Here is a 259,330-nt window from a genome sequence, read left to right on the forward strand (position 1 = left end):
GATTCTGTCATTTCATTTCTATTGGCATCCAGTACATGATTGCTAAGCCTCCTTCAAGCTCTAAAATTCCATAGTTCCATTTCTAAAGTGTTCCTACTTTATGGTACCCTTTTCATCAGAATATTGATTCCATTGGCCTCAGATGAAGGAATCATGAGAGGAAGAGGACACAATTAATAAGTGAAACTCAATTGAGTTACTGGCATGTTTCCACTGATTATAACACCTGATGATCTGCTCCTGGATTTAAATGGAATCAGCCAGTGTCTAAATATGCTGAAACCAACACTTAGATAAAATTTCTTTAGTTTGCTTACCAAGGCAAGCAGAGACTCAGGTAAGGGGTCAGGTGAGTTCCAATTCATTTCCTTCTTCTCAAAATGGTCTTTGGTAGGTCAAGAGTTATTTTCAATGTCTTTCAAACTTTTTTTTAAAAACCTTGTATGCCAAGCCTTAGGTTTTCCATGACTCTCCACAGAGCCCTCTGATTACTGGCATGTTAGAACACCTGAGTCCTATTCACTAGTCTTGCCTTCCTGCCTTGTAATATGTCATTATCATCTCTGGGCTTTGAACAGCATTTCCTTTGAAATACTGAAAATCAGTAACTTGAAGTCAGTAGCTCTGACAAATGAAAGCTGAACCCAGGGTCTTGGCCTCCCATTGTGAGGGCTGGCTCCTTAGCTTTTTCCATTGCACAAAGATGTCAGCTCCAGTGCTCTATCCAAATGACAACTCTGATAATTACTTTCCATTTCTAACTCTTCCTTTCTTAAATGATAGTGGAAAGCTGCTGCACACAGGTACCCAAAAGGCATTGCTTCACTCCCAAGATGCTTCTACCTCAACTGTTGGAGAGGTGACACCTGTATCTGTTAGTGGCCCTGACATTCAAGACAGACACTGAAAATATGAAAATAATTTGTGCCCATAAATACACACTTATGGAATGAATACCTTCAAAATCAGTTTTGTGAATGCATCCGGCATATGGGCAAATGCATTCTTCCAATGGTACATGTATAAATCAAGTAGTTGACCATACCCTTTCTACGGTGTGATTGCAATGTTCTCCCAATGGCTCACCTCTAAGATCTCCTTGCTCCAAAACATCTTTACCACCTGCTACAATAGCTATTGCTGAACTCCTTTAACAAAGAACAAGGCTTGAATCCTGTAATTAGAGGTAAGGCTTAGAATGCAAATTCTCCCATGGAGAGGTCTTATATTACAATATGCTGACATCAGATGATTTTTCTGGAAGTGATTGAGTAGAAGGCAACAGGCTGCTCTGGATACGAGAGGAGGTGGTGGGAAGAGATACTGAGGAGGAGTAAATATTGAAGAAGAAAGTGAGGGCCAGGGACACCGCAGTTCACCATTTTATTGAGGGCTACTTGTAGTCAAAAGGACATAAGTTCAAATGCTTCCTCTCATACTTTATGAGCCTGTGTCCAAAGGCACTTCATCACTCAAAGCCTCAGTTTCCTCATCTGTAAAATAGAGATAATGATACCTGTAGTACCTACTTGACAAGGTTATTGTGAGTCTCAAATGAGATAATATATGTGAAGTACTTTGCAAAAGTAAGAGAGTTAAATGAAGGTTAATTGTTAGCATAATATTATTATAAGAAACAGTATGTCCTAGAGGATAGACAGCCATGCTTAGAGCCAGGAAGGCCTGGGTTCAAGTCCTACCTCTGATACATTTTGGCTGTGTGATCCTAGCCAAGTCACTTATTAATGTCTGAGGGCTCTAGGCAACTCTCTATGACTGTAAGCTGCAGAGAAGGTGCCAAGCTTAATTATAAAGGGGATTTTCTTCATCCAGGAGTTCTTATTTCCATGAAATGGAAATATCATCATCATCATCACCATCATCACCATCATCATCATCATCATGCCTATAACACATTCAGGTGGGCTTATATTTTAATTTCATCCTCCATCTCAAAATCTGCACTACCTGTGCATATTCAGGAGATTTTTTTGTTCATATAGCAAGAATATTTGTGGCACCAAATTGCAGGAAGTTATTATCTTCATCATTTATATCAAAGGAAGACTCTTTAGAAAGCATGACCTATAATGAGCACCAAGTACATTTATTACTAAAACAGCTGCCAAGCATACTTTCCCTGCCAAGTGCAAGTCCAAAGAATGGCTTTCTAGATTTGGAAGACAATGGCTCCATGAAACCAAGATAGTTATTCCCTATAGATATGGGTTTATAATTCTCTTTGCCCTTTTCTATCCTCCCTCCACCGGGGAATTAAAGATTGTCCATATAAAGCAGAAATGTCGAACACAGACTAAAAAGGAGTCTACCTCTGATGAATCAAATGACCAGAGGTTGTAGAGAGGAATCTTATTCACATAAGGTCCTGTGACTTCCCTCCCAACGCAGAGTAAAGCCAGCAGCACTAGAAGAGCAATTTAAACAATGACAACAATTTGGTAGAGAAAAACAGTTTTGAAAGACTTTAGAATTCTGATCAATATCATTAGAAACCACAAGTCCAAAGGAATGAATGAAGATGCAACATGCCACTCACCTTCTGACACAGAGGTGATGAACTTAAAATGCAGAAAGAGAAATACATTTTGGGGTATAACTAATGTGGAAATTTGTCTTGACAGACAATGTGGATGTGTATTGAGGGATCTTTTTTGTTTCAAAATTTGCTTAATGAGGGAAGGAGAGTAATTTAAAAATACTTGTTACTTGAAAAATAAAAGAACATTTTTTTTTCAGAAAAGGAAAAGTAAAAACAGAAGAGAAAAGTTCTTTGTAAACTATAAAGTGCTATATAAATGTGAGTTATTATTGTTTTTGAAGGCATCCTGCTGTGGAGGCTGGCCAAGAGAGCAGAGGGCATGGTACCTAAGGAACACTGGTATGCCATTAAGGGGTGGAAAATAACTGATAGGGGGAATTTATAGAAATCCCAGAACTTAACAGTAGAGCAAAGTGGAAGGGATTCTTTATGTTTGGGTGGAAACAATTAGGCAATTACATAACTGTCTGTATCATTAGCCCCTAACAAAATCTTACGTCTAGTATTAATTAAAGTCCACTTCAACTTGCTACCTCCTCCAGGAAGTCTTCCCTGATCTAGCCCTATCCATCATACTCTTTCCCCCTTTGAACTTTGTAGCTCTCCTGTATTCATCCTGGATTATTTTCATTATAATTATTTGTCTATGTTTCAGATCCCTCTACTAAACTGTAACCCCCATGATGATCAACTAATCCTTGCCTCTTCTCATAGCCTAGCATAGTATTTTGCACACAGTAAATGCTTACTAAATGTTTGTTATATTTTATTAAATTGCTCTGGTTCTGTTTCTAGCAGCCTCTTGAGATCTTTTTAATATCCCCATCTTTCAATCCTTTAATCTTTCTTCTATGGGTCTGAACCTCCTTTGATATTTCTTTGTGTTTTATATAATATTACTGATTTTCTTTTTGGAGTCACTCAGTCTTTGTCCTTTGCTGTGCCATCTTCTAGCCGCATCCTTTTCATAGTCTGCTCCTGTTTTGTGTGGTTTTTTTAAATCTTATCCATAAAGTGTTCCCATATTGCCATTCATTTTTTTAGGCAATCAGGGTTAAGCAACTTGCCCAGGGTCACACAGCTAGTAAGTATCTGAGGCCAGATTTGAAGTCAGGTCTTCCTGACTCCAGGGCCAGAACTCTATCCACTGTGCCACCTAGCTGTCCCCATATCACCATTCTTTCAATGTAGGCACATAGAATTTGAAATTTCCTCCATCCTCAACTCCCATGATGTTTTTCTGCTTCTTCAACTTACAAGAGAGAAACATTAACCTGTAGAAAATAATTCTGCATTATTCAAGCATAGCTACTCTTTCTCCAATGGCATACATGAGAGGGACCTTCTAAGGTTGTTTTGTCATTGAATAAAGTCACTAAAAGTTCCCCTGTAGGGGGTAGAAAGCCTGCTGGTGGGAGCAGGACATAACTAATGTGCACAAAAGTTGGCACAATAAACTATGATATCAATTTCACCCTGTTTTCTAATAATAACTACCAAATCCCCCACCTGTTCACTTTCTTTTCTTTGTCCTTCATTTTCATTTTCCTGGTTGGTCCTCTTCCCTTCTAAGCATAAGGCAGGAAATCTCACCTGACCTATCCTCTACTTCAACATCTTTTGGACCTCAGTTTCCTCATCTGTAAAATGGTCATCACAATATTACAAAAACTATGATTTCATCAGTCAGCAGCTTCCCAATGAAACAACTTCTATAAATGCAAATACATAGTCATTCTGCAACTTATAGTATTAGAGAATTACCTAGGGGCCCGAGAGTTACATACCAAGACCAAGGACATATCATTAGTACATGTATCAGAGGAAAGATTTGAATCCAGGATTTCTGACTCAGAGCCCAGATCTCTTTCCACTATATCCATAATAAGCTATTATTATTAATCATTCCTAACATCGTATTTTATTCATTTTGTCTCCTATTCTTGTGGCTTTACACTTCATTTTGTCACCCCTGGATCCAGCTTCTATACCGGGCCTTCTGTATTTCCATCATTCACTCTTCCTTTATGGCTAAAGTGATGCTGTGACTAGGCTCAGCTTGCAGATCATTTGTTCTTTCCTCTGATGACGATTTCTTTCCCACCTTAGAATGCTCCTCATTGCAACATCCCCATGCATTTCAAGAGCTTTGCAGATAAGCAGAGAGTATCTTTGGATAGCTTTGAGGGAGTGAGGGGGAATCGTGGCTTTCCCAACAAAAGCTCTTTCCACCCAAACATAAAGAATCCCTTCCACTTTGCTCCACTGTTAAGTTCTGGGATTTCTATAAACTCCCCCTATCAGTTATTTTCCATCCCTTAATGGCATACCACTGTTCCTTAGGTACCATGCCCTCTTCTCTCTTGGCCAGCCTCCACAGCAGGATGCCTTCAAAAACAATAATAACTCACATTTATATAACACTTTATAGTTTACAAAGAACTTTTCTCTTTTGTTTTTAACTTTTCCTTTTTTGAAAAAAAAATGTTCTTTTATTTTTCAAGTAACAAGTATTTTTTTAATTACTCTCCTTCCCTCATTAAGCAAATTTTGAAACAAAAAAGATCCCTCAATACACATCCACATTGTCTGTCAAGACAAATTTCCACATTAGTTATACCCCAAAATGTATTTCTCTTTCTGCATTTTAAGTTCGTCACCTCTCTGTCAGAAGGTGAGTGGCATGTTTCATCTTCATTCATTCCTTTGGACTTGTGGTTTCTGTTGATATTGATCAGAATTCTAAAGCCATTCAAAAATGTTTTTCTCTACCAAATTGTTGTCATTGTTTAAATTGCTCTTCTAGTGATGCTGGCTTTGCTCTGCATCGGCTACAAGAATATTCTCAGTTTCCTCTGAAACTGAATTTCACCATTTCTTATGGAACAATAATATTCTATAACCATATGCTACAATTTATTTACAAAAACCGTATGTGGTATAGTGCGAAAATGGAGACCCACTTTATGGATGAGAAAGGTGAAGCTTAGTGAGATTAAAGGACTGCCTAATATTTAGCCTGCAAGAGTGAATGTAAATAGTAACTGTTACTCTTTTGGACAAGAACCCTAAAGGTCTTCCCCTCCCAGTCTGATTTTTTTTTTTCACTAAAGAGGCCATTCCTTGACTCACTTCTTAAAGAGGCCTATTCACTGAGTGGGTGTTGCCTCACTCAAAGTGAGAACTCAAAAGACCTCATTTTAAAAAGGCCAAGGTCTCCCACTGCATCCTGGGCCATCTCCAGTCGTCTTGATGAATATCAGGCCGCTGGGCTCAGATGGCTCTGGAGGAGAAAGTGAGGCTGGTGACCTTACACAGCCCTCCCTCACTCAGATCAAAGTCAACCGCAAGTCATGTCATCATTACCCTTGATATCATGGTTCTCTTCAAGGACAAAGGACAAACCACACACATACACACAAACACACACACGTGCTAAAATTCACCATTTATCAGAAATTGACTGCTCATCAGGACATGAATTTCTTTTGGTCACAGAAATAAAGTAAGGATTATCATATGTATAGACTGAGAGAACACTTACTGATGATGATGGTGGTGATAAACTAATATAATCATTATTATATTATAAAACAATCAATAATAATATATAGCCCTTTAAAAGGTGGTGCAGTGGATAGAGTGCTGGTCCTGGAGTCATGAAGACTCATTTTCATGAGTTCAAATCTAGCTTCAGACACTTCCTAGCTGTGTGACCCTGGGCAAATCACTTAACCTTATTTGCCTCAGTTGCCTCATCTGTAAAATGAGCTGGAGAAATGATAAACCATTCCAGTATCTTTGCTAAGAAACCCCCCAAAGGGGTCACAAAGAGTTGGAAATGGCTGAAAAACAACGAAGCAACAACAAAAGCCCTTTAAAAGCGTGCAACATGCTTTCTATACATAACAACACATGGCTTGGTGTTGGATGCCCACATACCCCTTCCTACCCCTCACCCCCCACCCTGAGATTTGTAGTTCTTTCCAGTTTGGGAAGAGAGGAAACTAACTGGAAATCAGTCTTTGGATAGAGTGGGACAAGGTTTTTTCACTTTGGGAATTTTAGGGTTCTCAATGAGAGCTAGGAGAGAATGGAGAAGTGGTGGCCGTCCTCTAACAGTACCAAGATCAGAGCCACATCCAGTGACTGACATACCTTCAGTTCCTTTCCTTAAGGCCATGAGAGATGACCTCTAAATAGATAAGCCAGGAGGTGCATGTGATGGTGTGCATTTTATTGGGGTGCTTGCTCCAGTACCAAGAGTACCTCAGAGAAACAAGCCAGCTGAGAGGAACAGGTGATCCCTAGCTTGCTCCAGCCTTACTTCTATTTGTGAGGTTTTTTTCCCTTAAGATTCTCTGTTAAAGAATACATTTATTGGATTTAATATTATTTCTCATAAAGACCTATGGAGGAAGCTTTTCTTACACTGCCAGGTGTTTCTTTGTTTGCTGCATAAGGGCACTATGGGAGCCACATGGGAGAGAGGGAACTTTCCTAAAAGGGGTCCCAGTACAGCCTTAGAGTTGTAGCCTCTAACTGGAGGTACAAACACAAGCCATTCTATAACCACCCTTCTAAGTGCAGAATGACTCTTAATGAGGATATAAATCTGCCTTATAGGCATGTGCCAAATTACACATATGTTACCTAATTTAAGCCTCCTAACAACCCTGCAAAGAAGGAACAATAGATGTTATTTTTCAATTTGACAATAATAACTAGCATTTATAAAGAGCTTAAGGTTTACAAAATTATACACACACACACACACACACACACACACATATATATATATAAAATATAAAATCTCATTTGATCCTCACAACAACACTGGGAAATAAGTGCTATTATTGACAGCATTTCACAAATGGGGAAACTGAGGCAGAGACTTACCAAGTGTCACACAACTAGTAAGTGGCTCGAGTAGGATTCGAACTCAGACCTTTCTGACTCCAGGATCAGCATTCCATCGACTACCCTGTGAGGTAGGCTAGAGAAACAGGGGTCCTTTTTTACAGTTAAGGAAACAGAGGTTCATGAACTCATACTATTCCCTTCCCTGCAGTGACTCTTCCAATCCTTTTCACACCCCTCCCTCACATTAAACCTCCCATGATACTTCCTCCTTTATCTTCTTAGCTGAGAACATTGCCTCATATTTTACTGGAAAAAATGAGGCCATTCACTGAGAGCTCCCTCATGTGCATGTATACACGAGGAAAACTCCCAGGGGAAGTAGTAAAGCCTTAAGTGGTAAACTACATAACTCTATTTGAAGAAATACTTTTTAGAGATTATAGGAAAACTGGAAATAGTGAAAAATCAAAGAAAGAATAAGATAAGTCTTTGCACAGAGGCAAGGTGATGGTGAAGAACAAAAAGTCAGGTAAAAATTGTCACTCCCTGTAGTCATCCTGTGTGCAAGAAAAAAAGAGAGTAGTCAGTGGTATATATTTAAGAAAGAAACATATACAACTAAGATGATATAGAAAGAGATCAATCAATAAGTTTTTGTTAATGATGCTAGGTTCGGGAATTCTTTAAAGAACTACTTCAGGAACAAGGAAAGATACAGAAAGTGGGAAAAGGATGTTGTCTAATGAGAGGATTGGAAAGCTAATGACTTAAAGGCAGAGATTGCAGTTTACAAAATGGGAAACATGATCAGCTCATTTCAGAAGGAAAGTGCCCCTGAGTCTGATGGCCTCTGTGCCAAGTTCTTTAAGACTTTCACACATTGCCGAGGCAATCCTTTGACATCTATTTTCACAGGCACATGGAAGAAAAGGAAAGTGGTCAGTACAACAAAAGCAATATTAATGACAGTCCATAAGAAGGGTAATAGAAAATGGAGACATCTTGTACTGGGGAAAGAGCACTGAGCTGGGAGTCAGAGAGCCTGAGTCAAAGTACTGGCTCCAATGCTTGCGGGCTAGTGGTTTGTCCTTTGATCTCAAAGAGGATCATGGCATCAGGGAGATGATGACATGACTTGCAATTGACTTTGATTTGAGTGAGGGAGGGCTGTGCAAGATCAGCCTTACTTTCTCCTCCAGGGTCATCTGGTTCCAAAGGCCAGATATCCATTAGGATGACTGGAGGTAGACCAGGATACAATGGGAGACCTTGGCCCCTTTAAGCTCAGGTTCTCAGTTTGAGTGAGGCAACACCCATTCAGTGAATAGGCCTTTTTAAGAAGTGAGTCAAGGGACGGCCCCTGTAATCAAAAAATAAATAAATAAATAACTCAAACTGGGCCAGTCTTTGGACAACCAACACACATCTTCACCAGATTGATGCTCAGAATTTCCAGCCTAGAAAGACCTGCCATATAGCATAGAATCCAAGTTACCTCCCTAGTACACTGAGGTAATGGTAAAGGACTTTAGTGGAGGACATGGAAATTCATGTAAAAGTAGGCAAACCCTTCTGTCAGAAACATAAATTTTAAGGGTAAAAAAGCAACTATGTTACTACATGTTCCTATACAGTCCTTTCTACAATATTTGTTTACTATTAAGAAGGCATCATTTCAGGGTGGCCAAAGTCAAAACTGGTTGATGCTTCAGCCTGATAAAATGTAGGCTTCCTGTATTTAAAACTTGCTCAATATATTATAACATATAATAATAGAGAGCTTTAAGCTTTACAAAGCCCTTTATTACATTCATTATCTCATTTGGTCCTCACAACAACCCTGTGAGGTGGCTGCTATTGCTACCCTTAATTTTCAGATAAGGAAAATGAGGCACAGAGAGGTTAAGTGACTTAACCAGGGTCTCAAAGCTAGTAAGCAGCTGAATATCTGAACTCAGATTTTCCTAAGTTCAACACACTATATACTGTACCAACTAAACTGTCTCCAATATATTCATCAGTATAAAATGTTTATTCTGCTTCTAACATTTGGAAGACTTATTTTTATTGAGTGTAAATGGCATCTAATTTTTTGTCCCACTGCTGTCATTCAAATGATTTGTTGTTGTTTTTAATAACAGATAAGTTAATTATCCAGTAAATAGCTCAGTATTTCAAAGATCTATTATTTCACTGGTGTGAAAGCAGCACAGGTCACAACCCGTCTACAACTTAGTAGATGATCTTTAGAGAAGAGTTGTGGCTGAAAAAATTCATCACACCCTGTAGCCAAGCTGGTGATGAGACTCTCTGAACTTAGCTAGACTGGTACTCAGATGACAGGTCTATGACCATTGCCAGCCCATACTTGAAGCCCTTCCAAGTCTGCTAGGAACTATCAGAGTTTGCCCTCCACTGGCACAACCTTTAAGAATCCATGGTCATCTCACCACCACAAGGAGGCACTGGAGTTGGCTGCCTAAAAATATTTCAGGACTAAAATAAGTCCCAAGGAAGATTTTTACCTCAGCCTTGTTTATCTATTTTTCTTCTAATAGTTCCACAAGAACAAATTTAAAATAAAGCCTCTTTTTTATTATACAAACTCTTTCAAAATTAAAGAACCATCTTTGACTTTTAATTTATTGTTGTCCTCTGTTCTCATTACCATTATACAGATGGACAGTTGCCTTTCAGCTCATGCTGAAAATCTCTAGATAATTTTCTTCCTTCCTTCTTAAATTCCATTTCTAAGTAAGTGAGTGGGAGAAAACAATTTTCAGCCACTTAGTAATGAATAAATTAATTAACCCGGTTTTCTTTCTCATTTATCAAGAGATAATCAACATAAGATCATGTATTATCCAACCTGGGGCCCAACTGTAACTAGAATCTTGTGACATCAACCAAAATTGAAGAAAAATTTTCCCCCTTTGGTTATATTTTCAAAGCAGGACATGATTTGGAGGGGCATTTACACTGGGTGCAACGCTAAAGGGGAGGGGTTAAAGAGAAAGACATAAGCAGCTGCAAGCTTAGGCATCTGTTGACGAGGCGGCTGCCTGAGGGTGTGACATGAGAAGCATGCCCCTTTTGCCAAAATCATCTCTTCCATTGACTCTGCCATAATGCCTGCAACTTCCACCACTGCTCATTCCTTTAGATCAAGTTAATGAAAATAATAGTAGCAGAAAAATAACCATTCTGGAGCCTTTAATAACTAAGTTAGGAAGAAACCTATCAGAAAAAGTCAACAATCAATTTTCAGAAACCTATGTTCTCTTCCATTTTTTCCCTTCTCTTCTCTCTGCTCAAGGGCACTAGTACTGTAATCTAAATAAGAAAAAACTCCATAAGCAATCTTGGCCAGTCATTTGGGATAAATAAGTCATATTTTAAAAGCCTGACCTATGCGTGATTAGGAGTCAGATAATGTGCCAAAAGTTTAAGATCCCAGACATGAGCCATAAAAAAGGTATTTAATTTTTTTCCTCCTTGCTAAGTTTTTTTCTCTGTGCCACATATATCAAAACTCAGAACTGTAACTTGAGACACACTTCATCTTTCAAGGTAAATGGAAATGTTTCACAGAATCCCTCAAATTAACACTCTGTCTGCCCATCATTTCAAATTGTCAAACAGAAAATAATTGCAGCTTGAAGAATTTCAAGTCATTTTGATGTAAGTGCCATTAAGATTTGGAAATGCCATTTCCTTCCTTTGGCTTACCTGTAATGATCCCTGCTTATATAAGACCTAATATAATGGAATGGAGCATCTTTAGCTTCAGTTAGATATACCTTGACTTATATAACAAAAACACTGATGCTTCAGTTTAGGCAACAAGAGTTCATCAAATGTCTTTTTTTAATACCAAATTATTTTTAATGGCCACCTTTTGCCAAAGCATCAGGAAAAAATTTTAAGTTTATCACTGTTCTGAAACTCTGAATTTGTCTACCAACATTCATTAATGCCTAACATACAGAAGGAAAACAATATCAGAACTTCAAGTTTATTCTGCCCACCCCCTCCCGCCCCCCACCTTAGCTGTTTTAATTCATTATCCAAGCACTTTGGTCAATGAGATAAAGCTTCAGGAAAATTAAACCCAAGGTGAATTCTGAAACAGCTGTGTCACATTGAAATTGATGCTTCATTGATTGCTATCAGCCAAACTGCAGGGTATTTGTTCCACTGAGTGTCTCAAGGATAGAATCTGTCTCATGTCTCATGTTACCTGTTGGCAGCAATGTAAGAGCATTGCACCTGAGAATGGTTTACTTTATTGGAAATCTGAGTAAACACCTAAAGATAAAAACCACTAAAAAATCTTATCATTTGGCGCGATTGCTGCCTAATAACCAAAATTGGAGACCTTGGAGGCTACCAGTTCTACCTAACAAATGTCTCAAGGAGAAGAGGGACCTCATGACTTTCAGGCACTGGGAACATCTGTATGAAATGGGAAGTGTCAGAACTGTAGAATGTGGAAGACAGGAAGGACTGGTGATGGTGGATGTGGAGCCTGGGCAGGGAGTCCTGTGCTGAGAAGGAAGATCAGGAGTCAGAGGAAGAAAAGTAGAAGAAAGAGGAGAAAAAAGAAAAGAAAGAGGAGGAAATGAAGGAGGAGAAAGAAGAGGAATAAACTGGAAGTTGTTAAACTCACACATACATAAGCAGCCAAAAGTGAAATGAAACATAGGGCTAAGAGGCATACATTGAGGGACCTTTGTCTTTTGGGTATGTTTAATACACACATATGTCTAAACCAGTACTCTGGGATCATTTAGTGTTTAAGCCTGGAGTAAGTAGAACTAGGTTCTACTGTTCAACTGCTGCTGTATGACCATGGCAAGTGACTTTCTTTATCATCTTGTTTATATCAAATAAGCAATGGTGGAGGAACTAATCCATTAATCAGTTAGTAAGTATTTAAGTACCTCCCATAAGCCATATATTATGGTAACTACTAGGCCAGTAAAAATTCTTCCTCAACACCCCATTCAGTACTGAACCACTACAAAACCTTCATAAATACGTAAATATATATATATAATATATATACACACACACAGATATAAAACACATTTAACATATTTATAATAAATATATGTATATCTATAGATATAAAATTTTATATAATTTTATTATATATTTTATATAAATATTTATTACATATTAAATGCATATGTATAACATTTAAATGCATACATAGCATTTAATATATTTATAATAAATATTTACATGTGAACATGCATATATATGCATTTTATATATTCATACGCAACCAGTCAAGAAGCACTTAGTATGTTCTGACTGCTATGGAAAGCACTAGGAATATAAAAAAAAAGCAAAACATGGTCCCTATTCCCAAGAAGCTCAGATTCTAATGGGGAAGACAATATGCAAAGATCACATATGCACAAAATATATACAATGTAAATAGATGATCATCTCAAAGGGAAAGCTCTAGCAGTAGGAGAGATCAGGAAAGATCTCCTGAAAGGAGATAGGATTTGAGTTGAGTCTCGAAGGAAGCCAAGGGGACAAGGAGGCCCAACTGAGGAGGGAGAGCATTGGAGGGATGGGAGACAGTCAGTTGAAAAGGCAAGGAGAAAGGAGATAGTGCATATTGTCTGTGAAATGCAAATAGGATGGTGTGGCTTGATTGTAGAGTATGCGGAAGGAAGAAAAGGGTAAGAATACCAGAAGGGGAGGAATCATTCAGATTGCGAAGGAAGGGCTTTAAATGCTAGAGTATTTTAGCTTGGATCATAGAGGTAATATAGAAGCCACTGGAGTTTTTTTCAGTAGGGGGATGATGTGGTCAGACCTTTGCTTTAGGAAAATCAATCAGGCAGCTGAATGAAGGATGGGTGGATTGGGGGTGAGGAGAGCCTGGAAGCAGGGAAACCAACAAGAAGTATCTTATAGTAATCCATATAAGAAGTGATGAGAGCCAGCACCAGCATTGGCAGCTGTGTGAGTGGAGAGAAGGGAACATTCACAGAAGCTACTTAGAAGGTAGAAACAAGATTGGCAACAGATTGTATATTCAGAGGGAATGAGTATAAGAAATCAAAGATGATAGCAAGGATGTGAGCCTGGGTAACTGGGAGGATGATGGTGCCCTCTCTAGTAATAGGGAAGTTAAGATGAGAAGAGGGTTGGGGGAAGGTACATACATGAAAACATACCCAATCAAATCGTGTTTTGTTTGCTTGGTTGGTTTTTGGTTTGTTTGGTGGTTTGTTTGTGTTTTTTTTGTAATTTTATTTATTTTAAACTTAAATACAAAATGAGAAAAGAAAAAAAAAAGAAACATTGTCATGTACACAGCAGACCATAAGAGAGGATTCAATATAAAACAATAAATTTCCATTTCAGGAAAACCTAAATAATAAATACAGTTTTGTTTTCAAAGCTACCCAGCTTTTCTTTGCTTCCTTGTTGGTTTTCTTTTGTTCTCTGTTGTGCACTTTTTACTTTATTATTTCCTCTCTCCCCATCCCCACCACCCTAAAGAAGACTACAATTAAGTGTGGATTTATATACATATACATAGATATTTATAATATATACATATATACACACATTCGCTCATATACATATATATGACTGAACTATTTCTAAAACAATATTGAATAATATTGCTGACACATAATGTAGTTTCTCTATTTTTTCACTTTTGATTAAATTTATTTTAACTTTAACTTTGTCTAAGATTATAATTAATATCCCTGCTTTTTTTACATGCTTAATTCTACTCCTGCCCTTTATTTTATCTTTGTGTGTATCTCTCATTTTTATAAGGTTTCCTGAAAACAATATATTGTTGAATTCAAATTTTTAACCTGCTATCCATTTCCATTTCATGGGTAAATTCATCCCATTTACATTCTAAGCTACAATTACTTGTTCTATATTTTCCTCCTCCCTAATTTTTCTCACTATCCTTCTCACTCTATTTACCCTATCCCTCCTCACTCATCGGTTCTACTTCTACCTGCTTCTACTCTCCCTCCACTCTATCCCCTTGCCTCTTATTTCTTTCTGAATTTGCAAGACTTTTTATACGCTTCTAGATATATCTATATCTATATCTATATCTATATCTATATCTATATCTATATCTTGTTTCCTCTTTAACACATCCCCAGTAACAGTAAGGTTCCAGCACTACCCACCCTCCGTCCCCCCCCCCCATTAACTTCTTCTGTATCAATTTATCCTTTTATGCCTCATTTGTTTGAGATAATTACTCCTTTTTATCTCTCCCTACACAGTTTTATTTTTTTAGAATCACCCCATCATACTCAGCTCAGCCCATACTTTTCTTTCAAACTAACCAAATAATGATGACAATTATAAGAGTATTGCTATTTTCACATATATGAAGTAAACAATTTGACCTTATTGAATGTCTTATAATCGGTCTTTAATGTTTACCTTATATTTCTCCTGGATGTTATACGTCAAATTTTCCCTTAAGTTCTGGGGTTTTTGTTACAAAAACCTGAAAGTCTTTGAGTTCATTAAGTATCCATATTTTTTTTCATTCAGGATTATGCTTAACTTTGCTGGGTAAACTACTCTTGGTCATAACCCAGATCTTTTGCTCTTCAGAATATAGTGTTCCAAGACTTATGATCCTCAAATTGGTTTTTAAAGTATTCCGTTAGTTATCAGCTTCATCCTTTCTCCATTTTCCATGGTTTATCTATAGATTTTCCAGGTCAAATGAGTGACTTCCTAACTACAAAGCTGATAAGATCTTTGCCAAGTGTCTTCTTTGTTTCTTTAAATTTTTTTAAAGACACTTGAGATAGATAAAGCACTGGACTTGGAGTCATGAAAATATGACCTTGAATCCTGCCTCAAACATTTACTAGCTGTGCTGGCCATCAATTAATCAGCCTCAGTTTCTTCATCTGTCAAATATGGGAGGATGACTTGAGTTCTACAATGCTTTTCAGTTCTAAATATAAGACCTCATGATCCTGTTATCCCCAGTGTTTTTATTTCTTTGAATGATTGATCACTTGCTACGACAACTTTTTATTTTTAAGTAAACGTGTGTTTTTCAAATTTTCACTTGCATATAGACCCAAATGAAATTCAGCTGAAGAGTTTATGCAATTCTAATGGTGGGAACCTGCCCACTGGCAGTAATATTGTGCATGTATTATCTGGAATGCAATCTTCAGTTTGTTTATAGTATTTGACATGATATGGATTTAGGAGGACAGAAAGTTCAAACCTGCTGACTCTTTCTTCAGAAGTTCACTAATTTCTATATGCTGTTGGATATTAATCTTATTTGTTGCTGTTGTTATTGTTCAGTTATGTCTGACTCTGTGGCCTCAGTTGAGGTTTTTCTGGCAAAGATACCATAGTGGTTTGCCATTTTCTTCTCTAGCTCATTTTACAGATGAGGAAACTGAGGGAGGCTTAAGTAACTTGCCAGGGTCACTCAGCTTGTTAAGTGTCTGAGCCTGGATTTAAACTGAGATCTTCCTGACTCCAGACCTGGCACTCTATCCACTGTGCCACCTAGCTGACCCTATTAATCTTTTATCTCCATTGAATATATCTATTAAATGAAGGCTCAAATATGTACCAAATAGCTTGTACTACTATTATGAAACTTCTTTTTTGGTTTATTCTTCTGTCTTATGGAGCTAAATTATTACAAATATAAGTGAGGAAAATGACTTCCATCCTTAGTTAAATGGTGATTTAGGAAAATCAGTCAGGCAACTGAGTGAAGGATGGATGGATTGGAGTGGAGAGAGACTGAAAGCAGGGAGACCAACAAGACTGTAATGGAAGCTTTTGTACCTATATGAAAGAGGTGATGCTACCCAACTGGATATGGCCTGAGAGGAGTAAAGCTACTGTATGATTAGCCGAAATAGCCAATGAGAAAGATAGCACAGAGGAAAGGCTATAAGGAATCACTAATCCAAGGCTTCATGGAATCTGTTTGAATTTAATAATAATAGCTGGGGGGGGGGGGGGGGCGGGGAACAGATTGATGACCAGAGATCAGAGAGAAGGTGATTCTGTGTGAGCAAGGAATCATTTAATCTATGGGGAAATAGGAGTGACCCACAGAAATGACCAAAAAGGTTCTAAGATGGCAGCTTGTAACTGATAAATCAAAGAAATATTCTTCATTTGTTCAGAGAGGAAAGATGTCTAGACTTTCATTAATCTCTTCAGATACAACCAGCACAAAGATTACAAACCAACTGATGGTAAAACGAACATGAGTCAAATACAAAGGAAACTAATTTTTAACTAATAGCTTTTAGTTTTATTGTTGGCTATTAAAATCAAACATCCCGATTCTGACATAATCATTGGCTGTGTTTTCATACGTAAGTGGCTCATAGGCAAGTAATCCAATATCCAAATTAACCAACACGATTTTTTCCCTTGTTGTTGAACTAGAAGGGTAGGACACCATGATCATTTGCACAATATAATAAGTATATCTCCAGTTGTCCAGGAATGAATAAATTCTTGGAGGAACTGAATCATATTCAATCTTGATATTCTTATTCTATACAAAATATTAAGGCATAAGGAAGTTGTAGTTAAATGAAAGAATGACTTACAGGTTCCTCTTAGAGAGGCAAAGAAAAGAGTTTACAGAGTTGCAAAAGCAATAATAAAAATTATTTCATAGTCATCTTGTACTGTAATGCTCAGGATAAGTATAAAAGACACCATGTTTGCTTTCTTATATAGAAACTAATCATAGCTTATGCACCAACATCAGTTACAGACGGTAATGAATTAGAGAAATCCTACAAATTACATTAAAATCTCCCCCAATTAAATCAAAATATACTTTGATACTCAGTGACTACAATAGATTAATATAGCCAAAAACTGGAAAATATAGTTCAGGAATAAGAATGAAAGAGGCCAAAGATTTTTATGTTTAACTCCCCTCCACAAAAAAGTTGCTTATACATTGTGAATATTTTCTTTTATAAAGGAATTGGGAAGCAATGAACATGCTGACCCTAAATAAATCACAAAAGTGAAATTGACCATATTTTAACAGATAGAAAATGATTCATTATTGACATGCAAGCCATTCCAGATCATCAATGATAAAAATTAATAGAAATATAGAAGAAAGAATAAAAAAGAAGAAAAGGATACTCATATATTCAGATGGAGCAGTGATCTAATTGGTTCCAAACCTTCCTCACATGATACAGACCAAAAGCCATTCCTACCTACAATATGCAACTTTGGTCAGTGTTCTTCCAAAAGGTCAAACTTGCCACAGGGGATCCACCCAGAATGATGTAGGCCTTCTTTACTGGCTCTAAACATTGTGAGGATATGATTAGAGCACTTTGGATATCGACAGTTTCTCCAATTAATTGACCCCCAAGCATCCCAAGAAATCAAAAGTCCATCTTTTCAACACTAGCATCTTATCAGTGCTGCTTTACGACAGCAAGGAAATGGAATACCATAGCCTTCAAAGAAACAATAAAATTAAAATAACTCTAACCTGGTCCACTAAACAAGTTATTGATGCTGGAAGATGGAAATTTATAAAGAAGACATTGACAGTGATGATACTAGTTTTCTGTGGAGCTTAATAACAGTAGTTTATATATAATATATGCATATATTTTATATAATATATACAACATATAATAATTTATTTATATATAGTGCTACTATCTGCCAGGAACAGCAAAGTACTTTATAAATATCTTGTTTGATCCACACAACCTTGAGAGATGGATGCTGTTATTTTCCCCATTTTACAGATGAGGAAATTGAGACAAACAGAAGATGAGTGAATTGTCCATGGTCGCTCAGCTAGTAAGTGTCTGAGGCAGGACTTCTTTATCCATTGTACCACCTAAATCAATTACTATAAGTAGGAAGACAAATAAACTTAAAGCCACTGCAATTAAAAAAAACTCAAAACCTGTCTGCCAAAGGAAGAGAAATGGCAGCCAAGAACAATACTAGTTTAAAATATAAAGTCATTTATAAAATCTTATTGAGAATAATAATGCGATACTACTAGCAGTGTCATTTCACAAAAAAGAGAGAAGCAGTGCAAGGAAAAATCATCTTAAAGAAAGCTTGATAGAGACTCATCTAAGCAAAGTCAATGCCAGATGGAACTAGAAGAAAAAAGACAAATAAAAGATGGAAAAGATCCGCAAAGATCAACTTTTGCAACTCTTCTTATCATCAAGTGGAGCCACTACTTTTAGACTAGCATCATAATCCCAGATTATTTATACAGGTAGAAATGGAATTTAAAAGGACAAAGACGGGAAACATAAATATACTAGACCAAGTATATACAGAAGATATTCATGCTAGAGGAAACACAATTTTGAGAATGTTGTATCAATTCTCCAGGGATTGGGAGAAGAGGATAATAAAGGTATAAGAAAGGGGGAAAGCTTGTATTTTACTATTACCAATAAAAAGGAGAAAGATAAAATATTACCAATAAAAAAGGAGAAAGATAAAATAATAACTACTTGTATAGTACATTACCATTTATTTAATTTTTTAAGAATAATCTATGTAGATACTATGGACATCCTTGGGGATATTAGAAGGGAACAGATATTCCTTCACAGATATAAAACAGGGAGGTATACGATCTCCAAAAATGTTGACTTTTGTTATGGAGGAAAACCAGTGAGAAGTCTATATAGAAGAATACCTTACAGATGGTGAGAGTCTCTAGATGCTCCTCTTTGAGGATAACATCACACTGATTGAATCAAATCTAGGAAAATTTCAGAACTTCCCAAATGAGATCTATAATCCCTCTGAAGATACATCTGTACCTATATCTATAGCTACATAGATAGATAAATGGACAGATAGATAGATAGATAGATAGATAGAGAGAGAGAGAGAGAGAGAGGGAGGGAGGGAGGGAAAGATAATAGGAAGGATGGATAGATCTTGGGCATTTAGGATAGACAATGAACTGAGCCCAGAATTAAACAAAAACTGTAAAATTCTTTTGAGAACCTTAAGCATCTTCCTGAAACAAAAGCCCACCTTTTGAATAACAATATTGTTTTGGCATTTTATGACTATAAATCATGAAAAACTACCATCTCCAAGGAACTGAATGTAAGAATCACCAAAAAGGTAATGGGGTAATATGTTAACCATGAGCTAACCAGCAATCAAGAAACCGGAGATGAGAAGCAATATAAAGGATATCATCAAATGTGTGACCAAAAAAAGATTACCTGGTCATGTAGTGAGAGGGAGGGAAAATCGGTGAACCGGCTATATACACCATTGCTATCATTTTGATATGAAGGTAATTCACGGAAAGCCCCCAGTTCATAGACCCCCTGTAGCAAATTTACGAAATGACATTGCAATAACTGCACCGGATGAACAAGTATGGATCAACTGTCATTTGCATCACAGATCTGCTACAGAAAAATAGATTGGCACCTTATCTGTAATTTGGTTTCAGAGAGTTCCCTGGGGCACTGAGAGGTTCAGTAACTTACCCCAAAGTCATGCAGCCAGTATGTTAAATGTGGGGCTTGAACCTAGTTCTTCTTAGCGTCTATGCTAACTACTGTGTCAAAGGCTTTCAATAATATTAAGTATACTATAAGATACTAAATAAAATACATGCCAAATGATATTTAAAATAATAATTTTTCATTTTCTAAGAACTAAGCTTTGTAGGAAATGCTGATTTACAAATGAAAGACTCATTTTTTATCTTACCAGGAACCACTAACTAGAAAGAAAAATTCTAAATCCTATCCCTACAGTTACCTTGTAATGTGGCCTTAGCTGAATTTTTCTACGGCTTAATGTTTGCCTCCAGAATATGCTCCTACCTACATTGTATGAAGAATGGTTGGTATTAATTGCTTCCAAAACAGTGACATTAGCAGATTAGGTCTTTAGTAATAGTTTCACTGTTTATGCATAGTTTGGCTCATTCAAGTAATAAAAGATATAAACTGGGTGAGAACGAGACCTTTATTAATTTGGAAGGAGCAAAGTACAATGACTATTGGATAAAACAGAAGGTGACGCACAGGAAATTTATTGGGAATATTTGAAAGAATAAGACACACCTCTATGTCTATGCATATAATGCAGAAAATTATTCCTAGAAGAAGTTTCCAGCAACAAATTAATCTAGATGTGCTCTTGAGATGAGAGGATTGAGTTATGTCTCTACTACCCTCACTCTTAACCTATGTGGACATCTATGAATTTCTTCTAGCTTCCCATCATTGCTGGTAGCAATATCCCCAGAAATAGCTAATGAGGGAGAGAGGGAGAAGGGAAGATGGGAGAGAAGAGAAGGTATCTGAGTAAGGGTATAGTGGCAAATTCCAGGAAAGGGACCAGCATGGCAGAGGCATGTTCCAGAGTGGGAAGGCAGCTGAGTCATGGTGACAAAGTTTGGGAGAGTTTTAAACACAGCAGGGATGGGAACCACACTAGATGGGGCCTCATGAGTAACAGTAATAAACTTCACAACCCCTAAAGGTTACTCTTAGAAGCCTGAGGGGAGAAGTCAACTGCCCTTTGGGGACCTAACCTGCCAGTGTGAGTGGAAGTGAGTTGGGAGAGGTAGTCCAGAGGTATTGTTACACCAGCTATATAACAATGGACAAGCCACTCAACTGCTCTGAGAATTAATCCCCTTACTTTTAAAATGTTCTACCTCAGTATTATTTTGAGGAAGATATTTTATAAACCTTAGGGGGCTGAGGCTATGAGAGGATGAGGGCTTCAAATGTTGAATAAATTTGGTTACAATTGTGTTTACTGTATTAACATTCAACTATTCGGAGTTTTTTTAAAAAAAGTCAAGGCAATTGTTGTAATATATATGTAGGTTGAGTTCAATAACCTATGAATAGGGTTGGCACAAAAAAAAAATAAAAGAAAAGAAAATCCAATGTGTCTTGACCCTTCTCAGCCTCCAAAACTGTTGACCACTCCCTTCTCAGTTCTCTAACACAGATTGCCCCTTTTCCATCTCTGATGCACCTAAACTCAACATGTATGAAATGGAAGTCATTGTCTTCTCCTCTAAACCCTACCTCTCGACTCCAATTTCCCTATTTGTGTGGAGGATTCCACCATTTTTCCAGTAACTCAGGTTCATAACCTCATAGTCATCTCTGATTTTTATCTTGACAATTCTACCTCCAAAACATCTTTTAAATCCATTCACCTTCTATCCACACAAATACTAAGTGAAGTCAGTCCCTTATCGCATTTCACCTAGGCCAGGGCAGTCCAAATCCCTGGTGTGATTTATGTGGCCTGCCTACAAGCGTAGAAATTTACCTAAGTGCTTTAGTAAAGGAAGCCAAGCTACCACAGAGCTCTCACTAAAATGGCAAATGAAAATATATTTTCTATTGTTTCAATAAAAGTCAAAGGTTGGATAGCCCTGACCTAGGCTATTGTTACAGCTTCTTAATTTTTCTCCCTGGCTCCGATCTCCGCCTTATAATAAATTATAACAATAGCTAGCGTTTATGTAGCACTTTACCATTGCAAAGCACTTTACAAATGTATCAACCCCTGGCAAAGCAGTATCTGGCTGCAAAATCTTCTGGGATCTATAGCTCCTCGCAGTGTAGGATGAATGGGACATCAGCCTTCAGACAGAGTGGGTGGCTGCTGCCGCTCCTGTTGAACTCTTAAGGAAAGAAGGGAGAAGCTGTGTTTATCCTACAGCAGCCACATGAGGCCAGGGCAGCAGTGAATGCTGGCTAGCCCCATTTGCAGTTCTTTCTCATGAATCTGCAAGAGATGACCTCCAGCTTAAAGGACAAACTGTGAGGTACATATGACTGCATATGTTTTATCTTGAGCTCTTGCCCCAGAAGACCTCAAAGACGAACAAGCCTGTGGAGAGCAGAACAATGGGGTGGGCCCGTCCCTACTCCAGCCTTACTTCCATTTGTATTTTTCTTAAATCTGTTCTGTTAAAGGACACATTTGCTGGATTTAATATTTCTCATAAACACTCGTGGTCAACCGTGCCCTTACGTTGCTAGATGTCCCTTGTGGCATGAAGGGCCTATGGCAGCCACACAAGATAGAGGAGCTTTTTCTAGCCCATGTCTGGTATCTCAGTCCTAAACCCTTTGAATTGTGCTCTCAAACTGGGGGCATAAGTCAAAGCCATTTTATAACTATTCTTATAAGTGCAAAAATCACTACGAAAACAGGCATAAATCCATCTCATACCTCATATCTCATGAGTCAAGTTACACAAATATTATCTCATTCTATAACTCCATCCATCTTTCACATAGGTCTTCCCATGTCCCTTTTCTGCTCAAAAAAAGCTTTAGTGGTCCCCTATTGCATCTAGAAAAAATGCAAATTTTTTAGCACGTATTTAAAGTTGTATTTAAAAACTAAAATAAAATGAAGCTGAGTCTAATCAATCTTTGTGTTGTTTCACATTATTCTTCTTCATATATGCTATATCCTAGCCAGTCTAGCCTCCTAAACTGTTCCCTGTATTTAATATTCCTCCTTTTGCCCCCATGAATTCATGTAAGCCATACTCCAAGCCTGGGATAATCTTTCCTCAACTCCTTCTTTCACACCTCTTCTTTCCTTATCTTCCATCAGGGTTCAACTATTGTTAGCTTCTCCATGAAGCCTTTCCTGGCCCCTGGAATTGTTGGAATTCTCTCCCTCTTTAAATTAGCCCCCTCCTCTTTTTATGAACTTTGGTTACTTTATTTTATTTTCATTGATGTATTCTCTTTTTACATCATATGCATTTGCTTTTTATTTGTGTTTTTCTGTTTCCATTTGTTGTTTCCCATGGTAGAATACAAGCTCCCTGAGGGCAGTATGTTTTATTTTTGTCTTTGTATCCCTACTGCCCAGCATAAGACTTGATACATAGTAGGTGTTGAAACTTGTTGAGTTGAATCCCAGAAGCATGGTAATGAAAAGCTGAAACAATGCGACTGAGGTGAAATCTGATTCCACAATAAAATTGCTTATCACTTCGGAAGGAGTAAATACAAATTTATAGACAGGCTTTCAACTCCAGTGTAGCTTTAGATCCTCTCACAAATCATGCTCCTATTACTGTGCACAAACATGGATTACTGATGGTTTTAAGGGACTAAGCAGGCTGACCCATAAAAGATAGGGCTCCCTGAATTTATTTTTCATGAGTCACCAAAGATGGGGGAGGAGAGGAACATGGTTCAGGGAGAGTTGTTGGTCTACAGAGAAATAAGTACCTGGGAAACACGGTGGAGAGTTATGGATACCAGCATAATGATTTATGATATGCAGAGGTCTTAGATTCCAGTTTGGGGGCATCATTAACATTGGCACCGCTCAATTAGCTTTTAAAATACATTAATCTGGTTGAAAGCATAGCTTTGAATTTAATTTACCCAGTCAACTGAATTTGAGAACTAAACGAATGCCAAGTGGCTTGGCCTGGACATTGATATAAGTTGCTTAGATAAAACTGCCAGTGACTCATAGAACACCTCCCATGTGCTGAGCCCTATGCTCATTGCTATTCCCAAGAAAGTATGGCTTTAATTCCTGGTAGCTACTTCCCAGGGATACTAATGGTGCTTTGCAGGGCTGTTCTCTGCCTTGATTTAACTTGCTGCCTGCTTCATAGACCCCATCTTAGCATAGTTTCACAGCACACAGATACCGAAAGAGTATTGCCAAAGGGGCTTTATTTCACTATCACCTAACAGATCATGCCAGGTGATAGCAGGGGAGAACAAGCTCCTGATAAAGCTGGCCTGAATCTTACAAAGACAGGGGATTTTATGTGTTCCTGAGTTACCACATACATCAGCTAAGGCTTGAATTACGGGATCTATCCAGCCTTGGTGATATTAGTACAAGAAGATGGTAATATAAGATATTCTGAGCTCACTATCTGGGGGGTTTTCTTTTATTAATATAAAGGGTAGGCCACTGTCTACATTGGTATTATATCTGGTGCTGTTTTAATTAATTTCTTCCTTCTTTGACATTGGGGGTCCTTTGAGAGCTGAGGTTTACTTGGCCCCTGGCCTGTACTGTGACATTAGCCCACGGTATGATTCAGAAGAATATTGTGTGCTGTCTCCATGGACAAGGTGATTAGAGAGAGAAAATAAATCTGTCGTGTAGCTCTACAGGGTGGCTCAACTTCTTATGGCCTGAGCACAACCACTAGATAACAAAGACTCATGACCACAGTTAAATACTATATGTTACTTTTTCTGAAATGTTTGGAATATACAGTCATCTATTTATGATTCACATTAAAATTATACAACAAGGGGGCTAGTAGACCTTGAAAAAGCTGGGCTTTTCCTGAAGCTTGCTTTTCTACTTTTAAAACCTTGGCTTCCATCCCTTTATTTGCACCACTTAATCTCTATTTTCTTACATCATCAACCATTTCTTTGCTAAGCAAGCAGAACCTGGAGAATACTATACACAATGACTGACTACAACAATGTAATAAACAAACACACACACACAATAAAAATAAAAGGAAGCCACACTCAAGGTAACTATAATAGTCGTTCTTGGTCCTAGAGAAAAGATGTTGAAGCATATTGAGAGAAAAAGGGGGAAGGGAAAGGGAAGGGGGAGGGGGCTTATAAGTGTAGAAGGCTGCATACCCTGTTAGATGCCATCAGTATGTCAGCTAGTATTGCTTACCTGTTTCTCTTTGTTAGAAAGGAGCACATATTGGGGGTGGGAAGAGGACATATAGAAATAAGAAATAAAGGGCATCAATTAAAGAATTTTTTTAAGTTTGCTGCACTTAATAATCTAAAAGTAGACTTCTGCGTTGCCACTTTATATGACTTCTATGAGCCCAGCAATATCCAGTCACTGAGATGAGAAAAAGATTTTATTGGTATGATCACAATTCTCGGTGCACTTATAAAGTACCTTCTTGTCTTATTCTTCATTTTTTAACAGATATGTTCTCTGGGGAGAAAAAAAAAAGGCAGTACAGTCTGGCCAGGGCTAATGGCATAAGAAGAGAGTGTCCTCGGAGGTAACATATTCCTTGGATAGATTCTTTTCTATAATCCTGATAATGTTGGAAATAAATAAAGTCTAGCTGGGGAGGTTAAGACATCACAGAATGATCATCAACTTGGTAGGCTCCCTGGTAAGTCCTTGGACAGCAAATGGCTCAGAAAGGGGAAAGAGTTTAGGATCTGATGAAGATTATTCTACCTCCCTGGTGGAACATAGCAATGGGTATTCTGAGCTATCATCTAATGACACTCATTGCTATCATACACACAATCAAGGGCAGTTTCATTTATTTCAACCATTGACTTCCTATAAGACAAAAGTTACCTCAGTGATGGTATCTGATAAATAGGGATATTATTTGCTTCTTGAGAACATAAGGATAAAATATAATAATAATAACCATACCTTACATATGTATAAGGCTTTGCATTTGACAAAGCCCTGGGACATCCACTATCATATTTGTTTTTTACTATAATCTTATGAGAGAGGGGACAAAAAAAGTATTATTAGCCTCATTTTTCAGAGGAGGAGAATAAGGATCAGAAAGGTCCAGAGACTTAACAAGGGCCACAAACCTCTCATTTTCATTACTTTTGTATGTTCTTTGTATATATTTTGTATATACTTAGCTGGGATACATGTTGATTCCTTCAAGGAGAATATAAGGTTCTTGAGGGCAGGAACTGTTTCGTTTTGTTTTGGCAGCACCTCACCTAACAAAGTACCTAGCACTCAGTATTGTTGAATTAATAATAAACATAGCATCTGGGGCTTAAAAACAGATCCTCTGATTCCATATTCAATGCTCTTTTCAATAATTGTGCGATCTTTCTTAAAATATTTTCACAGGAGGGTGGAGCCAAGATGGTGCTGTAAAAGGAAGGAATTACCAGAGCTCTCTCACAAATTCTGTTAGATACATCTAAATAAGTGAATCTGAGCACACTGGAAAGAATTAGAAGCCACTAGTAGACTGAGAGGGGTAGGAGCGCCAGACATGCAGAAGGGCACCGGACCAAAACGATCGAGAACACCAAAGGAATCCAGACAGCACACTGGTCTGGGAGGTTGCTGGGTGAGCAAAACGCCGGAGCAGGAACAGGCCCAGGGCAGAAGTACTGGCTGTGGCCGTGATCAAGCCCCAGGCCTCTCAACCCAGGACGGGAGTCTGTCAGAGCTACAGGAGATATCAGTGCAGAGCCTGTGGCTGTGGGAGCAACTAGCCTGGAAGCCTCCAACCCACAGTCTAAAGGTTTGAAACTCACCTTCTTGAACTTCCAGGAGCCATGATGTCCAGGTAAAATGGCTCTCATCCCTCCCTTGAATAAACCAAGAGAATACTACCTCAGGAGAGACAGAGGAGCCAGAAAGGGAGCTTCAGTAGCAAGAGAAGATGGGGAGAGGGCCCTTCCTGTGGTAGCAGAAGAAGACTAGTGCAGGAAGAGAGGTGTAACTGAGCCCCAGGGGGTGGAGCTAACAAACATCAATGCCAGGACCCCAGACTTGACTTCGCACAGCCAGGGGAAGTGGCAGATACCAGCACAGACAACAGCTAAGACCATCCTTGCTATACAGCAGTCCTGGGAAGAGGAGATTCCCAGTAGCCAGACCACCCCTCTCCCACACCACACAAAACAGAGGCCATACAACATAAAGCCAGTGAGCAGGCCCACGGAGTCCAACACAAGAAATTTTGGACAGAGCCCCCTGAGCCTCAGAAGCAGAGATCCACTGTAGAAGCCAGAAGGAAAAAAAACACCATGAAAAAACATGAAGAAACTTTGGCTAAAAAGCCAAAGACCATTGATTCATATTATGGAGACAGGGAAGATCAAAATACCAGTTCAGAAGAGGACAGCATGGACACTATACCCACATCTGAAACCTCAAAAGGGAAAGAAAACTGGTCTCCAGACCAAAAAGGATTCCTGGAAAAATGTAAGGAGGACTTTAAAAATGAAATTAGGGAGGTAAAAGAAAAAATGGAAAAACAATTCACAGGTGAAAACAAATCTTTAAAAAGTAAAATCAGCAAAATGGTTAAGGAGAATCAGAGTATAAACGGAGAAAATTTCTCACTGAAGAGTAAAATCAACCAAATGGAAAAGGAGATAGAGAAGCTAAAGGAAGAAAACAGTACATTAAAAATTAGAATTGGGCAAGTAGAAGCTAATAACTCTATGAGACATCAAGAATCAATCAAACAAAATTTAAAGAATGAAAAAATAGAAGAAAACATGAACTATCTGATTGGAAAAACAACTGACCTGGAAAATAGATCCAGGAGAGACATGACTGAAAACCATGATGAAAAAAAGAACCTGGACAGCATCTTCCATGAAATCCTTAAGGAACATTGCCCAGAGATCTTAGAACAAGATGGTAAAATCATCATTGAAAGAATCCACCGATCACCCTCTGAAAGAGATCCCAAATTGAAAACTCCAAGAAATATTATAGCCAAATTCCAGAACTACCAGGTCAAGGAGAAAATGCTGCAAGCAGCTAGAAAGAAACAATTCAAATATCATGGAACTACAGTCAGGATCACGTAGGATCTTTCAGCTTCTATATTGAACGACAGGAGAAATTGAATATGATATTCCAAAGGGCAAAGGAGCTTGGACTGAAACCAAGGATCAATGACCACCAAAATTGAGCATAATTTTCCAGGCAAGGAGATGGCCATTCAAAGAAATAAGGGAATTCCGGACCTTCCTGATGAAAAGGTCAAAGCTCAATGGAAAATTTTATCTCCAAATACAAAACTTAACAGAGACATAAAAAGGTTAACAGGGGGGAAATGCTAGTTAATAATAAGACTAATTAGTTACAACCTTATAGAGAAGTATTTTATATATGTTCTATATATATAATATATATGTCAATCTTGAGAATAGTATAGTTATTATGACAATTGAAAGGGATATTCATAGACTGTGGGTATCAGTTTAAAATAACTGATATAATGCTAAAATACTATAATTAAGACATATAAAGAGATGGTTCTGGGAGAAGAGGTGAGGAGGTAGTAGAAAAGGGTAAATTATATGATATGAAGAGGCACAAAAACATATTGTAGCACAGGGAAAGAAGGGAGGGAGAAGAGCAGTATTTGAGCTGTACTATCATCAGATTTGGTTCAAGAAGGGAATAACATACCCTGAGAAGTATAGAAATCAAACTTGTCCTACAAGCAGTAGGAGGGGAAAGGGAAAAGAAAAGGGAGGGGGGTGGTCAGAAGGGAGGGAAGAAGTAGCAAGGTGAAAAAGGTAAAATAAGGGAAGGGAATCAAGGGGGAGGGTAAATCGAGGAAGGCAACAGTCAAAAGCAAAACTTTATTGAGGAATGGAAGGGGAAAGGGAGAAATAAAAGCATAAACAGGGGAAAATAGGATGGAGAAAAAGACACAGATAGTAATCATAACTGTGAATGTGAATGGGATGAACTCTCCCATAAAACAGAGGTGGATAGCAGAATGGATTGAAAACCATAATCCTACAATATGCTGTTTACAAGAAACACATTTGAAACAGGGGGACACACACAGGGTAAAGGTAAAAGGCTGGAGTGGAATATATTGTGCTTCAGGTAAAGTAAAAAAAGCAGGCGTAGCAATCCTAATCTCAGGCAGAGCAAAAGCAAAGATAGATCTGATTAAAAGAGATAAGGAAGGACACTATATCCTGCTTAAAGACACCATAAACAATGAAGGAATATGATCATTTAATATATATGCAACAAGTAGTATGGCATGCAAATTCTTAGAGGAGAGGTTAAGGGAATTATAGGAAGAAATAGACAGCAAAATTATAATAATGGGGGACCTCAACCTCCCCCTCTCTGAACTTGATAAATCTAACCTCAAAATAAACAAGAAGTTAAGGAGGTAAATAAAATTGTAGAATGATAGACCTCTGGAGAAAACTGAATGGGAACAAAAAGGAATATACTTTTTTCTCAGAGATACATGGAACATACTCAAAAATTGACCATGTACTAGGGCATAAAAACCTCACAAACCAGTGCAGAAAGGCAGAAGTTGTCAAAGTGTCCTTTTCAGATAACGATGCAATAAAAATTATTTGTAATAAAGAACTATGGAAAAAACAAACCAAAAATTAATTGGAAACTAAATAATCTAATTCTAAAGAATGAGTCAGCCAAACAAGAAATCATAGAAACAATTAATAACTTTATTCAAGAGAATGACAATAATGAGACAACATACCAAAACTTATGGGATGCAGCAAAAGCAGTTCTTAGGGGAAATTTTATATCTCTAAATGTTTACATGAATAAAATGGAGACAAAGGAGATCGATGATTTGGGCATCCAACTGAAAAAGAACAAATTGAAAATCCCCAATTAAATACCAAATTAGAAATACTGAAAATCAAAGGAGAGATTAATAAAATCGAAATCAAGAAAACTGTTAAATTAATAAATAGAACCAAGAGCTGGTTTTATGAAAAAACCAATAAAATTGATAAACCTTTGGTCAATTTCATTAAAAAAAAAGAAAGATACCAATTACCAGCATCAAAAATAAAAAGGGTGAATTCACTCCAGTGAAGAAGAAATTAAAACAATAATTGGGAATTATTTTGCCCAACTGTATGCCCATAAATTTGATAACTTTAGGCATATGGATTAATATTTACAAAAATATAAATTGCCCAGGTTAACAGAACAGGAAGTAAAATACCTAAAGAACACCATCTCAGAAAAAGAAATTGAGCAAGCCATCAATGAACTCCCTAGGAAAAAATCTTCAGGACCAGATGGTTTTACATGTGAATTGTATCAAACATTTAAAGAACAATTAATTCCTATACTTTATAGACAATTTGGGAAAATGGGTGAAGAAGAAGTCCTACCAAATTCTTTTCATGACACAAATATAATACTGATACCCAAACCAGGAAGAGTCAAAACAGAGAAAGAAAATTGTAGACAAATTTCCCTAATGAATATTGATGCAAAAATTATAAATAAAATATTTGCAAAAAGATTGCAGCAACTTATCATGAGAATAATACACTACCACCAGTTAGGATTTATTCCAGGAATGCAAGACTGGTTCAATATTAGGAAAAATATCAGCATAATTGATAATATCAACAACAAAACTAGCAGAAACCATATGATCATCTCAATAGACGCAAAAAAAGCCTTTGACAAAATACAACACCCATTCCTATTAAAAACACTATAAAGCACAGCAATAAACAGAGCTTTCCTTAAAATTATAAGTAGCATATACCTAAAACCATCAACAAGCATTATTTGTAATGGGGATAAGATAGATGCATTCCCAATAAGATCAGGGGTGAAACAAGGATGTCCATTATCACCCCTATTATTCAATTTGGTACTAGAAACATTAGCTGTAGCAATAAGAGAAGAAAAAGAAATTGAAGGAATTAGAATAGGAAAAGAAGAAACTAAATTATCACTTTTTGCAGATGATATGATGATTTATCTAGAGAATCCTAGAGAATCAAGTAAAAAACTACTTGAAATAATAAACAACTTTAGCAAAGCTTCAGGATATAAAATAAACCCACAAAAATCCTCAACATTCCTATACATTACTAACAAAACCCAACAGCAAGAGATAGAGAAATTCCATTCAAAGTTACTGTAGATACTATAAAATATTTGGAACTCTACCTGCCAAGACAAACCCAGGGCCTATGTGAACATAATTACAAAACACTTTTCACACAAATAAAGTCAGATCTAAATAAATGGAAAAATATCAGCTGTCCATGGTTAGGCCAAGCTAATATAATTAAAATGACAATTTTACCTAAATTAATTTATTTATTCACCACCCATACCAATCAAACTACCAAAAAATTATTTTACAGAGCTGGATAAAATAATAACAAAATTTATCTGGAAGAACAAGAGGTCTAGAATATCTAAGGAATTAATGAAAAGAAATGCTAGGGAAGGTGGCCTAGCCATACCAAATATTAAACTGCACTATAAAGCAGCAGTCTTCAAAATTACTTGGTATTGGCTAAGAAACAGAGTGGTGGATCAGTGGAATAGGCTAGGTACACAAGACACAGTAGTCAACGACTATAGCAATCAACTCTTTGATAAACCCAAAGAATCCAGCTTCTGGGCTAAGAATTCACTATTTCACAAAAACTGCTTGGAAAATTGGAAAACGGTAGGGAAGAAACTGGGCATAGACCAATATCTTACACTGTATATCAAAATAAAGTCAAAATGGGTTCGTGACTTAGGAATAAAGGCTGATACTATAAGCAATTTGGGAGAGCAAGGAATAGTTTACCTATCAGATTTATGGGAAAGGAAAGAATTTATGACACAACAAGAGATAGAGAGAATAACAAAATGCAAAATGGATAATTTTGATTATGTTAAATTGAAAAGTTTTTGTATAAAAAAACCAATGCAACAAAGATTAGGAGGAAAGGAGAAAACTGGGAGAAAATCTTTATAACCAGTGTCTCTGATAAAGGCCTCATCTCTAAAATATTCAGGGAATTGAGCCAAATTTATAGGAATACAAGTCATTCCCTAATTGAGAAATGGTCAAAGGACATGAACAGGCAGTTTTCAGAGGAAGAAATTAAATATATGTATAGGCATATGAAAAAAATGCTCCAAATCACTATTGATTAGAGAAATGCAAGTCAAAACAACTCTTCAGTACCACATCTCTCCTATCAGATTGGCTAAAATGGCAAAACAGGAAAACGATAAATTCTGGAGAGGATGTGGGAAAACTGGAACACTGTTACATTGCTGGTGGAGTTGAGAACTGATCCAGCCATTCTGGAGAGCAATTTGGAACTATGCCCAAAGGGCTATAAAAATGTTCATACCCTTTGACCCAGCAATACCACGTCTAGGGCTGTATCCCAAAGAGATCACATAAGTGGGAAAAGGACCTATATGTGCAAAAATATTTATAGCGGCTCTTTTTGTAGTAGCAAAGAATTGGAAATCAAGGGAATGCCCATAAATTGGGGAATGGCTGAAGAAGTTGTGGTATATGAATGTAATGGAATGCTATTGTGCTATAAGAAATGGGGAAGATACAGACTTCATAATAACCTGGAAAAACCTACATGATATAATGCTGAGTGAATGGAGCAGAACTAGGAGAACATTATACACAACCACAGATATATTGATTCTGTGATGACTAACCTTGATAGACTTGGCTCTTCTCAGCAATACAAGGTTCAATGACAACTCCAAAGGACTCATGATGGAGAGAGCTATCTACATCCAGAGAAAGAACTATGGAGTCTGAATGCAGATTGAGGCAAACTATTTGCTGTCCTTTTTTCTTTTTCTTTTGTTTTTGTTTTTTGTTGTTGTTGTTTTTGTTTCTTCTTTCTCATGATTTCTTCCATTGGTCATATTTTGTCTTTACAACTTGACTATTGTGTAAATAAGTTTAATGCAAAGTTATATGTAGAAGATATATCAGATTCCATGCCATCTGGGGGAGGAGGGGGGAGGGGGAGGAAGAAAATCTGGAACTCAAAATCATGCGGAACTGAGTGTTGTAAACTAAAAATAAAAATCTTAATTTAAAAAAATTTTTCACATAACTTTAAAAACCACAGAATCCACTTTCCCATCTCCCATTTTGCAGATCAGGTTTAGAAAGGTCCTGTGACTTACAGGACACTTCACAGCTAATACATGGTGGAACCAGTCCTCAAATCCACCTGGAGACACTGAAACGTAAGTGATTTATCCATGGTCACATAGATATATGACACTGATACTAGTCCACTTATGGACTATGGACTGTGGACTATGCTACCAGGTTGAGCAGTTTCTATTTTATCTTATAGAGTTTTGACTAGTGCAGTGTTTTTGACCATGTTACATTAAGATTATTTTAGTAGCCAGGTGAATAAAAGATGAATTGAAAAGGAGGAGAGACAGAAAGTAAAAAGGCCAGCTAGAAATCTAGGATGATAAGAAAGAAGAAGGAAGGAAGGAAGGAAGGAAGGAAGAAACAAACACTTATTAAATGCTTAATATGTGCCAGGCACTGTGGTACAAATACTATACAGGCAAAAAGAAAGATGGTTCCTGCCCCCAAGAAGCTTACATTCTAATGGGGAAAGTCAACACATAAAAAGGATCTGAAAAGGTGTGTATGTGTATGTGTATGTATGTGTGTGTCTGTGTGTGTATGTGTGTGTGTGTGTGTGTGTGTGTATGTATGTGTGTCCCACCCCAACTGCTATGTGCTGGCTTGAGGAATTGGTTTGGAAGCTTGGAAGCCAGGAACAGGAGTAAGAAGGGAATGAAGGCTGGCCTAGCCACCTCCAAAAAATGGAGTCTCCAGGAGAAACTCATCAATAAGAAAAGGGGGCTGACTTTTAAGTCTTCTAATACTAAGGTCCATGCTCTTTCCAATTCAGTACATTCACTTTTCACTCCTCAGAAGAAATTATAAGCATAGGTTGTGCCAGAAAACCTATTTTATTTAATAATATGTTAAACTCAACCTATGGAACTTTAACAAATATTCTTTACCATGTGTGCTGATCTGTGATATAAATACACATGCCTCTTGTAATCCTCCCTTTTATCTGGCTTCTGAGAAACAGCAACGTATCAATCTTGTGTGTCTTGTTTTATTACCAGTTTAAGTCTCAATATCCAGGTCATCCTTATCAAACTAGTCCTAGGGTGGCATGCACAGTATTTAATGGCCTCCTTCTAGAAATCACTCACTTATCTTTTGTCTTCTTACAGCTATGATTCCCTGATTAGAGAAGGCGTCACCTGGCATAGTAGGACTAGTGCTCCCTGAAGTAATGTCTGAGAAACTTAGCCCCAGCTCTCACCATGGGCAAATTACTTGCCCTTTTGGTCTCAGTTACCTTATCTGTAACATGAAGGGTTAGACTACATAATGACTAAGCTCCCTTCCAACCTATGGTCCTATGCAGAAGGAACTTGGCCTAGAGGATAGTATCCTGGACCTGGAGTTAGGAATTGCTGTTGTTGTTCAGTTGTTTCAGTCATGTCCAACTGTTTGTGACTCCATTTGGGGTTTTCTTGGCATTTCCTTCTCCAGCTCATTTTACATATGAGGAAACCGAGGTAAACAGAGTTAAGCAACTTTCCCAGAGTTATACAGCTAGTTGGTGTCTTAGTCTGGATTTGAACTCAGGTCAAGAGTTAGGAATACATGAGTTCAAATCCCACTTCAAACACTACTAGTTATGCAGACCTTAGCAACTCATTCAATGAATGAATGAAAGAAAAAAAACTATTTATTTGTGGCAGGTTCTGTGCTAAGAGCTGGGCCTATAAATACAAGCAAGTAAAATAGTCTCTGTCTTCAAGGAGCTTACATCCTCAACACGTAGAGGAGAGTTGGAAGAAAAGGAGTTGTGTCACTACGACATGTTAAATGGTATGGTTGGCCTAAGACCAGCCAAGAGAAAGGGAAAGCTCACTAATCAGAGCCCAGGGCCACAGAGGTGGGACCTTCAGCTGGAGCACAGGCAGCATGGCCTGGAGATGGCTAGGAACAGAATTTCTCCTAGCTTTAGTTTTCTCTTCTGTGTACCATCTGTTAAATACAGATAATAATAGCACCTACTATGAGGGTTGTTTTGAGGTTCAAATGAGATAATATATGGAAAGCACCTTGCAAATTATAAAGGGCAACATAAATATGCATCGTCATATGAGGGCATTGAACTAGTCCCCAGAGTCCATATGCTCAAAGACAATGGTGGCAAGATCCAAGATAACTAGGATCATGAAGAAGCCTGCACAGAGAAAACCGAAAGTAAGTAAAGATTTACCTTAGGAGAAATAATAGAGAGCTGGACATTCTCACAGAAAATCACTGGCCAATGTTATACTTTTGAGCAAAAAAGTAGAAAATTAAAGTGACTGTTAAAAACAGGTGGGCCCCAAGTCAGTCGTCTAAATGCCAACTGCTATCAATTCTACTTTTACAACATCCCATTCACCCATTCTTTTTGGGGTGCTTTCATCACTTCTTGCCAAGACTACCCATTCTCCCATTAGTGAGTTCTTCCTGAAACCTTCATTTTCTGGAAAGAACCAGGCCAGTCTTTGTTCCCCTCCCAGCCCTATTTCTGGCTCCCAGATTTCTAAAACATGCTGTTTGATCCTAGAACTTTCCTCAGTTCCTGGATCCTCTTCGCCCTGAAATATTGATTATTCTTGTGGCCTTCTCAACCTGGAAAATTACTCTATAAGGTCTGCCCCCTTTTCTTATTAGTGAGTTTCTCCTGGAGACTCCATTTTTTGGAGGTGGCTAGGCCAGCCTTCATTCCCTTCTTACTCCTGTTCCTGGCTTCCAAGCTTCCAAACCAATTCCTCAAGCCAGCACGTAGCAGTTGGGATGGGACACACACACACACACACACACACACACACACACACACACACACTTTTTCAGATACCTTTTATGTGTTGATTTTCCCCATTAGAATGACCATCTTTCTTTTTGCCTGTATAGTATTGTACCACAGTACCTGACACATATTAAGCATTTAATAAGTGTTTGTTTCTTTCTTCCTTCCTTCTTTCTTATCATCATCGATTTCTAGCTGGCCTCTTTACTTTCTGTCTCTCCTCCTTTTTAATTCATCTTTTATTCACTCAGCTACTAAATAATCTCAATGTAACATGGTCAAAAACACTGCTCTAGTCAAAACTCTATGAGATAAAATATAAACTACTCAACCTGGTAGCCTAGCCTAGGTGATGGTGGACTAGCATCGGTGTCATACATCTATGTGACCATGGATGAATTACTTAAGTTCTCAGTGTTTCCAGGAGATTCTTTAAAACTGTAAGTTACTTGTGAGATGCTGACCTGAATTTGTGGAATGAGTTATCTCATTGGGATTTCCCTCACATGGATAAAATAAAAAGCACACAAACACACACACACACACACACACACACACACACACACACACACACAGAGAGAAAGAGAGAGAGAGAGAGAGAGAGAGAGAGAGAATGAGAGAGAGAGAGAGAGAGAGACTGTGAAAAAAACCTGGCATTTAAGGCCCCAAAAATCTCTACTTCTTTAATCTTATTTCACTCTACTCCCTTCACATGCTTTTTGTTCCAGACAAGCTAAATTACCAGCAACCTGAGTTCTCCCAAAATTCTTTACTTTCTCCAAGGTCCAGTTCAGTTGCTACTGCCTCCATGAAGTTCTCCAGCCAAAACTGATCTCTCCTTGTTCAAGGTACATACAGCACTTGTCTGAATGTCTTCTTTAGCCTCGTCACATCCTTCCTTAAGCTGTGCTTATCTGAGCACATATCTGATCCTTCCTTCCCGTTCTGCATCAGACCATTAGGTTTTAAGCTTTCTGAGGACAGGGACCATGTTGTTTTCCTCTCTGTATCCTCAGAACCCAGGACAGTGCCTCACAGAGAAAAATTGCTTAGTAGAAGTTTGTTGACTTGAATTGTCAGAGGTCTGGAGTAGGAGTCAGCAAACTACACTTTATTTTAAAATGTGAAAGTCATCCTTAGCTCAGGGTCCATACAAAAAAAGACAGTGGGTTAGATTTGGCCCATGGACCAAACCACAGAGGTTGTAAAGCACTACTATAGAGTCCAAGAGTAAGGAACCTGGGGCCTCCAGGCCACATGTGGCCTTCTAGGTCCTTGGGTGTGGCCTTTTGACTGAGTCCAAGTTTTGCAGAACAAATCCTTTTATTAAGGGGATTTGTTCCATGAATTTTGGATTCAGTCAAAGGGTTGCACTTGAGGACCTAGAGGGCCACATGTGACCTTGAGGCCACAGGTTCCCCACCCCTACTCTAGACAAACCACTCAGCTTATTGCTTCATAGTCAGAAAGCAACTGTGTGATGAATGTGAATAGTCTGCAATTTATTTCCATTTTATTCCCTATTCCAGATTATGTATAGAAAGAATGGGTGGCAACAGAATATTAAAGAGTGATGAAGTGGAAATAGAGCCTATCTTAAATTAATTAGAGTCATGGACCTGGATTTTAATCCTGCTTCTGTTAAATCCTGCCTGTAAGACCATGAAAAAAGTCACTTAGCATCTTGATATCAGTCTCTTCAACTGTAAATTTAAGCAGTGACCCTGGGTAAGTAAGTTAGTTCTGTTTGCCTCAGTTTTCTCATCTGTAAAATGAGCTGAAGGAGAAAATAGCAAATGACTCCAGTATCTTGGCCAAGAAAACCCCAAATGGGGTTATGAAGAGTCAGAAACAACTGAAATAACAATGACAAAAATTGAGATAGTACAAAGGAAGGCTGGACTTGAATTCAGAAAAATGTGAGTTCTATTCCTGCTTCAGACACTAAACCCTCCTCAGCTTCAGTTTTGTCATCAGGAAAATACGGTTAATAATGGCACCTACTCACCGGGTTGTTATGAGAATTAAATGAGATAACAGATATAAAACATTTTGCAATCCTTATAGTACTATATAAATGCCTGTTATTAATATTATTATTATCATTATTCCAGGACTAGATCTATGATCCTATCATCATATTCTGAAAAGCACTGAATGATGACAGGAGATCTCACTGGCCCCTCCTATACTTTACTATCTTCTGATCCTTGTTTCTCATCTAAAAAATAGTTATTATAGATATAGATAGATAGATGGATGGATAGATAGATAGATGATGGAAAGAAAGGGAGAAAAGGAAAGGAAAGAGAAGAAGGAAGGAAGGAAGGAAGGAAGGAAGGAAGGAAGGAAGGAAGGAAGGAAGAGAGAGGTCATAGGTAGCCAGTGGATTTTATTGAGTAGGTGGATGACATGGTCAGACCTGTGCTTTATGAAAATCACTTTGGCAGCAGAGTAGAAGATGGATTGAAATAGGGGGAAGATTTAAGGCAGGAACACCTGTTGGAAGGTTATTTCAATGGTCTATGCATGGTGTGATAAGGGCCTGCATCAGCTTAGTGGTTACATGATTATAGAGATATATAAGAGAGGTATTGTGAAGGTAAAAATGAAAAGAAAACAACACATTTGATACATGAGTTAAGCAGAAGTGAAATGTTGAGGAAAATACTGAGGCTGTGAACCTAGGTGACTGGGAAGATGCTGGTAATCTGGGCAGTAATACAAAAGTTGGGATGAGGAGAAGGTTTTGGGGGAAAGATAATGAGTTATGTTTTTAATCCATGGGGTCTGAGGTGCCTATGGCACTTTCAATTAGAGATGTTCTGGACCTCAGTGAAGATATTAAGGCTGGATATCAAATAATCTGCCCAGAGTTGATTGCTGAACTCAGGGGAGCTGGTGAGATTACCAAGTGAGATAGTATAGACAGAAAATAGAAGAGGGTCCTAGACCCTCTTTTGTGGAATAAAAAATTTGTGGAACACCCATGGTTAATGGACTTGACCTGGATGAAGATCCATCAAAGAAGGAGAAGGGGGAGTATGAAAGGTAGATGGAAAACCAGGAGAGAGTACATGGAGGAGAGAATACAGGAGGAGAAGGCAAAGTCAAAAAGGGTAAGGATCAAGAAAAGGCCACATAGATTTGACTATTAAGAAACAACGGTAACTTTGGAGAGAATAGTTTCAGTTGGATGATGAGGCTAGAAGCCAGATTGCATAGGATTAAAAGTAGATGAATGGAAGGAAGTGGGGGCACCTAGTTTAAATGACTTTCTCAAGGAGTTTTGTTGAAAAGAAGAGGAAAGATATAAAATTGTAGATAGTAGAAATGATCAGATCTCCTTAGAGTTTTTTAAATTAAGGGAGACTTGGATTTGCTTGCAGTTAGCAAGGATGACGTCACTAGATAGGAAGTGATTGAAAATAAGAGAAAGTGGAGCTGATAACATGGAAGCAATCTCATGGACAAGACAAGAGAGCACATGCGGAGGTATTTACCTTAACAAGAAGGACTATAGGGGTAAAAAGAGATAGCAGGTATAGATTATGACAGATGCAAGGAGAGAAGGATTTCTCAGTGAACAGCCTCAGTTTTTTCAATGAGGTATGAGTAAAGGTGAAATGGTGGATCAGCCACAGTCTATAGGAGTTACAATGAAACACAAACTAAAACCAACTTGGGGTGGGAGAATGTTATGAGAAAGTTGAGAAAAGATGAAAAGATTTGGAATAGCTGCTGAGGTGAGTGGGATAGTAAATTGATCAGAAAGTGTATAAGGATTGCCTTGCTGTAATAAGATCCTAGTTGAGATTATATAGCAAAAATTCATAGTGGACCCAATAAGCACTTTTCTGTGATATCATCCAGCTCCTAAGAGATGGATGATGGGTATAATCCAAGGATGGGATTTGGAAAGGCATGTTTAGTGATAGGACAAGTGGGCAAGGGATTTCATGAAGATGATAGTGTAAAGTTGAATTGATTCACCAAAAGGTTGAGGTAGGAAAGGAAAGAGTGAATCCAGTGCAAGGGTAAAGTTCTCAAGAACTGAGGGTTGCAAAGATTGGAAGTCATAGTGAGGACTAAGAACAAGGTTGGGGGTTGTAAAGGATGGGAAAGATTGAATGATATAAGATTATAATCAGATAACAGAATGAACATGGAAGTGGAACGCTAATGGTTAATGGCAAGATCAAGGGTACAATTATCTCTGTATGTAGCTGAAGTGGAGTGGATGAATAAGTCATGTGAAATGAGTATATTAAAGAACTGGATGGTGAAGGTATTTGAGGGAGCATCAACATCTAAGTTGAAGTTCTCTAACAAGAAGCAGGTTAAATGATTTTCCAGGGCCCTACAGCTGGTGTGTGTCAGAAAAAGGATTTGAACTCAGATCTTCCTAACTCAAAAGGCAGCCACTAATCCATTCTACTATATTGCCTCTTGACATAAAACATATATAATCAGGAAAAGAAGACTGGTCAGTTACATAAAAAGAGTGAGGGATGATAGCATGGACAAACCAAGTATTATATTGATACCCTCTATAGATAAATATAGAGATATATATACATGTATGTATGTATATGTACAATACATATATGTATATCTAATATAATAATCTCTGACATGAACATCGTGTGATATTTACTTGTTATATGATTTTAGCAACTCTAAGAGGTTGGCAGTGCAGCATTTTATCCCCATTTGACAGATAAGGAAATTGGGGCTTATTGGCATTGAGTGCCAGGACAAAATCTAACAACCAATAAATGACAAAGCCAGAACTCAAACTAAGATTCTTTGATGTCAAATCCAGAGCTTTTTCTGCTGCACTAAAATGGTTCCTTATGGAGGATTAATGGCTTAATAATATAATCTATTTCTTTTTAAATGTTTTTCTTATACATGAACTTATAGTATTGCTGCTTAAACTATGGGTGTAATGACTAATTCAATGCCATTTGATTCAGATATTCCTAGAATTGATTTTAAAATGTAAAACATTTTTATAATACTGTTCAGTAAAGAATATCAAATGGTTGAGCAATTGCAAAGATGAATGACATGAAGTGGTATAAAATCTGCTTCTTAGCTATAGGTCATGCAGATGCCAAATCAATCATCACTATGTCACTATTCTAATAAAGCCATTCATGTTTGGTATATAACACTCCTACTTTCTATTAGCCTGCAGACTTTTAGAGTGGACAACTAGATTTCTCCCATACAGTTCCTAAGAAAAACACACCAAGACAGGTCCATATATCCTATTATTTCAGACTTCCCTACATATTGCCAGCCTCAGATTTGGCATCTGAAGCCAGAGATCATAACTTATTAAGTAAATCAATTATTCACATTAGTTATCCATCAAAGATCACAAATTACTGTTTGGTACTCAATAGAAGACTGAAACAATGGATCCATCCCAACACTCATCTGCTTCACAATTAATACATGCATGTGAATATTGAAATATTTAATTATATTAAAGGAATTACAGGGTCAAATGTGGTATGGCAGATATGGGATCAGCCTTGGATTCAGGAAGACCTGTGTTCAAACGTGAACATACAAACACACACACACACACACACAAGCTAGGTGGCCACTAGCAAGTGGTTTAAATCCAGTGCCTCAGGAAATTCTCTAAAACTTTATGTTGCATGTAGATTGCTGATCTTCATCAGTAGAGGCAATTTCCATACTGAAAGTTTTCCTACACTGATAAAATATTGAATCCTGACAGAAAAGGGGGTGGTGAAATATATATATATATATATATATATATATATCAACCATAATCTGTAGTAAAGCATAAACTAAAACCATAAACTTGCATCCCTACCTTCCCACCACAACAAAAAAATAGATACAAAGCCTTTTTCCAACACACGCAACAGTAAACAGCTTTAAAACTCTACCATCTTTGTTTGATCCACTTCCTTGGAGTTTCTGCCTTTAGCTTTTCACATAGCCAGTTACATGAATATTACTAATGCTAAAGGGTTTTATTTTCTCACAGCTCTGAAGGGTGGGTAAAGCAAACACTATTATCTCCAGGTAAGAAAACTGAGAGATTAAGTGGTTTTCCCATTCACAAATAAGTGGCAGAGCCAGAATTTAAAGCAGCCAGGTCTTCAAACTCCAAGTCCAACGCTTTTTCCAGTATGCCATTCTGTCTTTCTATGACATATCATATGGCTGTGCTTCAGGGCACATCAAGTTTCTGAATCCCATTGGAAAGCTAAATATTCTCCTCTTGGTGCATAAAAATGTGAATACATGAATATCCCTTCTAAGTAACACAAAGTCAGATGAGGAAAAAAAAAGACTATTTGATTAAATAGGACAGGAATTACCTAGCTGTGAAATCATGACACAATCACAATTCCAGGTATAAATATCTAGAGTGGCTTAAGAGTTAAGATTGAGGAAAAGTCAAGTTATTCAGTCTGGAGAACAAAAGGAAAAGAAATGAATTGAATTTGTGTTTGTAAGTACTCAGTTAGGAATGGAGCTTTATTATATATCATTATATAGTGCAATGAAAAAAGTACAATAGTAGATTTCATTCAATAAATGAATGAATGAACATTTATTAAGCATAAGAGTCAATGGCAACAATGACAAAAATGTATCCCTGACCTAAAAGAACTTACCTTCTTTCAAGGTACATACAAAATGAATTCAAGGTAATTTTGTAGGAGATCATGTTCTCATCTGCCAAGTGCTACAAGACAGAGCAAGAATTTGGCCATCAATACAAGTGCATCTCAATTAACTAAAACCAGTTAAATTACTTCATCTTATAGTAATATTCTGGTACATCCACAGATAACATAAGTCCACCATATAACTTTCCATTGGCCTTCGGGTTTTTTGTATTTTTTTCCTTCCTATGAGATCGTAGTGTTCTTTGATCCAGGCTGATCTGATCTCCTCCTTATTGTGGCTCATTGCCCATATGTAACATCTAACCAACTTAACTGACTCTCCCTGTATGTACCATTAGGAGTTTTTGTTGTTGTTGAGTAATTTTTTTCAGTTGTGTCAGACTCTTTGTGATGGTTAAACATATAGAAGATATTTGTGCTGTTCAGTTGTTTTTTAGTCACATCTAACTCTTCACGACCCGATTTGGGGTTTTCCTGGCAAAGATGTTGGAATGGTTTGCCATTTCCTTCTCCAACTCATTTTACAAATGATGAAACTGAGGCAGACAAGATTAAGTGACTTTCCCAGGGTCACACATCTAATAAGTGTCTGAGGCTGAATTTGAATTCACAAAGATGAGTCTTCCTGACCCCAGGCTGGCATTCTATCCATTATGCCACCTAAATTCCCTGTCATTAGGGATAATCTTTGTATCTCATGCACTTTGTTTTTTTTCCAGGATGCATTTAAATCAATCTCTTTCAAAACATTATGAGTTCATTAGTGTCCCAAGGCTCAGTACAATTGGTATATTCCATCTTTGAATACAAATCTTTGACGAACTTCACAATAAATAAGGAATCTTTCTTTGTACTTTAGTCCAGATTACCTTCTATGACTTTGTTTTATATTTTGCTTGATTTCAATATTTAGCATATTGCTGAACAAGGTTGCTACCTCTGTAGTCACCATATGAGAATTTATAAGTTCATTCAACAACCAGGAGAAATTCTACAAATCGACAAGGAGCCATAATGTTGAGGAGATCAGGTTATATCATGGAACAAGAGAATCTCAGAGAAATAAAAAATAACTGAAAAGACAATGGAAAAACAAATGCTGGGTATTTGTAGGCTGTTATGTGTTACCTATGGTGACTTGCCTCTGAGAAGTGATATAAAAGTCACTATTAAGAACATATATGATTGGAAAGGAGGTAAGTCTGTCATGTAGTGAAAATGAAAGACAACATGTGGGCATAACATGTGGAACATTGGCAGCCTTACTTTTATTTTTTAAATAAATTTTTGTGATCTTTTTAATGCCAGTATCTTGCCCCTTCTCTTCTCCCAGAGAGTCATCTCATATAACAAAATTTTTTAAAGAATAGAAAAGGAAGAGGAAAAATATCAGCAAAGTTAACCAATATGTCAGAAGTCTGAAAATATGCGTAATGTACCAGACCTGTTAACTTTCCACCTCTACAAAGAAATAGGGTGAGTACCCCTACATAGTAATAGAACAACAGGAAAGGCCTTCAATGTAGTGGGTAAATCCTCTATGAAGGACTGATGAAAAGAAATGGACAAGGGATGATGAGGACAGGATAAGAAGGCATCAAAAGTCTATGATCTATATGATTGGAAGGAGCTCCTAAATAAATGAATTATGAAATATAATGGTATTGATTTAATAATTAAATGAGCAAGTCTTTATTCGGTATGAAGTAGATTACAAGCACTCAATAAATATACTTTAAATGGGTAGTGAATGATCCTAATAAATTTGGAAGGAAATTCTAACACATTGGTCTAGAGACACAGAGAAGAATGACAACTCTAGCTAAACTATCAAGGTAATTGCTTCACCTTTTTATTTCCTATTGACTGTGAAACCTGGCCTGTTAGATCTTAGTTTCATGGAGGCCTTGAGCAAAAAGAAACCAAAGGTTTAAAATTTCCAGAGAAGCCATTCTGGATACTATTACTGCTTCTGGCTGACCTCTCATTGGTACAATAGGTCAGAGATAAACATCGACATCACCAAATTAAACATCAGGAAAATACAACAGATGAGAGTTTTTGCACTTAATCAACATAGTAAGGTGAGGTCTGAAAATGTAAAATGGACATGCTAATAGCAACTACCTCACAGTGTTGTTGTAAGGATCAAATTATATAATATAGTTATGCATATCTAGGCATATCTATGTTGCTAAATATATATTTTGATAACATTAAAAGATCTATATAAATTTCCCAAGGAAGCCAGTACATTTTTGTTATTATTTTACTTTTTTATCAAGTGAACAAAAATGTAATTTAGTGGAAAAAATAAAACTGGTAATTTGTTGTTATGTAAATGAGAGAATTTAATTTTCCCTTTTTTATTATTTTGATCATAGAGACTAACTTGCTTGCTTCCTTTCCCTTGAAAACCAATAGCACAAGATTAGAAGGCATGGATGAGTTATGATTTGGACCGGTTACAAAAGTACCTACCCCATGAGATCATGTAGCCAGAAAAATATCAGCTAGTTGGTGTATAGAAGCTGATCATTCATTTTTATTTTTCTTTGTAGTACACAAAAGTCATTTAAGGAATCAGAGGAAAGTGGATTTTCAATGGTTAAATCACAAGGTCTAGGGATTCAATCAAATCTATGTGTTTCTACTTGTCTAGGATCACAATTAGTTGATGGAGGCATACAAAAACATGTATGTGTTTATATGTATATGTTTTGTATAGTGCTTAGAGAAGGAATTGCCAAAATACATATTTCCAAGCTTGAGATTGAAGCAATCTGACACCTACCTGCCCTTTTCATCTGATTTCATGTTATTTCTTATTATACACTCTCTGTTTCAGTCAATCTGGACTACTAGCCATTCCCCATACATGATATTTTCTCTTCTGCTGCTTTGTTCTTGCAAGAGCTTTGTCCCCCATATCTGGAATGCACCCATTCCTTGTCTCTGTCCCTAAGAGTCCTTAACTTCTTTCACAACACAGCTCAGATGCCACCTCCTGAAACAGAAATACCCTCTACACCTCACATATAGTATCCATGTATACTATATGTTACACAGCATTACTCTATATACTATGTTAAAAGCTATGTACACTTCCCTATATATACTATGTATAGTATACATATAAAAGCATAAAGTTGGTTGGTTGGTTGTTGTCTTTCATTCTCAAAGAGGACCAAAATGACATCCCTATGTTAGAGTCAAGTTACACTGTGTCCAACTGTGGCTGATCAGACTAAATACAAGCTCAAAATACTCTATTACAGATCGGGCACAAATAGTCCATGTGAACATTTGGGGTGGATTCTCTAAATTTGTGCATCTCGTGTTTCTTTTGAGCTACTTCAATTCTGCTTTACTCACAAAACATAGCACCTTCTCTGATGAGGGCACACCATGCTGAACGGTCCTGTGACAGTGTCTCCTATGTCACATAACCAATTCCAAAGCTCTTAAGAAAGACCTCGAGAGTGTCCTTGTATCGTTTCTTCTGACCACCATGTGAGTACTTGCCTTGTGTGAGTCCTCTATAAAATAGTCTTTTTGGGAAGTGTATGTTTGGCATTCAAATAGTGTGGCCAGCCCATCATAGTCGCACTCTCTGCAGTAGAGTTTGAATGCTTGGCAGTTTAGTTCGAGAAAAGACTTCGGTGTCTGGAACCTTATCCTTCCAGGTGATCTTCAGAATCTTCCTAAGACCATTCAAATGGAAGCGATTCAGTTTCCTGGCGTGGTGCTGGTATATATACTCTCCAGGTTTACAGGCATACAACAATGAGGTCAGCACAATGGCTTTGCAGACCTTTAGTTTGGTAATCAGTCTAATACCTCTTCTCTCCCACACTCCTTCAAAGCCTCCCAAACACTGAGCTAATCCTGACAATGTGTGCATCAAACTCACTATAAATGTGTACATCCCTGGAAAGTATACTGCCAAGGTAAGTGAACTTACTTGCAGTATTCAAAACTTCTCCATTTGCTGTAACAAATGGTTCTGCATATTGATGGTGTGGTGCTGGCTTGTGAAGCACCTGTGTTTTCTTGGTGTTAACTGTTACACCAAAATTAGCACAAGCAGCAGAGAATTATCCATATTTTGTTGCATCTCCGCTTCAGAGGCTACACTGAGTACACAATCATCTGCAAACAAAAAATCATGCATTAACATTCCCTCCACTTTAGTCTTGGCTTGTAGCCTTTCCAAGTTGAAGATTTCCCATCGGTGCAGTAGCTGACCATGCCTGTTCATCCTCATTGAAGGCATTCAACAACATGGTTGAAAATCATTTCCCTCTATTGGTGACCAGGAAAGTGTAAGTGCATTGTCCATTATTCAGAACCCAGTCAAGCCTGCCATCATGAAATTGACTTACAATACTGATGAACTTCTCAGGGCAACCAAATTTTGATGTAATTTTCCATAAGCCCTCATGACTGACAGTATCAAAGGCCTTGGTCAGATCTATAAACATTGAGTACACACCTCTGTTTATCTACTGGCATTTCCCCTGAAGTTGTCAGGCAGCAAACACCATATCGACCATTTTTCAGCTCTTTCTGAAGCTATTCTGGCTCTCAGGTAGATGACCATCTTCCAGGTGGAGGATCGGCCTATTAAGGAGGACTCTGGTAAGAATCTTGCCAGGAATGACTAAGAGAGACCCCCTCCACCGTGATTGTCACAGGACAAACTATTTCCTTTACCTTTATAGAGGTGAACAGTGGAGGCATCCTTGAACTCCTAGGGGATAACCTCATCTTGCCATATAACCTAAAAATTTTTGGTCTGCTTTTATATGGGCAATGAACTCCCCCACATTGTAAATCTCAGCTGTAATAGAATCAGCACCAGGCATTTTGCCACACAAAAGGAGCCTAATGGCTTTCAAAACCTCTTCTTCATCTGGAACTTCAGCTAGGGAGGAATGCACTTCAACCTGAAGTAAATGGTCAATGGCTTCAGCATTGATTGATGATAATGTGAGAACACTATGGAAGTATTCAGCCCATCTCTCTAGGATCATGTCCTTATCACTAATCAATGTGGTTCCATCAGCATTGAGTAGTTGAGATGCACCATAGGTCTTTGGCCCATAAATAGCCTTCAGGGCTTCATAAAAGTGCTTGGATTGTTGCTATCAGCATAAATAAAACTGAATTTCATCTGCCTTCTTACTGAGCCAAGAATCCTGCATCTCCTGAAGGTTTGCATGTACTTTACTTTCGATAGAATTAAATGCTGCCTTCTTAGAGATGAATGAACTATCCTGCTGGTAAACCCTGTGGAGTTCTCATTTTTCATTTAGCAGCGTCTGAATTTCCCCATCATTTTCATCAAACCAATCTTGATGTTTGTCGGTATTCTGAGCAAATGCAGTGCTGTACACCAAATCTCTGAAAGCTGCCCACTCCTTTTCTGTTCCACTATTGCCAACTATGTGTTGGCTCAACTTTCCCTCAAAGTTAACAACAAACTGCTCCTGCCCAGAGAAGCATTCTACTTTGTTGATATTAATTCTTCTGGTAGTCATTTCGCCTTGGGGTTGCTGTTTTGTTGAATGTGAACATTTAGCTTGGAGAGGACAAGTCTATGATCGTCCAGCACTCTGCACCACACATTGCCTTTCTCACTCATACATCCTGTCTGTCTCTACTCCTTACAATCACATCATCTGTTAAACACCAATGTTTGCTGCAAGGGTACATCCATGAAGTTTTAGTGTGTTTAGGTAAATGGAAGACAGTGTTGGTAATGAGGTCATGAAATGCACAAGTCTTCAGTAATAAGTTTCCATTGCTGTTGCTGTTTCCAAATCCATTCCTCCCAAGATCTCCCTGCCATGTCTGGTAGTCTGAGCCTACTCTATCATTAAAGTCACCCAGAAGTATAAACTTGTCCTCTTTTGGCATATTGATGATAAGAGTTTCCAGGTCTTCATAAAAATTTTCTTTGACTTCATCAAGGCTCATCATGGTGGAAGTATAGGCACTGATAATGGTGGTATAACATTTTCCTGCAAGTTGCAATCACATTGTCATGAGTCTATCATTCACTTCTTTTGGTAGGCATACAAGTTTGTTGACTTGGTTAGTTTCATTTGCAAAACCTACACCAGCTTCATGGCATTCCCCATCCCTGCAGCCACTCCAGAAGAACACATGTCAGCTCTGTCTTCAGTAAGCTGGCCTTAATTTGCCAGACTTGTTTCACGCAGGGCTTCTATTTGGATGTGATACCTGCTGAGTTCTCTTGCAACAAGAGTTATTTGTCTTTCAGATCTACTGGATTTTGTGTGTATACGTTCCATATATTTATGGTGAGTGGAATCATCTTTGCAGATGTTTTTGTGTATTTTTTTTTGTTTCAAATCACAGAATGGGATCCCCACTTGCTATGGTAATCAGGCTAGGGTTGGGTAAGCAGACAATTTTAAGGGCACCTTTTCTATCCCCTTCCTCACACCAGGAGGTGAGCAATGTGATCCTTAAAAAGCTGCTCAGATACCCATGGGGGCTGTTGAATCCCATTTCTACTTTCAGTGAGAAGACAACCCTATGACCTGTGTGCAGGGTTGTGACTACAGCCCCCAGTGCATCTGCACCTGCTGCTTCATCACTTGCCTGTTGCCACAAGACTTTGAGATTGTTAAAATGGGAAAATGGTATGTGTGATGTCTTTTGATATGTGCCTAAATTGGATTTAGGTGGGACAGAATTGCACAAAGTTGTCGGCCTCACTCTCTCTTCAGAGTCTTCGTAGTCTAGTGGAAAGTCAGAGTCAAGACACCGGTGATGGCTCAAGATGCAGTGGATGACTTTGGTGTCTTTGGTGTCTAACCAATCTCTAAGTCCTCCACAGTGCCTACTTCAGTTGCCTTCATGGCCATTGGAACAAATCATTCTCATCCACCCATTCCACCAGGGCAAGTCTTCACATGCTTGGGGTAGACACCCTCCCTTATTCACCAAAGGGTTTGAGACTCCTATGTTACCTTCCGCTTGGTTTTGCCTGTCTGACGAAACAGTTTGCTGGAGTATGGCTATCGTGCATGCTACAGCTCCTGGAGCCACAGGTGAGAGTTATGTGGATCAGGTAGACACCAAAGGTGGAAAGCAGCCTTGAAAAGGGCTCAGCAGCCCTCACATCAGAGGTACGAGTCTTCCCTGAACACATCCTGATGTGTGTAAATACTATATAATATATTTTATACTATATAACATACATGTGCTATATATAGCATACATATATGCGTATTAAAGCTATATATGATATGCTTTTGCTATATATGCTACTTGTAATATCTATAGCAAATGCATATTATATGTAGCTTTTAATATAGTATATATAGTGAAGCTATATATAATATATAAGCTTTAAATAATAGCACACACACACACATACACACACACACACACACACACACACACATATATATAGCTTTAAAATTATCAAAGGGCTTTACACATATTATCTTACTTGATCCTTAAAGCCAACCTGTGAAGTAAGTGCATTATTTTCCCCATTTTACCAATGAGGATATATATGCGTATGTGTGTGTGTGTGTGTGTGTGTGTGTACACACATCACACATATGTATGTATATATGTATGTGTGTATATGTCTATATGTATAGCTTTACTATATATAGCATGCCTGTATATTATATATAGTATGTGTAGTAAAACTATATTATGCAAATACATATATAGTATATATGATAAAGTTATGTTCTATGTAGCTTTATATAACATCAATTATGTAGTTTATATGTATAGCTTTTAAATTCGTGAAGTGTTTTACACCTATTATCTATGTGTATGTTATATATAATATATATATTGTATTATATATATAATGTATTATCTACTATCAACACATATATAGTAAATATGTACTATATAGTATATATACTATTATTTAAATCATATTTGTTATTATTATTATTGTTACCAATTAGAGCTATCCAAAAGTGAAATGTGTTGCCTCAGGAAATAGAGGGTTTCTCTTTATTAAAGTCTTCAGCAAAAAGCTGGATGAACATTTCTCAAGTGTGTTTTAAAGGAATTTACTTTTTAGGTAACAGCTGGATGACATGGCCCCTGAAGTTGTTTCCAACTCTGCTATTCTGTGATCTACAAGGTCCCTTCTTACTGTCTATAAACATTAGCTCCTTCACTTCAATCCCCCTCCATTACCTTCTCTTCAGGTTAATGATAGTACTGGGTGCTGAATGACCTTTAACATAAGAAATATAGTAAGGATTCTGCTGATATTTTAAGCATAGGCCTGAATACATTGGCATGGAGTTGCCGAATATTTGTAGTCCTCTTCTTTACTGTAATTCCATGAAATCTAACCATAACCAACTAATGAGTATTTGTGAGCAAATATGTGCTTCGCACTGTGAAAAAATGTTTTTGAATTATGTCCCAAACACATATTTATATCCTCAAACCTGGCAGCCCAAAAAGTTATTACAGCCTTGTAGATAACTAATGTGTTGAAAAGTGTGTAGGTATATAATTACCTCTTAAACCAATCTCACAGTAAATCTGGGTAAGTTAATAACATGGCTTTCCACAAGAAGTATAAGCAATATATTACTATTTATTTTAAGCATGTCCTGATAGGGTTCTGGAAGAGCAGAAGTATTGAGGGCAAACTCTCCTCTGGCTTTGGCCCAGTGGGGTCATGTGAAGTTTGTCTAGAAGGGGATGGAGACCATACAGTTATAAACACTAACTTACTTTGTATAGTAAATCATCGAGTGCCTAAAGCAGTCATGTAATCAATCCTTTTCATTTTGTAAATGGTGATGATAATTGGTTCCTTATTCTGCCAAGTTCATCTGCATATTCATCATCAAGTTTTGGTTTTATTTTCATAACCAGTACTTAAAACATATAGGTTGTGCTCACTCAAAGCTAAAACATGCCAATTCCACCACTGCAGTCCAAAACTATTAATTGGTTTTGTGAAAATTAAATCCAAAAGGTTATTTGGCACCATACAGACAAAACAAGATGAAGGATTAAATTTATCACTTTTAAGCTATTTCAGCATTGGGTTAACAATATCTTAGTTTATTGGATCTCAGTTATGGGTCAAATAGCACCCACTTAAAATCAATAAAACTCTCAATGGTGAGGAATTAAGTCAATGGTAGCCAAATAAGCTTCCACATCCAGCCAGCACACTGATACGTCTATTTAGCGTTTTACTTTCTTAACATAGATTTGTATTGATCTCTTTTGCTGTTAGAGGCCTAGATTTTTCTCTTTATGTCTCTCCCTCTTCCCTCCCAAAGATTCATCCTTTATCACAAAGAATGTTTTCAAAAGAAATTGACACATTGTAACGTTAATGGGATATGAAGATCTTCCCTGCCCATTAATAGGCTTCATGTGGAGCCCACTAAGGGAAGCTTGCTTAGGGGAGGCTTGTTTGTAGGAAGGCTTTCACACTGAGTCACAAGGGTTGTGATGCCTTCTGGCTCTGAGTGTATATACACTCTGAGTTGGTATTTTGCTTTGGAGTTTCACTTATGAGAAGGATCTTTTGATTTGCTGGTCAAGACTCTGAGTAGCCATTTGTTCAGAGCTCCCCACTACTCAGTTGTAAAGGCTTTCTCAATGCAGTGATGTATATAAAGTGTATAGCAATATTGCTTTGATCAGGCATTAGAGCCCTGTCTGTTGGTCTTTGTGCTAATTTCTCTGCTTGTGTTTTCTCTGTATTTTCTCTGCTTATATTTTCTCTGACGTTCAGGGTGCTGACTTTTTGCCTGAACTAGTGAATGTAATTAAAGAAGATTGGTAACCCCCTTTTGAGCAGTCTTTCCTAGAAAAGCAGATCAAAGAACCTGTCTTAACAGGCCATCTTAGGTGCTTGCTGTTATATATGGCATAGTCAGTAGGATCCACAAACTAAAAGGAAAGTATGGGGACTAGGATAATTGTCCATTGTTTCCCAGTTGTGGTGGCTATGGTTCTATGCAGCCCCAGGAGCAGCAAAGGCCTGAGGGAAAACAGGAGAGTAGCAGTGATGGGAGTGGTTTCCCAGGTGTCCAGAGCAGGGCCCCTGGGAAATAACCTCTCCTTCCCCCTCCCTACCTCACTAGCACTCCTGAGGAGAGGGGTCAGAGAAGCAGCTGTGGGAGTAAAACAAGCCAGTGGGAGATGGGGATGGCTAGAGCCAGGGCTTGGGTGGAGTAGCCCCACCCCAGACTGTGACATGTATTATATTCAGAGCCCAGGCAGGAGCTGTGAGAGCTTAGAATGGAGACCTGGATCAGGAACAGATTGCTGCCTGTGGTAAGGTGAGCCATGGAACAGGAGTGGTGAGCTGCCTGCTCACAGACCCAGGCAAGAGCCAGGGGAGGTCGACCCCTGCAAAAGGAAGAATGCTAGAGTTCAGAATTCTGCCCTGGGCAAGATAAAAACTTTGCAGCAAGGCAGGAGTACTGGGTGTGCTTTCCTGCTGTGTCCCCCCAGGATGGTTTGGGACCCAGGGGGAGGTGGGGTTGTCTATGGTGGGTGGGGAGAAATGCCATAACCCCGAGGACCCACCCTGTTGGTTTTGTGGTCTAGCCACCCCTCAGGACTTGAAAGTTGGGGCTGAAGCAGTATTAAGACTGGGATTTGGCTCATTAGAAGATGCACCTGAGAGTACCTGGAGGAAGCCTGCAATGGCAGTGTGGGGAGAAGGACACACCCCAAAGAGAATTTTTACTTGGACATTTTTGTTTGGGATTGAGGGAGGAGAAACTGGAGCTGAATTTAATGTTAACGGGATATGAAGATCTTCCCTGCCCATTAATAGGCCTCATGTGGAGCCCATTAAGGGAAGCTTGCTTAGGGGAGGCTTGCTTGTAGGAAGGTTTTCACATCTTTTGTACTAAGCTCATTAGGCACTAAGTCACAAGGGTTATGATGCCTTCTGGCTCTGAGAAGTGTGTATATACTCTCAGTTGGTATTTTGCTTTGGAGGTTTGCTTATGAGAAGGATGTTTTGATTTCCTGGTCAAGACTCTGGGTAGCCATTTGTTCAGAGCTCCCCAACTACTCAGATGTAAAGGCTTTCTCAATCCAGTGAAGTATGTAAAGTATTGCTTTGATCAGGCAATTAGAGTCCTGTCTGTTGGTCTTTGTGCTAATTTCTCTGCTTTTACTTTCTCTGTTTGTGTTTTCTCTGCTTGTATTTTCTCTGACATTCAGGGTACTGACTTTTCCCCTGAGCTAGTGAATGTAATTAAAGAACATTGGTAAGCCCTTTTTGAGCAGTCTTTCCTAGAAAAGCAGATCAAAGAACCTGTGCTAGCAGGCCATCCTGGGTTGCTAGCTTGCTTACTGTTATACACATCAAAAAAAATCTTATGTATATGCAAAGTTCCATATTTGTAGATCCCAACTTATGTAAAGAAGAAGGGAGAGGAGTCTTCTCATATCTCATCTCTTAGAATAACTTGCTTTTTATCCTTTCACAACAATTCATCTTCTTTTTAAAAATAAAATGGTGCTGATAACTTTAGCTTTTATACTGCCCAACCTCCCCCCCCATACTCCTTTCCTTTCCCCTCCCAGAAATCCATCCCATGTTACAAAGAATTTTTTTAAAGAAAGAAAAGAGAATAATAAACAAAACCAGTCAATATATTGAAAAAACCTGACTATGCAATGTTCCACACCTCTGCAAAGAATTAGAGTAGGAGAACCTTCTAAAATCTCTCATTTAAAGCTTCTTCTTTGTAATTTTGCATCATTCACTTTAAGTCATTTCATGGAAATGGTTCTTTCCATTTAGCTTGTTGTAGTTATTTTGTATATTACTACCTTGGCTCTGTTTACTTCATTCTGCATCAGTTAATCAGTCCATGCTTCTCTGTATTCTTCATATTTGTCATTTCTTATAGTCCAATAATATTCCATTACTTTCATTGACTGCAATTTATTTAACTATTCTCTAATCAATGAATATCTACTTTGTTTCCAGTTTGTGGCTACCAAAAGAAGTGCTGCTGTAAATATTTGGGTGGATATGAGGACTTTCTTCTTGTCAATGACCTCCTTGTAGTATATGCTTAGTAGTAGAATGTCTAAGTAAATGGCTATGGTCATTTTAATTGCTTATTTTCATAACTACAAATTATTTTCCAAAACGATGATACTGATTCACAGCTACACCAGCAATACACTTAGCATGCCTGTCTTCCTATGACCTCTCCAACATTGACTATTTCCATCTCTTATCATTTTTGACAATCTGCGCTGTGTGAGGTGTAACCTCAGGGTTGTTTGGATTTAAGTTTCTCTTGTCAGTGATTTTGAGCATCTTTTCATATGGTTGTTAATAGTTTGCAATTCTTTTGAGAACTGTTTCTTCACGTCTTACCACTTACCAATTTGGGGTGACTTTTGGCAATATAATAATAAAAATAAATAGCATTTAAATAGTGCTTACTCTGTACCAGACATTCTGCTAAGAACTTTATAAATATTATGTCTTTTGATCCATATAACCCTGGGAGGTAAGTACTATTATGATTCCTATTTTGTAGTTGAAGAAACTGAAGCAGCTAGGTTAGATGACTTGGCCAGGGTCAAACATCTAGTAAGAGTCTAGAGCCATATTTGAATTCATGTATTTGTGACTCTAGGCCCAATCCTCTGTCCGCTGCACTATCTGGCTGCATTTTGTTTGTGCAAAAGCTTTTATATTTCATGTAATCAAAATTATCTATTTTATCTTTTTCAATTGCCTCTATCCCTTGTTTGGTTAAGAATACATTCCCTACCTATAGCTTTGAAAGATATGTGATCTGTTTCTTGTCATGTATCTATTTTGAATTTGCCTTGGAATATGACAAGTCTAATTTCTAACAGACTACTTTTCCAATTTCCCAGTACATCAAATAAGGAGTTCTTTCCAAGTAATTTGTGCTTTCAGGTTTATCAGACACTGTATTGAGTTCTGTTATTTCTGATTATACCATGTTGAGTTTGTTCCTTTGATTTACTCCTCTATTGTTTAACCAATTCCAAATGGTTTTGATGAATGCTGCTTTATTTGTTTAAGATCTGAAAGAGCTAGTGCCCCTTCATTCATACTTTTTTATTGTGTTAATAATTATTAATATTTTTGGTACCCCTTTTTTGACAATGCAAGGTCCATGATTTTTTTCCAAGTATTTCTTATATTGCCTTTCTCCATATGTCATAAAAAATTATTTCTTAGTCCCACAAATTGTTATCTCCAGCATAAAGCTAGCCTAGTTCAGCTGAATTTCCTATATTTTTTTCTTTAGAGCAATATCTACTTCCTCAAGGAAGAAAGAAACATGTAATTGATTGTAATGTGAGTATCCAAATGAAGTATCTCTACTTAAGTAATAGAGAAAAGAATGTAAAAATGCTGTCAGTTCTTTTCCATTTTTAACCCTCTTTTATTCCTCTTTATGCTCTTGGGATAATCTGCTTAATTATATCTCTCAACAAGCTTTCTTTGAACTAGTTTTTCTTACCATTGCTTCTCACTTTCATTATTGATCATAATATTCATCCTCCTCCATAAGATTTTACAAACAAGTTTATAGTTTAAATAAGTGTTGACCTTGGCTGTCATATCTGTCTGATTGATAAAGAGCTCAGTGGTTTGATGGCTGAGGTGATTTCTATGCTTTTTTGTCTTCTTGAGATAGCAGTTGATTTATTAGGAAATGATAATGTTCTGTGATGATGTCTGTTCTTTTAACAATCAATAAATATTTATTAAGTGCCTACTATGTGCTTAACCTCCTACCAAGCATTGTGCTAAGCAGAAGGGGTTCAAAAAGAGGCAAAAGACAATCCCTGCCTTCAAGGAGCTCACACTCTAATGAAGGAGATGATGTGCAAACAAATATATATATATATATATATATATATATATATATATATATATATATATATATATACGTATATATATATGTATGTATGCAGCAAGCTATATACAGGATAAGTATTGAAATAATTGAAAGAGAGAAGTCAATTAAGAATTGACTTAATTAAGAGAGAAGTATTAAGGAAGGCTTCCTGTAGAAGGTGGTATTTTAGTTAGGACTTAAAAGAAAACCAGAGGAATCAGTTGTTGGAGTGGAGGAGGAAGAATATCTCAGACATAGGGAACAGGTAGAACAAATACCCAGAGCTAAGATATGGTATGTCTTGCCCATGGAATAGTCACTGGATTGAAGAGTATATGTTGGGGAATAAGGTCTGAGAAAACTGGAAAAGTAAGGTGGAACTAGGTTATGAAGGACTTTGAATGGCAAATAGAACATCATTTATTTGCTCCTACAGTCAACAGAAAGTTACTAGAGTTTATGAGGATTGGGGAGGAGTATGTGTGTGTGTGACATATCAGACCAGCATTTTAGGAAAATAACTTTAATGGCTGAATGGAGAATAGATTAGAATGGAGAGAGATTTGAAGCAGGCAGACCCACCAGCAGATTATTGCAATAATCAAGGGGTGAGGTGATGAGGGCTTGCCACAGAGTGGTGCCAGTGTCAGAGGAGAACAGGGGGAATATTGTAAGATGTTGCGTAGGTAAAATTGACAGGCCTTGGCCATAGCTTGGATATGGGGGTGAGAGATAGCAAGGAATCCCAGGATGATTCCTAGGTTGCTACCCCAAGGAACTGGGAGAATAGTATTGTCCTATATAGTAATAGGGAAAATAGGGGGATGTTAGGGGGAAAGATAGCAAGTTCTATCTGGGATATATTGAGTTTAAGATTTCTATTAGACATACAATTTAAGATATCTGAAAGACAGAGAAACCAGACTGAAAACCAGCAGAGAGATTGTGGCAAAAAAGTGGATTTGAGAATCATCAGCACAAAGATGATAATTAAATCTATAGGAGCTGCTGAAATCACCAAATGAAGTATTACAGAGGAAGAAGAGAAAAGGGCTCAGGACAGAATCCCGAGGAATACCTGCTGTTAGAGAGTACGATCTGTAAGGTGACCCAGTAAAGGAAACAGAGAAAGAGCATTCAGAAAGGTAGGAAAACCAAGAGATAATGATATCCTGAAAACCTAAAAAGAAGAAGAATATCAAGGAAGAGAGAGGGACCAAGTGTCAAGAGCTGCCCAAAGGCCATGGAGAATGAGGGTTGAGAAAAGACCATTAGATTTAGCAACTAAGAGATCATTAGTAACTTTGGAGAGAACAATATTGATGGAATAAGGTTAGAAGTCAGATTGTAGGAGGTTAAGAAGAGATTGAGAGGAAAGAAAGTGCAGGTCCCAATTGTCCCCAGACTTTTTGAGGAGTTTACCTACAAAGGGCATAAGAAACATAGGACAATAGTTAGCAGGTGTGAGAGGATCAGGACAGGGGAGGCATAGGCATGTTTGTAGGTAGTAAGAAATGAGTGAGGAGAGGAGAGAGAGACAGAGACACAGAGACAGAGTCACAGAGGCAGAGAGAGCGACAGAGACAGAGAGAGACAGAGAGAGACAGAAACAAAGACAGACAGAGAGACAGAGAGAGAGAAACAGAGAGAGACAGAGACAGAAAGAGACAGACAGAGAGAGAGAGAGAGAGAGAGAGAGAGAGAGAGAGAGAGAGACTGAAAAGAAAGTGGAAGAGTGAGGATGCATAACAACAATATTGCTAGCAGCTACTGTGGCTGTGTAAGACCAATAACACCAGCACACAGAAGGGCTACTAACAAAGATTCTTTGATTACTTTTCTAAGGAAAGCAACTTGAAAGGGTTAACAATCTCATTAACATACATATATCATTTGCTTAGTTCAGGAGGAAAAGGTCAGCCCTCTGAACTTCAGGGCAAATACAAACAGAAATTACAAACAGTTCAACAGACAGACCTTGTCTGATCAAATCACATACATAGTTACCAAAAGAGAAACACAAACAACTGAGTTTTCAAAGCTGGTGGGGGCTGCTTCAACAGCTTGCCCAGAGTCTCATCACCCACATTCTTTCAATGAGTGTGCCCCCAAAAGTCAAACACTAACCTTCTAGTACATATATATTGTTCCGGACCCTGAGGGCTGGGCCCTACCATTTAGGGTGTGTGAAAGTTAGTTCTTCAATCACTAGCACCACATCATATACATTGTTTCCAATCAATGACTCCCAGTTGCCTTAGTGCTGAGAAACACTCCAAAACCAAAAGGGATCCACTTTACCTGCCCCATTCAAACAAAGGCAAGACTCATTAAAGGCACTTGATAGCCTTAGCACTCAAAAGAGAACAGTGAAAAAGTCCTACCCTGATTACCATTACAGGATGATGGGGTAATCTGTTGGAAGAGATGAGATGGATTGGGATCTACTTGAACAAGTAGAGGGATTAGACTTGGTAAGGAGTAAGGTGACTTCATCATGTGAAACAGGGGTAGCAGAAGGCGCCTGAGTGATAGAAGATGAGGCAGAGGGGGGAGAAAAGGAAATTCATGGCAAAGCCTCAATTGGGGCAAGGTTCTCATCTGAGAGAAGTGGAGGAAAGGAAGGTATGGGAAGTTAGAGGAGGGGTAAAAGGGTTTAGAAGAGCTTCTGTGGAAAGCAGTATAGTAAATCGATAAGAGAAGTATACTATGAATACCTAGCAGTGGTAAGAGTCCAGCTGAGGTTACATAACATAAATTTGTAGTGGATCCAGTCAGAGCAGTTGTATGATTTCCTCCATCTTTTCTCAGGATCATACATGTAGGCACAAAGGCTGTGAATGATGGGAGTTATCCAAAGCTGAGGCTTGGCTGGGTGTGATAAGCAATATGATAAAAGGACTAGGGATTCAAGAGAGGAAGACAATGTAGAGTGGAAATTGCTCACCAAGGAGTCAAGATGGGGAGAACAGGAGAGAGTGGCTAGTGCAGGGGAGATGACCTGAGAGAGAATTAAGGGGTCAAGGGACTAGAGGTCACAGTGTAGATGAAGAATAGGGTTTTATAAGGGAAGGCAGAGGGAGAGGTGAAAATCCAATAGATTACAGTCAGATAAGAAGATTTCAGAATTCTTGAACATGGAGGAGGTGTATTGTGGGTGATGGCAAGATCAAAGATATGACCATCCGTTATATGTGGCTGAGATGGGATAAAAGAGTAGCTCAGAAGAGGTGAATAGGTTGAGGAACCAAGTAGTTAGAGTAATTTGATGGAGAATTTACATATATATACATATATACACATACATATATGTGTGTGTATATGTATGTATAATGTTGAAGTCCCCTAGTATGAGGGCAGGAGTTGGGGAAGAGAGAAAAAAATTTAAACCTAAACTCATTGAGGAAGGAAGAGGTGTGACCTGGAGTCTTTAGACAACAGCTACCAGGATTTTGATTGGGCGATAAATATGAATAGCATGAACAATTATTTGTTTAAATGGTCATTTTGAAGCTTTCTGAAATACATGATGTCTTTTCCTTTTCATTCTTTCTTCTAATTTGGCATTATTCTTGATCTTTACCAGAAGAATTCCACTATCTGCTATTGGTGTATGTGGACAACTAGCTTGAAAATTATTCCCACGTCATTCATTAGCCATTTCCTGTCCAATAGAATATAATTATGAATGGTAGCCCAGTATTTTGCCAGTACTCTGACAGTAATATAGCTTCACTGTCCATTTTCCTCCTAGGATATAGTTCCGGTAGGGCTAAAGTAAATGGTGGGTACTGCCAGACCAGAAACAAAGAAAACCCAATGGTGCTACAGTTCTCAGAATGAATTGTGATTACAGGAACTTATTTGTAGGCACAGGTGATAGGAGATTCAGGAGCACCCAGCACCAGAATTAATTTGGAGAGAGGAGATTAAGGAAAGAATCAAGGTAAAAGGCCTTACACAATTAGGAGACTTACTGACTTCATCCCTCTGGTGTCAATTCACTAATATTGAAAGTTCTCCTACCCTTCCTAACCTGCACGATGGTAAGACTGAGAAGTAGGAGTCAGAGGTTTCCAAGGTCCCTCGTTGCCCCTTAGTGGAAGATGAATAATCCATAGCCAAGAGTTCTAGGTATCACCTTAGACCTTAGTCTAGAGTCAAGTACAATATACCCTAAGCAGCTATTGCTAGCTTTCTAGAAAGCACAACAAGAAAGTAGGAGAGAGATTAGATTTCATCTTTTGTCCCTGGGGGTTTGAGAGGAGATGAGTTGGCTTTCATGGATCACAAATGTGGGGATCATTCTGTTAGTTCTGCTGACATATTTCCTTGATCTTGTAATGCATTGCTATTTTAAGTAAATTGTCTTTGCTCTTTACTAGTGAATGAAGTTTAAATGATTTTTTAGCAAGGGATGATTTTTTTAAAAAGATAAGAACTTGCCAGAGGGTGGGGGCTAAAATGAGCTAAAGAGAGTATCTGGAGCCTGGAATAAACAAGGACTAGAAACATTGATTGCATTTGTTTGCCCTCTTTACTACAATATCAATTTCATGTTTTTGTTAAATTATTTGGCTTGCCATTTCTAGTACTTCTTGACTCTCTTCTTAAAGAAAATATGCATGATGCATAGGAGTAAGGCTTCTGTATTTTCTATAAGTCTTTGGCTTCTCTCATTTCTTACTGCTTTACCAAGATTCCTAACAAATTTTTCCACCATCCTTCCCTGAACCTATCTTTGCATTTGTGATCAAATGTTAACATATAAGTTGATTTAATCTGGACAGCCTTATTGAGTCTTTCATGAAATTTCTCTACCTCCTCATTCTTCACTACGAATGTCAGCTCATAGGCTGCAACTATCTTAATTGTTATCTTTATAAAAAATGGCTAACATCACCAGAGTACCAAGATGATTAAATGTCCCACAAAATGATGTCTCTTATTGCCTTTGGAATGATTATAAAATGAGTCCTAAGAACTGTTTTCTTTGCCTCTCCAAGGAAAATCTATGATCCATCCTCCTGTTTAGATAAAACTTCCTTTTGTCTTCTGTTTTTATTTTTAGTGAGAACAAAACTGGACAAGCACCTCACATTCAGAGTAGAGTAGTTAAGTGATGGTGTTTATAGGGAGACTAAAAACAATGTGATTCTTAGTACACTCTAATCTTTTTCCTACCACTATGTTACCATCATTAGAGAAGAAGAAAGGAAAACAAAAGAATGGGAACCATTTTGTAACTCTTTGTTTCATGGATTGCCATGGGCAAAATTTAATCACTGAGTGACCAACCTACTGGTGATTAGCTTCTCCATATATAAGACACACATGGCATCTACCATGTATGATTTGAGAAGCCAAGATAATAAGTTAGCATTTATACAATTTTAAGGTTTATAAAAGTACTTTATATAAGGTATCTCATTTTGTCCTTCCAACAATCCGAGGAAACAAGTACTACTTTACAGAAACTGAAACAGATAGAGATTAAGTGACTTGCCCAGAGTCACGCAGCTAGTAAGCATCTGAGACAAGATTTGAACTCAGATCTTCCTAACTCCAGGTTCGGCTCTCTATCCACTGCCCCATCTAGCTGACACCAAGATAACCTATAATCTATAAGAAGTTGCAAAAGCCAGTTGTCAGTGAGATTCTTAAAATCTGATTCTATTTAATTTTATGCTCCCACTGTGGTCTGGCCCACTCTCTTTCTCCTAATGACAAAATAAAACAGATATGGAATCAAGATGGATTTCAATGAGACAGTGGGAAGAACATGGAATATTCTGAGAGACACAGAGAGAGAGATACAGACAGACAGACAGAGACAGAGAGACAGAGAGACACAGAGACAGAGACAGGGAGAGAGACAGAGAGAGAAAGAGAGACAGAGAGAGAGAGAGAGAGAGAGAGAGAGAGAGAGAGAGAGAGAGTAGTCTCCCCTGCAGTGATCTTAAAGAATAAAAACAATTAAATTTTAGGATGGTTTCAGTGCCATTCTGCCCTATTGAGGATAGAGTGTGGAGGAAAAAGAGAGGAGTGAAGAGTAGACTAAATAAGCCAATTATTCTATCTTTGAGTTACTACAGGGACACATACCCTAATTCTGAAGTTCCAGTGAAATACCATCTCTAGGAAACTACTGAGTCTCCTAAAGCCTAAGGGAGTACTATATTCTCTTCAGAAACCACATACCACAATTATTGTAGCATGAACCCTGTTGGTGAAAATGCTTTTATTTCCTTGAATAAAGTTATTCCTACAACGTCCCAACTTCCCATCAGCAAGCTGCTTAGCTTTTTCCTATTAGAAACAGATTAAGTATTTGATATCACACATACAAAATTAAAGACAGTAGAACCTCACCAATTTGGAGTAATGATGATGGAATCAACTACAAATTACTGCATTTTATAGCTTAGAGGGTATATCAACAAACATGACTAAAATCAAATATTGTGCTTCACTCAAGATATTTCATTTATCTTGATGAGCGGCTTTTAGGTCAAACTATTTAAGGGAACTTCATCATGTTGTGGTAAATGTCCCATGGTAACAAAATATCAGGAAGGGAGAGTACTAGGAGAGATCACCACATCATCAAGCCATGAAGTCTTTCCCGAGAAATGAGCTGAGACTGTTAGATTTCATGATTCTTTCATGTCTACCAAGGAAAGAATAAGAGGAGATTGGTTAAAATAATAATCAATAAGGAACAGTCTTTTTAAGATGAGAGATAGTTCCTACACATTATAAGAAAAATGAGAAAAGGTCATAGAAGGACATTCCCTAGTTGTTCTTTAAGAATGAGATGGATACTCACCTCCTAAGATGATTTTGATGGTATGTTACCTGAGGATGGTAGGATGACTTAATTGCCATCTCTAAGTAACAGAATGATAGAGCCAATTTGAGAAGAATGTTACAGCTTCCCTAATCCAAACTCTTCATTTTAAGGAAAATGAATGTCAAAGAAAGTTACATGGGTAATTAATATATAGTGCTTCCAATGAATCTTTAACTCTCAAAAAATAAAGAGTAGAAATAGAAAGCTGTCAGTATTACTCTGCAGGAAGCATCTTTATGCTGTCTTTAAAGAGATTTCTATGTATTTGCTTCAGTTTTAGAAAAAGAAGGTACATCCCTTCCATTCCTGGAATTCCAGAATGACTTAGCACCATAACACAAAGTAAGCCACCCCTGGCTTAAATGATCAGACCATTCTCTTTCATTCATTTGTTTATTTATTCAAGAAATACTGACTGGGTGCCTACTCTGTTTAAGACACTATTCTATTTGCTTTGGGGGATATAAAGGAGAATAAGATCTGGTCCCATCCTTTGAGGAGCCACTAATCAAAAACGAGCCCAAAATAGTCCCAAGTTTTTAGCTCTACATTTTTCTCTTTCAGAAATCTTTTTTTCACTGCTGCCTCTCATTAAAAATAATTAAACACAGAAACACAGTATTTGTGATTTTAGGAACATGGATGGGAGGACTTAATTTAAAAAGCCATAGCACCACAATAAGAAAGTCAGGGCAGCAAGCAGAAACTGCTGTCAATAGCCTTGAGAACTACAATAGCCCCTCTTCTACATCAGGCTGCCAGCAGGCAGTAGATAAAAGCAGGGAGAAGCAAAATTTCTGGGCTAGCATTTATAATGCACGTCCATTATACAGTTGTTTCAAAGCTGATATGATTTGAAGAAAGCAGAAATAGGCAGATGCGACAGAACAATGCAGTTTCAGAAGTATGTTTTTCCTGAATGTCTTTCCCTATGTTTCTGTGGGCTCCCCTGTGCTGTTTATGACCCTGAGGAAGTCTTGTGTGTTGGGCTTTCCTTTGATCTACCCTCGGTCTTGAGCAGCAAAAATGAGGAAGGGTTTGGCTTTAATGAATCAGTTGCAGAAGATAAGTGACAGTACCATCCTTGACAATGCCTTCTTAGCCCACCCACATTCTCTCAGTATGACTACATCAAAGACCACAGGCCCTTGAGTCAGAAGTGGAGAGACTCTGATAAATCAATATCCTCATGCTAAATTTTGAGGTTTCAACCCTGTTTCAAACTTGTTACATTTCCCATTCTTTATACTATTCCAATAACTTAAATGCTGCTTTTAGAATCATAGAATTTTCAAACTGGATGGAATTTTATAGGGCATCTAGTCCGGGCTCCTTTCTCACTTAGCAGATGAGGACAGTGGTACATCTGCCAAGGGGCACTGTGATGCTATATTAGAGTTTCATTCCTATAAAATTCCTGTAATTGTGTACTTTCTTTCCAATAACACCATGAGGTCTGCACTGATCATTATTCATCAGAGATCTGATTATACTTTAGATGTGCATGGTTGCTACATACCCTGCACAAATTTTAGTGTTTTCTTGAAAGAAAAGAATTCTGAACTCTGAGTTCCAGATATGCAGATAAATTGAGAAGGAACAAGTTTTCAAAGTTGTACAGAATTCCTTGTTGAAGAAAAAATGCTGATAATTAGTAAATCACAGATTGCAAACGAGGAGAGAGTGGGGGTGGAAGGAGGGATGGTGACTGCTTTCTGAATTAGCCTTAGTTTCCATCTGAAAGAAAGAAATTTCTTTATAGACATTCAGACTTTGTGAAGGGGTTCCCTAAATGAATTAACAATTAGATTTATCTCATCCAAACTGGTATCCATGCTGTTAGATGAAGTAAAAATAATTTGTAGAATCTCTGAGTTGGAAGGAATGTCAGATGCCGTCTAGTCCAATTCATACCTGACCAGAGGAGTTACCCAGCCTCCTCTAGAAGAACCAGCAAAACTACTCTTTCAGGTAGGTAGGCTGTTATTCCGGGCTGGGCCTGACTCAGGCCAGTCCCTTAGTGTTTATGTTCAATAGTGGAATGAGATGAGACACTCATAGATCATTTAACAGTTAACAAAAAGAGATTCACTCGGGCATTGCAGGAGAACGGCACTCAACATGAATCTGCACTGAGTACAACACAAGCTGATTCAGCTGAATGAAACTCCCTTGCTGCTGAGTTACCCATCATGGTCTGCCAGCCAAGTAACAGAGTGCCCAGAGCTCCTGATGGCTGTTTTGTACTCAGATGACCAGAAAGTAATAGCAATAGCCTGAGCCTTTAGTCCCCTGAACCAATCACATTTCAAGACTGGTTTTTAAGGATAAAAACTAGCCTAGCTTGGATGTGGCTATAGGGGGTGGCAGTGTTGGGATATTGCTTTCCCCCTGCCCACCTAAAGCTATCTACCAAGAAATTCTTAAATTATGTAATTCACTCAAAAGGCAGCAACCATGGTACCTAGGCAAAAAACCTGAAAAAAATATATGATGAAACTTGAGGGTTTTTCTTTGTGACAGTAGTATGATAAGCAAGGTGGAATGCAAAGAATGCTGGCCCTAGAGTTAGAAGATTTGGATACTTAAATCTTGTCATTATTGCTTACTTCCACATGCCACCTTGAAAAAGAAATTAACTTCTATACAACTCATTTGCCTAATCTGTAAAATGAGGGGGAGCAAATGACCTCTAAGGTCCTTTCTAACTTTAAATCTAGGATCTTGTGAACTACCATTGTTTCAACAAGAAACTAGTATTAACTGATTAGAGTTGAGATTACATCAATAGATGGAAAAACCAGTTCACTCCAGGTCCCAGAAAACCCTATTTCTATTCCTCTCTCCAGCTAGATCTCAAGTGTCTGCTTCATAAGATCAAGTCATGATTTGATTGGCTAACCAGTCTCTGAAAGCAGACTGTAGTTAATCTTTTTCTGAGTGACACATACTTCATACAAGTGAGCGAAGGTCAGCCGCGTCAAAAAGAAAACTAGGCTTGAATAGCCTAACTTTCTCTCAAACAAAAATTTTGAGGGGGTCATTTCTCAACGAATGTAGAAAAGCAAAGAGTGCTTAATGTAAAACACACTTTAATTGTTTTAACAGGTTCCTCATTTTTTGGATAATGTGGCAAATAAAAAGGGAAGTTTTCTGTTCGCTCTACACTTCACACCTCCTGAAATTAATGGAATTGACACTTGGAAAAACAATTGCTGAGTTAGTGCTGGAGCCCTCTCTGTGGATGAAAGAGAAGGGGAAAGGAGGGAGGTCAGAGATAATCACTGAGTGTAGAAATCTCTGATGGGTGTTTCCAAAGCTAAGCATCAAGTTTGCCGTGGTGGATTCTAACCAAACAGGTCTGGTTTCATTATCATTTTGCTAAGCCCATGTTTGACGCTGGTCCAAGTTCATTGGTGTTGAAAGATGAAACTAGTTCACCCTTTCAGATCATGTACTTTAGTCACTACATCTTTCCCCTATATTACACTCCATTTCAACACCAGTCATATAATTTTGCTGCTTCTTAAGTCATGTGCATCTGACCTCTCTCTATAATAAAAGCATTTAAAATGAGATAACCCAACTTTTTTCCAGAGTTCATTTCAGGGCTGATACTACCTATTAAAACTCCTTCTTGCTCCACAACACTGCTATAATGAATATTTTCTAAAGGAATAATTATGGGCTCTTGGATACCTACAACTTATGGGCTATACCTAGTGGAATTATATTAAAGTATGTAAACAAGGAAATTTAAGAGTTCATCAACTAAGATCTCACTGTTCTTAAAGGAATGGGAGTTTCTTAGTTGTAAATTACACAAATATTTTACTGTACATTTTATTTCAGGCTGTGGCCACTTTGCAAGCAAACTTTATATTCCCTAAATACAATCTAGTCTGCAGAAAAAAACTATTTGTACTAAATATTAATAACATTTCTTGTTATCTTTCAGCACACTGAGCACAGTACAAAATATGCCCAAAGCACAGCAGTAGTCTTCTTGGGTAGATTCTTGGGTGTTACTTCAACAGTAATTCATACTTAGCAGTTAAAAGTTCCAAAAGATCTTTCCTCACAGCAACCCTGTAAGGTTCAGAGTGCAAGGGCTATGATCTGCATTTTACAGAGGAGGAAATTGGGGTTCTGGATGGCTTGTCTGTGGTCTCACAGCCAATAACTATCTGAGGAAGGATTTGAAACTGAGTCTCTTGACTCTGAATATAAGCACTCTGTTTTTTCAAGTAAAACAAACATCACATACTTTTAATTTCCATGATTTCTTTTCCTGTTTTTCTTCCTTTATTCTTTGAGTTATAAAGCAGGAAAGCAGAATATCAAGAAGGTTCTTGGTTGTAATCATGATTACTGGTGGGTATGAAGGTATTACTCTATTTTGTCAAAGAATGGTTTTTAAAAGGAAGATTTTGAAATGTTTTAAAGTGAATTAATAAGAAATCATATGGGAAATGTGAGGCTGAGGCATAAAGAACATAGAAGTCACATAGCTAATACAAAGAAACTGAGGATTATAGTAGCATGTGAATTACTTGGAATAAACAATCGTTTTGACATGATTCATTTTGTGACACCATTGATCATGTGCAGATGTTTCTACAGCCACTAGACTAGCTGAGAATGTCTAACCCTGAACAAATGAAACCAGATTGAGCTGGTTTCCCCACTTCTGTTACTTGAGTTCTGGATTTTGTACCATAACACACATATTTCATCACTATGCGTTGTCGTGTTTTTAATTCCATGGTTTTTAAAAATTGTAGCTGTTAAAGTGCACACTTCAATGCCTGTTAGAGATACTTCAGCAGCTATTGGTAGCCAAAAAATCAAGCATTATCATCCACACCCACAATGAAACCCTATCTATCATGTCAAAGTGCAAAATAAAGTGTGGTAAACAATGAAAACTAAAGCCAAAAACTGACAAACCCTTGCTGGCAGCTGGAGAGGTTGTTATTGATTTCTGTGTAGTTTGACATAGGTTTCTTAGAAGCTGGAGGAGCAATAAAAAGAAATCAGCTAACTCTTAGAAAACCAATAAAAAGAAACCAGATAACTATTGCTATGAAGGAACAATTGTCATGGGCAAGACAATATAAAGTCTGGCATACTGATGATTAGAAGAAGGCCATTTTAGCCAACGAAACTCACTTTTTCATTTAAGACTATACCAACATCATTGTCAGAAGAAGTTTGGGTAGGCATCTACCCAAATAGGTTTGGGAATTTTTTTAACTTCCAGTGAGCCTAGGAGTCTTGAACTCATTGAGGAATTGATGAACACTGATAAACCTATTAATATATTGAGAAGCAAAATTGTTCCAGAATTATAGAAATTCCCAAATAGAGATGAAATATTGAAAAATGGCTTTGGATTATTTCATGTGTCAACAAAGGTTAAAAAAATTTATCCAAGACATGGAGATAAACATGCTTCAATGTCCTAGGAACTTATTTTACTTAAACCCCATTGATTGCCTATGGGCCATAATTAAGACTAAATTTGGGAAAAGGAATTGTTTATCAAGGGAACACTTACAATTCAATATGATAATAAAATTTCATGATGAAGAATTAAAGAATGTATCAAAATCTTGTTAACTCAGTGACAAATCGTGTAAAACAAGTGATTGCTTCAAAAGGAAAATATATTACATATTAAGTTATGCACAGAAGTGGCAAGACTTATTGGATGTCCATAGATTTAATTATTTTACTTTGTCCCAAGTAATTAACACACCATTGTAGACAGAGGTGTTTAGTTCAGGTGCTTAGTTTTAGTCCAATGTCTTTTGCATAGCAGGCGTTTGATAATTTGTTTAATGACTGAAAATTTTAAAAGGAAGCTAAGAGCAGCTTTATGAGATTGGCCCTAGGATGCCACTTGGATAAACTCTAAACAGGAAGGCAATCTTACACTGAAGACCAAGAATATGTCTGTATAAAGAATCCTAAAAGTCTACATAAACTCAATAAACTAAATAGACTTAGAGAATTGATAAAGCAGGGACAACGAGGTGGCAAAGTGGTTAGAGCTCTGGCCTTGTAGTCAGGAGGGACAGGAGTTCAAATCCAGCCTCAGACACTTACTGGCTATGTTACCCTGGACAAGTCACTTAAATCCAATTGCCTCAGAGAGAGAGAGAGAGAAAGAGAGAGAGAGAGAGAGAGAGAGAGAGAGAGAGAATTGATAAAGCATTGAACTAACTTGGGTTAAACTATTTGAAGCATTGAACTAAGGAATTAATGGATTGTAGTGCATTGCATTAAATTATTCCTACATACTAACAAAGCATAATAGTGCAACTGAGTTATAATGAAGTCAGGTGTTTTTTATTCTATGTTACTCATGACTGAAATCATTATGGGTCAGGGTGCCTAGTGGAAAAGAGAGAAAGCTCTAGAAAGGAAAGAGAACTGAATTAGATATCAGAAGGCCCTAATTCTAATTTAGGCTCTACCACTAGCTAGCTGTGCGACCTTGGGCAAGTCACTTACCCTGTCTGGACCTCATATTCATCACCAACAACATAAGTAAATTGTACTAGATAGTCTCCAACAGTAAAGTTCTTAGTCTTAGAATTGAGCATGATTTCCAAAAGGATTAATAAATTCCACCAATGAAGTACAATACATATTAAGACACACATATTCATATAACCAAAATTATATTACTCATTCTATTGGGGGATTTTCCCATCTGAATTTCCTCTACCACCACCATAGAAATGCATTGATGATTTTTAAATGGAAGTTGGTAGGAAAGCAGGAATTACTTTGCCCCTATTTGCTTTACAAACAATATTGCAAGGTTCCTTCCATGATTTGTTATTCTTTCCTATTATTAGAATGCATTTATTCCATAAAATGGCAGACACCTGTCTTATTATATATTTGGTACATATACATACACACATAGTAGATATCTATGGCTATGGCTCTTTATCTGGTATTTTCTCTCAGATCAATTACTAAACAATGTTTATCATCATTAACATGATTATCAGTGCTCTAGTTGATTTTCACTTCCGTGGTACCACTCAATATAGAACCGGGTTCAATATTTCTAAGCACATTCTAATTGCTTTCACTCAGCTATTAAAGCATTTGTCTATCTTTCCTGGGCATGAGTATAAATGTTTTGGTTTGGTTTGGTTTTAGCAATAATGATATCTTTTGATCTTCACAAACAAACCAAAAACAATTTTCCTAAAGGAAATAGCATAATGCAAAATCTCTCAGCCTCATGTCAACATTAAGGGCATCAAGTTTCCACTAACTTCAATGAACAAAAAATGGAAGTCTCAGGCTTTCAAGTTTTCCCTCATGGCCTCAAAACACTGTTTAATGATTTGTTTCAAAAGGAAATAGTCCAAAAGATTGTTATGAAAACTTATTTAACATCAGACACAGCATTTCTTTACTCTGCCTTCTTCCTTTCTCTTCCATTCTCAGTGTGAAGATTGCTTTTCTTTGTTATAGGGAAAGGGACTGGACCTGTGATTTCCTTGGTATAGGGAACTCCCAGGTAAGGAAATACTTCTACCAATGTACCTTAACTTACAATCTTAGAGAATTGCCAAGGTCACTAAATTGCCCAGAATTATACAGTCAGTATGTGTCTAGGACTTGAGCCTAGCTCTTCCCCTCTTCCAGTAGGGCTCCCTATTCACCACGCCAGGTTGCCTCTCTTTGTAGTAGAATCCTAAAACCTTCCTTTCTCTACTCTTCTGGTCAGGAGCCTTCATGATTCTGTTTTATGACTTAACTAAAAAAGGCATCCTGGGGTCACTTAAAACAACATTCTTAATCTAAGTAAAAATCAGAAAGGATTTAACAAATGAAAGGAGAGGGGAAAGAGAGAGAGGGAGAGAGAGAGAAACAGACAGAGACAGAGACACAGAGACAGAAATCTTGATTACTAGATCTCACCTTCACACTCCACTCCACTAAGTCCTGACATTGTAATAAAACAGAATCATTCAGAATAGCACATCCTGCTAATGACTCATAGTGTTTAACAGTGATGATCCATACTTCTTACTGGCAAAAACTCATAATGAAATTCTCTAACATAATTGATAGGGGATTGCCACTGACATCCTAATCTGACACTTCATGATGGCATAGAGGTAACCCTGGGTTCTTCTCAAAAACACTGTCAGAGAAGCCACAAGTTCTAGAAGATCCTACCAAGCTAGAAAGGCTTTGAGTACAGGTCAAACAATGAACTAGATGTCTTTTGTCTGAGGACCCACCTAGCAGAGTTCAGGGAGCCTCAAAAACTTGGCCTCGAGGTGATTTTTTTTCAACTGCAACAACTAAACATCACCTACTAAAGTTAAAGAAGAATTTTAATCCACTTCAGTGGAATGAATGAATAGCCACACTAATGAAATCACAAAACTTTGAAGAAGCTACATGGTATAGTAAATAGAGAACTCTCTCTGAATGAGAAATATTGGGTACCAACTTTGGTACGTACTGTCTATGTAATCCTGAGTGAGTTTCTTAATCTCTCAGTGTCCCCAGGTAATTCTCTAAGACTAGAAGCTGCCAGTCTATATTGGTATCAATAGTTCTGTAAAGAAATGAAATCACAGATCACACATCTAGTTTTCCTCCCCACCCCAAAAAATATTGAAGAAATAGGTATAATAAAGAGCCCTTAGTAAGATAGGCTAGTACTAGATTTAACCATAGTCGAAGACCTAACATTTTAATTGTACACTTTCATTCTATAACATAAATAAATGCTTATCAGAGACATCCATTTAGAGTATATTAAATGATGAAAAGAGAAAAACAAAAATAAAAATGCCAGTAATCATCAGCACTTACTCCCATTGCTTCCCAAAAGTTGGTGGTAAGTACCAACCTTAGCTTTTTTAAAAACAAGTTTAAAAAAACAGAAATAAAAGATATTTCCTCCAATTGTTCTGGGCAGAAGTGGGATGTTCATAGGTGTGGAACATAGCATATATTGTCAGATTTTTGTTGTAATGATCAGTTTTGCTGATTTTTTTCTTTTTGTTGGCTTTTTATGTTTGTTATATGGAGTGCCTCTCTGGGAGGGAGAAAAGGGAAAGATGCAGGAGAAAAATGTAGGTGATGTAAAAAAGATATAAGTAAAAATTTATTTTAAAAAATTCCAGACTGGCAAATATGTATATTTATGACACTTCTACCTGTTAGTTATCCCTTCTCCAGCCCTGCCCCCAGTTTCATCTCTGTTACTAGGCTTGTTCCAAATATACTCTGAACTTTGACCCCCCCATACCCCACCCTTTACTACCACCAAAAAAAAAAAGCAAGCAAATCCTAACCAAAAGGAATAGAAAGGCAAGTCACATCTTTTGCTAAACGCCTTTTAGTCATACTGTCTGACTTCCCTCCAGCTCCGGGTAGGGGGGAGATGTTAGTTGGCATGGCAGCCATCTCCGTTGCCTGATATTTCACCTTTACAGAGTCTGTGATCTTCATGAAAAATGACTGATGAGCTCAGATTGTTTTTCTGTTCCAATAAAAAGCAACAAAAGAAACGCTCGCTGGTTGTTCTGTCTCCCTGTTTCTTTTATTTACTCGAACAAACTCTCCTCCTTGCAAGCTGGGCTCTGCAGGGCAAGATAGAGGAAGTCAGTGTTCTACATTCAGCCACTGTGCTGCCCAAAGGCACAATACTAAATAGAGGATCAAAGAAGCAATGGAATCGTTCAGGGAAGGATGGGGACATTGCCTTTAGCTGTACTTAGAGCCTCAGCTGTAGATTGGAAGCTGCAAAGTGCCTGCCCCTGAACCTTTGCATTCCCTGATATGTGAAATGCCTTTCCACCTCCTTCAAAACCATAATTGAGATTCAGCTCCCTCTGAAACTTCCACTGACCCATCCAGTTCGAATCTGGCTGTTTGTGTAAGCTAACAGCCTCTGCACTCTTGTTTGTACAGACGGCTATCTTAGTTTGCATTTGCTTTGTTCTTGATCTCATATATGTTTGTCCCTTCTTTCTCAACTGATTTTTAGCTCCTGGAGGGAAGGAAGCTTAATATCAGTTGGATGTGAGGTGGCCTGCTTAGATGCAAGATTCTTAACTCTGACTCACTCTCTCTCTCTCTCTCTCTCTCTCTCTCTCTCTCTCTCTCTCTCTCTCTCTCTCTCCTGCTCTCCTGAACTTGGAGTCAGGGGACCTACATTCTAGTTTGAGATCCACTCCTTACTGGCTGTATGAGCCTGGGAAAGACATTTCACCCCCTAGACTTCAGTTTCTTATCCATAAAGTGAGATAACTAGACTACATGGCTTTTAAAGCCCCTTCCAAGCTCCAAATTTCTCCTATAATCTATCTCAGTACTGAATACAAGAGGTTGTTCATAGTATAGATGAAAAGATCTCATTGACTTACTGGTTAACCCAATTATTTTCCTTTTCCATCAAAATTCAAGATAGCACTATGACATTGTAAATTGTAATATTGTACTTGGAGTGAGGAAGATCTGGGTTCAAATCCCACCTGTGAATTTTACTAGCTGTGTGACCCTAGTCCAGTCATTCGACCCATGTGACCCTGGTCCGGTGGGTTTGGAGACAATTTTCTAGGACTTAATTATTTAATCATAGATTGATCAAAGGGTCATAGATTTAGAGCTTAAAGGGACCTTGGAAATCATCCAGTCCAACCCTTTCATTTTATATCGGAAGAAACCAAGGCACAGAGATTAGCTGACAACTGTGTGAGTGCCTTTCAAACCTCTGCCATCTAAGGATTAGGGCTACCCACCACAGAACAATATCATTCTCATGCATTTTTAGAAGGAACAAAAGTTCCAGAGAGAAAAATAGATATAATTCACAGATATTAGTGCCTGACACCCGAGCTTTCTTCTAGAACAAATATTAATTCAGATTAAAATTTAAATTGATAAATCTACTAGTTATTAGTATTTTGTTCTTAAAAACACTTTATAAGCAGCTGTTTTCCCCTGATGTAGAGAGAGGACAACAAAGTCCAGGAAGCTCCTCAAGGTTATCTAGCAGTCAGAGATGGGACTAAGGACTCCCATTCACAACCAGGCCAGCCCTTCCCCTACAAGAGGATGATAAGACAATGAAGGGGGAAAAGCCCATGCTTTTACTTGCTAATTTAAATAGTAAAGCCTTTGGCCGCTGCCATCTGTCTTCTCAAACTCCCCAGGGCATCATCTCTGAAGAAGATCCATGGAACTTTCATGAACTACTAATGGCACACGATAGTAATGGATGACATTGGTCCATGTTGAGACCTGGAGTCTCAAGAGATTAGCTCCAAAATACCATTGGATGAGGTCAATTCATTTTTTAAATTCCCACATGTACATGGCACAGCTGAGTGCTGTATGAACAAATCAAAACAAACACAAGTCCTCATTTCTAGGAGTTTTCAGGGGCTGCAGTTAAATAAGATACCAAAAGTAATCTGAGTAAATGGGGGACCTAAACACCAGAGATGTGGGCCCAAAGAAAAGGGCAGAGGAGGAGAAGTGCTGGCACCTCAAACCTAGCATTGTAATTATACCTATAATCTGAGGAGCTAAACCAGAGCCTTCACAGGATTTAATTTGATTAAGGTTTAATTCTTTTTTCCAATTTTTTTAACATTTTTATTTAAAGTTTTGAATTCTATCCTTCCCTCCCCTTCTGCCTCTGATATGGTAAGCAATCAGATATAGGTTATACATGTGCAATTCTGTAAAACATTTCCGTGTTAGTTATTTTGTACAAGATGACTTGAATAAAAGAAAAAAATGAAAGAAAGTGAAAAAATAGCATGCTTCGGTCTGTATTCAATCAGTATCAGTTCTTTCTCTGGAGGTGGATACTATGTTTCATCATTAGTCCTTTGGGATTGGCTTGGATCATTGTATTGCTGAGAATAGCTAGGTCATTCACAATTCTTCATTGAACAATCTTGCTGTTACAGAGTACAACATTCTCCTGGTTCTGTTCACTTCACTATGCATCAGTTCATGTAAGTCTTTTCAAGTTTTTTCTGAAATCAACCTGCTTGTCTTATAGCACAATAACATTGCATTACAATCATATACCACAGCTTGTTTAGCCATTCCCCAATTGATGGGCATCCCTTTGATATCTAATTCTTAGTCACCACAAAAAGAGTTGCTATAAATATTTTTGCACAAATAGGTCCTTTTCCTTTTAAAAACTGTCTTTGGGATATAGACCTGATTGCTTTACTGAGGTCTCACCCTTCCTGCCCCAAATTCCTAAATTCCTTTGGTTGATTTAAAAGACCACTGCCTCTGGAAGCAGAAGACCTGGGTTCAAATCCTGCCTCTGATGCTTACTCCCTGTATGAACTTGGGCAATACATTTAATCTCCCTGGGCCTCCATATCTTCATCTATAAAATGAGAATGAATTGACCCAGATGGTCCTTTCATCTTTGCCATTTTTTGGACACTTCTCTTCCACCATCCATATCACTCCCACTTCACACACACATTTTCCACTTTCTTACTTTAGGAAATTTAATCAAATAAACACTGGAAAGAGCATGTCAATTGACTGACCCATTGTTCCACTCCCAGTGACTTCCTAGACCAAAAATCCTTCCCTGGCCACCACTTCCCTATCTGTGTCTCCTCTCTTTAGGGCAGGGATTCCTTTGGCAATTTGATGAAGCCTCCGGATCTCTTCTCAGAATAACATTTTAAATGCATAAAATAAGGTTCATAAGATTACAAAGAAACCCAACAATATTAACATGTAGTTATCAAAATATTTTCTTTAAAAAAAAGCAAGTTCATGGATCCCAAGTTAAGAAACATTACTACTAGAAGGCAGGGACTTTCTTTGTTTTTTATTTGTTTCCCTGGTAATTAGCACAGCATCTGGCACTGTATAAACACTTAATAAATGCTTTTTTCATTCCATCATTGATTCATTCATGCAGAATACAACATAAGGAATGTAGGAAAAATATTCCTACTTTCAACTGAGGTAGCTGACATAGGGAAGAGACACATGACCCTTTGTTCAGGTAAATTCAATCTTTGGTGCTTACGAACCATGGACAAGTCACAACCTCTTTATACTTAGTTTTCTCATCTGTAAAAATGAAGATAATAGTACCTTTAGTTCTTAGGTAATGTATTTAAGGTGATTTAGGGCAGGGGGGTGGAGGAAGGGGAAGTGAAACACAAATGTTAACTATTATTATGATTCTATTACCTTTGTTTAATTTTCAAAGGATATTGCCGTAAGGGAAATATGAGTGAGCATTACAGCTACAGAGAGGATAGATGTTAAAAAAAAAGAATAGGGCCAATAAAAGCAAAAGCAGAAGAATGCTTCCAAAACCATCCATTTAGTGTTGCCAAAAGAAAAAGCCTGTCCAAGGCATAAGCTATAATCTAGGCTGCATAGGTAAGACCCAGTTCAAACATAGTATCCTTTAATTAGTCATTCAATAAACATTTACTAAGCACCTACGATGTGCCAGGTACTGTGCTAAACTCTCAGAATACCAAAAAATAACCAAAACCAGTCCTTGCCTTCAAGCAGCTCACAATCTAACAGAGGAGACAATAAACAAAGAAATAAGCATGAACAAGTTAAAAACAGGATAAATAGAAAACCAGTAAAAGTAGAAAAGGGAGCAGGTAGGTGGTACAGTGGAAAGAGCACTGGCCCTGGAGTTAGGAAGACTTGAGTTCAAAACCAACCTCAGACACTTGACACTGACCTAGCTGTGTGACCCTGGGCAAGTCATTTAACCATGATTGTGAAGAAGAAGAAGAAGAAGGAGAAGAAGAAGAAGGAGAAGGAGAAGGAGAAGGAGAAGAAAGACTAGAAAATGGGATTTTAGTTGGGACTTAAAGGAAGCCAGAGAAGGCAGTATTTGGAGATGAGGAGAGAGAGCATTCCAGGCATGGGAGACAGCCAAAAAATGTCCAGAACTGAAAGATGTTAAGTGCCTTATTCCTGGAACAGTGAGAAGGCCAGTATCACTGATTCAAAGAGTGTGTGGCAGGGAGTGAGATATTAGAAGACTGGAAAGGTAGGAGGGGGCTAGATTACAAAAAGCCTTGGATGCCAAACAGAGCATTTTGCATATGATCGTGGAGGTGATGGGGTGGGGCACAAAATTTTATTGAATGGGGGGCAGAGGGGCAGGGTGTGACTTGGTCAGTTCTGATCTTTAGGAAGCTTAGTTTGACAGTTGAATGGAGGATGAATTAGAGTGGGGAGAGACTTGAATCAGGCAAATCCCTCAGCAGGCTATTGCAATAATCTAGGCATCAGGTGATGAGGACCTGCACCAAAATGGTGGCAGTTTCAGAGGAGACAAGAGGAGTGTACTAGGGAGAAGTTGCAAAATTGAAAACAGTAGGCCTTGGCAACAGATCAGATATGGTGGGTCAAAAACAGTGAGCAGATTCCATGAAGTCTTTCTTGATTTCTTCACCTAGACAAGGTCCCTCTTCGAATCTTCCCTATTTTACTTCTTCTATATACTTAATATATACTGTCTTCTGTTAAAGTTATTTGTTTGTACATCTTACTTTATTTTAGACTCCTTGAAGAGAGGAATTATATTTTCTAAAACTAACACTAAGGCCCTACGTGGTTCGCTGAACATACCTGAAAACATCACGATTTCCATGTATTTATGATTCATTGTGTTTGCCCCTTCCACCTGTGCAGATCATTACCCATCTATGCCTTTTATTCTCTGTGATTCTTTTCCCTGTCCACAAATAAATCCTCCACTGGGGGAAACTTCCAAAGTGCTGAGAATCTTCCTTTAGATTTCTTGACATCATGTGAATATCAATGGAGTGGGCTATATACTTCCGATCCTTCACTCTCATTACATAACCAATCTGGCTTCTTTTCCCTCCATACACAGAACCACACACAGACTTTGAAAGCTAGTAGGGGTCCATGTGGCCATATAGTAAAACCCACATATGAAAGGAATTCCCACTATAACATACCTGACAGGTGATTGTCCCCCCTCTACTTGAAGATTTCCAGAGAGAGAATCCACTACCTATCTTGGCAATCAATTCCACACTGGGGCAGCTCTAATTGTGAGGGAGTTTTTCCTGGCATCAAGCTTAGATTTGCCACTTTGCAACTTCAACCTATTGGTTCCAGTTGCCAAAATGATATTCCTAAAGCACAAGTCTGTCCATGTCAATCACTATTCAAAAAGTGGTTCCCTATTTCCTCTAAGAGCAAATATAAACTCCTCTTTGAAATTTGAAGCACATCACAATCTGACGCCATCCAGCTGACCTTTCAAGACTTTTTAAATTTTGCAATCTAATCAAATTGACCTTCTTGCTGTCCCTCACATATGATATTCTATCTCCTGTCTCCGTAACTTTGTATTGGCTGTGCCCCATGCCAGTAATGCCCTCCATCCCAGTCTACACTACTTAAGAAACGTAGCTTCTTTAAAGCACAGATCATGTACTACCTCCTCCATGAGGCTGTTCCTGGTTCCTTCAGCCTAGAACTTCTCTCTTCCTTCCTCCCAAATTGCCTTGTATTTATTTTGTATTTATCCATTTCCCCTGCCACTGCCACTCCCCCCAAAAATAATTTCCTTGAGAGCAAACACCATTTGGTTTTTTTCTTTGTATTCCTAGAACCTAAAATAGTGTTCTGCACATAGTAGGTGCTCAATAAATGCCTTAGAGTAGCTAGGTGGCACAGTGGATAAAGAGCAGGGCCTGGTGTCAGGAAGTTCAAATCTGGCCTCAGATACTCACTAGCTATGTGACCCTGGGCAAGTCACTTAGCCCTGTTTGCCTCCATTTCTTCATCTGTAAAATGGCAAACCACTTCAGGATCTTTGCCAAGAAAACCCTAAATGAGGTCACAAAGAGTTAGACATCACCGAAACGACTGAACAACACTAAATGCCTTTAGGTGGTTTGCACAGCTCCTCAAACATCCTAGTCATTTATCATTGAGATAATAACAAAAAACTTTTCCTCAGCAAATAAAATTTCCAAAGTACCTTTACATATATGAGGGCTGCATGGTCCATTGGAAAGAATACTGGCTCTGGAGTTAAAAAACCTTGATTAAATCTCACCTCCGATATTTATTGGCAGTTACATAGCACAGTAGATAGAGCATTGGACCTGGAATAAGAAAGACCTGAGTCAAATCCAGCCTCACATATTTACTCGCTGTGTGACCCTAGGTAAGTTACTTAATCTCGGTCTGCCTCAGTTTTTTCGACTGTAAAATGAAAATAATAACAGCACCTACCTTACAGGGTTGTCCTGAGGGTCAAATGAGATAAAATTGGCAAAGCTCTCAGCACAGTGCCCAGCACCTAGTAGGCATTATATAAATACATATTCCCTTTTTTTTAAATGAAGGAGTTTGACTGTACAACCTCGAAAGACTTATCTCGTTCTAAATCTATGAACCTATTGTCTTGTTTGAACTTTCCCCCTTTTGAGATAGGGCACATATCATTATCCCCATTACACAGATTACAAAATGTTAATATTCTATTAGTGTTTCCAGACAGGGGATGCAATCATCTCTAAAGACCTAAATAAACATAAGGACCACACCAAGGGCAATGATGGGTGTGAGCTGGCTGAAACAGAGCCCAGAAGGACCATGGAAGAAGAACAGGAGTGAAAAAAATGCCATCCAGTAATTGTATGATAGGAAGAAAAGATCATGCTTGGTCATGGAGCAAAAATAGAGGATGACAGAAGAAGAGGAGGAGCTTTTCCTGGTACCCTGGCAATGTCAGGAGAAAGCAAGGAAGGCTTCCAGCACATTAGAAGGCAAATTTGTTGGAGAGCATAGACAAGATGGCAGGGGATGAGTAGGCACAAATGAGTTATGATCTGCATCATTTGAAGAAATGCCCAATTCAAGATCACAGATTCTTTTGAAAACTGAGTACTGAACATTTCAGAGAAGAAAAAGAGGCTCAGAGACATCAAGGGACTTCCCCAAAGTCACGCAACTGGTAAGTTTATTATCTAGGTCTTGAATATAGATCTTCTGATTTCAAGTCCAAAGCTCATTCCACTCGATCCCTCTCTGTAAATCCATTCCTTTTTGTCCATTTCCTCTCTTAAAACATGGCGTACAGAAGTTAACACAATGCTCCAAATGGATCTGGCCAGTGCCCAAGGTGCAGTATGGATAAATCTGTGCACACCCCCTCCCTACAAATGGAAAAAAACAACTCAAATAACAAGCCCTTAATGATTGTGGATCAGCACTATAATCTTCATAACTGAATGAATAGTACAGTGTTGCAAGCAACTAAATGGTCTCCCTGTGGCAGAATCAGTGCACCTGCCTAAACACCTCACTATTGCGGAAGGACCAACACACTGGAGATAGGCTGGGCCATTACATTCTCTAGAAGCAATAACATTTAAAAACTTCTCTCGAAGCTTTCTTTTCTGAATGGAAGCTAAGTGTTCATTGAACCTAGGAAGTTTCCCTCCAGCTTTCCACTTAGCATAGCAAGTGGAAACATGGTAACTTAAATAGACATGGAAATTTGGTAACTGAGTAACAAGAAAATAAGAAATGAGGTTTAGTTACTCCAGTGGTTTTTTTGCATATAAATGTCTCCTGTTTTATGACGTTGGAGCATGAACCTATTCACCTTAATGTTGTAAGTCATAAAAATGCTAGGATTCTTGTGCTGATTGTAGAAATGCCAATTTCATGGAAAAATCTTTCTCATTCACTCATTCTCCTGCTATCTCTATCTGCCTAGATTTTTTTTATATCTGAATATTTGCCTAAAGGTGGTAAATGTGAATGGTTAGTACACGCTATAGGACTGCCATAAAATTTTTAATAATATTTGTATATAGCTATTTTAGAACAATTCTGTAAAAAAAAAGTCATAAAAATATTTGCATTCCCATTTTATGGGTAAGGAAACAAGTATAGAAAGTCAAAGTGACTTGGCCAGAGCCACATGCTTAGTGGAAAATCCAGGATATCGATTCAGGCCATTAAAGTTTAAGACTATTGCTCTTTTAACTACCCATTCAGACCCTCTTTCCAACAAAGCACTTTTCAATAGGGTAAGAAAGAGAGAATATTTTCCTAAAGCCACAACATATACAAATGGATATATCTTCATAATATGTTCAATATATTCATATTTTTACTGGCTTCATAAAATGTGCTCTAAGAAAGACCCAGGACCAACTTATTAATAGAGGGATTTATTTGAAATGTCACTCTGAAGAAATTAACCAGAGGGCAGAAACACTGGTATCACTTTTAAGAAAACCATTTTTTATCAAATATTATACTGCATTTCAACAATTCTAAAGTATGTAAGGGTAAAACTTTATTCAGTAAATGTAGGACTGTGTAGTAGATAAAAATACTAGAACTGGATTCAGGTTTTGCTTCCAATAGTTACTGGCAAATCTTTCAACCTCCCTGAGACAACATGTTTCCTCATCTAAAAATGGAAATAAAATACCTGTAGTGCCTACTCCACAGGGCTATTCTAGATAAAGTTCTATGCAAATGACACCTATCACTATTTCATTATTATTGTTGCTATTCTCATTTGTTATTATTACTGGGATTGGCTATAATAGTTCATTTCATCAAAAAAATTGGAAATCATAGAAATGCACATTTTCTCTTCAGCAGTTGGTATAACCTAGAGGTCTTCATTTTCTTCATCAATGTGTCACCCACATTTGTCCCAGAACTGCAGTAGGCTAGAAATTATTAGCTTTGTAGTATAGTGTAAGAGTACTGACTACATTCAGAGGACCTGTGCTCAAATACAACCTATGAGGCTGACTACCCGACTAACCTTAGGTAAATCATTTAAAGTCACTCAAGTTTCTTTCAGTTTTAGATCGACGCTTTTATTCCATGATCATTGGCCTCTCTTATCCTTTTTTGGCATTCATCTTGCATGGAACATGTGCCATCCTAGATGTATAAAGATGAAATTACTGGGTTAGTAGAGTTGTTTTTTCCCAGTAAGGTTAATGACTTTATAATCTTCTACTTAGACTTTCTGATGCCCAAAAGCACCTATTTGTGAAATGACTGACTGCTCTATGGGATGTCTGTCACTGGTAATCATGAAGTTATTTTCTGGCAGAAGCTAATGAGCTTGCACAGACACAGAACCCACAACCTTGACTTCCTTAGCACTATATTCTAACCTTCTGAACTGGATAATTCTCTTTTGGTCTCCTAAAGGCCTAGCCCTTTTGCCATTAAACAAAAGTATTCATTATCAATTTTGAATGATGTCAGAGAATTACCACAAAATGATTTGGTCTATATACTCACTGACAAAATGAACCCTCCTTTGCATCTATGAGAAACAACCAAACACCAATAACCTTTATTGGTGATACAAGGAGATGTCCCTTTCAGATGTGGACAATTGTGCTAATTGAAAGGGGGCAGAAGCAAGAACAGTTGTGGAAGAACACTGAAAAGTTAGCCCCACAGAAAAAAGACAAAAAATAAAGATGGCCAAAATGTCCTGTTTCCCGGCATCTAACTTAATTATAACTAACCCGAGGAAAACTGTTTGGTGACTATGGGAGAGAAATGCATGTTGCCTAGCTATGGCTTAGCTGGCAGAAATATTGGTTTTGGTTTCAGAGTTGAAGCATCTCACTGAAAAAATCCTGATTTGGAGCAGTGGGGTAGCTTAGGCAAGGTCTCAGAGTTGAGAGGTCAGGATAGCTCAAAAAAAGCTGATCTCAGAGCAGAGCTGATCTCAGAAGAGGCCTCCAGTCTGGTCTATGAAGACCCCTCAGAGCCTTCATACCACAGGCTTCTTGGAGGAATGAATTGGAGAAGGAAAGGCTTTACCTTTCCCTGTACTGCCACCTACTCTGGACTGAATAGTGGACTGAGAGATGGAAACCCCTCAGAGCCAGTCCAAGGGTATAAATTGTAATATGGAATGGCTATCTGGGAGGGGAAAGGGAAAAGACACGGGGGCAAATTTAAGCTATGCAAAAAAACAAAAGATATCAATAAAAGCTTATTTTCTAAGAATTAATGGACTTCTTGGCTGATTTGTCAAAGAGAAAGGACATTAGTGTGTCCTCAGAATCTACAGTATGCAGGTAGCCACCCCACCAAGGTTACCAATAGGACACTGAGGGATAGTTATAGCAGTGGCTGGGCTTCTGGGAACTCAAAAACTGCTAAAATATAAGTGTAGGTTAGATGAGATAGCCAACCCAGAGAGATACTGAAAGAGGGTCAGGTACATACAAGTGCTACTACTGTACACAATATGGTCTATATACATCACATTTTAGGAAGACAAGTACTAATCAGCAGAGGCACTGTGGTACAGAGCGGGGAAAAAGTAGAGGTTTTGGAGTCAGAGGACTTAGGTTCAAATCCGTCTTCTGTATCCTTGGGAAAGTCACTTAACCTCTCTGTGCCTCAATTTCCTTATCAGTAAAATGATAGGTTTAGACTATATTGTCTCTGGGATCCCTTCTTGCTCTAAATCTATGATCCTTGAACTATGCTAGTTAACATTCGTACAGAGCTAAAGTTTACAAAGTGCTTCATATGCCTCCTGTGAGCTCAGCTAGCACTGGTATTATCACCATTTTGCAGATGAGGAAACTGAGAATCAGCATGATTAAGTGATTTATTCATTGTTACACAGCTAACCAACGTCAGTGTCCTCCTGATAACAAATCCAGCTTTCTAAGCACTAGGCCACCCAGATGGCTGAAGGGGATCAATACCTCCAAACTACTTGACTCAACATCAATATTATTTTAAGTGTAATCTCTACAATATTTTCCAAACCTGGGAAGTGACATGATATATTTTAACTATCCCTTGCTTATTGCTGCCACAAAAACCTATCTTTTTTACAGTGATAGTCTCTTGTTAATGCTATATGGCTCCAAAGCATGGAATACCATGATCTCAGCAGGATCTGAATTTGCAGCAACCCAAAGATCAAAGGGAAGATGCATGGTGGATGGAAGTAGGGATGGGCCACATTACCAAAACTGACCAGCATCATTAGTAAAATATATGGTCAAGTACATACATGACTGGAAACGGAAGCATTTTATGATGTAATGAGAGCCAGGGATAATAGAGGGGCAATCCAAGTGTTGTTCCACAAGGAAGAATAAGCCAGTGGACAGCTAGGTAGTAAGAGGTTAGAGTACTGTACTTGGAGTCAGAAAGACCTAAATTCAAATCCTGTCTCGGGTACTTACCTTTAACAAGTGTTCTCACCTGTACAATGAGGCTACAATAGCCCCTATTTCACAGGTCTGTTGTAAGGATCAAATGAGAAAATATATGTAAAGCATTTTACAAACCTGAAATGGTTACATAAACACTACCTGTTCCAGCTATTATTTGGCTATCTGTCCTACCTTCCCTGCCCCTCTCTACCCAGTCATTTGGCCTAGAGCAGCACTAGACACCCTCACTTATTAATTTAACTTTAGGGTGTCTCCTGGGTATATATGCCCAATCTGATGTTTTGAAGGTAAGTAAATCAGTCATCACGTTGTCCTTTATAATGAGCCAGGCCTCAGACTAAGGTTTTTTCCTATCTAACCTCTATCCCTTGCCTCTGACTGTTACTAACTGGCCACCAGACTAGGCTAAGGACCTCTACAACACAGGCCTAATGAAAGGCAGTGAGGCATGGTACAGTCTAAAAGCCAAGACTAGGGTTCAAGTCCCGCCTTTAACATATATTGGCTGTGTCACCCTGGGCAGATCACTTAACTTTTCAGGGCTCTAGACAACTCTCTAAGAACCATGAAGAAGGTGACAATTTGTATGAGTCAAAGGAATTTCCTCACCTGGGTGCTCCCTTTACAAATAAAATCACAGGTCCAGGCCCATCCCAATCCACCTTTTTGACAGGGAAGGGTATGAAAATTTGATGACCTATGGTTAGCAAACTTACTCCTGCACATATGTGCCTTGTGATTAAAAGTAATAGGTTTCCTAGGCAAAAGTTACCTTCTTAGGCTGCTACCTACCTGCTCCTTCATGCTTTTCCATATCAGCCTTACCCGTCCCATCTGCTTGACAACAGTCACTCTTCTATGTATTTGCTTGATGTCATCACCTTTAGGGACTTACCCCTTTAATCATCTCTTCTCCCTCATTAATTTTCAATCACTCCTTATCCACTGATTCCTCCTTTACTGCTACAAACATACTTATATCCCTCTATTACTTTACTATTTTTTGTAAGGCAATCAGGGTTAAATGACTTGTCCAAGGTCACACAGCTAGCAAGTGTCATGTCTGAGGCTGCATTTGAGCTCAGGTCCTCCTGACTCCAGGGCCAGTGTTCTATCCACTGCACCACCTACCTGTCCTGCTTCTATTACTTAAAAAAAACTTGACTCTACCATCTTCTCAAACTATCATCCTTCTCCTTTTCAAAGCCAAACTTCTAGGGGGAGAAAACTATTTACACTACTTGCTTGCATTTTATATCACTCACATTTCAAATCTCTTGAAATCAGGCTTCTAATTATGTACACACACACACACACACACACACACACTTGACTGAAAGTGTTCTAAGATCATCAATGATCTCAATATTGCCAAATTCAATTATCTTTTCATCTCCTCATTCTAACTTCATTGCAGCATTTTATACTGGAAGCAACCTCCTCCTTCTGTGTACTCTCTCCTCCTCCTCTAAAAGAGTCCCTTCTCTATCTACACTCTCATCAATCATCAGGTCTCATGGATTCAATTATCATTTCTATACAAATTACTTACCTAGCTGCATATCTAGTTTATATCTTTCTCCTGAATTCTAATCTACATCTCCAACTGCCTGCTGGATGGAGTCTCAACTTGGAGGCCCCCAAAGCATTTGAAACTCTTCTATGGTTCCTTTGTGGATAATTTGTGGAAATACATGGACAAAAATAGCACAGGATCAGAAGTTGTACAAAGGTTTCAAGCTGCACTATGGAAGGCAGTGCCCATGGCAATTACATAACAAATCTTTTAAAATATCAGTCTAAACCTGACCTCAATCACAATGGCTATGCAAGTGTCAAGAAAGCCAGTAAGAATTCCTTCCAAATCAGAAATTATTAATCTTCATAAAATTTAGGATATAGCCTGTATGATGAAGCAAGTAGCAAGATTTTAAAGTTTTTACATTCATAAAAATTAGTTTTCCCATTTTCAGTCATTCATTCATCAAATAATTATTGTGCATTATAATTTCGAAGAATTGTATTTGGTACTATAAGGGATTAATAAATGAATAATACATGCTACCTGTTCTAAAGGAGCTCCAGTCTAATACTGAGGATAAATAAGTACACAAAAAATTATTATATAAGTTAGAATATAACAAGTGCCATGAAAGAGGCACATGAAAGTTCTATTAGGCATGGAAAGATAATGATTGAATTATCATTGATTTATCGAAGGAGGGAGAAGGGAGAGAGGGAGGGAGGAGATAGTTTCAACAAGGGAGAGGTCACAATAGACTGGAAGAAGCAGGGAAAGCTTCTTCAAGGTGGCATTTAAGATTTCACAAGTGATGATGAGGAGAGATAAGGTTTATTGTTAGTACAAGCAACAGGAATAAAAGTGGGAAGATCCATGGAGTATGTTCAAAGAATAGAATAGCTTAGTTTGGTAAGACTTTAGGATATAATATATATATATATATATATATATATATATATATATATATATATATATATATATATATATATATATATATATGTATATATATATATACATATGTATGTATGTATGTATGAATGAATGAATGAATGAATGAATGAATGAATGAATGAAAATCATTGAGATATGGGAGAAGTTAAAGACGAAGGATCTTGAATTCCAAGCGAAAGAATTCAACTTCTTTTAGGAGATACTAGAGAACCCCTGAAGGCTTTAAACAGTGGAGTGACATAATCATATTGGTGATTTAGGAATATTATTCTGGCAGTTCTATGTGTAACCTTGAATTGAGGGAAAGAGTCTGCAGTTAGAAAGTCATTGCAATATTGCCAAGTTAAAGGGGAGCTAATAAATTTAAAAAAACTTTCAGTGTTATCAACTGGGTTTAGTCACAGAAACTGATGCATCCTACTTCTTTTACTCCAGAAAAATGATATGGCTTAGTGACTTAATGTCAAATCAATATTGACAAGATTTGACACGTAATTTGTAACTGTGCCATACCTTGCTTCATTGTAATTAGAGATGGTCTCAAAAGGTAATAGAAAGAAATAACTAATTGGCCTCCTACTTTCAAAGGGACCACTAGCAACAAATAGAAGTGGATATTTCATTTATAATTGTTTTAAATAACAATTTGCTTTCTAAGCATTTGCCTTTGTAGGAATTTTTCTTTCACCTATTGGTAACTTAAAGTTTCCTGAAATATCTCTTGAGCTATTATCTTTTTAATGGAGTTTTCCAACTATAACTTGACTTTTATCTTCAATAACCAAATATCTGTCAATGAAATAATCATTTACCTACCATGTTCAATGCACTATTTTTAGCACTGAGGGAGATAGAAAAATATACCATAGTTCCCGCCTTCCAGGAATTTGCAATCTACTAAGGGAATTAAGATTCATATATCAATAAATATGATACAAAATGTAATTTTGTAAAATAACAGAAGAACACACAAGGCACTGTGATAGTTCTGACGAAGAAAAAATTGGAGTCTTGGAGATGTCAGGGAAAGTTTCATGTAGAAGGTGACTTTTGTTTCTATACTTATAATACTTAAACTTGTTCTTGAAAGATGGGCAGAATTTCAGTAGATGAAGACTAGGAAAGAAGGATATTATAAGCATAAGAAACAGTGTAATAAAAGGGTAGAAAGCTTGAGGTAGACCTGGAATAGTTTGTCTGGAGCTAGAAAAGTAAAGTATGATGTAATGTTGCAGAAGCCATCATGACGCTTCTTAGCCATTTCCAAACCATGTCATCTGCATACTGGCCATCCATCCTCCTTCTCCCCTTCCTACTGCAATCTGAACTTAGCCCCTAGACCTTTGGTTCTAATAAATGAGTTTTTATTTTATTTTACCCAGAACTAAGGCACCATGCCACTTCCAAACCATACCCAACTCCCTTACTAGTTTCCCTTCATGTGCTTTCTTGTTAGTTCTTTGAGGGCAGAGACTTTTGGTTTTGTTTCATATCATCTGAACTTATAACAATGCCTGGCAAGTAATCAGTGCTTTTAAAAATGCTTTTTCATTCATTAATTTGGAAGGAAACTGATACTAGATTGTGGAAGATATTATAGAGTATATCAAGCTGAGGAATTAGCCCCTAATGAGGAAAGCATAACCTATACAAATCCTACAAGAAATCATAGGAAGCTCTGCCAACAGTACTACTAATAATAACAGCTGACATTAATATGGCCTTTATGTTTTGTAAGGTTCTATACATTATCTCATTTGATCCTCATAACAACCCTATGAAGTAAGGCTTACAGACATTACTATTCCCATTTTACAGATAAAGAAGTGAGTCTGAAAAAGGTTAAATTATTTGCCCAGAGTCATATGGATAGCAAGTATCTGGAGCAATTCTTGAACTCAAGTCTTCTTGACCTAGAGTTCAATGATCTATTCCACAAGGAGAAGATCAGTAGTTCAGACAAAAAGAAAAGGTCACTAACCTCCTCTGTCACATTAACTGAATTCCAAATTGCTACTTCACTTTGTAACGTAAAGACAAAGACAGACAGCATGATGTGGTAGAAAATAGCTCTGGATTTGGAATCAGTGGACTTAGGTTTGCAATCTTGATTCATAGTAGCTATGTTACTCTGAACAAGTCATTGATCGCCTTTGAGTTTATTTGTCAAATGAGGATGTGATAATACTTGTATTGCCTACCTTAGTGTTTTATGAGAGGGTTATGTAAAACTTAAAAAGTGCTAGTGAAGAGTGAGCCATTCCTAACAGTGCATTGTCATGATTTAACTACTTCTTTTGACCACTTCACTTCTTCCACTTGAGATGTGAATGGGTTTTAATAATAATTCTCATTATTATAATTATTTTAATATTAATGGATAGTCATGATTTATATTTAAGATTCTTGACCAGTGGAATAGTGGATGGAGTACAAGTTGCAGAAATAGAAAGACCTGGGTTCAAGTCTAGCTTCTTTGACATGCTAGCTGTGTGGTTGTGGGTTAGTCATTTAAGCTCTTGGTGACATAAACAAATCACTAAGACAAAAATAAGTTCAAGATGGAGTTTCCAATCAGCCAATAAACATTTATTAAGCACCTACAATGCACCAGACACTGTGATAAATGCTGGAGACATCTCTAAACTAGTGAAATCACTTTTCTAGACCAAATAATCAACACCACCACCGCAACAAAACTCCTAACCAACTTCCTTTTTGTTAATTAAAAACATGAGTACTTTTATCCAGTAATTTTATTTTGTATGCATTAATTAATTTTAGCAGTGATTTTTCGGCAGAGGAAGCTCAAGACGAAGAAAACCCAAGTTCTCTGAGCCTAGCCTTCAGACGGGGTCTCCCACCACCTGATGATTCCTGCCATACCAAGCATGCAGCTTAGCTTCAATGTGAAGAAAAAGAAGCAAACTGTAGGGGAGGGAGAGACAGGAGGGAACAAGAGGCGGGGACACGAGGGGAGAAGGATGGGTGGAAGGCAAGAGGAGGCGTGGCTGAGCTTGAGGCTGTCCTCATAAATTCAGAGAGCCGTGAGCTGAGAGTGCTGGAGAGAATCTGGATCACGGACAGAACGACTTGAGCAGCACCGTGGACAGCGCCGGGCAGTTCCAGGATCCAGTTCTCTTATAGCCACTTGCTCTTTCACTCACACACCCACACAAATACAGACACACACAGAAACACACACACACACACACACACACACACACACATACACACACGCAGAATCCGTCTCTCATACACACTCGTTTACCACACACATACACATACACACTGGCACACACAGAGATCACAGATACAATGGCAGAGTCCCACCTGCAAGCATCCCTGATCACAGCCTCACAGTTTTTCGAGATCTGGCTCCATTTCGACGTTGATGGTGACTATGTTTTTCTGTTACTTTTTTATTGTCTCAAGTTGCTCCCCCGCCCGCTGATGTGCAGTTGTCTTTTCTCTAACTTCATCACCACCACTACTGGCTGTACAAACAGCCCAAAAGTTTGTGCTGTTTTTGTCTGAGGGGTGTATGGATATTGTTGTTTTGGGTTTTGTTTTTAATGTAATTGCAAAACTTTTGCCTTTACAAGATGTTTGCTGGTGGGGTGAGAGAGAGACCTGCTCTGAAGAGATCCTTCATCTTGGGGAGTAGGTTGCTATGCTCTCTGCGAACTCTGTAGTTGCACTCAGCGACTCAATCCATTTTGCCCCCGTTGTATGGATTAAAGTTTAAATACCTTCTGTCTTAAGCCTGAGAAATACTCTACCTGTCCTTAGCTACCTTTAAGAGCTGTAACTGTGCCCTGATGTCTCCATTGCTTGGAAATGTAGGGACTGAACATGTTCTTTCTGACCAGCACACGCCCGCGCACCCCACCCCACCTCCCGCCCGCACTCACGCACACAAAATTAACCCGAGAGTTGAAGGAAAAACTCAGGAGTACCAGCGAAATGTCTTTGTTGTTTGCAGGAAGTGGTTACCTGGAAGGTAAGGAGCTACAGAACTTAATCCAGGAGCTGCAGCAGGCGCGGAAGAAGGCTGGATTGGTAGGTTCAGTTCTTTAAGATCTGGGAGTTGTTTTTGTTGTGTAGGGCTTTTTTTTCCCCTTCGTCTAGTTAAAAGTCCGTGCTATTTCTTTTAAAAATAAATAAATAAATACTTTCGCCACTGTGAAAAAAAATGCACCTGCACGATCTTGTGAAAGACGAGTGGCAGTAACTTATTTTTCAACTAATTTTACATCTAAAGGTTTCTTCATTATTTGAAAACAGGATGTTTTCCAGATACCTTTTAAAAAAATAAGCCACTTCGTAGAAAGTAAAAAGCTATTAGCTGAAATGTAGGTGCTTTAAAACCATGTAGTTTGGGTTTGTGATATAAAAGCTTCAAGGGGAAGAGCTGCTAGTCTCTGATCCTTTTGCACATCAGTACCTGTAACAGGGAGTTAGCTGGTTGAGCTTATCTTTAACTCTGCTTTCTTAGTGGAAAGTGAAGGGGGCAGAAATCTGTTTCTGCCCCTTGGTGGTCAGGAAATAGATCTGCAGGTTTTCTATGTGGCAATAGGTACTGGTTTTTTTGTGTTCAAGGGAGAAAATGGTCGGAGGCGGGGGAGGGACATGATACTTGACCATCTCCAGGAGGAAAAACTGAGCAATGAGCACCCCAAGAGTGAATAAAAATTTAGTTTGAAAAGGTCTTCATATCTCTTTGTAAGAGAATAATACAAAAGCTAAAAGTGTGAGAAATGAGATGGTTATAAGAATCAGAAAGTGGCATTATGATTGTTGGTATCAATAATAGCATTTAGAAAATCACCAGTGAATGTTCATGCTTAAAATAAGTTATTAAACAAATGAGGAATTATTTTGTTACCTAGACAACACTTGAAAGAGGGAGGGGGACACAGCCAGAATCCAACTAGAAGGTGTCCTCCCATGTAAAGAAACGTTCTTAAATATAGAGGAGGTAGTTATGTAAAGAAAAAAAATAGGTTATACATTTCACTAATATATTGGGATTTATATAAGGTTGCATTTCAGTAGGAAAACCTATTTGAGATAATTAATTTACATTTATATATTAATGACCCTTTCCAATTTCAACATGGCTTTTTATCTCCAATCCCTACTTCCTAATGGCAAATTTATGATATAAATCTACATATGACATATATTACTTCACATCAGTCCCTTGGAGGTCTTCAATATAAAATGATGATTGTGGGAGTCATTGGTCAACTGTGTTTGAAACCAAATAATCTTATATGGACTATGTTGTCCAGATATAACATTACTCAAAACTTGAAGATAAAATGGGTTTTTTTCTCTTTTACATCTTTGTCATCCTGCCAAAAAAAGGAGGAAAAAAACCTGATAAATTATCATGTAAATAAATCCATCAAAGTGCTTCCATTGCAACTTAGTATATCTTTGTCATTTATCTCTACAGTAATGAAAATTGTTCTGTTCCTCATTTAAAAAAATAGTTAATCAGTTGTTAAAATTCAGTTTTTTCTGTAATATCTAAGAATGAGAATATTTGAGTTAATTATGCAAAAGATTGATGTCTTTAAATATGCATATAAATAAATCTGCAGTTTTTACAAAGAAACCAGATTTTCTAGAAACAAACATAATGCTTTAAAGCTCATTTTGCCTCCTAGAAATTCAAATATTCACCAAGTACTATAAAAAAAATACTTGCAGATTATTCTTGCTTTCCTCCCACTATAACATTTATATCTTTTTATAGGTTGTTCCTGTATACTCTGTTATATTTTGCAAATGGTTAGTGCTTATTTTTCCCCCTTTATCATGACTATGTTTCTGGAATATTCTACTGAAGCAACCAATCCCACAATAATAAACTTGAGTACTGTCATGGAATCATCTGAAGTTGCCTGATATCCTGATCCCTGGGCTTATTTTCTGAATTATGGATATAATGTATTGGAGATTTCAGATCTAAATAATTTTTTCTGGATCTGGAAGCTCACATTTATCAGAGGCCTCATTGAATTCTACTTCTTAAAATTTCACATGCTTTTCCAAGATGGAAAGACTGGAAGACTCATCCTAAAAACTAGAGTCCTATATCTATCCTGTTTTAGGACACAAAAGGTCACTGAGTCTGAAAATAGGCTTTTGATAATACTCATGAACTCTTGGGTGTTTTATTTGTATTAAATATGGCCTAAAGTCAAATATAATGGCTAAGTAAATGTCTTAAGTTTAGTATTTCATGCCAAAATTGGAACTTAGGTAACAAGTTTTAATAGAATTTATGGTTCAGTTACAATGATAAAGTTTCAGTATACTATTGCCCTGTACTGTACACTCTGTAAAACATTTATTTGGCTGTAATCCTTGTCTATTGAATTCACATTCTTAATTACAAATCTGTTGCTAAAAATCATTGGTTCCTAATTCTGTTTTCCCAAATGCTAATTTAACATCTACTGCTCTAGGGAAATTAAATTTGCAAATTAGATTATATCAAAAATTAAGAGTTCTATATTGCCAGTATTCCCACTCTGCGAGCTTTCTCATTTAATTTTTTGACTTTTTTTCCTTCATGTAAATTTAAATAATTGCAAATTGTTTCTTATTGGTAGTTTATAAAGCTACAAAAATTATTTGGCTTCAAATTACTTTGTTACCTCACTTCTACTGAAAGAAATATATACTGAATCAAATTGACTTTGTGATACTACCAACTCAATAATAATAATTAGCCTCAATATAGAACTTTTAAAATTATATTAACTTATTGGTTTCCCCATCAATCTGGGTAAAAGGTAAGTCATACCACATAAATCTCATTTTTCAGAAAACTGAGGCCTAATTGATTTTCCCAAGGCCACAGAGTAAGATATTAGTACATGGTGGCCTATTTAAAATGGGCTTCAGCTAGGGAAATAAGGTTTACTTGGCCCTAGTTAACCACATAAGTGGGCCATGTTATAGAACAATATTTACAAAGTCGGCTTCTTAGCTTCTAGCCTACATTCAGACCATAAGGAGACTGCGTGTAATCTTAGCACAGGAGAGCTAACACAACTTACGGTACAGATGGAAAGAACAAACCAAAGCATGACCAAACAAATTAGCTTTATTATTCCTCAAGCAACTGATAGGGTTAAAGATTTAAATTTAGAGCTGCAAGAGACTTTAGAGATAAGCTACTCAAACTCCCCCCATTTTATAGATAAGGAAACTGAGGTTTCCTGAACCAAGGTTCAGGTCATTTACCCAAGATCACATATGAAGTGGCAGAATCAAGATTTAAACCCAGGTCCTCTGACTCCAAATCCAATCGTGCTCTATGCTCACATTTATTAACATACATAAAATGAATAATTTTGTAGTGGGATAAGTTGAAAACAAACAAACATTGGAAAGCACTTCTTAAAGTTGATGTTGCTAGATAAAGCTCTGAGAACTAAATATTATCAGCAAGTTGAAAAAAGTTGCCCCAGATCTCAGCTATGGTCTGTCTCAGATGAGCTTAGCAGTTTAAGTATTTTTGGTTCGGGCACACAGTCCTCTTATGTAAAAACAAGTAATCTACTTCCTCCTTGCTACAAAAATTCCTAACTTTCTTTCAAAGAGGGATTTTCTTTAACTTTCTAACTTCTAATTTCTCCCAAGTTTAAAAAAATTATTAACGATATCAACATGCTAAATAAGCTAATACATTTATATCTGATAAATAAACTGACGAGATTACATAGTGAAGTTAAAGGTAGAGCAAGTAATATAAATATCATAGAGATTAAATCTAGAAGAGATCTTAAACATCATTTTGTCCAAACCCTTAATTTGAGGGCTGAAAAGATTGAGGCCCCAAAGAGATTAAGTGATTTACCCAGGGTTACACAGGCAACAAATAGTAGAGTCAGGATTCAAAACTTGTGGTTCAAATCTAATCCTGGATAGGCATTGTCTCTAAGCACATTACCAATATATATTTTCTATTTAAATGTGCTAAATAGCTAAGAATAGGTAGTGTAGTGGTAGAAAGAATGTTGGACTCGAAACCAGTAGAGACATGAGTTCAGTTCTCACCTCTGGCAATTACTGCTTGTGTCACCATGGACAAGTCACTCAAGTCAGATTCCATGCCTGTCAAAGGGTATAATTGTATTTGAAGTTGGGTTGTTGTGAAGATCGAATGAAGCCAGTATATGAAAAACACTTCATAAAACTTAAAGGGCTATATAAAACATCAGCTAGTGTTGGGATCGATATTTCTAAATTTTCAAAACTATGAATGGTAGAGAAATCTGAGAGATTGTGGTAGAGAATGGTAGAGAAACATATTTGAAACTGGTAATCATAACTGTAACCTTTTCTGTTTGTTTATTTGGACTCGTGATTTTATCAGGATGGGGAATCCTTACACTAGCCAGCTTATCTGTAGCTTACTATTTGAGAAAGTTGCCTCCAGCCTTGAGGTTAAATGAATTTACCAAATTACACTCGAATTACTTTTGATTATAACCAGTATGTGTCAGGACTTGAGCCCAAGTATTCCTGACACCAAGGCCAATCGTCTATCAATCAAACCACACTGCCTTCCCATCATTATCTTTGAAATCTGTAACAATTCTACACCAGCCCAGTGTTTTCCACTTCCAAGAGTATATTTAATAAAACATATACTAAATACTGTCAATTTTAGGTATTTTGTGGCACATCATGAACACCAAAGCATAAAGTAGTTGTGAATTTCTAATGAATAACTGATCCTTTTGGCCATTTTTAGGATTTGTCACCTGAAATGAAAACTTTTGTGGATCAATATGGGCAGAATGATGATGGAAAAATTGGAATGGTAGAGGTAAGCCAACTTGTTTATCTGTGCATTTCTCTGACAGATAGTTATAACAAATGTGTTTCATTAGGTAGTCAAGACTGTCAAATACAGTGGGTGGTAATCCTCCCCAATACACTACACTGAGTGGATTAACTTTTCCTTTAAAATAAAATATCTACTGAAAGAAAACAAACTTGGAATCATAGAATTGGAAGGAGACTATACAATTTCCTTAGTTCAACCCTTTCACTTTAGTAATGAAGAAAGAGTGATTCAGGTTTAGTATGTTGTCCAATTTCAAATAGTTTGTAGATCTTACACTATGACCCAAGTCTCTTGACCCTCTAGTGCAGTCATCTTCCCATTAAACCACGCTTCCTTATCTTAATACCTCCTCCACAATGAGGACTCATGTATAGGTTTCAATTCTTTCTTGCTGACATTAAATACGACAGACCTTTGCCTGCTGTAAAAGAAACCCTTCTTATACATTGTCATTGTAACAATGTCATTATGGAGGGCTGTGCTCTGGCTTCTAGAATTCAGGCAGTTGACCTGACTCCAGGAAAGAAAGAGGTACCTTTTGTCAACTATCTGAATTTTTTATGATTTCAAATGATAACCGTTTCTATAGAATCTCTAAAAAATTAAAATTGTGAGTGGCAAATCTTACCTTCTGACAAGGACTTTTCTTATTATTGAGTGTGATTTTCTTTTGACAGTAAATGAGAACAAGACTTTGAAACTCCCTTTGACTTCCTGGATTTAGGCAGCAGACCTTTATTTTCTCTCTTCTTTGCTAGATCGTTATCCTATTTTTCTTGTCTCTTTCATGGCTCTTAAAGAAATCCAGGGCATGATTTCTCATCCGAGGGACAGACTTTAAAAGGTTCCTGTGAGACACAAGTATAGATACATTTTTCTTATTTTTTTAAGTTCACGTGTTTATTAGACTATGAAATACCCTGGCTCTGAAAAATACTTAATAAGGGCACACCTTTTACTCAGTAGGTTGAAATAGCTTTAGAGAGATCAATCATGTAAGAAATACACTTTAAAAAAAAGGAAATCACCATAAATAGAATGTAGGTACAGAATACTATTATTATCATCACTGTAATTAAATTTTTCCCTAGGGCATATGCTTCTCTTTATGCCCACGTGTAACTCATTACTAGATGAATAGATAAATTAATAGTAATGGGACTTACATTGACATCAAGGCCAACTAATCTGGAAATGAAATGATCTCAGATAAGAAAATTACTTTAAAATGAACATAAATGAGATGGATAAAATTGAATCATTCAAAATTAGCTAGAAATCCTGAAATTAGGAAAACTATAGATGTGGCTATTTCAGAGTCTGACATACTTTATAATTCTAAAAGAGGAAGAAATCCTGTCATGTTATACTTAATATATTCCATCCTGAAGAATTCCAGGGTTCTGAGCTATTATTTCTATCATTCAACTTAGTCAGTGGACTAGTTTGAACAGAATATGTAAAAATAATTTTCTTGGTTCCCCTAGATTTTATATATGTGTGTGTGTGTATACACATATACACATATGTATGTATGTATATATGTATATTGTATATATGTATGTATATATACATATACACATATGTTTCCTATATGATCACATATATGTGTAGTTTGTGTGTACGTGTGTGTAAAATCATAAGCTAGATAGGCCTGCATGGAGACAAAGTTTCAAATGTTTAATCTGATACATTGGTCGTGATCCCTAACATTTAGTTTATTCACAGAATGGTTTAGGGTTTATATTGAGTGAATGGCAAAAGTCACCTGGCAGGTGTGTCAGGCATGGCATGGAAGAAGGTGCAGCAACTAGAGGATGGAGCCATTCAAGCAAAGAGAAGGTTTAACTGTCTACAGAAAAGGAACAGAAAGCATAGAAGTGGAGGAAGTTAATGTCTTCGACAACTGGGTAATGAGGTGGATTGAGTGCTGAACTTGGAGTCAAGTCTTGCCTCAGATACTAACTAGCTGTATAACACTAAACGAGTCACCTAGCTTTTCTCAGTCTCAGTTTTCTCATCCTCAAAATGGGGGTAATAATAGAACCTACCTCTCAGAGTTGAGAGGATCAAAGGAGATAACACATATGTACAAATGTTAAATATTATTATTATTAGGGCTGCTAGGTGGTGCCAGTGTATAGAGCACAGGCACTGATAGCAGAAGGACCAGAGTTCAAATCCGGCTTCAGACACTTACTAGCTGTGTGACTATCAGTTTCCTCATCTATAAATGAGCTGGAGAAGGAAATGGCAAACCACTCCAATATCTTTGCCAAGAAAATCCCATACGAGGTCACAGAGAGTCTGACAACAGAAACAACTGAACAACAAAAATTATTATAAAATATAGATGGGTTTTGACCAATTCAGGGCATTGAAACCAGTGCCATTTTAAATAGAAGATTTCAGGCATCCTGACCCTCAATATGACATTTACTTTTTACTCCATTCTGCAGGATGTTGTTTGTTTTAAAACCTCCCTTCTCAATGAAACTTTAATATACCACAGTTCTAATATATCATTAATTTATCTTATTAAAGCTCTTTTAAATATAATAAGATGCTTTATGGAAGAGTGACTTGACCTGAGCTTTGAGGCCAGTATTTGAATATATAGAAGAGGGCAAGGAAAGAGGAAAGTGTATCCATGCCAAGCATGCTAAAATATATAGAAAGGGAGAAGAGGAAGAGAATAAGCATTTATATAATGCCTACTGTGTAACAGTCTCTGTGCCAAATGCTTTACAAATATTTTTCTCATTTGATCCTGCAACCCTGCATAGTAGGTGCTACTTCCCCTATTTTACAGTTGAAGAAAATGAGGCAGAGATTGACTTGCCCAGTGTCACACAGCTAGTGTCTGAGGACAATTTGAACTCAGGTCTTCCTGACTCTGGGCCCAGCTCTCTATAAGATGTTAGAAGAATAGTGATGAGGCCTGCATGACTCGAATAGAGGGCATGTTTTAGGAAATTGTAAGAAATGATAAGGTTGAAAAGAAAACATGAGGTAAGATTTTAGAGGGTCTTAAATGTCAAGGCGGAGAGCTTAGCTTTCAGCTTGCAGAAATTAAGCTGTTCAAGGTTTGTGATCAAAGGAATGACACTAAATCGTAGAATCATAGAATTTTAGACCTGAAAGAGAACTTAAAGAATATCCTACCCCAATCCCTTCATTTTACAGATGAGAAAATTAAAATAACAGGAGGCTAAATGACTTACCCAAGGTCACAAAGCTGGATACTGGGAGCAACTGAGCTAAAACCCAGGTTTCCTGACTCTTGGTAGTATTTTTCCCACTACAACCTTGTGCAGGTATAATTTTTTTAATTAGTCTGGTAGAAGTATACAAGATAATTTGGAAGACAAGAGACCACAGTCAAAGAGAACCATTAGAGGATTTGCAGTAGTCTAGAGAAGAGGGGTGAAGACCTGGTCAAGGATAGAATTAGAGTAGAGAGGAAGAGAAGAAATAGAGATGTTAAGGAAGAATTGTGAATTTGGGCACAGATCAGATATAGAGATGAAGGAAAAGAATAAATAGCGTGACAAAGTAAGGATGACTTCAAGTACCATAGAAATGTTTTAGTGAAGTTTGAGAGCTTAGAGATGAGTCTTTGCCTTATTCAACCAATATGATGTGAGGGTCAAGCTTAGAAGGAGCATAAATGTATATAATATGTACTGCCTATAGGCTACATGTAAGCATATATTAAAGAGAAAGGGGGAAAGGATGAGAGAGAAAGTGAGAGAAAAAAGAGAGAAAACTCACATATTCAAAAATCAAATAGAATCTGGTAGACACCTTCCTCCCTAGCTCCCACCCTGGGAAGCAAAGGGAAACAGAGATGCTTAATCTTATAATGAACCCCATGTTTTCCCCCAAATCATGATAAGCTATCTAACTATGTTCAGTATAGCATTGCTTTGATGTTTCAATAGAGATGTGGAAGCTAAATCTGATGATATTTAATGGTCATTTCGAACCAATATTTAAGTGCTCATCCAGAAGACAAAGTAAGCTGAAAGATCACCATCTTGTTTGCATTAGAAGTAGGAAGGGCTGAATCATTCACGCTAGAATTGAATCTTGTCGTTCAAAACTAGTAAATTTCTATCAAAGGAGAGGAGGCAGTATGGCCCAATGTACAAAGTACTGGCTCTGGAATTGTAGGGTTTTGGTTCTAATCCTACCTCTGAGGCTTATCATCTATGCAACCTTCAGACTTCATTAATCGTTAGTTGTTTCCAACTCTTTGTAACACCATTTGTATTTTCTTGGCAAAGATACTGGAGTGGTTTTCCATTTCCTTCTCCAGTTCATTTTACAGAGGAGAAAAGCAAGGCAAACAGGGTTAAGTGACTTGCCCAGAGTCACACAGCTACTAAGTATCTGAGGCCAGATTTGAACTCAGGAAGAAGAATCTTCCTGACTCCAGGCTGGGCATTCGGCGCACTATACAGCCACCTAGCTGCTCTACCATACAACCTCTGGCAAGCCGTTTTACCTCCAAGGAGCTTAGTTTCCTCACTGGTAAAGCAAGATTATTAGACTACATGGGTTCTAAGGCCCTTTCCTCCACCAGATCTATAACTGACATGTTTACATAAATTAACAAGCATTTATTAAGCATCCAGTATTTGTCAGGCTCTGTGCTGGGCGTTGAAAATATAAAGACAAAACAGACCCTCCCTTCAATAAGATTACATTCCATTGGTGGAGACAACACACACAAATAATAACTACATGAAAAGTAAATACTAAACAATTTCAGGAGGGAGGCACCAGCAGCTGAGGGGATCAGGGAAGGCTTCATGTAGGAGTTAGCATTTGAGCTGAGCTTTGTCGGACTCTAGGAAATCTAAGGGGCGGAGGAAAGAAAGGAGTACATTCCAGGCACAGAGGGCAGAAAACATACTGCCTAGAAACGTAATCAGAGAGAATACAACATACGTAAATGGTTTAACCCAAACTTAAATACTTCTTTAAAAGTTAGATACATGGATAAATTTGATAGACTCCCTCAAAGTCAGCTAGGAAACACTGAGGTTCAGAAAATGAATGCAAAACGTGCACACCAAACCTCCATGATAATTTAACAAATACCAAGATAGTCAAAAATGTTCTAAATATATTCTGCCTAATAGCACTCCTCCAGAAAAGGCCGATTAAAATAATTTAAAATGAAGACTGAATGATTTAGCAGCAAAGTAATAGAAATTTCATCTACAGCACTCACACTGAAGCACAGAAATCTTTCCTAAGAGAATGTCAACTCTGCAAGCTTCTAACTTGTGCCCTTAGGCAATATGTGGGAACCTAGCATCACTTCCTGACCACAGGTTCATGTTTTCTTTTCCATCCAGGTGCATCATGTTGTTGTTGTTCAGTTATTTCAGTCATGTCCGACTCTTCATGAGCCTAATTTGGGGTGGGGGGAGGGGGGTGTTTCTTGGCAGTGGTTTGCCATTTCCTTCTCCAGCTCATTTTACGGATGAGGAAACTATGGTAAACAAGGTTAAGTGACTTGCCCAGGGTCACACAGCTAGTAAGTAAATCTGAGGTCAGATTTGACCTCAGGAAGAGGAGTCTTCTTGGCTCTCGGCCCAGCATGCTATCTATCGTGCCACCTATACACACAGATATATAGATATATGTGTATTTATACATATGTGTGTGTACATAACTTGGATACAGGAAACCTATGCTCAACACATCCTGTCCTAGGCTTGTAGAGAAATCTAGTACCCAACTCTAGCCCTACAATTTCCATGTTGAGAAATGACCCACCTTCTTCCTTTTCCAATTTTTTTCTTTTTAATTAATTTATGAAATGACACAGTAGAATTTTTTAAAATATGGTTGCACATGAAACTGCAATTCTTTGATGTGCAGCTTGCTATTTCTTTTAGACAATACAGCTGTCATGTAACTTTCTTTTTTTATCCTTTTTCTTTCTTCCCTCCCTGCCCCATCTATTGATTTATTTAAACAAGCATGTATCAAGTACCTACTACATGCCAGACACTATGATAGGTTCTGAGTATGAAGGACAAAATACTAAATAGATATGAATTATCTACAAAGTAATTTCTGGCAGAATTGAATGAACAACTGGATGCATAGGCTTACTGGAAAAGATGACATTTGAACTGAGATTTGAAAGAAGTCAAGGATGCCATGAGGTGGAGAGGAAATAATATATTTCAGGAATGGGGGGAGCCCATTTTAAAGGCCCAGAGAGGGGAGAGGGAATCTTGTATAGAAATAACAACAACGAGTCGGTCAATTTGGCTGGAACATAGAGTATATTAAGGAAAGCAATGTACAATTCACCTAGGAGTGTCAACTGAAGCCAATTTTTTAAGAAATTTTTTAAATGCCAAATAACTGAGTTTGTATTTTATTCCAGAGGCAAACAAAAGCTACTAGAATTTTGGAGCAGATGGCAATATGATCAAACCTAAACGTTAGGATATGATTTTTGGTAGCTCTGTGCAATACAGGTTAGAAAATTGAGAGAATAGAGGTAGGGAGACCAACTGAGTAGCTAGGTAGCACAGTGGATAGAGTGCTAAGCCTTGTCAGGAAGACCTGAGTTCAGATCCAGCCTCAGACATTTACTAGCTATGTGACCTTGAGCAAGTCACTTAACTTCTGTCTGCCTTAGTTTCCTCAACCGTAAATTGGGAATAATAATGGCACCTACTTCCTGGTGTTGTTGTGAAGATCAAATAAGATAATATTTGTAAAGCATTTAGCATAGCACCTGCCACATAGTAGGTGCTTAATAATCTTTTTTTCCCTACTCTTCCCCACTATTATAGTAGTTCAACTGAGAGCTGGCCTGAGCTGGGATGATAGTCATGTGAGTAGATATAAGGAAGAGTAGTTTTGTGAGTGAAGATAAGGGGAAAAGGTATATTTTGGAGGTGGCATCAGCAAAACTTGGCAATTGTTTGGATTTAAGAGGGCAGAGAAAAGGAAGTGTTCAAGGATTACTGGGAGGATGATGTTGCCCTTGGCAGAAATAGGAAAATTAAGAAAATAGAGGGCATTGGGGAAAACATAATGGAAGGCGGGCAGAAGGAAGGAAGGAAGGAAGGAAACATTTATTAAGTGCTCACTATGCGAAGGACACTGTCTGAAGCAATGAGAATACCAATAAAGGTAAAAAGAAAGGCAATTCCTCCGCTCAAGCTGCTGACATTCTGATGGGGGAAGACAGCATATAAATGGGAGTTGAAAGGCAGGAGGAAGGGGGAAATGATGGATCCTAGAATGAGGCATGGTTTTGAAGTCTGGTAGTTTATAATAGGGCCTGGAGGCCCAAGAGAGGCTTACTAATGGGAAAAGGAGGCAGGTATTGCAGAAGGATATTTTAGGTTGAAAAGGCCACAGAGATGGTTTCAGGCAGAAGAGAATCCAGGTGCTGGAGAATTTCTAGGATGAGATTGTAGCAGAAGCATGGTTTTAAAATCCAGAAGTAAGGAATAAGGCCAGAAAAAGAATGAAGTCTGGCTTGGACCCCTCAACTATATGGAGGCCTCAGGAAAAACACCAATGGGGAAATGGGTTGTGTTTTGTTCTGAGCAATTTGAGTTGAGATGCCTATGCAACATCCAAGTAGAAACCTGCAATTGGAGGTGTAGAAATGGAGTTCAGAAGAAAGACTGTATAGAAGTGATAGTTGAATCCATAGGAGCTGTTGAGATTATTCAGAGGGAATACATAGAGAGAAGAGGGACCAAGTCCTAAGGTACACCCAACCACAGGGATGGAGACAAAGACGATGACCAAATGAAAGAGACTGAAGATTGGTCCAAAGGGTAGGAGAAGAATAAGAAGAGGATAATGTAATAAGAGAAAGGTAGAAGAAGATAGGACATCCAACAACATCAAATACCACAGAATCTAAAAGGATTGGCCCATCAGATTTGGCAACTACTATGTCATTGGTAATACTGGAAAGAGGGAAAGAGCAGTGCTAGTTGAGTAATGAAGTCAGAAGTCAAAATGCAAGAGTCTGAGAAGTCATGAAGGACAAGAAGCTCCCAAAGAAGTAGAATGGGAAGTCTATGAAAGAGCTCTCAATTTGGAATCAGAGGGACTGGGCACAGAGTCTGGCTTTGCCACTGTGTGACCTGTGTGACCTTGAGCAAACCACTTAACCTCTCCAGGCTTCAGTCTCTTCATCTGCTGAATGACAGGGCTGGATGAAATGACCTCTGAAATCCCTTTCAACTCCAGATCCAAGGTCCCATAACTCAAGAGCAGTTATGAAATTCTATACTCTCTTCTTGGAGGCTCCAAGGCCTCTCCAAGGCCTCTAACCATGATTTAAGCAGAAGAGAGAAGAACCATCTGGCTCCACCCTTCAGTTAAGAGTACCAACAGAACAGAACCTTTACAGGAATACACAAAGAAAGAAGTTGATTGTGTGCTCAGGGACCTTTTGTTAGGGAACTCAAAAAAAGTTTTAACCACTCCCCCACCCCCAGGGAAGGTGAAGTCATTCCTGTACTTCAAAGATGAGGGAGCTAAGGGCCTTAAGGAAGAAGAGTCTGGCTGGCCTCAGTTTCTAAAACAGGGATAATCATATTAACATAATCATAAAAATCTGTTAAATACAAGTGTGCTTTTCATACGTATAGATAGATAAGAGATAAGAAGAGGCTTATTATTAAAAATCACAATGATCATTCATGAGATAGCATATCTAAAGCACTTTATGAACCTTCAAATATTATATAAATGCTGGCTATTCTCGTTCTTGTACAATGAACTTGAAAGGAACTCAATGATTTTCTTGGGTCATCATAGTTATATCCTATAGACTTTCTTGTTAAATGTTCTTAGAATGTCAAATCTGGAAGAGACCTCAAATGTCATCTAGTTCAACCATTATGATATTCAGTAAATGTGAGTTCTCTTTCAATTTTTAAATGATTCAATTTTAGTGATTATATGGCAATACTGATTGCTACATGCTGCCTTATGCATTTAACATACACATTTTGATGTGACCAAATAAAAGAGACTTGGCAGTTTGGTTTAATGAATGGAAGGAGTATGGTATAATAGCTACTTTGATAAACTTGGAGTCAAGAAGACCTGAATTCAAATCCTCTGACCCTGCATGTGATCAAGCAAATCACTTAACCTTTCTGAGCCTCTGTAATCTCATCTACAAAATGGGCATAAATTAAATCTGCCCTACCTGCCTTATAGGGTTGTCCTAAGACCCAAATGAGACAACGTATGAACAATGCTTTACAAACTTTAAAGTGCTACATAAACCTCATAATTATTATCATTATTACTATCATGCAACCCTTATTGTTATTATTGAATAAATGGCATGTACAAAGAAACACATTTGTCCAATATCAAATTTACCATGTTCACTGAGAACAGACAGAATATCACAATTCTTTTTGATCCAGTTGAGTCAATTGAGGTACTTCTATGCCACTCATGAGTTTATTAACATGATTACATCGACACATTTCCTTTTGTCCATCCTTTCACCCTCTAAGAGCCATCCCTTATACCAAAGAATAAAAAGGAAGGGGTGAAAAAGTTCAGCAAAATTAACCAACCCATTAAAAGTCTGCCAGTATCTGGAGTGTTCCATACCTAGAGTCCCCCATCTCTGTAAAGAAGAGGAAGAGGTGTTTTCTCACATCTTTGGGGGGCCAAATGTGACCATTATAATTTCATAGCATTCCATTTCCATTTTGGGGTTGGTCTTTCCATTCACATTGTTGGAGACATTATGTATGTTGTTTTCCTGGTTTTGTTTACTTCACTTAGTATCAATTAACATATTTTCCCATGCTTCTCTGTATCCATTTACATTGTTTCTTAGATCTCAGTAATATTTAATTATATTCATGTACTACCACTTATTTAGTCATTCCTCAATTGATGAGCATCTGCTTTGTTTCCAGCTCTTGACTAACACAGTTTTGCTATGGTATGTATATATGAGACTTTTCTTTTTATGCTGACCTCCTTGGGGTATGTGCCTAGTATTGGGCTCTCTGCGTTAAAGAGTTTAGACATAATTTCAGATTGCTTTCCAGAATGGTTAGACCAATTTACAGCCTCACCATTTTGTGTATCTATCCTCCTATAATTCTTCCAATATCAAATATTCTTATCCTTTGTCATCTTTGCCAATTTGCTGGGTATGATATGAAACCTCAGAGTTATTTGGATTTTCATTTTTCCTATTGTTAGTCATTTGGAGCAGTCTTCCCTATGGTCGTTAATAATAAGTGATTCTTTTTTACGTATTTGTTCATATTTTTTCAACATTTGCCTATAGATAAATGGCTTTTGTTCTCATTTCTATTATTTGCCTGAATATCTTGTGTATCATATCCTTATGAGAAATAACTAGTGCATTTTCTCTCCTCAGTCAACCTTCTTATCCTAGTTCCACTAATATTGTAGCCATAACACTTTCATCTCCTTCTTGTCTAGAACAGTGATCTCCAAAGTGGCCCTCTGGGGGGCCATGGCTTGACCCCAAGTAGTATATTACTAACCCATCAAAGGGTAAAAAGATAGATCACATCCCACCCTCTCCCCCTTTATTAAACATGGGTTTGTCTCCAACATAATGATATGACCCCTTTCGATACTCATCTACTTTGCCTTCCCCTATAGCTGCCTTTTATGGCTATATTGGACATAGGCCCCTTAGGGCAGTCATATCCTAACCTGGTACCTGCAGTAGCTGCTCATGCAAATTTCAACCACCCATACCCCACAGCATCCACATTCCATGTCTACCAGATCACCGTAGTATCAGGCTATTTGCTTAAAGAAATGGCCAGTGAAAAGTCCTCCCAAAACACACACATACAAACACACACATGCACATACATATGTATACATGCATATGCCCCATAAACATTTTGGTTTTTTGGTGGGAAAGAGTGAGTAGCATAGGATGAGTAGTCATGGATATATTGCATTCTAATATCAGATTATATTATTTTTTCCCTAAATTTGACTCCTCTTCTAAACTTCCCTCTTTCTAACAGAGGGCACTGCCATCTTTCCAGTCTTCCAAGTTCTCAACTTTCTCCTTTAGTCTTGATTCCTCATTTAACTGACAGCTATTTTCTTCAAAATTACTAATAATTTATTAATTTCCAAAACTGATTGTCTTTTCTCCGACTTCATCCTTTTTGACCTCTCTGTAACATTTGATGCTGTTGACCACCTAAATGATCTCTCCTCTCTGAGTTGTCATGACACACTTGGTTATCCTACCTGTCCAATCATCCCTTCTCAGTCTTCTTTGCTGGATCATCATCCACATCATGCCATGTAACTGTGGGTTTCCCAAAGTTTTCCTTGGCCTTTTTCATTATACTTTCTCACTCGATGACAATTAGTTCTCATAGGTTTAATTATTACCCCTGTACAAATAATTCCTAGATCTACATATGCATCCTTAATCCCTGTCTTGAGCTCTAGTCTAACCTCACAAACTACCTATTAGACGCTTCAACTAAATTGTTCCATAGGTAAATAAATTCAGCATGTCCAAAATAAGACTCGTCACCTTTGTCCCCAAACCTATTCCTTTTCTGAAATCCCCTATTCCTTTAAGATATCAACATTCCTTTAGTCAACTGTGTTCTTAACTTTAGCATTATTCCAGACACTTCACTTTCTCTCACCCCACATGTCCAGTCATTTGACAAATCTTGTCACTTCAACTCTATAATATTTCTCCTATATGTCCCTTCCTTCTTACTCACACAGCCACAACCCTGGTTAGGACTTCATCACCTGTCACTCTGTACTATTGCAATACCCTACTAATTGGTCTCTCTTCCTCAAGTTTCTCTCCCCTCCATTATACCCTGCCAAAGAGATTTTCCTAAAGCACAGGTCTGACCACATCACCTCTCCCTTACCTAATAAACTCCAATGACTCCTATTGACTCTATAATTAAATTCCTACTTATCTCATGCTTTTTCTTTTCTATTTTTGCATATTATAATACACAAAGTGATTAGTACAGGAGTATATACACATATATGCATAGATACATGTATGTATGTATATATACATGTATGTGGTATGGGTGTATGCATATACATATGTACATACATATGTATCTGTGTATGCATATGAGCTACATGCACACAAAAAAATAAGGGCACATGATCAAAAAAGTTTGGAGACTACTGCTCCAGAGACTCAGGAAAATGAATTCCCTGACTCTCTCACCCCACATCCCTATATAAGAGAAGAGAAAGCATTTGGGGGCCTACAAAAAGAGTAGTGGAGACATATAAAAAAGCATACTAAGTGGGACACAAAGCTGCCTTCGAATGTTTGAAGAGCTATCATCTGGAAGAGGGAGTCGACATTCTCTGCAGCTCCAGAAGGCACAATTTCTGCAGAGTCAATGACAAAGTATAGGAAAGCAGATCTGGGATTCATATAAAGAATGTTTTTCTAACAGCTCTGTCTAAAACTGAAATGGAAAGCCTTGTGAAAAAGTGATTTGTCTGTCCTGTCAAATCAGTTCAATTAAACATTTACCAAGCACCTACTATGTGCCAGGCATCAAGAATATAAAGACAAAAATGAAAACAGCCTGTTAAGAAATTTGTACTCTACTGAAAGAAATGGCGAGTGCACAATAAATACAAAATATATACAAGGTAAATACCATATAATTTTAGGAAGGAGTCTTAACAATTAAGGGAATCAGGATGGGTTTCAGATAGAAGGTAGCACCTGAGCTGAGCTTTCAATAGAAGGAGGAATTATAAGAGATAGAGGTGAGGAGGGAGAACATTCCAGAGACAGAAGATGGCTTGTGAAAGTCATTTGAGACAGAATGTCACATATGGAGAATAGTGAGTAGGCCAGTATAGCAGGAAAAGAGTGTGCCCAAACAGGCACTGAATTGACCAGGCTTATTCCTCAGGTCATGTATTGGATTATTGGAAATCTGGCTCCTTTAAAGATGAAAATCAGTGACAGCCTCTTTTCATTGGCAGGTCAAATTATGCTATGAAATGGAGTAAACTAATAGGTCAAGGATCTATGATCTCAGCACTCCATCCACCACTTGAAGCCAGATGATAATTATATTTTAATACATAAGTCCTAGGGAATCAGACCTGCCCGATGTCACTCAGCTAATAAATGTCACAGGTCTTCCTGACTCCAAGTCTAGCATTCTATGCTGCCCCTCTGAAACTGAAATGAGTTGTTTTATGTAAAATTAGAGTACTTTTATTTAGTGAACAAAAAGCTAATTTGGTCTTGGTATTATCTATCTTGGTACTATCGACTTGGTACCATCTATCTCACACTGCCAGTTTAAAATCAATAACCCAATACATCCAAGTTTATTTGCAGTGCAGGTTGGAGAAAATTAATATGAAAGATACTTGAGTCAAGTTCTGTGCCCATGAGGCTGCAATGGTCAGCAAATGTGTTTCTGCATTAACTTACCACAAGTTGTGTAATTAAAGAAATCACAAAAGCGAGACCTGTATCAATGAAATGCAGAGGCCACAGATATAAAAGTATTTTATTTTTTAATTTTATTTTTAATTTATGGAATAAAACAAGTATTTCCATAATACAGTACAATAAAAAAAGATTATTGTACACTACCATGCGCACCTTCCAATTACTTTCTAATATACGATGAAAGTATCTTGCGTATTTCTTTTTTTTCTTCCCTCCACCCCATTCTAGAGATGGCTTCCATTAGTCACAAATAGGTATATGTGTGTGTGTGTATATATATATATGTGTGTGTGTTTGTGTGTATGTGTATATGTATGTATATATGTATAATCTGTAATAAAAGCAAATACATATAAAAGTACTTTTAAAATTATACAATTATATAATGCTATGCAAACATGAAATCTTTTATTTAAAGAGTTTCTAATCAGTGTAGTTCTGGATCTACCTCACACAGGGGTCAAAAGCTGTTTGTAAGAAGTGAATGGCAAACTCTATATTACCATTCCCAGAATTCAGTAACTTGAATATTATATCTACCAAGCACATTTTTGGAATTATTCCCCAAAATATTGGGGAAAAGCTCAAACTAAATCTTTCCAACTTGGTATTTAAGTAATTCAGCAAGGACATAATAAATTTGTGACTATGCAAGTATTAAAATAATTTTCTGTATAATTCTTAATTAGAAAACAACTCCTATAGTTGTTTTGTGTGAACATTGTCAGTATGTAACATGTCCCTGTCCTGAAAGAGCTCTCAAACACTTTGTTCAATGGCCCACATCCTCCTCATCAAAGATGTTATTATTCACCCATTCTCCCAATCGACCCAACACCATCATACACACACATACATGTGTGCACACATAAAATGCATTGTGCTTTTTCTGAATCACTGGCTTTAAGATATAGTGACATCTTTATTTTTGTTCTCTCCAGAAATTAAGTACTAAAGTCATAATGCAGGCAAAAAGGAAAACCAACCTAGGACGTCAGTGATGACCATGTGGGAAGTAGGTTAAGATGATAAGAGTTACTTAGCCCTTCCGTCTGATTCTATGCTCACACACTCAACCAAGGACAGAATTCTTCCAATCTGAGAAACTCCTTAGCTATTTGGGAAGTAAGATAAATTAAAGCCAGTCAATCAGTCAACAAGCATTCATTAAGCGCTTACTATCTAGCATTAATATAACACTTAACGTTTACAAAGAGTTTTGTTTTTTCATTTAACCCTCGCACCATCCCTATGAAGTAGGTGCTATTTTCATCCCCATTTTACAGATGAGGAACCTCTGAGGCACAGAGATTTTTTAATAATTTGCCCATGGTAACACAGCTAGTTAGTTAATGAGGGATAATTTCAGAATGATGCAGTAAGTTTCTGCTGTACCTTTTGAACTGGGATCTTCCTGACTCCAAGTCCAGCATTCTCTCCACTTCGCCACATAGCTCCCTCCTATGTTCCAGGCACTGTGCTAAGCACTGGGGATACAAAGGAGAGCAAGAACAGTCCCCACATATAAATAACTAGGTACATATAGTATAAATGCAGTATAGAGTGAAGGTAATCTCAGAGGAGAAGCTACTAGTAGATGGGGGAACTAGGAAATATCTTCCACAGAAGGTGGGATTTGAATGAAGGAAATCAGAGGTGTAAGGGAAGAGGGAGAGTATTCCAGGCATGGAGGAGAGCCAGAACATGTGCAAGAAATAGTAAGCAGACCGATGTAGCTAGATCAAAGAGTGTGTGGCAGGGAGTAAAGTGGAAGGACACTGGAAAGTTAGGAAAGGCCCAAGTTGTGAAGAGGTTTAAATGCCCGACAGAGACCTATTGGGTCCTGGAGGTAACAGGGAGCCCCTGACGTTTATTAAGTAGGAGAGTCACTGGTTAAACCTACATTTTAGTAAAATTGTTTTGTTAGCTTAATGGATATAGTTTTGACTTTCTAAATTAATTAAATTTATAATAAAATTTAACACTGATCTTCAATATTGAACTTGCTTAGTAAATAGTTACATTTAATTTAATTTATAGTAACATATAAAGTGCCACAATTTATTAGTGACTTTCTCTAAGGTCCCATCAGAATCCTTTGTTTGTCCGCTCATTCTTATTCATTTCCTTATATATGGTTGGAATTAGTGAAGACTTCATTCCACTGTGGGTCTTTTTTTGCTTCACATCATTTCATAAAGGTCATTTCAAACTTCATTGAATTCTCCCCACTTGTCAGTCTTAACTGCTTTATTATATTCCATTATGTTCATGCATCATGATGGATTTAACCATTTCCTTATTGGACATTAAAGCCATTCTAATCTTTTTGCAATTATGTTTAATGCTGCTATGAAAACATTTGAACATGCTAGCTATTCATGGTTGTTCTTTATAATATTTCCATTGTATATTCCCAACAATGGAACTGTAAGCCAAAACGATGACTATTTTTTGTAACTTTCACTTCATACTGCCATATTAATCTCTTAAAAGATTCTACAAGTCTGCAATTCCACCAGAAGTGAATGAGTACCCATTTGTCAACAATACTGCCAATATTGGATTTCTTTCTCATAGTTATATCTTAATTGATATTATAAGCATGCCAAAAACAAAGATTAGTCTCGGATACTTAGGTACTTAGATAGGTACTTGCACTCCCTTATCTGGCCTTGCTGTTTCTCCCACCTTTCCTTTGGAAGGGAAGTCCTCTTTCCTTCAAGACCAATGTTGGATGCATCATTTGGCCATTGCTTTAGTCCAGGCCCTCATTTTCTCTCTCCTAGACTATTGCAACAGTCTCCTAAATAGGATCCCAGCCTCTTCTCTCCTCCAATTCATTGTCTATATGGCTGTCTTCATGATTTTCCTAAAGTAGAGGTCTTATTCATATTCCTCCCTGGCTCAAAAACCTACCCTCTTGCCTCTCTGGCAAAATGTGAACACCTCAGCCCTCATTTAAAGCCCTTCATAGTCTGGCTTCAGCCTACCTTCCTGATGTATTTCTTATTATTCCCCTTAATTAACTCTATATTCTAGCCAAATATGCACACTTACTAGCTGTTCTCCACATTCAGCATTCCATCAATTACCCCTAGAGCCTTTCCTCCATAACTGAAATGCCCTTTTTTATCACTTCCACCACATAGAATTCTTAGCTTCATTCAAGAATCAGTTCAGGTGCCATGTCCTCTAGGAAGCCTTTCCTGCTCCTCCTGGTTCTTAGTGATCTTTCTTTCTCCAGATTACCTTGTATTTATTTATATGTATACATGTTGTATCTCCCCAAATATAAAGTAAACTCCTAAGAGTCAGGATCATTTTTCATTTTTTCCTTCCTTTCACTAAATAACATACAGTAGCTATGGTGCCTAATGGCACCATGAACATAATAGGTACTTAGTATATACTTGCTGAATCAATTTAATTTGCCATTGGCTCCCAAGGAATCTAAGAGTTTAGTAAAGGGATAAGACAAAAATACAGATAATTAATAATATCCAACGTTTGTCATTTAGTCAGTCAACAGAGATTAAAATGTACTTCTTATGTAATGTGCATTTGAGAATTACAAAACAAGGAAATATTGCTTCCTTCCTGGTTATCAATGCAAGCTTCCTGAAAGAGGTGGCATTTGAGTCAGGCTTGAAAGCATAGGAATCCAAGAGGTAAAAACAAAGAGAACATTTTGGACCAAGGGAACGACTGAAGCAAAGTCACAGGGGAACGAGCGCATAAATCACAGGTAGTAGATAATTGTTCATTTTAAATGAACTACAGAGTGTGGGGAGAAGAGACTGAAGTCTGAAAACTTAGGGTAATATTAGTTTGTAAATGGCCTTAAATGTCAAGCAAAGGGCTTGAAATTTTACTGCAAAGATGATAGGGAGTCATGAAAGACTTTAGGGCAGGAAGGATATCGACTTTTACATCTCTTTCTAGTGACTTAACCTGTCTGTGTATTTTTTATTACGTCCACATACTCCTCCTCCTCCCTTCCCCCCATGACCCATTTGGTCTTTCAGGGATTTGGAATCTCTTTATCATTTCTACTTTCTTTTTCCTAACTTAATGAACTCTTTCTGTAATAGTGAGAAACTGGGCCAAGAATATATTCAGTGGTATCATGTTAAGTAAGAAGGTGGTTTCACCCATGTGGATACTCCTTTCCACAGTAAATATCACAATATATCCATGTTTTCCCAAACTGCAAACCTTGTCTATATGTTCTCACCCAAATCCTCCATAGAAATTTCCATCCACCATTCTAGGTGCTTTTCTCTGGATCCCCTGAAATGGTATTGATACCAATGAAATGGAATGTCTATTAGTTATCCCTCATTTTCACTACATGATCAGCCAGCCACTTTTTATATCATACAGCTCTCTAATGAAATATTTTATGCTGCTTCAGCCACATCACCATTCATTAGTAATACATTATAGCCTACTCATACCCACCATGCATCTCTCCATTGCCCTTTGGGTGACACTCAACCTTAGTTTTTGAAACACTGAGGTGATAAAATTGTGTCACCTCTAATATGGCCAAGGAGGTACTGGAGACAGGGAAAAGTCTTGTTAATGAGACATTTGGGTGTAAAACTGTTAAAAGACCGGCAGTCATACAATATTACTGGAAGAATTCTGATGGCAGAAAGATTAGCCTTTGTTTCAAGAAGCTCAGGATTATTAAAAGTACTAAACAAATCCCCAAAGACAGTCCAACTTACTTTCCTTCTGTTCATTTCTGGACCCAACTAATTTTCTGTCTACAATGTCTGGCCAAGATATATGATGGGCCAGAACTATGTGTTATCCATCCATCTGAAGATCAATACAAATAATAGGCATTTTTCATCCACTTGGCCACATATATATATATATATATATATGTGTGTGTGTGTGTGTGTGTGTGTGTGTGTGTGTATACGCATAAATATATATCACAAACTCCTTTGAGAAATTGTTCATCTCATTTAAGAGGTTTTACGCAATCTCATATCTCACGAAGACTCCAAAATAAAGAGGGATCTCTAATACATGCTGAATCTTTGCTGATGCTCTACAAACAGAGCTTTGTAGAACAATTTTTTTGCATTTATTAGGAATCCCTCTTACATTTGGACTGTGTGACAGATATATGCTAGTGCTTCCCCTCTGAATTTACCATCTGTCTACTCTGTATATATCTTTATGTACCTAGTTGTTTGCATTTTCCCCCATCATAATATTAATTTCTTGAGGTCAGGGACAATGTTTTTGCTTTTCTTTGTACCCCTGGTGGTTAGCACGGTTCCTAGCATATAGTAAGTGCCTGGCTGACTCACTGAAATACTTTTCACAGCTGTGGCAAGCATACATCTCTTTGTTTGGGGCCTCGTTTAATATTAATAATCAGAGTATAGTTTTTAAAATGTTGTTTCTTGTATGAGTTTTATATATTCATGAGACATCTTTTTGGAGAGTGTTTAAGGCAGTATTTTTCTATGCCGAATCAAATTTGTTTTGATAGTCAACAAACCACAAGCACATGAGATCCTGTGTTTCCTACACCTTTCAGTCAGCTATATGACTATAAGTTGTTGTGAACTGTAGAATCCCATCTGAAAAAGCCTGTCTATTTCCTTTTCATACCTTCATCAAGTATTCCTTCAATGTGTGTGTATTGATTATCCTAAATAAAACGAGCATATGGATTAGTACTAGTTGATAATTTCTTGGTCTCTTTTTTTCATAAACTCTATCACTTTTCCTAAGAATTTAGCATCCTCTCTTCTTCCAAATAACTTGAAGATTAATATTTCAGCATCCTCAAAATTATGTCTCTACCATTCCCAGCTTGACCCACATCTACTTCTTATTGGATAATTTTGGCTATTTTTCCCATTTTTGTTAACTTTAGTGCCAATTCTCTTTCTTCATGCAACATGTTAGAGATTGTGATGTTAGAGTCCACCATCATTAATGGAAAAAAGAGTTTAGTAAAGAAATCTTTATATATCTTCCCATTTGGGGTATGCTTATTGTCCTCCTTCTAGTTTCATCTCCTTCAGGATAATCTAGTTTAATTGGATCTCTCAACATCTTTTCTGTAAACTTTCTTTTCCCTCCACTGATTCTCACTGTTTCGTGAGGTGAGAACCTACCATTCACAGACTTCCACTATTGTCATCTATATGACTTTACAAAAGAGTATATATTATGAACCAGTGTTGCCATGTCTTGACAAAGAAACCAAGTGTCTTCCAGGTGAGGCAGTGTCTAAGCCTTTTGTTCTATTCATCATGGAGATTAATTTACATTGATTAAACTTCTTGAGGAAATGATGATAGCCTGTTTCAATTCTGTTCTTTTATCCATTTCCTATTTTTGTTTTTAACACATTGTTTAAATTGGCTAAGCTGAAGTTACTTCAATCATAAGCAATACCTTCCTCCTTAATTTTTATCCATTTTTCCGATTTCCATTTTTACTTAGTTCTAGCAAGTCAATGGTTCAATGGTATACAGGTGGCTGATTTGCAAATGACTGTGACCTAGGCAAATGGTCATTTCTGGCCTATTAAAGTACAATGAATTTCTTTTTTCCTGGTTCCATTTGGTGCTTGCCATGTCCAATGATTCTCAACTTTCTTCTTGAAGAAAGTATTCATTAACTTTAGGTAGAGGCTTTGGTCTCTCATCTTCACACGTGAAGGAAAATTATTTTGTTGTATCTCACTCTGCCGCTTGACTTGTCAGAAACAAGAGTACATGGCCCAGATTGTGTTGGGGAGGAAAAAGAAAGAAGGAGGATGGTGTTAGCAGTATAAAAATTCTGGCACAAAGGGTATAAAATATCTCTGATGGCACCTATTGGTTTGTGTACCAGATAATTAATAATAAAATACACTGAGGTTTAAGGCTTATCTCTCCTAGCTCTCTATCTCTTTTTTATCTCTGTCTCTTTCTATCTCTCCTTTCCCACTCCACACCCATCATAATCTAAAAGAATAAGGAGAAAGTATATAGTGTGTATGGCTAGGCAGAAAAATACTTTTTGCATAGGTTACTTTTAAACCATTGAAAAGAAAAGGTTTAGAATTAAATTACTAGGGACATGGGCAAACATTCCAAACAATACCAATAATATTCCTAGAGCAACACACCAAAAAAGAAGTCGCTATTAACAATTTTTTTCATCTCTTGTATTTCTGGCTAGTAAGACTAATTCTGGAAAGAAAAATATCTGGCATATTGGAGAGAATATTTAACCTAAAAAAGAGGAGCCTTGGTTGCAATACTGACTCTGAACCATTTTAGCTGTGTGTATTCCAGGCAAGTTCCCTTATCCACAAAACAGGAATGGTATTTGCATCACCCACCTTACAAGTTGCTGTGAGAGCATGCTTTGCACATCTTAAAATGCCATATAGGTGTAAATTAATATTCTAGCAACTCAAGCAAGAGTGTTACTCTCAAGTTTCTCAAAACAACCATAACTTCCTTTCTGATCTTTTACAGTTGGCTCATGTATTACCAACAGAAGAGAACTTCCTGCTTCTCTTTAGATGTCAGCAGCTGAAGTCATGTGAGGAATTCATGCAGGTACTGGGAGGCGGGAAAAGCCCCTTTAGGGGAAATTGCCAAGATGGAGAATCAATAAACATTTCAGTACCTACCATATGCCAGCGTGCAAAGTACAGGCAATTTCTGCTTCCTATATTTACTAACTGTATGACATTGGGGAAGTCACAACCTCTCTGAATCTCTGTAAAATGAAGGGGTTGCATTTCTAAGGTCTCTTCCAGGTCTAAATCTAAATGACCCAATGGTTGGTTGTTCTAAGGAACAAAGGAAATGGCACATGAAAGAATGCACTTTGTAAATCTTAAAGTGTGATATAAATGTCAAGTATTATGATTATAATTATTTTACTCAAATGGTTGTGCATCATTGTTTTCAGACATGGAGAAAGTATGACACTGATCATAGTGGCTTCATAGAAACTGAGGAACTGAAGGTAAGTGATGAAAATGTGAACTAGTTTTCCTTTCTAGCATAATTCTGAAAGGCTAAGGACTTAATATGGGGTGGGGATGGGGTGGGGCAATCTTTGTATGAACTCTACTAGCCAATGGTGCATTTTTTCCCCTGAGTGCTCCTAACTTGAGATCTGGGAACTTGTTTATAATTGGTTCCCTTTGTAATCCTATGCACTTTACCTTATGTATTTAAAAACATTACTCTGACAAAGGGTCCATAGGCTTCACCAGAGTGACAAAGAGGCCAATGACACAAAAATGATGAAGAACCCTTATTTTAAGCTATCCTTTCACATCTACAATAAGTGCTAGAGAACAAAAATGAAAGTATTTTCCTGAGGTCCCCCTTTCCCCTTATTGCAATAATAAAAACTGTTGTTTTAGGGTGTTGTTTCTCAAACCAACTTAAAAACCATTAGAATTGAATGCTTTGCACAGGTCCTATACACAGACTAGCAATACATCTGAATCATATATGTGGACCCACTATGCCACACTTATTAATATTGTATCTGTAACTTGAAAACTTACATACTTCCATTAATATATACTTAATATTTTTTTTCTCCCTTCCCAAAAAAGAAATCTCTAAAATGTGGGCCAAACTTTAGGAAAATTGAAACTTTGAATAAATTTATTAACACAGATCTTATAGTTACACGAAATGCAATCACTTACTAATGATTTAAAAGTATGAAAGAAGTATTCTTTTGAATAGTTATATGGATATCAAGAGTCCTTAGTCTAGATGATTATGTTTTCTTTATCTTCTGAATAAGAAAAATTAAGAAAATCTTTGAGAATCGTTAATGATGGCTCATTTCTATTGTGGGGGGAGAGGAGTATGATCATCCAATGTTGTTTTCTTCTAATTTCACTGTGGTTTAGGAACCTTAGAGCCATAAGAACTCTAATTAAAACAATGACCAACCACGATTCCAGAGGACTGATGACGAACTATTTTGCCTACCTCCCGACACTGAGGTCATGGATTCAAGATACAGAAGAAGGCATATATTTCTGAACAGGACCAGTGGGGGAATTTATTTTAGTTAACTATCTCTATTTGTTACAAGGGTTTTCTATTTCTTTTCTTTTCAACAGGATTTGTGGGAGGAGGAGGAAAGGAGAAAAAATAAATTCTTATTAATTAAATATTAAAATTAAATTTAAAAAAAGAATCAGAATAAGAAAGGGACTTCACATCTGAAAAGTTGTGAAAATATAGTGACCTTTTCTTATTGTGCAGAAATGCAATAAGGAAGCTTTTTTATTTTAAATCATCCAAGAGAAATAGGTTTAATGCTTTCTGCCCTATATAGATAGGTAGGTTTTTCAAGCTGAAAGAACTTTAGAAATGAGATCCACCTCCTACCTCTCTGCCTTTGTACCTCTCTGAATCTCTATAAAATGAAGGGGTTGCACCTCTAAGGTTTCTTCTAGCTCCAAACCTAAATGATCCAATGGTTGGTTGTACTTTGTCTTATGCCTGGAACACAGTCTTTCCTTACGTCTTCCTCTTGGAATAACTAGACTCCTTCAAGGCTTAGCTTATGCCACCTACTTCAAGAAACTTTTTCTGATCTCCTAATAATTAGAGGTTTTCTTTCCACCACCTCTCCCTTAAGACATATATTTTTAGAATACACTTTACATTATTTTAACTGTGTACATATTCTCCATCTCTCTACTTCTACCAATGGAATTCAAGCTCTAGGACTGTTTTTGTTTTGGCTGCTATATCCTTAGCATCCCACAAAGAGCCCAGTACACTGTAGGCACTTAACAAGTGCTTATAGGATTATAGATTTTGAACTGGAAAGGACCTTAGAGATCATCTAGACCAGCTCATTTCATAGATAAGGAAACTGGGGCTAAGAGAGAATCACATAGCAAGTAAATATCAGAAGAGAGATTCAAACACAGCTCTTCCTGACTCCCAGGACCAGTGCTCTATCTACTCCATTATGTTGCCCTTTATTCCTTGAAAAAATGAATCTATTCATTTGACAGACAAGAAATTCAAGGCCCAGGGAAGCTCTGTGTAAAAAAAAATTGGCAGGTCACAAGGCCATAGGCCTAATGAATTAGTCTTTCCCATTTTCTACCTTTCTTTCCATTGGGTACCAAAATTATATATTCAAGTTCACTCTTAATTCATACCCATTCCTGACTTTGTAGTATTCTAAAGATCTGTTAAGGGCAGCTAGGTGGTATAGTCAGGAAGACCTGAGTTCAAATTTGGCCATGACCCTGGGCAAGTCACTTAACCCTGTTTGCTTCAGTTTCCTCATCTGTAAAATGAGCTGAAGAAGGAAATGGCAAACGACTCCAGTATCTCTGCCAAGAAAACATTAGATAGGGTCCTAAAGAGTCAGACACGACTGAAAAGCAACAAAAACAACAAAGATTGGTTGCATCTGTTGCCTTAAGTCTTATCCTTAGAAAAAGATGGAATGGAAGTTTTCTTCACTGGAGAATATGGATGTTGCTAAGGGGGAAATTTGGGCTTAATATCAGAGAAAAACTTCTTAACTTTTAGAGATACCCAAAAATTGAATGGGCTGCCATAGAAGATGATGGATTCCTCTGAATTGATAGTCTATATGCAAAGGCTGAATCACTGCTTATAGAGCATGCTGAGTTTCTTTTTTGGTGGTATGGGTTGGACTACATGAATATTGAGACTTCTTCAATCTCTAAGAATCTGTGACAGACAGAGAGAGAGAGAGAGAGAGAGAGAGAGAGAGAGAGAGAGAGAGAGAGAGAGAGAGAGAGAGAGAGAGAGAGAGAGAGAGAGAATATCTCTGGAAAGCTCATTTTAAGTTCTGCAATTACCAGGGCTTTATCTATCTCTATCTTTTGCAAAGAGTCCCAAGTTTTCTCCCAGGCTATTCTTGGAACAACTATATTAGCTCTGATGAGACTTCTTAACCCAATTAATCTTGCACCAAAGCTCCACTGAGCAAAATACAAATTTATTTCCAGCAGACACCTTTGAGCTTTTCATGCCTCAGTTGGTTTGTGAAGTGGAATTTTAAGATAAGAATAAACTTCTGAAACTAGGTGAAGTGCCTTTCTGCCCTGACAGGATAAAATTAAGATAACCAACAAAATCAAGGAGTTTTTGAGGGCAGTAAAGAATTCCATATAAATGCATAGGACAACTGGAACACTTATCTACATGCACAATAAATGCTCATTTCACCTACATTTGTCATTGATTCATTAGTTTTCAAGAAATAAAGTTAAGATCCTAGAAATAAACATCATTAAAGGGAATGGAAGCTTACTGTATCTTTAAATATTTGTCTTGTCATGACTATGGCAAGCTTCTATAAAGCCTTCATATGCCGCTTTCAAAAAAAATAGATACTCCCTCACTCCAACTGCCAATTTAATAATCATGTTCTTTCATCTTTCCCACACTAATATCTATTTGATTATGATTCATATATCCTCCAAGCAAAAACTGCTTCACGTGTAATGAATTCTGTTGAACATTCTGCTCTATTCTACTGCCGGGGAGGGGCTTGTGTCAATCTAACCTGACTTTATGTCTTGTGAAATTTGCTACTATCCTGGTAGACGTGGTGATGTTCAAACAGAGGCAGCCCTTAGGTGAGGGCAATTATAAATTGTCCTTGCAACTCCAGGCCTTCATAGGATTAGCTAAACATAGGGAAATCTGAGGGCGTTTGTTTATATCTGCTGTTCCTTGTAAGTATTAATAATTGTTCCCTCAGGCAAAAAAAAGGTATTCAACTATGACACTGTGCCATCCCTGTGTCTCATTCAAAAGAGAAATACAAATATTTATAGAGCTCTCACTATGTAGCACTATAGTTATCATTAGACTATTCCCCAAGATATTCCCCAATCAGACTTTCAAAATAAAATTAAAAGACCAATTTCATTGAAGTAATTATTCAGAGAAAATAGGAAAACAAAAGAATACTAATTGTTCTAGATTTCACAGAATTATAGATATATGACTGGCAGGGACCTAAGAGGATATCTTCTCCATTTTAAAGATAAGGAAACTGAGACCATAGTGATTTTTCTCAAGGTCACACAGGTAGTGCCAAAGTGCAATTTGAAGTAAAGTCTTCCAATTCAAGAACCAATGCTCTTTCTATCATTCCACAATAATTCTCCTCCTGAAGCATAAGGCAAGTCTTGAACTCCATTCAGCTAGGAGAGTTTATACTGAAACTCCGAAAGAACACCACAGTGAGTTGGTCTCAAGCTATGCAATGCCTCCCTGTTCCTTTGCTTCTTCACCTGTCCTTCCACCCCCATCCTAGGGCAACTATGTTCACCTTTCAGAAATATTGACATGTATGGTGTTCATTACTGGCTTGCTTTACCTGGGTCTCTTTTTTTCTTAACAGAACTTTCTAAAGGACTTGCTAGAGAAAGCAAACAAGACTTTTGATGACACAAAATTAGCTGAATATACAGACTTGATGGTAAGATGGACTTCCAAAATAGTACATCCCAAAGGATATGAAACATCTCATCCTCTTCACAAACAGTCACACCCAAAGTAGTCAGCAATGCACACATAAGAGCCCTTCTCTAAGTAGTGGCCTAAATGCTCAGTGAGTCTCTTCTTGTTCATTTGATTCCAAGCAAACCAGAGGAGTAGCAGTGTTGCTGCTAAAACAGGAGTACTTATTGTGGGATACATGGACTCCCAAATATTTCAGGGTATCCATGAACTTGGATGGAAAAAAAATTCATCTTTTCGATATAATTGGCTTCGTTTCTAATACAACATATTTTATTTTATAGCTATAGGGGTCCATAACCCCCCCAAAAGGTATAAGAACTCCTGCTCTTAAAGAACTGTTTTCTTTTAGAAGACTAAAAAAGGTCAATTGTTATTTTTAAAACACACTATAACCATTTCAGCAAAATTATATAATTATTTAAGAGTTTGCTAATCAGATTTTGAATTAGGAATACTAGAATTTTAGAGTCAGAAGAGGCATTTTAGGTACCACTTTTTTAATTATATAAGACTGGATATGCTCTCCATCTTTTCTTCTCCCTCACTCTATACCATTAGTCTTATATGGCTATGCAATGATTCTGATAGGTTACCTAGAAATGGCTGCTTTTCAGTTCTGGGTAAAGAGATCCAAAGATAAACTGACCTAGGTAAGTGATCCATGGAAGATCTATTAACTCTTCTACTAAACAGGACATTGTTTGGACCTCTGAAAAATGTAATTTGCTAGCCGGCATTTGGTGCAGAAGATAATTTGCTATAATAGACAGTTCACTAGCCTTGACTTCCCTATATAATTTAAATTTGCTTACTTGTGTAGCTTACTAGATAGATGGACAAACAGACTGACAAAGACAGACCAACAGATAGATAGATAGATAGATAGATAGATAGATAGATAGATAGATAGATAGATAGATATTACAGTACATATCTTCCCTCTTCTTCCCTACCCTATCTTCAGTAGAATGTAACTTCTTTAAAGGCAGGGGTTGTTTTTTTTTCCTTTTTTTCTTTTTTTGTATCTCTGGGAATTTGCACATAGTACGTACCTAATAAATATTTGTTGATTTAAATTCTCATCCTCTTCACAATAGCTATTTTCCCAAATGCAAAGTTCTGACTTATCAGAGAGCTCTTGTATAGATCTATAAATTTAAAGCAGGCAACTGAGATACTTTGTATTGTTAGCGCTCTAATAATAATAATAATAATATAACACCTACTATGTGCCAGGCACTGTGCTCTACAAATATGATGTCATTTGATCCTCACGACTCTGGGAGATAGGTGCTATTATTATCCCCTTTTACAATGGAAGAAACTGAGTCAAATAGAGGTTAAGTGACTTGCCCATGGTCACATAGCTCAGAAATATCTCAGGCTGACCTGAAAATATGGCTCTTAACTATATGGATCTCAATATATATATCCCCAGATACATAAAAGGAATATAAATTAGCTGCCCTTTATAAGAGGCTTTATGATTTACAAAGTACTTTCTATACATTATTCATCACAATACTTCTGTGAGATAGACCTCATTTTACATATGAAAATGCTGAGGTCAAGAAAGTTTAAGGGATTTATCCAAGTTTACACAGCACTTAGCAGCAAAGGCAAGAAAAAAACCCAGGTCTTCAGACGATAGATTTCTTCTCTATCCCATCACTCTCTATTACAACGGCTAGCCTTTTAGGCAGGTGTTATTCCTGCTGCCCTTTATAGAACCCTAACATTTGTCTTTTAAAAGGGGTTCATTCCACTTATATTTGCTGTGAGCAAAGTCCTATTTTGGCTTCTCTAACCCCAAGAAAAATATAACTAGGTCTCAATTAGTTCTGATAATGACTCCCCTACAGTGGCCACTTTATTCTAATTCACCCAGCATAGTTTCATTGGGTTGGAACCTTTACCATATTTGACATAATTATAACTTTGAATAGGGCATATTTTAAAACATGGGACTACTTTGAGGGAGTCATTATTTGCACTCATTTGGGACCTACTCTAATACCATTCACCATGAAATTATATGCAGGAAAGTAGGTTCCTGCATAAAAAATGTGTTTCTTAATATAAGATAGTCTCACTGAACCCAGAGGAAAAAAATAAATCTTTTTCTACCTTCATTAAGCATGACCCACTCAAATTCAAATAGGGAAAATTATCTTTTTTGGTGTCATGATGGGTAAATTTACTCTGTGGGCAACTCAGCTAATATCAAATACCTAAAATTATTAATTTCCCATTTTGTTCCAGTTTTAAGCGAAGTCTATTTAAAGTAAGGTCTCCTTGCCAGGTAGAATCTGAGGTTGGCCTTTAAAAAAGAAAAAAAATCATTCAAATGGGATTTTTTTCCCTGCTGTAATAGCTTGGGATATCTTATTTAGTGTCATAAACCAGTTCAGATTCAGTAAGCAAAATTAATCAAGAACTAATTAAAACAAATGCATATTTTGGGAAATATTTCCCTAAGGACAAATGTAGGAGACTGTGACCGTTATTAGCAATCTTTCAGGGAGCTATAAAAAAATAGACGTTTAAAAAAACAGTCTGACGTTCATTCAGGGGGCTGGCCTACATTTTATGATCTTTTCATGTTGTACTTCCCTTCACATCTACATGTCCTAACCAAATCAGATTAGAGTGCTTGTCTATTCCTATTTCTGTGGCTGTGTTACGACTTTTCCATGACCAGAATGGTCTCCCTACGCATCTCCACCTGCGGAAATCCTCTCTTCCTTCAAGGACAAGTTCAGGAATAATCTCTTCCAAGAAACCTCCCCAGATTCCTGCAGCAATAACTTTTCTCTTCCTTACATCTCCCAAGGCAACATGTTTGAACTTCTTCTATATACTTAGCACGTTATAACACGTTTAATCTTTTCCCCCTACTAGGTTGTATGCTCCTTACAGGAAGGGACCATGAGTGTATGGTTTCATTTTTCTATCACAGGCACCAAGCATAGCATACTGCAGGTAGTATATACATTTGATAAATGTGAATTGGATTGAAGTTTTAAAAAAAGGTTCTCATCATAGCTTTGTGCTAGAAAGATAAAAATGGGGGGGGGAACTTTCCCAAGATGGTAAGAGCAGCCAGATTGCACCAATTGTATATGATCCATACTAGAGGTAAGATAATTGTGAGGGTTATAAAAGATTAATATATAAGATATTTAAAGAAATGGAAGATACAAAAAGTGTGCCCCCAAAAATCTCAAACCTTACTAATTTCAGAAAAATGCAACTAAAGATACATCTGTTACTGATCAATCTGCCTACTCTCTCATGTATACAAAATCTTTATGAGAATCATCTATACATGAATCAAGTGAGGGTATTAGTAGGGAATAAGCAATCTTTCTCAAAGTCCCATATACATATTCATAGCACTTGTTCGTGGTAGCAAAGAACTGAAAATAAAAGTAGGTGCCGATTATTTGGGGGAATGATTAGACAAATTGTGGCTCATGAATGTAAAAGAATAAAACCAAAATGAAAAGTCTCTCTGTTTACCTCTACATACATGTACCCCAATACACCTTAAGAGAAAGGTTCAGCCCACAAAACTCCTGAGTGTGACCTGAACCAGATTAAAATGTAATTGGGAAGTCTTTAACAAAATTAATAAAAATATAAAGATAATGTTTTTTAACAAAACATTCTTAAAAGTCAGGCATTAATTCTAGGAGTTCTTAACCTGAGGTCCATGGATCTTTTTAAATATATTTTGATAACTATCTCAATTCAAATGATTTCCTCTGTAATCCCATGTATTTTATTTTATGCATTTAAAAACATTATTCTAAGAAAGGGTCAATAGGTTCACCAGATCTCCAAAGGGATCCATGACACACACACAAAAAGGGTTAAGATCCCTTGCTACAGAGGTATGAAACCAATCAAGGATTGCTGCTAGTGGCCCAGTTACACTTGAAAATACCCCAGTTTAATTATGGTTCGCCCTTTCTTCTCTACCTAAAATGTAGTAAGAGAACTGATTATCTCAGTCCAATCCTAATTACTTCCCTCTCCTTAAAAACAGATAGAGCAATACCTTTTGCACAATGTTCCAAACTATATTTATACATATTCATAATTCATATTGCTCTTCTTAACTGCTATCCTCACTCCTCTTCATGAAAGGATGAATCAATATTTACTGACATACCATTTTATGGGAAAGCCCTGGGGGACAAATATCTAACTCTCCCTTCCTTTCCTTCCCCTCCCCCCCAAAAAACTTCTACACACCAGCATAGCAAGAATAGCATATCTTAGGTTTAGATTTATAAAGAACTTTAGAAAGCATCTATCACAAAAGGTTTTTAACCTGGGGTGGGAGGAGGGAAGGGAATTAACCTGTGTAAAAAAAATCATTATTTTCATTAACCTCTAAATGAAATTTAACATTTCCTTCAATTATGCATGTAGGCAACAAAACATTATTCTGAGAAAGTATCTATAAGCTTTACCGGACTGCCAAAGGTTAAATCTCTGACCTAAACAAATCTCATTTTACAGGAAAATGAGGCTCAGAAAAAAGGTAACTTGTTCAAGGTCAAATAGGTAAAAAAAAGTAGTTAAGCTGAGACTGGAATCCAGGCCTCTGGCTTCTAACCACAGAGCCAGGGCATTCTCTTTATATGATACTATACTATTCATTTGATTAGTCTCTTTCAGTTAGCTTCAGACTAGAACTCTGCAGCTGATAGTGTCTGCAACTCAGCTTTTACTCTACTTGGAATTTTCTTTTTCTCAATGCGACAAACATGCTCTTTAATAGTTATAATCATGACACTGTCTTTCAGCTGAAAATGTTTGACTCAAACAATGATGGAAAGCTGGAATTAACTGAAATGGCCAGGTAAGTTTGAGAACCCCGCAAATGTAGTTTCATATCAACTTTCACTTAAAAAAAACTAATGCTACAATTTTTAACCCAAAGGTTGCTACCAGTACAAGAGAATTTCCTGCTTAAATTTCAGGTATAAAACTTTTAAATAGCATTTGTCTTGTTAAAGATATCGACGTGCATAGCAGTAGCACAATAATCTGGCATCTTAATGTAATCTTCAATCTAACATTTTCCATGTTTTCTAGGGAGTCAAAATGTGTGGGAAAGAGTTTAATAAAGCTTTTGAGTTATATGACCAGGTAACTTGTCTTCACTGTCTATTTTGTTCATTGTTGAGAGACATTTTGAGAATGTACGTTAGGAAATAGTGATTCACAGATTAAAAGGTATAAAGATAAAGAAATAAACATGTAGCCTACTCTGTTATTCAAGCATTTCATATTCTGGTCCCTTGAGTTTTTTTGTTTGTTTTCTCATTTCCTTCCTCCTCCTTTATCAATATACTCTCTGGGTTGTAGTGCTATCGCTTCCATTATACTGTTGAGACAAAGAACAAACCACATAATACCCATGTCAGTCTTGTATCTGCTCTACCTACCATACTGACCTCATAGGGCTATAGATTTCAATTGTCTTGGTAAACCTTAGCTCATATAATTGCGGGTAATTTAAGGTTGATTGTATTTTTGCTTTTTTCCCCCTTTCAGGACGGCAATGGATACATAGATGAAAATGAATTAGATGCTTTACTGAAAGACCTCTGTGAAAAGAATAAGCAGGTAATTTATCCACTGATTATCCTAGCTCTTTAAAGACTTTTTCAAGTCCACTCAGTTAAAAATAAAGCACCAAGATGCATTGTTAAACATTATTATTAGCGATATAGTTACAAATTTGGAGATGAGTCCTAGAAGTAGATTGCCATTCTAAGTGTAGAGCTGTTGTTTTGAACTAACATAGGGGTTCATTTATCACTTAGTACAGTGGTCTTCTAAGAGCCCCTCCTCAGTGCCTATTGTCCCTGCAATAGGGTCTACAAAGTCAAAATAATTTTCATTTGATGATAATTATAGATAGAAATAACTCAGAAAGCAAAAGCTCAGTAATGGAGGCCTCAATAATTTTTTTTAAAATGTAAAGAATTGAGAAAAAAAGTTTGAGAATCACTGGCTTAGAGAAATAATTCTTGTTAGTTCTACTTTCATAAGGATAGAGTATAATTTCACTTTAAATGGATTGATGTTAAAAAAAAAGGTTGTCTTCACTTTTCATTAACTTTCATTGGCTTTGGGATTGATAAAGAAGTGTGTGTTCCCTGAACAGGATCTGGATGTTAACAGCATTTCAACATACAAAAAAAGCATCATGGCTTTGTCGGATGGTGGCAAGCTGTACCGAACAGATCTGGCTCTCATCCTCTGTGCTGGTGATAATTAGAGACACACAATTATATCCACTCACTAGTGATACATTGTATCTATACAATAACTGCACTATTAAGGGAGTAGGCTGTACTTTCTTTTATATCTGTAAAATTTACCTGCATATAGATGATTATCCAGGATGTGTGGCACATTCTTTTCAGTTTGTTTCTATACTGTTTGTAATGTACAGTTTTTGTAACTCTATGATCAATCGATAAGAAGAATGTCTCTGTCTGGGTCAGTCTGTAAATTCAATAAAACCACCTAAAATTGCTCTTGCTTTCTGAAATATAGCTGGACAAGATTTCAAAAAGAAAAAAAGCTGCTTAGGGCTATTCTGTGAAAATTATCCTCTGCCATTTCAATCCATGTTTCTCCCCAATTAGAAGCATTGCATACAATGGACCAGCAAGCCTTATTTTAGGAAGGAGCACAGGTCTGACACCCAAAGCATTTATATGCCATATCCATAGTCATAGGGAAGAGAATGCTCTTAGAACTAAATCATTCACTGAAACATAAATATCTAGGAAAACTAATTACTTATACCTCTATGCAGCCATAGCGAGAAAGAAATTAATCAACACATCTATTCTGTGGAATAGAATCCATGACAACACTGCATTTATTCAAAACAATTAGCAATTATGAAAATTTTTAAAAATCAATCAATAAATATTTATAAAGTACCTGCTGTGTGCCAGACACTGCGCTAGGTGCTGGGAATATAAAAAGAGGCAAAAGACAGTCACTGCCCTTAAGGAGCTTACAGTCTAGTGGGGAAGCTTGTATCAGGCACTGTTAGGTACTAGTGATAAAAATACAAAATGAAAAAATGATCCTTGCCTCAAGGAGTTTACAGTCTACTGGAATGTACACTCTATTTACATTGTTCTGAAATACCCAACCACATAAAGCTTTCCTCATCAAACTCTTGGTCCCAATTAATTTGGTGATGAGGTTAGAAAAGTTGGCACTTGGGTAGAAACATGGATCTGTCTCATTCTGTAAATGTATTTCTCACAAGCTTGCCATCAGAGATGAACTTAATCCATTTTCTAAACTATTTTCACATGTTGCAGATTATAACAATTCTAGTAAACTGCTGTTTTTACATCATAGTCTGTGTAACTTGTAATTAAATTTAATATACTAAGCACCCTAGTGTCTAGTTTTCCATACTTGTATTTTCTTCATCTAAAGGTGGTATCATCTTCAACAAATGTCTCTGTTGCCTCTGAAAATATTTCCTAGCTCTAACAGTTATTTTACTAAGTAATTGAATTTTAAAGATTCGTGTTTAAAAAATGGTTAAATGTTAACTTGTCAATATTCTGGTTTATGCCATGGGCTCTATATTCCATCTTGTGAAATCAGTATTCGAAATAGTCTGAGTTTTATTTGTATATTGTGCTTAAAAGGAGTTAAAAATACTGTTATCTGAGGGGAAGATTTATTTCCTTTCGATTACCTTATTAACAAGATGAACTTTACTAGCATATTCTTTTACCCATAACTGGTTTACAATATCACCTAACACTAATTGGACCAACCTCTGGTGGTTACTGTTGGACCTTAATAGCATCTGCCTTTTGATTCTCTAATCAAAAGACAGATCTGATAAAAGGATAAAAAGAGCTATCTATAGAGAAAACATAAAGGTGTATATGCAGAGAAGACAGTCAATGGTGGCTCTGGATTCCATATATTTCAACTGATTATTTCTTCCCTTTATCTAAAAGAGGCAAAATGGGTGTGCTGTTACTTCATGAAAGAAAGGTAAAGAGATCTACCAAGAGATATCATTCACCAAATTGTTTAAATGAATTGTAGATAAGCTTTGTTCTTAGTGTGTATATGAACACACAGAATTTAGGCTGATTTTAATTATTAAGAGCAAATAAAGGGGGGAAATGGCTTCACCTTGTAGTTTTTGTTCCTTCTATAAAGCGTCTGACTTTCTATGACCAATCCAGACTAAGATGTTTCATTTCTCTAGCTCAAAATGTTCAAATGAACTACAGTCTCTACTATATGTTCATAGAGCGAACGGATACTACAAAGATTTGCAGAAATTTCAACAATCCAAAATGGAAATGTCATTTCAAAATGATATATTAAAGTAGTATCTTCTCCAAATGGACTATTTTTATTCCAACCCTCAACCAAAAAAACTCTTGTTAAAAACCTCAGACATTATAACTGTTAAGAAAATTAGAGGACTCATGCCTAGTCAGTTCTCTGGGGATACCAAGTGGGCAGTATGGTATGGTTAAAAGAGCAATGGACCCAACTTCAAATTCCACCTCTGCCACTTAGTACTTCTGTAATTAGAGGCAAGTCAACAAGCATTTATTAAGCACCTGTGCAAAGGGCTGGAGATAGGCAAAAATAGTCCCTGCTCACAAGGAGCTCACATTCTAATGGGGAAGACAATATGCAAACAACTATTTACAAAGTAGATATATAGTAATTAGTAATATATAAAGGATAAATTGAATATAATCTCGGAGGGAAGGCAGAGTGGTGTTAAGGGGAATCAGGAAAGGATTCTTGCAGAAGGTGGGATTTTATAGCAAGTTTAAGTCAGTTTCATCATCTGTAAGATAGAAATAAGACTAGATGGCCTCTGAGGTCCCTGGGAATTCCACTGCAATGATCCTATGGTATTTATCCATTATACCAGTGTTCTTAACTTTTTTCATGTCATGGACCCTTTTGGGACTCCAGTGAAACCAGTAGAGTCCTAAAAATTTTTTTAAATTCCTAATCCAAGTAAATGCTAAATTCCAGTTTAAAAAATAGTGAAAATAAGGACATAGGGTTTTTTTCCCCATCCTAGTTCACAAATCCTCTGAAATCTATGTACAGATCCTGAGCAGAGGAGAGGGAAGGAGAGGTTGATGGACCCCAGATTAAGAACACCTGTATCATAGACTCCTCTATTGGAACTTCAGCCAATATTGTAAATTTCAAATGATTTGGTATTCCAAATGGTCCAACATGGCCAGGTGTGATGTCAACACCAACTAGTTAACATAAGACAGTCATTTCTCTATTCATGAGCTTATTAACTTTATGGATTAGCCATGGCTTCCTCCCTTCCACTGCAGACTTGGATCCAGACTACCAATAGCATCAAATCTGAGGCTTTAGAGTTTAGGACAGACACAAAGGGGATTCATATCTGAGTGTGTGCCCTCATGTCTCCATGTCTGTCTCACTGTATATCTCTGACTTGTATCCCAAAAAATCAAATTTAAATGATTTTTTAAAAATTTCTGCTACTGTTTTATATCATTCAAACCTCTGTCCCCACTACTATCAGGGAAAAATAAAAATGTAACTATATATTTGACATAAAAGATTGCCATACATACGTGTGTATGTATGTATACGTACACACACACGCGCGCGCGCACACACACACACACATGATTCCTTTATAATAGCCTGAAATGAAATGAAATTTGTTGGTCACAAGTAATGTCCTAGTAATCTTGTTCTTCTATCCATCTCTTCTTTTAAAAAAAGCTAAAACAATTACTGACATATTAAAAAAACATGGTGAGATGTGGATGTTCCTCACATTTATCTCCTGTTCACATTAGGAAGATTTGATAGTAACAAATCACATCCAGGAATGAGCTAATGGACCTTTTGGTTTTGCCAGGACTTATTGTTTGCCACTACCTAAAAAGGAACACCTAATAGATGTCCTTTCATCCAACAAAAACAAAAGGGATGAGGCAATTAGGTGTCTAGAAATGGAATTTTTCCTAGTTTAACCCAAAAAAGGCTAAACTCTGATAATATGATGTGATATAATTTTAAAATGCAAGATAAATTCATTGGAGATTTGCATTTAAAGAATAAAAATAAAAGCAACTAACAAACATTTTAAGATAATGTATTTTTTAAACATTTCTCTGGATGGATCAGATGGGGACTTTGGCATCTACAAGGACTCATCATTTACATGGTCTTATGAGGACCATGAATAATAAGAATGCAAGTTTCTCATCCCTTCTGAAATAGCCACATGGTATCTTTTTCTACCTATTCTAAGCTTACTTGTGGAATTTCTAAAGTTGGTTGATTGATAGGACTTAGTCATTTTTTCAGTCATTTCTGACTTTTCATGATTCCATTTGGATTTGATTGGTTTGTTTTTTTTGCAAAGACACTGAAGTGGTTTGCCATTTCCTTCTCAATCTCATTTTACAGATAAGGAAACTGAGGCAAACAGAATTAAGTGACTTGCTCAGGGTCACACAGCTAATAAGTGTCTCAGACCAGATCTGAACTCAGGTCTTCCTGACTCCAGGTCCGGGGCTTTATCCACTGAACCACCTAGCTAGCATTATAAATCAAGGTGAAACTGGTTTCTGGAATTACTTGAATAAATTGCACAGTCAAGTCATATGGATACACTCGGCCTGTTTATAAAGAACCCAAGGGTACATGATGACAGTGACACCCAAAAAGCACACTGGATCTATCACATGAGATTAATTCCCGAGCAGCCTTTTGCAAAAAGAAATGTAGACAGGGAAAAGGCACTCTTCACATGTAAATGGAATTCTGAGATTAGGAAATAGACCTAGTACAGCAAGGAGGAGAAAGCTGTGTTAGAATACAATATCATCACATATAAAAATAACATGAGAAGCAGCATTCCATTATGAAAAGAGAACTGTCCATCAGACTCAAGATTACACAGGTTCAAGCCCTCCCAGTCCTAACAGCTCCTGGCCATGTAACCTTGAACAAAGCTAGTGAACTTCTCAGGGCCCCAGGCAACTCTCTAAGAGAGGAGCTATTTACCTGTTTTATGTCACGAACCCCTTTAGCAGACTCTGGTGAAGCCTATGGACTCTTTCTCAGAATCATTATTTTAAACTAATTTAAATAAATTAAAATAAAATACATCAGATTGCAAAGGAAATCAATTATGTTTGAAGACAGATGTATTGTTTTTCCCCATCCAAGTCCATGGCCCTCCAAAACCTCTCCATGGACTTCTTAGGGGTCTATGAACTCCAGGTCAAGAACCCCTTCTCTAAACTAAGTTTATAGATCATGTGCATTAGTAGAGTATAAGCTTCCTTACCTGGGAGGTCCATATAACGATGAAATTTAAGATATAGATAAAAACAAAGCTCCGTTCTAGGAAGCATTTGGATCTCATTCTAACTGTCTCCTATTTCTGTTGTCAATGAAGAAACTGAATCATTTTGATTAAAAGTCTATGGGACAATAGTCACAGGTGCTAACGGAAAAGTAATATATGTATAGCAATAATTAATACCCATTTTATTATATTCATGGTCTACTCTTCCTTACCCCAAGATTCTAGTGACCCCTCAAATTCAAGGCAAAAACTCCAGAAGATGAAAAGCTTGCTCACTAGTGCTATAATGCTCATGGTTCAGAAAACCATATTACAGTAGACCAATGAAAAAATAAAAATATTATAGACCAAGATACTTGTGAATGAGCTACACTAACACTTATACCCACATACATACACAGTTATCAATTTCAAATAGCATAAACTACAAATAGAACATATACAGTTCGTGTGTACAAATATATATGTATACATATATACTTATACACACATACACATACATGTGCGTATCAAAATATCTATGAACCAATATGAATGTTGCTGTTCAGTCGTTTCAGTCGTGTCCAACTCTCTGTGACCCTATTTGGGATTTTCTTGGCAAAGATACTGGAATGGTTTGCCATTTCCTTCTCCAGCTCATTTGACAGATGAAGAAACTGAGGCAAACAGGGTTCAGAGACTTGCCCAGGGTCACACAGCTAGTAAGTGTCTGAGGCCAGATTTGAGCTAAGGAAGATGAGAATTTCTGACTTCAGGCTTGGCTCTCTATTCAACGTGCCACCTAGCTGCCCTATATGAATATAATATGAATACAAATGGCATATATATGCATCAAGTTCTGTGATAATCAACAACATTACAGAGTCCACTGTAAAAAATGTATTTTCATGCCTTAGTTTGTGACCCACAATAATAATACTCTTAACATTGACATCGTAAGGAAATATAATACTATAAATATTTCAGTACTGTCAATATTTGGCCAACCTCCGCAAACCCCAACCAACCCACTGTAATCTTCCCTAATGCCTAGTTTAAATGTATTGACCCCAAAGACCTTGCTAAATTCTCATTGATTTATACCACAAAATTAGGAAATTTTCCAACAACCCACATGCTAATGAAGAAGAGATTTGGGCTCTAATACCGGCCTACCACTACTTAGTCAGCTATCCTTGTACAAGTCATTGAACTTCTCTGGGTCTGTTGCCTCATCTCTGTGGTGAAGGGGTTACACAATGAGCTACAGAAATTCCAATGGTATGGTAATATTCGTGTTATTGTTAACAGTAATTCCCACTTTCACAGAACTATATTTTACTCTTTTAAGTTAATTAGAACCATACTCTTAGAAGAGGCATGTAGGACCTTCTTTAAAAAAATCAGACCTATGATTTTATTGGTATTGGGAACTCCCGGTGAGGAACCCTCTACTAACGCAGATCAATATAATTTATTATCTTAGAGAGTTGCTATGGATCCTGAGTGACTTTCCCAGGATCGTAAAACCAGTATGTGTGAGAACAGGAACTTGAACCCAGGTCTTCCCAGATCTTCTGACTCTAAGACAGACTTTCCCAATGTAAATAAAAGCTATGAATAATAAATAATGAGGGCAAAGTTTTGTGTCATCATAACCAGAATTGCCTGTCATAAAGTACAGAGTGAAAAAAATGCTTCTAATTGCAATACAGGCAGAATACACTATGGGGTGTCCTTGGTGCTGATTCTGAGCTGCCATTTTTCCAAGCTTTGTTTCCTAACCGAATCTTTATCTAATATATGGTGATGAAGTGATCTCTGAGAGACTAAGTAAAACAGGAAGAAAAGAGGGTTTGGTGTCCAATTATGGAGGTTACGAAACAAAGTCTAGCAGCAAGTGACATAGTTTGTGGGTAGAGACATCTATCTGTAGGTAGAGAAAAATGGTTTGTATGTAGATGAGGAAGAGGAAATTGAGGCAAAGTATTTATAAACATTCAGAACTGACATATCTATTCATGAATGTATTTCTACCCCCATGTTAAAGATGGAACTTTGGTTTGCACTCTAGTGCATATAAATTTAAGGATGGAATATTTGAACCAAGGGCAAATCTGCATATGGTGGCCACATGGAAATGGCCAATGGAAACGTGCCATACATCAAGTAAAGGGATTTCATCAGCTTAGGAACGTCCTCCACTAACAAAGATTGCAACTCACCTATATCTTATTAAGACAGTAAATATGGGTAATCCTGGCCCCAAACCCTGCTTCAATCTCATGTCTGATTTCCATAAAAGAAGGATTGTGCCCTCTACCTAAATTACCTAGAAAACTGAAGCTGTGATGCTTGCCTTTCTATATTCACATATTAGAACATTTTCATTCTAAGGATAACAAGGATACATTATTCAAAGAGAACAGACTGGAATTAAAGTTGACATTTAAACACCGATCTCTCATGACAAGAGTTTTTTTATTGGATGTGTTACATAAAATGATTTTTAAAATGTAACTGAAGTTACTGTTTATTTTGCTCCAATGTTTTCCACAAGCAAAGGATTAAGATAAGGGTAGCTTTAGGAACCTTTTGTTTTCCTGATCAGTTGTTCTAATACATCCCACTGCTCCTTGGTTACCTAGCATAAAAAGAAAAATACAAATATATGTGATCCAGTAAAGATTTACTAAGATTTAGTAACATTGTGTACGGATATCAGATCTGGGAAACATTACCTTAGTTAAGGCGTTCATTTCTCCTGACAAAAATACATATTCTCCTCCATCAAATCTAATGGTCTAGAAAAAGAGGATGGAATAAAGTGAAAAGAGTCTTTTCCTTGAGGCTTCTAAAATACTTGTCATTTCCTATTTTCTATCTTATTTAGAAAACCCAAATGAGTCTACTCACTCGAAGCTTAAGTTTTAAAAAGAGTTGTTGGTTTTGAGTGACAGTGGTGGAGGTGGTGGGAGTAGTAACAGCAATAAGAATATTAATAATAATAATTGATACTTTAAAATTTTCAAAGAACTTTACAAACATTATTTCAGTAATAATAGTAATGATGACGACAATAATGATGATATGGGTGATATTCTATTAACATTCCACTCTACAACCTACTCTGATATGGAGGTGACCCCAGGCACTTGAAGGTCATGTCACCAAATGCAGGCTCTAGCTGGACCTATCAAGTTAGAAAGGCTTCGGGTTCAGAAGCAGAGTGCATGTATGTATGTTGTTTAAGGATCAACTATAACTATGTTCAAATATCACCAAAAGTTTGGCCACTGGGTGATCTTTTTCCCCACAGCAACTCATAAAGATGGTCTACAAAGGTGTAGAAGGAATGTAATCTGTAATGATAGAGGGAAACACTTGGGGAAAGTCCAGATCACAGACATGACCATCACCATCATCATCATCATCATCATCATCATCACCATCACCACCATCACCATCATCACCATCATCATCGTTATCATAATCACAGCTAACATTTGCATAACAATTCATATAGGCATCATAATCACCTACATTTATATAGCACTTAATGACATTAAGGTGTGTTCATAAATATCTAATTATAAATTAATTATAAAGACTAAAAAGATAATATATCAGAATGTTTAAGTACTTTAAAATAAAGTGATTTATATATGTGTCCATATGTGTGTATAAATGAATATATACCTGTGTATATACATTCATACACATATGTACATGTGTGTAAATATCTTACATTTAACATGCCCAGGATAAAATCTTCAGCTATTTTTTTAAATAATAAAAACTCAAGAAAAATCAAGCTTACAGCTCCATTAATCCAAGAGGCAAAATCACTGCACAGGAAAGAGGCAAGATTTGCAATTTCTTCTACAGTCCCTATTCGGCCACAGGGAAGTCTCTCGATCATGTCTTTTTCAAATGCTCCAGTTGGGTCAAGGCGGCTAAAAGCACCCTTAGGAATTAAAAAAGATAAAGTTAGGTTACATGGTGGTGGGAAGAATGGAGGGAGAACAAACAAATGAGTCAACTTGCCATTACCCTTTAACAAGTCAATTGGCCAAATAAAAATAAATGAACACATAGATGGATGGATGGATGGATGGATAGATAGATAGATAGATAGATAGATAGATAGACAGACAGACAGACAGACAGACAGATAGATAGATAGATAGATAGATAGATAGATAGATAGATAGATAGATAGATGGATGGATGGAGACATACATACATACAAAAACAAATTAATTAATTAATAAACAAATAAATAAATAGACAAATAAATGAAGCTACATGAACAGATTGTCCATTCTTTGAGATTGAAGCTCTGGAGAAAGAAGTCAATCAAAAGGCAATTCTTTGATCAGTCTTTGACTAGAAAATCATTAGACATTATCTCCTTTCTATCTGTTTCTCCACTTATAAAAAGTACCTGTCTAAGCAAACTTATGGATTTTTTATAAGACTCAAACGACAGCAGCTATGTAAATGTTATCTGAAAACTATAAACTGACCCATAGACATTTATAGTGGCATTACATAGTAAGCAAAAAAAAAAAGAAAAAGAAAAAGTGATTCAATTCTTGGAGACACATGGAATATTTGCAAGATTTCTTTTCTTTTACTTTCAAGCATAAGAGTAGAAATGAGCCAACCATAAAAAAAAATAAATCTCACCTAGATCCTGGGAAATTGGGGAATGGGTAACACACATTTAGAGAATAATTTCTGAGGTCAGTTATGTGGGGGAACAGGCCAAGATGTTTCGATCGATAAAGGGCATAGGTCTTTAGTACACTGGAGCCCTGATGTCTGGGTGATGGTCATTATAGTAGCAATGATGCAATGAAAAATAGAAAATATCGAGAAATACCTGATACATCCTACAAATTCTTCTTAAATAATCATTTTTCAGGATGTGATAATAATAGTAATAATAATTCAGTTATTTAGTGCTTTAAGGTTTATAAATTACCCTGTGAAAAAGGTGGTGCATGGATTATTACCAATTCAAATATTAAGAGATTTGAAGCCCAGAAAGGATGAGATGTAGGTTCAGGCATGTGGGCTGGTAAATGTTTAAAAAGCACCTCTCTGAAAAAAAAAGTATGAACGATGAGTTTTTAAGTTTAATCTATATTACTGACACTTTTTCCATCACCTTCTTATGCCTAGATTACCAACAAAAAATAACTCAAGCCCTGATTTGTAGCATTTGCTGATTTCTAAGGTGTACCTGGGATAGGGAACCTGCGGCCTCGAGGCCACATGTGGCCTTCTAGGTCCTTGGGTGCAGCCTTTTGACTGAGTCCAAGTTTTACAGAACAAATCCTTTTATTAAGGGGGTTTGTTCTGTGAAGTCTGGATTCGGTTAAAGGGCAACACTTGAGGACCTAAAGGGCCCCATGTGGTCTTGAGGCTACAGGTTCCCCACCCCTGGTATAGAAGCTCAAATTGAAAATTTAACAATTGTTTCTCAAGAGGTAGTTTAGCTGGCTCCAGCATTCCCATGCTTAGGATCACAGTATTAAGAGTTTAAAAGGACCTCAGAAATCACATGGTTCAATCATCCCATTTTATAGATGAGGAAACTAAGGCCCACTGAGGTTAAGAGATTTCCTTCAAGTCCCAGTTAATATCTCACTTTCTGCGAAAAGGTGGTGGGCTAAGAGATATTGATGAAGGTCAAATTTGTCTCCTGCCATTAGGACTTTTCTCAATAGCTTAGATGAAGGCATAGACAGTATGTCTGTCAAACTTGCAGAAGATATAAAGCTGGAAGAGATAGCCAGTAGGTGAGTAACAGAATTAGCATTCCAAAACATCTCACCAGGTTTGAATTATAGAACAGTTCTAATAAAATGAGACTAAGTAGGGATAAATTTAAATGATCCTTTATTGATTCCCCCTTAATGCTAATGCTTTTCCTCTGCTGATCACCTCCAGTTTAGCATATATGTACATAGCTGTTTGCACACTGTCTTCCCCCTCACCCTGATTAGATTGTGAGGTCTCTGAGAACAGTCACTGGTTTTGCTTTCTCCCAGGTTTACTTAGCACACTAACTGGCACTTAGTAGGAATTTAATAAATGCTTGTTGACATGACTAGACTTGATATGTTTAAAAAAAGCATCAATAAAACTTTTTTTTTAAATACTTGTTCAGAAGATAGGAGCAAACATGGTAACTGAGGCGTTATCTCCCATCTAAACCCATTTCATATCTTATATGTACAGAGATGTTAGCACATTGTCTCCTCTATCAGAATTTGCCTTTTTCCATATCTCTAGCACTTAGCATGGTGCTTCACTTATGGTACAAAAGAAATGTCTATTGGTTAACTGACAGGTTGAACACAAATACACAGCATAGTCTGAAAGGAAGAGAGGAAAACCAAAATCCAAAATGAGCTGAAGGGAGCAATGAATACTAACAACAAAACAGGTTTTTCTAGCTGTATCAAGTACAAGATCAGAACTAAATAAAGAAGGAGTAAGGGCAGTTTTTGAGTCATCCATGCTCACCACTCTTGACTCCATACTCTCTCACTCTCCAATATCCAATCAATTGCTAAGTCCCATCATTTCTAGCTTTGTAACCTCTGTCGTGTATGCCACCCCTCCTCTCCTCTGACACAGCCACCACTTTGGTGCAAGCCCTCTTTCCCTCCTGCCTGGACTACTGCAACAGCCTGCTGGGTGGTCTCCCTGCCTCAAGTCTCTCCCTATTTCAATCTATCCTTTAGTCAGTCATCTGTCATTCATTAAGCACCTTCTATGTGCCAGGCACTCTGCTATGAGTTGGCAATGCAATGAAAGGTAAAAAAAACAGTCTCTTCTCTCAAGGAGCTCACAGTCTAACGAGGGAGACGACAGCTAGGTACAAACAAGATATTTGCAAGATAAAATGGGGCAGTCTCAGAGGCAAGATTGCAGGAGACCGAGAAAGGCTTCTTGCAGAAGGTGGGACCTTAAACGGGACTTGAAGCAAGGCAGGGAAGCTGGGGACAGAGACAAGAAGGAAGAGAGCTACAAGCATAGAACAAGACCCCTAAAAATGCTTGGATTCAGGAGATGGGTATGTCTTATGCAAGGAGGTCAATGTCACTGGATCACAAGGTGTGTGTGTGGGAGGGTGCTATATCACAATCATCGATGGATATGCTAGAGGATTAGCTGATGTCAATCAGTCAATAGTAAACATTTATTAAGTGCCTACTATGTGCCTGGCACTATGCCAAGTACTGTGGACACAAGATCAAAAGAAAGTCCTTGCTGTCAAGGAACTCACAGTCTAATAGACTGAAGGAACTGAAGGTGAGAACCAACGGTGGGAACTGAGGATGTTTGGCCTGAAGAAATGAAGACTTGGATGGGAATGATGATATCTGTCTTAAAGTGCCTGAAATGCTGTTGTGTGTTAAAGGAGCTTCAAAGAACAGTCAGGAGCAATGGGAAGAAGCTTTAAACTTGACAATTAGGGCTATAAAAGAGGGGACTAGGCTAACGGAAGGAACAAGGTTCTCCCTCACTAGAGACCTTCGAGCAAAGGACAGAAAAAATTCCTGTCAGGTGTATCATAAAAGGGATTCAAATTTGGCTGTGGTTGATGCCATTTGCAGCTTTTGGTACATCTTCCACCAGTGAGATTCTATGAAGCACCTAATGGTCTCAGGGTCAAAGAATCAAATCCAAAAGGGATCATGAAAACAATAGAGGCATAACTGATAGATTGCTTGTCTTCTCAAAGGGTGGGGGAGACACAAGAGGGAAAGTGAGAATCTGGAAGTCAATTTTTTAAAAAAAATTAATGTTAAAAATAAATGTGCAATTAAAAAAAAGAAACCATCTAGTGCAAAACCCTCTCATTTTACAAATAAAGAGACTCAGACCTAACAAGATTAACTGACTCGCTAGGTCACACAGGTAGTAGGCACCATTGGTGGAACTGGAACCCAGGCTCTCTTGACTCTATATCCAGTGCTCTTCTACTAAATCACACTCCCTCCTAAATATTGATAATTATGATATCAGTTTTACTTTGAAATTACTACCAAAATGCATGAATGCATATGCATGTAACATAAGCTTTGCTGACCTATCACTTTTCTTTCCATTTGTTCTCACTTTTAAATTCTAGTTAACTGAATGCAGCCATTTCAATGTTAATATATTTCAATATTCCAAGGCAATTAACTGCCCAAAGATTATTTCTACAACATCTTAACTAAATAAGCAGATATTCAATATTGTGACATTCCTTAAGTTCTTATGCATCACGATACTACATTAGCTAAGACTTACTTTAGTTTTGATTGGTCCTGGTTGAATCGTATTGAATCGCAGGCCATATCTACCCCATTCAGATGCAAGAGACCTAGAAATTATCACAAATAAGAAATGAATAAGAAATCAATAAATATGCTTTCCCCTATTAAAAAAATATCGACTTCTCAATGGATGGGGCAGGGGCAGGAAGGAGAGAATCTGGAATTGAAAGTTTTAAAATAAATGTTAAAAGAAAAGATATAGAGAAAGAGTCTTCCTATCTTGCCCAGGCTAGAAATATAGCGGCTAATCGCAGGTCCAAACCTACTCTGATCAGTACAGTACATGCTCTCTTAGCAACCTGCCAATTCACCCCTCCTTAGGCAGCTTGGTGACCTCCCTCTCCTGAGGGCTCACCAAGTAAGTGCCAAACTTGGCTCACAGCAACTCGGAGCTCCTGAGATCAACAGACCTAAAAGTCTTCCCAGCATCGCATCAGGGAACACAGGCACACGCCACCACACATAGTAAATCTCTCTTCCAAGGACGCACATCACAGGATACTGCCAAGACAATAGGAGTTGGTACTTTGCTGACTAATTTTCATTCAACTTAATTAAGCAAGGTCCTCACTATACGCACAACACTGTGGACACTAAGGCACTTCCGGCTTTCATTTTTCCATCACATCTGACCCTTCGTGACCCCATTTGGGATTTCTTGGCAAAGATATTGGAGTGGTTTACCATTTCCTTTTCCAGCTCATTTTATAGATGAGGAAACTGAAGTTAAATGACTTGCCCAGAGTCACACAACTAATAAGTGTCTGAGGCCATATTTGAACTCAGGAAGATGAATGCCCCCAACTTCAGGCCCTGCACTCTGTCCACTAAGCCACCTAGCTACCTCAGTTGCTAGTGTACCCTCTCTATTGTGAGTTCCTAAATGCCTGCTTTCTTAATCTTTGTTTGGACAGCAGGGAAACAGGAGGTGTGAAAGAGGTGGGAGGCAGATAAGAAGGAGGCTAGATTCAAGGAGGGAGTGATCTCACCTACATGAAGAACTCGACTTCCTTTATGATCACACACGTCCTTGACTATATATTTTATGCCAATTCTTGAGTAAAAGTCAGCATTAATACAACACTGTGGTCAACTTACTCCCAATATGTACCTCTCCACAATAAATACAACAGTTTTGTTGTGATGTACTGATTTTGAGAGGCTCATCTTCTGAGAATGAGAGGTATTCAACCTTTCTATTCATTCCTCTATCATGAAATAGCTAATGTTCTCTATTAGTACACTAGGAATAATGGACCCCTTCTCACCTAAAACTTATATATACAAGTGAAATTTATTAAAGAACACAGATTAAATCAGCCATGTCTTAGATGAAGAACTGAGAATTAAAGATATAGATACTGTAAATTTATTCTATAGAATAACATGCCTTTGGCCAGTCCTACAGATAAATTATCTCTGTCATAAAAGTGCCAAAATTCACAAATCAGTTGGTGAGACAGCAGCACAAAATAATTTCCAGACTTCCCTAAATATTTCCTGAAATATTTCCCTTGACTATGTGGGCACAAGATGGATGGGCTGTTTCTAAGGTTGGTTAAGAGGAAATGGTACAGACTATACATATGCCCCATGAATATTTTGGGGGAAACTGGGAATTTCCAGGAAGTCTGATCTGCTGTATGTCAGAAATGCCTCATCAGGTTTCTCACTTCTCAGAGATTCTAGGCCAATGATTGGTGGGGAAACAAATGGTTATCTGTTGCCCACATTTCTAAACATATTGCTTTGGTGAGAAAGTTGATTGCTTGAGCATCCCTATTCAAACTCTAATCAGTATTAGTCAGTTCATTATAGTTTCATAAGAGATAATGACTGTTAGAAATTGTTTTACTATATTCATCTAGTAAAACATATTTAGTCAGACATCTAATTATTCTTAATCCATATTTTTTTCTAAGTTGCATAGGAATATAGATTCTAATAGGAAGGGCCTATAATAGGCCTCAAGCTTTAATATTATGGTTAATACCTGTTAACCAGCTATGGAGCTTACTTGACCAGCCACATGACTTCAGGAACACTGACATGGACATCTCCATCCTGTTTTACTCAAATTCCATGACTCAACCAAGCATGAGTTTCAGTGTGGCATGGAAATTCCCCAATTCCCCTCAAAATGTTCTGGAGGCATATGTATAGTCTGTACCATTTCCTCTTGCCCAACCTTAGAAACAGCCCCTCCATCTTGTGTCCACCTAGTCAAGGGAAATATTCCCTGCCTTGTTCAGCCCATGACCCTGCTGATACACTGTTTTGCTTATTTTAGTCTATGTATCATGTGTCAATAAACCTGGATTTGTTCTGTGAAGTTTGTATTCAAAGGACCACACTTGAGGACCTAGAGGGCCCCTTCTGAAGCACCCCTTCCCATAAAAAAAGTTCAAGAAACTGAACAATCTGATGCCATTTTTCAACTTATAGATAGAGTACATCAAGCATCAGGGGGAGGGCTTGTATACATGAAGGAACATCATCCCTTTAGACCCTCAGGCCTCTCTAACTGGATTGGATGAGGATCCCGTTGCAGTTATGGAACAATTTAAGGCTGACTTTTGTGGCTATAATCCAACTTAGAGTGATGTAACAGATTCCATGAAGACTCTATTATCTCCAGGAGAAAGAGCGGGTGTTATTGAGGTCACGAACAGACAAATTGTGGGTCTGGAAGGTCAGGGAACCTGGCCCATAGAAGGCCCCCAATGGGATCCTAATCAGCCAGCACAGTGTGCACAGCTACAACAGGCTAGGCATGCTTTATTTAGGGGTACAGAACTTTTTGCAAAAAGACCACACAATTTCAGTAAATTCCAAAAGACTGTCCAAGAAGGGGATGAGACCCCACTGGGATTTTATGATAGGTTATGTAAGAGCAGAAAAGTGTTATGCTAGATTAGATCCCCTAAACCAATGGGATGCCAGGGTTATTAATGCAGCCTTTGTTAATCATTGACTAAAATTAAGGAATACTTTCTCAAGTATTGCCCAGGATGGCATGAAAAACCCATAGGGAAATTTAAGGCAATTGCACAATACATTTATGAAGGGAAAGAGCCTTTTAAAGACAATGCTGATATGGGGGAGAAGCCCAGATACAGAGGTCAGTCTAAGTCTCTCCTGGCAAATGTTGAGACTCCTAGTCGCCTGGTACCCTTTTTCCAGACCCTTAATAGAGTTAACGGACTGCTTTTATTACAGGAATAGAGGACACTTTGCCAGAGAATGTATGATGAAATGTGGGATCAGAGGGGTCTCCGGGTTAACAGGGCCCAAGTGCAAGACCCGAATTGCCCTCAGAGGCAAGATTATGTCTCTCCCAGGGAGAACGTGTTCAGAGAGCCTTTAAAACAAGTTGAGGTGACTAATGAGCACAGAGGCATCCAGGAACAGAGTGACAGAGAGTATGAACAACAGGAAAGCTTCCGTGCATGAAGGTGCAGGGGAGAGGCAGAGAATAGTGTTTCTTCTAATGTCCTTGCCACTGTTCTCTGCCTCTGTCCCTCCCCTAACTGGACAAAGCGTGGTTCTGACAAGTGCAAGTGTATCATATGTCTGCCTTCTTGATACTGGAGCCACTCATTCAGTTTTGATTAAGAAACCAAGTTTTAGCTGTACTGTTATTTAATCTATACAGATTGTGGGAAGAGAGGAAATGCCTGGTGAGGTCCCCCTCTCATTCCCACAAGGCTCCCTGTCTGCTTGCATTCTTTTTTATGGGTATCCAGTGCACCTGCTAATCTATTTGGGAGAGATCTTTTGTGCAAATTTAACACCGCTATTTCATGCCTCATTTTGTGGCAATACATTGATTCTACAAGTGCCAGATAGTTCAGTCTCTTCGTTCTCAGTATTTGCTGACGTACTTACTGATTTTAGTAGTGATGAGCTCCTCTCTTTTTCCTGTGGAGTTAGTCTGATGTGATTACAACAGTCCTAATATTCCTTCTGATATCCTGAGTTCTTTATGGGCCAACTATTCCACCGATGAGGGCCTTTTGAAGTCAGCAATCCCAGTTACTAATACTACCAAAGGGGGCCACCACTGTCAGTGCCTCAGTATTCCCTGACTAAAGAAATCGTTGAAGGAATTGCTCCTATCCTTAGTCCCTTAACAGATCAAGGGATTGTAGTTCCATGCAGATCTCCCTGCAACACTCCAATACTGCCTGTTAAGAAATCTAAAGCAGGGAGCAACTAGGTGGTGCGGTGGTTAGAACACTGGCCCTGGAGTCAGGAGGATGTGAGTTCAAATCCGGCCTCAGACAGTTGACACTCGCTAACTTGTGTGACCCTGGGCAAGTCACTTAACCCAGACTGCCTTGCAAGAAAGAAAGAAAGGAAGGAAGGAAAGAAGGAAGGAAGGAAGAAACAAAGACACCTAAACCAGGCCCTCTGTTTACAGGTTTGTTCAAAATTTGCATGTCATTAATGCCTGTGTTATATCAAGACATCCTGTGGTGTCTAACCCTGCTCCAATTGTTTCTTCTATTCCCCATGATGCCACCTGTTTTACAGTAATAAATCTGTGTGCTACGTTTTTTTCTGTTCCGATAAGCCCTGAATCCAGATACCTGTTCAAATTTACTTGGAATAATCAGCAATGGACGTGGACTCATTTGTCTCAAGGCTATGTTGAGTTTCCTACTTTGTTATCTCAAATTTTACAGCAGGATTTAGTTTTATTTATTTTCTTCGTAGACTCAGTTTTAGTCCAATCTATTGATGACCTTCGCCTACTGCTGATATCTATCAGAGGGATAGTCATCATCTCCTCCTCTAGCTCTACCACTGTGGACACAAAGTCTGCAGGTCAACGTACTGCTGATGACTCCAAAAGCCATAAAGAGAGGAGAAAAGGACTTGTGGATCCATCGCTCACATGTAAAACCTGCGCCATTTTCAGGTCAATGTTCTTAGGGGATTCTCTGAGAGCTTTCTTTTTTTATTTTTTTTATTTTTTTTTTTGAGAGCTTTCTCAATAAGACTTTTAGATGTAAAGAAATAAACTTTGTCCCAGTGGGTATGGATGATTTTCATTATTTTAGCAGTTTTTAGCCTTGTACTTTTATATTTTATAATGGCACTACATGGATTAAGACCCTATCATATTTTGGTTGTATTTCAATGATGTTACCTAATGCCTGCCATGGAAAAATTTTCTCTTTAAATATATCTGCCCTTGTGAAGGGAAGGTAAAGGCAGTTTTCTTATTTCCTTTCCAATGGGTAGAAACTTGCCTGCTATTTAGTAGTTCCAACATTCTTACTGTTTTTCACCATGAAATGAAGATCAAGAAAGGCTACTCGGAGACACAGGCCTCTCAACATACATTTCAATGTTAACTGTAGCCTCAATGCCTCTGTTTTGTACAGCTATCTACCCCATTAACTATGAGGCTGAAAAGGATGGAAGTCTTATTTGTGATCCTAACAATGTGCTGGAAGCAAAACGATGGATCTCTTTTTTGCTACACCTGAAAGTCTTCCTCTCCTAATAAGGGAACCACATTTAGTGTTACCGCAACCTATCTGTGGAGATGCAAATTTTTTCAAGGTACCTCAGATAGCGAGGAAGGTCTAGGGTTCACTTCAATTAAGTCTTTTGGCTCAGAGCTCTGCCTCAATTTCCCTCTTTGGTTGTTTGGGGTGATTTTTTTCCCCACATTGAGATCTTTGATCATTATAAGTATTTGAAGATTAAAAGAAGGAAATGGATAGAGTCTGGTTCATTCAGTGCTCTAGGGCTGGAACCTGTGAAACATTCTTATTTATATATTCTCAGAGGCAAGGGCAGCAAGCAGCAAAAAAGACTAAAATGACATGAAAGAAGTTTATGCCCTGAAAACATGACTTAATTCCTAACTCACACAAGACTGTCTTGAAATTTTAAAGTATGCTATTGATACAATACACAATAAGTAGGCTAAAACTCACTTGGGGCTCCCGTTTAGTACATTACTTACTGGGGTGTCTCATACTTATGAGATGATTGAGATACAAGTAAAAGGAGCTAAGAAAAGCGATCGTACAGCTGGTGCTACTAAGTGGAATCAATCAACTTAACCTGCATTATTGTGATTATTGTGTAATTATTACTTACATGTTCATTATATCCACACCTGCTTTGGCAGAAGCACTTGGCACTACAAACCCTGATCCAGTCTGGGCATAGATAGTTGTGATAGCCAGGAATGCCGCCCCTGAAAATGTGTAAGACAATAAAGCTGATTAATAATAAAGCCATGTCTAAGGAGACCAGTAAATAGGGTAGAATGAGAGGCCCAGCGCTCTTTCACAACTTTCAGCAAAGATTGAGGAAGAGCGAGACCATGGAAAATCCAAGGAGAAATCATGGTAGGTAGCTTTTTACAATCCATGGCAGCACAGCCAGAGGTAGAAACCTTCAAGTATGGGAATGGGACTAAAGCCTGTAGCTGTATAACTGGGGCAAAAACAATGACCAAAAAAGCCTAGAAATCATATCTCAAGAAATCATAAACAAAAACTTCCTTGATATAAAAGAACCTGTCAGTCAATAAGCATTTATTCAGGCACTGTGCTAAGTGCTGGGGAATACAAGAAAAGGCAAAAAAGACAGTTCTTAACCTCAAACAGCTTACAATGTAATGGGGAAGTCAACATGAAAACAACTCTGTAAAAACAAGTGATAAACAGAGGAAATAATCCACAGAAGGAAAGCACTAGAATTAAGAGAGACTGGAAGAGGCTTCCTATAGAAGCCAGGGAAAGAAGAAGGCAAAGATGAGGAGGGAAAGCAAAGTGAATATAGAAAGAATACACCAGTTATCTCTTGAAAGAAACTCTAAAATAAACACAAAGACATATAAAAGACACACTCCAGAGTTTCCAAGACAAAGAAAAAATTAATGTAAGCCCCAAGAAAGAAAGAGTTCAAGTACCAAGGAGTTATGATCATATAAGACTTGGCAGCTAGAGCTTCTAAGACGATATTCTAAAAAGCAAAAGTTAAAGGTGTGAAATCAAGAATATTTTAGCTGGCAAAATTAAGTATAATCCTCAACGAACAAAATGGACCTTTAATGAAACAAGAAGACTCCCAATCATTCCTGATGAAAAGACCAGCGTTGACTAGAAATTAAGAAATGCAAACATAAGAGTCAAATATAAAAAGGTAAATACATTTGAGCAATTGGAAGAGATTATTACAAGGAAGAAGTGCTTACGTTCTAATAAAGGAAGAAAAAAAGTGTCCTTCCAGAAACCAAATGTCATCAAGGATCAAAAAAAGGAGTTAAATAAAAAGAAGACCTGGGAGTAGCTGTACTATATTTTAATGATCTTAAGAAAAGAAATAAAAGGAAGGGTAAAAAGAATAAACCAGTGAAGAAAGGGAAAGAAAGGGGGTAGAGCTTGCTTGCTACCTCCCACAGCCAAGGTATATAAGAAGATTATATAAACACAGAGGAAGGGGCAGAGGGAGTAGGAATCACTTGAACTTCACTTTCATGTGAACCAGACAAAAATTCTACCTACAAGATCGACACAGTGTAAATGGTAGGTAATCGCAAAGAGAAGGCCCTAGGGGTGGCAGAAAAGACAACACCAAGAAAGCTTACCTATTGAAGGTGGGATTTCAGTTGAGTGTTGAGGGAAGGCAGGGGACTACTATGCTATGAACAGAATCACGTCCATGTTTGCCTACATAATTCTCTTAAGAATTCTTTCTCATTGATCACTTCACTACAGCCTATATCTAAAGACAGTTCTCTTCAGGTTTCACAGCATGCTTGGATGTTGTTCTGCTCTTCATGTAAAGGCCTGACCTCACTGGTAATTGCCCTTGAGTATTTAATAGAGACCAGGAAGCATTTCTCTCAAAAACACCCTTTTCCAGAGAAGATTAAGAATCCTTTCAGTGAGGCCATATCAGGATTAGCTTCCCCAAATGAAAATTGACAGTTTTTTATTTGTTTCATGCCACTGGAATATAAACTTTCTGGCCAACAGATTTTCTCCAAGGCAAAGCACCCCGAGTGCCTCCAATCGTGGGTCAGTTGATTGATCACCATCTGGCTCAATAAGAATGAGGATGGATCCAAAAGGAAGAAATGGTCAGTAGAAAGAGTACCCAAGCCAGGTGTCCCTGATACAGCTGAGTCCTTTTGGCAAGAAAAGCACAAATAGGCTGCTCTAGCAGAAACTTTCGATTCTGCCTTCAACCTCAGGCTAGCAAGAGGACTGAGTGAATCACCCTGCTTCTTTCCTCAAGGTGGTTCTGGACAGAAGGTTCTGGAACAAGCATTTATGGAGCAACTACTGCGTCTCAGACACTGGGCCAAGCGCTTTACAAATATTATCTTATTTGATCCATACAATGACCCCGTGAAGTAGGAGCTATTATTATCTTCATTTTGATGAGGAAATTGAGACAATGATTAATGACTTGCCCAAGGTCACAAATCCAGTTAAGTATCTGAGGCCAGGTTTGAACTCAGGGATTCAACAAAAGGGATTCAACTAGGTCTCTTCAAGCTCTATATCCGTGATCCCAGGATCATGTTGGAATCCCTACATAAGTCAGTCTTAATGAGCAATCAAGTTAAATCAAACATATGAGCTTAACTAATATAGACAAATCAGAATTTATTCAGTCTGAGCAAAGAGTACTTTTGTACTCTTTGTACTTTTGTGTATACATATATATATATATATATTTATGCATAAAACTACTGTTATAATATAAAACAAGTGCTCTGTGGATGCTATGGGTTGCAAATTTAATCCTTTTATTCATTCCCCCAAGACTGGGTTAGTAAAATAACATTCTGCCTTTGTTTATACAGGTGTCCCAAAAGTCTTAGTAAAGGTTTTTTTTTTTTAAATGAGCTCTGTAATAAATGTACTAACTGTATTCCATTACCTTTATTCAACAGATTGTGAAGTCTGAGTAAAAGACAGGATGAAAAAAAACACTGTAATGTACAATTAAATTTTTTTTTAAATCTGGCTGAAAGACCAGTCTAAATGTATTTTATTTACTTCTGTTCTTCTAATACCTCTGGCCTTGGGTGTTATTATTAAATACCTAATGTCCCTAAGAGGATTTTTTTAGACTTCTTTTTGCTACTGGTTGGATTCACTCCCCACTCATTTTGTTTGCTTTCTTTACCACTGGGGTACTGGTGAGCTTTCATAGAAACATAGATTTAGAGTTGAAGAGACCTGAGAGGTCATTAAATCTAACCTCCTCATTTGCGGATGAGGAAACAAAGGCACCCAAAGGCTAAGTGACTTCCTCAAGATCACACTCAAAAAAACTTGTCCTTCAAGCTGAAATCCAATGTATTTTCCACTGCTCTGGGATATGTTCGTTTCAGTGACAATTCTCACTACATACTATTTTAAAGTCATTTTTCTTTTTTCTACATTTAAGGAATAACGTCTCTAAGTCTTTTCTGCTTTACTGATTTTTTTGTTTCTTCCCTTTCCCCCGGCTCTTGCTTCTTTAAGCTCTTCTCTCCTATTCTCCAGTATAAAGCCTCCCAAGATGTTCTTGTCATTGTAGACAGTAAATCAATCCTCCAGATTATCTAGGCAATTAAATGCCTACGTGGATGCATAATGATAATATTAATAATAAAACTTTATTTTAAAAGCAATTTTTTTGGCTTTTCCAAGCACTTTCACATCCATCATAGATTTTTATTTGTGGCAACCTTATGGGGTAGGTAAGGGAATTATCAGCATCATTCCTGCTTTGTAGATGAAGGAGCAAAAGTAGGAAAAATATAAGAGATTTGTCCAATATACGTCCAATGAAAGGTATGCTTATCCAATCTGCAGATGGCAAAAAGCTTGGAGAGATGACAAAATTAGGATCCAAAAGGGTTTCAACAGGCTGAAACAACGGGTCAAAGCTATGTCACTGTGACAGTGGGACAATTTCAGAGCTAGAAGTGGCAATCTAGTCCAACTCATACTCAAGAGAATCCACAGTACAAGATTCATTTGGCTTTGCAAAGCAAAACCAAGATCAATGGGAGGATACTTTAGAGGGGCAAGAGGTCCTAGAAAGATCTGTCCAAAAGCGAAACGTGGCCAGGCATAGTGTTATATACCTGGAATCCCTGGTACTGGAGAGGCTGAGTTTGGCTGATTGCTTAATTCCGGTTTAGTGCTCCAGAACAGAGATCAGCTTTCCTGATTTAAAGCTGGATCGCTCGGCATCTCCTCATTCTGACTCTGGCTGTGCTCTTGAACTATTTTTTGGTTATTTTCCTTACCTTTTCTGGCATCTTGACTCAGGTGTCTGTCCCTGGCCTCCGCACTAGCTTCGGGTGTCTGATTCCAGCCACTCTACTCCCCAAACAAAGTTCTGCCTTTTGTTCTCAAAGAATAAGATAAGGCCATGGCAACAATGACCCCAGAAGTCTTACCTAATTTTAATTTAGGCTTATGTACTGTAAGAGCCAATAGGCAATAACAGGATCACAGATTTGAAGCTCCCAGGGACCCTTAGAGCTAATCTAGTCCAAGCCCCTGATTTCAGAGGTACGTAACTGAGGCCCAGGGAAATGTAATGACTAGCCTCCTGTGAACAGAAAAGCCAAGTCTCAAAACTAGATCCTCTGATTCCAGATCCAGGTTTTTCTCCCTAACACCCACTTCTTGTCGTTGCTGTTGTTGTTGTTCAGTTGTGTCTGACTCTTCATGACCCCATCTGGGTTTTCTTGGCAAAGATACTGGAGTGGTTTGCCATTTCCTTCTCCAGCTCATTTTACAGACCAAAAGAATGGAGGCAAACCAGGTTAAGTGTCCTGTTTAGGGTCACGCAGCTAGTAAGTTCCTAAGGCTGGATCTGAACCCAGAAAGAGGAATCTTCTTGACTCTAGACCCGGTGCTCTATCCACTGTGCCGCCTAGCTGCTACCTGCTGTCGTACAACTGAAAACTGTAAAAATGAAACGAGGAATAAATGATGAAAAAATTATTTTAGAAAACATGCAAAATAAACTCAATGAGACATACAATCTCATTACGCATTATTATACTGGTTAAGAAAAAAATCCTCACATCAAACATCTTTGATGCCTAAGATGTTTAGGGAATTAACACAGACATAGTGTCCCACTAGTAGGAATAGAACTTAGAGATGTGATCAGCAGAAACAAAAGACTGCTATTGATAAACGATATTCATAGCAGCATCATTCTCAATAGCAAAAACCTGTGAACAACCCACATATCCAATAACTGGGAAATAGTTAAACCACAGCATAGGTATGTAGTTTCCAAAGAAATGATAAATATGAAGACTATAAAGAAACATGGGGAATAACAGACATGAGGCCGCTGGACATATGCAGATACGGACGCAGCCTTGGAGCCAGAACACAGTCCTCCCATGGGCCCACCCCCACGCAGCCTCTGCTGAAGCCTCCAGGTGCCCGGTAGAATCCAGCCTGTGTAATGCTGGCCTCGTGATGGCTGAGCGCAGAACAGCAGCTAGCTAGATGTTCCTAATGCTGGCACTAATGTCTGCCTTAAATACAGGTTCTGTACCACAACATCAGGCAGACTGCTTTAAGTTTAAAAAATTGCCATCAGAAAAGTACCCATCCTGCAGTAAAACTTATAAACCAATACATGGGTCTAATGGAGAAAAACATTACAATGAATGCTATTTTTGCAAGTCCATTAAGGAGAAGAGAAGAGTCCAAGTGGTACACTTTGGCCAAAAGACCAAGAAGCTTACCCAGACAACAACATTATGAATTAACAGGAGAGAAGGCTAATCGCTAATGTACTCTCAGAATCCTTTTCCCCACCAGCCCCCACATTATGGCATGGCACACAACCTGATCCATTAGTTTCTGCTTTGGGATCTACTCAACAATAACCTTGTTCCTGCTGCCGTCTCTTTCATGGCATCCTGCGCCTATCCACATCCCAGCGTTCTGTAGCAACAAGAAGCAGAACTCAACTGTGCCCACTCACTTCCAGAGGAGGGAAAGGTATAACAAGGCAGATTACTAAAATGTAACAATACAGCCGGAGAAACGAATAGAGAGGCAAGGTGCCAGTGTGTGGAGGGGGCTACATCAATCCAGAATTAAAAGGAACTGGCATCCAGTTAGGCCAGAACAGTCTCTGTAAAGTTACTTGACTGAGGCTGGTATTAAGTGAATTCCACAATGTAGGAGGGGTCTGAAACCCCTTGGAGGTTTAAACCCTGTTGCATCTGCCATAAAATGGGAGTTGGAAAATGAGCAATAAACACATATAAAGGAAAAACAAACCTGAAATTGCCAAAGATCTTAAAAGGAAGAAAATTAAGTTAAGAGCTCAAAATACAAGCAAATAAATCAAAAAGAAAAATACTTAAAATGGAATGAAGACAGTTACAGAGATATCTATATCTAAACAAGTGCAAACAACTCTAAATATTTCAAGACAAAGGAAACTGAACCAACACTCATTTAGGACCCTATATATTCCCAAGAGAACATGGAAATATAGCAGGATTGTAATATATTGAAATGTAGCAATGTGATTCAAGAGAAAAATAAGAATCTTGAGAGAATATGAAAGGAAACAAATGGCTTGTATGGCAGTAATTAGAAGAATAGAACCTGAATCTGCTTTGGCAGATAGGGGTGGAGTTTTCAAACAAACAAATGATAAAGAGGTTCATGGAAGGAAAAATGGATGATTTTGATTACATAAAATTTAAGTTTCTGCACAAGTAAAACCAATTCAGCTAAAATTAGAAAAGAAACAGGGAATGGGAGAGGGGAAATCTTTGCAATTCCTGATTAAGGATCTAATTTCTAAGATATATAGGGAACTTAATCAAATTTATAAGAACAAGACCTATTCCCCAATTGACAAATGTTCCAAGGATATGAATAGATAGAACTATGAACTGGTCCTACCATACTGGGAAACAATTTGAAACTGTGTCCAAAGTCATTTTAAACTGTGCATACCCTTTAATCCAATGATACCACCACTGGGTATATACCCAAAGAGATCAAAGAAAGAGGAAAAGGATCCATTTATAGCAGCTCTTTTTGTGACAGTAAAGAATTAAAGAGCAGGTATCCATTAACTGGGGAATATCTGAACAAATTATGGTCAATGAATATAATAGGATGCTATTGTGCTGTAAGAACTGATGAAAGAGTTGTCAGAGAAACCTGAGAAGACTCATATGAACTGACAAAAGTGAAGTGAGCAGAACTAGGAGCACAATTTATAAAATAGCAATATTGTAAACACAATCAGCTTTGACAGATGTAGGAACTCTGATCTATACAAAAACCAACCACAGTTCCAGAAGACTCATGATGAAACATATTATCCACTGCCAGATAGAAAGGTGATGAGGCACCATCCCCCATACTCCAGGGCTAGAGGTGTTTACAAAAATAAAGCTATTACTACGAAAAAATGCACAGGCAAAGGAGAAAGAATTCAACCATAGAAAGTTATTATGTGAATAGAGAAGACCAGGGTTCATCTTCAGAGGAGGATATTGAAGCAAAGAAACCCTCTTCTATTCCAAAGAGTAATACCAAATGATCACCTGCCCAAAAAGAATTCATAGAAGAACTTAAAAAAGACTTTAAAAATCAAATGAGAGAGATGGAGGAAAAACTAAAAAATATATATATATAAGACTAACCAAAGAAAAACAAGAAGATTATGAAAAGAAAGTCAGACAATCAGAAAAGGAGATCCAAAATCTTAAGGAAGAAAATGACACCTTGAAAATTAGAATCAGGCAAGGGGAAGCCAGCAAAGTTACAAGAGATCAAGAAATAACTAAACAGGGGCAGCTAGGTGGTGCAGTGAGTAGAGCACTGGCCCTGGAGTCAGGAGGACCTGAGTTCAAATCCGACCTCAGACACTTGACACATGCACTAGCTGTGTGACCTTGAACAAGTCACTAACCCCAATTGCCCTGCCAAAAAGCAAAATAATAACAATAATAATAATTAAGCAAAATATGAAGAATGAAAAATAGAAGAGAAATTAAAACATAAGAAAAACAACTGATCTGGAGAACAGGTCAATAAGAGAAAACATAAGAATAATGGTACTACCTGAAAGTTATGATCAAAAAAAGAAACTTGATACAATAATACAAGAAATAATTAAAGAAATTTGTCATGAGACATTAGAACAAGGTGGGGGAAGTAGAAATAGAAAAAAATTCATCAAGCACCACAAACAGAACTCATAGGAATATTAAAGTCAAATTCTGAAACCCCCCAGCTTAAGGATAAAGTATTAAAAGCAACAAGAAAAAATCAATTTAAATATGATGATGCCACGATTAGAATCACACAAGACTTAGCAGTGGAGACACTAAAGGACCGCAAGTCTTGGAACACTATATATCAAAGAGCAAAAGAACTGGGGCTCCAGCTGAAAATATCATACCCAGCAAAGTTAAGCATAGTCCTGAATGAAAAAAATGGACATTTGATCAACTGTCAGGCTTTCAATCTTTGTTTTAAAAAAACCCTGAACTTAGTAGAAGATCTGACATACAAGAGCCAAGAGAAACATAAGACTAATTACAAGGCATTCAATAAGGACAGACTGTTTGCTCTTTATTTATCTAAAATGTATATATGTCTAAGATTGCCTTTAGTAATTGGGTAGTTCGTAAGGAAGACTGGGGTAGACCTGAGTATGATATGCCTTTATAAAGTAAAACCATTTAGAAACAGCTAAAAAGAGTAATTATTTTATACAAACAAGGTACAAGGGGAAGAATAAATACAGAGAAACTGAGGAGGGCTGGTAGTTCTGGTAATCTACTTTCATCAGGAAGGGGCTCAAAAGGGAACAACACATACATATCTAGGGGAGTATAAACATCTTCTAAATTCAGAAAAAATAAAATGGTAAGGGGATAGGGAGGAGGGAGAGGACAAAGGAGGGCTCTCTAGAGGGAAAAGTGAGGAAATAGGTTAAGGGGGGAACAGAAGGGTGTTTAGATCAATGAGAATGTGAGGATAGGGGAGGGATCCTTGGTGGGGGCAGTTAGGCTAAGTAATAGGAGGGCACGTTAGCGGGTAAAAGTTAAGTAGAGGAGGCAGGAGGGATAGGAAACAAGAGATAAGCACAAGCATAAAAACAAAGGTCAGGAGTAGAATTTGTTAGGGAAAGCATATGTCTATATGTGTATATATATGTGTGTGTGTGTGTGTGTGTGTGTGTGTGTGTGTGTGTAGGTATATATCGATTTAGAAATATATCTGCACTTAATTGTAGCCTTGGTGGGGGTGGAGGGGAGTGGGTATGAAGGGCAAAAAAAGAACAAAGTAAAAAATGTACAGCAGAGAACAAAAAAAACTTACAAGGAAGCAAAGGTTGGACACCTCTCAACACGTGTAGTATTTATCATATAGGCTTTCTTGAAATGAAAATTTATCGTTACATATTTTGAATCCTCTCTTATGTTCTGCTACGTACATGACATGCTTTCTTTTTCATTTCTTACTTTGTGTTTAAATTCCAGTATTTAAGTTTATGATATTTTTCTTCTTTTCTCTGTTCTGTATTTGTGTTCTGGTGTTTGAGTCTAAAATAAAATTTTTTTAAGTGAAAAAAAAAGAAAAAGAAAAGTGATGGACTCAAGAGTGCAATTTAATGTTTATGTGTATGTTTGTTTTTCTTTTCTGAATATGACCAAGGTAGGAATTTGCTTTGCCTGATCTTATGTGTTTGATTTACATTTGTTTTTTTTTCTTTTTTTCTCAAAGGGGGTAGTTGTAGAGAGAGATGAGAGAGAGAATTCAAGCCTAAAAATAAAATTGAACTTTTAAAATAAAAACAAATGATTTTTAAAATATTGTATGATAAAGTTGTACTCTCTGATACCTTAGCCTTGTTAGAACATGCCTCAATCAATCAGTCATAGGCTTTAAAATGTGAAAAAGTCCTTGATTAGCTAGCACAATGTTGCATAGGAAGAGCAACTGAACTTATTAAAGAAACTTCAGAACATTCTGTGGGCCATGTATAAAACCAGAGAATCCTTCAGAACCCAAGAAACTAGAAAATAAGTGGAGAGCAATAACCTTTCCACCTAAATCTCTTGAGAAAAAAGACTGTCTCAATTTTCTGTGTATCCTCAGTACTTTGCACATAGAAAGATCTTAATACATGCTTTATCATTGCCTTCCATTAATCCAGAGTGAAGTAAACAGAACCAGGCAATTAATATACACTATAACAATGTAAATAGAAAGAATAAAAATAATGAAACAGAACTTGGAGAAGAGTTGAGAAAAAGTACTTTCCTCCCCTGTCTGCAGAGATAAGGATTATGGAATTATGCATATAATGCCAAACATAGCAGACAAGTGAGTTTGGTTTTTTGGTTTGTTTTTTTTTTCTGAGCCATTTTTTCTTTCTTTTAAAATTTATGCTACAAGAAATGACTTGATGTTGTGAGTTGGAGAGGAAAGAATATATTCAGAAATGACACACTGTAAAAACAAACAGCACCATTAAAAACAGATAGGCCTTAGCCTTGTAAGAACATGCCTCAATCAATCTATCATTCATTGGCTTTACACTAAGAATGAAATTTTTATTTTTTTTTGGTGGTTTTTTTTGTTGGTTTTTTTTTTGGCAGGGCAATTGGGGTGAAGTGATTTGCTCAAGGTCACACAGCTAGTACATGTGTCAAGTGTCTGAGGCCGGATTTGACTCCAGGGCCAGTGCTCTACTTACTGTGCCACCTAGCTGCTCCAGAATGAAATTTTTAAATAAAGTTTATATGGAGAGTTTTATTTCTTTTAATAATTAGTAAATATGCAATTATAAAAATAATTGCTTTTTGGTATTGTTTTGTTTAATTTTAGTTCTTGTTTCTTTTATTTGCTTTATTTTCATCTTTCATTACTTTTCAGCTACTTGACAGTTTATATTGACTGTTAGAAGTTAAAACTATTTAAAAAAAAAGAAATATGGGAAGACATCAAGGTGATACAGAATTAGAATGATATATGTTTCATTTTTTATCCTGATTGGTATAATTAAATGTTTATGATAAAATTTTCAAAGAAAGATTCATTTCTAACTTGATACTAACAACTTATTTGCAAACAAATGTGCTTTTTCAGAATAAAAGAATTGGCTTCAATAATACAAAACTCTATTAGGTTGCAAGGCACTATCCTTCAGAATTATACTGAAAACATATTGATTTTTTTAATGACAAAGTTTTTATATTTGAAACCAATTGCTGTACAAAAGGGGAAAAAAGAAGGAAAATACAGGTTGAACTAACACTTCGGGGGAGAGAAAGAGGCACTAAACCTGACAAAGTCAAGAGATCTGGATTCTAGATTTAGCTCTGCCACTTGCCTCGTGACACACTGGGCAAGTTCAAATCTCAGGGCCTCAATTCTACCATCTGTAAAATGAGGAGCTGAATTAGAAAATCTCTACAATCCATTCCTGAGTTTAGGGTCATGAAAATACTCTCATTAGCTTGTGCTCCAACAGCTAAGAACATTATATCATATTTCCCCATGTATAAGAAGCACCCTTTTTCGAAAAATTTGGGGTCTAAAAACCAGATGCATCTTATATAGTGGTTGTAGTTTTTTTTACTTGCATTTCCTGCTTTTTCGCGCTTGTTTTTACACTCATTGTTGTAGACTTTTTTACTTGCATTTCCCACTTTTTTGCGCTTGTTGTCTTTGTGCTCACTGTTTCGTATTTGTTACCGGTATATTAGGTTACCATTTTGCCACGTTCTGCCCAGAAATGGCTCAGAAAAGATTTTCATATGGTGCTGAATTCAAGTTAAAAGCGATCCAGTCTGCAAAAGTGAATGGAAACCGTGCTGCTGAACATAAGTTTGGTCCTCCTCAAACTGAGAAGACAATCGGAGACTGGCTACGGGAAGAAGAAACCCTACTGAAAACGCCAGGGCAGAAGGCCATGAGAAGCAAGTCAGCAAAATAGCCTGATTTAGAGAGGGAACTGAAGATATGAATCGAAGAGCAAAGGGCAGTTGGAATTCCTGTGTCCACAGAGATGGTTCAGCATGAGGCAAGAAGAATTGCTGATGAAAAAGAAGTTACTGATTTCAAAGGAGGACACAATTGGTGCTTCAGGTTCATGAAACGGAATGGATAAGCATGTGTACACACACCAGACTTGCCAAAAAGATGCCTGAAAGCTATGAGCAGATGAATAAAATTTGAGTTCAATAACTTTATGTAATACATTTTTTTCCAAATTTCAGGCACCAAAATTAAGGTGCATCTTATACATGGGGAAATATGGTAACTATTAAAGTAGGTTTTCATTTGGAAGGATCTGCTTTCAGTCTGGGCAACTTACACTTGATTTCCTTTTGTGTACAGTAAATTGTACAGGAGGAGTGGAGCTAATTCCCCTCCAAACGACTTTAAGTAATGTCTCAAAATGAATTCTGGAGTGGCAGAAAACAGAAAAGGGCAAGGTGAAACAAATTTCCAGCCTAAGACAGCTTAGAAGATTGGCAGGAAAGGTCTGTCACACCAGAGTGAGAGTGGAGCACAGTCCGGCACAGGAAATGCCCCCAGCAATGCCCCATCAGTAGGCCAAGCCTGAGCAAGGTAGAAGCGGGCCTTGCAGGCAACTGAATCAGCAGAAGAGATTTCTGGAGCTCCCAGCCCATAGATGGTAAGGAGGTCAGAAAATGGAAGGAAATTACAGGGGTCCCTTTACTGGCACTGGGTGCAGGACTCTGTTGCATTATGAGCTTAACTAATGCAGATCCAGGTTGCAGTCCTGGGTCACAGTCTCAGGGCAAGGAGGAGTACTAGCACACCAGAACTTATAGCCATAGGGGAGTGGAGAGCCTAGTCACAGTTCTAGGGTGGAAAAAAGTACTTGTAGTCACTCACAGACTAAAACACAAGCCAGAAGAGTAGTAAACACACTTCTCAGATCATACCACCTTGGAAGATCTGAAAACATACAGACTTCCAGAACTAGCTCTAAAAACGGCTGTACAAAAAACCTGACACTTTGACATTGCCCTCTTTACATTGAGAGTGGAGCCCAACTTTAATATAAAGTTAAAAGTCAAGACATAAGCTGGAAAATGAACAAACAACAAAAAAAAGAAGCTGACCATAGAAAGATACTATAGTGACAGGAAAGATCTAAACATAAACTCAGAAGACAAGACAAAAATGCTACATCCAAAGCCTCAAAGAAAAAATGTGTAAAGAATTCCTGGAAGAGCTCAAAAAATGTTTTTAAAATCAAATAAAAGAGGTAAAGAAAAAAATTGGAAGGATAAAGAAGAGTGATAGAAAAAAATGACGAACAAAAGTCAACAGCTTGGCAAGAGAGGCATGCATTCACACACACATACACACACAAAACCACCGAAAAAACAGAGTAGACAAACAGTAAAAGAGGCACAAAAATCCAATGAAGATAAGAACTCCTTAAAAAGGAGAATTGTCCAAATGGAAAAAGATATACAAAAATTAACTGAAGAACTTCTTAAAAAGCAGAATTGTCCACATGGAAAAAGATGTACAAAAAATTCACTGAAGAAAAGAATTCATTAAAAAGTAGAACTGGCCAAATGGAAAAGGAGATAAAAAGAAGTTCACTGAAAACCATAATTCCTTAAAAATTAGAATTGGGCAAGTGAAAGCTAATGATTCCATAAGACATCAAGAAACAATAAAACAAAATCAAAAGAATGAAAAAATAGAACATGTAAAATATCTCATTGGAAAAACAGGTGACCTAGAAAATAGACCCAGGAGAGATAATTTAAGAATTATTGAACTACCTGGAAGCCAAGATCAAAAAAAGAGCTTAGACATCATTACTTCAAGAAATTACCAAGGAAAATTGCCCTGGTATTCTAGAACCAGAAAGTAAGATAGAAATTGAAAGACTCCATCAATCACCTCCTGAAAGAGATCCTAAAATGAAAACTCAAATTCCAGAGCTCCCAGATCAAAGAGAAAATAATGGAAGCAGCTAGAGGGAAACAATTCAAATATCATGGAGCAACAGTCAGGATGACACAAGATTTATCAGCTTCTACATTGAAGGATTGGAAAGTTTGGAATATGATGTTCCAGAGGGCAAGGGAGCTAGGATTACAAGCAAGAATCACCTACCCATAAAAACTGAGTATAATGCATGAAAGGAAAATGGAAATTTAATGAAAGAGAGGAGTTTCAAGCATTCCTGATGAAAAGACCAGAGAGCAATAGAAAAATTTGACATTCAAATACAAGACTCAAGAGAAACATAAAAAAGTAAATAGGAAAGAGAAATCATGAGGGATTCAATAAGGTTAAACTGTTGACTTTCCTACATGGGAAGATGACACTCACAACTATAAGGAGTATACATAGACAAGAGGGCATAGGTGTGAGTTGAATATGATGAGATGATAACTAAAAAATAAAATTAAGGGATGAGAAAGAGGAAAGCACTGAGAGAAGGTGAAGGGGAGAGGAAGAATAGGGTAAATTATTTCACATAAAAGAGGTGTGGGGCAGCTAGGTGGAGCAGTGAGTACAACACCAGCCTTGGAGTCAGGAGGACCTGAGTTCAAATATGGCCTCAGACATTTGACACACTTACTGCTAGCTATGTGACCTTGGGCAAGTCACTTAACCCCAATTTCCCTGCCTTTCCCCCTCCAAAAAAAATTAAAAAATAAAAGAGGTGTGAAAGAGATTTTACAGTAGAGGGAAAAATGGGGATTATGGGGTAGACCCTAAACCTTACTGTCATCAGAATCGGGTAAAAGAGGAAATAAGATACACATCATTTGGATACAGAAATTTATCTCAACCTACAGGAAAGTAGGAGAGAAAGGGAATAAGACAAAGGGGCAGGGAGGCTAACAGAAGGGAGGGTGGATTGGGGAAGGCAGTAGCCAAAAGCAAAACACTTTTGAGGATGAACTGGGTGAAAAGAGAGAGAGCAGTATAAATGGGAGGAAAACAGGATAGAGGGAATACACAATTAGTAATCATAACTAAAAAAAGTTTATAGCAAATTTCTCTAATAAAGGACTCATTTTTCAAATATAGAGAGAACTGAGGTGAATTTATAAAAATAAGAGCTATTACCCAATTGATAAATGGTCAAAGGATATGAAGAGGCAGCTTTCAAAGAAATCGGTTATCTATGTACTCATGAAAAAATACTGTAAAACACTATTGATTAGAGAAATGCAAATTAAAACAACTATTAGCTACCACCTTACACCTATCAGATTGGCTAATATGACAGAAAAGGAAAATGACAAATGGTGGAGGGGATGCGGGAAAATTGAGACACTAATACACTACTGGTGGAGTTGTGAACTGATTCAACCATTTTGGAGAGCAATTTGGGCTCCAGCAAAATACTAGGTTTGTATCCCAAAAAGATAAAAAATAAAATGGAAAAGGACCTATAAGTACAAAAATATTTATAGCAGCTCTTTTTGTGGTGGCAAAGAATTAGAAATTGAGGGGATGCCCATCAACTGGGGAATGGCTATACAAATTGTGACATACAATTATGATAGCATACTATTGTGCTATAAGAAATCAAGAGCAGGATGCTCTCAGAAAAACCTGAAAAGACTTACATGAATTGACATATAGTGAAATGAACAGAACCAGGAGAACACTGTACTCTGAAACAACAATATTATATGATGATCAACTGTGAATGACTTAGCTACTGTCAGCAATATAATGATCCAAGATGATCTTGAATGACTCAAGATGAAAAATGCTATCCATTTCCAGAGACAGAACTGGTAGAGTCTGAATGCAGATCTAAGGACAAAGGGATGACAAGTGGACAGCCAAAGGGTTATAATGGTACCCTCATGACATTGGAAGAAAATGAAGAAGGCCTCCCGCATGTTTGGTGGATCCCTTGTAGCAAACAAGACAAGAATCATATACGTTGGCCATGAATGACTAGGTTGGGACCCACATTCCTGAATTACAGAACTAATGAGATGGCAAATTCATTTGAATAAACTGAGTATATACATCTTAAGACTTATATTAATTACCCTAAAAGGGTGGTTTAGCTTGGCAATGACTCAAAATACCTTTCTGTGCTTTAATTAGCTCTTTTCCAATTTCCAGGGTGACAAAGGCAGTGCCATTCAGAACTATATCAGTTATGGTTTTCCAGGCATTAGGAGAGAGACGTTCAGAAGGAGAGATAAAATTCCCAGCTGCATTGTTCACAATAACCTAGCAAATCAAAAATGAAAAAAAAAGTTACAGACATTTGGCAGGGAGGGGTTTTAGGTAAAAGATTTTCTTTCAAGTGCTTTAATTTTTCATGTAATTTTTCTAGATGATTCAATCAACTTGAAGTTCACTGATAAGAAACAATGTTGCTATGTTCTTTACTATAGACTTTTCAAAGTTTTTGAAACTGTGAAAACCTTTTTTATTTCCCCCAAAGCTCTGAATCATAATCCCTGGTTGAGTATTGGAGAGGAGCATGGAAGTAAAGGAACAAACGTGGATTGAGCATGTTCAAAATTTACTTCAAGGACCCTCAAGAGATGCTTCATGAATCTTTGGGTTTCCATGAAAGGCCACTGAAAAACTATTGCCTGAGACTGCATTTTATATACTATTTAGTTTCATTTATCTTGATGAAAATCTCAGCTGGTAAAGTGCTTTTTTCCTAACCTAGTGAAACATTCTGCCCAGTTATCCAGAGGGTCTATGGGTTTCAGTTTTCATCACTTTATTTCTTACATACCAAAGTGTATTTATGAGAAAGATGGTGTGAGGTGGGGAAAGGTGGAAGGTCCCCTTCTTTACATGAGCCAAGCAAAGTGCCTCTCTTGGCCTCACAAAAGATCATGAATCATCTAAGCTAGATAATATGCCCCTGGGTAACTAGATAACTGTTATTCTTGTTTGATAATCCTGTTAAAGAAATGAAACTGTTTTTGTTAAAAATACACATGGCATTCATTACTCATCATTTCAGTCTCCTCTAGATATTTTATATAATATTATTCATACTATGTATTATTCTGAGTACAATAATTATTAATATTAGTATTAACAGTAGTAATAATATATTTACTTGTCTATTCATCAAGCCAGTTTAATCATTTTGACTATACTACCTAATTACTAACCTGTTTCTTAGTACCTAATTAGCTGTTAAATTTTAATTAAACTAATTAAATTAAACTGGGCTAGGAATGATACCTATCATTCCTAGTACAGGGGATGCTGCGGCTAATAGGTCACTGGAGCTCAGGAGTCCTGAGCTTCAGGAGGTTAAGTCAATTGAATTTCCACATAAATCTGACACCATTAAGGTGAGTCCCTGACAAACAAATGTTCTAACCCCATAAGCACTTGGCATTGTCTGACTGATGCAGCTGATTGAGTGTTGCCTACAAAGAATACAAGCAACACTAGCTAGCTCCCTGGGGAAGATAAATAACTACTTTGAAAGAAGGTCCAGGAAGTATTGGAAGTATTCCTTGCTTCACCACTACATGAAGAATGTTCCTTTCCCCTGGACCACTATGGCCTCCAAGCAGTTCACCCTAGTTCAATAACTGAGTAGGTGAAAGCTCTCATGCCAATCAGGAGTGTGCCATTGCATTTCCAGCCTGAGCAAGACAGGGAGACATAGTCTCAAAAACAAATAGAACATGGAATCAGATACAGTTCCTTTTTAGGGGGCTCACAATTCAATAAACATTTATAAAACATTAACTAAACAATTCTAAATGCCAGAGATACAAAGAAAAATGCAATCTTGACCTCAAGAAGCTTATATCCTATCAAGATGCCCATGATACACACATAATAAAAAGTCATTTGAGGAATGACAAAACATTAATAACCAGGTGAATCAAGAAAGGCTTCACAGAGCAAGTGTCACCTGAACCGAGTCTTGAAGGAAGATAAAGACTCAGAGATGAAAGCTAACTGTAGACATGTGCTTCAGGGAAAAGAAGAGTCTGGTTTAGGTAATAATAGTACATGCAGGGGGTCGGAGCCAAGATGGCAGCTAGAAAGCAGGGACTTGTGTTAGCTCCCCGACAGGTCCCTCCAAAACCTTATAAAAAATGGCTCTGAACAAATTCTAGAGCTGCAGAACCCACGAAATAACAGAGGGAAGCAGGGATCCAGCCCAGGACAGCCAGGATGGTCGTGGGGAAGGGTCTATTGCAACAGAGCTGGGAGCAGAGCCAAGCAGAGCCCAGTGTGGGCTGGGCTAGGACCAACCAGACCGGGAGCTGGGCAAAACAGGCCCTAGCACCCTGAATCAGTGAGCTGTGGCAGTTACCAGACTTCTCAACCCACAAACACCAAAGACAACAGAGAAGGTTAGTAGGAAAAGCTGCGAGGGACAGAGTGAAAGGAGTTCGCAGTTCGGCCAAGGGTATCAGAGGTGGTGCAGCTCTGAGGACAGAACTATAGCTGCAGTTCCTTCCAGCCCCAGGCCCACCTGGTGGGAGGAATTAAGTGGTGGATCCCAGCAGGAGTGAAGAGCCTATTTAAGATCTGAGTCTCAATCCGGGTTGGCGGGTCTTCGGGAAGGAGGAGCACTGGTGTGGCAGAGCTTCTGTGTAGAAATGGCTCTGAAAACCACACCGCAGCACCTCAAGCTTGGGACAAAGTACTCTCTACTCTACAAGCAGTCATACCCCCATGAAAAATTCAAGGGTCAAGTGGTTGGCTGGGAACATGGCCAGGCAGCAAAAACGGACTCAAATTCAGACTCAGACTTTGGAATCTTTCTTTGGTGACAAAGAAGACCAAAACATACAGTCAGAAGAAGTCAACAAAGTCAAAGAGCCTACATCAAAAGCCTCCAAGAAAAACATGAACTGGTCTCAGGCCATGGAAGAGCTCAAAAATGAGTTGGAAAAGCAAGTTAGAGAAGTAGAGGAAAAATTGGGAAGAGAAATGAGAAGAATGGGAGAAAATCATGAAAAACAAGTTGATGACTTGCTAAAGGAGACCCAAAAAAATACTGAAGAAAATAACACCTTTAAAAATAGACTAACTCAATGGCAAAAGAGCTCCAAAAAGCCAATGAGGAGAAGAATGCCTTGAAAGGCAGAATCAGCCAAATGGAAAAGGAGGTCCAAAAGACCACTGAAGAAAACACTACCTTAAAAACTAGATTGGAGCAAGTGGAAGCTAGTGACTTGATGAGAAATCAAGATATTATAAAACAGAACCAAAGGAATGAAAAAATGGAAGATAATATCTCATTGGAAAAACCACTGACCTGGAAAATAGAGATAATTTTAAAATTACTGGACTACCTGAAAGTCATGATCAAAAACAGAGCCTAGATATCATCTTTCAAGAAATTATCAAGGAGAACTGCTCTGATATTCTAAAGCCAGAGGGTAAAATAGAAATTGAAAGAATCCACAGATCACCTCCTGAAAAAGATCCCCCCCAAAAAACTCCTAGGAATATTGTTTCAAAATCCCAGAGCTCCCAGATCAAGGAGAAAATACTGCAAGCAGGCAGAAAGAAACAATTTGAGTATTGTGGAAACACAATCAGGATAACACAAGATCTACCAGCTTCTACATTAAGGGATCAAAAGTCTTGAAATATGATATTCCAGAGGTCGATGGAGCTAGGATTAAAACCAAGAATCACCTACCCAGCAAAACTGAGTATCATGCTCCAAGGCAAAATATGGATTTTCAATAAAATAGAGGACTTTCAAGCTTTCTCAGTGAAAAGACCAGAGCTGAATAGAAAATTTAACTTTCAAACACAAGAATCAAGAGAAGCATGAAAAGGTAAACAAGAAAGAGAAATCATAATGGACTTACTAAAGTTGAACTGTTTTGTTTACATTCCTACATAGAAAGATGATGTGTATTATTCATGAGACCTCAGTATTAGGGTAGCTGAAGGGAATACACATATACATATATGTGTATGTATATATATATATATATATATATATATATATATATATATATATATATATATATACACACACACACACACATACACACACACACACACATACAGACAGAGGGCACAGGGTGAGTTGAATAGGAAGGGATGATATCTAAAAAAGATAAAATCAAATTAAGGGATGAGAGAGGAAGATATTGAGTGAGGGAGAAAGGGAGAGATAAAATGGGGTAAATTATCTCACATAAAAGTGGCAAGAAAAAGCAGTTCTGTTGGAAGGGAAGAGGGGGCAAGTGAGGGGGAATGAGTGAATCTTGCTCTCATCGGATTTGACCTGAGGAGGGAATAACATACACACTAAATTGGGTATCTTGCCCCACAGGAAAGAAGGAGGAAGGAGATTAAAAAAAGGCAGAGGGGGCGGCGATAGAAGGGAGGGTGGATAGGGGGAGGAGGTAAGCAATAGCAAACACTTTTGAAAAGGGACAGGGTCAAGGGAGAAAATTAGATAAAGGGGGATAGGATAGGAAGGAGCAAAATATAGTTAGTCTTTCACAACACGAGTATTGTGGAAGGATTTTGCATGATGATACACATGTGGCCTATGTTGAATTGTTTGCCTTCTTAAGGAGCATGGGTGGGGAGGGAAGAGGGGAGAGAATTTGGAACTCAAAGTTTTAAAAGCAGATGTTCAAAAAAAAAGTTTTTGTCTGCAAGTAGGAAATAAGATATACAGGCAATGGGGCATAAAAATCTATCTTACCCTACAAGAAAACAAGGGAAAATGGGATGGGGGGAGTGGGGTGACAGAAGGGATGGCTGACAGGGGAATGGGGGAAATCAGAATATATGCCATCTTGGAGTGGGCGGGAGGGTAGAAATGGGGAGAAAATTTCTAATTCAAACTCTTGTGAAAAGTAATGCTGAAAACTAAAAATATTAAATAAATAATGATTTTTTAAAAAGACAATAGTACATACAACTTGACTAGACTTTCAAGTAGATTATATGATGGGGAGTAATATGAAATAAAGATAGAAAGGCAGGTGGGAGCTAGATTTTACTGTAGGTCTTCAGGGTGAGGAGTTTATATTGAGAAAACTAAATTGATTTTATATCATTTTTATTGATCCAATTTACAAATTAATTAAACTGTTATAGTTCTTTGCCTTTGAACTTAGTTCAGAAATTTATCTGGCCTGTAATGAGTTAAGTTTAGAAATCCAGTTTCCTGCTAATCACTGTTCTATTCCCGCTTATCACTGTTCTATTCCTGCTTCAAGGAAATCCATCATCTTGGGGGACTGGAATGGACACTAGGGAGTCTGGTGTAGTATCTTTACACTGACAAACTATCCTTCAAGGATTTCTAGTTTGCTATCCAAAAGTCTGGCCCACCATCTCTAACCTTGTAGGTGGATTCAAACGAAGAATATTTCTTAGTTACAGGACAGAAAGAGGAATCATTGCTAACCCCTAATTCCCAACTTCCAATCAATCATGTTGTCCCCCACACCTCAGCTATGTAAGCAATCCTGTCCTCCCCCCCACGATGATGCCAACCCTATAACCAATTATTATTTCCTCACCTACCCTGTTCTGTTCTTTGTTCTATGCTTATAAACGGCAGCTGTGCCTCTGATTTGAAGTTTTTTGGTTTAACTAAGGTATTCATTGACTCATTTTATTATCAGGTTCACACCATGTTAACAAAATGTTACATTGCTTGGAAAAACTTGCCTCGGTCTACTTTTGTTGAATTTCACTCATGACAGTATTTTACCTTACAGGTAAGAAGAAGCCACTAAAGCTTTTCGAGCTGTGGAGTGATATGATGAAACTTCTAATTTGGGAAGATTATTTGGGCAAATACGTAGAGAACACATTGGAGAAGAGACAGTCTAAGCACAGAGACAAAAAGCAGATCACCAAGATCATCCAGGGAAAACATGGTAAAGACCCCAACCTGAATAGTGGCTAGATGAGTGGAGAAGAGAAGATGGATCTAAAAGATGCTATAAGCGTAGACTTGATAAGATGGAGCAAATGATTGGTTATGGGGGACGACAAAAAGCAGAGAGGTAAGAATGAGTCAGGATTATGAATAGGAATGACTGCAGTATGCTCAGCAGAAACAAGTGAAGGTCAACCAAGTTTAAGGGAAAGGATTGGTTTTGTTTGGGGCATAATGAATTGAGTGAGATGTTGATGAGGCACTAATGATGCTGGATAAAAGAAATGGAGCTCAAGGGATAGATTAGGCATGCATATGTAGACTAAGGAGCTAACAAAGTCAGCAACAGAAAAAAATGCAGAGAGAGAACAAGGGCTGAACAGAGCCTGGGACATGATAGAGGTCATTATTTGAAAGCCTATCATGGGTTTTTTGGCTCCAGAGAGCAGAATCAGGTACAATGGGTGGAAGTTACAAAAGGTCAAATTTGATGTCAATAAAAACTTCTTAACAATTGATACAATGCAGAAAGAAAATGGGCTGCCTGGAGAGACATTTGGTTTCCCCCTCCTCAGAAGCCATGGAATAGAAGCTGGAGTCTGTCTGATAATTTATTTGCTTTCTTCCAAAACAGAATGCTGTATTTCCTTTCCAGTATGTCTTCTCGGATTTAAGGTTTTGTTTTAATGCTTTTCCAGTTGCTCAGTGACTACTTCCCCTCCTTCAAATAATTAATTCTCTTATTACAGTATTTTGACTTGTTTTATTGGCTATGGTGATTCTCCAGGTCTCCTATTTTTCCTAGTAATTTTTTTTAATCATATACAAAAAGGTTCCATTAGTTTTGGAGTCACCAAAAATTTCATCCTTGATTTGCACTTGTATGGTAGGATGCTACTATTGAATGTAATGACTGATATGATATGATACTGAAATTCAGCAACTTATTTGGATAAATAAAATATAATTATAACCTTGTAATGTATGCATTTTTTTTAATTTTATAAAACTTAGGCAGTTTTGCTAGATTTCTGAATTCTAAACCAGGGCCTCCATTAGAAAAATCTGACAAACTGTGCCTTGGTTGCTATTTAACGGTGACTTGATGTTTGAAATTAGACAAAAAAGAAGGTAGCATGTTCTGATTTTTATTTTTTTTTTCAACTGGAAAACTGAAGAAGTAGATTGTTGTAACTAGGGCCCAGGGGGCAGTGGGATAGGTCAGACCGAGAATAGCCAGGATCTGAAGGCCAGGCAGTCCTCACTGGGATGGCATCAGCAATGAGGGGAATTCAGAGCAAAAAGGTGTAAGTAGACAATAATAAGCACAAAGGAGGTCTAGTATCTAGTGGTGGAGACTCAGCCATGGGTTTTGTCATGGGGCAAGACTTAAAAGGACTGGAGGTGGGAGGAGAAATAAGAAACCTAGTCCTAAAGAAACTAGATTACCCTGCTGAGAACTAAAGAGGAATTCAGGCATGAGGGGATCAGATGGTGACCCAGTTATTGTACTGAATATAAGGCTCGACTGCAAGCTTGACAAAGTTGAACTAGTAAACTTGAGCCTAGGACTAATTGCATTCCCCTTACCTTGGAACACAGCTGGTCTCAGAATCTGGCTGATGGATATGCCTATCAGGGATGCTGTTAAGGAAATTATTTTGGCGGATATGCAGAGAATGAATTGGAGAGGGGACAGACTAGAAGCAAAGAGGACAAACATCAAGGAGGAAACTGCTAAGATAGTTCGGGAAAAACCTGATGAAGATGTGAACTTGAATGACGGCTAGATGAAGCGGAAAAGAAAAGATGGATGTAAGGGATGCTATTAAAGGCAAACTTGATAAGACACAGAAAATGACTAGACATGAGGGACGACAGAAAGTGAGGAGCTAAGGATGAAAACAAAAAAAATGCGAGTGTAAACAAAAAAGGTCAAGTATAAACTTGGATGACTGAAATAATTGTAGTATGCTTAACTGAAACCTAGAAGCCTCAAGGGCGGGTAAGTTTAGGTGGAAGGACTGGTTTTATTTTGGGCATGATGAATTTGAGATGTTGATGGGGCATCAACATTTGGGTTGGTCTGGGTGGCCTGTGAAGAAATAATAATAATAATAATATATAGAATTTACACAGCACTCTAAGGTTTATGAAGCGCTTTACAAATATTATTTCATTTTATCCTTATAATAAACCTGAGTAAAAGGCATTATTATTATTATTCCCAATTTACAGAAAAGGAAACTGAAGCATATACAGTTTAAATGACTTAACCAAGATCACATAAGTAGTATCTGAGGCTAGATTTGAACTCAGCTCTTCTTGAATCCAGGTCCAGCACTCTATTCCAGTGAGCCATCTAGCTGCCTGTCCCTTGCACCTATGAAATTATGTGATACCTGTGGGGTTTAAGTGATCATAGCTTTGAAGGTTTGGTGCCCAGGCATCCACCACATGGGGTACAATTTTGCCCCCATTTCTGGATATGGCCCACTAGAGATTTTTAGCAAAAACCTTTTTTAAAGCAAATTAATGAACACATGAGGCAGGGGCCTAACCTTCTGCCTGCCCATAATGTTCTACAATCCACTGCCTCCAGGTGATGTGTTAGTAGGCATTTCTCAATTAGAAATTGTCATCAGAAGTGCTTCAGGGGCTCCAAACTATCTGGGAAGGCCCTGAGTATGGATATGAGATGTGTGACTGTTGTCCAAGCACACATGGAGCTAAGCTCGGAGAGGTTCATCACCAGGTTTGCTGCATAGTGATAGATTTGTTTATGGCTGCTGCAACTCTGAAAGATAGTCTATTCGGATGTCTAGGGGTTATGCTCTTCATAGAGGAAAGAAGTACACACCCCTGTAAAAATGCAGCTCCTAAACCAAGTCAAGAGTTAAATAGAACTGATCCTATAACGAAACTTGTGCCACCCAGATATATAGATTTCTATGTATCATGGTTCATTATTGTTGGAAATTTTCCAAATTTAAAGGACTATTAAGGCAGGGAAATACACAAATCATTAGTAATGTAAGTACCTTGAGGTAGAGTCAGAGGGCCTGGGTCCAAATGTGACTATGAAAGTTGTAAGCTTAGACAAGTCACCTAAGCACCTTGGACCTCAGTTTCCTCATATGCAAAGTGAAGGAACTAGACTGGATGACCTTTGATAACCCTTCTGGCTATAGATCTATCATCCTATGACTATCATTTTTCATCTTCGTATCTCCAACATCTAATACAATCAAAAAATTTAACTCAGATTACATTTCCTAAGAATCATTGCTTCTTAAACTGGATCTCTGCTTTGCTGTCAAGGACAACAATTCACCATATGTATATACTACTTGAGGGGAAAGGTCTTATTAAAGGTTAATACAAAAATAGAGAAACTCTTTTCTCCCTGAAAAGAGAATGTGCAAGAACTGCATGAAGAAGTTTGTTTCATTTACAAATATAAAAATTCACCAGAGACCTAAATACTTGCTAAGTTTTTTTTTTTATTTGGAGGTGCAATAGTTGCAAAAATAAAATGTGGCATAAATAATTCTGCACAACAGACTTTTCCAGTTAGCAAAAGAGACAACTTTTTGGCTTGTCTAATGAACTATCTATGGTGAGTCAGAGTAGTTTATATCTCTTAACACAATGAAAGATGTATAAAAACAACTGTTAACATGTTTGATCTAACTCCTTTGTAATTCTTTCAAAGTGTACCTTTTCCTGATACACCATCTGGCATAATTCTCCTATATTTGATAACTAACTCAAATGACTGCTTCAAGACGCAGTCAAAAAAAACTTTGCAGGGGCTATCCAGTCAGTTGAAGTCAGGAAAACGGATGTGGAATAGTTTGTTTTTCATGATAATGATGAGGCAGACCAAAGTAGTTAATACCAGAAGGGCACCAATCACTATTCCCATAGCTTCTGGGAGATTTATGCACCACTGATTAGCTAATAAACATTAAGTATTACTAAAAGCTCCAATGCTTGGATGTGGTTTTTATTGCAGAATTTGATACATCAAAGGATAAATATCTATCAATGTTAATTGTGTTGTGCTTGTAGCCTTTGTGAAAGGCAGGGCCATGTGCAGCCAGGAATGGATACATACTTGGCAAAGCATTATCATAACCATGGTCACATTTAAATGATTCATTAAGCACAATCATCCAGTCTTCATCAGAAACCAAAAGAACTGGCTGAATTTGTCCATTATGCTGGTAATAAAATCTTTACGGAATATCATCTTTAAGACATAGGTTTTCATGTGAGGACTGCAACGTTCTAGCTTTTTAAAAACGCAGGTTTGATTTTCTTTAGGCAGTTTTGCAACAACTGGAGTTGTGTCTACTATAGTGCAGTTTGAGCATTCAATGCAGGCTTCCAATTTTATCAGTTTATCCTTAGAACACTGGGTCACCCCATGATCACTTGAAATGATCACATTAAGGCTTTCCCACAATCTCAGAGCCTTGAGTTTATGGACAAGGTGGCCAATATGGTTACCTACTTCTTTCAATATAGCACTCATTTGCTCCTTACTTCAGGTCCATATTTGTGTCCACTTTGTGAGAAACAAAAGAAGGAATTCTGTTTCCAAAGGATTAAAACTACTCCCAACTTGGAGTGATAGCGGGATGTAAGAGTCAGGGGTAATTGCTTCTAATCAGAGCTGTGACCCAGCAGAACCAGGCTTCTGATTAAGTAAAAGGTCAGAAGCTTGTACACGTGTTTAAGGAGCTGTTTGAGGGGGAACTTATCAAGGAAGAGAACATGAAGTGGGCAGTTCAGGAGGTTGCATCTAGCCAGTGGAGAGCAAGTGGGGGGAAATTCGAATTGGGAAAAGACCATAAATAGCTTTGCATCTGTCTGAGCAAGTGTAATGCATTAGGGAGTTACCCATTCAGAATGAAAGTGAAATAAGTGTAATGAGAATTTTGATGGCTTCACGAGTATTTTCTTTGTAGAGCAAGCATGTTTCTCACAACTTGCCACCAGTTCTTCCCAAGAGTGTTGCAAAGGTAGCTAAAGGATCTGAGCTGATCAGTCATTTAGTAATACTGCCTAATTGCTCATCAAATGCTACTGAACGATTATAATTCATAAAATAGGAAGGAGTTGCACTGTGGATAGCCACATCAGTACCAGGCCACACAGCAGCAGCACTCACTCCCAAGCTCACTGGTTACCCAAATGGGAGTTGCTTCATTCCACCAAAAAGGATCTCTGTCTTTACATTCTGAAAAAACTTCTCTGTGCGTCTGCACCATACATTGAGTTAGTCACCATGTCATGGTTTTCTTCATACAGGCCTGTCACTATGCTGTAGTGATTTGGAAAAGTTTTTGTGATAAAAACATTATTAACATTCTCCACCAAGACACCTTCTCTGATAAAATTACAAAGATGAGGAAATTCATGTTTCCTTGAAAGCCCTGAAGACATCAAAGGATACCAAGAGTAACCTGGGCATCAAATTATACTCAGAATTGCCTCTGCAGCTAGTTCTAATTCCAGAAAACAGAAGTGTTAATACTAACTGCATTGTGGACATCATTGCAAAACATAACAGCGAACCTTCCCACCGCCTCTGACTGCACACGGTTTTATGAGAACATGGCTGAATGAATAGAGCAACTATGTGGCACAAGTAGAGAAAACAACAGGCATGGAGTCACAAAGGCTGGGGTTCAAATCCAGCCTCAGAAACTTGCTGGCTGTGTGACTCTGGGCAAGTCACTTAACCTCTGTTTGCCTCAGTTTCCCCATCTATAAAAAAGGGGATAATAACAGCACTTAAAATCCCAGTGTTATTGTAAAGATCAAATGAGAAGCTATTTGTAAAGCACTTAGCATGGTGCCTGGCACATAATAAGCACCATATAAATGTTAATTATTATTGTTATTATTTGAATCCTGCTTTAGATGCTAAGCGTATGACGATAGATAGTTCACTAAATCTTTCTGAGCTTCACTTTCCTCATTTGTAAAATGGGGAAAATCACAGCTTCTACTTTCAAGGCCACTGGAAGGATGACACGGGATGATTTATGGAAAGAGCTTTGCAAATGTTAAAGTGCTACATAATATGTCACCTATTACTACAGACAGAAAGCCACAGTGGATAAAGAGTCAGCCTCAGAGTCAGGAAGACTTAGGTTCAAAGCCTATCTTTGACACAGACTGGCTGTGCTAGACGATTCTCTTAACTTCTCATCGTCCCAGGCAAACTTCTAAAATTATAAATCGCAAAGCAGGTGCCAACCTGCCTTAGGAAAGGGAGTTGCCTCTTTGGGAATCCTTTATGCCAGTGGAATTACAATTAGGTCTAAAAAAGAAATGATTATAGCAATCAATCAATAAATGTTGATCTCAAACAGATGATTAAATACAGGGATGGTTTCAGGCTTTCATGATAATGATTAAGATAGCCTTCCACTTTATCACTCCTCATTTCAAAGCTAGCCTCTGGAAACAAAGTTTTCCAGAGCTTCAGAAAGTAAGTTTTATATTACAAGGTCACTTTGTGGAGCCCTCACCATCTAATGCACTAAAAGTCTCGTGGCATTCCTACTTTTGTACTTACATCAGGAAGTCCTGCTACTTTGATTAATTCTGAGACAGCATTTTTAACCTTCTCAGGATCCCTCACATCACACTGGATTGCATGCACCTGAAAAATCACAAAAGGAAAGAAAAAAATTGAAAGCTCCTCAGTTTTATAAGATGATAACATGACACTATCCTAAACTAGTAAGGGAAAAGGAGAGTGGTATAGTGAACAGAAGGCCAATCTCCCTAGAAAAGGCTGTGTTCAAGTCCTGCCTTTGATACATTGGTTATGTGTCTTTGGACAAGGCACTTAACTTCCAGGTTACCTTATAAGGTTTGCCCAAACAACCTTCTAAGGCTATAACTTCAAGAACCATTGCTCATGTGCAATACATAATATTCCCTACACTGAATAAATCATAGGACTGGACGAAAAACCAAACAATAAAGCTTAAAATATTACTTAAAATAAATAAGATTTCTATCATCTGATTTTACATAAAAACAAAATATGAGTATACTTCTCTGAAAAATACCTTATTTCCTGTCTGAGAAGAAACTTCTTCTGCAGTAGCTTTCAAAACATCAATATTCCTAGAAACAAAGCAATATTCTGCATGAGTTCTAAAAAGTATTGCATATTACAAAGTTTTCTTTTCTTTTGGATAACATTCTTCATGTTTTTTCTTTAAAATGCAGACTATTAGGATGGGAGACAAGAATAAAGAAAACACTATGACTGTATTGAAATAGCTTAATCTGACGGATTCACTAAAAATGTCATCTTTAAAGTTTAAAGATCTTTTGTGATTTTTTTTTTAGTCTGTAAGTGCTAATGTGAATATTTCCATTTTTAACCAGTTGTTGTTAAGGCATCTTATAGCTAGATACATATTAAGTTACTTAAGATCATTTGTTTGTACCTCTCTTATTCTCAAGATGAACTTTAATGAGAAACAATAATAAGCCACAACAGTAGGCTTTGAAGCAAAGTTTATAGGCCTAATGCAGAGGAAACGAACCAATTCACAGCCTTAGGGCTATCATTAGAGCTACTGAGTCTTAATGCCCCTCAAGGGTGACATAAGATTTTATATATGTATTTTTTCGGACTCAAAGATGATTTAGCCTATCTGAAAAGCTGAGCTACAACATCTTTCTGTGCACTGAAACCCCCCTCAAATCTTAAAACGCTAAATAATTGCATTATAATTGTTATTTTATTCATGAGATGTCAGTAGCAAATAAATACATATGTTCTTGTATGCATCTGCTCTTCATTATTATTACTGCCACCCCAACATCTATCAAGACAAATATTACTACAATAGTTGTCAATCTCACTGAAAATGGTAGTATAATCTACATTACCCTGGATAGAAGATTAATTATCTCCTTGAGGAGAATTAATTACTGCCACTGAAAGTAGGACAGTCGATTAAAACTTTGTTATCTCATTTGAACTATTTTTTTCCAACCCTGCTGTTAAATAGAGTGTGTGCTGGGTTGCTGTTGAGGGAAGCTCTTTGCCAACTCCAAAAATCTATACAAATGTGAGTTATTAAATATTCCAAATTCTATGCACGTTATCCTCTCCTTCATGTCAAATAACCCACAATTTTCCTTTAAAAGTGATTTTGTGCAAATAATCTAACTATATTCTAAACTTTAGTGGAATCAGACAAGATTTAAAACATTATGTAATCTCTCATCCATTAACATTGTGTTGATATTACAATAATCAGAGAAAGCAAATTTTCATTACTAAATTAAAGAAGGTTTTTATGTAAGTCATTTACCGACTTGCTATCACGCAGGTTGCGCCCAGACTGGAGAAAACAGTGGTCATTCCTTTCCCAATACCAGTACCTCCACCTGTGATGAAAGCCACTTTTCCCTGAAAACTACCAGGTGGTAACATCACTTTTTTAACAGGTGGAAAGAATTTAGCTCGTTCTGCATCAATGCTTTTGTATAATCCTTTAGTTCCACAACTGAAAAGCTTAAAGAGAAAAAAAACAACAAAGATGAATGAAAGAATGATTGAACGACAGATCACATCTATATACAGAGAACTACACAAATGCACAAAATTATCAAATTACTTACCTTTAAAATTAAAGGTAACTCTGCTAGCAAAAGTTTTAAGAACACAAATCTCATCCTAAATATCTTTTGTATTTGCAGTGATTTGGTAAAATGCTACTTTACTTCTAACGTTGTATGATTCAATAAAAATATACAGGGTGTTCCTAAAGTCTGGACACATAGGCAAAAATGCATATTTTCAAGAAATGAAATGAATGAAATTTTTATTTGATTGGAATATTAACAAATAACATCTTCAATGATTTCCATCATTTGTGATGCAAAGGCGGATGCGCTTTGCAAGATTCACATGAACTCGATGCAGTAACTTCACATTGCTGTCAATTGCCTATGTGTCCAGACTTTAGGAACACCCTGTAGAATGGAAATATTAGTTTTTCTTATAACAATTTGGCATTAAAACTGGTTTGAATAACTTGAGAGTCAGACGATCTAGATTTGAGTCATAGGATGATAAATGATAATAGCTAGGATTTAAATAGCACTTTAAAGTCTCTAAAATGCTTCACATGGATTATCTCATTTGGTCCTCCCAACTATCCTTAATATCCCCATTTTACAGATGAGGAAACTGTAGCACAGAGTGTGTTAAGTGACTTGCCTAGGATAATACACCTAGTAAGTGTCCGGGGCAGGATTTGAACTCATCTTCCTTACTCTGAGATTCTATCCATTATACTTCTCTGGGCCTCAGTTTGTTCCTCTAGGTAAAATATACAGAGTAGTCTAGACTAGATAACCTCTAAATTACTTTCCAGCTCTAAATCCTATGATCCTATGATAATCTTATGATTCTATAATCTCTAAGTTTCCAGCTCTAAAATTATATAGCTTAACAGCTCAGTCTTCATTTATTGATCAATCATTTCAATTGTGTCTGACTCTTTGTGACCCCTTTTGAGGTTTTCTTGACAAAGATACTAGAATGGCTTGCCATTTCTTTTTCCAGCACATTTTACAAATGAGGAAACTGAGGCAAACAGGGTTAGGTGACTTGCCCAGGGTCACAAATCGAGGAAGTGTCTGAGGGCAGATTTGAATTCAGGAAGATAAGTGTTCCTGACTCCAGGCCCAGCACTCAACCCACTGTGACACCTAGCTGCCTCTTTTCTTCATTACAGTGAAATAATCAAAAGTAGGTAATTAGTAATATCAATATAGATTATAAATTTTCAAACAGATGTTTAATATAACTAAATTTGTATATCCCTACTTGATCCTCTGGCTAATAAATTCATAATATATAACTATGTTCAAAATAAGAAAAATCCAGAAAGCTTTAACTAAAAAAAGTAATTGTGTTGCATGTGATAACACAAGATCCTTATGATTTCCAGTAGGCTGTAATTAGCTAGGGTTGTATTTCAGAGCACACTAATTTCTTTTTTGGGTCATGATTCAATAAATTTGCATTTCTCTCAAATCTCATGAGACATCCAGTAAAGTAGTTCTCTAGCTTCTCTTCTGCATAGACTATGAATGCCCCATCCACCAGGAAGGTTGTGATCCCCTACTTTAGTCCTGTGAAAGGACCCAGATCACTAAGGATACTGGGAGCATCTTCAACAGCCATAGGGATAGGAGCAGAACCTGAAGAGAGTAATGAAAACCTAAAGAGTATCAAGGAAAAGAGGGTGATAGGAAGCACCAAAGGCTGCAGAGAGGTACCAAAGAATGAGGACTGATTTTTTTAAAAAAGGCCATTAGATTTGATAATTAACAAATCATTAGTGTTATAAGGACTGGTGGTCTTGAGACCACCATGAGAGTCTCCCCTTAAGGGAATCTAGGCATGGAAAAATGAGAATGCAATTTTTAAGGTTAATACCGCTGTGTCCAAAAATAGTATCTTGCCAACCACCAGTTTGCCTTTTCTCTCTGTACCTGTGTACCTCAAGCCCACCCCATGTGCCCTGAACTTTGACATGCAAATCAGCCAGCTCCAGACAGACACCAAAATCAGGGCTTAAGTATCCCACTCTTGGAAGGATACCTTGAAGCATACTTCTCTTCTCAGAAGCATGACATTCCCATGGGAACAAGCCTTCTCAGCTGAATGGCTCCATGCCTCTGTGCCGCCCCGCCCCGTCCCGCCCCCTCCCCCCCACCACCACCAATGCAGTGCTACCTTTACATGACTTTGATTCTGTTAGTCTGTATGTCTGAGTTGTGTTTTAGGTCTCTTTCTTCCTCTCCCTCCCCCTCTGCTCTACCATTTGCCAATAAAACTCTTCATTGAACAGCTCTCAATTGTTATTACATATTACTCATGGCATCTGAACTCATTAAGGGGTTTGTTTTCCCCGGTGCCTCTGGTTTGCCCTCTGGTATGCCTTAGACATAAACTGGGACCCTGAACAAGAACTTTAGCTACTGTCAGGCCCCAATGCTAAAACTCAAGAGTCAATAGGGAACTCAATGTCCTCCCAGCAGAGACTCACTTATGCCAGAAGCCTGACACAAAATTCTGGAGAGAGCAGTTTTGATTGAATGACGAGGTCAGAAGGCAAACTGTAGAGAATTAAGAGAGTAAGAGGAAATGAAGTGGAGGAACCCAGTGTAAATAGCCTTCTCAATGAGTCTAGCCATGAAAAGAATGAGAAATACCATTATCAGGGATTAAGTGTGTGGTTTCTGAGGAAAGGAAGGCGCTAGTAACCAAAGACAGATTCAAGGTAAGTGAGAGAGTAGGGATGATACGGGGATCAATCTGGTTGGTTAGCTGTTGTCCTTCATTCTCCAAAAGGACAAAAATGGTATCACTACATCAGAGTCAATTTACAGTGTGTCCAACTGTGGCTGATCAGACCAATATGAGCTCAAAATGTTCTACCACAGGTCGGGCACAAATAGTCCATGTGAACATTTGGGGCAGATTCTCTAAATTTGAACATCTCATGTTTCTTTTGAGCCATTTCAATTCTGCTCTGTTCACAGAGCATAGCACCTTCTCTGACGAGGGCACTCCATGTTAAGCGGTTCTGTGCCAGTGTCTCCCATGTCACACAATCAATTCCAAAGTTCTCAAGAGAGACCTGGAGAGTATAAAGAAAGAAGACAAGTTTATAATTCTAGGTGACTTTAATGCTAGTGTAGGCTCAAACTACCAGACATGGCAGGAAGTCCTTGGGAGAAAAGGAGTTGGAAACAGCAACAGCAATGATCACTTACTACTGAAGACTTGTACATCTCATGGCCTTCTCATCACCAACATTGTCTTCCATTTACCTAAATGCAACAAAACTCCATGGATGCACCCTCACAGCAAACACTGGCATTTAATAAACTATGTGATTGTAAGGAGAAGAGACTGACAGGATGTGAGAGTAACTAAGGCAATGTATGGTGCAGAATGTTGGACTGATCTTAGACTTACCCTCTCTCCAAGCTAAATATCTGCATTTAACAAAAGCAGCAGACCCAATGCAAAATGACTACCAGAAGAATCAAAGTCAACAGTTTAGAGAGCTTCTTTGAACAGGAACAGTTTGTTGGAGGGAAGGTTGAGCCAACACAGTTGGCCACAGTGGAGCAGAAAAGGAGTGGGCAACCTTCAGAGATTTGGTATACAACACTGCATTTGCTCATCTGGGTCAGAGCACTCACAAACATCAAGACTGATTTGACAAAAATGATGGGGAAACTCAGAAGCTATGAAATGAAAAACGAGAACTCCATAGGATCAATCTGGCAGAGAAAAAAAGAATAAAATGGTATCACTAGTAGATGAAGAATGGTTTGCCTTGAATGTACAGTACAGGGTAGAGGGAGGAGGGAGACTTGGAATCATAGCTAGGGATATAGTTCTCACCAAAAATGGTTTCCTGGTTTTCCATGTGCATACTAAAAAAAAGGGGGGAGGGTGCTAAAATTAGAGACTGAGTACTTAAGAGTGCTCAGTTATCATCATAGTATTTAGAGTCATTTACATACTTAGTTCCTTTACAAAGTCACAATTTTCTATTAGTGCTATTCACTAGCCATTTAAGACAGGAAGAAAGAGGACAAGAGCAGGCTTTTTTTAATTATGATTCTATGGCAAGAGGATCGATTTGACAAATTCTCAATAAACATGATGAGATTACAAGGCATGAACGAGCCTTTGTTTATAAGGAGGTGTTTCCAGTTCTCCCTCCCTACTCGAGTGCCTATTTTTCATCTACTCTGCATATACTTTGTTCAACTTGGTCCTGATTGGTGTAAATAATGAATCTAGTCAAGTGGAACTCACTTAGAAGTTATAATTATATAACATGTAGTAACTTTCAGACCAATGGAAATATGCAATAAGAATCTGAATAATAATACCACTTCATGGTATTCAATATTTTTACTAATAGGGACCTATCTGTATGTACATAGATATTTAATGGTATTGATTCCATCAAAATGTGAACTCCTTGAGGGCAAGAGCTATGTTCTAGTCTTTCTTTGTTTCCTTAGTCCTCAACACAAGGCTTAGTACATAGCAAATTTTTAATTTGTTTGTAGACTGACTTTGGACTTGCCCAAAGGTAAATAAGAGGACATGAGGAGATCCTGAGATTCCACCAGTGATCCCACTGCTAAGTGGAACTGATAGCAAAGTCCATGGAGGTGGTAGCAGTAGCAGGAGTTGAAATATAACCCAGAAGCAGACTGGAGATGAACATGCCCAAGCAGTGATTTGGTAAGCAATGCAACATCCGGAAAGATAGGGCAATAGATGACTGGCTGCAGTTGAGTTTGGCAGGGAGCCAGTACAGCAGCTAACATCCTTCCCCTCGTTGGGACCTGAGTAGAAGGGGGGAAGAGTACCAGCAGCAGCAATATGGCATGGTCTAGCAGCTGATTCAGGTAGCAGAACACTAGACCCTAAAAGGAACTTCGTGATGACTCAGTAAAGGGAGAAAAGGACTTCTTGGGCCAGAGTTGGAAGATAGCCCTTGGTCACATGTGTTCTCTATAAACATACCTCACTACTTTATTATGCTTTTTATTATTATACTTATATTTCATTTATATATCTATATCTTGTGTATAATATGTAATATATAAATATGTACTATTTATATATACACTTATATTTATTGTACTTATATATACATTATACTATACGCATATATAATATAATGTGGCATAGCAGAATGAGCACTGGTATGAGAGTTGGAATGGAGAAGGAAATGGCAAACCACTCTAGTATCTTTGCCAAGAAAACCCTAAATGGAGTCAAGAAGAGTTGGATACGACTGGAATGCTTAAACAACAAGAGTTGGAAAATATGAATTCAAACTTTGAGTCTGACATTACTAACTGGGAGATCCTTGTGAAAATCTCTGTTAATCTGTAAGGTGCCAAGAAAGGGGAGGGTGTCAGGGCTGCCCTTGCTGAGGACAACTACAGCTGGGCTAAGCTAATCATCTGTTAGGCATCTCCCCAGATGCTGTATTGCCCTGGATGCGCCCATCTCCAGGTTGCTGCTGGGTCACCTTCTAACTGCCATGGCTACTACAACCACCTCTGGTGGACTTTGCTACCACTTCCGATCTCCAGTAAGACCTGCGATGGGACCTCAGGTTTTCCTGAACTCATAGTTTCCTGGTTAGGCTTCTCCTAACCTTTAAAATGGGACCAATAATATTTGGACAATCTACTGAGTAGATTTTATTCTAACAGGGCTGTTGTGAGGAAAGTACTATATAGACATGAGTTATTATGTGATTACTTTGGTGAAGAAGGTAGAATCCAATCGCAATACTTTCATACGTTAGCTGTTAGGCCTTAAAACAAAAGCAAACAAACCATTTTTTCTCAAGTTGGAACCCATCACCATATTTTCCCATACAGAGGTACTTTTATGTCCCATTTCCCCCACCTCAAGCAAAATATGAGCTCCTTGACACCTTAAAAACTAAGCTGAGAACTCAATAAAATTTGGGACATGAATTTGCCAACGTGTAATGCAAAAGTATAAGTGGACTATTACTTCTTTTAGTTTTCTGCTGACAAAGAAATTTGTTTGTCTCTCCCATTTTTGCCTAGGTATAATAAGCTGGGCAACCTACGATAAACTGCCTCTACAGAAATGGCAATTTTGCTTAAAGACTGCAACCTGCCTCCCCAGAACTGTGAGTGACATTAAGATGATGAATCAGTGAGTTTGTGTGTAGGCTGATGACTGTCATTACTTAGCAAAAATGGAAAATCCTATTCTACTATACCAACAACCCCAACCATGGATTTCTATTTGTGTGGTATGTTTTTTAATGGCTTTGGGAGGCAGGGAGTAGGGAGTAGGAGGGGAATAAGATAAAATTGTTAGCAATAATAACATCTATATAGCACTGAAAAGTTTAAAAAGTGCTTTCACATACATTTTATTTATTTAATTTGACACCTGTTCTATCCATTTATTAAGCTCCTACTATGTGCTAGGCACTGTGCTAAGTGTGGGGGATACAAAAAGAAGCAAAGACAGTACTGGCCCTAAAGGAGCTTACAAATCTAATGTGAGAGACCACAAGCAAACAAATATGTACAAACAAGCTAAATACAGGATAAACAGGAAATAATTAAGAGAGGGAAGGCTCTAGAATTAAGAGGGCTTGGAAAAGCTTCCTGGAGAAAATGGGATTTCAGCTGGGACTTAAAGAAAGCCAGGGAAAGCAAAAGGCAGAAATAAGGAAGGGAACATGAGCAACTAGGGAAAATGCCCAGAGCTATGAGGTAGAGCTTCTTGTTCCTCGAACGGCAAGGTGGACAGTGTCCCTGAACTGTGGTGGGGAGTAAGGTATAAAACATAAAATGCAAGGAGGACTACAAACATGAGAAAAATAAAAGGTTCTGCAAAGGTTATTGCTACAATTTATTTTCATCCTCAAAGAGGGCGGAGCCATCACACTTGGACTCTTAACATCACAGTCCCAGATGTACTTCTGGAAGAGGTAGGAATGGTACAGAACAAAGAGGAAAAGCAGCCAGATTGGAACAAGGGTACATAGAGAAGATCTATGCTGGACATTTCAAAATTATGAGGCATTAAGGGATTAATATATACAGCACCAAAAGTGAGGAAAGATAATGAAGGCATGGAAAAAAATTTGGACCTTATAAATACTGAAGAAAGTGATCAAGAGAGCATCAACAAATACTCATTCGTATAAAATTATTGTAAGAGTCATCTGTACTAAAATTGAAAGCATTCTCTGTGAGGATATTAGTAAGAATAAGCAGGCTTTCACAAGAGACACTCTAAAATTGACAAGTTCATGGACCTCAGGTTAAAAACCCTTGCCTAACACTATGCCTGGCACATAGTAAGAATTTAATGTTTATTGAATTGAACCTGCATTGCGTACTTCCAACACTCCTCCTGCCACTCCCCACCCCATTCTAATCAATAACCTCAGGCACCTAAGGAAGCTAGAAATGGGAAACATAAATCTGCCCTCCATCCCCCAACACCTCAATCCTTTCCCACTAGGTAAAAGGGCAACAGCTGCATACCTTCGAGCTCTGAACCTGAGTCAGTAGAGCCAATCACTATCCCAAAGTTATGGATCCTGCTTGCCAGTTACTCTTATCTACATTGTTTTAACTTTTGAGACGCTGTTCACCTTGATGAAGTACTATAGAAAGAGGGTAATTTTGTTTTTGTTTTTTATTTTTTTCTCTTAACAATTATTTTATTATTTAATATTTTAGTTTTCAACATTGATTTCCACAAGATTTTGAGTTATAAATTTTCTCCCCATTTCTACCCTCCCCCCACTCCAAGATGGCATATATTGTGATTGCCTGTTCCCCAGTGAGCCCTTCCTTCTGTCACCCCACTCCTCCCCATCTCCTTTCCCCTTACTTTCTTGTAGGGCAGGATAGATTTCTATGCCCCATTCCCTATATATCTTATGTCTCAGTTGCATGCAAAAACAACTTTTTTTTTTGAGCATCTGCTTTTAAAACTTTTGAGTTCCAAATTCTCTCCCCTGAAAGAGGGTAATTTTTAACCAGACAAGGATTTTTCAGTTTACGTGCTAATTTCAGAAACTAAGCCTCTCAGAGCAAGTACTTCCTACCACTGTAGTGACTTAGTGTAGTCAGAGAGCACTGTTCTTGGAGCTTGGACAACCCTGGCCCTTGGTTCGAATCATGCCTCTAGCTTTGTGAACTTAGGAAAGTCATTAACCTCTTTTGATCAGATTCAGTTTCACATTCTATAAACTTGGGATAACAGCAACTACCTCTGTGTTGTTGTGAAGCTAAAATGAGAAAATGTGTATAAAGCATTTTGTAAATTATTATTATTAGGGAGGCAGAATAATACAGTGAAAAGAACACTGGCTGTGGAACCAGATGACCTAGGTTTATTATCTCACCTCCAATGCTTACTACTGATATGATGAATTCATTTAACAATTCATTTAACCTCCCTGGGCCTCAGCCTCTCATAAGTAAAATGAAGAAGGTTGACAAGATAGCTTCTTAGGTCCCTTCCAGCTCTATAACTACAAGCCCATAAAAATGAGTATGCCCATGAAGCCGACTGTGAAACTGAGGCTAAAACAGACTAAGGTGACTTGCCTATGGTCAAAGAGCTGGTAGGTGTGTCAGTTTCACTACTTTTCTTCTACTATACTGCGTTTATAGTTTTGTCCTTTACCTGTGAACTAATAATAAACAAATCATCTTAATTCTCTGTATTCCCAGAGCTTTGTCTTCATAGGGAGGAATCAATAATAAACCCGTTCTATCCACAGGAATAAATCTTGTTCAAAACAATTAAAACCCTCTAACTTAAAAAAATAAAAATTCCAAACTCTTCAAACAGCAGTGGGGAGGTGAGAGGGATGGGTGGAAAAAGAGACTGAGACAGAACATTTATTAAGCACTTACTGTGTGCCAGGCATTATGCCAAGTGCTATGCATACAAACACGAGCAAGCAAGACAGTCCATGACCTCGTGGAGCTTACATTCTAATAAGAGAAGTTTACGGTACAACCCTGCTGGGCCAGAAGCCTGGAGACTAAGATACCAGCTACTCCTTTAATGCCCCAGGTCACAACTTTACTTTTCCAAGGGAACAAATAGCAGGTCTTTGGAAGAAGAGAGCTATTATTCATTCACTCACTCACACTCACTCACTGTAAGACCACGGGGAAGTGACAGGTTTATCGGAGAATTATACAACTTACCTCACAGGGGTTTTTGTTTTTTGTTTTGTTTTTAAGAAAGTACTTGGTAAACTTAAATCTCCAATATAAATGAATTATTTGTTATGCTGCTATGTGCTTCGCCCACAGTAAGCACTTAATAAATGCTTATTCTTTAGCTCACACTTAGGACAACGGCCAAATTCCCCAAAGGCACAGAGAGAGTTTGTTCTCGTCTTCACCATCCGGGGTTTTTCCGTTTGTTTCAAGTTTTTCGTAGTTCTCGACGACTCTAGAATGAGGAGGTGGGCGGCAGCGGCAGAATGGGGTTAAGGGGTCTATTAGGGCGGAGAATTGGAGAGAATGCGGGCAGGGCACTTTCACTCTCCCAACCAGCGGGGGACGGGGCTGGAACTCCTCGGGCTTTAAGTTAATCTGATTGTAAATGGATGCACCAAAGCCCCACACTGAGCAAGAAGCATACGAGGTTCCACAAGGGGCCCTCCTTTTTCAGCTAACACGCGCAGTGCGGAGAAGGGGGGGGAGGGGGGGGGTAAATGGGGCCGAGGAGGTTCAAGTTCAGGATCGTGGCCGCGTTCTCCGCCGCAGCCCCCTCCCCAGCCAGCCCCACCCCACAAGGCTCACCAGCTGGGCCTCGCAGCCCCCGCCCCTCCGGCCCCTCGGGGTCCTCGAGCCCCGCAGGACTCGCTAGCAGCTGCGTAGGAGAGGAGCTGGGACGCCAGCCCGGGCGATGGAGGCCAGCCTTACCCGCTGAGGAGGGAAGCCGAAAGCCCGCAGGGCCCAAGGCGCCAGGAGACCCCCCGTCCGCAACGCCATGGCTTTTCGTTAGGGAACTTGACCGTGGACAACAAAAGCGTGGGGCGAAGGAGACGCGGGCCGAAGGGGAGGAGGCCGGGGGCGGGTTAAAAGGGGAAAGGCGGAGGCGGAGCGGTGGCCCGGGCTGAGCGTTACTTTGCCGTGCGCTTTTTCAACTTTGCCCCAGTTTCCTTGGAACATTGTCGGGCCGGAGCTTGTGACCCTTGCCCCAGTTAACCCGTTTCATCCCAGTGCTTTATTCGTTCCCTTGCTTTCCAAACGGTTTTGCCTTTTTACGGTCGTACCCCCGAGGAAACAGAGACATTGGAGGCACGTTTCTGCGCGTGCCTGGCTCCGCTGAGATGTGGGGTTTGCCTAAAACAAAGACTGGGTTGTGTGGAGCTTGCTTGTGTGATGCTGATAGCTAAAGATCGTGCTCACTTCTGAGCTGCTTTTTTCTTCTGGTGTATCTCAAAAGCAATGTTAGTATACGTTTCCAATAAAGTGTCACAGATTTAATGCTGGAAGAGACCTGACTTCAACTGGTGGGTTAAACCTTTAAAGTTTAAGATAAGGAAGCTAAGTTCCCTGGAGATAAAGTGACTTGCCCTCAGTCCTGACCCACTGCATCCCACTGTATTAACAAGGCATGAGCATTGAAGAAAACCTACCAGTTCTCCTGTGGTCTTTCAATTTAGCAAACATCTATAAAGGACACAAACTAAGTGATGTCTGTTCTTAAGGAGCTTCCACAGGTGCGGGATGTAAACATGTCCACAAGAATCAGAGGGAGAACGTGCGAATAACTAGAGAGATCAGGAAAGGCATCCTTTGTAAGGAGGGAGCTCACGATTCGTGGAGCATTTTGTTGGCTTTTCATAGAACACCCAGGCCGTTACCGCTGAAATGAATGGCTTCTTTGCATCGAATTCAGGCTTTGCTGCTTTTGAGTCTGGCTTTGCCTTTGCTTTTAAGAAGTAATGACCTCAGTAGCTCCCAGTTGCCTCCAGGATCAAAACCAAAGTCCTCTGTTTGGCAGTCAAAGCCCTTCATAACCCCTGTACCCTTCCAGTCTTCTTACACCTTACTCCCCACCAAGTGTTCCAGTGACCATTGGCCTCCTGGCTGTTCCTGGAACAAGACACTCCATCTCTCTGCTCTTGGCATTTTCTCTGGCTCTCTCCTATGCCTGGAATGCTCTCCCTCCTCATCTGCCTACTGCTTTCCCTGACTTTCTTTTAAGTCCCAACTAAAATCCCCTCTTCTACAGGAAAGCCTTCCCAAGTTTCTTAATTCTAGTGCCTTCCCTCTCATTTCCTATTTGTCCTGTATATTTTGGACATTTACTTCTTGTCTCCTCCATTAGAGTGTGTGAGCTCCTTGAGAGCAGGATCTGCCTTTTGACTCTTTATATCCCCAGCACTTAACACATTCCCTAGCATATTTTAGGCACTTAATAAATGTTTCCTGTTTGACTACCACTTTTTATTTGACCATCCAAGGTATGTCTCTCAATGAGGTAAATATAAATAAAACCATAAGTAAATGCGGCTGTAACATCCAAATGATGCATCAAAAAGAAAATAAAGACTGAGCTGGGATTCCACTGTTACCATTACAGGTTTTCAACTTCCCTGGAACTTAAAAATGTTAGGGAATTGTCCGATACACTGAGCGGTTAAGTGACTTGTCCAAAGGTGGGACTTCAAGTGGTCCTTGCTATTTTCATGCTAGTCTTTCTCTCCACTAACTGAGGCTGCCTTTCCTCAGCTTTATCTTTAGATGGCTGACACAATTCAGCTTATTACCTAGCCTGTTTTCTAAACCCTTCCTTTTTTTCTTTTTTAATTTATTTTTAGTTTTTAACATTGATTTCAATGTGATTTTGAATTACAAATTTTCTCCCCATCACTACCTCCACCCTGCCCCAAGATAGCACATATTCTGATTGCCCCTTTCCCCAGTCTGCCCTCCCTTCTATTACCCTACTCCCCCCCACCCTTATCCTTTCTAAATCTTTCTAATTTGGTTATCAGAAACCTTCCAGATTTTGTTCTGGGGCTGCCATGGCCTCAGAACCCAGGGTTGCACAGTAGACATGCATGACAACTTTAGTAGAGGTTATTTACTCCTACTTCCCCAATATTTCTGAAGGTAGCCATCCTGGCATAATTAGTGCTTAATCAGCAGGTTCTAGGGCATAAAGTTTCTTCAGGTACACAGTCTAGTGTCTGTAGAACATAGTAGGTACTACTGACTCATAAGGAAACCTGTCGAGTTAATACATATTAAATAAATATTTCTAAATACTAAAAACTGTACAAGGATCATTACTAACTAGAGATGGTGATGAAAAGATTTTAAATATCATAGTATGGTTCTAGAACTAGTACAATTAGGACCAAAGAGTTGGAGTTTTAAAAGGCTTAGAGGTCATTCTTGTTCAATCTCTTCATTTTTTGGATGAAGACCTTAAAGCTCAGAGTCACAGAGCTATTAATTAATCAGATCTGGGGTTCAAATATAGGTCCAGAAGTGATACAGTTTTAATTTATTGTTCAGCAATTTTATTTATTGAAATGGAGTTTAACTTTAAACCTAAATAATTCCATCTTGGTTTTAAGTAATTACCGTAGTGCTGTAGCTTGCCAAGTAAGTGCAACATTTATAACCATGTGTACCTGAAGAAACATTCAGGCAGCAAAGCCTGAATTCGATGTAAAAGAGCCATGCATTTCAGTGGTAGTGGCCTGGGTGTTCTATGAAAGGGAGGGGAATGAGGGCCTACTGAACCAGGCAACTTCACAAAATAGAGGCTCCAGGAGGTACTTTGGGATATATGTAATGGTATTGCTGGGTCAGAGAGCATGCTCAGTTAATAACTTTGTATTCCAGCAACATCTGAGGAAACAAAGGAAAAAGAACTGAACTATGACAGAGAGAGGCCATTTTATACCCAACCCCTCCTCAATTTACAGATTAAAATCTGGATGCCCATCGAGGAAAAGTGACTTTACAAAGAAAAAGCATTATTTTATAGAGCTAGAACAAATAACAAATTTAATCTAGAAGACCATCTAGAACAAATAACAAAATTAATCTAGAAGAATAAAGGTTAAGAATGTTGAGGAAATCAATGGGAAAAGGGGGGAGGAGGGAAGCCAGTCTATAATTTCCAGATTTCAAACTATATTACAAAGCAGTAATCATAAAAACAGTCTAGTACTGCTGACAAACAGTCTGGTGGATCAGATAAGTGAACCTGACTAGGTACAAAATACACAAAAGTAAATGACCTTGGTAATTAATGTTTGACAAACTCCAAGAGTTTTTTTTTTCTTTTCCTCCTTTTCTTTAAAATAAATTATATGACATGATGCTCTAGAAAGGAGCAGAAGAGGGTTATTGGAAGACATTCTGATGTAAAAAACAGTATTCCTTTCCACATCAGCTTGCTACTACATCTCTTGAAAGTATTGGGGTGGGGGGGGTGGCAGAGGCTTAGGGAAGGACTTTTTTGTCTTTGTATCCTCAGTGAATGCTGAACAAAGGTTTCATAATTGAGAATTATCCAACTGAATCTCTTCAAGTGTCCTTCAACTATGTACATGCAAGAAATATACAAGATAAATTGGAGCTAATTAGTGTCATAAGGCCCTAGCATGAAGTCCTGTTGAAGTAAGTGAGATTTCAGCTGAATTTTGTGAGAAGCAAAGAAATTCAGAAGGTGGAGGTGAGGAGATAGCATTAACTCTCTGTGATTTAGTGGACTTGAAGTCAGTGATACCTGAAGATAACATATTCTCTAATGCTGGCCACTCCTCTTTTGTCCCCTCAATCAGGAAGATTTGGGTTCAAATATACACTCTGATATTCATTTAATCAACCATTCATTCAACAAGCATTAGGAAACATCTACTATGTGCCAGGCATCATGTTGGATTCTGGGGATACAAAGACAACCCCTCCCCCGCCAAAAAAGCCTGCCCTTCAAGGAGCTTACATTTATTTGGGGAAAACAACATACACATAGGACATTAAATACAAAATAGGTACAAGTAATTTCTGGTGGAAGAGTACTAACAGCTTTCCTGCAGAAGAAGGCAAGTGAGTATTAAAGAAAGCCAAGACTTCTATGAAGAAAAGGTGAGGATTGAGAACTTTCCAGACACGGAGGGAAGGGAAGGGTTGCGTGGGGAGGGGAGAGTGATCATCCAGTGAAAAGATATAGAAACAGGAAATAGATTATCCTGTAAAGGAAACAGCAAATTAGGCAAGTTTGGCTGTAATGTACGGTGTGTGAAGGAGAGTAATATCCAGTAATGCAGGAAAAATAAACTGGAGTCAGGCTGTGAAGGCATTTAAAAGCCAAATGGGAGTTTTGATTTTCTCATAGATATTGGGTGGGAATATCTTGATTAGGAAAGAGATATGGTCAAAACTATGCTTTGGAATCATCACTTCGGTAGCTTTATGGAAAGTTAAGTGCTGTCGAAGGCTCATAGCCGGTCCCAATCAAGTTGTTCCCTAACTATATCCTGTAAGGCCTCAATCTTTTCTTTAAAGAGGGGCCATTGATACACCCACACCGGAATAGTGGTTTTCCATGTTGAAGCCGGTGTGGGCAAGGCTTTTTTTCCTTCAATGTCCCCACCTAAAAAGGCTCATTAGATAATGTGAATCTGAGCTGTGTCAATATGTCTCTGCCCCATAAGAAGGTTGGTAAACATTCTACCACTAAGGGCTGAATTGTTCCTTCCTTCTCCTCACACTTGAAGTGTAAGGGGTGCCTTGATCTTTGTGAATTCTGAGTGCCTCCAATTCCTCTAAGTCTCATATCTATGGTGTCCAACGGCCAGTGTGGTGGCCATTGATTCTTAGGGAAGACTGTAAAATCTGCTCCTGTATCTAGAAGCCCCAGGAAAAAGTATTGTCCCACTTGAATAGTGCACATGGGGCGAGAATTGGCGATGTGTTCCTGAAAATATACCCCGCTCTCCTCCTGTCCATCTCCTTCAAACAAAAGTCTCTGTGCCACACACTGTCCTGTGTCCACATAGACTACTTCATCTCCTGGATTCATTACTGGGACTTTATTATCTTTTAAATCAGACATTGTCACATAAGGGGTCAGTCTGGTATATTGATTGTGAGGGGTGCCTATAATAAGGCCTGAGCGTTGTGTCTGAGGATTCTGTCTGACTATAGGGATTTCCACTGCTGTGTGTGGATCTATCCTATAGTCACTTGCAATGTGTAACCTCTCTACTGCGTATTTTGTCCCATGAATTTGGTGAATTCCTTTCTGAGCTCCTGTGTAGCCGGGTTGACCTGACTCTCTGCCATCAGTCCCCATGGTTTTGCCTGGGCTCAGGGACAAAAGCCCACTGAGGAGTTTAAAAGGCATTCATTAGCCCAGTGTCCGGGTCGATGACATTTCGGACATGGCTTATTGGGTTGTGACCTTGACTTAGCTCCCTGATTTTGTAAGGGCTTGTTCCTGCAATCTTTTTTTTAAATGTCCCGGTCTCCCACATCTATAACAATTTCCTTTTGGTCTTTGAACGGCCAATGCCTGAGCCATGGCCTGGGCCATCATTTATGCACCATACATTTGTGTCCCTACCATCTCACATTTCTTAATTGTCTCCTGCAGGCTGGCATCTTTTCCTAATCCTATCATGGCTTTCCGGCACTCTGCATTGGCGTTTACTCTTGACAGTGCAATGATTAACTCCTGTCCTCCAACATCTCCTAGGCTTTTTGCTACAGCATCTTGTAACCTGGCCATGAAATCTGTGAATGGCTCATTGGGCTTTTGCCTTATTTGGGTGAATGGTGCCTCTTGGTCCCCTTTAACCACTATCCTACCCCATGCGTCCAAAGCCGCATTCGAAGTGTGCTGTAATGTTTCCAGGGGAAGATTGATTTGTTCATTCTGCCCCATCCACCGACCTGAGCCTGTGATTTGCTCAAACATGGTGGCAGCATTGCCAGGATTTTGTTATGTTGGCTCTGATGGATATTATCTGAGCTTGCTCATTAAACTCTGTGAGCCACTGTATGGATTGGCCAGGAGAGAGACATGCTTGTACTATCTCCCTCCAATCGCTTGCTGTCATGACATATTGAGCCACTGATTTCAAGATCATCAGAACATAACTGGATTTTGGGCCATAAACGTCTATGGCCTTCTTTAAATCTTTTATATAGTGAGGTTCCAGGTTCCCATATCTCCCGACTTTGCGTCAGAAGTTGTGCCCTGGATTGTTAGGGTCGGGCTGATTGGGATCCTCCGCTTCATCTTCTAACACTGGCATAGTAATCGCTAATAGAGATAGTTCCATTTTATCTTGGGGAGAGGCATTAAGGAGAGCCTGTTGTAAAGGACTTAACTCCTGCCGCTCTTTATCTTGGTCTTTTCGATTTTTTACCTGTACTTTACTGTCCTGACCACTAGGCAGCAAAGACTGTGTTAAATGTTGAGGGCAGTAACTTCCTATTTTTTCACTGTCGAATTTTTGCTGTACCACACTTCCACCTTTTTCAGCAGTGAGCTTTAAAGTTCTAATTTCACTTTGTAACTCCATAATCTTTGCCTCTAAATGCCCTTTTTCTACCTCCCTTTTTAAGTCAGGGTATAATGTTTTCTGTATTCTTTCTTTTTCTTCCACCGTCAGGGTTTCTCCCTGGTCCCCTGTTTCCCTCGGGGTGATCAAGCCCGAGGTCTGTGTCTGAGCAGGGGAACTCCTGACCTGTTGTAAATGCTCTTTCCCAGTGGCAATGATCAACTTTAGCATGTTATAGATGTTAAACGCCTCAATGTCTACCTCAAGGAAGCAGCAAAGCTTTTATAGGAGTTTTAGCCAACGCTAGCTCGGCACCTGCAAGGAGGCTTATTGCCAATTACGTAAAAAGTTTAGCAGTGTGTATGCCCTCGTGGATCCCCCATGCACGGTCTCACGCTCAGCTGTTGCAGAGAGTGTGGAGACCCGACCCAGCCTGTTTGACCTTGACTGGGACTGGCTGTGAGCCTTTGACAGCACTTAACAGAAAGTGAATTGGGAATAACATTGCTTGTGAGACTTACCCCAAAGGGGTGGTTAAGGCTTAAATGAAATAATCTGTGCAAAGTTCTTTGCAAACTTTAAATTACCACCAAAATATCATTAATCGTGATTTTTGTTCTTTCCTCAGGCTTATGATATATATATATATATATATCTTAGCCACCAATTTTCTCAGGGTATTATAGGTAAATTGTATTTATTAGCATTAGAAACCCATATAGGTCAGAAAGTTGTCCAAAATACAGCAGAGTATTGTGGTACCTGAAAGAAAAACTGAAACAGTAGCTGGTCAAGAGATGTTTAACTTGCAATGCAAGTTGCACAGAGAGAGATGATATCTCTGAGCACCAACTAAAATTTAATTTTTCTATAAGGTTTCTTTTATACGGAAGAGCAACAAAAATAAAAGGAAATGCTTGCTTTATTCTGGTTGGCTACACCAGCAAAGTATAGAAATATATGGTAGCAGAAAAAAAAACCCCTCACCATTAAGAAAGATATGCATTAATGAGATATGATAGAATTTTTTTGGACATGGCCTATACAGGAATTTGTTTTGCTGGACCATACATGTTTGTAAAAGGGGTTTTGTTTTTCTTGTTTTCTCAAATGTGGGAGGGAAGGGGAAGAGGTAGATGGGAAAGAAGATGGATCTTCACTTGAAAAAAATTAATTAAAATAACATAAATGATCTAGGGTAGAGACAAATAACTTCTGCTAATGAGACATTACATAAATAGGATGTAGGTGTATTATTTTGTTACTTCACCAAGAACCTCATCATACTGCAAGACAGAATGAGCCTTGGTACTCACACCTCATCAGTATCCTCTGCCCCTCTGATTGGAGGGTGGGAGTGCCGAGATCCACCCAGATCTTCCATTTAACTGGGGCCAGAAGGCTAGTGAGCTCTTCATTTCCCACCTGGTTGCATTCCTTTGGACTTGGACAGGAAAAACAAAAACATTTCCACGTGGTACCCTCTCCTGTCCTTTCTAGCTTCCTTTTGTGTGTTTTCTTCCCCCAAAAGATTCTAAGCTCCTTAGGGCAGGGACTGATTTTCTTTTTTTTATCTCCAGGTTAGCACGTGCTAGACACATAATAGGCAATTTTAAAGTGTTATTAACTGAAACTATCTGACAATAATTAACTCATTTTATGCCTTGGGGGCAAGAGAATGGCTCCTAAGCTCCAGGTGGTTCCCTACTCTGACTTTAGAGTTTTTTTTACACAGGCTAGGAAGGCAACAAACATTTATTAAGTACTTGCTGTGTACCAGGCACTGTGCTAAGCACTGGGAATACAAATACAAGCAAAAAGATAGTCTCTGCCCTAATGGAACTTCTATTCTAATAGAGGAGGACAACGCATAAATGAAACTGAAAAACTGGAGGGCTGGGGGAAGGTACCCGCTGGGGCAAGGTTGCCAAGTCCAGAGACCCAGAAGCACAGCTGAGAAAGGACAAGCAATAGGAATTCAGTCACAATTGATATGAGCCCCCAGTTAAGAAATTAATGGGAGGCTGAGCCAAGATGGTGGAGTAAAAGCAGGCGCTTGCTTGAGCTCTCCCACAAGCCCCTCCAAATACCTGTAAAAAATGACTCTAAACAAATTCTAAAGCAGCAGAACCCACAAAATGACAGAGTGAAATGAATTTCCGGACCAAGACAACTTGGAAAGTCGACAGGAAAGGTCTGGCTGGGAGAGGAGCACAGACCAACAATGTCTGCACTGGCACAGACTGCCCCCTCCCCCCAGCAAACCTGGAGTAGGCCTCAGGGGACTGAATCATTGGCAGCTGTGGTGGTTTCCATACTTCTGTAACCAGAATTGTCTTTGTTTTCTTTGAGTGACTCAATTTATCTCAGTGAGCTTTACTAGGTGCTAAGCCCCAGGCCCAAACCCCATTAGGTGTTAATGTAATCCATGTGGATGTGAACATCCCAGGGTCCTAAGGGGAGGGGCCAACTCAAGAACCAATCACCAGAGCCTGAGCTCTGGTGATTCAGATGATGTCTGATGATGTCTAAAGCCCTATAAGAAGGGAGGACAGAGCTATTGGTGTGGGGCTCTGGAGATGGTGTTGATGAGGAGACTCCGGGCAGCTGTAGCTAAGGAGCCCTCCAGCTTGTAAACCCGGACGTTGAAACTTTGTTGAACTGTGGTAACTATCTGTTGGGACTTGAATCAGACAAAGTCTATTGATGTCTGTAATTTGCATTTTGTTTTGAAGTTCAGGGTGCTGGTTTTTTTCCCCTGAACTAACTGAATGATATTTGAATTAAAAGTAAGCTTGTCAACCCCTTCACCTTGCTTTCCTTAATTAAGCAGATCGAAAGAACCTGTGCTGTTGGCAGCTTTCTGGGTGTTGGCTGTGGGTGAATCTTATACCCCCACAGAAGCTGCCAGCCAGGTTGTTGACACAACTTCTCAACCCACAAACGCCAAAGACAACTTAGAAGGTCAGTAGGAAAGACTTGTTGAACCTGAATGAGAAAGGAGCACAGTCCTGGACCCAGCCTGAGGGCAGCAGTGGCAGCAGCTGCTTCCAGAGCTCTTGGAGGTGGGGGGGGAGGACGGGGGGGGGGGGGGGGGGGGGGGGGGGGGGGGGGGGCGGGGGGGAGGGGAGAATCGAACAGCTGATCAGAGGGGAATTGCAGGGATCTCTTGCTTTGCCCATGCTTAGATCTGGGTCTCAGCCCTAAATGGCAGTCCTGGGGTGAAGAGGAGCGCTGGTGGGGCAGAGCTTGTGGTGGCAGTGGAGAAGGAATCCTCCTCACAGTTCCAAGGCAGAAAAGTGTGCTTGTGGTCACTCTCATAGACTGGAGCACAGATCAGGAGAGGAGTAAACACCTCTTCTTTGATCATACAACCTTGGAAGAACTGAAAATTTACAGGTCTCTAGAAATATCTCTGAAAGCAGCTGCACAAAACCACACTAGAAGCAGAGTCCTACCTTAACAAAGAGCTAAAAAGTCAAGTAGTTGGCTGGGAAGTTGACCAAACAATGGGAAAAAAATCAGACTATAGAATCTTACATTGGTGACAAGGAAGATCAAAACGTACAACCAGAAGACAACAACAAAGTCAAAGCTCCTATATCAAAAGCCTCCAAGAAAAATATGATTTGGTAGCAGGCCATGGAAGAACTAAAAAAGGATTTTGAAAATCAAGTAAGAGAAGTAGAAGAAAAATTGGGAAGAGAAATGAGAGTGATACAAGAAAATCACGAAAAATGATTCAACAGCTGGCTAAAGGAGACCCTCAAAAAAATAGCGTATTAGCAAGGCAATAATCACAATATAGACGATAAATGTCATTATGCCTATGTAGTTCTGTATTGCAAAATATAAGAGACTCTCCAGGGGCAGCCAGGTGGTACAGTGAATATAGCACCAGCCCTAGAGTCAGGAGGACCTGAGTTCAAATCTGGACTCAGACAATTGACACTTACTAGCTGTGTGACCTTGGGCAAGTCACTTAACCCCAATTGCCTTGCCTTCCCCCCTCCAAAAGAAAAAAAAAAATTAAAGCCATAAGAGACTCTCCATATAGAAGGTAGAGGTTAACCATTTATTTAGACACCAGACAGCCAGATCCCAAAACCAATAAGCCCAATCCATCACAGCATCAAAGAATTCAATATACAATATCACAGCAGGGAACCACTCCATCTCAAAGCCATCCCCCCGTCCCCCTCCCCACCCCCCCACCCCCGCTGGGATCTTGCCACCAACAAACACACTCACAGGACAGCCAAGCATGTCTGCACTCTCCCTCAGCTCTAACCACTCTCTCAGCATTTCCTGTGACGCACTTTCCTTTTCCTCTCATCAAGCTCCTCCTACCACATGTGACTTAGGCTTCCTGGGCCTTAAGCAGGTCACATGGCCTATTAATGGGTGGGAAAGATCTTCAAATCTAAATTGTCATTACAAATAGACTAATCCAAATGGCAAAAGAGGTCCAAAAAGCCAACGAGGAGAAGAATGCCTTAAAAAGCAGAATTGGCCAAATGGAAAGGGAGGTCCAAAAGCTCAATGAAGAAAATAATTTCTTAAAAATTAGAATGGAGCAAATGGAAGCTAATGACTTTATGAAAAATCAAGAAATTATGAAGCAAAATGAAAAAATAGAAGACAATGTGAAATATCTCATTGGAAAAAAACAACTGACCCAGAAAATAGAGATAATTTAAAAATTATTGAACTTCCTGAAAGCCATGACCAAAAAGACAGTCTACATATCACCTTACAAGAAATTATCAAGGAAAATTGTCCTGATATTCTAGAACCAGTGGGTAAAATAGAAACTGAAAGAATCTACTTATCACCTCCTGAAAGAGATCCCAAAAGGAAAACTCCTAGGGATACTGTAGCCAAATTCCAGAGTTCCCAGGTTAAGGAAAAAATATTGTAAGTAGCCAGAAAGAAATAATTTGAGTATTGTGGAAACACAATCAGGATAACACAAGATCTAGCAGCTTCTACATTGAGGGATCAGAAGGCTTAGATTATGATATTCTAGAGGGCAAAGGAGCTAGGATTAAAACCAAGAATCGCCTACCTAGAAAAACTGAGTATAATCCTTCAGGGGAAAAAATGCATGAATGAAATAGAGAATTTTCAAGCATTCTTGATGAAACGACCAGGGCTGAATAGAAAATCACAAACACAAGGCTCAAGAGAAGCATGAAAAGGTAAACAGCAAAGAGAAGTCCCAAGGGACTTATTCAACTGTTTAGATTCCTACATGGAAAGATGATATTTGTGACTCACGAGACCTTTCTCAGTCTTAGGGTAGTTGGAGGGAATATATAGATATAGATATGGATATAGATAGAGACAGAGACAGAGGGCACAGAGTAAGTTGAAAATGACGGGATGATATCTAAAAAATAAAATTAAGGGAGGAATGTATTGGGAAAAGGAGAAAGGGAGAGGCAGAATGGGGTAAATTATCTCACATAAAAGAGGCAAGAAGAAGCTTTTACAGTGGAAGGGAAGAGGAGGGAGGTAAGAGGGAATAAGTGAATCTTACTCTCATCGGATTTGGCTTAAGGAGGGAATAACACACACACACTCAATTGGGCATAGAAATCTATTTCACCCTACAGGAAAGTAGGGGGGAAGGGGTTAAAAGGGGAGAAATGATAGAAGGGAGGGCAAATGGGAGGAGGGGTAACTAGAAGGAAACACTTTTGAGGAGGGACAAGGTCAAAGGAGAGAATAGAATAAATGGGGAGTGGGATAGGATGGAGACAAATATAGTTAGTCTTTTGCAACATGACTGTTATAGAAGTGTTTTGCATGACTACACATGTATAACCTATATTGAATTATTTGCCTTCTCAATGAGGGTGGGGAGGGAGGGAGTAAGAGAGAAAACGTGAAACTCAAAATTTTAAAAATTAATGTTAAAAATTGTTTTTACATGCAACTGGGAAATAAGATATACAGGCAGTGGGATATAGAAATCTGTCTTGCCCTACAGGAAAATAGAACAGAAGGGATAAAAGAAGGAGGGAGGTGATAGAAGGGAGGGCAGATTGGGGGAAGGGGTAATCAGAACGCATGTTGTCGTGGGGTGAAAGGAGGGGAGAGATGGGGAGAAAATTTCAAACTCAAAATCTTGCAGAAGTGAATGTTGAAAACTAAAGATAAATTAATAAAAAGAAAAATAAAGAAATTCCTAACATTCTTGCAGAGGCTGGGTTATCTACCTAACTTTACTTAATTCCTGGTCTCTTCACAATTGAGGCAAAATTCATTCTACTAGAAACATTTGAGTATAAAAGTATCTGTGGATAGATAGGCATTGTGAGGGGAAATCGGGGGAAAATAGAAAGATAAAGCCTTCATTAAGCATTTACCATGTGCCAAGTCCTGTGCTAAGCACTGAGGATTCATATACAATAAAACAAGTTTGTATCTACTTTCAGAGAATCTATATTCTAATGGGGAAAATGAAACACAAAAGGGGGAGGGGAGCTGGAGCTGAAAAACTAGGAATTTCTAAATATACCATCATATCATTGCCTATTTTTATTCCTTCAATTTCTTTTCCTTATTTTACTGCTATAGCTAGTGTTTCTGGTATAATACTGAATAATATTGGACATTCTTGCTTCACTTCTGATCTTATTAGGATCTCATAAGTTTATCTCCACTAATATTTGCTCCTGGTTTTAGATAGATACTGCTTATAATTTTAAGAAAGGCTCCATTTATTCCTATACTTTCTAGTGTTTTTAATAGGAATGGGTATTATATTTTGTCAAGGCCTTTTCTGCATCTATTGATATAATAATGATTTTTGTTGATTTTGTTATTGATACTGTCAATTATGTTTAGTTTTCTCATTGAATCAGCCCTGCATTTCTGGTATAAAATCCTACCTTGTCATAACTGTATGATCTTTCAAGCTTCTCCTTTTCATTTTTTTAGCCTCAGAGCAGCAGGGCTCTACAGTTGCTAAGCAATAGACAGAAACAACAATTTCAATTTTCATCTCTATTCTGGCATGGTATCTTTCACTGTTGTTGCTCACACACACACATCATTCCTCCAGGATTTATCCCAATCTAAAAAGCAGAGCTAGCAACATTAAAACTATTTTTTGGAGAAATTCATTATTGGACCACAGATCTCTAGCAGGAAGCCACCTACTCTAATGCCCTCATTTTACAGATTAAGAAACATTATAATGCAACATAAATTAATGAAAACGAATTTTAAAATCTGAAAATGTATTGTACTCAGCACTTCAATGTTTTTGTAAAAAAATTTTCTTTGAAACATCAGTTCTGTCTTCCATCCTACTTAGAAGTACATTTCTGATTGTTTTCCCCTCCACGAGAAAAACAAAGTAGAACAATTTATGTTGAGATGAAATATAAGCTAGATAGGGCCATCTTTGGATTTGCTAGCACCCAGCATACATCTTGAGGTATAGTAGGCATATAATTCAGTGGCTGAATTGAACTTCACCGGATCTTGGTCCAGTAGCTTCAATTTAATAAATATTTTTTAAGTGCCTACTATGTGCCAGGCACTGTGATAAGTTGCTCATTAGTGGAAAGGCAATTTAGTGTAGCCTGTTCTGGATTTCTGGATATGATTAGAATCCCATCCCTAATTACTCTGTGTGATCTTTGGAAAGTTACTTTCCCTCTCTGGGCATCGAGATTCTAATGCGCAAATTGAGCAGGGGCTGGGAATTAAATGGCCTTTTAAAATCTCTTCCAGTTCTAAATCCCATGAAGTAATACTGGGCAAAAAAAAATCGGTCTGGAAGTCTAGGCTGTTTTCCCTCCGCCAACCACCAGGTGGCGGGGCAGTGGCCAACTCTTCCTTTTCCTCACTCGTTCTCATTCTCTGAACTCGTGGGGGGGCGTTTCCTAGTTTCCGGGAGCGCGCACGTCGGAACCAGGAAGCAACGTCAATCACCGGCAGTCCTCGCCGTTCCCGCGCGTGAAGGGGCTCAGCTAGAGCACAGCTTCCGGAGTCCGGACCTCGACCGGGCTCATGTGGACGCTGCACCCCGCCGCGGGCCCGGCCCGAGGTAAGGACGGCGGAGCCATGGGTGCTGAACAGGTCCAAGCTGGAGGCCCCACGCGGGCCCACAGCCCTAGCCCCAGAGGCCAAAGGGAGAGCAGAGAAAGGGGAGAATTGCTGCTGGGGTAGTTGGGGGAGGGGAGGAGCACCGGCGACGGTTGGGGGTTGGGAGACGTGCTTCAAATCACTCCCCCCTCCTTAAACTGGTAAAGTTTTTCTCCAGAAATCCCGGTCCCTCGGCTCTGATCCTGGCTCCCTGCACTTATCCGATTGGTCAGGCGGCCGGAAGCCCCGCCCCTGTCAGAAGGGGCGGGGTTGACAGGACTGCAACCTCTCTTAGAGCTCCTGAAAACCCTTGAGAGAGAGGCGTGGTCAACTGCGAAATCTCTGATCAGCTTGATGAGTGATCAGGTGGCTTTACGGGCGACAGGTTTTTTCCTGGCGAGAACAGTAATAAATTCGGTTTTATATGGTGCTTTAAGGTTTGCAAAACACCTCACAAATGTTAGATCCTCTGATTCTCACAACCCTAGGAGGTAGGTACTGTTAGTATCCCTATCTTACAGATGGGAAAACTGAGAATACGTCTTCCTGTACTGAAGGGCTTGAAGAATGAGTTTTAAAGGGGAAAGAAACTATAGTTGATCATTTGTCAGTTGGTTAGGCCACTTATACGGTGCAGTGAATGGAGAGCTAGCTTGGGATTCAGGAAGACTTGTGTTCGAATCCTGTGTCAGACCGTTTGTAAGCTATGTGACTCAGGGCAAGTGGCTAACTCCTCATCTTCCTCCTCCTAAAATGAGCAGGTTCCTCTCAGGTCTAAGTATACTTCCCTATCTTGTCCAAGGGTGTCCCAGGTTTTTAAGTAGGAGCCACATTATTTTGTGCTCTATAACCGCAGTGTAATTAAGGTCACTCAGTCACAGGTCCAAGCCATATATTCTGGCGCTGGGATGGATTATTTGTCATCTCATCACTGTTGGTCCTCCCCTGGTGCAGATCGCAATACATCCTCACCTTTTCATCCTGTGATTGCTCTTCAAGACTTTCTGTTCTTTAATGGATATATATTTAGAAAATGGCTGTTTATCTGTTACTCTCCATCAGCCTATCCTCTATTCATAAATAGGATTGTTTAAAAGAGAAGTAACAAAGTGACTCCCACTCTCATCAAAAAAAAAAGAATATTCATACAACATTGTATATTTTTAGTCCTAGTGCTAATTTTTAATTCATTTCCATCAAATCAGTGATAATATTTGCATTTAACTAAGTTGCTGTGAGGGCACATCTCTGATTCTGATTGTAGGTCTTATTACAGCTCTCTTCTCATCAATATAGCAAAAGATAATATAAACTGAATCATCTAAAATTTGGCCACATACCCAGAACTTTTAGGTTATTAGATTCTAATTAACTTGGTAGTTCATGTGTATTAGTTGAAGTCAAGTACAAAATGATTTTGTTAAATATTTCATGTGGTCAGCATTCCACCATCAAGTAGGCTGGGGCTCATATTGGATACTCAGAACCTAGTCCCACCCCCTTAGTTTGACACTTGAGAAACGATAGCTGTGGGTGAATTTACTTGAGTAAAGGTCATATCCCAGATTTTTAGATTTAAGATTAGAACCCAGTTCCTCTAATTCCCTATCCCACTGTGCCTTTGATCTGAATTTTAATTAGTCCACAGTACTTCAGCCCAATTCCTGGACTAAATTCCATAAAGATATTGGTGGTGAAATAGCAAAAGAGTTGATACGATTGGTTCACCAGCTCTTTGCTGCTCATTTTTTGCTGTAAATAGTTTTTCTTATTTCAAGGTAGCAGTGCCAAAGACAAAATTTCCTTGACTAGCCCCTTGCCCTTTTTAGCTCTTCTGGTGCAACTTGTTTGCTGCCTATGTTAAGTCCTGACTTGACACTGGATACCAACAGATACCAAATATGTCTCTAAAAAAGCAATCTTCTGTGCATTATGATAATATAATACAGTTTTCACAACTGACCACAAGATGGCAACAGAGGATCAGCTACAAGAATTCTATTATTTGTAGTGTAAGCAGGCATTTGTTACATCTACTGCCAACTTGGGGGATGGAGGCAGTTATTTCATGTCTGTTTAAACAACTTTTATGAGAATAACTTTTAATTTATGGTCCACACCTGTGATTTCAGTTTTGTGAGAACCTCCCAGCCCTTGAAGTGGAAAATCACCCCAATAGAGATACTATAATGCTTTTCTGATTGCCCATGTTCACAGAAGCTTGACGCCTAGTCTTCCTAACTCCAAGGTCAGTCCTGTATCTGCTAGGCCACACTGCCATGAGAATCACCTAACTGAGCTCCCTGAGGCTTGGGACTTTGTCTCTTTAACTCCCTGCCCCACTAGACATTTGGAGACTTGAATGAAGTTGCACAAAAGCATGAGACATTCCAGCAAATACTTAAGGCAATAGTAAGTCTTTATTATTGTGCATTTGAATTTATGTAAAGAAAAGATTAAGGAAATACCAGAAGGCTGATATTTAGTAAAGGAAAGCTTTAACCTGAATCTTCAGTAGTCCAATACTGGAACTGTCAGTTCCAAGGAAGGGAGACACCATGATAGCCAGAAGGCATGGCCATTAATTTTTTTGGATGAGAAGAAATGTATGTATTTTCCTGTTTAAGCAGTAGTCACATGGTGAAGTTGTCATTTAAAGACTTGTTGAAGGAGATGTGACTTGAGTTGGGCCTTGAATGAATAGGGTTTTAGAGAGGTATGAGATACAAGTGCCTAGCTCTATGTCTTGCATACTCACTGTGGCAAGAGTAGCAGGAAATACTAATTATAAGTACTTAAATTTTTAAGAAGGATCCTTGATTTTCTTTTTGATATGCATATTCCCTCCACTTGCCTCCAATAGTAAGCATTTATTAAGCTCCTACTATGTATGAGGCATTGTGCTAAGCACTAGAAATACAAATAAGAAAAACAAAGGCTGTCTTTCCTGTAGGAGCTTACAAACTAATAAGGGAAGACAATACATCTAAGGAAGCCTACCGGAAGGTGCCTGGTGTGGGGGCATGATGGTCGTGGAGTAGAAACCAAGCAGAGTATTGGAAAATAGTGGGAGATAGTAGACCTCTGTATTAAATATGAAATTGTGTTCATGAGTTTCTGTGGCTGAAAAAAATCATTCTGTGACCATCCCAATAATGTTTCTTCAAACTAACTAGGCTGATCTTTGGACCCAAGATAGGTAAATGTTATATACTATCACTGTGAAGGCACTTGAAACATTTGTAGTTTGTGAGAGGGCTGCTGAAGCTTGTGGTCTTGTGGCAGAAGAGATCACTCACTCACAATCATGAAGAACAATTACATAGGGTTTCATTGGATGAGTGGGAAGGTGGGAACAGTAGGTAAGTACCGGATTCTGGCAAGCCTTGAATACGAAGCTAAGGAGTTTGGGCTAACATAAGGAAATCAGTGTTTTAGGAGTATTAATCTGATGTGTAGGGTGGTTTAATTAGGAGGGAGATTGTTTTGGTAATGCTTCCTTTCACACTTACACATTCTTGCATTGAGTGATTCCCTCTTTCCCCACATTGTTCCAGTACTACCTGGGAAATAGGAAGGCAAGGAAGGTCTGTGGTAGACTAGAAAGAAGAGACATAGGAATGATGAGGGCTAAACTACTATGTAGTAGTCCCCTAACTTAAGGATTTCTGATTGCTGGGTTCCCTGGGGCCTGACAACATCAAGTATTTATAATTACAAAACTTCCTATTATTCAGTAATAGATGTAAAAGTGCTTTGGAAAGTTAAAAACATAAGATGTCATGCTGGTACTGTTTGAAAATGAAGGTGCTTAGGACCACTTGAATTCTAATCTTCAGACACTTATTAACTGTGTAACCCTAGTAAGTCACCTAACCTCCCAATTTCCTCTTTTGTAAAATGGTTATAGTAGTAAAACTTACCTCATAAGACTTGTTGTGAGGACCAAATGCAGTATATATATGTATATGTATGTCTGCATATATACAGATGCACCCACATATATAGTGCTTTAGGACAACTAGGTGGCACAGTGGATACGGTGCTGAGCCTGGAGTCAGGAAGCCTTATCTTTCTGAGTTCAAATCTGGCTTCAGACGTTTACTAGTTGTGTGACCCTGGGCAAGTCACTTAACCCTGTTTGCCCCAGTTTCCTTATCTGTAAAATGAGCTTGAGAAGGAAATGACAAACTACTCCAGTATCTTTGCCAAGAAAACCCCAAATGAAGACATGAAGAGGCCAGCATGACTGGAAAACAACTGAACAACAACAAAAGAGTGCTTTGCAAAACTTAAAGCACTACATAAATGTTTATTATTATTAGTTTTATTGTATTTATAGGAAAATGTTAATCACAGCCAGATTGTGGTTAATCAGCTAAAAGCAGGTGTGTTTTGTTTTATTTTTTCCTAAGCCATACAAAACGATTAAGTGTTCTTCATGCTGAGTCTTCATATTGGTCGATAATATTAACATTTTTATGTTCATTTTCACAACTCTTAAATGTTAATTTAGTGTAGGCTTTGTTTTTAAAATTACCTGTATTAACTGTATGCTTGATTGACAGTAGCTAGAATTTGCCACCATTTGAAGGAATATTTTATAGGATACTTGAGAAACTGATTTTTAAGTTGAATCATTTAAAATCAAGTAAGAGAGCTGTTTAAGAGAATCTTGTAGTGCATGATGTGGAAAAAAATTTTTTAGTGTAATTCTTCCTACATTTAAGTTTTATCGATTGGCATTTTTGTATAATGAGTGTTTTTTTTAAAAAAACAATATATTTTTATTAATCAAGGAAATTGACTTGAGGGAGTGGTAAAGGATGGTAGTTGGACAGTCCTAGTACTCTAATGATGTCTTCTTCATATCAGGATGTCGAATTTATGAGCATCAGATGTCACCAAATGTCAAGCACGCTTGGGTTGTGATCTTCGTCATTGGAAGGAACATCCATATTGATAAAATCATAGATTCATTTGAGTATTTGATAAAGAAATACTTCTTAACAATATATGCCTATTAATATTTACTTGATCACTAACTTCTTCTTAACCTCTCAGTGACCCAGACAACTCTGTTGCAAAATATTTGCTGCTCTGCATTAATACAGATTCTCCTTACTTGAAGCTTCTTACAGGTCCAGACCAAAACAAACTCAATACCTTAACACATAAATTTTATCTGAGTAGAGAATTTCAGTAGTATTTAGCTGGCAAAATTAAAATTGTTTCTTTAAAATTATTGCTTTATATGGAAAAATCTTTATGCTTTATGATTTCCTTAGGGGACCCTTATCGACTTTTGCTTAATGTCGATTACGTTGTTGGAAGAAAAAATTGTGGAATTCTAATTGAAGATGATCAGTCAATCAGTAGAAATCATGCTTTGTTGACTGTCAGACATTCTATGACCAACCTGGTATGCTTCTTCCTTTATTACCATAGATTATTGTAAGGTTAGTTGAGCTATATGTTTGTGAAAACAAAAGATTGTTTTGAAATTGGAAGAAAAGATTTCATGGGGCTTCTTTTTAAGATAAAATGGTCTCCTTTCTTAATGATAGTAGAAATGAACAATTGTACCTTGTGAAGAATGACCACTTATTTATTGACACTTTTTGATATTCTACTCCAAATCTTCATTTAGTTTTCAGAAATTATACAAATAAACAATATGTGTACCTATGCTGAAATTATTATAATTTTGCAAAAGCCTGTCTGTCAGACCAGTTTGAGGATTTTTTTATGTTCCATCATGGCGTCAGTCACTTCGTGTACCTGTCTTTCATAGGGAGTAAAATGCTGAATCAGTGGACAGTTGCAGCATTATACCTAAGATTCAAAATTTGGACTGTTTTGGCTTCTTTGTACTTTTAAAAAAAACATAAACCCAGTTCTCTTTCTTAAATAAAGACTGGGATTGAGTGATAGCTTAGAGCTGTGTAAAATAGAGCATAGTATAATGGGAAAATATAAACACAGGAACACAGATTCAGAGATAGTATCTTGGGAGGGAGGGAGAGTCCAACACTTAAATGGTGGTGTTGGGGTAGGGAGAGAACAGAACACGGACAAATTGGAGCTACTTCCATAGGAAAGGAATGTGTTTGGGAAAATGGTGATTGATGGGGGTTAGATAGCAGGTATAGAAAGTATAAGAAAAAAAAAGGAAGTATAGAAAAACTTGGAAAGGGGGAAAAGATAACATAATAGAATTACAAACTACTAAGATCTGGGAGTATAAAGTCAAGGAATGGTGAAAATTCTTCTGACCAAAGGAAAGCAAGACACAGCCTATTGAAAGAAGGTAGTCTGAGGGACGATGTTTGGCTGGAGAAGTTATGAAAGTGCTCCAAAGAAAAAGCAAATTGCTGAATAAAGACAATAATTCCTAACAGGAAGTAGTAATGGTGACTATACCATCCGGTTTATCATGAAGTTGGCTATCACCTTAGCATCTTCGTCACCAAATTTTTCAACCTATTTTGTTAGGTATCCTTTTTCCATGTAAATTAATCTTTGATTTCATAGTGTTTTTCCTATTGACATTACAAACATATATTTATGATTTCATCATGTGTAAAAAAAATAGTGTTTTAAAATGTATTTTCTGAGTGGCAAGAAACATTAATACGTGTGTTCATTTCCAGAGTCAGGCTTCTGAAATCCCTATATTGACAATAAAAGACAATTCTAAATATGGTACGTTTGTTAATGAAGAGAAAATGCAGAATGGGATTCCACTACCTTTAAAGACAGGAGACAGAGTTACCTTTGGAGTCTTTGAAAGCAAATTTAGGTAAGTACTTTTTAGATGGATATTTAAGTAGACAAATTGGCCTGTGGCCAATTTTTGTTTTTTTAAACCTGAGTTGCTGTTTATTTTGTTTTTGATTCCCAAAGCCTGTAGGACCATGAACCAGTTTGTCAAAACAAAATTATACGATACACTATGAATCAGTCATAGAATCTCAAAGTTAGAAGGGACTTCTGAGTCTATTTCTACCCCAAAGCCAATGCTAATCTAGGACAAGCAAATCATAAGGATCGTGTTATATTCCACCAATAGAAAAAGAGAAGTGAAAACTTTTTCAAAATGCCTATGTGAGGTCCATTAGCAGGGATCACCACTCTCAAATTTTAAAGGTAGTATGATATATTCAGAGATGAAAAATTAGAAGAGAAATTGTTTGGTTCCTACACAATGCAATGCTGATATTGGAGCCACATTTGTCCAGTGCATTTTTAGGTCCCAAAGTGTCACTTCCTATATTGTTCTTTGTTTTGATTTTTTTGTTGTTAAATTTAATGTGGTGGGTTTTTTTCCCAATTAACAAAAATCTATCTTCTTTCCCTCCTGTCTTCTCATCCCATCCTTCCCATTGGAAAAACCAGACTGGTGTAACAAATATTCACAGTCAAACAAAATAAATTCCCACATTGGTCATGACAACCCCACCTCTGAATATCTCCTTCTATAACCTCAGTTCAACACTTCTGTGTAAGGAGGTAGGGAGCATGCTTTCTTATTGATCTTCAGGAATCATTGTTGATCATTGATTACATGGATCCAAGTTCTTGAGTCTCGAGTCAGTGAAAGTATAAGCAGATCTTTTAGCCTGTTGATTATAGTGTTTCTTGTTTTTATACATGGTGAGATTTAAAATAACTCTTTTTGAACAGTAATGAACACATCTACTGAAATGAGAAATGTTTCATGGTGGAATAGAAACTGATCTTGTTTAGTCTTTACTAAACAAATAATCATTTTCCAACTGGTCTACTTCTTTATTCTCATTAAGCCCATAATAAAACTTGTGTAACTTTTTATTCCCTACAGAGTGGAATATGAACCATTGGTTGCATGTCCCTCTTGTTTAGATATGTCTGGAAAAACTCTTTTAAATCAAGCTGTTTTACAACTTGGAGGACTTGTTGTAAACAACTGGACAGAAGAATGTACTCACCTTGTCATGGTGTCAGTTAAAGTTACTATTAAAGTAAGTTGACTGGACTGTGGTGTTGAAAATTCGGTGAAGCTTAAACTTCTAGTTACCAAACATAACATTTCTCTTTGCTGTGTAAAATGATCATGCAGTTTTCTGACATAACTTCAGAGTTTGAAAGTTTGTCGAAATAAATTATTGCTTCAGTGCATCATCTTCATTTTCTAAAAATGAAAACTATCAAGTTCTGGATTATTAAAAAGAATTAAAATTACATTCACCTATAAGAATAAACAAATATTCCTGACTAGGCTATAGTATAAATAAAATGCACCTTTTCAGAAACAGGAGACATCAAAGGAGGAGGAAAAGCCATGAGTGAAGCAGAGATGAAAAGTTCACCTACGTAATTGCCAAGTGATACCCACATGCTAATGCTTTTAGGTAGAAACGAGTGTCTGGGAGTGACTCTCACTATATATTTTTTCTTCTGTGAAATGAGTAAAAATTTGCATTTCTACAACCATTATATTTAGGTAACCTTTTATTTGAAATCAGTTTTCACTTGTGTTCATTTGTATAGGATTATAAACTAGCCCCAATAATAATACATTTTGAGAAAGATTTAGGAGGTTAATCCAGTTCAAGTGCTCCATTTATCAGATACCTTTTGAGCTAGAAAGGGAATTTTGAGGTTGCTTCATCTAGCCCCCTTGTTCTATAGATGAAGAATTAAGGCTCATAGAGGATATATGTGACTTTGTTCCAGGTTATGTAGCATGTTTAGCAGGGACCCAAGCCTACCTTCTTTCATTACAAGTTGAGTGCTCTTTTCACTGTTATTACTATGATGGAATTTTATTTTGAAAATCACTAGCCAGAAGTGTTCAGTATCACCTTAGCATATGTCTTAGTTAAAAAAATAATTACTTGTGTTTCTGCATTTATTACTAAACTTTGATCCTTTCTTAGATCTGCTCATAGTATTGAAGGATTATTTTTTAATTGAATTTCATTTTTTTCAGTTTTTAAGCATTTTTTTTCTCCTACCATCATCCCACCAAAAAAAAAAAAAGGAAAGGAAAACCCTTATGATAAATATGCAACAGATAGTCAAGAAGAACAAAGTTCCACATCCAAAAAATGTGTGTCTTATTCTGGATGCTTAGTCCTTAATAATATTGCTAGCATTTATATAGTGTTGTGAGGTTTGCAAAGCATATTACATAGGGTATCTCACTACAACAACCCTGTGATATAGGTGCTCTTGTTATCCCCATTTTCTGGAAAGAGAACTCTGTCAGGACACGGATAGCAGCCCGCCTCATCAGTCATCTGGAGTCATGGCTGTCCATTATGTTGAGTGTCATAGAATTTAAAAATGTAATCCAATTCCCTCAATATACACATAAGGAAATGGAGGCACAGTGACTTGCCTGTGGTCACAAATGAAGTAAGGAGCAAGGTTAATATTCTAGAGTGTCTTGTAAAAATCTAATGCTTGTCCAAGCACATCATTGCTACTTTTTATTCTTTTACCTTCTAGAAACTATTTGGAGACAGATACAGCTGGTTTTTCAAGGGGTGAGATGAGGAAGGGGTCGTACGTAGGCTTTGTGAAAGACAGTGAGACTGCAAGGCCCCATAACTCTGATCTTAGAATGGCAGGATCATAGATTTAATGAGTTGGAAGAATCCTCAGAGGTCACCCAGACCAATCACCTTATTTTGAAAACTGAAGCTCAGAGAGTAATTGTCTTGCCCAAAGTCATACAGATAAGTAGCATAGCAGAGCTGGGAGCTGAACTTAGGTCTCCAGACATCAATTCTAATTCTTTCTACTGCACTATGGCTTTGCTATTGAGCATATCATCTATGAAATTAAGCGCAGTATGAATACTGCAAGTAAGTAGCAGTGATTGTTGCCTCCAGTTGAGTTGGTTTTCCCTTTTTTCCCTCCAATCTAAAGGAGCTGTAGGATTAAGCCTTTTTCATATTTGATGCTTTCTAAAATTATCTAGAAAGTCACATATGCATTATTTTAAATGCAAGTTAGACCCCTTGTTCTACGTGATACCTACTTTACAAATAGTAAATTAATGTTTTATTTATTAAATATTTATTAAAAATATTCTAACGAAAAAATTCCATACTAAAATAGGACCTGTCTTTGACTTTTAGCTACTCATTGAAGAAAGGTAAGCTATATGGTTATCTTGGGAACAGCCCTATTCTCTGTTGTTGCCAATAAGGAATGTGAATGTGAAGATCTTTCTCTCAGTTAAGCTTTCTATTATCTCTGTGTTACATACAAATTTGGGTTACATTCTTAATGTTCATTAGCTACCATTATTAGTTTTTGGTACTGACAGCTAATAAAATGAACAAATTTGTTTCTCTCATTTTAGACAATATGTGCACTGATTTGTGGTTGTCCTATTGTAAAACCAGATTATTTTACTGAATATCTCAAAGCCGTTCGGACAAAGAAACAGCCTCCAAAACTTGAAAGGTAAAGTATATTTTCATTATCACATTAAGGAAAGATTGGCTTAAAATATAATCTAAGATTTGATTATTAAAGAATGAAGACATAAAAATTGACATACTTACACTTTCATACTATTTAGAGCTAGCAGGCACCTTAAAAGTCATTTAGTCAAGGACAGAACCAAGATGGCAACATGAAAACAGGGACTCCCTTGAGCTCTCCCCTAAATCCCTCCAAACACCTGTACAAAATGACCCTAAACAAATTCTAGAGCTACAGAACACACAAAATGATAGAGTGAAACATGTCCAGGGGGCAGAGCCAAGATGGCGCCTGGAAAGCAGGGACTTGCGTAAGCTCCCCCCAGTCTCTCCAAAAACCTATAAAAATGGCTCTGAACAAATTCTGGAGCTGCGGAACCCACAAAATAGCAGAGGGAAGCAGGGCTCTAGCCCAGGACAGCCTGGATGGTCTCTGGGTAAGGTCTATCACACAGAGCTGGGAGCACAGCTGAGCAGAGCCCATCATGGGCTGTGCCCAGACCAACCAGACGGGGGAGCTGGGAGGAACAAGCCCAAGTGCTCTGAATCAGTGAACTATGGCAGTTACCAGACTTCTCAACCCACAAACACCAAAGACAACAGAGAAGGTTAGTGGGAAAAGCTGCGGGGACAGAGTGAAAGGAGTTCACAGTTTGGCCACTGCCCTGGGGGCAGCGGAGGTGGTGCAGCTACAGAACTACAACTGCAGTTGCTTCTGGCCCCAGGCCCACATGGTGGGAGGAATTAAATGGCGGATCAGAGCAGGAGTACAGAGCCTGCTTAAGATCTGAGTCAGGTCCGGGTTGGCGGTTCTTGGGGGAGGAGGAGTGCTGGTGTGGCAGAGCTTGCTGTGTAGAAAAAGCTCTGAAAACAACAGTGCAGCACCTCAAGCTTGGGACAAAGTACTCTCTACTCTACAAGCAGTCATACCCTGACAAAAAGCTCAAGGGTCAAGTAGTTGGCCGGGAACATGAACAGACATCAAAAATGGACTCAGATTCAGACTCAGACTTTGGAATCTTTCTTCGGTGACAAAGAAGACCAAAACATACAGCTAGAAGAAGTCAACAAAGTCAAAGAGCTTACATCAAAAGCCTCCAAGAAAAACATGAACTGGTCTCAGGCCATGGAAAGCTCAAAAAGGAGTTGCACTTATACTTATTAAGTACTCACTGAATGAACGAATGACTGAATTAATGTTCTTTTTATGGGTGTTTTATTTATTGCAGATTGTAAGCTCCTTGGGTAGTTTTTTAACTTCTAAACTTTAGTAACTTAGGTTGCATAACCCTATCAGGACATGATAGAAATAAATTGTAAACAGCACGTAAGGGACAAACTGAAACCTTCTCACAGCTCAATTTTGAGGAGCTGTAGGACAATTATATACCTGCATAGCTCGAGTAGCCTTTTTTACTACAGGTTCTGAAATAATTCATTTCGTACAAGGATTTTATAAAGAGTACTACCTACATACATACATTCCTACATCCATACACACAGCAACTTGGTATGAGGGCTCAGTGCTAGACACAACAGAAAATTGAAAGTGAAAATGCCCCCTTTTCTCAAGGGACATACTTTGTTTTTAGGTGAAGGAAAATTCACAGCAGGCATCTTCTCTGAGCCCAAAAGGAATAGAAGAAGGAATTTATGTGGTTTAAAAAAATGTATAGGTTTTGCTACTTTTCCTCTTCTGGGAAGAAAAGTAGAGGGTATTGGGAAGGTAGAAAGCTGCAGAAATGGTGAGAGTATGGGGAAAGAAAATATAGACAAAACTAGAAGGAAGGACAAGAAGAGATCCAAGGGACAACATTAAGAAACAGATTGGTAAAAAGGCAGCTTATTTGTGTGGTGCCAGCTGGATTGGTTTAGCAGTTTTCCTTAATGCTCTATGACCAATTCCTCTTTTAGTCCAAACTGGTATCTGCTTTATATATAGCATCTATCACATCATCATGTGCCAAAAAGCTTATCATGGTATTTCTTTCCCAGTGTTCTTAGTGATCATGTTCTTGTATAAGTAAAGCCATCTTATTGTTCAGATAGTGATAATTATCAAAGTAACAGAACCTCAGATTGTATATTATTTTAATATAATTCTCTTGTTCTTACAGTTTTTATCCTCCCATTGATGAACCTGCTATTAATAATGAAAATCTGGATCTAACAAGGCGTAAAGAAAGAAAACAAATATTCAATGGGAAAACTTTTATATTTTTAAATGCCAAGCAGGTAATACCAATGGACTTTGGTCAGGGGGTGGGGATCTGGTCCTTGCTTTTAATGGCGTAGGAAGCTTCCTCTACTAAGGTAGATGGGGAGCTGTTCTGCAACTTAGAATCTTAAGAGAATCAGCTAAAACATTCAGGAGGTTAGGTGACTTGCCCAGGGTTATGCAGACAGTGTATGTCAGAGGCAGGACATGAACCCTGGTGTTACTGACTCAGAAGTCATATAATAGTATCCATGCTTTGTTGCAGCTTCCTTATTAGAAGGATACAAACACACGAAAGTATTATAACTCATTTCTATACATCCGTAATAATAATTTTTATGCATGTCATATATATGCATTTGACATTTTAAAAGACTTGCTAAGGATTGTTTTTGGCCCCATCACTAGGTAGAATTTTTGGTAATCGGTAGTGCTGCTCCAGTTTGAGCCTCTGTACAGTATAATCATGTTTATTAATATGTGTTTTTTGAACAGGCTGTGTAAAAGTAAAATATGGATAATGGGAGCTGCATGGTGTAGAAAAGAAAAAAAAGAACTTTACTAGGTGTCAGGAAACTTGAGTTCTCACCATCTCAGTTACTAGGGCAAGTCACTGAACGTCTTTGTGCCTTATTTTCCTCATCTATAAAATAGTGATGAAAATAGCATTTAGCAGACTGTCTTGCTAATGAGCTATATAGCAGATAAGCACCCAGTAAATATTTATTTTTATGAGTGATTCTTTGTTGTACCTACTTTAAAAGGTTATTGTGAGGTCAAATAAGATTATGGACATTAATACTGTTTAGTAGTATAATAAAATTCTATACCAGGATGGTACTTGACTCTAAATGAGTTTCTCTAAGAAAAATTTTTTTTTTGGATTGTCATTAAGGTTTGCTACCCACTTTTTCAGAATCCTGCAAGAATTTTGATTATATAGTTTGAGCCTTTCAGAGAAGTTGCAATTCCCTAGAAAATTTCCTAGAGGAAGCTTTTTGTGTATATAGTTTTTTGTTTCTGTTTTGGGGTCTAAACCTGTGATTCTACTGCAGTAGAAGCTTCCTTCTCCACTGCAGATCTGTAAATCTGAGAATTGCCGGGGACACTGAGAGATTAAGTAACTTCCTTATGGTTACACAGCTAGAATGTATCAAAGAGAGGACTTCCAGGCCTCCCAGGCTCTTCAGGCCATCCTCTAAGCCATGAGGCCATGTTGTGCATAAGAGGAGACATATTATCTTCTATTGGTCATACTGTTCTTGATGAAACCTATGAGAGTAATATATGTACCCTGAAGTAAAATACAAGTGCAAAAGTCAAGTAGGTGGAGCCAAGATGGCAGCTGGTAAAGAGGAACTAGTATGAGCTCCGTACCGAGTCCCTCCAAAAACCTATAAAAAATGGCTCTGAACCAATTCTAGAACGGCAGAACCCACAAAACAGCAGAGAGAAGCAGGGCTCCAGCCCAGGACAGCCTGGATGGTCTCTGGGTGAGGTCTATCCCACCCGGAGCTGGGAGCTGGGAGCTGGGAACAGAGTGGAGCAGAGTCCAGCATGGGTGGCGTGGACCATCCAGACCAGAAGCCAGGCGGAGGGGGCCCTAGCGCCCTGAATCAGTGAGCTGCGGCAGTTACCAGACTCCTTAAACCACAAACACCAAAGACTGTGGAGAAGGTTAGTGGGAAAAGCTGCGGGAGTAGAAAGAGTTCGCGGTTCAGCTTCCAGCCCCGGGGGCAGCGGAGGTGGGGCAGCTACAGTTGTTGTTACTTCTGGCTCCAGGCCCACTTGGTGGGAAGAATTAAGTGGCGGATCAGAGCAAGAATGCACGGCCTGCTGAAGATCTAAGCCCAGTCCGGGTTGGGGGTTGGGTAAGGAGCAGTGCTGGTGTGGTAGAGCTGGCACCTCCCCCCCAAACGTGGAACATAGAACTCTCTAGTCTACAAGCAGTCATACCTTGCTGAAAAACTCAAAGGTCAAGTTAGTTGGCTGGGAATATGGCCAGGCAGCGAAAACGCACCGAGATTCAGTCTCAGACTTTGCATTCTTTCTTTGCTGACAAAGAAGACCAAAACATACAGCCTAAAGAAGTCAATAAAGTGCAAGAGCCTACACCAACAGCCTCCAAGAAAAACATGAACTGGTCCCAGGCCATGGAAGAGCTCAAAAAGGATTTGGAAAAGCAAGTTAGAGAAGTAGAGGAAAAATTGGGAAGAGAAATGAGAAGGATGCGAGAAAACCATGAAAAACAAGTCAATGACTTGCTAAAGGAGACCCCCAAAAATACTGAAAAATACACTGAAGAAAACAACACCTTAAAAAACAGACTAACTCAAATGGCAGAAGAGCTCCAAAAAGCCAATGAGGAGAAGAATGCCTTGAAAGGCAGAATTAGCCAAATGGAAAAGGAGGTCCAAAAGACCACTGAAGAAAATACTGCTTTAAAAATTAGATTGGAGCAAGTGGAAGCTAGTGATTTTATGAGAAATCAAGATATTATAAAACAGAACCAAAGGAATGAAAAAATGGAAGATAATGTGAAATATCTCATTGGAAAAACCACTGACCTGAAAAATAGATCCAGGAGAGATAATTTAAAAATTATTGGACTACCTGAAAGCCATGATCAAAAAAAGAGCCTAGATATCATCTTTCAAGAAATTATCAAGGAGAACTGCCCTGATATTCTAGAGCCACAGGGCAAAATAGAAATTGAAAGAATCCATCGATCGCCTCCTCAAGTAGATCCCAAAAAGAAATCTCCCAGGAATATTGTCGCCAAATTCCAGAGCTCCCAGATCAAGGAGAAAATACTGCAAGCAGCCAGAAAGAAACAATTTGAGTATTGTGGAAACCCAATCAGAATAACCCAAGATCTGGCAGCCTCTACATTAAGAGATTGAAGGGCTTGGAATACGATATTCTGGAGGTCAGTGGAGCTAGGATTAAAACCTAGAATCACCTACCCAGCAAAACTGAGTATCATGCTCCAAGGCAAAATATGGATTTTCAATAAAATAGAGGACTTTCAAGCTTTCTCAGTGAAAAGACCAGAACTGAATAGAAAATTTGACTTTCAAACACAAGAATCAAGAGAAGCATGAAAAGGTAATCAAGAAAAAGAACAAGAAAAAGAAATTGCAAGGGACTTACTAAAGGTGAACTGTTTTGTTGACATTCCTACATGGAAAGATGATGTGTATGATTCATGAGACCTCAGTATTAGGGTAGTTGAAGGGAATATGCATATATACATGTTTATGTATATATATAAGTGAATGTGTATGTATGTATATATCTATGTGTATATGTATGTATGTGTGTGTGTATATATATATATATATAGAGAGAGAGAGAGAGAGAGAAGGAGAGAGCAGACACAGGGTGAGTTGAAGATGAAGGGAAGATATCTAAAAGAAATAAAATCAAATTAAGGGATGAGAGAGGAGCATACTGAGAAAGGGAGATAAGGAGAGATAGAATGGGATGGATTATCTCCCATAAAGGTGGCAAGAGGAAGCAGTTCTGTGGGAGGAGGGGAGAGGGCGGATGAGGGGGGAATGAGTGAACATTGCTCTCATCAGATTTGGCCTAAGGAGGGAGTACCATACATACCCAATTGGGAATCTTACCCCACAGGAAAGAAGATGGAAAAAGATAAAAAAAAATGGGGGGGGATGATGGAGGGGAGGGCAGATGGGGGTGGAGGTAGTCAAAAACAAACACTTTCGAAAGGGGACAGGGTCAAGGGAGAAAATTCAGTAAAGGGGGATGGGTTGGGAAGGAGCAAAATATAGTTAGTCTTTCACAACATGAGTATTGTGGAAGGGTTATACATAATGATACACATGTGGCCTATGTTGAATTGCTTGACTTCTTAGGGAGGGTGGGTGGGAAGGGAAGAGGGGAGAGAATTTGGAACTCAGAGTTTTAAAAACAGATGTTCAAAAACAAACAAAAATGTTTTTGCATGCAACAAGAAAATAAGATACACAGGCAATGGGGCGTAAAAATTTATCTTGCCCTACAAGAAAGGAAGGGAAAAGGGGATGGGAGGGGAGTGGGGTAACAGAGGGGAGCGCTGACTGGGGAACAGGGCAACCAGAATATATGCCATCTTGGAGTGGGGGGGAGGGTAGAAATGGGGAGAAAATTTGTAATCCAAACTCTTGTGAAAATCAATGCTGAAAACTAAATATGTTAAATAAATTTTAAAAAAAAAGAAAAAAAAATACAAGTGGAACAGAAAAATATTTTCATCAAGTTTAGAGTTAAGTGACCTAAGTGATAGTCACATCAATTGAACAGTGGTTGTCATATCAGCATTAGCCACATTTCTAAAAAAAGAGAGGCACAAAGATTTCCTGTTAGAGTGTCATTATTCTAATGACAAAAATAAACATTTTGGTATAAATAATGTAAGAATATTCAACAGGAATGCATTAAATCAGCTAATTTTTTTCCCTCAAAATACATAAATTTTAGCATAAGAAATTGAAATCAGCCATTCTTCTTGGAGGTGGTGAAGCTAAATTGGCAACAGAAGAAGATGAAGAAGCTGTTTCTTTTATAACTCCTGGAACATGTATTGTTGATGCAGGATTAACAGATTCACAGGTTTTAGTACCTGATTCTACGAGAAAATGGATTCGTTCAATTATGGATATGCTTCAAAGGTATAAAATTGCTCTTTGATAATAGAACAATAAATATGTGCAAGGTCATTGCAATCTTGCTCCATTTCCCAACAGAAGTATAGAAAGAAACAGGAGGTACAGTGAAAGGACTCAAAACTCGCAATTTAAGTATGCTAAAATTGGTGCATTTTAATGTCAGGCATTTTTTCTTTTGTGCTGTAATGTTTTTTATCCTCTCTGGCATGAATCCATAAGTCAGATGAATTTTAGAAGAATTTAACTCTTTAAATTTTAGGATAGAATGCATAATAATTGAGGAAAGTTATTTTGTTGAAAGCCTCAAAGTGGAGGCAAAATTTTACTGAATTGCACTGTAAGTAAAAATTATACTTACTTATAATCAATACATAGGCAGAAATGAGAAACATGATAAACAGTGAAGTTGGTATTTTGAAACTGTGTCTATCACAGTGGGGAAAAGTAAGTCTTACACAGTAGGTGGTTAGTGTTGTTGGAGACTGTGGGAGAGAGCTCTGTCGGAGTGCAGAGAGGATCCCCCATGATAAATCACTCCTGAGTAATGCTCTAAGTTTTTAAAAGCCTTTTCCTCATAACTACCTGTGGTAGTGCAGTTATTAATTCCCATTTTGTCAAATGAGGCGATTGAAGTTTAGAGAAATAAAGTGACTTCCATAGTCATACAGCTTATTTAAAGTCACTGATAGTTTTAGAATGTCATTACTACTATTAAAATCTCTTATCTTTAATAGCCAGCATCTTAGAGCCATCCCTGAAGCAGAAATTGGATTAGCTGTTATTTTCATGTCCACAGAGACTTATTGCAATCCTGGTGCAGGTAATTGAAACACTGTTTAAATTTTTTTTTTCAATCTTGTTTATGAAGTAAATTTATCTGAGTTTGATATGTTTCTCCTCTATTTGACAGGGTAAGATAATTTAGCTTTCCTGCATTTTTTTGTTGTTTTTTTTTTTTAAGATGGCATAGAACTCTATTGCTGTTGGGTCAGAGGCTTTTTTATAAACTCATTTTGCAACTATTTGTACTGAAACTGTTATACTGTTTCCCAAGGCAGTCGATTCCAGTTTTGGACAGCAAGCATTGTATTTACTTTTCCACAACTTGTACTTCTTAATCTTAATGCTGCCCTTTGTTCCTAACTAGAACAAGTCCTTTTCTGTATGGCAGCCTTCAGATACTTGATGATGGCTACCCCTCAGATGTTCTCTTTTCTTTCAGTTTATCCCTGTGTGGTATGATCTCATCCTTTCTAAATGTGCTTCACATTTTCAGTATCATTACTAGAATCTCATGCCCAGAACACAGTATTTTAAATATGGTCTGACCACAAAAAAGTACACCATTGCTGTCACCTACCTCGTACTAGACTTTCAGTGCAGCTTAGGAAGTTGAAGTTTTGATTGTCACGTCATGATGTTGACTCATACTGAGCTTGTGGTTCCCTAAAATCCCCAGATAGCTGTACCTCCCCCATCTGGTATTCATGAAAGTTGATTTTTTTTAACCCAAGTGTAGTGTAGACCTTTAATACTATGCCTGTAAATTTTATCTTTATAAATTTGGCTCACTTTGCTAACCTGACAAAATCTTTTTGGCTTTTGACTCTGCATCCAATTTGTTAGCTCTCCCACACAGTTCCGTTTCATCCATAGATTTCACAAATGTGCCATCTGTAGCTTTATGAAGAAAATACAACTTGTGCCCCTTGGCTTTCTCTGACTACTTTGCTGTTGACATTATGGCTTGGGAAATGACTATGGTGGGTTAATTAGCAAGAGCTTAGAAGAGAAATGGTAAACATGACAACTTGGTTAAGATTTTGACAGTCTGGTACTTTTTATTCTTTTAATTCCTAAAAAGTCTGATCAGTGTTATTTTTGGAGGTTTTGTTCTTTTGTTTTGGTTATAGAGAATGATTATCCTATGTGGATTAAGACTGACTTAGAAATGACCAAAACACACAAATAAGAGTTGAAAGGTGGTCTGAGTCTGCCCTGCTCCATTTAAGGGCAGCTGCCTTTTAATTTCCTGTTCAGAACTCGTGGGGAAGGATTGGTCTAGGCAGGGGTTCTTAGTTTTTTTTTGTCTCATGGACCCCTTTGGCATTCAGGTGAAGCCCATGGACCCCATTTCAGAATAATGTTTGTTGCCTACATTCAAAATTGAAGGAAATAGTAATTATTTCAGTTAGAGGTTAGTGCAAATAAATATGTGGGGTTTTTTTCCTATCCAACTTCCCTGAAATCTTCCTTTCTATGAACGTGGATCCACCTTAAGAACTCCTATCTTATATGTAGGGGCACAGTAGTTCTCTCATACATAGCATAGAACCTCAGAGTTGGAAAGAGCCAAAGATGTAGGAACATAGATTTAGAGCTTGAAGAGACCATGGGAGTCATTTAATCCAACCCCCTTATTTTACAAATGAGGTAATTGAGGCCTAGAAAACTCATCTAATCCTACTCCTACCTGAACAAGAATCTCTTGTACGATATCCTTTGATTACTGTTCATCAAGTCAGCTCTAATTGTTAGGAAGTTTTGCCTTCTGGGACTAAACAAAGCAACCTTACATCTCTTCCATATAAAAACTTTTCAAGTACATGAAAATATAACAATCACTTCCCCTCCACATCTCCAGACTAAATATCCTCATTTTCTTTAACCAATCCAAGTAGATAGAAAATAGATAACAGGGAACATTAACCAAACTGTAAAGGTAAACATCACTTAAAAACCAGAGAATATGGTATACTATCCCTGATCTATTTGTTTACCAAACTCTGCCATTCTTCTGTCCCTCAACTGGATGTGACTTGGCACGTGCTGTCCCCCCACTCTTATCCCCTAATAAGTATCTTATTCCCTTTGGCTTCTCAAAACTAAGAAATATCCCATTCTGAACTAGCAGTTTTCTGTAAAGATTACAAATCTTACATCTGTTCTTTGCTCTTGAGAGACAAAGGAGTCTCAAAGGTTTTCTTGACTCCACCCCATCCTTTCCAAAAAATATGAGTATTCTTCCTAAAAACAAAATCCTTCTTTCTGGTTTGTGAAGAATGTGCAATATCAATAACAAATATCCTTTTTGTAAGTTAAATCTGACATAAGGAATATGCTATGTAATGTTACCCTGACTAACATCGTTTTGCAATAACATTGATGCATTATAGCCTAACCCTACTGTAAAGCCACAAAACTCTGCCTCATTTGGCTAGTCATCCATTTTTATAGCATTGTTCTCATGAAAAGAACTAAGCTTAAATGTTACCTGTGATGTGGTTTCAATGAATTTAGAATAGAGGAGGTCTTAGATAATCGGATTAGCTCTCTTCATTTTACTAATAAGGAAACTCAGGTCCAGACATAGGAAATAGCCTGCTCAAGGCCCCACTGATAACGAGAGGGAACCTGCAATTCAAAACAAGGCCTCTGACTAAACCCAGGCTAATTCCACCCAGAAACCAGTTAACCATGTTAAGCAGGCTATTACTAGAGTGACTTAAGTGCTGATTCGTTTTTAATTGATTTGATTAAAATAAATCCATTCTTATTACTAACCAGAAAGAAACATAACCAATGTTACTAGCCTATTCATTTTCTGTACATGCAGTATTAACTCCATGTGAGTAGATATAAATGTATGTTGTCTGTCAACTTGTTACCATGAGGTATGAGGAAATGACTTAGAGGTATTCATTATTCTTTTTCTTTTCATGTGTAATTTATAGGACTGACTCCAACTCCAAGGCCAAGTCTTTCTCAGAACATAGTGGTAAATGAAACCTTAATGCCAGGCACCACAATGAATATCACGGCATGTATACCTGACACAGAATCAGAACATGCAGATACTTGGTAAAGTTTCTTTGTAAATGTACTGGATTTTTTTCCTTTTCTGACTTATTTTATTAATAAATTAATAGCATTATAGGAGTCTTCTAATACCCAGAATAATTAAGTTGATAATTTCATTTTTACTACTATACAAACATTCTAATCACCTTTAACTTCCTGGTAATTTTGTCTCTCAAAAAATAAACTTGAGGAGCACATACAAACAGATACAGATACTGATCAAGAGAAAATTATTTCTTATTCTTTGAAAAACATGTATTTCATTGAGGCTATAAAGTGATAAAATTACTTTTTACGAATGGCTTCTAGAATGTTTCCTTTATAGAGATATTTCATACACACATATAGAGAGAATATATTTATGTCACAGATTTATAACTACATTTTTATTTTTTGGAATCTATTAGATACTAATGCATTTTATTTTTAAAGTATTTAGAAAGAGGGAATTTATCTTGAAGACTAGATCTGAAACTAGTAACAGACAAATTTTAATTTACACTAGTTCATTTTATTTCCATTAGGTTTTACTTTAATTTTCTCTTTTGTCAGTTGATTTGATGTTTTGAGACAATGATTTGACAGACTTTCATATTTAGATGGAAGTGTTTTAGACACTTTCTGAACTTTAAAAACCTCAGATAGAGAGGCAGTATAACAGTGGATTAAAAACCAGCCTTAGAGTCAAGAAAACTTGAGTTCAAGGCCTGCCTCTGACATGCACTGTCTGCATGATTCTGGGCACGTTGTTAATTTTTCATTGTTGCATGCCACTAAAAGACAAGTTGCAGACTAATTACTTAACTTGCATTGGTAGAGAGAGTTTTTCTTACCATAAGTTCCCTAAACCAAGTTCATAGGTTTGCACCAAACCACCTTTTCCCATTCCCAATTTCAACTTGTCCACGTGAAGATTTGTGACATGGATTAATATTGGGTACTACCTTTTAAACCTCAAAATCAATTCCTGTTAGCTATGTATGTCTGGCAAATATTAGTGGCATATATTTCTGAAGAAAATTGTATATTATGATTAACATTTATTAAGCACTTGTTATGTGTTCAGCCCTGTAGAGTACCTAGTAGACTGTATAGCAGAAGTATATGCAAAAAATGTATATAAGAAATATATAAAAAAATTCTTACAAGAAATAACCTGTGCTATCAAAGAGCATAGATGAAAAAGAGTAGTGCCTTTTTGTGATGCTGAATTGATAATGTCCTCTCAGATTGATGTTCAAAGCTTTTTAAAATTTCTAGAGAAGTAAAGTGCACAATTCTATTTAAATCCAATTTTCTCTGTATTGAGTTGCTTTCTATTAAACTCATCTTAATCTAGGATGTCTTTTTTATTTCAGCATGGATTTAAGTGAAAGTCCAAAAGAGAATGAAAATGCCCAAATGGAACAGAGGTCCAAAGTGTTCTCACAAGAAATATTCACTGTAAAAGAGACTGCGAACACAAATTACAGTGTTAATTTAGGGACAAAGCCATTTAATCATACTATAGAAAAAACTCCAAAGAATCATCTTTCTCCAACTCAGATTTCAAGCAGAAGGAAAGAACAGGCTTCTCAGCAACAACAGGCTAACTCCATTAAAAACTATTTCCAGTCAGTTACAAAGAAAAGGTAAATTTCCAATAATCCTACTTATGTTTATATTATCTGGAACAAATATATGTTGGTCTGTGGTATTTGGTGTGTTTTGCTTACTTCCCATTAAGATTTAGGATGTCTTTGCCTGCTACTTAACTGAAAAAATGAAAGCCATTCCATTTTTCCCACCTCAGAGGAGGAGGTGTCTCCATTTCTAAGCTAACCCTTCCATTTGTGCCCTTGAAGCCATTCACTCTCCCCTCTTCTCTAAGATGTTTTTACTTTTATTTATTCCCATTCTCCAGCAACTTTAGTCTCCCCCTAACCACTTAGTTGCCTTTTGCTTCTAGCTATTATTTTTCCTTCTCTTCACAGTTAAATTCAAATGAATGAACATTCATTGAGTAAAACAGAGTGTATGAACGCAAAAAAAAAAATTAAGGGCTTACTCTGTGCAAAGAACTGTGCTAAGGGCTGGGGAATTCACATGGAAGAGTAAGACAGTCCATGCTCTCAAGAAGTTCACGTTCTAGTGGGGAAGACAGCACATATGGAAGATTTCAGCTTCGAGGCAGATGAAAAGATCCAGTGGCCCTTAGCAGGTAGCAGACAGCAATGCCTCTTTAATGTCATTACTACTGATGAAATCATATTATTTTCTAATGTTGAGCCATTTAACAGCATTAAGGACTTTAGTGGCAAGAATCTTTGAGTCTTCAGTAGCTGTAGTTGGCCAGCTACATCTGCACAGGAATTGCTTCCCAGGATGACGACAACAGGCACTGTGCTGGAAGCATTGTGCATTCCAAGGCTCTTAGGTTCAGGGCTGTCACTAATGGGGTCTGAGGGTAAAGGGTGGTCATGGTGGCAGTGGTTTGACATTCCTGCCACACATCGCCTCTTGTCTCTTCCTCTGGGTGCCTTGCTGCCATCTAGATTGGCCAGCCCTGTGGATAACAGTTGGTTGGCAGTTGGTGAGGAGAGCTGGCCCCCATCCACAGGTCTTGCTGCCTCAGATGACATATGTCAGGGTTGGGCTAGAAGACTGGTGGTCTTGTGGTGGGGAGGGGTGCTGCTGTGCCCAAGGCTTTTGTTGATGGTGATCAGTTAGCCATTGTTGCCAGTAGTCTTAAAAAAGATAGACTCCCTCCCTTGCCACAATCATTTTTCTCTTCTGTGATAGCTTCCCAGGGGCTGGGCTTTAAGTAAGTCTATTTTGTCCGCTCAAAAAAGGCGGGAGGAGTTGGCCTATTCTTTGTTTCCTCCTATTACCTCCAGGTCCTTGCTCTGCTATGGTTACTCAAGCACTTCTATTGAAGTTCATGCCTTTACATTATATCATCCTGCCCAGATCCTTATTCATTTATTAAACTCCAGGACATACTTCTTCCATCTTCTATGCCTGCCACACCTGTCTCATGGTCTTTCATCTTCCTTGAAATCAAATTCATCTGTGGATAATCTTCTTATCCCATTGGCCTCCCAATTCATCTACTGCTTCTTTTAGCATTGCCCATCTTCACTTTACCTCAGCCATCCATTTAGAGGGGTATACAGCCACCTTACTATCACCAAAATTATTCCAATTCCAGGATCCAGAACTTTGCATTTTCTTTCCGTGGTAGTAAAAACCAAATGAAATGGAACAAGCTGTTTCCTATGGTTGGAAGATTTTTTCAGGAGTGTTGTATAGGGAGTTTATGCTTTGAGGAGGAGGTCAGACGAAATATCCCCAAAGGTTCTTAACGCGCAGTGATACTACTTAAAAGGAAACACCTATGGATTATTTACAGTGTGTATCTGACTTAAAAAAAGCCAGTTGGCATTGTGAATAAAGCGCTTCATTTATAGTCAGACAGACCTAAGTTTACTTTCTGCCTCACATACTTAGCTGTCTGTGGCACGATGAGCAGACCACTTCACCTCTGGTGCTCAGTTTCTCTATCCATGAAATGGAGGCAAGAATGCCTCTGGTGCTAACCTCAGGGTTGTGAAGCTCAAACTAGATCATGTGAAACGCTTGGGAAAACTTAAATCCTTCAGATACACAAACGCCAACTTTTCTCTGCTGTTTCACAGTTGTCTCCCCCCTCCCCCCCGTCATTCCGGATCTGTCTTGTTTCTAAGCCCTTTGGCTAGCTGTCACACTATGACTGACTTACTACAGTAGAGGTATCTGCTTCTGTCTCTCTACTTTTCTGGTTTCACCTTTTCACCTCCTTGCTAGGAAAGAGAAGGCAGCTTTGATACTGAGTTTCACAGGATTCGTCCTATGTAGGGACCCGTAGTATTATAGCATATGAGAGGTCTATAGTATTATATATCTGAGTAACTGAATTAATTACCTGTGCAGTTTCTCCCCTAAGTACAAAAATCTACTTTGCTATTGATTAAAATGTTCTTAAATATCAAATGAAGGTTGAGATACAACAAATGCAAAGTATTATTTTGTTTTTCTTTTTAACTCAGGGAAAGGGATGAAGAAGAGCAAGAAGAGTCTGTATCCAAATCTGCAAAGGTAGAATTGTCTTGTTCTCTTTTAGACCAAACACAGCCCACTACTTCTTCCGCATGGAGAAACCAAGAACAGTACCAATCCCAGAAAGGACCATGTGCATTGGACAGAAAAACAGATGAAACATATGGAAGCATTAATCTAAAACCTAATGTAAATAATCCTGTTGATGAAGTTCTTAAGAAACCCAGCCTGAGAAAGAGGAAAGAAATGGATGATTTAGCTATGAAAAGTGAAGTGTTAGAACACTTACATGAGGGGACAAAACAAGAACCAGAGGTTGAAGCTGGAGTTCAAGGGCCAACAAATGAAATCAGTTTAGGGAAAAAACGGAGACTGGATATAAGGAAAAATGACTCTGAGGATAATGAACCAATTCAAGAGAGTTGCAAAGTTGCTGTAAGTAATATTTGTTTGCTATTTGTGTTAAATTAGGAAATAGGAATTTAGGAACATCCCACTAATGACTGGCGAAGTCTTGTGTATCTGTTTGAAGTGAACCTTGCCCATCTGTCTCCTAAGGAAAAGTGAATTCCAGTCCACTGATTTTACAGGATAAGAAAGCTGAAGGTCAGAAAGGAAGAGTGGTTTGCCCAGGGCCACATTGCTAGTGTGCTAACTCCAACCAAAGGTGGAGTTGGAATCCAGGTCTTACAAGGTTAGATCTGATGCTATTTCCATTGTGCCCCATTGCTCATCTTAACCTGCCATCATCTGCAGAGTAAACAAAGTGAGGATGGGTTAAACAGTAAGTTGTATTATGTTGCCTTTAAAGAAAAAGACATGTGGTTGCATCTGGTTTCTCTGAAGCTCCCCAGGCTTTCCTTTAGTTAAAGTAGAAAGTGGTCTTTGTTCAAATTCCACACTAAGGACAGGATTATCAAGGCCTCCAGCAGACCACGTCATGCTTGGAATGGTTTTATCGAATGCAGAAATCTGGCCCGTTATCTTAGTTAATTCTGACAAAGCTAAGATGAATAATTCTGCTCTTCACAGGGGTAATTAGCTTTCCTTTTTGTTCCAAAGCCGAAGACTGACCATCATAGATGAGACTTAAACCCAGCTTTTACTTACTCCAAGGGCCTGTCTCTATCCCCTACAACACCATGTTGTCTCCCTTAGGTACATATGAATGACGAAAATGACTTGTTTTGCTCTGTTCTCTGTAGGAATTATTATTGAAGCCAGCTACCTCAAATAGAAGACAAAATCTCAGTGTTAAAATGGATCTCAGCAACCATCTAGTCCAACTCGGACCTGAAAGACAGTGCTTTCTCTACCCTGCCAAATTGTCTCACAATTGTAGAACCAAAGGAGATAATATAAACTTAATGTGGATCAATCAGTATGACTAATCAGCTAAAAAATAATAACTTTGGGGTCTTGAACCACTACTGGAAAAATGCTGCAAAGGGTATGCCTATAAAAAAGCAGCACGTTGTTTTAGCATGTGTAGCACTTTTGATTATTGAAATTTTGATATCTACAGTTTTATAGAAGGGTGATGAAAACCAGTTGTGTTGTTAACTAAACTGTTTTGTATGAGCCCAGAACACAGAATTGAGATCAATGACTTAAAATTGAGGAGAGGAAGATTTTAGCTCTGCATTAGTAGAAAATTCCTTAATAAAGCTATTCAGAGCTACATGGCACAGTGGATATAGCAGCAGCCCTGGGGTCAGGAAGACCTGACTCCAATTGCCACCACTCCTCCAACAATTAAATAAATAAAGCTATATAGGAGAGGAATATGGGCTGCCTTGAGATGTGGTTGGCTCCTCGCTGTGGAGACCATCAAATAAAGACCATGTAACCAATGTATAGGGTTTTTAAAGAGGTATTCTGTCAATGACCAGTTGGACCAGAGGGCTCTAAGAGCCTTTCCTGCTGTGAGGTTCTGCGGTTTTTGCCTTCTCTTTGAAGGGACTGGCTTTGGGAATAACTCCTGTGCTAAACGAAACAAAATAATGCTCCTATGTACTTGAGATGCAGAAGGGCACATAGATTGAGTACTGCTCTTGGGGTCAGGGTGATCTGGGTTTAAGTCGTTCCTCTGACCCATAGTTTTGTGACCCTTGTTAGGTCATTTAACCTTCAAGTGTCCTGGGAAATCCAGTACACTGGAGAAGAGTTCCTGATATTAGGAGTTTCCCACTGGCAGTTTGCTACACATAGGAAATTGGAAGTCTCAACCTTCTCTGTCCCACCAGTGAAAAAAAGAAACAAGTATACTTAATATTTCTATAGAAATCTACTGATGATTTGTTAAGTTTTTATTTTATAAGGGCTCTGTTTGCCTTGTGGTTAAGAATAAGTGGTTAAGAATGCTAGCTCAGTTTTTGAATTTGCTGTTTTCTAGGGATGGGACTGGTTAATCAGTGATTTTCAACCTTTCAGGAATGGGCTATAGTATGGAAAGAGGCATGTTGTCAGAACTGGGCCTTTTGGAACATATTTGATTTTTTGTTTCTTCCGTGCCTTTTATGTTCATTTCCTGCTTTCTCTTTAATATTTTTTTAATTTCTCTCCTACCTTCCTCTCCCATGATACTTTGCTTCTTTTCCTTTTGCTATTGCTTTTCCTTTTTCTCTTTTCTTTTTCTTTTTCCTCTTCCTATTCCTTTTCCTTTTTCTGTTTCTCTTCCCTGACTTCCTTGTACATAAGATAGTAACCACTTTTCTCCTGGAAACCTGGATACCAGATGAATCAGAGATAGTCAAGTTTCCTAGAACTTAGCTTTCCATTTATCATTCCCCAAGAGAATATATTCAGTCTAAGAATTAAGGGGATTGCAAGTACTCTGATGCTATCCTTATCATATCGTGCTCAGAATCTGAGAGACTACACCAGCACAACAAACTTCAGAATCTCCTTGGAACTTTGGGGCTAGTTTGTTTCAATATGAGAGGGTAGAGAAGAGAGCCTTAAACATAGCCATAGTAGGCAAGAGAACCAATGAGAAAACTGAGGAGGTGAACTGGGAGAGAGAACTGCCAGGTAGACAATCCTAGGCTTTCTTCCTCCTCAGATTGTCTAGTTTTCACTTACCTTCATACGTGTTATCTCCACTCCACTTCCTCCCCCCTCCCACCTGCCTGAGAATGCAAACTTCTTGAAGGTCAGGACTGTGTTCCATTTTTGTCTTTATCATTCCTGAGACTTAACTGCAATGGTTTTTACATTGTAGGAGCTCAGTGCCTTTTAAATGAAGGAGTAAATGAGGTACTACCCGTGAGGAAAGGATAATATGAAAGATAGGAGATGGTGACGTCGAGGTGGTCATCTGCTTTAGCAAGTAGGAGCTGATTAGTGACTTTGGAGAGGGCATTCTTGATAGAATGGTCAGATTGGCAGGCAGATCGCAGGGGGTTGGTAAAAAGTAAATGATCAGTGAGGATACAGAAGACAGAACTTAGAACAAGGCTGAGAAAGCATCATGCAAACTGTTTTAAGATGTTTCATGGAACAAATGAGGACACCAATTGTATGTCCTATCTAGACTATTTAATAGTTGTTAAAAACTCTTAAATAATGAGTTCTGTGATTCTTAAAATTTATTTTTTTCTAACTTTAGTTTTATGTTTCAGCATTCATAACCTTTATAGTAATGTAATTAAAAGCAAAACTAGTGTGCCTTTGGAGAGAATACCACTTTGATTATGAAATCAGTGACTTTAATATAGGGGGCACTTAATATATACTGAATTGAGTTGATTTGTTTAAGATGGCAAATCTTACTAAAATCAAAAAAAGTTTCATAGCCTAGGACTAAAATTTCTGACAAGAAAATTGTGACTTTGATGATTCTTGTCCCAAGAGGGAGTCTGATAAAGATTAAGACTTGGAGTCAGGATAGTTAAGTTTGAACCTTTGTTTCTTTGGGCAAATTACATAACCTTTCTAAGACTCTGTGTCCTTGTTTTAAAAAATTAGAATAATAATCTGTATTAGCCATATTATAGGGTCATTTGGAAAATAAAATGAGATAAAGGCAGTTTTTAAACTTTAAAGAGTGATATGGTAATTAGAGTGGGGCTTTTTTTTTTTTTAATACTGTTTTCTCTTTTGGAATGCTGAGGTAATCAAATACCTTTGATGAGTTTTGCTTTTCAAATGTAATGGCAAGCAAAGTGAACTTTTTGTTGTCTTTGTTTTGGAAGTGCTTCTCAGCACTAAGGAATCTTTGATTGAATCAGGAGTCTTCCATGACCTGCTAATGCCAGGGGAAGGCCTAATTCACGTATGTTTGAGTCTCATGGTTGTGACGCCCTTTGACCCTGAAGAAGTGTATATAAATTCAGAGGTTAGGGTTTTGCCTTTGGGGCACACTCATTGAAAAAGTGTTGGTGATGTGACTCTGGGTAGCTGTTGAAGCAGCCACCCCCTCCCCAACTTTGAAAACCCAGATGTTGGTGCTTCTTTCTCTGGTAACTGTTGGTGTACTGCTTGGACAGACAACTAGAAGCCTGTCTGTTGATTTGTGTTTATTTGTTCTGTTTATATAATGTATGCTTGAAATTTCTCTCTCTGAAGTTCAGGGTGATGGCTTTTTCCCCCTGAACTAAGTGAAAGATATATGTATATTTAATTAAAGTAAGATTGTTAACTCCTTAAAGTTGCTTTCCTTAGAAAAGCAAATCAAAGGACCTGTGCTAGCAGCCCTCCTGTGTGCTGTTATTGGCTTAACACAGCCACAGTAGCAGCAAGCAGCATTGTTGTTACAAAGGGTTAGAGAGATGGAATTTTTAATTAATGAAATCTTTATCGTTTTTAAAAAATAATTTGTGAAGTCAAGACCCTTGTCACCTTTAACCAACTAGTGGATTCACACTCAGTTTCACAAACTACAAAGTTATGGAGGTCCTGTCTTATGGCTATGAGCAAAATCAAATTGCTCATTTAAAAAAAATTAAGTTGCAGTTTTAACTTAATTAGAATGATTTCCTGCTTTTCATGCTGTGGTCTCTAAAATACACTTTTTGGAAAGGTAGTACCTAAAATAGTTGTTGTTGGAGTATCCATCTTCATGCTTTTTGAAAACTTATAAATTATTTTATAGCACTTATTATGTTTATTTTTCATGTTAAAGCCAGCAAAATCATGCTTTTTAGTTTCCAAGTGGTTGCTGGTAGGTGACAGTAACACCTATTTAATGCCTGAATAGCCTGTGTCTCTTCATGTCTCATTTAATGAAATCAGTTTCTTCCCATCAATTATTCTGTACAAGGTTGGGTTTAAATCAGTGGTATCAAACTGAAATAGAAACAGAGGCCACTAAAAAGTACATAAGGATCCCTGCTGGCCTCATCGACTAAGAAAAGCATAGATTAACCTTGTCTATATTCTATTACATTTTAACTTATTTTGTTAAATATTTACTAATTACATTTTAATCTGGTTCACACAGTACATGGTGGTGTTGTGAGCTGTGTGTTTGTCGCCTAGTTTAAAACACAGACTGTCTTGCTATTCTATAATAGCCCCATGTGCTCATTGGGGGCCAGTTGTCCTGATCTGTATCTTGCTACTAGACCCTGAAGGCTCTGGAGGAGAAAGTGAGGTTGGTACTTTGCACAGCTCTCACTCACTCAAATCCAGTTCACTTGCAAATCATGGTATTACCTTCTTGACATTATGGTCCTCTTCAAGAACAAAGAACAAATAACAATGAAGTAAATGCTGAGCAACATTCTCAATCAAGGCTACACTCCCTATTACCTGCCCCAGTGATATTGGGTCCTCTGTAGTTGGCTCTCCTTTCTATTTCTACCTTTTCTCATTTTTCATCCTTCTCGGCTACTTTCCAGGCAGCTTCTAGCAGCTTTTCTGTCTACTGAATCTTCTCTGCCTGGAGCAAACATCAAAAATAAAGCCTATTTGTCTTCCCTCATTATATAGTCAGTAGTTTCTGAATTCCATCTTAAGTATATAAATTCAGTGGGATTTTTACTGTAATGTCACTGTGAATTCAGTCTTTATGGATCATTTATAAGGGAATTTAATATTCCTGTAAGCTCCTTGAGAGCAGGGACTACTTATTTTTGTCTCTGTAGTCCCATCACCTAGCATAGTGGTTGGCACAAAATAGATGCTTATGTTTGTCAAATTGAATCAAAGTGCCCGGAGGAGATTTAGCATTCTTTTGCATAGAATATAGTGAGGAGGTCTGGATGCTAAAGAGAGTATTATAGAAAGGTTTTAGTTTTAAAGGATGGCCAAGGCAGGGTTTCATTGTATTAGGAAGAGTTTTTTAAGAAAGTATATGAATTAGAGCTACTTTTCCATGTATTAAGTGTAAAAAGGTAAAGTATTTATGTAATAACATGTAAACCTGCTTTTGTTTTTGACAGCAAGAAAATGAACTAGGGAAGAAATGTGAGGTCAAGCAAGAAACACTTTCTTCTGTAAAAGAACAGGTAACTAGGGGAAATTTGCAATAATTTCAATTAAGTTTATAAGAATAAAATTAACATTTGATAACTTCTGATGGCAGGATTAACAACAAAAAAGAAAATTTCCTAAACCTTGTGTGCCATAATTTTTAAGAGCCTTACATATAATAGTTCTTGAATATTTTGTTGATCAAACAAATGACTTAATGGTCATTCACCAGATGTGTAAAGCTTCTCAGATTTTTTCATTTGTTTGCCCTTTTTTCAGTTTTTGGGTAAATTTGGAGCTGATTTCTTTTATTAACCATTCTCATAATAGATTGTGATCATTCAGAATTACGTTTTTCTGTCTTCAAGTTTCCACTTCTTGCCAACTTAAGCATTTGTCCAACTTAAGGTTTTTCCATTTCAGATATATAAATGTCATATTTTCTCCTTGACCTGGGAACTTCGAAATTTGTTTCCAGTTTTTTGCTACCACAAAAATGCTGCTATAAATATATTTTAATATATTTCTGTGACCACCTTGGAATACATACCCAGTACTGAGCTCTCTAGATCAGAGGGAATGAATGTTTTAATGATTTTTTTTTTTGCATAATTTCAAGTTGTTTCCCAGAAGGGTTGGACCAATTGACATCTCTACCATTACTTTCAACTTGCAGCTACTCCAATGTTATTTCTGTCTTTTATCATCTTTGCTAAAGTGATCAGTGTTAGGTGAAACCCCAGAGTTGTTTTAATTGTCATTTCTTGTAACATTTCTTTTATGTTTGGACCATTTTTTTCACATGCTCATTGACAGTTTACATTTAAAGTTTGAGCCCAAGTATAAGACTGTATTTGTCCCTAATAAAATATTATCTTCATAGTATAGACCAATATTAGTGTTCCCAAGATATTTTTAGATGTATAATCTATCATCGAACTTATTATCAAACATTTTACCAAAATCTAAATTATGTTTACATTATTCCCCTGATTTAATCGTCTTACAATTGTGCCCAAAAAGGAAATTAAGTTAGTCTACCATGAACTGTTTTTGTTGAAACCATGTTCACTACCCCTTAATCACATGTTGTAGAATTCTGTTAGGAATTGAAGTCAAGGTCATTTTCCTATTATATCAGACTTCCATTTTGTTCCTTTTTTTTTAAACATTGGGATAATGGTCACCCTCCAGTCAATGGTAGCTCCATTTTCCACATTTCCTTCGAAGATTCATGACAGTGGTTCAGCAAGCACCTGTTTTACTTCTTTTAGAACCCAAGATGTAGTTCATCTGGACCTGGTAACTTAAACTCATCAAAGAGAACCAGCTTGACTTTTACTGACTCCCTATTGATCCAGTTCAACTCTCTATTAGCTATATAATATTCTGATGTAAAGATTATTTTCCTTGGTAGAGAAAACAAGCAAAATTAATGTTTCAATTATCTGTTGTTATTGTCCCATCTACCTCTTAATCATCTTTTTCCTAATAACAGTTTAAGAAGTTAAAAGCCTTTTTTGTTGTCATCAGTATTCCTTACGAGCTTCAGCTCAACATGAGTTTTAGAATTGCTAACATTGTTCTTATAGAACCATATCATGCATTTATATTCATTCAGTCTCTACTACCTGCCCTTACTTCCATTTTCTGTGCATTTTTTTTAAAAATCTGAATTAGTTGATGACTCTACATGTACTTAATTCCTTATTTGAAAGAAAAGTTATGTTGTTTTTGGTTTTTCCATTTATATTGTAATCTTAATGTATATAGCTTTTCTGGTTCTGCTTACTTTTTATCAGTTCACAGAAGTCTTCCAGTGATTCTCTAAAAACATTTGTTTTTAAAACTTTGAGTTCCAAATTTTCTCCCTTCTTCCCTCCTCACCCCCTCACCCCCATTGAAAAGATCAGCAGTTTGATATAGGTCAAACAAGAGGAGTCATGCAAAATATATCCATAATAGTCATGTTGCGGAAAAAAAAACCAGACCAAATTAAAACCTCAAGAAAAATAAAGATTTTTTTAAAAAGTATGTTTTGATCAGTATTCAGAAACCATCAGTTGTTTCCCTTGGGGTGGATAGCATTTTTCATAATAAGTTCTTCAGTTTTCTTGGATCATTGAGTCGTTCATAGTCATTCACAGCTAATCATCTTGCAATATTGCTGTTACTTTGTACTCATTACATTTCAGTTTGCATCAGCCCAGATTTTTCTGAGAGGATCCTGCTTATCATTTCTTATAGTACAATAGTATTCCATCATAATCAGATACCACAACTTATTCAGACATTTCCCAGTTGTTGGGCAATCCCCTCAACTTCTAATTTGTTACCCCCAGAAAAGAACTGCTATAAAAATTTTTGTACATATAGGTCCTTTTCCTTTTTTGTTTTTTATGTCTTTTGGGATACAGACCTAGTAGTGGTATTGCTAGGTCCAAAGGTGTGCATGGTTTTGTAGCCCTTTGGGCATAGTTCCGAATTACTCTATAGAATGGTTGATTTAGTTCACAACTCCACCAAAAGTGCACTAAACTTTCATTTTTCCCATGTTCCTTGAACATTTGTCATTTGCCTTTTCTGTCCTATTAGCCAATCTTGTATGTACGAGGTAGTGCCTCGGAATTGTTTTAATTTGCATTTCTCCAGTCAGTAGTGAGTTAAGAGTATTTTTTCATATGCCTATAGCTAGCTTTGATTATTTCATCTGAAAACTGATCATATCTTTTGATCATTTATCAATTAGGAATGGCTCTTATTTTTATAAGTTTGACTCAGTTCTTTATATGTCTGAGAAATGAGGCCTTTATCAGAGAAACTTGCCTCAAAATTTTTTTCACAGTTACTATTGCTGACTATATTTCCCTCCATCCTATTCCCCTTTCCTTGTTGATTCTATTCTCTCTCCTTTCACCCTGTCCCTCCTCAAAAGTGTTTGACTTCTGACTACCCCCTTCCCCAGTCTCCCCTCTCTTCTATCACCACTTCTTTCCCTCCTCCTGTTCCCTTCCCCTGTACTTTCCTGCAGGGTAAGATAGATTTCTCTGCCCAATTGAGTGTGTATGTTATTCCTTCTTTGAGCCAATTCTGATGAGGGTAAGGTTCACTCACTGCCCCTTACCTCCCCCCTCTTCCCCTCCACTGGAGATAATTTACCCCATTTTACCTCTCCCTTTCTCTTTTTCCCAGTACATTCCTCTCTCACCCCTTAATTTTGTTTTTTTTTATACCATCCCTTCATATTCAAGTCACACCTGTACCCTCTATGTATACTCCTTCTAACTACCCTAATAATGAAAAAGGTCTTATGAGTTATAAATATCATCTTCCCATGTAGGAATGTAAAGAGTTTAACCTTATTAAATCCCTTACAAATTCCCTTTCCTGTTTACCTTTTAATGTTTCTCTTGAGTCTTATATTTGAAAGTCAGATTTTCTGTTCATATCTGCTCTTTTTCATCAAGAATACTTGAAAGTTCTCTATCTCATTGTGTATCCATTTTTTCCCCTGAAGGATTATACTCAGTTTTGCTTGGGTAGGTGATTCTTGGTTGTGATCCTAAGTTCTTTGCCCTCTGGAATATCATATTCTAAGCCCTCTGATCCTTTAATGTAGAAACTGATAAACCTTGTATTATCCTGACTGTGGCTCCACAATACTTGAATTGCTTCTTTCTGGCTGCTTGAGTATTTTTCTCCTTGACCTGGGAACTCCGAAATTTGGCTATAATATTCTTGGGAGTTTTCATTTGGGGATCTCTTTCAGGAGGTGATAAGTGAATCCTTTCAGTTTCTATTTTACCCTCTGTTTCTAGAATAGCAGGGCAGTTTTCCTGGATAATTTCTTGAAAGATGATGTCTAGGCTCTTTTTTTTTTTTAAACATGGCTTTCAGGAAATCCAGTAATTTTTAAATTATATCTCCTAGATCTGTTTTCCAGGTCAGTTATTTTTCCAGTGAGATACTTCACATTGTCTTCTATTTTTTCATTCTTTTGGTTTTGTTTTATTGTTTCTTGATTTCTCATAAAATCATTAGCTTATATTTGCTCCATTCTAATTTTTAAGGAATTATTTTCTTCAGTGAGCTTTTGGACCTCCTTTTCCATTTGACCAGTTCTGCTTTTTTAAGACATTTTTCTCCTCATTGGCTTTTTGGACCTTTTACCATTTGGCCTAGTCTGTTTTTTAAGGTGTTATTTTCTTCAGTATTTTTTGTGTGTCTGCTTTACTAAGCTATTGATCATTTTTCATGATTTTCTTGCATCACTCTCATTTCTCTACCCAAATTTTTCCTCTACCTCTCTTACTTGATTTTCAGAATCCTTTTTGAGCTCTTCGATGGCTTGAGACCAATTCCTGTTTTTCTCTGTGGCTTTAGATGTAAGAGCTTTGACTTTGCTATTTTCTTCTGAGTGTGTGTTCTGATCTTCCTTGTCACCATAGTGACTTTCTGTAGACAGTTTTTTTCCATTGTTTGCTCATTTTCCCAGCCTATTACTTGACTTTTAACTCTTTGTTAAGGTAGGGCTCTGCTTCAAATATGGAGGGCGTACTGTCCCAAGCTTCAGGGGTTTTGTGCAACTATTTTCAGAGATACTTCTAGGGACCTGTAAGTTTTCAGTTCTTCCAAGGTGGTATGGTCTAAGGAGAGGTGTTTTCTACTCTCCTGGTCTCTGCTGTGGTCTGTGAGTGACCACAAGCACTCTTTTCTGCCCTGGAACTGTGAGGAGGGTCCCCCCTTCCACTGTGGCCATAAGCTCTGCTATGCTTGTATTCCTCCTTGCCCTGGGACTGCCACCCAGGACTGTGACCTGGATCTGAGTATGTACAAAGCAGCAGAGTCTTGGCCCAGTGCTAGCAAAAAGACCCCTGTAATCTCCTGACCAGTTGTTTGACCCCTTACCATAAGTCTGTCAGCTGAGAGCTCTGGAAGCTGCTGCAGCTGATTCAGTAGCTCCCAAGTTGTCTTTGGCATCTGTGAGCTGAGAAGTCTGGAAATTGACACTGCTGCCAGTGATTCAGTCACCCTGAGGCCTGCTTCTGGTTTCCTGGGGCCCAGTCTGCACTGGCATGGCCTGCACTCATCTCTCACCCTGGTACGACAGACATTTCCTGTTGACCTTCCAAGCTGTCTTGGGCTGGAAATTTGTTTCACTCCATGTTTTTGCAGGCTCTGCTGCTCTAGAATTTGTTTAGAGTCATTTTTAAAGGTATTTGGAGGGGTTTAGGGAAAGCTGAGGCAAGTCCCTGCCTTTACTCTGCCATCTGGGCTCCGCCTCCATCATTGTTTCTCATAATACAGCCATATTCCATTATATTTGCCTAGTGCATCTTGTGTACTATTGATATACTGCTGCATCATTTTGTACAGTTTAGCTGTTCCTCAGTTAATGAATGTCTGTATTGTTTCCGGGGTATATGGGGTGTTCAGAGAGGACTAGCGCTTCTGGTATGAGGGTTTACCAAGCCCTTTTCAGGGCTGCTTATTAAACCTTGATATCTAGCTGGCACTCACATCTCACCTGTCACTCCAAGAAGCTATAGCACATGCGCAGCCACACCTCAGTAAAACTGTCTTGGCAGACTGGCTAAACCAGGTTGAGGATAACTGCCCACTAGTGAGTTAGGAAGGTGTCTACCCCAAGGATGTGAATATTCCCCTGGTGGAATGGATGGATGAGAATAGTTTGTTCTAGCTGCCATCAGAGTGGCTGAAGCAGGTGCTGTGGAGCACTTTGAGTCTGGTCAGACATCACAGACTCCAAGATCATTTACCTCACCCCAGGCCATCTCTAGTCATTTTGACTTTTGGCCTACCACTGGACTTTAATGACTCAGGAAAAGGGAGTGTGGCTGACAACTTTATGCAGCTCTGCATCACTTGTATCTAATTCATGCTCGAGTCAAAACATTGACCCATGATATCGTTGGTCCTCTTTGAAAATAAAGGAGAAACAACAACATTGTTTCCAATTCTTTGCTACTACCGAAAAATAAAAGCTGCTGTAAATATTTTGGCATATATATGGGGACTTTATTTTTATTATTTACCTCCTTTGGTTATTTGCCTAGCAGTGCAATCTCTGGTCCAGAGAGTTCCCTCTTCTCTCCCCTGTTTTTGGTTACTCTTGAATAAGTTGTACTTTTCTTCTTTGTTTTCACTTTGAAGCCTTTCTTCCACACTTAAGGAATATTTCATTCTCTCTGAATAACTTGAGTTCACCAATCATCTTTAACCTTCTCTTCTAGCAGGGAGACAAGCTTACACTTTGAACTTGGATAGCAGTTACTTGGCCATGGCAGAAAGATAAACATTGTGTGCTCTGTGGTAACTGCTGGGAGAAGCATAGTGTAGTGGGTAGAGAATCAACCCCAAAGCCAGGAAGACCTGGGTAAAAGTTCTGCCCCTGACACATCTTGGCTGTGTGACCACAGGTCTGCATTGATAAAAGATACTTGGCAATCCCTGTCTCTGTGATAGTCACTGGGAGTTTTTTCCCTGTCTTCTAGAAGCAAAATCCACAGTCACTGGCTTTCCAGTTATTCAAGTAGATATTTAATGCTAGTTAATTGATAGTTAATTGGTTAGACTAATTATCTAAACTTATGTTAAGTTTCTTTAAGCTATTGATGGTAAGGAGCTTGTTTTATTTATCTTTTGTCTTTGTGTTATTCTTCAGAACTTAACCTGGATGTTCACTTTCTTGAATAAGCAGTGCACATGGATATTACTAATACCCCTAAGGTATAGGGAAAGGAGAACACAAAAAGAAAGAAAAATGAGAAGAATGCTACCAGAGTTAAAAACCTTGTAGCCCCTGTATGATTGATTGGCATTCTCTCTCCTCATCCATCTATCTCTAAAGGAGGTATAAATGAGTAGTAAATGCCTCATGAGTATAAAGGAAGAAATAAAAAATGTGAATAAATACAAATTGGTTTTTAAATCTAATGAAAAATTGACTGCAACTGATGAGAATTTACATAGTATGTATTTAGATCTGATTTCTCCATATATTGGTTTAAAAAATCCTAGATTTATATATTTTCATATCTATAAGAAGCTTTAAAAATAATTATATAATTTCTTCTTTCTTCATATGTCTTTTTTTTTAATCCCACTTAAGAATGATCAACTTCAAGATGGTTGTGAGATGCTTCCTAAGAAGCTTTTATTGACTGAATTTAGATCACTAGTGGTTAGCCACCCTGGATCCAGAAATACATCCATTATAAGAAACGATTATGGACAGCTAAACAACTTTAAGAAATTCAAAAAGGTAGGTGCTTCTTTTAATATATCACAAGAGGGCACTGTTTGAAATGCCTTAGGAAGAGCCATTGCTAGTAAATAAAAGCAATGTTATGCTTTAACATTAATCTGCACTATACTTAGTGTCTAACCTGTTTTGTATATCTGCAGCTAAAGATAACCCATGCATCAAGTGTTTTAGAATTGTTGCTTGATTATGACTGATTATATATTTTCTTCTTTCGGTCAGCCAATCTATAAACTCAGTATTTGGGTAGGTTTTTTTTTGGGGGGGGGGTAGAGGAGGATGGGTATAAAATAAATAGATGTCTCTTATAAGTATTAAGGATTTACTCATTAGTGCCTAGTTATGTTTTCAGTTGAATGCTTGAATTGTATTTCTTTCTGTCTTGCCAATCATAGCATTTATTTTAGTATGTAAAAACTAGAAGTCATTTAAAATTTTTGGAGTTGCTTAGAACTTTATAAAACATTATTCTCCTGGTACTCAAGTCAGGGAATTGGAATGTTTTGAGAATCTGGGCTGAAATGTTTTAGACTTTTAGAGGAGAATCCAGTACTTCAAATTTCATCTTCAGGTGAATATATTGAGGTTTTTATTTTTGGATGCTTCATCATGTTCCATCATGTAAGTTCTGAGGCTATCTTTAAAGGGTCATGCCAAACTGAGTTTCAACAACTGTAAAAACATTGGAATTTTTTCTGGTTAAAGATTTTGTACTAAAGCTCATATCAGAGAGAGGGAGGGAGAGAAAATTTGGAACCCAAGAATTTGTGGAACCGAGTGTTATAAACTAAAAATAAAAAATTTATTACTAAAAAATACTCATATCACAGAAACATCTAGTGATAGATAGTAATTTAATAAAAATGAACAAATTATGTAAATTTTTTAAATAGTAAAAGCACAAGAAAAAAATTATATGCATCTCCCTGAGCTTAGCAGGAATTCATATGTTTTGAATTACTCTAAAGCATCGATGGTAATAGAAATAGTTGAAAAATTAGAAGCTCTTTGAAAAAACTTGTAGAAAAAATCATTATATAAAACTTCACAAATTTCAAAATGCTATCAAATACCCAAGTACTGTTTTGACTACTGGAGAATTAGTATTTTGCTACTGATTTCAAATACTATCACTTGATTCTGTCTTAAGCTACAGTTTTTCAGAACAACTGAAATAACTTCATTTACATAGCTCTTCTTTGTAAAGTTAATGGCCCTTTTCATCTAGTTCTTTTGAAAGTATCATAGTTTCACTTTTTACAGTGTATTTTATTATTATAATAATTTTGGACCTTTTCTGCCTGACAGGTAGCTTATCCTGGGGCAGGAAAACTTCCATGCATCATTGGAGGCTCTGACCTAATAGCTCATCATGCTAGAAAGAATGCAGAATTGGAAGATTGGTTAAGACAAGAAATAGAGGTCAGTAATAAGTCATGCTATATGTTTATTTTATCTCTATTTTGTCCTTTTATGGTATTCTTACAGCAGATTTTCAAACAAAAAAGATTTTTTAAACAAAAATATACACTTCATCTCACGATTAATGCTCATGCTGGAGTGGTAGCACACAGCTATAATCCTAGCTCCCAAGGATCTCTTTAGCTGGTGGATCTCTCCTGAGCTGCAGTAGGCTGTGCCAGTCAGGTGTCTCTAGGGGGTTTGGCATCAATACAATGAGCCCTGAGAAGTAGGAGGCCAACCAGGTTGCCCAAGGGACACAGATCAGTGTGGGTCACAAATGGAGAACATCTAAGCACCCATGCTGATCATTGGTGGAATCAAGCCTGTTAGTAGCCCTCCACATTTACAGCCTGGGTGAGATGGAGAGACTTAGTCTTTCAAAAATACATATTAATCCTCACCAGATAAGAAATGTCAGAGCTATGATCTGTCCATCACTTTATTTAGAAATTAATACTTACAACTGCAAGCCATTTTGGTTAAGAAAATACTACAGCAAAACAAGTAAAAAAAAAAAAACTAGTATTGCCTGAGGTATAGAGATACCAAACACACTTGTCCTAGCACTTAAGCTGATTTTCATAGTAGCTTTCCAGCAATATTTATTTTATTAGGGGTAAGGAGGATTGTGTAAAGAAAGTCAGTAGCATCATATTCCTGAGCTACTCTGAGTCAGTCTGTTAATTTACAGATTTTGATGTGGTATAGTATAGTCTAAGAACTGTTACATCGGCACAGGGATTCTAACCCCCTCTGCTCCTAGTCTGGTCTGCCAAGTTCTAACTTGCTTTGTCACCACTAACAACCATCCTTTTCTCTGTTCTTCTTGCTGTTGTTTATCTTTCTGTCTCTTCTGGGGTGGTATCTTGACATGTTTTATTCCTCTGTAAGAGGTCTACTTTTCGGTGTCACCATCTCCCATTTTTGGAGTGACAGTTCTGCAAATAATAGTGCTGGGAGCTGTTTTTCCCATTATACTTAGATTCCAGCTGACTTGCTCCTATCATTTAGTCATATGATAAAAAGTTACCTTGTAGCATGAAATCTGAGCTTTACTTATATGCAGGGGAAGTTACATTACAAAAACTACTGAAATACTTTAATTGTGTAAGTCAGGTTTTATTCTGCCTAAATCAAGGAGCTCTTTATTCTTGCCTGCTAGGATAAAATTTGGCAATTATTGACAAAATAAATGTTTTGTGACTATTATTTCTTAAAGACGTATAAAATTGGTTTGCAGCTTCATGATTAAACAGGTGTTTTTCATCACTCCCTTGCCATTCGTAAATTTACAATGAATGGAGACCACCATTTAGAAAATATATAACCATACTTTTCCCTTTTTGGGTGGTAGAGAGATGAGTGATGGCAGGGTAGGGAAGGTCTGGAAGTGGCATTATGAAACAAGAAGTATTATCTACTCCTCCTCACCCCAGTGTATCAGGAGGCATGACAGAATAGAATTTTATTTTCATTAAAATAAGATCACATTCATATTTTGCCAACTGAGCCATCATCTAAGATCCCTTCACAATCCATATTCACTTTTTGGATCTTAGCATTTGTCCTCTGACCATTTCACTGAAATACATTTATTATTTAGAAATAAAAAATAAACCATTAGGTGCTGTTTAAAGTACAGTTTTTGTTTAGAAGTTTTTAAAATCAGAACTAGCCAACATTTTAAACCAATTATTATCCTTTCTGAGTCTTAATGCCATATACCTTGATGAGCTAGCGTATTCTTGCATCAGAAATTTCAGATCCTTGACTTTTTCGTTACATGTATGTAGATGTAAATTTTCTCGGATTTTACACAAGTTTATTATAATTTTCTTTTTGTTTTTCACTGTAGGTATTTTGGATGCCAAATGACTCCATATTTTATCTTGCTGTAGAGTATACCTAGCACCCTTCTACCGTTTTTTTCTTTACTTTGAATGTAGTATAATTATCTTGATATCTTACCACCTTTCTCATGTTTCAGTTATCCCCAGCTGTTCTTGCTGGTGTTTATCCCATCGTGGTTTATCTGTTACCTACTTCCCTCCTCTTTCCATTGGTCTTTTTACTACTTTACTCCTTCCCTTTCTATACTTCCAAAACATGGCTTAGATTTTATAGCTACTTGATTGGTCACAATTTTTATGAATTTAAGGTCATTTTATCCTCTACCCACATACACAATCAAGTGTAGTAACTCTTGATACTTCAGTGATATTGATTTCAGTTTTGAGTCTTTTAGGTACCCAAAGCTGTAGTTTTTGCCCTCTCAAAAAAAAGCAGTTACTGGAGAGTTGTCTTTTCACGAGTTCTACTGTAGTATATAAAAATAAACTGTTCTGGTGATGTTTGTGCTGAGTACATTATAAAATAGTTTACCTTATTAATATTCTTTTGAATGTACAGAAAATAGTGGAAAAATGATAAACATGAAAGAGATATTGATCAAAATTAACAGATATTCCCCACAGGGCAAAATTTTAAACTCTTTTTATTTTGGTAGGTACAGAACAAACATGCAAAAGAAGAATCACTTGCTGATGATCTCTTTAGGTAAAGATTTGTTTATTTCAGGTTTCTAGTGCTTTCAAATATGTTACTTCAAAGCAAATACTTAATGTATATGGCCTGTTAGTAGCCTTGAAGTAGTGTGTTATGTGTTATGTGTACATCTGTTTTCAGCCTTATTACAGTAGTAATAATAGTTTACATATATATGTATGTGCGTATGTCTCCGTGTACACACACACACACACACACACACACACACACACACACACACACACACACAAAATACCCTACATACAAGCTCTTTTTTATGAGAAGATACCACTATGAAAATTTTCAAGAACTCACCAGACTGGTCTATTTTCACTTTCTGAAATTCTGGATAATTTTATCCATTTTTCTCTTTTTCTGCTTAGCCTAAGTTTAGATTCTCTAACGAAAGCTTCCTTTAGATTTTGGAGCTTGCTATATGTCAGTTATGAGATGTATCTCAACTTGAGATGTATCAGTTAAGATATATGCCACAACATACTTTAAATCTTTTTGCCGTCTAGAGCCAAAAAATAAAATAAATGGCACCAGGCTAACACATTTAATCTACTAGTAATGTAATTTGGCTGATAAGTTGTGACATTTTCATGTCTAAGCAAAAGCATTAATGAATGAGTTCTGACTTAAAGCAAGTTAAATGCCAGATCATTTGTTTAGCCTTAAGTTGTTCATGCATGAAAACAAAAGGCTATATTAGAATTAGAATTGGCTTTTGGTGGGAAGGGATTTAAGGTTGACTGTGATTTAATTCCTATTCAACACATTCCTATGGGCATAGTAAAAATTTACCTATCCTATCAAATGTTTTCTTAACTATCATTAAATAAGAGTTGGAGGATATGCAGGGAAGTATAATTATACAACGTTTTCTAAACTGTAGAACAAAAAGGCTTTTTAATAAAAGTGTTTTAAATTTTTTTTCCTCCGGAGAAGAACATAATTCTGATTTTAATTCATTGCCATTTAAATTATCTGTGGAGATTTTATGTTGTTTTGTTTTGTTCTTCTCCTCAAAAGGAATCTTCACTAAAGAGGGTATCTGCATGCTCAACTGCCCAATATATTTTATTGCTGTAAGAAAACTTGTTAACATATTGGGGAGTGTTAATTTATGCTTTTGATTAAACTCTTCATAGTACTTGTGTAGATTATGAGCTGAATCTGTATGTGGGAAGTTTTCAACCTTAACTTTGGAAGCCTGGGGGAGATATATATTGATTTTAAGTTATCTTTTAAAGGTGGTAGTTTTTTTTTTTAATTAAGTAGTGATTGTCACAATTAGAGGGTAAAGCAGTGGAAATACAGAAAAATGGATGGGTAGATGACCACATTTAATTAGTAGGGGTAAGGGTAGGGATAGGAATAGGGACTGGTCCTGGGATTTCATTTATTTTGGGAACTCTGATTGGGGAAACTTTCTTTACCAATACAAGTTAGTGATTCTTTGCAATGGCCTCTCTTCCTCTTTATGACAAAAGAAAAATCAAAACTCCTTCCTTGCTTACCCTGCTGAAAAACTCTTTAATCACTTGTATATTTCAAAGTAACAGAAAAGCACTTTTAGGTCATTTTGACTTCTTTTTCCTTCTTTACAGATATAATCCTAATGTAAGAAAGAGAAGATAACTGAAGAGTTAAATAATGAAGCAATTATATAGCAAGCATTCACTTGAATGTTTACAAGGTTATAATATACAGAAGAGATTTCAATAGCAGATGTTTTATAACTTCCTTTCATCGTTCAATAAAATACAAAAAAAAAAATGCACTTTTTTTGTGTGGAATAGTTTTAGTTTCAGATATCTTCCAGGAACTTTTTTTCCCCCCAAAGGTAAGAGGTGTCAGTTCATCAATTATGGTGATCTCTTTGATCTTCTAGGGGGGCCAGCCTTAGGAGGTAAGCTTTTCACATTAATTCCAGTCTGCTACCTTGCCTATCTAGCCTATCAAGTTTCTTGTATACCAAAACATCTCATGAGAAAGATAAAATTCAAATTAGTGGTATATTATGTGTCCTGCTTATACTGAAAAATAAGAGGCTTACTAGAATTGATGAGAAGTAAATTTTAGAATAGAAAGGGACAGCTAGACATCACGTCTCTTAATTTTAAAAATGAAGAAACTGACAGAACTAATCACTCACACAATTCAGGGATCCCAACTTCAAGTCCAGTATTCTTTACTATGCTTGTTTTTTGTATTCTAATTCAGTTTAACTCTGAGTTGATGAGGCTGGTCATATGCTCTCCACATTTAAAGTTCTTTATGAGTAGCCCTTATTATACCACTTCCACCCAGTTGGCTTTCCCATATACCTAAGACTTATTTGTCATGGTCCTTTGTTTCTGTCTAATCAATTACTACTTCCTTATAAAATCCCCTGAAATTTTATTTCATGTAGGAAGCAAAAAGAGGGTTGTGTCTGTGTGCATTTAAGGTGTTTTGTAACTGTGAATCTACTTATGAATTGACTTACTGAAGTCTAAATATGAGCCTACAGTAATAATCATTCTGTGTTTACAAAAGTGTTTAGAATTTGGTTTTCTTTATAAATAATACTCCGATATTTCACTGGATAGTTAATCTCATTACTGTGAGTTTTCCCCTCAGTGATACATATACCATTCAACGCATTCATGCCTCTTCATCCTGTGTGGCCTTATCTGTGCCCTTCCATAAATTCACCACTGGGGCGAATTTTTACCCAATATGCTAGAGGCCTTCCTGATGTTCTCTTGACATAGCAAGATACAGCAGAGCATGTATGTTTTCTATTGGATATCCTATTCTTGTGGGGATAGCTCATGTTTTTTATTCCTACTTTGATGACACCCTTTATACCACTTCTCCTTTGCAGTTATTTGCTAGTTTAGGTACTATTTCAGACTTTGAGAACCTTTGCCTTCATCAGATTACATGTCATAAAATATTAGCATACCAGTTCTTGGAGGTGTGCATCATTTTTCATTCATAAACTTAATGTAGGTTCTCTAAATTCAGGAAGTTAGCCCAAAATGAAACAATACTAGCCTTTGTGTCAGTCAGGTATTTTTGTTGGGGTTTTTTTTTTTTTTCCGTTTTCAGCATCAGCCTGTTATTAAAGGGCCTTAAGAGCTGGAAGTTACCCTTGAAAAGAGAAGGAAGAATGAGACTTTAAAAAGTTTTGATGGTTTTCATATGAGTGTAAAGTAAATTTGTAAATTTTAAAATGTCTCAGAGCTACAGTTCATTTAGGGAAGTGAGGATGTGGGGAGGATGAATATTCTACCTCGGAATATAGGCATTTGCTGTATTGGAGCTCTGATGCTTTCATGAATGGTCATTGTGCATCAAAATCTTTACAGTAGAGGTAAAATAGTTGTACACAACTTAGTTCATGTAATTTTAATTTATTTTCTTCAAAGCTGGTTATCAGTCAGGTTGCTTTGTACATAGTCGTATAATTATAACATTTAGAAAAATCAGATTCTGCATGTGATGGTAGAAACTAAAAGGCTGTAAGTGGGCTCTTACACTAGAATGTCCCTTTTTAAGTTGTCTTGTAATAAAAATGGGTGAGTTATTCTAGGTAACCCACCAGAATTCACTTAGTTGAACATCAGATTAATTTTTAAAAGCTCAACATTCATAAATTTGAACTCGTATTTTGTAATCTTCTGAACTTCCATTATAATCACTTGAAGCATAAGTTATGGCTGATCTGAGTGAGGAAAAACACACCAAACTTTGACCTCTAGCAAATTAGCCAGAGAAGATTGTAATATGGCAAAATTTGAGTTATTTACCTATTGACTTGGCTTTTCTCCTGAGGCTTCCAATTATATCTCTGTGCTCCCAGCTCCCATAGGGGCCTATTATATAACTTTGTGACTAATTTACATTAGTCTGAACAATGTTAAAAGCATACACTGTAACTGCTTAAATTAGGTCCTGTTGGGGAAATGAACCTATAACATGCAATTCATTATTAGTAAACTTATGAGATGTGATCTTTTCATATATCTTTTTCTTTTCCCATAAACCTAATAAAAAATTCCATGCTGTACCACAAAACTCTTTGTTATACACATTTTCATTGGGGGTGGGGGGAGTAACTGTAGGAAAGCTGGATTTTTTTCCCCTTTTTGTATCAAACTTTCTCACCACTTTTGCCCTTGTTTTCAGCCGGTTTCCCACATAACTGGAAGTGATGCATCTATTGAGGAACTGAAACCTAGCTGTGTCCCACTGGGCTGACTTTCGTATTGGCATCCTCAAGAAATACTCCAGTTAAAGACTATTTAGACTACGATAAATTCTCTTTGTTTCATGAGTAGGCCTGGATGGGTCGTAGGAAGTAATGCTTACGCCAGTCAGATCACAGATGTGTTTGCATGTGTGATAGCTCCCACGTGTTCAGTGCTGTGCTACTTAGAGAATGCCATTTTCATAATCCTGTGGGGTAAGGAGTTGCGAGTTGTAGGATCCCCATTTTACAGATGGTGAAGCCAAGCCTGAATTATTTAGCATCACTGCTAGTTAGTGACAGAGTTGGGAGTCAAACATTAATCTTCAGATTGTAAATACAACACTGTCTTGATTTTATTCAACAAACATTAAGTTCCTATGATATTCAGGGCATTGTGTTGTACAAGATGGGGTACAACAAAGGTCTTCTTAAGCAGAAAGATCAAACACAGGAACCAGATTAAAATGTAATTAGGAAATTTTAAAAATACAACAAAATATAGATGTTACATTTTAAAATTAAGTCAATATTTGGCCAGCAAGCATCCTTATGTACAGATTGGTGGCTCTTTTTGAGTTTGACACCGCTGCTCTTAAGGAGCATATAATTCATGTGGGTAAGGGAAGGAAAAGTTAACAGGAAGCTATAATGGGTTTGAAGAAAGTGCTATAAGAAATTTGAAATCACTTTTGAGATAGAAGGTGAGGGAAGGATTTGTGGAGAGGAAAATACATTGTTTGAATCTTGAAGTAATGAAGGAATTTCAATGTAATGGAGAGATAACAGGCAAGAAGAGTCTGTTCCATATGTGGGTAACTGCATAAGCAAAGACAATGAAAGCAGCATGTGAACAGGAGACTATACTTTGGCTAGAATGTAGAAAATTTGAATAGGGAATACTGTAAGATAAGACTGGATGGTTAGGTCGGAGCCCAATTATGAGGAGTTTTGGAATCCATCAAAGGATTTTAAATAGTGAAGTGACATAGCAGTTGGTTAAGAAGATTATATAGGCAGCAGTGTGAAGCAGATGGCTTCAACAGCGGATAGACAAGGCAAAAACAGTTTTGTTGTTTAGTGATTTTTTTTAACCCTTGTGGGGTTTTCTTGATAAGGAAAGATACTGGGATGGTTTGCCATTTCTTCTGCAGCTCATTTTACAGATGAGGAAACTGAGACAGGGTTATGTGACTTGCCCAGGGTCACACAGCTAGTGTCAGAAGCCAGATTTGAACTCCAGTGGATGTCTTCTGGATTCCAGGCCCAGCTGTACTGCTCCATCTATCTGCATAAGATTTGAACTCAGGTAATTGCAGTTTAGTGAATGGGAGAGACCTGAGGTGAGAGATAAGTGTTGAGATAGAAATGACAGGAATTTGGAACTGACTGGATGACATATGGGTTGAAGAAGAAAAGCTAAAGGTGGCACCAAAGATTTTGTCCAAAGCTGCTGATCTCACTAATTGGAAAGAAGTGAGGGTGAAAAATACAGAAGATGAGTTTCATTTTAGACATAAATTAGGCAGTTAGGAATGTAGGATTAGAGTTCAGGGAAACTGGAAGTGAAAGAATGAATTTGGGAGTGATTTGTATAGTCACTGAAGTCAAAAGGGCAAATGAAATCAGAAATAAATACATACACACACAGAGAAAAAGAGAATATTAAGGTGCTTAGGACAGAACACCTGTAATTAAAGGTTGAGAAGGAAGAACTAGAAAGAGATAAATAAGAGACTGAAAAATCATCCCGAGTGAAGTGTTTACAGAAGCGATGGGAGCCTGGGACATTAAGAATGAAGATATGTTCCAGGATGTCAGGTGTCAGAATAATGGGCCATGAGAGAAGGATGACCATTGGATTTGCTAAAGAAGTTAGGTACTTGTGAAGAGCATGGTCTAGGTAGGTTGGCAGGAGGGAAAGCCAATTTGCAAGGGCTTGAGGAGTGAGTAGAAAGTGCTTTTTCTAGTTTAGCAAAATGATGACCTGAAGCAATTGCAGGGTCAAGGGAAGGTTTCATTTTAGCGTTGAAAAGACAGGAGCATATTTGTAGGATGGTAGGAAAGACACAATATAAAAGAGTCAGGTAGTAGATACATGGGGGATGGAGTGGCAGTGCAGTCTAATAGATAGAGCGCCAGATCAGAATGAGCTAAAGTCAAATCCTGCTTGTAACAGCTGTGCAAACATGGGCAAATCATGAAAATTCTCTGCACTTTAGTCTCCTAATCTGTAAAATGAGGGTGTCACTAACTGTAGTACCTACCTCAGAGGTTTGTTATAAGGATCCATTGAAATACTGTAAATGTTCCGCAAACTTCAAAGTATCGTGTGAGTCAGTTATTCTAGATCAAGTTTAGAGAAGAAACCTCCTCAAGTCCAGTATTGTGCGCTACTGGAAGAACTTTTTCAGAGAAATTTCTGATATAAATGAACACATCAGTTAGCAGCTCTGCTGACGTGGCTCCAAAATTGATATCCTCACCCCCATTTCTCTCTAGAACTCCGGTTCCATATTTCCTGCTGTTAAAAAGTCTGATTTTATGATATAGAATTAAAGAATATGTCAAAACTTTGTGAACTCAGAGCCAAATAATGTAGAAACAAATGACTTCAGCACAAGGAGGCATTTTATGTAAAAAGTTTTTAAGATATAAAAAGTTGTAAGGTTTATTGTATGTCAATTACTTACTTTACTGCATCCAAGGTAATGTCCCTACCATAGGAATAGTCAGGTGAGTTCAGCACTACTTGAATGGCCAAAACCAAAAGTAGTCACTGTTAGTTTACTGTGAACTTGGAAGGTCCTGATGATCCGTTCTTGATCCGATGCTGCCGAGTGCTTTTTTTTTTTTTTTTAATCAGTAATGTGGGTAAAGGCACAGGTGGCTTTCTTATCCAACTTTCAGATGACTGAAAGCCAGAGGAAGAGCTAATAACTTAGATGACACACAGTCCAGCATCAAAAAGATTTTGACGGGGTAGAATGTGGAACTAAAACAAGTAAGATCAAATTGAATAGGGAAACTGTAAGATCTTAGAGTTCAGGTTTTTAAAAAAACAACTCTTTAAGGCTAAAATTAAAGAGGCATGGCATACATCAAAACAAAACCTTGGGAATCTAGTGTATCACAAACTCAATATGAGTCGATTGTGTGATTCAGAAGACAAAAGGCTAATACTGTTTTAGGCGACAGTCAGAAAAATGGTATTCAGCACTAAATAGGAGATAGTCTTAAATATAATAATAAAAATAATAGCTAACATTTATATAGCACCCACTATGTGCCAGGCTCTGTGCTAAGCTCTTTACAATTGACGACATTTGATCCTCACAACTACTCTGTGAGGTAGGTGCTCTTATCTCCACTTTACAGATAAGAAAACTGAGGCCAAGAGTGACTTGCCAGGGTCATGCACGTTAAGTGCCTGAAGCCACTCTTGAACGCAGGTCCTCCTGACTCCAAACCCTGCACTCTAACCACTGTCCCACTTCCTGACTCCAAACCCAGTACTCTAAGCTGTCTCCTACTCGCTAGTCTAAATTATTATGTTTAGTTCTGGACAGTACATTTTAGGACTATTTGTGTTTGTAATGGTGGTTTTGTTTTTCTTTTGTTCTCAATTGAGGAAGATGAGGTGAAAAAGAAAGTGAATATTTTGCTGATTTAAAAATGAAATTTTAAAAAAAATCTCTGAAATTGCTCTCATTTCTTATTCCTAAACTGAGTTTTCCCAGTACTTTTTTCTTATTCTCTCCTATGTCCACCTTTCCACTGAGACCACCAATTAAATATTCATTTAATTTAGTCTTACTGATTTTTTTTGGTAGAATTTTTCTGCTGTCATACTCTAACACATTGGTGCACAAACTGCAATTATTTTCATGGCAGCCTTTTTGCCAAAGCTTATCATAAGCACTATGAGATGACATTCCCTAAAATAGCACTTCTTTGGGGGTAATAAAACCAATTATTCCAACTGTGCCTCTCCAAAGATGACTTCAAGCATCCTTTAATTAGCTGCAACACCCTCTTGTTTTAAGTCTGTGTCAGTCCTTCAGCAGTATGTCTACTCATTGGACCCTGGTTAGGGTTCTCATGTATATAGCTTCAAGGGCTAAATTCATGTTTATAGACAGTCTCAAAACCGGGTAATTCAGAGGACTTGCATTAAAATAAAAGAGATTCACTAGCAAATAAAGACTTCAGCATTAAATTTTGTCACATTAAACTTTAGGGGAAAAGGCTCGTCTCACAAATAAAATTTTGTTTTAGAGAGTAGCTGAGGCTAGTTTCTGTTTGGAGTAGGAATTTGTTAACTGTGGGTCAAAGAGAGAAATGGAAGGAAAAGCTACACACACATATCTCCCCCCACCCTTCCCACCAAATATACTGGACATTGAATAGGCAGTTGGCAACAATAACAAAGAACTGAGGAATTCAGATCTAGCACATAAGGGGAAATTTTTCAGTGATCTCCAGACAGTACTTATGTTTGCCTTTTTGCCAGGGTAAAGTAACAGCTATATGCACACAAAATGAATGTCTGTCACCTTAGTATGCAAAGGATTTATTAAGGATTCAGCAAGGACTTATTAAGCACCTACTATGGGTCAGGTACAGAGGATACAAAGACAAAAACAGTCTATGCCCTTAAGACACTGACATTGTACTTGGGGCTTGGGAGGAAGGAAATAACTTATATGCAGATGAGTAAATACAAATTAATTGGGTAGAGGAGTGCTAACAAAGCCCCCAAGAGTAAGAAAGGCTCCTGAAGGAGAGCTGAGCCTTGAATAGCGAGCACTAGGGTTTCCAGAAAGGTGGAAAGATGAGGAAGAAGATTGCAGTGCAAAGGCGGAAATGAGATGTCAGAAATAGCAACTAATGAGTTTGGTGGAAGCTTAGAATGAATAAGGCATTGTGCTCTCACTCTCAGTCCAGAAAGATAGGTCAGAGCCAGATTGTGGAAGGCTTTGAATGCCACAGAAATTTGTGTTTCATCTCAGAAGCAACAGGGGGCTAGTGAAGATTCCTGAGCAAGAGTAATGGTCAGATCAGAGGCTTAGTATTATTAATATGGTAATGATGTGGATGTCTAACGGGGAGCGGGGGCAGGGAGAGAGACAGACTAATAGGAGAGTTACCATAATAGTTCACTAAAATAGAAGTGAAAAGGCTGTAAGGACACCTCTATTTGCCAGATTATCAGAGAGAATGTTTCTTTAAAGACCTGAGTTTTAATCCTGCTTTATACAAATTACTAGCTAGCTGTCTAGCCCTGGGTAAATCACTTAGCCTCTCTCAGCCTGTTTCCTCATCTATAAAATGTGACAACTACTACTAGCATCTACCTTCCAGGGGTATTGTGAGAATCAAATTAGAACATATGTAAAGTGCTATTATTAGAACAATTATTATTGAAGAACGGAAGTATTTAAAAAAGAAGACAAAAGGCAAAAAATTCAGAGCAAGAGGGGATAGAAAACTGAGTCAGGAGGTTTGAAGGGTGTAACATGTGGGTCATGGTAGCTATGTAATAAAGGGTGAGGTTCTTCCCATACAGCCAGGATTCTTAACCTGACCATGAATACTTTAAAAAAAATTGCTAACTATATTTCAATATAATTGGTTTTCTTTGTAATTCTGCATATTTTATTTTATGCATTTAAATACATTCTGAAAAGGCATCCATAGGCTTCACCAGAGCGCCAAAGGAATCCCCAACAGAGAATGGATCTCTAACACTGTGAGGGAGAAGTAGCTGCTTGTGCCTGAGAGCAATGACATACAGCTGCCACCAGGAGAGAGGCTGTATTCTACTAGAGACAGAGGAACTGCAGTAAGCAAGTAACAATTCCTTGTTAAAAGTACTGAGAAGTGACTTGAAATGCACAGAGAAGGATGCTATCTTCCAGGAATGTGTATGTAGAACACAGCGGAATGCTTGCCAGGACTTATCAGATCTGCCCACCAATATCTGTATTTCTGTTGGGACCAGTGATTCAGAATCACATTTCTACCAGTCATCTATGTCATCTCATACCTGAAGAAGAATACCCAATACAACATATCAAGGGGCTAGTTGGTCTCTTCCAGTACAGGAGAATCCACTACCTTCTGAGGAATATCCCCAGAATGAAAGCTTCTTCAGAGATTGTGATAGTTTGGGCAAGAAGCTACACTTTTGGAAGCACAGTAGCTGTTTCTGTAACTAAAGCAGAGCTGTCCAACCTTGGGTTTTTATTGAAACAGTAAGACAATATATAATATAGCCCCTGAGCTAAAGGAAAGGCAGGTTTGGCTAAGTCTAAGTTTGGCTAAGAAGTGGTATCTGAGAATGCAGTCCGGTTTTATGCACCACTGTTTAATATAAAGGAATGATGGGGTCTTGGACAGTGGTGGAAAGCACCTAATAAGGAGTCTGTAAAAAATATAATTGCTGGAGTGTAGCAGATCTAATTAAGATGGTCTTTATCTGAAAAGATAGGGGAGGGAAAAAACAGGGTACTTCTGACAAGCCAGGTAATATAGTTGCATCTAAAATTTAAGTATAGAGGTGCAATAGCTCTCACAAGCCAATACATTACTATTGTGGATGCTGGTCTCATTACAAGGAACTGAAGTAGCCATTCCACCCTTGAGTTTGCTAAAAGTAATAAGTGTATACATACAATGATACATATGTGCCCGAGATTTTGATAGAGCAATTTTCACATAAATTAAAAAGGCTAGGTAGGATCACCTGGCTTAAAATGCTATAGAAGCATGCCAAAAAGTAACACTCTCAAGAGCAAAATTCTGACAGGAAAAAAACAAACCAATCTATTGGGTGGGGAGAGAAGGGTTGCTAGAAAACGCACAAGGAAACAATGAACAGAATTCTAAATAAAATGCATGGAAGACAAAAGGGCAAATGACTGAGAATGCATCCAAAGGGAGCTGCACATATAACCTTTAGGATTGGTATCACTAACACATTCCAGGGAAAACAAAAATTAAACAGGTTATCTTTAAAAAGTTTTATTCCAAGCACTAAGATCTTGGGATAAAGGTAGTAGATGATGAAGAGAAGCTTGTCATCTGGCATTTGTTTTCTGTCTGGGCTGGGAAAGCAAGAATAAAAGTGGTTAAGAAGGAATAAAAACTCAAGATCCATGAGACGATAACTGGGCATACCTAGCTTGCCCTCGTTGAAGGTTATTGAAGTAACTGGTGAATATAACAACTGAGCCATTATCAGGAAACTCTGAAAAATCTAACAGGCAAGTTAAGTTGTTCTAATTCAGGAGACAAGTAAATGCCTCCGTTTTCAAAAGAGAAAGGTGTCAACTGTGGCCCTAATTGGTAAATACTTGACAAAATAAAAATACATGTTAATTTGTGGTTTTGGGAACTATTTTTAAGTTATGACATCATTTCCAACACTCCAATGGGTTTGACTAATTCTTGATGAATTTTAAAAAGAAGGCAGCCAGATGGTGCAGGAGATTGAGTGATGGGGCCTGGAGTCAGTTAGACTCCTCTTCCTCAGTTCAAATCCAGCCTCAGACACTAGCTGTGTAACCCTGTGCAAGTCACTTAACCTTATTTGCCTCATTTTCCTCATCTGTAAAATTAGCTAGAGAAGAAAAAGGCAAACCACTCCAGTATCTTTGCCAAGAAAACCCTAAATGGGGTCATGAAAAGTTGGACATGACTGAAAAACAACATAATAAACAAAATAAGTGGTTTCTGGACATTTAGGAAATAAATCAATCATTACTAAGAGCAAGCCTGGCTTCACTTTAAGAAAAAAAGACAAAACAAGATTTGTGATTTCATTTTAGGTAACAGTTGAAGAACTTCCTCTAATGAAAATCAGCCCTTTCTGCTTCTTAGTCTTAGAGAGTTGCCCAAAGCACTGAGTATAAGGGATCTGCTCATAGCCAACTGCCAGCTCTCTGTCCACTATGACAAAATGTTGCCTGCTATATGGATTAGTTAAAAGCAGGTAATATTGGACTAAATTAATTTCATTTCTTAATGGATTACTTGACAGGCAATGTGAAGAAAGCTATATAATTAGTCTACCTCTTTCAGCAGGGGACCCTGATGATTCTGTTAATCTTCAAAAAAAATGTAGATTAGGTGACAGTGTAAGAATCACCACAGTCAAAGGACTGGACAACACTTATCCAAAAGGATCTTGAAAGGCTGGAACATTGAGTCAAATCTCTAAACTGAATTTAATGAGGGCGAGCCATTCCACCTTTTGGGTCACTGCATCAACTGTGTGGCTAAAAAGTTCTGATGAGTCATCGTCTGTTAAGGCAGCTGCAATAGGAGGCATAGTATCCAAAGGAGAATACCACTGAGACAGAGCATAAGTTCAGTTTGGGGTGTCACAAATTGGGAAGGGCAATGACAAATGGAAATGAATCTAGGTCAAGCCAAGATACGAGAACTCACCATATCATATAAGAAGCAACTGAAAGAATCTGGGATGCCTGGCTTGGCAATTTGAGGGCCATTACAACAGTCTTTGAATAATACCTGAAGTGCTATCGTATGGACAGGGTTCAAGACCAGTCTCTGAAACATACTGGTTTTGCTACCCTTGGGCAAGTCACTTAACCTCTCAGTGTTTCAGGCACCGAAGACACTAGAGCAGGCGTGAGTAACCTGCGGCCTCAAAGCCACATGCGGCCCTCTAGGCCCTCAAGTGCGGCCCCTTGAATCCAAACTTCATAGATAACAAAAAGAAATGTGGAAGATATAGTATGCTTTTCTCCTTGTCCCCAGCTGGAAGAATTAGGAGCAATGGTGGAGATAGATTACATGACTTGGTAACATTAGATTGTAGACTCATTGAGAGCAGGGATTGTCCTTTACCTCTTTTTGTATCCCCAGCACTTAGCACAGTGTCTGGTACATAGCAGGCACTTAATAAACATTTATTGAATTAACAAGGTAAAATTTCTTTACAGGTAAAGGTGTCCAAAAGTTGATCAGGCTGCTGACAGAAGACCGAATACTACCTGGAGTTCTTCAAGTAGTGTGGCTAGATTACCGC

At 37.9% G+C, this 259,330-nt stretch overlaps 3 protein-coding genes across 5 annotated transcripts; 2 read left to right on the forward strand and 1 right to left on the reverse strand.

Moving 5' to 3' along the window:
* The first annotated feature begins 90,175 nt into the window (after nucleotides 1–90,175).
* CALB1 (calbindin 1) lies at nucleotides 90,176–130,494 on the forward strand. Its single transcript, XM_036760018.1, has 11 exons — nucleotides 90,176–90,516; nucleotides 91,105–91,181; nucleotides 95,902–95,976; nucleotides 117,031–117,114; nucleotides 117,473–117,529; nucleotides 121,946–122,023; nucleotides 126,885–126,940; nucleotides 127,022–127,061; nucleotides 127,177–127,230; nucleotides 127,639–127,710; nucleotides 128,255–130,494. The coding sequence occupies exons 1-11, from the start codon at nucleotides 90,438–90,440 to the stop codon at nucleotides 128,366–128,368; spliced, it is 786 nt and encodes a 261-aa protein (XP_036615913.1). The 5' UTR covers nucleotides 90,176–90,437; the 3' UTR covers nucleotides 128,369–130,494.
* Nucleotides 130,495–135,910: 5,416 nt separating this feature from the next.
* On the reverse strand, nucleotides 135,911–188,441 carry DECR1 (2,4-dienoyl-CoA reductase 1). The gene is made up of 10 exons (XM_036757975.1): nucleotides 188,290–188,441; nucleotides 178,083–178,285; nucleotides 176,820–176,877; nucleotides 176,318–176,404; nucleotides 163,934–164,081; nucleotides 147,934–148,033; nucleotides 141,788–141,860; nucleotides 137,289–137,435; nucleotides 136,210–136,272; nucleotides 135,911–136,112 (listed from the first exon to the last, which is right to left on the reverse strand). Exons 1-10 carry the CDS (start codon nucleotides 188,356–188,358, stop codon nucleotides 136,053–136,055), a joined length of 1,008 nt encoding a protein of 335 aa, XP_036613870.1. The 5' UTR covers nucleotides 188,359–188,441; the 3' UTR covers nucleotides 135,911–136,052.
* Nucleotides 188,442–202,810: 14,369 nt separating this feature from the next.
* Nucleotides 202,811–247,809, forward strand: NBN (nibrin). 3 transcript variants are annotated; one of them, XM_036737423.1, is made up of 16 exons: nucleotides 202,811–202,971; nucleotides 208,298–208,431; nucleotides 209,663–209,811; nucleotides 210,853–211,012; nucleotides 213,367–213,470; nucleotides 215,608–215,725; nucleotides 220,194–220,384; nucleotides 221,116–221,201; nucleotides 224,116–224,242; nucleotides 225,601–225,873; nucleotides 228,310–228,754; nucleotides 234,706–234,771; nucleotides 241,869–242,021; nucleotides 243,330–243,443; nucleotides 245,992–246,041; nucleotides 247,643–247,809. In XM_036737423.1, exons 1-16 carry the CDS (start codon nucleotides 202,935–202,937, stop codon nucleotides 247,671–247,673), a joined length of 2,238 nt encoding a protein of 745 aa, XP_036593318.1. In that variant the 5' UTR covers nucleotides 202,811–202,934; the 3' UTR covers nucleotides 247,674–247,809. The 3 variants fall into 3 exon arrangements, with proteins under 3 accessions (XP_036593318.1, XP_036593326.1, XP_036593335.1); XM_036737440.1 differs by lacking the exon at nucleotides 208,298–208,431 and having other exon boundaries at nucleotides 202,911–202,971; XM_036737431.1 differs by lacking the exons at nucleotides 234,706–234,771; nucleotides 241,869–242,021; nucleotides 243,330–243,443; nucleotides 245,992–246,041; nucleotides 247,643–247,809 and adding an exon at nucleotides 229,525–229,745 and having other exon boundaries at nucleotides 202,831–202,971.
* Nucleotides 247,810–259,330: the final 11,521 nt, after the last annotated feature.

This window comes from Trichosurus vulpecula, chromosome 1, assembly GCF_011100635.1.
Source record: "Trichosurus vulpecula isolate mTriVul1 chromosome 1, mTriVul1.pri, whole genome shotgun sequence".
NCBI lineage: Eukaryota > Metazoa > Chordata > Mammalia > Diprotodontia > Phalangeridae > Trichosurus > Trichosurus vulpecula.

Bases quoted from the DNA above. Each gene is read 5' to 3' on its own strand.
- CALB1 (XM_036760018.1), top strand. From the start codon at position 90,438: ATGGCAGAGTCCCACCTGCAAGCATCCCTGATCACAGCCTCACAGTTT. The intron at 95,977-117,030 runs GTAAGCCAACTT...GATCTTTTACAG, and splicing joins GAAAAATTGGAATGGTAGAG to TTGGCTCATGTATTACCAAC. The intron at 117,530-121,945 runs GTAAGTGATGAA...TTTTCTTAACAG, and splicing joins TAGAAACTGAGGAACTGAAG to AACTTTCTAAAGGACTTGCT.
- DECR1 (XM_036757975.1), bottom strand. From the start codon at position 188,358: ATGGCGTTGCGGACGGGGGGTCTCCTGGCGCCTTGGGCCCTGCGGGCT. The intron at 176,878-178,082 runs GTAAATGACTTA...CTTTGTTTCTAG, and splicing joins ACCTGCGTGATAGCAAGTCG to GAATATTGATGTTTTGAAAG. The intron at 137,436-141,787 runs GTAAGTCTTAGC...TTAATTCCTAAG, and splicing joins CAGGACCAATCAAAACTAAA to GGTGCTTTTAGCCGCCTTGA.
- NBN (XM_036737423.1), top strand. From the start codon at position 202,935: ATGTGGACGCTGCACCCCGCCGCGGGCCCGGCCCGAG. The intron at 224,243-225,600 runs GTAAAGTTTCTT...TTTTTATTTCAG, and splicing joins TCAGAACATGCAGATACTTG to CATGGATTTAAGTGAAAGTC. The intron at 225,874-228,309 runs GTAAATTTCCAA...TTTTTAACTCAG, and splicing joins CAGTCAGTTACAAAGAAAAG to GGAAAGGGATGAAGAAGAGC.